At 49.2% G+C, this 284188-nt stretch overlaps 2 protein-coding genes and 1 non-coding gene across 3 annotated transcripts; all 3 read left to right on the top strand.

The window, feature by feature from the left end:
- The first annotated feature begins 13985 nt into the window (after nt 1-13985).
- Nucleotides 13986-59434, top strand: DGAT2 (diacylglycerol O-acyltransferase 2). Its single transcript, XM_054164506.1, has 8 exons — nt 13986-14127; nt 31121-31240; nt 33893-34000; nt 35886-35956; nt 48956-49160; nt 56321-56495; nt 57827-58029; nt 59125-59434. Exons 1-8 carry the CDS (start codon nt 14088-14090, stop codon nt 59277-59279), a joined length of 1077 nt encoding a protein of 358 aa, XP_054020481.1. The 5' UTR covers nt 13986-14087; the 3' UTR covers nt 59280-59434.
- An 18280-nt stretch (nt 59435-77714) lies between these two features.
- On the top strand, nt 77715-254336 carry UVRAG (UV radiation resistance associated). The gene is made up of 15 exons (XM_009902903.2): nt 77715-77942; nt 110582-110699; nt 114276-114310; nt 118538-118699; nt 121499-121573; nt 129403-129488; nt 156221-156326; nt 160765-160891; nt 162960-163044; nt 163750-163837; nt 165476-165536; nt 170583-170748; nt 200845-200923; nt 234966-235057; nt 252832-254336. Exons 1-15 carry the CDS (start codon nt 77862-77864, stop codon nt 253517-253519), a joined length of 2049 nt encoding a protein of 682 aa, XP_009901205.2. The 5' UTR covers nt 77715-77861; the 3' UTR covers nt 253520-254336.
- Nucleotides 254337-272918: 18582 nt separating this feature from the next.
- TRNAN-GUU (transfer RNA asparagine (anticodon GUU)) lies at nt 272919-272992 on the top strand. Its single transcript has one exon. It is a non-coding gene; the product is annotated as a tRNA-Asn (tRNA).
- Nucleotides 272993-284188: the final 11196 nt, after the last annotated feature.

Below are 284188 nucleotides of genomic sequence, written 5' to 3'. Positions count from 1 at the left end.
TGAAACAAGGCTAGTGCCTTTCCCCTGTATTTTGAGCTATTTTACAGTTGGCTGTGATGCAAGCCACTACATTTAACACCATAGGGTTCTGAGGCATCTCTATGTCCATTGATCCACCACAAGCAATCTCTACATAGAATCACAGAATCATGTTGGTTGGAAAAGACCTTCAAGATCATTGAGTCCAACCAGTCTCTAATGCTACCAATTCTGGTGTTAAGCTACGTCCCTCAGAGCTACATCTCTGTGTCTTCCAACTGTAAGACCATAAAAAGTATCCCTGAAATGATGGAATATTTTCATGAAAAGCTGTTTTAACATGATGGAAAGGCTCAGGTTATTGCTCAGATTGGCTGAGCCAGGAGCAATCAGAAGACAACCTTATGCAGGATGTCCAGAAGCCCTTTCTGCCCCACAGCTTGCAGAGTGCAGTGGGCATGGTTTGGTAGTTTCTTCCTGCTCGAAGGAGATGAATTATGGAATCATAGAATCATAAAGTCATACAGTCATACAGTCATAGAATAGAACAGAACAGAATAGAATAGAATAGAATAGAATAGAATAGAATAGAATAGAATAAACAAGCTTGGAAGAGACCCTCAAGATCATCACATCCAACCCATCAACCAACACTGTCTAATCAACTAAATCATGGCACCAAGCACCCCATCCAGTCTCCTTCTATAACACCCCCAGTGATGGTGACTCCACCACCTCCCTGGGCAGCCCATTCCAATGGGCAATCACTCTCTCTATGAAGAATTTCTTCCTAACCTCCAGCCTAAACCTCCCCTGACACAGCTTGAGACTGTGTCCTCTTGTTCTGGTGCTGGTTGCCTTGGAGAGGAGACCAACCTCCACCTGGCTGCAACCTCCCTTCAGGTAGTTGTAGAGAGCAATAAGGTCTCCCCTGAGCCTCCTCTTCTCCAGGCTAAGCAAACCCAGCTCCCTCAGCCTCTCCTCACAGGGTTGTGCTCCAAACCCCTCATCAACTTTGTTGCCCTTCTCTGGACACCTTCCAGCATCTTAACATCTTTCCTAAACTGAGGGGCCCAGAACTGGACACAGGACTCAAGGTGTGGCCTAACCAGTGCAGTGTACAGGGGCAGAATGACCTCCCTGGCCACACTGTTCCTGATACAGGCCAGGATGCCACTGACCTTCTTGGCCACCTGGGCACACTGCAAGTGAATCATAGAATTAGGTGAATCACAGAATTGTCAATAGTTGGAAGAGACCTCAAGGATCATCCAGTTCCAACCCCCTTGCCATGGGCAGGGACACCTCACACCAGAGCAGGTTGCTCAGAGCCACCTCCAGCCTGGCCTTCAAAACCTCCAGGGATGAGGCTTCTACCACCTCCCTGGGCAACCTGTGCCAGTGTCTCACCACCCTCATGGGGAAGAGCTTCTTCCTAACATCCAATTTGAATCTCCCCACTGCCAGTGTTGCTTCATTCCCCCCAGTCCTATCACTCCCTGACACCCTCAAAAGTCCCTCCCCACCTTTCCTGTAGCCCCCTTCAGATACTGGAAGGCCACAATTAGTTCTCCTTGGAGCCTTCTCCTTTCCAGACTGAACAACCCCAACTCTCTCAGTCTGTCTCCATATATTATCTGTTTCCAGATCCTTGTTCTTTCATCAAGGGAAGCCATTTTCAACCATGCATGGATTCTGGGATGGACTTTGTCATGTGGGAGCCAATATACAATATCCAAGCATGCAGGAGAGTCGAAGCCCCAGAGACCACTGGGGGGTTTTTTTGTAGCAGAAGCCTCCTGAGCAGGGCTCTCTGATGACTCAGTAACAAATGCCTGAGAAGAATCCTCAGTAGCAGGAAGAGCATAAAGAGAGATGTCAGGTATGTGATCCAATGGTTTTATGCATTTTCCTTGGGAGCTGCATCTACCTGACTGGAGAGACTCTATCTGCAATGCTGGGCCCTCTGGAATCCTCAGCACAGGAGAGACAAGGACCTGTTGGAGCAAGGCCAGAGGAGGCAACAACTATGATGGGAGGGTTTTGCTGTGAGGCCAGGCTGAGAGAGTCTATCTATGGAGACATTCAAAATCCACCTGGATGTGTTCCTGTGTGAACTTCTTTAGGTGAAACTACCTTGGTAGGGGGTTTGGACTTGATGCTCTCCAACTCTGACCCATTGGACCCATAGGTGAGAGCACTCCGTAAGTCCCAAGGTGTCTCAGTACCCCTAGCACAAGAATCTCAAGCACAAGCCCCATGAGGAGAGGCTGAGGGAGCTGGGGTTGTTTAGCCTGGAGAAGAGGAGGCTCAGGGGAGACTTCATTGTTGTCTACAACTACCTGAAAGGTGGTTGTAGCCAGGAAGGGGTTGGTCTCTTCTCTCTAGCAACCAGCACCAGAACAAGAGGACACAGTTTCAAGCTGTGCCAGGGGAAGTTTAGGCTGGAGGTGAGGGGAAAGTTCTTCACTGAGTGAGTCGTTCGCCATTGGAATGTGCTGCCCAGGGAGGTGGTGGAGTCGCCGTCCCTGGAGGTGTTCAAGAGGGGATTGGAGGTGGCACTTGGTGCCATGGTCTAGTCATGAGGTCTGTGATGACAGGTTGGACTTGATGATCTTTGAGGCCTTTTCCAACCTTATTGATTCTATGATTCTATGATTGTGTGAGTCTGTTTTGCAAAACCCTGACAATTAGCTCCAAAGTGGAGCTGGTTAAGTGTCTATTACTAATTCTCCAGTGCTCACCCAGCACAGAGACCAAAGTTCTTTCTCCTTATAGTTAATTTTTAGGTGCTCTAATTTTAGCCTGTAGCTAGGCAGCAATACCCTGACTTGCTGCCAGCAGGCAGAATCTGGCTTTGCTCAGTGACTTGCATAAATCTTTCTATCTGTCGGGAGGGGGAAAAAAAGCGAAATGAAGGTGAGGCTTTAAAAAAAAAAATCAATTAGTGTTTAGTTTCCATTTCTTTAGATATTTTATTTTCATTTTAATGCCCTCCAGCACAAAGCTCTCCTTCAAGCTTCTCTTACAGTTTTGGCTTGAACTTTGCTTCCAGTTGGGAAAAGGAAAAGGAAAAGGAAAAGGAAAAGGAAAAGGAAAAGGAAAAGGAAAAGGAAAAGGAAAAGGAAAAGGAAAAGGAAAAGGAAAAGGAAAAGGAAAAGGAAAAGGAAAAGGAAAAGGAAAAGGAAAAGGAAAAGGAAAAGGAAAAGGAAAAGGAAAAGGAAAAAAATAAAAATAAAAATAAAAATAAAAAGAAAAAGGAAAAGGAAAAGAAAAAGAAAAAGAAAAAGAAAAAGAAAAAGAAAAAGAAAAAGAAAAAGAAAAAGAAAAAGAAAAAGAAAAAGAAAAAGAAAAAGAAAAAGAAAAAGAAAAAGAAAAAGAAAAAGAAAAAGAAAAAAAAGGAAAAAGAAAAAAGGAAAAAGAAAAAGAAAAAAGAAAAAGAAAAAGGAAAAGGAAAAAGAAAAAAGGAAAAGGAAAAGGAATGGGAATAGGAAAAAGAAAAGGAAAAGAGAAAAAAGAGGTGTAAGTGCAGCTTAAAAAGAACTGTCTCCACTTCAAATTCTCTCATGTTAAATTACTTTGAATTCCCTGAACAGAAAAAAATAATTGCCCCCAGTGCTATGGAAATAGCTGATCCCAGCTTCGGGCTCCCAAGTGGTTGTACCATCAAGCAGCGAGTTGCAGAGGCCACACTCTTTGCCCCAGTACTGCCACAAATGTTGGAAGTGTCTGCACAAGTTGTGAAATGGGGGTTTGCAGCATTGGTGCTCCTAGCCTAGGCTGCACAGGATCACAGGATGTTAGGGGTTGGAAAGAACCTCTGGAGATCATCAACTCCAACTCCCCTGCCAGAGAAGGAGCATAGAATCCAGCACAGGTCACACAGGAATGCATCCATATAGGTCTTTAAAGTCTCCAGAGAAGGAGACTCCACAACCTCTCTGGGCAGCCTGCTCCAGGGCTCTGTGACCCTCCCAGTGAAGAAGTTCCTCCTCATGTTGAGGTGGAGCCTCCTGTGCTGTATTTAAGTCCATTGCCCCTTGTCCTATCCCAGGGTGCAGCTGAGCAGAGCCTGTCCCCTCCCTCCTGACCCCCAGCCCTCAGATATTGATAAACATTGATTAAATCCCCTCTCAGTCTTCTCCTCTCCAGACTAACCACCCCCAGGGCTCTCAGCCTCTCCTCACCAGGCAGTGCTCCAGGTCCCTTCAGCATCCTTGTAGCCCTCCCTTGGACTCTCTCCAGCAGATCCCTCTCACTCTGAACTGGGGAGCCCAAAACTGGATGCAATATTCCAGGTCTCACTAGGGCAGAGGGGGAAGAGAACCTAACCTATCATGAGCCATCTTCTCACTGGATAAAGAGCTGGCTGGATGGTCACATCCAGAGGGTGCTGCTCAGTGGCTTGAAGTCCAGATGGAGGCAGTGCCAAGTGGTGTCCCTCAGGGGTCTGCGCTGGTTAATATTTGTATCAATGCTACAGGCAGCAGGATCCAGGCACCATCAGCAGAGTGCAGGTGGCACCAAGCTGAGTGGTGCTGTGGATCCACCAGAGGGACAGGATGGCATCCAGAGGGGCCTGGACAGGCTGGAGAGGGGAAGCCCAGGTGAACCTCAGGAGGTTCCACAAGAGCAAGTGCAGGGCTCTGCCCCTGGGCTGGAACAATCCTCACTATCAATACAGACTGGGGGAGGAGGGGATGGAAAGCAGCCCTGAGGAAAAGGCCTTGGGGGTGCTGGTGGGGGAGAAGCTGGACAGGAGCAGGCAGTGTGAGCTTGCAGCACAGACGGCCAAGGGCAGCCTGGGCTGCAGCCACAGCAGAGCTGGCAGCAGAGCCAGAGAGGTGATTCTGCCACTTTGCTCTGCTCTGGGGAGACCTCAGCTGGAGTGCTGTGTGCAGGGCTGGAGCCCTCAGCACAGCAAGGACCTGGAGCTGATGGAGCAGGTCCAGAGGAGGGCCAGGAAAATGCTCAGGGGGTTGGAGCAGCTCTGCTGTGAGGCCAGGCTGAGGGAGCTGGGGGTGTTCAGCCTGGGGAAGAGAAGGCTCTGGGGAGACCTAATAGCAGCCTGCCAGTACCTGAAGGGGGCTACAGGAAGGCTGCAGAGAGACTGTTTGCAAAGGCCTGCAGGGACAGGATGAGAAGCAATGGCTTCAAGCTAGAGAAGGGCAGGTTGAGGCCTCATCCCTGGAGATATTCAAGGTGAGGCTGGACAGGACTCTGGGCAACCTAAGCTAGTTGGGGATGTCCCTGCTGAGTGCAGAGGTAGTTGGACTGGATGACCTTTGGAGGTCCCTTTGAACCCAGACCATTCTGTGATTCTATGATTCTCTATGATCAGGAAGGAGATTGGATTTTAAGGGAGATCTCATTGCTCTCCACAAGCACCAGAAAGTAAGTTATAGGAAGGTGGGTGTTGCCCTGTTCTTCCAAGTGACAGGATGAGTGGAAAGAGCCTCAAGTTGTGCCAGGGGAGGTTTAGGTTGGATATTAGGAAAAGTTGCTGTCCTGGAAGAGTGGTCAGGCATTGGAACAGGCTGCCCAGGGAGGCCATTGAATCACCATCCCTGGTGGTATCCAAAACCCGGCATTGCAGAACATGCCATGATGCTGTTGGGTTGATGGTTTGACCTGATGATCTTAGAGGCCTTTTCCAACCTTAATGATTCTATGCTTCTATGATTTTATGGTGATTGTCCTACAGGTGAATAGAAAATCTATGGGATGCTCGTTGGGATTGGGCCCTCTGCTCTTCCCTTCCCTGCTCTTCAGTCAAATTTGATTGTAACACAGTGCAAACTTTGCCACACTGGCTGAATGTTTTGTTCTTTCTTTGTTTCTTTCCTGAGGATGTCCAGATGAAAAAGTCCCAGGGGCATGTTGATGCATGCCTGAGATGCAGAAATTCTTCTGGAGGAAAGGCTTTGCAAGGCTTTGTCTTACAAACATCCCCTTCCTAAGCACACTCTTTGAAGGGCAAACCTGGTAAATGCCTGGGAGATAGCAGGGCAATGTGACACTAAGGTCTGGGGAGGGGTAGAGTGTAAAGCATGACTTGGCTGAAAACGAAGCTGTGGGATGGGGTCTTTGGCCACGTAAGGTGGATCCAGCTCCAGGTATAAGGATCAGCCAGTGCAGTGTCCATGCTGGTGCTCAGACGTTTGCAGGCATCTCAGGGTGGGCTCTGCTGATCTCTTCAGGGGAGGGAAGCCTTGCTCCTTACTCATTCAGCCCTTACTGGTTCTGAACACGGTGGTGGATGTCTTTGCACTCTGGCAAAATATGATCTGGCACCCCTGGACTGTGCAGATGGCCTTGCCCAGAGTGGCTTTATAAATCTGTAAGACAGAGTCCTGTTAATCCTCCTGTTAGGAAGCTTACAATCCATGGTTGTCAGCTGTGCTATGAGAGGTAGAGTCATAGAATGGTCAGGATTGGAAGGGACCTCAAGGATCAGCCAGTTCCAACCCCCTTGCCATGAGCAGGGACACCTCACACTACATCAGGTTGCTCACAGCCACATCCAGCCTGGCCTTCAAAACCTCCAGGGATGAGGCTTCCACCACCTCCCTGGGCAACCTGTGCCAGTGTCTCACCACCCTCATGGGGAAGAACTTCTTCCTAACATCCAATCTCAATCTACCCACTTCTAGTGTTGCTCCATTCCCCCCAGTCCTATCACTCCCTGACACCCTCAAAAGTCCCTCCCCAGCTTTCCTGTAGGCCCCCTTCAGACACTGGAAGGCCACAACAAGGTCAATTCATCATATTCTTAGTGGGCTCAGGAGGAGAAACTGGGGAGAAAAGCAGTTTTTTAGATGCTGTGGCTACACAATGTGCAGACAGAGGTGGACAACTCTGGCAATTGTAAATTATCAGTGTTAAGGACTTGTGTCAGCCCTGGGAGCAAAAATCCTCTGACAACTTAGAATCATATAATGGTCTGCGTTGGAAGGGACCTCCAAATGTCCCTTCCTCCCCTCTGCAGTCAGCAGGACATCCTCAACTAGATCAGGTTGCCCAGAGCCCTGTCCAGCTTCACCCTGAATATCTCCAGGGATGAGGCCCCAACCACCTCCCTGGGCAACCTGTTCCAGTGTTCTACCACCCTCATGGTAAAGAACCTGTTCCTAGCATCCAGTCTAAGTCTGCTCTTTAGTTTGAAGCCATTGCCCCTTGTCCTATCACTGCAGGCCTTTGTCTCTCTCCACCTTTCCTGTAGCCCCCTTCAGGTACTGGAAGGTTGCTATTAGGCCTCCCTGGAGCCTTCTCCTCTCCAGGCTGAACACCCCCAGCTCCCTCAGCCTGGCCTCAGAGCAGAGGGGATCCAACCCCCTGAGCATCTTTCATGTCCTTCCTATATTGAGGGATCCAGTACACCAGAGCAAGGCAAAGTGGTAGAATCACCTCTCTGGCTCTGCTCTCAACACATCTTTTGATGCAGCTCAGGCTGCCATTTGCCTTCTGGGCTTCAAGCTCACACTGTCTCCTCTTGTCCACCAGCACCCCCAAGTCCTTTTCCTCAGGGCTGCTTTCCACCCCCTCCTCCCCCAGTCTGTATTGATAGTGAGGATTGTTCCAGCTCAGGTGCAGAACCCTGCATTTGCTCTTGTTGAACCTCCTGAGGTTCACCTGGGCTCCACCTCTCCAGCCAAACCAGGTTCCTGTGGCCTTAAAAATCCATAAAGAGGTGGTTAACCACAGGCAGGCCTGTGTTTAAGACAGAGAAGAACAATTACAAAGAGAGATAATCCCAACTGGATTATGAGTTCCAGCACACCTGACACAGGTGGTTCCATGCACCTGGCCCTGGCAGAAGACACTGAACACTGAAGGAATTTGCTGCTGCTAAATAACCTTAAAGAGACAAAGCCACAGAGCTGGGCACCAACAGCTACATTAAAGTGATGCAGAAACATCTTATGAGGAGCAGCTGGAGAAGAGGTTGAAGGGAGACCTCCTGGCCCTCCACAGCTCTGTGAAACAAGGTTGAGGTGAGGTGGATGCTGGTCTCTTCTCCCAAACCAGGTGGTAGGATGAGAAGAAACAGCCTCAAGCTGCATCAGGGGAGGTTTAGATTAAATATTAGGAACAATTTCTTTCCTGAAAGAGTGGTCAGGGATTGGAGTAGGAGGTCCAGGGAGGTGGTGGAGTCTCCATCCCTGGAGGTGTTCAAGAAATGTGTAGACATGACACTTTGGGACATGGCTTAGTGGCCATGGTGATGTTGGGTTGATGGTTGGACTTGATGATCTTAGAAGTCTTTTTCTACCTTAAAGTTTCTATGATTGTGTACCCTGCCCCACACCTTACAAACTGTCCTCATGTCCCTTAATAGCAGCAGGAAGAGAAAAATCATAGAATGCATTGGCTTGGAAGGGACCTTTAGAATGCATTGGCTTGGAAGGGACCTTTAGAGGTCTTCTGGTTCAAGCCTACTGAGCAGGGGGTGCAAAATGAATGTGTCCTCAAAAGCTTTATTCATAGACTCATGGAATGATAATAACCAGAGAATCACAACAAGATGGAATCATGAAAGTTTGAATAGCTCTCTAAGATCAGCAGCAGCAGCACTCTGAAAAGCATAGTATCAGGTGACAAAAGGAGAGGAAATGGCCTCGAATTGTGCCAGGGGAGGCTTAGGTTGGAGAAGCAGAAGAATGTCTTTGCTGTCAGAGTGGTCAGGGGTTGGAACAGGCTGCCCAGGGAGCTGGTGGAGTCACCAGCCCTGAAGGTGTTACAAAAATGTGTGGCTGTGACGTTTTGGGACATGGTTTCGTGGCCTTTAGTGGTCTTAGGTTGATGGCCAGACTTCATGATCTTGGAGGTCTTTTCCAACCCGAGTAATCCTACAATTCTATGACTCATAGAATGATTTGGGGTGGAAGGGACCTTTTAGTTCAACCCCCAAATTGCAGTTGATTAAAAATAATAAATAAAATAGAAGTGACAGCTTAAGGGTTGGTTGCTGCTTTACTGTGAGCCTCTGCTGCTAACAACTCCCAAGGGAACTGGGGCTGTTCAATCTGGAGAAGAAAAGGCTCCAAGGAGTCCTTATTGTGGCCTTCTAGTATCTGAAGGGGACCTACAGGAAAGCTGGAGAGGGACTTTTTAGGGTGTCAGGGAGTGATAGGACTTGGGGGGAATGGAGCAACACTAGAAGTGGGGAGATGGAGACTGGATGCTAGGAAGAAGTTCTTCCCCATGAGGGTGATGAGACACTGGAAGAGGTTGCCCAGGGAGGTGGTGGAAGCCTCATCCCTGGGGGTTTTTAGGGTCAGGCTGGATGTGGCTGTGAGCAACCTGCTCTGGTGTGAGGTGTGCCTGCCCATGGCAGGGGGGTTGAAACTGGATGATCCTTGAGGTCCCTTCCATCCCTAACAATTCTATGATTCTAAACTCACAGATAAAAGAGCTTCAAGCCATTGTGAATTACTCTTGGCTGCAAATAGCTGGAAGTCTGCCTCCTATCCATGTCACTCTGTCCACAAGCTTTGCTTTTTCAAGCTCAGGTGAAGTAGGGTATTTGAAAAAGATGTTCTTGTTCCAGAATAATCATGCCAGACACATGGGTATTGGAAATCTTCTCTGAGCACACCCTTCCTTCCTACTGCATCCAGTTCTGGAGCCCCTATTACAGGAAGGATCTGGAGGTGCTGGAACAGGTCCAGAGAAGGGCCATGGGGATGATCAGAGGTCTGGAGCTCCTCTCCTGTGAGCACAGACTGAGAGAGTTTGGGTTGTTCAGTCTGGAGAAGAGAAAGCTCCAAGGAAACCTTATTGTGGCCTTCCAGTATCTGAAGGGGGTCTAAAAGAAAACTGGAGAGGCACTTTTTAGGGTGTCAGGGAGTGATAGGACTGGGGGGATTGGATCCCAGCTAGAGGAGGAGAGATTCAGATTGGATGTCGGAAAGAAGTTCTTCCTCATGAGGGTGGTGAGAGACTGGAACAGGCTGCCCAGGGAGGTGGTAGCAGCCTCATCCCTGGAGGTTTTTAAAGGCAGGCTGGATGTGGCTGTGAGGAACTTGATGTAGTGTGAGGTGTCCTTGCTCATGTCAGGGGGGTTGGAACTGGATGATCCTTGAGGTCCCATCCAACCCTGACAATTCTGTGATTTCCATTGAGCACTGTGGGGCACATCTTCCTGCTGGGAAAATAGATCCTCAGAAGGAACAGAGCCAAGATATTCCTAATCTTGGGAGCTGCTAATATTTGGAGCTCCTTTCTGATATTCAGTGAACTGGACAGAGGGGAAAAAGAACTTTTAGGACGAGTAATGGTGAAACAAGTGAGATGGTGTTGGGTGGCAGCCAGCTCCCTGCTGCTGCTCAAATCATGTGAAGGTAGAGGTTGTCCCAGGGCTCGGACATGACCTCATGGAGCTATGCTTGGTTTTTCCTTCCTCCCAAGAAAGGTAGTGTCACAGTTTGTACCTCCAAGACATGTGTCCAGGCTGGACAGATGAATGAGTGCAAGCTGGTGTACAGGAGGTTCCACAGGAACATAAGGAAAAACTTTTTCACTGCGAGGGTGACAGAGCCCTGGAACAGGCTGCCCAGAGAGCTTGTGGAGTCTCTCTCTCTGGAGATATTTAAAACCCTCCTGGATGTGTTCCTGTGTGACCTGCCCTATGTGGTCCTGCTCGGGCAGGGGGTTTGGACTGGATGACCTCTAACAGTCTGTGATACTGTGACTGTGATTCTGTGCTTCTGTAACTCTGTGACTGTGACTCTGTGATTCTGTGGTTGTGTCACTACCCCTGCAAGCTGTAATACTCTAGTAAGCACTGAGAGGTTTTCATATTTAGCTTATTATAATTCATTTTCTTAATGTATCCCTCCAAGCTGGGAGCCCACTGAAGCAGGCAGAGCATAAAGATCATCAGGATTCAAGAAATGTGCACCCAAATGTGTGGTGAAGTATAAATACAGCTGAAGGCTTCAGAGGGACTGTTTAGAAAGGTCTGGAATGATAGGACAAGGGGCAATGGTTTCAAACCAGAGCAGAGCAGATTTAGATTGGATGTGAGGAACAAGTTGTGCCCCATGAGGGTGGTGGAACACTGGAACAGGTTGCCCAGGGAGGTGGTTGAGGTCCCATCCCTGGAGATAGTCAAGGTGAGGCTGGACAGGTGAGGTTGGACTGGGTGACCTTTGGAGTTCCCTTCCAACCCAGACCATTCTATGATTTTATATTTATATATATATATATATATATACATGTCTATATACATATATCTATAATCAGGTATATTGACCTGGTTATAGGTCAAAGAAAGATGATGGATCTGAAAAGCTGCTGGTCCATCACATCAACTTTTTTCTATCAACCTATCTCACACTTTCATAGAATGGTTGGAGTTGGAAGGTACCTCCAAAGGTCATCCAGTCCAACCCCCTTGCTAAAGCAGAGGCACCCACAGCAGCCTGCCCAGGATCACGATGGCCAGGTGGGTTTTGAAAGTCTCCAGAGAAGGAGACTCCACAACCTCTCTGGGCAGCCTGCTCCAGGGCTCTGTTACCCTTACAGCAAAGTTTCTCCTCAGGTTCAGATGGAATCCCCTGGGTTCCAGTTTGTGTCCACTGCCCCTTGCCCTGCTGCTGGGCACCACTGAAGAGAGACTGGTCCCATCCTCTTGACAATCACCCTTGAGCTCTTGCTGAGCACTGCTCAGCTCCCCTCTGGGGCTGCTCTTCTCCAGGCTCAACAGCCCCAGAGCTCTCAGCCTTTGCTCCTCACAGAGACTCTCCACTGCTCTCACCATCTTCACAGCCTTCGCTGGACTCTCTCCAGTAGTTCCTTGTCTCTCTTGGACTGGGAAGCTCAGAACTCAGTTCTCATCATGTCACAACCTGGCAGGATAATTTTCTGCAGGTTTCTATCCCAGTTATGATGAATGGGAAGGGCTACCCCAGTCCTTACTTCACTCGCAGAGATACCAGTGGGGAACAGGAACAGGCAGGAGACCATTCCCATTTCACTCATCTCTATTGTTGCTATGATTTATTTCTGTTCTGGGCTCCCTTTTGGAGGTCTTATCCAAGAGCTGTTGGGTAAGACCCTTTCTTCAGACAGCCTCTTGCAATTTTCCTGCATTTTAATCTATATTTAAACAAGCAAGAGTTGGAAGAAGGCCCTTTGGCCAGCTGGGACGTGAACAAGTCCTGGTGCCAGCTTGACTCAAAAAGATGGGGATGGGAATGCCTCAGGGGACTGAGAAGAAAAATAAATCACTCTTTCACCTCTGAATCTCAGATTTAAAGCTTACCACAGCAGAAAACACAAAGGTTTTGCAAAACATGCTGGTAGGCACATCTCTCTGGGCCAAGAAGTAGATGTTGCAGCAGCATCTCCAGGAGCAACAGGGGAAATCTGGTGGCTCAGCAATCACAGAATCGTAGGATTGTCAGGGTTGGAAGGGACCTCAAGGCTCAGCCAGTTCCAACCCCCCTGCCACAGCCAGGGAAACCTTGCACTAGAGCAGTTTGCTCACAGCCACATCCAGCCTGGCCTTCAAAACTGCCAGGGATGAGGCTTTCACCACCCCCTTGGGCAACCTGTGCCAGTGTCTCACCACCCTCATTGGGAAGAACTTCTTCCCAACATCCAACCTTAATCTCCCCATTTCTAGTTTTGCTCCATTCCCCCCAGTCCTATCACTCCCTGACACCCTCAAAAGTCCCTCCCCAGCTTTCTTGTAGCCCTCTTCAGATACTGGCAGGCCATAGTTAGGTCTCCTTGGAGCCTTCTCTTCTTCAGACTGAATAGCCACTAACTGAAGAGCCAATGCTCCCACCCTAAAAACCAGGCAGAGGTTAAAGGGGTTTTGAGCTGTTTTGGAGGTGTGCTCTGCATGTGGAGAGCTCGAGATGCTCACTGCTTTGAATGAGACTTTCCTCAAGAGGCCTCTGTTTCTTTTCTCCAAATGGCAGAAGATGAAATTGAGATTAAGAAAGGGGTAGAGGTCTGATCTTTTGCCCAGAGGTGTAGCAGACTCACCCCTCTTGTCACAACTGGGACAGACATGCCCCTATGGATAAATGTTCTGGTTTAATATCATGGGAACAAGGACAGACCCATTCATGAGAGCTGAGAGAGACTCATCTGTCCCCATCTATAGAAATCTCTTGCCAGCTGCAGCTACATTAAAATCTTGATGCCAACCTAAATACCACCTGCTTTCTTGTGGACGTCTCAATCAGATCCTTAAGCTTCACACTGAGAGAAGAGAATGAGGCTTGCTTAGTGAGTTAAGCATACTGAAGGCTGTCTTAATGAAAATGAAACCTAATGTTATCTTATCTACCATTTGTATTCATTTTTTGATGCTCTTAGGAACCTAAAGCTAAAAGGGGAAGCTAAAATCAGCCAAGGATGGGGTGGGAGAGCAAGAAAGGGGCAATGACAGAAGATGGAAAGGGACCATTTGTCAGGGGATATAGTGATAGGATGAGGGATACCCTTTTTAAGCTGACAGATAGTGCATTTAGCTAAGATATTAGGAAGAAATTCTTCACTGTGAGGGTGGTGAGATGCTGGAACAGGTTGACAGAAAAGCTGTGGATGTCCCATTCCTGGAAGTGTTCAAATTCAGGTTGGATGAGGTTTTGAGCAACCTGATCTAGAGGAAGGTGTTCCTGCCCACGGCAGAGGGGTCAGAACTAGATGATCCCGAAGATCCCTTCCAATCCAACCCATTCTACAAGTTTATGATGCCTTAAAATGCACACTGCTAGCAGTGGCTTGGCAGCATTTCCACCCTCCACCCCCCGTGATGAGGAGAAGGAAAACAGGGATGGAAACACCTTGCAGAGAGTTAGGGAGTAACCCTTCCCCCTCTTGCTCCCCGCTCCCAAATCCCCATCCCAGGCAGCAAGCTGCAGCACCGAGACCAAGACCTTTCCTCTCTGGGCTGAGGAACCAGAGAGTCTTGCCGGGACCCGCCCCTCCCCTCCCCGCCCTCCTCCCCCTCCTCCTCCTCCTCCACGGAGCTATATAGGGATGCGCTGCTAGTGCTTCTCCCACTTGCCGGCTGCCCCGGAGCTGCGGAGCTGCGTGCCCTTCTCCATCTCATGGCCCTGAGCGGGACCTGACCATCTCCCCCCGCAATGAAGACCATCATCGCTGCCTACTCCGGGGTGCTGCGAGGTACCAGGGGGGTTATGGAGGATGGGGCGGGGGGGGGTGGGGACGCAGAGATGGGCACCGGGAGGATGCCACGACCGGGGAAGCATCATCCAGGTTGTTCAAGGCGCACGGTGGAATGGAAGCAGCAACCAAATGTGATGTTCTCCTTGTTCTTCCTGCCTGCAGGAATGCTTGGTTGGGAAGAGCAGAAGCGGTGTGCAATGGCGGGGAGGCTGGCTGCAGCTTTTCTTAGTGGTGGGGGAGGAGGGCAGGATTACAGCTCCCTGCGCAGGTTTTGCTTGTTTAAGTGAGCTTGAGGAGATCAAGCAGCTTTCCGGGAGCTGTTGCAGAAGGCTCTGGTTTATCGAAGTGAGTTTGCACTTGCTTAAAATCACATTTTATCTTGGGTTTTTTTTTTGTATCTTCCTGCTCGTGGTAAGAGGGAGGAAATTGTAGTAGTTTAGCAACGCTGCGCGGCTGGCAGCCTTATCTGGTGATGCTGAGGTCTCCACACCTCCATCAAAATATGGCAGGGGAGGGAAAAAAACCCACCCCAGCATTGGCGTTTCTTGTTGCTTTATAACGGGGGGCTGAGGAGTGGGTGTGAAAGCGAGGTCTGGGGCTGGGAAGCACGGCTGAGTTTGCTTCCACAACCCTCCATGGTGGTTAAAGTCACTTCCTCGCTGAGAGGAGCAGGTTGGGTGGCGGTGGCTGACACCCACCGTGGGCAGAGCTGCTGCAGGCTGCAACTTGCAGGCTGAAAACACTGTGGGGAAACGAGATGGGGAAAGCCGAAAGTGCATGCTCCCTTGGGTGCTTGCAAAAGCAGCTCTAGGGAGCTCACAGGGATAAATTCAACAGGTCTAACTATTTTGCTCGGCAGATCCTCCTGGAAGGATGTTTGTCGAGGTTTGCAAACAGTGAGGGCTTTGCAGGAAAATGCCCTTGGGCAACAATTTGCCCTATGCCTCCTGAAGGGTCCTCGAGTGGTTGCATCTTGCTACAAAAGGGGTTTTTTTGTTGCCCTGGAAAAGCAAACTGCTGATTGCTCCCGGGCTGAAGAGCCCTGTGAAATAATTTGTTGATTAAGCAAATCATTATCAGGGCTAAGAGGACCTGAACCTGGCGAATTAACCCCTGAGCTCTTGCTTTTTTCTAAGCAGTTCTGCCCGCACATATGCTGGTGCTCATCTGACACCTGCTGAGAGCAGAGATGGATCTGTAGGATCATCTGCATGGTGCTTCCCATGCCCAGACCTGGTCCTTAAAGCAACTTAGCTTTGCTTACACAACAAGCAGAGGACACGTTTGAGCTGAGGGAGGTCACTTGAGTTAATAGCATGTGAGCTGCTGAACTGAGAGTTAACTGCAAGCCAATAAATCATTCAGGAGACCTACAAAATATGTAGGGCTGGCCCAAGGCCTCAGTGGCCACCTTGCTGGCACTGCCATGTCAGTGATGGATCTAGGACGTGTGCATAATGCAGACTGGAGTGTGGTTTGGGGACAGCGATTGGCTTCATCTCCAGCTAATCCTGCTTAGGGATGGAAAGCTGTTTTAACTCTCCTTGGGGCAGTCTTCCTCTGAGGCACCTCGTGGGGGTCCTGCAGTGATATTTGTGCTTCCTTACTCATTTCTTCCTCTGCTTCTGCCTGGGGAGATGTTGCCTTGGTGATTGCAGCATACACCAACGCAACCCCTCGCCAGATCTGTTGCCTGCCTGCCATGGGCAAACATGACACAGGACCAGCTTCAAAGCCTTCTGGTTGAAAGCAAAAATGTCCAGATGCCTGCTAGAGGAGCTCAGGCTGAGTTTGGGAGTGATGACGTGGGACCCTGCAGATCAAAGATGGGCAGAGATGATGCGGGGCAGTGGTTCACACGTGGGGCTTCATCTGCTGCTTGCTTGTGTCAAGGTTGCTCTCACATGTGAAGTGCCTTTTCTACTCTTGGAATCATAGAATTGTTGGGGTTGGAAGTGTGAGAAGCTGCAGGATTTGGCTTTCACAAGGGGCAATTGCTGGGGACCGTGAGGTTGGACCTTTGGGCTGATTGGCTGGTCGCAGTTTGTGTTGTGTGGGGTTCGATCCTTGTGTATTGGGAGGGAAAGGTGAGGCGCCGACGTGTCTGAAGACTGGCCAGGTCAAAAGTGCAGGCTTTGTCCCAGCCCTGGTGGAGAAGGGTGGGAGTGTACTGGGGGAAGGTATAAATAGGTCTGTTTGTCTAGAAAAGCTCGACTCATGTTGTTATAGTATCAGTCAGGGTTGGAAGGGACCACAAGGATCATCTAGTCCCAACCCCCCTGCCATGGGCAGGGACACCCCACACTAGATCAGGCTGGCCACAGCCTCATCCAGCCTGGGCTTAAACACCTCCAGGGATGGGGCCCCAACCACCTCCCTGGACAACCCATTCCAGGGCTTCACCACTCTCATGGTGAAGAACTTCCTCCTCACATCCAGCCTGAATCTCCCCACCTCCAGCTTCATCCCATTCCCCCTAGTCCTATCACTACCTGATATCCTGAGAAGTCCCTCCCCAGCCTTCTTGTAGGCCCCCTTCAGATACTGGAAGGCCACAATTAGGTCACCTGGGAGCCTTCTCTTCTCCAGACTGAACAGCCCCAACTCCTTCAGTCTGTCCTCATAGGAGAGGTGCTCCAACCCTCTGCTCATCCTCGTGGCCCTTCTCTGGACACCTTCCAGCACCTCCAGATCCCTCTTGTAACAGGGGCTCCAGAACTGGAGGCAGTACTCCAGGTGGGGTCTCACCAGAGCTGAGCAGAGGGGCAGAATCCCCTCCCTTGCCCTGCTGGCCACACTTCTCTTGCTGCAGCCCAGGATCTGATTGGCTTTCCGGGCTGCAAGTGCACACTGAGAGCTCCTGTTGAGCTTCTTGTCCACCAGCATCCCCAGGTCTCTCTCCTCAGGGCTGCTCTCCAGCCAGTCCCTGCCCAGCCTGGATTTGTGCCTGGGATTGCCTCGACCCAGATGCAGGACCCTGCCCTTGGTCTTGTTGAACCTCATGAGGCTGGCCTGAGCCCACCTCTCCAGCCTGTCAAGGTTATGGTGTGCCTCTAGCAAACCTGCTATGCACCCAGCTCTGTTTTGCCTTTCTTTTATGATAATCTGCTTGTATTTAAAATTTATCAGTGAGCTGGTTTCTCACAGAAGGGACCTCAAGGATCATCCAGTTCCAACCCCCCTGCCATGGGCAGGGACACCTCACACTGGCTTTAACCTCCAGGGATGTGGCTTCTACCATGGCTCTTCTTTCATCTGACAGAAGTTTGGGGTGAGGGAGGTGATTTTTGCTCAACTTTTCCCTTGGAGTTAGTCATGTGCTTCACCTGAGGGTTGGCAGACCTCAATTCTGCCTTGTGGGGGACCTGAGGGGCTCCTGGTTTAGGAGTACAGCAGCACTGCTAGCTGTGTTATGGTGTCAGCAGGTCAAGGGAGGTGATTCCACTGTGGGGAGACCTCATGTGGAGTAGTGTCCAACTCTGGAGTCCTCAGCACAAGACCTGTTGGAGAAGGTCTGAATGATCAGAGGGCTGGAACCCCTCTGCTACGAGGACAGGCTGAGAGAGCTGAGGTTGTTCAGCTGGGAGAAGCCTTTAGGGAGACCTTTCTTGTGGCATTTCAGTATTTAACTGGGGCCTATAAGAAAGCTGGAGACAGACATTTTGCCAGGGTTGTGGCAGGACAAGGGGTGATGGCTTGAAACTAAAAGAAGGGAGATTTAGACAAGATATAAGGAAGAAATGTTTTGCTGTGAGGGTGGTAAAACACTGGCCAGAGAGGTGGTACTGCCTCATCCCTGGAAACATCACAGGTGAGGTCAGAAGAGACCCTAAGCAACCTGATCTGGTGGAAGATGTCCTTGCTCACTGCAGGGGGATTGGACTAGATAACCTTTGAAAGTCCCTTCCATGTCATGACTCAGTCACAGTGTATCAGAGGATGGAAGGGACCACAAGAGCTCATCAGGTCCCAGCTGCCCTGCCAAAGGAGGATCACTTAGGGTAGTCTGCACAGGAAGGCATCCAGATGGGTTTTGAAAGTTTCCAGAGAAGGACACTCCACAACCTCCCTGGGCAGCCTGCTCCAGGGCTCTGGCACCCTCACTATAAAGTTTCTCCTCATGTGGAGGTGAAACCTTCTATGTTCAAGTTTGAACCTGTTGTTCCTTGGCTTACTACTGTGCATCACCCAAAAGAGCTTGGCTCCCTCCACTTGACACCCACCCTGCAACAGAACTGCCTGGGAGGCAGAGGCCTGGACTTGTGCTCTTGAGTAAGTCCTTTGTTCAGAGCTCCTACATCCCTTCCTGGTGGGGTGATTCCCTTTGTCTTGGGATCAGAGAGTCATAGAATTGTTTTGGTTGGAAAAGACCTCTGAAATCATGGTGACCAATCCTCAATCTAACACCACCCTGGCCATTAAACCATGTCCCAAAGTGGACATGCTTGTCTAGAGCTATTAGGCACTGCTGAGTTAAGTCTCAAAGCTGTTGGCTGGTCTCCTGCAGCTGGGTCTACCCTCATGGTGACATCACTTTAATCTGCATACAGCTCTCAGTGTTGAGAAGACCAAGTCCAGTGCTGCAGGTGACTGCAGATCTAACATGAGAAGTGCCAAAACAGATTTATTTTGCCCTGCAGAATGCCAGCTGCTGTCACAAGGGGCTGAAAGAAGTGTTGTTGTCACCTGTCCCTGTGAACTCCCTTGTTGACCTCCAGTCAGAGTCATTCTTTACTGCAGATGATATGGGATTATGGAGCAGCCTCCTGGGGCAGGAGCTACCTGGTAATTAATTGTGTCCAGGGCAGGAGGACTACACCCCACACTGGTGATTTGTTGGTTTCTGACTAATTATCCCCTGTCTACTACCACTAACAACAAAACTGGAAGTGGAGCCAGCTTGTGCACAGCAGCTGAGGGAACCCAAGACACAGAAGAACTTGTGTTGCTCGAGGGGTTTGGCAGATATCACATCTGATGTAGCAGCTTGCTTTGTAGGCAACTGCTTTTGCATGGCTCCTCAGGAGTATCCTGGACTGGTCAGTTGATCTAACTTGGCCTTGGTGTGCCTCCACTGCCAGGCTCCTTGCTAATTCTGTACCTCAAAATGTCAGCCATAGAATGGTAGGGGTTGGAAGGGACCTCTGGAGATCACCCAGTCCAACCCCCTTGCTAAAGCAGGGTCACCCATAGCAGGTTGCCCAGGATTACAGTGTCCAGGTGGGTTTGGAGTCTCTCCATAGAAGGAGACGCCAGAACCTCTCTGGGCAGCCTGTTCCAGGGCTCTGAGCACCCTTGGAGCAAAGAAGTTTTTCCTCATCTTCAGGTGAAACCTCCTGGGTGTGAGATTGTGCCTGTTGCCCCTTGTGCTGTTGCTGGACATCACTGGAAAGAGTCTGGCCCCATCCTCCTGACAATCATCCTTTTGATATTGATCAGATCCCCTCTGGGGATGGTCTTCTCCAGGCTCATCAGCCCCAGGGCTCTCACCCTTTCCTCCTCAGAGAGAGATGCTCCAGGTCCCTTAGCATCTTCCTAGTCTCTGTTGGACTCTGCCTAAAAGTGGACCTAGGACTCCAGCTGTGACCTCACTAGTGCCACTTTGAACCTTCACAGGATCAGAGAATGTCAGGGGTTGGAAGGGACCTCCAGAGATCATTGAGTCCAATGCCCCTACCAGACCATGGCCACAGCATCTAGTGCAGGCCACACAGGAACACATCCAAATGGGGCTTGAAAGTCTCCAGAGAAGGAAACTGCACAACCTCTCTGGGCAGCCTGTTCCAGGGCTCTGTGCCCCTCCCAGTGAAGAAGTTCCTCCTCATGCTGAGGTGGAACCTCCTGTGCTGGAGTTGATATCCACTGTCCCTTGTCCCATCCCAGGGTGCAACTGAGCCAAGCCTGTCCCCTCCCTCCTGACCCCCAGCCCTCAGATTTATAGCCATCTATTAAACCCCCTATCAGTCTTCTCTCCAGATTAAACACCCCCAGGTCTCTCAGGGCAGTGCTCCAGTCCCTTAATCATCCTTGTAGCCCTCCCTCAGACTCTCTCTAGTTTCCAAACCTTAATGCTTTGGAGGCTCTAACCTCATTTTCCTCTCCAAGCTGCATGAAGCAGTATAATTCTTGGCCAAGAATCAACGTGCTAATTGTCTTGAAAAGCTAGCAGATGAAGTTTGACTTTGACAAGCTTTTAGGGTGGCTTTTTTTTTTACCTCTCTAATGTTTGTACTTCCTCTTGGCTAATTTATTTGGCTGGTTCCTAATTAAGTGCTGTTGATGAGGTTCTCTGGTGTCCAGGTGTGAAATCCTGTATAATTCCAGTCCTAGGACCTTTGGTGCTGCACCCCTGCTTAGATAAATGATGATGTTTGAGGATTTCATCTGAAATAAACTGTGTGGAAGTACACCAGATGCTGCCCCTAGCTGAGTCTGTTGCAGACATGAGTCAGATGCTTGGTTAAGCCATTCATTTACTTCAAGATCTCCTTGGTATCACCACAGTCTCACAGTATATTTAGGGGTTGGAAGGAGATGGAGTCCAAACCCCCCCTGCCAGAGCAGGATCACCCAGGGTAGTCTGCTTCTCCTCATGTTGAGCTGAAACCTTCTATGTTCAAGTCTGTATCCATTGCTCCTTGGCTTATTGCTGTGCAGCACCCAAAAGAGCTTGGCCCCCTCCACTTGACACCCACCCCTCAGAGACTGAGAGACCTTGGTCTTTCTCCATGGAGCTGCTACTGCATGTGATTGCTGGAATTGGATGATAAAAGTGTAGCAAGCCACTCAACAGTTGGAGGCTGGCTAGCAAATGAAGCTTCCTTGAAAGGCTGCAGGTGGTTGCTGTCACTGTGCAGCAGTGAGGACTCCTGGTGAAGTCACTACCCTGTGCACCTTGCAAGCTGTATCCTTGAGAGTCATGTGGGGCTTAGTGCAGGCAGAATCCCATCAGCACTCTGTGGCATGAGGTGCAGTGGGACTTGAGGGGCTCAGCATCTCCTCTGAGACTGCTGCAAAGATCTCATCCATGTAGACATATACTGTGTCCAGTTCTGGAACCCATATTACAGGAAGGATCTGGAGGTGCTGGAAGGTGTCCAGAGAAGGGCCATGAGGGTGAGGAGAGGGCTGGAGCTGCTCTCCTATGAGGACAGACTGAGGGAGTTGGGGCTGTTCAGTCTGGAGAAGAGAAGGCTCCCAGGAGACTTTGTTGTGGTCTTCCACTGAAGGCCTTCCACCCTCTGAAGGGGGCTACAAGAAATCTGGGGAGGGACTTTTTAGGGTGTCAGGGAGTGATAGGACTGGGGGGAATGGAGCAAAACTAGAACTGGGTAGATTGAGATTGGATGCTAGGAAGAAGTTCTTCCCCATGAGGGTGGTGAGACAGTGGCACAGGTTGCCCAGGGAGGTGGTGGAAGCCTCGTGCCTGGAGGTTTTTAGGGTCAGGCTGGATGTGGCTGTGAGCAACCTGCTGTAGTGTGAGGTGTCCCTGGCCATGGCAGGGGGGTTGGAACTGACTGATCCTTGAGGTCCCTTCCAGCCCTGACGATTCTGTGATTCTATGACACTGGTTGCTAAGGCTGTGGCTCCACACAGTTGGGGTGGTTAGTTCTGGAACAGGTGCCCTGGAAAGCAGAGCAAATGGTCAACACTCTAGGTGGCCAGCACAGGATAAGGAACTGCCTTCTACAGTCTGTGTTTCCCTAGGATTCAGAGTACTTCCTTAGCACAAGACTGATACAAATGGATACCAAAGGCTGGGCAATGCAGAATTCAGACAAGATGATCCAGGGCATCTTTTTTAGGTGTAAGTTTGCAGCTGACACCAAGTTAGGTGGCATTGTTGATCTGCTTGAGGGTACAGAGGCTTCACAGAAGGGTTTGAACAGGCTGGATCAAGGCCAGTTGTATGAGATTCAGCATGGCCAAGTGCTGAGTCCTGCACTTGGGACACAACAGCCTCCTGCAATGCTCCAGGCTTGAAGAGTGGCTGGAAAGCTGCCTGGTGGAAAAGGACCTGGTGGAGGTTGGTCAACAGCTGGCTGAAGATGAGCCGATGTGTGCCCAGGTGGCCAAGAAGGCCACCAGTATCCTAACCTGTACCAGCAGCAGTGTGGCCAGCAGGACAGGGAAGTGATTGCCCCTGTGTACTGGGTCACAGCTTGAATCATGGGTTAAGTTTTGGGGGCCTCTCAGTCCAAGAAGGGCATTGAGGAGCTGGAATATGTGCAGTAAACCTGGTGAGCAGCTTACAGCTGGGGAGTCTTGTGGGAGGTCAACAGCTGGACTTGATTTTAAAGGTCTCTTCCAACCAAAATGATTCTATGACTCTGTGCACAGCATCCTTTATCTCAAAATTAATGAGAGGTTTGTCTAATGAGGGTTATTAAGCTTGGTTATTAGGCTAATGAACTCCCTGAAAGTTGAGTTGTTGCTTTTCCTATGCTTAGTCATAGAATTGTTAGGGGTGGAAGGGACCTCAAGGATCACCCAGTTCCAACCCCCCTGCCATGGCCAGGGACACCTCACACTACAGCAGGTTGCTCACAGCCACATCCAGCCTGGCCTTCAAAACCTCCAGGGATGAGGCTTCCACCACCTCCCTGGGCAACTTTTGCCAGTGTCTCCATTGGGTTTTAAATCTCTGAATGATGCTTTGGTGTTGGGCCCACAGGTGAGCTGTTAAAGGGAAGAGTTTTCTTTGGAGAACTGAACTCAAGTATCAGTGTTGGGTTATTGTGCCATGGTCATGTCCCAAAGCCACCTTTCTGTTGACTTGCCAAAGTTGTTCTGCTTTGTCACCAGTAACCAGCCTGCTTATCCCCAACACTACAGGCACCAGGACAGGTTAGAGGCTACCCTAATGGAAAGTAGCTCCCCAAAGAGCTTGGAGTGCTGGTGGGCAGCAAGTTCTGCAGGGGACAGCAATGTGCCCTTGTGGCCAAGAGAGCCAATGGCATCCTGGGCTGCAGCAAGAGAAGTGTGGCCAGCAGGGCCAGGGAGGTTCTTCTGCCCCTCTGCTCTGCCCTCCTGTGACCATAGCTGCAATCCTGTGCCCAGTTCTGGGCTCCCCAGTGCAAGAGAGACAGAGACCTGCTGCAGAGAGTCCAAGGGAGAGCCAGGAGGATGCTTAGGGGACTTGAGCATCTGCCCTGTGAAGAGAGACTGAGAGCCCTGGGGGTCTGGAGAAGAGAAGGCTGAGAGGGGATCTGATCAAGGTCTTTCAGTCTCTGAGGGGTGGGTGTCAAGTGGAGGGGGCCAAGCTCTTTTGGGCAGTACACAGCAATAAACCAAGGAGCAATGGATACAAACTTGAACATAGAAAGTTTCAGCTCAACAGGAGGAGAAACTTCTTCACAGTGATAGCACCAGAGCCCTGGAGCAGGCTGCCCAGAGAGGGTGTGGAGTCGTCTCCTCTGGAGACTTTCCAAACCCTCCTGGATGCCTTCCTGTGCAGACTCCCCTGGGTGATGCTGCTCTGGCAGGGAGGTTGGATTCCATCTCTTGAGGTCCTTTCCAACCCCTAATGTATTGTGACACTCTGTGATTCTGTGATCTTCCCCAAGATGCCAGCTAAAGAAGGAAGGAAGGAAGTCTTGCATGGAGGTTTGAATCCACAAGGTGTTAAGGGTGATATGAACAGCAAGCTCAGGACTGGCTGCAAATGTCTGTCTCAGCCCTAAAACCTATCATTGCACAGCCTAGGTCCATCTGGAGTCTGCAGGTGGTTGATGCTAAGGTAGACCATGCCCTGGCAGATGCACTTGCCAGGTGCCTCTTCTGCCCATTCCCATAGTCTTTCTCCATTGCCACTGGGTTTTTGTTATGTCCTTAACAGGGATTTAAGTGTTCATCTTATTTAGCCCACACCAACTACAGGCTTTTGTGGTGCTGGGAATCTTGAGCTGTGTGAAGGATGTTTTTCCTTTCAGCAAATACCTAACCCCAGGCCACCACTTGTCCAAGGGCAGGTGCTGAGCTGCCTGCTCAGAGCTGTCTGCTAAACCTCTGCCCTCCTCCTGTCTGCCGGAGCAGAACCTTGCCACAAAAAGCTTAATGTGGCTCAGGAAGCAGGCTGACAGGTTGACTCCTGCCACCCAATACCAGTCTATTTCCAGGGCTAGCAATGCCTACAATCTGTTAAAGCATCTAGAAAATGTTGAAGCACAGATCTTCATCAGGAGGGGCAGACAGTTGTCTTCAGGGGAAGGGGATAAGGCTTTAGCTGATCCAAGCATGGAGGGTTGGGTTCATTCCCCCAAACATGTTTGGATAGTGAATTGCAGGTGCTGGAGGGATTAAATTACATGGGGCTGGGCTGTCATGGATTGCAAATCCTCTGTCACAAATCATCCTGCTTGCCAAATTGGAGATATGGATTTGCTGGGTGGACTGCTCAGTGGGTAAGGAATTGGCATCCAGAGGGTGGTGCTTAATGGCTTGAAGTCCAGATGGAGAGCAGTGCCAAGTGGTGTCCCTCAGGGGTCTGTGCTGGGACCTGTGCTGGTTTATCAATGCTAGAGACAGCAGGATCCAGGCACCATCAGCAGTGTGCAGGTGGCACCAAGCTGAGTGGTGCTGTGGATCCACCAGATGGACAGGATGGCAGCCAGAGGGACCTGGACAGGCTGGAGAGGGGAAGCCCAGGTGAGCCTCAGGAGGTTCCACAAGAGCAAGTGCAGGTCTCTGCCCCTGGGCTGGAACAATCCTCACTGTCAATACAGACTGGGGGAGGAGGGGATGGAAAGCAGCCCTGAGGAAAAGGACTTGGGGGTGCTGGGGGGGGAGAAGCTGGCCAGGAGCAGGCAGTGTGAGCTTGCAGCACAGAAGGCCAAGGGCAGCCTGGGCTGCAGCCAAAGCAGCGCTGGCAGCAGAGCCAGAGAGGTGATTCTGCCACTTTGCTCTGCTCTGGGGAGACCTCAGCTGGAGTGCTGTGTGCAGGTCTGGAGCCCTCAGCACAGCAAGGACCTGGAGCTGATGGAGCAGGTCCAGAGGAGGGCCAGGAAAATGCTCAGGGGGTTGGAGCAGCTCTGCTGTGAGGCCAGGCTGAGGGAGCTGGGGGTGTTCAGCCTGGAGAAGGGAAGGCTCCGGGGAGACCTAATAGCAGCCTGCCAGTACCTGAAGGGGGCTACAAGAAGGCTGCAAAGAGACTGTTTGCAAAGGCCTGCAGGGACAGGATGAGAGGCAATGGCTTCAAACCAGAGAAGGGCAAATTTATCAGGAAGAAGCTCTTCACTGTGAGCATGGTGGAACACTGGAAGAGGTTGCCCAGGGAGGTAGTTGGGGGCCCATCCCTGGAGATATTGAAGGTGAGGCTGGACAGGGCTCTGGGCAACCTGAGCTAGTTGAGGATGTCCCTGCTGAGTGCAGAGGGGTTGGACTGGATGACCTTTGGAGGTGCCTTCTGGCCTGGGCCATTCTATGATTCTAGGGCTTTTGGATAGTTTTTGAGGATGTGGAGGTGTGGCCAGTGACACCACAGCTGCTGAGAGCTCCCTTTAAACTGGCATCTAGAGTGAGGTCTGCTGTGGGCAATCTTGCACATCAGGTTTTGGGGCCAGCAAGTTCCCACAGCTGGAGTGGAGGCTACCTTGAGGCTGTGCCTCCTGAGCAAGAGCAACAGATTTCCCTTACCCGTTGGCAGGGGAAATGTGGCTTTGTGAAACGTGGGATGGAGTTTAGCACTCAGCCCAGGTTTGGGGATTGACTGCCAGGTGTGACTCAGCAGCATGGGATTTCTGAGTCTTCCTGCTTAGGTATTCCAGGGTTGCCAATCAGTGTGTGGTGACAGCTCAGCTCGAGATGTTCTCCTGGCTCATCTTGCAAATGGGAGAGATAATTACCTGCTGAATGGACTCTCAATACTGTTCTGTGTTATCTTGTGAGGAGCTGCTTTCAACTCAGACTGCATTAGTGCTGTCAGCTTGGTGGCAGTTGCAATGACATGGAATCACTGCATCACTTAGGCTGGAGAAAGACCCTTAAGATCAAATCCAACCATTCATCCAGCACTTCCAGGTCACTGCTAAACCATGTCCCTCAGCACCACATCTCCAGGGCTTTTCAGTCCCACCAGGAGTGGTGACTCCCCCACTGCCCTGGGCAGCCTGTTCCAGGGTTTGGCAACTCTTTGGGGGAAGAAATGGTTCCTAATATCCAACCTCAACCTTCCCTGCTGCAACTTGAGGTCACTTCCTCTTGTTGGAATCACTTGTTCCTTGGGAGGAGAGACCAGCGTCCACCTTGCTCCAACCTCCTTTGAGGCAGTTGTAGAGAGCCAGAATTGTCTCCCCTCAGCCTCCTTTTCTCCAGGTTAAACAACCCCAGGTCCCTCAGCTGCTCCTCACAAGCCCTATTCTCCAGACCATTCACCAGCTGCTTTGTCCTTCTCTGGACTTCTTCCAGCCCCTCAATGTATTTCTTGTAGTGAGGACCCCAAAACTGAAGCCAGTACTCAAGATGTGGCCTCACCAGTGCTGAGAACAGAGGGACAACCACTGCCCTAGTCCTGCTGGCTCCACTAGTGCTGATTCAAGCCAGGATACAGTTGGATGCCTTGGCCACCTGGGCACACTGCTGGCTCATTCAAGTGACCTGTCCTTAACCAAAGCTTAGCCTGGTTGAGGTAGTTAATGCACAACTCATTGCCAGGGTTATTCACTCAGTGTAGGCTAACCAGAGTCAAGGGTCTGAACTGCATGAACTGAACAAGAGGGAATGGCCTCAAGCTGTGACTGAGTAGGTTTAGACTGGACAGTGGGAAACATCTTTTCCCTAGCAAGAGTGGTCAGGCACTGGGATGTGCTGGGCAGGGAGGTGGTTGAGTCCCTAAGCCTGGATGTGTTTCAAGGTGGTTTGGATGTGGTGCTTGGGGCTATGGTTTAGGGGTGAGCCTTGTAGAGTAGGGATCTGGGTTGGACTTGGTGATCATGACAGCCTTGTCCAACCTGAATGTTTCTGTAGTTCTGTGTGAGCTGATTCTAGATTTAGGTTGCAGTTTGTGGTTTGGCTCTCTATTGATAGTCCTCTACTAGGGAAAAAGCCCAGGAAGACACCTAGCTGTCATGTAGGGTCCATGTGCAAGCTTCCCTTTAAATGTCATTTAAGAGGGGCTGTAAAACTACCACAGCAGTTCTGTGGGTGCAGCTACTGTGTGTTTAGTCCTATTGCCAAGACAACCAACAGGGACAACAGAGATGCTTCACTTCTTTACAGGATGCATTGGTGACTCTTTCTTTGTAGAAACTAACAGAGCTTCTGATACCTGAATGTCATAGAATCACAGAAGGGTTTGGGTTGGAAGGGACCTTAAAGCTCATCTAGTTCCAACCCCCATGCCACAGGCAGGGACACTTTCCACTAGCCCAGGTTGCTCAAGGCTTCATCCAGCCTGGCCTTGAACACTTCCAGGGAGATGGCATCCACAACTTCCCTGGGCAACCTGTTCCAGTGTCTCCCCACCCTCACTGGAAGGAATTTCTTTCTAATCTCCAGTCTCAATTTCCCCTTTTCCAGATTCGATCCATTGCTCCTTGTCCTATCACTACAGCCCATTGTCAAAAGTCCCTCCCCAGCCTTCCTGTAGCCCCTTTCAGGTACTGGAAAGCTTCTCTAAGGTCTCCCTGGAACCTTCTGTTCTCCAGCCTGAGCAGCCCAAATTCTCTCAGCCTGTCTTCATAGTGAAGGTGCTCCAGGCTGCTGATCATCACGTCCAGAGAAGATCTTTGCAGTCACATTTGTTTGACTAAGGGCATCACCAGCAGAGATATGGAAGTCATCCTACTCTGCACTAATCAGGGCCACACCTGGAATGTTGTGTGAAGTTTTTGTCCTTGCTAGGGTTGGAAGGAACCAGTAGGGTTGGAAAGGATCCAGTTCCAACCCCCCTGCCATGGGCAGGGACACCTCACACTACATCAGGTTGCTCACAGCCACATCCAGCCTGGCCTTAAAAACCTCCAGGGATGAGGCTTCTACCACCTCCCTGGGCAGCCTGTGCCAGTGTCTCACCACTTCTAGTTTTGTTCCGTTCCCCCCAGTCCTACCATTCCTTGACACCCTCAAAAGTCCCTCCCCAGCTTTCCTGTAGCCCCCTTCAGATACCAGAAGGCCACAAGGTCTCCTCGGAGCCTTCTCTTCTCCAGACTGAGCAGCCCCAACTCCCTCAGCTTGTCCTCATAAGAGAGATGCTTCAGCCCTCTGCTCATCCTCATGGTCCAGAAAAGGTCCATCCAAGGACTGGGAAGCTGCCATGAGGAAAGGCTGAGTGAAATGGGTTTGTTCAGCCTTGAGGAAAGCAAGCTCAGGAAAGACCTTCTCACCATGTTTGGGTATTTAAAGGGTGGCTATGAAGAAAATGAAGACTCCCTTGTGATGAGAAATCAGATGGAAAAGATGAGGGGTGATGAGTACTGGTGACTCCTGGGGAGAGCCTGGTTGGACACAACAGAACACAAGGACCATCAGCCATTGGAATAATCTCACCAGGAAAGTGGTGGAATCCCCAGTACTGGACACTTAAGAACCAGCTGGGCAGGGTGCTGGATCATTTTATCTGATGCTTTACTAAGAAAGGTTGATCCTTGAGGTTCCATTCAAACTCTTATTCTATGAGGTTCCTTCCAGCTTAGTATTCAGTGGTTCTGGACATGAGCAGGCAGTGTGAGCTTGCAGCCCAGAAGGCCAATCACATTCTGGGCTGCATCCCAAGCGGCATTGCCAGCAGATCCTGAGAGGTGATCCTGCCACTTTGCTCTGCTCTGGTGAGACCTCACCTGGGTACTGCATCCAGCTCTGGAGCCCTCAATATGCAAAGGACATGGACCTGATGGAGAGGGTCCAGAGGAGGGCTTAAAGATTATCAGGGGGTTGGAGCACCTCTGCTATGAAGACAGGCTGAGGGAGCTGGGGGTGGAAGGGGGGTTGCTCAGTCTGGGTAAGGCTCCAGGGAGACCTAGTGGCAGCCTTCCAGTACCTGAAGAGGGCTACAAGAAGGATGGAGAGACACTGTCTGAAAAGGCCTGCAGTGATAGGATGAGAGGCAGTGGCTTCAAACTAGAGAAGGGCAAATTTAGGTTGGATGTTAGGAAGAAGCCCTTCACTGTAAGGGCAGTGGAACACTGGAACAGGCTGCCCAGGGAGGTGGTTTGGGCCCCATTGCTAGAGATACTCAAGGTGAGGCCCAACAGGGCTCTGGGCAACCTGATCTAGTTGAGGATGTCCCTGCTGACTGCAAAGAGGGTCAGATTGGATTACTTTTGAGGTCCCTTCTGTCCTGGACCATTCTATGATGCATGCTACGATTCCAGGAGTCTAAATGTGAGAATCTGCTATGGCATCCCCACCAGTACACTCAGGTCTTGCCAGCAACAGAAAGGATGGAACCCATTCCATATGACGGCTGCTTAGCAACATCTGCTCCCTTCTAGCAACAGGCTGATCCTCAAACAAGAAAACAAACCTGTGAACACTTCATGGTTGGACAGCAGCTTGATCTGCCTTTCAGCTAGGTTTTGTGGTGCTTGTAAAACAATGAAGAGAAGGAAAACCCACCTGCAAGGGCTGCTTTTGGGGGGGGGAAATCCAACCTGCATGCTGAGTCTGTTCAGCCAACCCTGCAGTGGGTGGTTCTTCATATAGAAGTCAAGTCTTTCACTTCAGTTTTTTTTACTTGGTTATTCTACCCACTTGGGTTAGGCTTCTAAAAGAGTGACTTTCAATTCCTTCATCCCATGTTTCCTGCTTTTGAAGAACTGTGATGGTTTTCCTTGCCACCACTGGAGCTGTGGATCCCTGGAGCTGTGGGTTGAGGTGTTGCACAAGCAGCCTTTGAGCTGTGCTGTGTAAGCTCTGGAGCGCAGAGCTTGCCTTGAGCAGGCATGTAGGAGTTGTGCAACAGACCTGGTGGAGGGTGGCTGAGCAACAGCTCAGACCCACAGCCACTGGTATGTTCTTGCCTGTGGTTTTGGGTTGCCTGATCTTTATCTTATGGTGAACTTGTGGATCTAACACCACTTCCAGGACCTGGCAGCTCAAAGCAGGGTGCTAGGACCATGTGTTAATATCTTCTGCACTTCTATAGAATCAGAGTTGTCAGGGTTGGAAGGGACCTCAAGGACCATCCAATTCTAACCCCTCTGCCATGGGCAGGGACACCTCACACCAGAGCAGGTTGCTCACAGCCACATCCAGCCTGGCCTTGAAAACCTCCAGGCATGAGGCTTCCACCACCTCCCTGGGCAACCTGTGCCAGTGTCTCACCACCCTCATGGGGAAGAACTTCTTCCTAACATCCAATCTCAATCTACCCACTTCTAGTTTTGCTTCATCCCCCCCAGTCCTATCACTCCCTGACACCCTCAAAAGTCCCTCCCCAGCTTTCCTGTAGCCCCCTGCAGATACTGGAAGGCCACAAGAAGGTGTCCTTGGAGCCTTCTCTTCTCCAGACTGAACAACCCCATGCTCTGCTCCATAGCAGAACAGCTCCAGCCCTCTGCTCATCCCTGTGGCCCTTCTCTGGACACCTTCCAGCACCTCCAGATCCTTCCTGTAATAGGGGCACCAGACCTGGACACAGTGCTCCAGGTGGGATCCCACCAGAGTAGAGAAGGAAAATCACCTCTCTCAATCTGCTGGCCACAATTCTCTTGCTGCAGCCCGGCTCTGGCTGGCTTTCTGGGCTTCAAGTGCACACTAGTGGCTCATGCTGAGCTATGGTCAAGTAAATAGAAGCTTGTTTGGGTGGGAGCTGATGCTACCTATTAATCCTCTCCAGTATCCCCCCAACCAGCTGGATGTTTGCAGATGGCAGCCCTTCCCCTTTCAGGATGCTTTAAGTCCATGGGAAGGCTCAGCCTCTGACAAGTCTTTCTCCAGAAGCAAACTGCATGGAGATTTGGGTTAAAACCTCCTATATGAAAGGAAACTGCTGTTCTGTTTTTGCTCAGTGTGTGAAAGTATCCTTAACTTGGATTTCTTTTTCTCTTTCTAGGCACAGGATCAAACATCCTTTCTGCTCTGCAGGATTTGTTCTGGCTGTCTAAATCCAAACTAGAGAAACAACTCCAGATCATCTCTGTGCTGCAATGGGTCCTCACTTTCCTTGTCATGGGTAAGTAGAAGCTTCTGGCTTGCAGTGAAGCTTTTCTGCCTTAAAACTGGGAGGAAAACTACTAACTTTTATGTAAGCATTAATTACTGAAAGTGCACTGCAGCAGGGCAGCTCCTGGGGGTGTGGATGGTGTAAAGCACAATCAGAAAGCATCTGGTTGGAAGGGACCTTCAAAGATCATCTTGTCCAGCACCCCTGCAGTCAGCAAGGGCATCTCCACCTGCATCAGGTTGCTCAGGGCCCCATCAAGTCTGACGTTGAATGCCTCCTGGGATGGAGCTGGCCAAGAGGGCCAATGGCATCCTGGCCTGCATCAGGAACAGTGTGGCCAGGGAGGTCATTCTGCCCCTGTACACTGCACTGGTTAGGCTGCACCTTGAGTCCTGTGTCCAGTTCTGGGCCCCTCAGTTTAGGAAGGATGTTGACTTGCTGGAAGGTGTCCAGAGAAGGGCAACAAAGCTGGGGAGGGGCTTGGAACACAGCCCTGTGAGGAGAGGCTGAGGGAGCTGGGGTTGCTTAGTCTGGAGAAGAGGAGGCTCAGGGGAGACCTTCTTGCTGTCTCCAACTACCTGAAGGGAGGTTGTAGCCAGGTGGGGGTTGGTCTCTTCTCCCAGGCAGCCAGCACCAGAACAAGAGGACACAGTCTCAGGCTGCACCAGGGGAGGTTTAGGCTGGAGGTTAGGAGGAAGTTCTACACAGAGAGAGTGATTGCCCATTGGAATGGGCTGCCCAGGGAGGTGGTGGAGTCACCATCATTGGAGGTGTTCAGGAGGAGACTTGATGGGGTGCTTGGTGCCATGGTTTATTTGATTAGGTGGTGTTGGATGTTAGGTTGGATGTGATGATCTTGAGGGTCTCTTCCAGCCTGGTTTATTCTATTTCTGTGAATCCTTTTCCAGTATTTCACTACCCTCATTGTGAAGAACTTCCTGCTGATGTCCAGCCCAAATTTATCCTTCTCCAGTTTCAAACCATTGCCCCTCATCCTGTCTCTCCAAGCCCTTCTAAACACTTCCTTTCTAGCCTTCCTGTAGGCCCCCATCAGATATTGAAATGCAGCTCTGAGGTCTCCCTGGAGCCCACTTTGCCTGTCTGGGTTCCTCTGGATGTCATGACTGCACATGTTGATATGATTAGCCATAAATGGCTGTACCTGACTCTAGAAAACTATAGAAGCTATGGAAAGACCTACAGGTCATACAATCATTAAGACTAGAAGAGGCCTCTTGAGACAACTGTCAACCCACCACCATCATACCCACTAAGCCACTTACCATAGTGCTATGGCTATAGGTTGTTGAAGTTTAACACCTTCAGGGATGGTGACTCCCCCACCTCCCTGGGCAGCCTGTTCCAATCCCTGGCCACTCTTGCAGCAAAATTTTTTTCCTACACTTAAATCTAAACCTCCCCTGCCACAAGTTCAGGCCATTTCCTTTCCTATCACCTGAGACTAGAGAGAAGAGACCAATGCCTACCTGGTTCCAAGCTCCTTTCAGGGAGCTGTAGAGAGCAATGAGGCCTCCTCTCACCCTCCTCTTCTCCAGACTAAACCACCCCAGCTAGTTCACAAAGAAACAACTTCTTAGAAGCAGTTGGCAACTAATGCAACTGTTTGCAACAGGAGTTAATTCTTGACTTGGTCTCTTTCCAAGAGATGCAAGAGATGGGCAAGATGCTGCTCTTGCCTGAAAGTGTTGCCAAGCCTGGAACAGGTGCCCAGAACAAGTGGTGGAGTCCCCTTCCCTGGAGGGATTGAAAAGCCATGGAGATATGGTGCTGAGGGACATGGTAGATTCAGATTGGATGTCAGGAAGTTCTTCCCCATGAGGGTGGTGAGACACTGGCACAGGTTGCCCAGGGAGGTGGTGGAAGCCTCTTCCCTGGAGGTTTTCAATGCCAGGCTGGATGTGGCTGTGAGCAACCTGCTCTGGTGTGAGGTGTCCCTGTCCATGGCAGGGGGGTTGGAACTGGATGATCCTTGAGGTCCCTTCCAACCCTATGCTTCTATGGTTTAGTGGTGACCTGGCAGTGCCTGGTTAATGGTTGGGCTTGGTGATCTTAAAGGTGTTTTCCAACCAAAAGGGTTCTCTGAAGTGTTTGTTATATCTCAGTAAAGCAGAACAGAGTCTTTGTCTCTGGTTACTTCTATGTGAAGCCTCAGGCTGCTCTGCTCTGTGGTGTTGCTGATAATTTAGATGCTTATTGCAGGCAATCAAAGAAGCCCTGCTGCTCCCTTCCCAGTTTAGTTGCTTCTAAAATAGCAACATTTGTGGGTGGGATCTGTGGGACCCTGGTGGGTGTAGACCTGGCATGGAAGAAACCTCCTTGGTGTGGGCCACAAAGAAATCTTGATGCTTGCCTAGTGTTGCTCTTGCCTGGTGAAGCAGGCTGCCCTACCTGGAGGTATTAGAGAAGAGAGACCTGGGGAGTCTATGAGGGGGAGGTTGTGGGACTTCAAAGCAGGTAGCAGTCTCAGCCCTACATAAGGGATTTTTAGCTAAATCCGATTTGTTTGAGGATTAATGACATCAGATTGAGCCTAAGACTGCAGCACAGAAGGGTCAAAAGGCAAGGGGCTCTTTATGCAACTGTAAAATGCAGACCAAAACCTGATCCAACCACCTTTTCTTCTTTTGTGGTCCTCTCCAGGTATTGCTTGCACTTTAATCCTGATGTACATACTGTGCACAGACTGCTGGGCCATTGCTGCTCTATATTTAGCCTGGCTGGTTTTTGACTGGAACACACCAAAGAAAGGTAAATATTGCAGAACAGATCCTTGCTGTTCACCTGTCCCTGTCCTCTTGTTTGGACAAAAGTATTTCCTCCTTAGGGTGACCTCCCTCTGTAGTGGGGCTTGGCTGAATTGAGAGGCGGTTCTGCTGCTTTACTCTGCTCTGGTGAGACCTCCCCTGCAGTGCTGTGTCCAGCTCTGGAATCCTCAACACAGGAAGGACATGGACCTGATGGAATTGGCTCCAGAGGAGGGCCATGAAAATGATCAGGGAGTTGGAGCCCCTCTCCTAGGTGGACAGGCTAAAGGAGCTGGGGGTGCTCAACAGGAAGAATAGAAGGCTCTGGGGAGACCAAATAGCAACCTTCTAGTATCTGAAGGGGAACTGCAAGAAGGATGGAGGACAGGCTCTACAAGGCTCTGGAAAACCTGATCTAGTGAAGGATGTCCCTGATAACTGTGGAGGGTTGGGCTAGATGACCTTTGGAGGTCTCTTCCAACCCAGATGATTCTCTGAATCACTAACCAGCAGCATTATTTGAAGAGCCCTCAGCAGAAGCAGGGACTGCAGGTTTTATTGACTCTGAGGGTGCTATAAGATTACATTCACTAATCACATGTAACCACTAGCTTATAACACCCTTTACAAGGCTGAGAGTCTTCCTGGAGGTCAGAAAGATCTACATAAAGATTGAAGGTCTTGCTGTCCTCTCTAGCTCTTGCAAGGTCCAGGTTATGGTGTGAATATTAAGATGTGTTTTCCCTAAGGTGACACTGGTAGGATCTATGAGGGAGAGTCCAAGGGAGGGCTACAAGGATGCTGAAGGGATTGGAGCACTGCCTGGTGAGGAGAGGCTGAGACCTGGGGGTGGTTAGACTGGAGAGGAGAAGACTCAGAGGGGATTTAATAAAAGTTTATAAGTAACTGAGGGCTGGGGGTAAAGAGGGAGGGGACAGGCTCAGCTCAGTTGCACCCTGGGATAGGACAAGAGGCAATGGATGTAAACTACAGCACAGGAGGTTCCACCTCAACATGAGGAGGAATTTCCTTAACTGTGAGGGTCACAGAGCCCTGGAGCAGGCTGTCCAGAGAGGTTGTGGTGTCTCCTTCTCTGGAGTCTTTCAAGCCCCATCTGGATGTGTTCCTGTGTGACCTGTGCTGGATTCTGTGGCCCTGCTCTAGCAGGGAGGTTGGACTCAATCTCTGGAGGTCTCTTCCAACCCCTAATACCCTGCGATCTTGTAAGGTGTCAGTATTGCTGCACACAAAGCAGAAGACTTCATTTCAGACAACACCCTGTAGAAACCACAGCATCACAGAAACATTCAGGTTGGAAAAGACCCTCAGGGTCACCAAGGCCAACCCAGAGCCCTACTCTACAAGGCTCACCCCTAAACCATAGCCCCAAGCACCACAGCCAAACCACCTTGAAACATGTCCAGGCTTGGGGACTCAACCACCTCCCTGCCCAGCACATTCCAGCTCTGAGAATCCACTAGAGTGGTGGCAACAAGCTTTGATGGCAACTCCTTTCATAGCCTGCTTAGCACAGCTCTCTGTTGCTTCTAGAGCGCTGAACTCATCCAGGATCTAGGCCTTTCCCAAAGGGTGACTCTGAGGTATAACACTGAGCTCTTTCTGTCTTCAGTTCTCCACTGCCCAACAGATCAGCAAGTCAGACACTGCCCTGGATTTGTAGTTGAGCCTTGAGGAGCTCCAGGTACCCTGGAGTCCTGGGTATGGATGGTTTCACCTGGGTTTAGTGACAGATGCAGGTGTCCCTCTTAGAGGAGATAAATTGTTCATTCCTCTAGTGAGAGAGCAAACTTTCTTGAGTTGTCTAGGCTTCTTTGGTATCCATGTGAAAAGAGCTTTAAAGGCACATTTATTTGTATTTTTCTCTTCAGGTGGAAGAAGATCCCAGTGGGTGAGAAACTGGGCTATTTGGAGGTACTTCAGGGATTATTTTCCAATAAGAGTAAGTAACAGCTGAACTCTGTGCTTCATCTGATGGAGCAGGTCCAGAGGAGGGCCACAAAAATGATCAAGGGGTTGGAGCAGCTCTGCTCTGAGGCCAGGCTGAGGGAGCTGGGGGTGTGCAGCCTGGAGAAGAGAAGGCTCCAGGAAGACCTAAATAGCAGCCTGCCAGTACCTGAAGAGGGCTACAAGAAAGAGAGAGAGAGAGACTGTCTGCAAAGGCCTGCAGGGACAGGATAAGAGACAATGGCTTCAGACTAGAGAAGAGCAGATTTAGATTGGATGTGAGGAACAAGTTCTTTACTATGAGGGTGGTGGAACACTGGCACAGGTTGCCCAGGGAGGTGCTTGGGGCCCTATCCCTGCAGATATTCAAGGTGAGGCTGGACAGGGCTCTGGGCAACCTGATCTAGTTGAGGATGTCCCTGCTGAGTGCAGAGGGGGTTGGACTGGATGACCTTTGGAGGTCCCTTCCAGCCCAGCCCATTCTATGATTCTGTGCACTGAGACTTAACTAGTTTAGCAACAAATTCTGTGGAGATGATGTACCTACACTAGTCCTGTTAACAGGACATGGTTTACTTACTATTGCCATACTACTGCTTGGAGCAGCTGTTCTTGTAAAATCAAATGCATCATGAGTAGTGGCACCATGGAACCAAAGAGTAGCTTTGCTTGGAAGAGACCTCCAAGATCATCAAGTCCAACCAATCACTCAACCCTATCTAATCAACCAGACTGTGGTACTAAGTGCTTCATCCAGGCTCTTCTTAAACACCTCCAGGGGTGTTGACCCCACTGCCTCCCTGGGCAGCCCATTCCCATGGCCAATCTCTCTTTCTGGGAGGAAGTGTTTTCTAAGATTAAGCCTAAACTTCCCCCTGGTGCAGCTTGAGACTCTGTCCTCTTGTTCTGGTGTTGGTTGCCTGGGAGAAGAGACCAACCCCCACCTGGCTACAACCTCCCTTCAGGTAGCTGGAGACAGCAATAAGGTCTCCCCTGAGCCTCCTGTTCCCCAGCAGCAAGGCTCCCTGCTCACCTCTCCAACTTCTGTGCTTCAGCAGTCCTGTGTTGTTCCTTCTCCTACCCCTGTTCTCCTCTTGCAAATCTAGCCCAGTTTTGCTGTTTTCCAGTTACACCTAGGGCAAAACCAGCTGTGAACCAGGTGCACCAAAAGTCCTTGCACTTCAGGGGGAGCAGTGAAAGCAGCTCTGGGGTCTAGCTGCTTTTGAGGAAGGGGAGTTTCCAGTCATGGGAATAGCTCCAGTTCTCAAACTTGTTCAACTTCTGCTTGTCCATACCCTGCTAGTTTAGATGTGTTGCTGACAGGGGCCAGGGCTGCCAGTCTGCTCTGGGGACTGCAGAATTAGCTGAAGGACTTGGAAGGCAACAGGGGCCAAATTCAGCTTAGGAGGGAACCTGATCCTCTTTGGAAGGACACACAGCTGAAAGGACTATTATGCAAAGCTGTTGGCAAGTTTCACTCAGCCTGAGCAAAAGGGAGGGACCTTGTCATGCATGTTTGAGCTACCTGTCCTTAAGGCAGTCCAGCCTCTGAAAGCATTGGGAGAGCCAGTTCCAGCAGGAAGCCAAAGTGCTTCCCAAAAGTCCTCCTTTTGCCAAGTCACTTAAAATCTGAGGGTGCTGCTGGGGAACAAACCTCTTGCCACACTCTTGCTGCTTTGAACAGGTAATTCTTTGGCAAGTGCAGGTGTACATGGAAAAATACACCCCAGCTGCACAGCCTGGTTAGCCTAGGTCTCAGCTAATGAAGAACAGAGTGCTCCAGTGCTGAAGATGGAATTCAAATGCATTTTCTGGTACAAAGTCCTCAGTACTGCAACAAACTCCCCCTTCCTGATGTTGCTGAAATGGGTTTGCTTCTCCTGGGGACTTGCCTCAAGAGGGTCACCAGCTATAGCTGCTCTCCTTATTTCACCACTTCTTTGTGTTTAGAATCTCTCTCATGGAGTCATGAGGATGCTTAGGGGACTTGAGCATCTCCCCTATGAAGAGAGACTGAGAGCCCTGGGGCTGCTTAGTGTGGAGAAGAGAAGGCTGAGAGGGGATCTGATCAAGGTCTCTCAATCTCTGAGGGGTGGGTGTCAAGTGGAGGGGGCCAAGCTCTTATGGGTGCTGCCCAGCAATAAGACAAGAAGCAACAGGTTCAGACTTAAACACTGAAGACTTCACCTCAACATGAGCAGAACATTCTTTACAGTGAGGGTGCTGGAGCCCTGGAGCAGGCTGCCCAGAGAGGTTGTGGAGTCTCCTTCTTGGGAGCCTTTCCAAAGCCACCTGGATGCCTTCCTGTGCAGACTACCCTGGGTGATGCTGCTCTGGCAGGGGGTTGGACCTGATGATTTCTGGAGGTCCCTTCCAACCTCTACTGTTCTATGATTCTGTAATGACTGTGGAATGTTTTGGGTTGGAAAGGACCTCTGAAGGTCATCTTGTCCAGCCCTCCCCCACAGTGAGCAGGGGCATCTTCTGCTAGATAAGGTTGATCATGGGATGGCTAAATTAGTCTGTCTGCATGGAAACATGCTCTGCACCAGCCATGTGGGTCAGATCCACTGCAGATAGTAGAAGCTGGACAAACAGTTGGGTTGTTCAAGTAGGTTTAGAGATCAGATGGAGTAGATAAGCTGAACCTCTCTGCTGCTTTTGGACAAACAGTAGGTCATGAGGTCCATGTGTGAGAAATCCTTTATCACTTGGGATACAGTTGTGGAAGGTTTCTGGCTCACACAGGTAAATGGCATCAGAGGGCTGACAGCTGTGGGGTAACTCCTGAACCTGCCAGGGAGCAAGAGCCAGTTGGCTGCATGGTGGTGAAAAGCTGCTGCAGGGTTGTGAGGTGCTAGAGGTGGCTGCCTGTAAACAAAGGACTTTCTCTACAGCTCCTTGAAAGGAGGTTGTAGTGAGGTGAGGTTGGTCTCTCCTCTCTAGTGCCAGGTGATAGGACAAGAGGAATTGGCCTGAAATTGTGTCAGGGGAGGGTTAGTTTGGAGATTGGGTAAACTTTCTTTGCTGAAAAAATGGTCAGGCATTGGAACAGGCTGCCCAGGTTGAGGGTGGAGTCTCCATCCCTGGAAGTGTTCAAATATCTTGTGGACATGGCACTTTGGGACGTGGTTTAATGTCCGGAGTGGTCCTAGGTTGAGAGCTCAACAGAGCTATGAGGGATTGGAGCATCTCTCTTAGGAGGAAAGACTGAGACACCTGAGGCTGTTTAGTCTGGAGAAGAGAAGGCTGAGAGGGGATCTTATCAGTGTCTCCAAATAGCTGAAGGGTGGCTGTCAGGAGGATGGAGCCAGGCACTTTTCAGTGATCTCCGGTTGATACGACAAGGAACAATGGACAGAAACTCAACCACAGGAAATTCCATCTCAACATGAGAGAAAACCTCTTTCCTGTGAGGCTGTTAGACCCCTGGTGCAGGCTGCTCAGAGAGGCTGTGGAGTTTCCTTCTCTAGAAATCTTCAAAACTCAGCTGGATGCATTCCTGTGACCTGTGCCAAGTGGTCCTGCTTTGCAAGTCACCCAGAACAGGTTGCCCAGGATCACAATGTCCAGATGGGTTTGGAATCCCTCCAGAGAAGGAGACTCCACAGCCTCCCTGGGCAGTCTGGTCCAGTGCTCTGGCACCCATGGAGTCAGGAAGGTTAACATTATGTTAACTGGAACCTCCTGTGTTCTAGTCAGTGCCCATTGCCCCTTGCCCTGTTGCTTAGCCACCTCTGAAATAAAATCACAAACATTCAGACTGGAAAAGACCCTCAGGATCAGCAAGGCCAACCCAGAACCCTACTCTGCAAGGCTCACCCCGAAACCATAGCCCCAGGCACCACATCCAAACCACCTTGAAACATATCCAGGCTTGGGGACTCAACCCCCTCCCTGCCCAGCACATTCCAGTGTCTGACCACTCTTGATGGGGAAAAAAAAAACTTTTCCTACTGTTCAGTCTAAACCTCCCCAGGCACAGCTTGAGGCCATTCTCTCTTGTTCTATCACTAATTACCTGGGAGAAGAGACCAGCAGCAGCCTCTCCACAATGTCCTTTCAGGTAGCTGTAGACAGCAATGAGGTCTCCCTTCAGCCTCCTCTCTTACAAACTAACCATCCCCAGCTCCTTCAGTTGCTCTCCATCACATTTATTCTCCAGGCCTTTCACAGCTTCCTTGCCCTCCTCTGCCCTGGCTCCAGCATCTCCACATCTCTCTTGTATTGAGGTGCCCAAAGCTGGACACAGCACTGGAGGTGTGGCCTGACCAGAGCTGAGTCCTGGGGGTCAATCCCCTCCCTGCTGCTGCTGGACACAGCATTGCTGATCCCAGCCAGGAGGCCTTTGGCTTTCTTGGCCACCTGGGCACACTGCTGGCTCCTCTTCAGCTGCTTGTCCATTAGCACCCCCAGGTCCCTTTCTGCCAGGCAGCTTTCCAGCCACACTGCCCCAAGCTTGAGTGTGGCTCCATCCCCTTGACAGCTCTCCCTGGAGATACCAGGTCATGTTTGGTAAGACACTGGATTTAAGAACCAGCCTGAATCTGGGTCAGCTCCTTGGGATGAGCAGAGGTTGCCCACGTTCAGTGGAACTTTGTGCAGGTGCTCTGACACTAAGAAGCTATTTTAGGAAACTAGAAGCTTATGTTTGTTCACTGCTTAGTGGCTGGCCTTACAAATAGTGCTTTAAGCTAAGCAGTGCATGCAGCTTCCAGTGGGCTAAATCCTGGTGCTCAACTCTCAGATAAAGCCCAAGCAGAGGTGAGCACAGTGCTGTGTGCCTGTCTGCATTCGGTGCCACTGCTACAGCGGCAGACAAGGTCCTAGGAGCCTCCCAGTCACTTCCTGCTGATCTGAGGATGTCATGAGGGAGTGTCACAATCTAAAGGTTTTCTTTCACCCTGTGCTGCCATCCAACAAGATCTGGACAGGCTAAGAGCTGGGTGCAGGCAAACCTTATGGAGGTCAATAAGGACAAGTGCAGGGTCCTGCACCTGGGGAAGAATAACAGCAGGCACCAGGACAGGTTAGAGGCTGCCCTGCTGGAGAGCAGCTCCACAGAGAAAGACCTTGGAATGCTGGTGGACAGCAAGTTCTGCAGGGGACAGCAATGTGCCCTTGTGGCCAAGAGAGCCAATGGCATCCTGGGCTGCAGCAAGAGAAGTGTGGCCAGCAGGGCCAGGGAGGTTCTTCTGCCCCTCTGCCCTGCCCTGCTGAGACCACAGCTGCAATCCTGTGTCCAGTTCTGGGCTCCCCAGTTCAAGAGAGACAGAGACCTGCTGGAGAGAGTCCAAGGGAGAGCCAGGAGGATGCTTAGGGGACTTGAGCATCTGCCCTGTGAAGAGAGACTGAGAGCCCTGGGGCTGTTTAGTGTGGAGAAGAGAAGGCTGAGAGGGGATCTGATCACAGGGGTGGGTGTCAAGTGGAGGGGGCCAAGCTGTCTTGGGTGCTGCACAGCAATAAGGCAAGGAGCAATGGATACAAACTTGAACACAGAAGGTTTCAGCTCAACATGAGGAGAAACTTCTTCACAGTGATAGCACCAGAGGCCTGGAGCAGGCTGCCCAGAGAGGGTGTGGAGTCTCCCTCTCTGGACGCATTCCTGTGCAGACTACCCTGGGTGACCCTGCTTTGGTATCGGGGTTGGACTCAAGCTCTGGAGGTCCCTTCCAACCTCTAATGTACTGTGAGTCTGTGATTTAGGTAAAGAAGCCTCTGAGCATGTGAGCACCTCTGCTTATCTCTGTAGGCAATAGCATTTGAGATAAGGAGTGAAGACCTTTGGTTCATCTTTCAGATCTGTGCTGTGAGACCACTTTGGTCTGCTGCTGAGATGGGACACTCAGCAGCGTGCCAGAGCAGGGACTGTTGCAAGACTGTGACTCTTACAGCATGTGTCTTGCACTCTGTGACTTGCCTGACTGCCTGGCAAAGCTTCTCCTTTGTTGTGGTAGATGATTTACAGGATGGAAATGGAGGCCTCTGCCTTTTTTTGCTTCCTTTTGCACCGAGGGAGGCTTAAGTTGGACATTGGGGGAAACTTCTTCCCCCAAAGGGTTGTCAAGCCCTGGAACAGGCTACCTGGGCAAGTGGTGGATTCCCCATCCCTGAAGGGACTTGAAAGCTTTGTAGATGTGGTGCTGAGGGATGTGGTTTGTGGTAAACTGGCAGTGCTGGGTTAATGGTTGGACTTGATCTTATTAAAGGCCTCTTGCAGCCAAAATGATTCTATGATTGTGTAGTGCTAATACTAAGAGCCTGGAGGAGTCTTCAGGTCCTAGCCTGCCTTGCTGGGAAGGTGAGATAACTTTCTATTGTGCTGCTGAGTGGGATGCAGCTAATTGCAGTCACTCAGTTGTTTTGCAGTCTTCATGCTCCCTGCTGCTGCTTGGATCCTGCAGGATGAGCTCAGATCTTCTGCTTTCTACTTGCTTCTATGGTCCCTGCTGCTCAGCTTGCAGGCAGCTGAGCACCCACCTGGACTATCAGAATCACAGAGTCATTTTGACTGGAAAAGACCTTTAGAATCACCAAGTCAAACATTAACTCAGCACTGCCAGGTCACCACTGAACCATGTCCCTCAGCACCAGGTCTCCCCAGCTTTTCCATCCTTCTGAGGATGGGGAGTCCATCACTGCCCTGGGCAGAATGTTCCAGGGCTTCACAACCCTTTCAGGGAAGAAACTTTTCCCAGTGTCCAAACTAAGCCTCCCCTGTTGCAGCCTGAAGCTGTTTCTTCTCATGGTCTTAGTTGTTCCTGGGGAGATGGGACCAACTTTCCCCCCCCCCCTCAGTCCAACCTCCTTTGAGGGAACTGTGGAGAGCAATGAGGTCTCTTCTCAACCTCCTTTTCTCCAGACTACACAACCCCAGTTCCCTCAGCTGCTCTTCCTGTGATTGGTGCTCTACACATTTCACCTATTCCCTTTCATCCTGCTCTTTGCTGGCTTCTGGCACAGAGCAGCACCCTCTCTGCAGTCCTCTTTCTCCACGCTTGAATGTTCTGCTTATGCTGTTCCTTCAAACAAATTTGGCAATCCTCTTCTCTGGGTGTATCTGGCACTCAGCTACTAACACTGATTTTATATACACATTACTTTTTTTACCATCATTGCACAACTTTAAATAGATCCAAACCTGCCTGCAGATGCAATAAAGTAATCCTCTCTTCTGGAGCAGATGGCTGGACCTTTGCTCCCAGTGAAACAGGTTTGTTCCCAGGTGGCAGCTTTGAATAGGTTGTGTTAGTGCAGGGGGGTGAAGGTCCAGCTCCCATTCCAGCACTGATCATCCATCTGGGATGCAGCAAGGACATACTGCTCTGTCTCATCATAGAATGTTAGAGGTTGGAAGAGACCTCCAGATATTGAGTCCAACCTCCCTGCCAGAGCAGGATCACTCAGGGTAGTCTGTACAGGAAGGCATCCAGGAGGGTTTGAAAAGTCTCCAGAGAAGGAGACTCCTCTCTGGGCAGCCTGCTCCAGGGCTCCAGCACCCACACTGTAAAGAAGTTTCTCCTCATGTTGAGCTGAAACCTTCTGTGTTCAAGTTTGTATCCATTGGTCCTTGGCTCCTTGGTATCCATTGCAGCACCCAAAAGAGCTTGGCTCCCTCTACTTGACACCGACCCCTCAGAAACTGAGAGACCTTGATCAGATCCCCTCTCAGCCTTCTCTTCTCCACACTAAACAGCCCCAGGGCTCTCAGTCTCTCTTCACAGGGCAGATGCTCAAGTGCCCTAAGCCTCCTCGTGGCTCTCCCTTGGACTCTCTGCAGCAGGTCTCTGTCTCTCTTGAACTGGGGAGCCCAGAACTGGACACAGGATTGCAGCTGTGGTCTCAGCAGGGCAGAGCAGAGGGGCAGCAGAACCTCCCTGGCCCTGCTGGCCACACTTTCCGTGATGTACAAGAAAATCACAGTATCTCTTAATCATCCTTGTGGCTCTCTGTCTCTTGAATTAGGGAGCCAAATTCAGTGCTCATGGCAGCACTGAGTCTTCAGGCCATTGAGAGCTGGAGAAGATTTTTGAAGGCAAAAGGAAAAACTTTTGGATATTCAGAACAGAGTAGCAGAAATGTTGTCCATGACAGCTGCAGCAAGTCCTTAGGGCAACCTACTAAGGTAGCCCAAGAACTCAGGGATTGCTTGTCAAGGGGACAAAGGAAAGTTTCAATCTTAGGACTAGAAGTGAAGTGATGAAGATGAGGGTGGTGGGTATCACTAACTCTGTGCCTCCATAACAGGAGTTCTTGGAAAGCAAAGACAAAGAGAACAGGCTGCAGCTTGGCTGAGGCTTGTACAAGGCCTGCAATCTATGGGCTCCCCTGGGAGCTGGGTCTCCTTGCACATGGTGGAAGGACTGGAGCAGGGTGCTTGCCATGGCTTGCAGCAGGACAACAATGTGTCCTCTGTGTGAGGGCAGATATGTGGCTCTGCCAAGCTTAGCTCACAAATGCTTCTTGTTCCAGAGTGACAAGGACAACCCCTCTGGTTCTGCCATCAGCTGTGCTTGCTGCAGGGGAAGGATGAGGGTTGGAGCTTGGAAACCACCACTTTGCTCTGAGAGGAGCTCTAACAGAGCTGTGTCTGCCACTAGCTACAGAATCAACTAGGCTGGAAAAGACTTCTATGGTTGTCAAGTCAAACCTCTTACCTAATACCTAACACCACCTGACAACTAAACCACGGCTCCAAGTGCCACATCCAATCCTTTTTCAAACACCTTCAAGGATGGTCACTCCACTTCCTAACATCCAGCCTAAACCTCCCCTGGTGCAGCTTGAGACTGTGTCCTCTTGTTCTGGTGCTGGTTGCCTGAGAGAAGAGACCAAGCCGCACCTGGCTACAGCCTCCTTTCAGGTAGTTGTAGACAGCAATAAGGTCTCCCCTGAGCCTCCTCTTCTCCAGGTTGAACAATCCCAGCTCCCTCAGGCTTGGCCCTGCCAAGATGTGGTGATAGGTTGGACTTGATCTTTGAGGTCTCTTCCAACCTTGGTGATACTGTGATACTGTGTGTGTGTCTGTAGCTACCAGGCTTTGAGTCTTTCCTGGAACTGAGCAAGAGATCACAGATGGAGGGATTGCTTTCCATATCATTGCTCCACCCCTCCCTGCCCCCCTGCCTGGTTTTCAGGCACCTTTTTCTCAAGTTCTATGAGGAGCAGCTGAGGGAACTGGAATCATTTAGTCTGGAGAAGAGCAGCCTGAGGGGAGACCTCCTGGCTCTCTCCAACTACCTGAAAGGAGGTTGGAGTGACATGGGGCTTGGAATCTTCATTACTAACAGGCAATGACTTCAAGTTGCACCAGGGAAGGTTTAGTTTGGCTATTAGGAAGAAATCCTTTGCTGCAAGAGGAGTCAGGGATTGGAACAGGCTGCCCAGGGAGGTGGTGGAAGCTTCATCCCTGGAGGTTTTGAAGGCCAGGCTGGAGGTGGCTGTGAGCAACCTGTTCTGGTGTGAGGTGTCCCTGCTCATGGCAGGGGGGTTGGAACGGGATTCTCTGAGGTCCCTTCCAACCCTGATGATTCTATGGTTGGCCTCAATGACCTCAGAGGTCTTTCCCAACCTTTATGATTCCATTCTGTAGTCTGGAAGCCATAACTGCTCAAGGGATAGCCGTCCCCCTTCGGGGAGTGAAAGCAAAGTCATCATCTAATGGATGATGAGGAAAGAGGAGAAAGGATGACTTGGTGTGCCACATACCCTACAGAGCTGCTACAACCACCTTGCACATGCTTCCTGGAGCCTGACTTGTCCTCAGAGCCAAAGGAAAGTGTAAAGAGGGGCAGTCAACTTGCTTAACCCTCTGCTGTGTCACGCCTGGATGCCAGCAGCTGTCCGAAATAGCTCAAGTGCCATAGCCTCAGCTAGGGACAGCAATTGGGGGTGGAGGGAGGAGGGGCATGGGGAGGAGGGAATCAAATTTCTGGCCAGGCTCTTCAATGTGTTGCAATGACACTTTCAGCTCCCCTTGTAGCATGAGTCAACAGAAAGGGACTTGCTGGCTGCTAAATCTCTGCTTGGCCGAGGCAGCGGGGTGGGTAAGGTGGATGTGACGTCTTGGCAAGCTGCACTTTTACCTCTGGGAGCTGACCCACAGAGACCTCTGCAGGGGTGCAGTTGTTTAGTACCTCATGCCTGAAGGTGCAGCTGGGGCTTGTGTGGGTCCTGCTCAAGTCTATTGAGGTGTTGCAGTCAGGAAAACCACGTGAGAAATATTCAGAGAGCTGTTTTGGTTGGGAAAGAGCTTTAAGAGTCATTGAGTTCAACTGTTGATCCCTGCTTGGAGAGAGCCACAGAATGCAGTGTTTGGAAGGGACCTCTAGAGAGCATTTAGTCCAACCCCCTGCTTCTCCTTGGCCACACCTTGAGTACTGTGTCCAGTTCTCCTCAATTTAAGAAGGACATTGGAACACTTGAACGTGTCCAGAGAAGGGCAATGAGGCTGGGAAGAGGTCTTGAGGAGAGGCTGAGGGAGCTGGGGTTGTTTAGCCTGGAGAGGAGGAGGCTCAGGGGAGACCTCATTGCCCTCTACAACTACCTGAAGGGAGGTTGTAGCCAGGTGGGGGTTGGTCTCTTCACCCAGGCAACCAGAACAAGAGGACACAGTCTCACGCTGCACCAGGGGAGGTGTAGGCTCAAGGTGAGGAGAAAGTTCTTCCCAGAAAGAGGAATTGACCATTGGGATGTGCTGCCCAGGGAGGTGGAGTCACTGTCCCTGGAGGTGTTCAAATAAGGATTGGATGTGGCACTTGGAGCCATGGCTTAGTTGATGGGATGGTGTTAGGTATTAGGTTGGACTTGATGATCTCTGAGGTCTTTTCTACCCTGGTTGATTTTATGTAGGATGATGCAGCAGCTCTCTTCTGTAGCTACACAGCTCAGACCACTTGTGGTACCGTCACAATCACAGAAACATTCAGGTTGGAAAAGACCCTCAGGACCACCTAGTCCAACCCAGAACCCTACTCTACAAGGCACACATCCTGGGTTGGGGACTCAACCACCTTCCTGGGCAGCACATTCCAAGGCCTGACTGATGAAAAGGATATTCCTGAGCAGCAGCTCCTCCTGATCCCATGAACCAGGAGCCTGCAAAGGGGCCAATCCCTTCCTGTCCCACTCCAAGTCAGAAGTTTTCCACTCCAATCAGGGAAAGCTGCTTTGGTGTATGGGAGGAGGCTTAAGGGGAATCTTAATGATTACAAACTGCATGTTCCTGTCTCACCTGCTCTAGCTTATCCTACTCTGAGTCCAACTCTCCTGCCAATCTTCAGGTGTCCTTTCCAGCCTCTACCATACTGTGACACCTCTGCAACTGACAACATCAAAAAAGCTTCTGGCCAGGTAGCAAGGGCCAGTAGCTGGTGCTGACCTGGTGGTGCCAGGGCCTGCTGTTAAGGTTTAAGGCTAGACAAGTGACAGAGGCTCTCTAAACCCTCTCCCTTCCCAAAGGGAAGAGAGATTAAGAAGGATTAAGAGAGGAAATGATGGGTTGGAAATGAAAGCTAGGCCAGCTTTAATGGACATAACAAGAATAAAGTGAAATAAGCAGATGCAAACCCAACCCCTGGTGGCAATGATGTCATTGTCCCCACTGATCTTTGACTGGACTCAGTGGCCGATGGGAGATGGATTCAGGAGCACAGGGATCAGAACTGAAGGTGGAAGGGACAGTCCTGCTTGGACATTGAGGAAGAGACCTTGTTACCCCTCAGCTTTATACTGGATATAATATCAAGGGTGTGGAACCCCTTGTTGGTCACTTTAGGGTCACCTGTCCTTTCCACTCTTCCCCACAGGTGCCACCTCTTACTTATTGCACTCCAGTGTGAGGCACAAGATTTAGCAGTGCCCTTGGTCTGCACAGGAGCAAGTCTCAGCCAGAGCCTGTCTGCAGCCCAGCCCTTGGCAGTAGCTCTTCCCATCAGCCTTCTCACTGCTAGAAGCAGTCACTGCCTGTGCAAACATGCCCTGGGCTTCAGAAAGTGTCCTCACTGAGCAGATATTAGGCTGAGGAGCCAAATCCCTGACCAGAATTGGTTCTGTTCTAACTCAAACCAGGATGCATGGTTAGTGCTCTGCACAGCCAAGATAGCTTTGGAGTGTCCATGCTGTGCAAACAGATGAGTAAGTGGTCAGGAATATAGCTCAGCCCTAAACCACTGTGATCATGGAGTGTGTGTCCTGCACAAGCTGGAGCTCTGCTGTGGATGGCTTGGGGTGCTCTGTTGCTCAAGAGCAGCAGCCCTTGAAAGGAGGGCTGGTTTCCAGTGGTAAGCCACTCTTATGTACATTTTTCCCTCTTGAAGGGTGGCCAGCAGGCAGATGAAGTGGTTTGGTGTGTCTTTCAGGTATTAAGCAAACTTGCTTCTGTTATGGGACACTGATTGTGGGGTGGGTTTTAAATGGGTTTTTTTCCTCCCTCACCCTGGGACCTGAGCCACTAATGTGCTGAGAGAGACTGCCTGGGAGGAGGCGTAGCTGTGGCTACAGGGCCACGAAGAACGTGGTTGGTTTGGACAAGAGCTTTGCAAGAATACCTTTGGGAGGAGTAGGGAAACAAAGGGCCCAGGGTACTGCAGCCCAAACCCTGTTCCTGCTTGGCTGGCACTCATCTTGTGGCTAAGAGCAGCCTGTTTATTCTGGTCCCTCTTCTGGCAGAACTGAAGTCTACATGAATCACAGAATGGTCTGGGTCGGAAGGGACCTCCAAAGGTCATCCAGTCCAGCCCCCTCTGCAGTCAGCAGGGACAGCCTCAACCAAATCAAGTTGCCCAGAGCTCTGAAATCCAGGGTAGTGCACAGCCAAAGCCTGGGGGCTGTTCTCCTTGGTGGGGTGAGACACATGAGCTGAGGACTTCAACATTTTCCTTCTTACCTGGAGTATTTGTGGAGACAGGTTGGACTTGATGATCCTTGGGGTCTCTTCCAACCTTAGTTATACTGTGATACTGTCTTCATCTGAGCTCACTCTTTTCTTTCCCAGCTGGTTAAAACCCACAACCTGCTGACAACCAGGAATTACATCTTTGGCTACCATCCACATGGCATCATGGGCTTGGGTGCCTTTTGCAACTTCAGCACAGAGGCCACAGGCGTCAGCCAGAAATTCCCTGGGATTCGACCATACCTTGCTACCCTGGCTGGGAACTTTAGGATGCCCATTTTGAGGGACTACTTAATGTCTGGAGGTAAGTGCAAGAGCTCTTTGCTCCTTCTCATGCCCTTGCCCCTGAGCTGTCCTCCTCTCAGGTGAAAAGCTGTGGTAGAAGCTCCTGTAACCACTTGTCTCTGGTAGCATCACACAAACGTTGCTTTCATACAGCTGTCAAGAGGAAGCTGTGAAGGAATGTGTCTAGCTTGGGATGTGGGGACTGCTGCTCCTCTGCATTTGTCCTTAACTCAAGGTTACCCTTGTCCAAAGGCATAGTAAAGAGATCTGGTGTCTTGGTGAGACCCCACCTGGAGTACTGTGTCTAGCTCTGGAGTCCTCAAAGCAGGAAAGACAGGGACCTACTGGAGCAGGTCCAGAGGAGTGACACAAAAGTCGTCATGGGGATGGAGCACCTCTGCTGTGAGGACAGGCTGAGAGAGCTGGGGTTGTTCAGCCTGGAGAAGAGAAGGCTCCAAGGAGACCTTCTGGTGACTTCCAGTGCTTAAAGGGAGCCAGATGATGACAGACTGTTTTAGCAGAGCCTGTTGTGACAGGACAAGGGGTGATGGCTTGAAACACAAAGAGGAGAGATTCTTCCCCATCCCTTACCTGAAATCTTGTTTGTTTTTCACACTGAGGGTGGTGAAACACTGGCCCAGGTTGCCCAGAGAGGTGGTAGATTCCCCATCCCTGGAAACATTCCAGGTCAGGTTGGATGGGGCTCTGAGCAACCTGCTCTAGAGGATGTCCCTGCTCTCTCCCCAGAGGTTAGACTGGATGACTTTAATCTCTCTTGCAACCTAAACCATTCTCTGACCTGTAGTTGTGGGTGTAGGAGATGGAGACAGGGAAGTACTTAGCACTAGGAGGTCCTGGTGGAGAAAGAAGTTACACTGACTGAAAACACCAACTGTTCGTAAGCCTTTGAAAGGTGAATGCTAGAGCTGCTCCTGGCCTCACTACCATAGGAGTTGCTGTGCACTGATGGTGATTACAGATGCCCTCTTCACCCAGCCTCAGTATTAGATATCTGCTAGGAGTAGACTCTAAGGGATTGCATGGTTTCAGCTCTTCAGAAGAGCCTCCTCTTTGAGAAGATGGCTCCCAGGGAATAGACACTGATAAAAGTGTGCTGAATGGCTTTAGTATCACAGAAACATTCAGGTTGGGAAAGACCCTCAGGATCACCAAGTCCAACCCAGATCCCTACTCTGCAAAGCTCACCCCTAAACCACAGCCCCAAGCACCACATCCAAACCACCTTGAAACACATCCAGGCTTGGGGACTCAACCACCTCCCTGCCCAGCACATTCCAGTGCCTGACCACTCTTGCCATGAAAAACCTTTTTCTACTGTCCAGTCTAAACCTACCCAGTCACAGCTTGAGGCCGTTCCCTCTTGTTCTATCTTTAATTACCTGTGAGAAGAGACCAGCAGCAGCCTCTCTACAACATCCTTTCAGGCAGCTGTAGGCAGCAATGAGGTCTCCCCTCAGCCTTCTCTTTTTCCAATGGATTCTAGTGGTGAGGGCTGGTAGGTTCTGGCTGGGCAGAGGAAGCAGTGCTGACCACCTCAAGCAAATGGTCTTTTTGCATGGCCTGAGCTTCATTTTCAGACTGAGGATGGTTTGGTAAAGTTGGTTTGGTAAAGATGAGGAATTTAATGTTTAAAGATCACAAATGGGACCAGTCCAGTGTCCTGTTTGCTCTTTGTGGAACAAGTACCTCAGTGTAGTATTTTGGCTGGATCTTGCCTCATGGCTGGGGTGCAGACTGGAGTTAGCTGCACTTGGCTCTCACTTGCTAGGATTAACAGTTTCCAACATTGCTGCCCTTAATTTGGTGAGGGAGAAGGCAACCAACTGAAGCTGGTGAGGGAGAAACTGCTTGTCCTGTCTAGGAAGGGCAGTATCTTGAGCTGGCTTCCATCCTCCTGCACCAGAGGATGTTTGTGTATAGCCCAAAATTCCCACTGCAGGATGAGAATTCCAGCAGGTTAACCCCTAGTCTGTACTGGTGCAGGATGAGATTCCCAGTGCAGGATGAGAAGGTGAGATCATTCACAGTTTGCATCAGGCTGGGACTGTCAAAGGTCATCTTGTCCAACACATCTTCTGTGAGCATGGGCACCTCCAAATAGATCAGGCTGCCCAGGGCCACACTGAATCTGATCTTGAATGTCCCCAGGGATGTGGCCTCAACCACATCTCTGTGCAACCTGTTCCAGTATTTCACCACTCTCATAGTAAAGAATTTCCTCCTTCTGTCAAACCTAAGTCTGCTCTGCTTTAGTTTCTAATCATTTCCCTTTGTCCTATCACCACAGGCTCTTCTAAACAGTCCCTCCCCACTTTTCCTGTAGCCCCATTCAGGTACTAGAAGGCTGCTCTAAGATCTCCCTGGAGCCTTCTCTTCTCCACAGAATCAGCCAGGTTGGAAAAGACCTCAGAGTTCAACAAGTCCAACCTATTACCAAACACCTCCTGACAAATAAACCATGGCTCCAAGTGCCACATCCAATCCTTATTTGAACACCTCCAGGGACAGTGACTCCACCTCCCTGGGCAGCACATTCCAATGGTCAATTACGCTTTCTGGGAAGAACTTTCTCCTCACCTCAAGCCTAGACTTCCCGTGGTGCAGCTTGAGACTGTGTCCTCTTGTTCTGGTGCTGGTTGCCTGAGAGAAGAGACCAACCCCCTCCTGGCTACAACCTCCCTTCAGGTAGCTGTAGAGAGCCATAAGGTCTCCCCTGAGCCTCCTCTTCTCCAGGCTAAGCAACCCCAGCTCCCTTAGCTGGTCCAGGCTGAACAGCCCCAGTTCTTTCACTCTGTCTTCACAGCAGAGGTGCTTCAGCCCTCTTTCCAGTCTATCATGTTTTATGAACTTACTTAATGTGTTGCTTAAGTTTCCACACAGCTCAGCCTTTGTATATTTAAACACATTCCATCTGCTCAAGACTCCTGATGGACACATCTTGGGGCCAACCACAGCTGCTTCCCTCTTTTTCCTTGTTTTATAGGAGGAAGGTGGGAGTAGACCTTAGTGATGACATTGCTGACAGGGTGGGCTGGGTTAGTCCTGCCCCTGGGGAGGAATAACCCCTACACCAGTACAGGCTAGGGGTTAACCTGCTGGAAAGCAGCTCCATGGAAAAGGGACTTGGAAGTCCTGACTGAGAAGCTCACTGTGAGTCAGCAATGTGCTTTTGTGGCCAAGAAGGTCAGTGGTCTCCTGGAGTGTTAGGACTGCCTTAAGTGAGGCTCTGTCTGGAGGATTGAGTCCAGTTCTGGGCTTCCATGTTCAAGAGGCACAGGGAACTACTGGAGTCCAGCAGAGGCTACAAAGATGCTGAGGGGATAGGAGCATATCTCTTTTTGGAGGAAAGGCTTTGGGGTTATTTGGCCTGGAGAAGAGCAGACTGGAGGGGGATCTTCTCAATGGTGATCAATATCTAAAGGGTAGGGGTCAAGAGGATGGGGCCAGACTCTCTTCAGTGATGCCCAGTAACAGGACAAGTGGCAATGGGCACAAACTGGAACACAAGAGGTTACACCTGACCATGAGAAGAAAGTTCTTTGTGAGGGTAGCAGAGCAGTGGAGCAGGCTGCTGAGAGAGGTTGTGGAGTCTCCATCTCTGGAGAGACTCCAAACCTGCCTGGATGTGATCCTGGGTAACCCTGCTTGAACAGTGGTTTGGATTTGACCTCCAGATACCCCTTCCAACACCCACCATGCTGAGATTCTGTGATTCCCTGAGCATCACAGTTAAATCAGGGGGGCATTCTGCATCCTCTGTACTGAGGATTTGAGCAGGACTACACATGTGAGCTCTTAGGCTATGTTAACTTTCTGAAAGCCATGATCTGTCTTCACTTTCCTATACTAGACCTTAAGGGGGGAGTCACTACAAAGTGTTTTTAACATCCCTTGGGAAGTGCTGATAGTTCCTTCAATCCTTTTATGTGGGGATGAATCACTTTGAGTGAAAGCTTATCAAATATCACAGCTTTGATACCCATACTGAGCTGATTTCCAGCAAACTGTTGCATCTCATGGTACTGGGTATTAGGAAATAACAATTTGGCCCTGAAGTGGTTGTGAAGGCCTGGTAAACACTGCCTAGGGAAGTGGAGTCCCCATCTGTGAAGAGATTTAAAGGCTGTGTAGATGTGGTGCTGAGGGCTATGGTTTAGTGTTGATCTGGCAGTGCTGGGTTAATAGGTTTGTTTTTTTTCCTTCCCAACCAAATTGATTAGATGATTCTATTCTATGGCCTACTAGAAATTAGAGCTACACCATGGATCCTTGAAGGCATGAGGAGATGGCCAGAAAAATCCTATCTAGTGTGGCAATGTGCTGAGGGGCAGCTCAGCAGTTGCCACTTGTCTGCATGCCTCATGGGTTGTTATTTTCTGGAGGAAGGATTTCTATGCTCAGTGCTGTGAGCAGCTCTAATCTCCTTCCACTAACAAGTGTGAAATGGCTGAGCAGGAAACTCGGCTGCTTTGTTAGCCAGGGCTGTGTACCAGTGAGCCTTGGTGGGGAGGGGGGGAAGAGAAGCATGAAGGCTGCAGCACCTCTGCTGTGAGGACCAGCTGAGGGGGGCTGGGGGGTGTTCAGCCTGGAGAAGAGAAGGCTCTGGGGAGAACTTAGATCTGCTTACCAGTACCTGAAGGGGGGCTGCATGAAGGGTGGAGAGGGACTGTGTAGACTTGAAATCAACTGTTATCCACTAGTTACTTGCCTTTATTACTAGTTGTACTTCCTACAGGAAGGCTGCAGAGGCACCTTTTACTAAGGGTGTCTAGAGACAGTGCAAGGAGGGATGGTTTGAAGCTGAGGGAGAGCAGGGTTAGGCTGGAGCTGAGGCAGAAGTTTTTTCAGTTTGAGGATGAGGAGACTCTGGAATAGGCTGCCCAGGGAGGCTGTGGCTGCCTCCTCCCTTGGGGTGTTCAAGGCCAGGTTGGATGAGGCCTCGAGCAGCTGAGTCTAGTTGAGAGGTGTCCCTGGGTATGGTGGGGAGGATGGAGTGGATGCTCTCTGAGGTCCCTTCCAACATGAGCCATTCTGTCATTCTGCTGTCCCACAGAGCAGCAAGCATGGCCTGAGCCTTTCAAAGGAAACATGGTCAGAAAGATGGAGCCATGCTGAAATGAGTATTTTATACCTCACAGAATCATCATTGAGGCTGGAATAGACCTCTGAGATTAAGTCCAGCCTACGACCTTACACCACCACATTGACCATGTCACCAAGTGCCACATCCAATCTTGCCTTAAACACCCCCAGGGACAGTAACTCTACCACCTCCCTAGGCAGTCATTCCAGTGTCTAATCACCCTTTCCATGAGGAAATGCTCCCCAACATCCAACCTAACCCTCCCCTGGTGCAGCTTCAGGCCATACCCTCTCCTCTTGTCACAAGTTGCCTGGGAGGAGAGCCCAACCACCACCTTGCTTCCTTTCAGGTAGCTGCAGAGTGTGATAAGGTCCCTCCCAAGTTTCCTCTTCTCCAGGCTGAGCAGCCACAGCTCAGTCAGCCTCTCCTCAAAAGGCTTTCCCACCAGTCCCTTCAATCTCCTCTGGACACACTCCAGCACCTCAGTATCCTCCTTGAAGTGAGTGGCCCAGAGCTGCACACAGTACTCAAAGTGGGGCCTCACCAGTACCATGTATGGGGGTAGAATTACATCCCTAGTCCTGCTGGGACTAATCCTGGCCACACTATTCCTGACACAAGCCAAGATGCCATTGGCCTTGCATGCCACCTGGGCCTCCCATCTGGTCTGTCTCAAGTGAGGTCTGCTCTTCTGTGGTCTGGAGCTGATTAGGTGATGACCTTCATGCCCAGATACCCATGAGGCCTTGCAAACTTAGCCTGTGTGATTCCACAAGACCCATTCATCATTTAGCTCTTGGGTCAAGTGATCACTGTGGTGAGATGTGCAGAATAAACTTCTAAAATTCAATGGCCTCATACTGCCCTTCCTAGTGCAGTGACCTTAGCATTCAACACAGCTCAGACATGTTCTGTGGATGGGAACACACATGATGGCAGCTCATTTCTCCTTGGCTTACCCTGGCCAAAGATATGAAGCATAAACAAGCTCTGACAATAAGTTTCAGGAGCAGAGAATCAAGGTTCATGGCAATTTTAGAATCATAGAATTGTTAGGGTTGGAAGGGAAATGAAGGATCATCCAGTTCCAACCCCCTTGCCATGGGCAGGGACACTTCACACTAGAGCAGGTTGCTCAGAGCCACATCCAGCCTGGCCTTAAAACCCTCCACAGATGAGGCTTCTTCCACCTCCCTGGACATCCTGAGCAGTGGAGCAGAAACTTTCTTGCACTGAGGATGGTGAAATGCTAACATGGGTTGTCCAGAGATGTAGTAGGTGTTCCATGTCTGGAAACATCCCAGGTCAGGTTGTCTAGGGGGCTCTGCACCCTGATCTAGTTGCAGATGCCCCTGCTCACTGCATGGGTGTTGGACTAGATAACACAAAAGGCTTCAGCAAGGATCTCCTTCTGTGCTTGGTGATGCCAAAGGAGATTGGCTTAAGACCTCAGTAAATCATAGAATTGTCAGGGTTGGAAGGGACCTCAAGGATCATCCAGTTCCAACCTCCCTGCCATGGGCAGGGACACTTCACACTAGAGCAGGTTGCTCACAGCCACCTCCAGCCTGGCCTTCAAAACCTCCAGGGATGAGGCTTCCACCACCTCCCTGGGCAACCTGTGCCACTGTCTCGCCATCCTCATGCTGAATAACTTCTTCCTAACAGCCAATCTGAATCTACCCACTTCTAGTTTTGTTCCATTCCCTCTTGGCGCTATCACTCCCTGACACCCTCAAAAGTCCCTCCCCAGCCTGAAGCTCATTTATCCTTGGGAAGAAAGAGTCATAGAACAGTCTGGGTTGGGATGGACCTTTGAGAGCTTAAGGGCAAAATTTTGAGAGCTAGTTTGGGATTTTTATGACCAAGTCTAGTGCAGTCCAGATTTGTTTAGTTGAGGAACATGATGCCTGATAATAAACCCAACCTTCGAGGAGCTGAAGGAAGTTGGACAACTCAGTTTGGCAATCGAAGCACAAACTTTTCCCTCTAATATCTTGCAGGAGGTCTTCCTGATGCCCACAGGGTGGTGTGAATCTCACATCTTGACCTTTATCTGCCTCTTGGATCTGCAGGTATATGTCCTGTGAACCGTGACAGCATAGATTACATCTTGTCCAAGAATGGCAGTGGCAATGCCATCATCATCGTGGTTGGAGGAGCAGCAGAGTCCCTGAACTGCACCCCAGGGAAGAATTCTGTGACACTGAAGAACAGGAAGGGATTTGTGAAACTGGCCCTGAGGCATGGGTAAGAGGCAATGCCCCAGCACCACTGCTGGCATGTGGAACCTCATGAGGTTCAACAAGACCAAGGGCAAGGTCCTACAGCTGGGTTGGGGCAATCCCAAGCACTGATATAAGCTGGGCAGGGACTGGTGGGAGAGCAGCCCTGAAGAAAAGGACCTGGAGGTGCTGGTGGATGAGAAGCCAAACAGAAGCCAGCAGTGTGCACTTGCAGCCCAGAAAGCCAACCACAGTCTGGGCTGCAGAAAGAGAAGCACAGCCAGCAAGTTGAGGGAGATGATTCTTCCCCTCTGCTCTGGTGAGACCCCACCTGGAGTACTGTGTCCAGTTCTGAAGCCTCTGTTCCAGGAAGGATCTGGAGGTGCTGGAATGTGCCCAAAGAAAGGCCATGAGGATGAGCAGAGGGCTGAAGCTCCTCTCCTATGAGGACAGACTGAGGGAGCCTTCTCTTCTCCAGACTGAACAACCCCAACTCTAAGGAGACCTTCTTGTGGCCTTCCAGTATCTGAAGGGGGCTACAGGAAAGGTGGGGAGGGACTTTTGAGGGTGTCAGGGAGTGATAGGACTGGGAGGAATGGAACAAAACTAGATATGGGTAGATTCAGATTGGCTGTTAGGAAGCTCTTCCCCAAGAGGGTGGTGAAACACTGGAAGAGGTTGCCCAGGGAGGTGGTGGAGGCCCCATCCCTGGAGGTTTTGAAGGCCAGGCTGGATGTGGCTGTGAGCAACCTGCTCTAGTGTGAAGTGTCCCTGCCCATGGCAGGGAGGTTGGAACTGGATGATCCTTAAGGTCCCTTGCAAGCCTAACAATTCTATGATTCTATGAAGGTCTCTCATCCCCTCAAGCAGCTGATGGATGGCTTCTCCTTTCTGCACTCTTGCTGTGTTGTGTGGAGGTATGGCCAGAACATCAGACACGTGAGTGTCACCTCTGGCTTCTCTCCCTGAGTAGGGCACAGAGGTAGGAAGACGCTTAGGATGCCAGGAGGATTCCAGGATAAAGAAGCAAGGTATCAGGAACCTGCATGGGAGAAGCACAGAATCATGGAATAGTCTGGGCTGGAAGGGACCTCCAAAGGTCATCCAGACCAACCCCCTCTGCACTCAGCAGGGACATCCTCAACTAGATCAGGTTGCCCAGTGCCCTCTTGAGCCTCACCTTGAAAATCTCCAGGGATGGGGCCTCAACCACCTCCCTGGGCAACCTGTTCCAGTATCTTGTGCTGCCAACAAATCTCTGGGCAGTAGAATCTGAATAATCACACTCAGACTACACAGCAGGGAGTGTGGTGCTGTAGGGCTGGTTGGAGTCCTAACATCTTTCCACCTTTCTAGTGCGGACTTGGTTCCTGTCTACTCCTTTGGGGAGAACGAAGTGTACAAGCAGGTGATCTTTGAGGAGGGCTCCTGGGGAAGATGGGTGCAGAAGAAGTTCCAGAAGCACATTGGCTTTGCTCCATGTATCTTTCATGGCCGTGGCCTCTTCTCTTCCAACACCTGGGGGTTGTTACCTTATTCCAAGCCCATCACGACTGTTGGTAAGTTCTTGCTCTAAGCGTGCTGTGTGTGTTTCTCTAGGTAGTAGAATACTTGAGTTTATGCCATACCCTTACTCTTGACTAGAAAACTGTGTTTTTCCTTCTGTGTAAAACCTTCCAGCACAGCTCATCATGAGCTAGAAAAGTTTCCATAGGCCTCAAGCCTCTCATCGTGCTCTGCTGCCAGCCCGCTCTCCCAAGTGAGCTCTATAGAGTGCTGTAGCTGGAACCTTCTCTGGTCTTTACGTGGCTCAAGTCAAAAGCAGCCTGGCTCTCCACACTCCTAGGACTGGCAGTTTGATGTTGTCTGACTGCTGAGTCTTAAAAGCCCACTCCAAAATTTGCCTTTGAGTCTTCCTACCCAAAGCAGCAAGGCTTTGGGGGAGAGGGGGAAAAGTGCTGCTTTGCTTTTGTGTGTGTCAGGAAGCACACAAGAGCTGCAGCTTTTAGTCTTGGCTCCTTCTCTTGTATCGTCTTCATCCTTCCCCACATTTAAAGGGTAGATCTCAAGAGGATGGGGCCAGGTTCATTTCAGTGGTGCCCAGTGACTGGATGAGAGGCCCAAACTGGAAGGCAGGAAGTTCCACCTAAACACAAGGACAAATGTTTCCTGTGAGGGTGCCACAGGCTGTCCGGAGAGGTTGTGGAGCCTCCTCCTTTGGAGAGATTCCAAGCCCACCTGGACATGATCCTGTGCAATCTGCTGTGGGTGATGCTGCTTTAGCAGAGGGGCTGGACTGGATGATCCCCAGAGGTCACTTCCAACCCCTACCATTCTGTACCTATCATTAAATGAGGAGGGATTTATCACTCTGCTGCAAAGAGAAGCAAATGGGACTTCCCAAGCACTTTGCACAGCAGAGCACTGTTGGCTTTTATGTGGCTAAAACATGTCTGGATATGGCTGCAGATGTGATGAGGGTCTTGCTGGTGGCAAGACTGGGAGGACTTGGGCAAAATTCTGCTTTAAGGCCAAGCTGTGCTATGCCAGGGTGTGCTGAACTGCCATAGCTGTGGCCATAGAAGACAAATCTCCAGGCTGTGCAGAGCACTCAACCTAACATGGATCTTTCCCTTCTTTTTTTTTTTAATCAGTTGGGGAGCCCATCACCATCCCCAAAATTGACAACCCATCCCAGAAGGAAGTGGACTTCTACCACAGCATGTATGTGGACTCCCTGATCAAACTCTTTGACAAGTACAAGAGCAAATTTGGCCTGCCAGACACTGAAGTCTTGGAAGTCAACTGAAAGGACTGTTTCAGCAGGCACCTCCTTCTCTCAGAATCAACACATCATCTCCAGGAGTCCAAACTGTCATCCTGTACTTGAAAGCATGTGTGGGTGTATGTGTCCTTCAAAGAAAGTGTTTCAAGTATTGCTAGATCACTCAATAAAAAACCCCAAACAAGAAAAGGCTTTACTTTGGATAAATCCCATGACAAATGTCTCTGTATCAGGAGGAAACTAATAAAACCAAAAGCACAACTCCCCATTGCTGTGAGCATTTGGATAGGGAGAAACGATTGCCTTTGGAGTCTGCTCTGCAATGCTGTTGCATCACCAGCAATGGACTTAGGAGGCAGTCCTACAGCACAAGGTGTGTTTGGGAAGAGTAGGATCCGGCTGGTTTGCAGGCCAAGCAGCAGGTTGATGTGAGCAGGACTGCGGTATTGCAGGTGTGGTGCACAAGGGGCACGCGCGAGGGCCTTTCTGCTTTGGGAAAGCCTCTTCTGAAAGCACAAGGAGAATGCCAAACTCCCTGCTGTGGGTGATGCAGGAAACCAAAGGATGCATAGGTCTGGTGGGCCTTGACATACAATAGTGGTGGTGGATGCTTTGGTGGCTGGAACTTCACCACCTGTGTGATGAATGTCAGTTTAGAAGCAGGTTTGTCCCAGGCTTGCATGGAGACATCAGGCTGGAGCCGTCAGACAGCTCCAAGGACTGATGGGATGGTGCAATCCTGCAGACCCTTGGGGTGTAACCTGTAGAGTTAAATGCTTTGGGAGCCATGGATGGAAGTGTTTTGGATCCCATTTGGGGGAAGCTAGGAATCATTTCTGCCCAGAGCTGGCTTTTTAACTATTCCAGTCCAGTGAATGTTGAGGAGTAGCCATCCCACGCGTAGGGTCTGAAGCGTTTGCAAACTGTTTACGTGGCTGTTAACACTGCTTGTAGTGAGCTTTTTGCTCTTCATAGTACCAGGTGTTCATGTGCAAACCTGAGAAGTTGCACTACTTGCATGTCTGCCTTCACAATGGTCCAGCTGAGTGTGTGTTGGAGCTCGAAAACGTGCCTTCTTTCCGCGCGAGATGATGGTACTTCACATTCCTGGAGTCTTGCCTCTACAAATGAATGTCCATCTGTCATGTTTGAGAGATTCTTGTATTTACCAAGTATCAAATCCTCATTTTTGGTTTTTGTACAAATTTCTAGAAATAAACTTGGGCAAAAATAGTGGCCTGCTTTTGGTCTCCTTGGTGTCGCTGGGATTGTGTGGCCTGGCCTATGCTACAGAAGTGAGGTTGGTGTGAAGGAGCCATTCTCTTTTCAAGTGGTGTCCTCTTAGCCTGGAGAAGAGGCTCAGGGGAGGCCTTACTGCTGTCTACAACTACCTGAAGGGAGGTTGTAGCCAGGTGGGGGTTGGTCTCTTCTCCCAGGCAACCAATAACAAAACAGGAGGACAGTGTCTCAAGCTGTACAGGGGCAAGTTTAGGCTTGATCTCAGAAGTTCTTCACAGAAAGAGAGATTGGCCACTGAAATGGGCTGCCCAGGGAGGTGGTGGGGTCAGTGTCCCTGGAGGGGTTTAACAAGAGCCTGGATGAGGCACTTGGTGCCATGGTTGAAGTGAGGAGAAAGTTCTTTACTGAGAGTTCATCATTGGAATGTGCTGCCCAGGGAGGTGGTGGAGTTACCATCCCTGGAGGTGTTCAAGAGGGGATTGGATGTGGCACTTGGTGCCATGGTCTAGTCATGAGGTCTGTGGTGACAGGTTGGACTTGATGATCTTTCAGGTCTCTTCCAACCTTGGTGATACTGTGATTAGTTAGGGTTGGGTGATGAGTTGGACTTGATCTTGAAGGTCTCTTCCTACCTGGTTGATTCTGTGTGACTAGGACAAGGGGCAATGGGGACAAACTGGAACACAGGAGTTTCTACCACAACATGAGGAGAAACTGCTTTAATGTGAGAGTGGTGGAACACTGGGAGAGGCTGCCCAGAGAGGTGGTGGAGTTGTCTTCTCTGGAGACTTTCAAGACCCATCTGAATGCATTCCTGTGTGACCTGCCCTCGGTGACCCTGCTTTGGCAGGAGGGTTGGACTCATTCTTCAGAGGTATCTTTCCAATTTCTAGCATTCTATGATTAATTTGATTCTATGATTGATGCTATGGTTGACTGAATCCATCAATGAACCATAGCATCAATCAATCACTGAATCAATGATTGAAGCTAGGCCTCAGCTCTGTGGGAAGCAAACTGCTTTCTTCATCCTAAAGCAGACCCACATGGATCTGCATTATCCCTGCATGGGCCACTCAGGATGAGATGAGCAAATTGTGGTTCTAGGGCTGCTTTTTGCCTGTCTCTATAAAGGGGCTGAGACAAGCCTACATCTGTGGACCTCCTTCACTGAGCAGATACAGAAAGCTTGCATCCTGCTGCAGCTTTTCAGCAAATCACTTTAGGTTTTGTTGCTGCCTAGCACACACAGAGCAGGATCCAGGTCCTCAGCTGAGGAAATCCTTCCAGCTCTTGTCAGAGCTCTCAGCCTTCTGCTGCTGGAGGTGTGAAGTGCTCCAGAAATAGCCCATGATTGCTCTAAAGTTCATGTGGACTCTTTTAGCAACAAGTGAGGGTTTAACCTGTTGTCTGTTGGGCTGGGGCTATGGAAATGGTCCATCAGTGCTGGCTGACTTTCACAGGCTGACACTGCTGCTCTTCAAGGTGAAAGCCAGATTTACTCTTTGCCCTTTTCAGGCTTGGTTGATGGAGTCTGAAAGTCTCCTTTTCCAGAAGATAAACCTCATGTGTTGCTCGGTTCCCCTTTTCCTCACCTTAGTAGGCTTGATTTGCTTCTCTCTTTTCTGTTAGCAAACATTGTCTGGGTTTCCAGTGCCTTCTCTGGCACTGCACCAAAAAAAGCCCTCTGCCCAAGCCACTTTTGACAGTCTGTGCCCAGGTAAGTCACTGGAAACCACAAGGAGCACAAACTGGGGAAGGTCAGTTTTTACAGAGCTTTTTCCAAGCAGTGTTTTCACTGGGTCAGGTTTTCTACCAAAGCACAGCAGCTGCTTGCAGATCCCCATCTAAAGCAGAGCAAGGGAATCAAATAACGTTTCAATAGCAATTCCTGTGAAGGGCTGCACTAATGAATGTCCTGTAATTGTCCATACTGCAAGGTCAGACCAGTTCTGCCCAAGACTCTTGGCTGTGATGCAAGTTCTGTCACTGAAGATCTAACAGATTCACAGGTTGCCTCAGGTTAGAAGGAACCCTCAAAAGCCATCTTATCCAAACCCTCTGCAGTCAGCAGGGACACCTCCAACGAGATCAGGCTGCCCAGGGCCACATCAATCTGATCTTGTGTGTCTCCAGGGATGTGATCTCAACCACACCCCCAGGCAACCAGTTCCAGTATTTTACCACCCTCATTGGAGAGAACTTCCTCTTAATGTCCAACCTAAATATACCAAACCATTGCCCTTCATCCTATAACTCCAGGCTCTTCTAATCAGTTGCCTCCCTAAGTTTCCGGTAGGTCCCCTTCAGATACTGAAATTCTCCTTTATGGTCTCCCCAAAGCCTTCTCTTCCCCAGGCTGAACAACCCCAATTCTTTCAGCCTGCCTCCATAGCAGACCTGCTCCAGCCCTCTGATCATCTTTGTGGTCTCCTCTGGACCCACTCCAGCAGGTCCATGTCTCTCTTGTGTTGGTGGCCCCAGAGCTGGATGCAATGCTCCAGGTGATGTCTCACTAGAGCAGACTACAGTGGCAAAATCACTTCTCTGGACCTGCTGGCCAACATGAGATTGCTTCTGAATATTGTTCTTTCCTCCCTGCTTACCAGCAGTCCATAACAGGGGAATTTTCTTTTGATCTTACCCTGTGCCCAAGGTAGCAGCCCAGGATGTGCTAGTTTCCTACACTCAAGTTTCAGTCATCCTTCTGAGCTGAAATCAGGAAAAAATGGCTCCTTCTGAGCTGCTTTTCTGCAGTTGGTTCTCCCTTCTCCCTGTGAGGAGAGGCTGGGGGAGCTGGGGTTGTTTAGCCTGGAGAAGAGGAGGCTCAGGGGAGATCTCATTGCTCTCTACAACTACCTGAAGGGAGGTTGTAGCTGGGTGGGGGTTGGTCTCTTCTTCCAGGCAACCTGTGATAGAACAAGAGGACACAGTCTCAAGCTGTGCAGGGGAAGTTTAGGCTGGAGGTGAGGAGAAAGTTCTTCCCAGAAAGAGAGATTGGGTATTGGGATGTGCTGCCCAGGGAGATGGTAGAGTCACTGTCCCTGGAGGTGTTTACAACAGGATTGGATGTGGCACTTGGAGCTATGGTTTAGTTGTCAGGAGGTGTTGGGTATTAGGTGATAGGTGGGACTTGATAATCTCGGAGGTCTTTTCCAACCTGGTTAATTCTATGATTCTATGCTTCTCTTGCTAATCACAGAGGTAAGAACCTTATCTAAAATTCATCTTAGGCTTGCAGTGTGTTTAATGGCTTTGATTTAGCAAAAGACTCATTGGGGATGTCCTTGTCCTGGCATTACCTTCGCCTGTGCCCACAGGGGAGCACTGGAACAGGTTGCCCAGGGAGGTGGTTGAGGCCCCATCCTTGGAGATTTTCAAGGTGAGGCTGGACAGGGCTCTGGGCAACATGAGCTAGTTGAGGATGTCCCTGCTGAGTGCAGAGGGGTTTAGACTGGATGACTTTTGGAGGTCCCTTCCAGCCCAGATCATTCTATGATTTTTCCAACTCGTGCTCTCCCTTATGTAAAGTGAGGACTACTTGGGAAGAGGCTTTGATGCATCCAGAAGATTGCAAATAACCTCAGTGTTCATAGAAGTTGAAGTTATGACCACTGGCGCAGTGGCTGACACACTGCATGTTGCTGGGACAGTGTCAGGATGGTGTCACTAAACTCTTGCCTTGCTGTCCAGGCATCTTCTGTTTGCTATAACAAGAGGTAGGCTCCTGCCCATGGAATCATTTAGGCAGGAAAAGACCTTAATGACCATTGAGTCCAACCACTGACCCAGCACTGCCACATTCACCACTAAGACCATGTCACCCTCAGTAGACCAGCTCTGAAAATGATTCTATGAATGGTCTGTGCTTCTATGAATGCTTTAGCACCAGACTTGGTAGAGTTAAAAAGTGGTTGGATTTGATGATGATAAAGGTCTTTTGCAATCAAAACAGTTCTATGATTCTATGAAGTTCTTTGCTTTCCTGTGGATCTATCTTGCTTTTAGCTCAGCAGCCTCCTGTTCTAGTGTTGCTTAGTTTGACTTTAAGTGCATTTGCACTTCTCCGGTGCTTGAAGACGTCTTTGCCCTCTGTATATTGTTTGTTATACCTGCAAGAGTCCTGATAAATGTCCTTTCCTCTGCACTAGCCTGCAGTGCTGGGTCAAAGATGGGACTGGATGATCATAGAATGGGCTGAGCTGGAAGGACTTCTGAAGGCCATCTACTCCACCTCCCCTGCAGTCAGCAGGGACATCCTCTAACTAAATCAGGTTGCCCAGAGCCCTGCTGAGCCTCACCTTGAATATCTCTATGGATGGGGCTTTGACCACCTCTCTGGGCAACCTGTTCCATAATTCCATCACCCTCATGGTAATGAACTTGTTCTTAACATCCAATCTAAATCTGCTCTTCTCTAGTTTGAAGCTGTTGCCTCTTGTCCTGTCCCTGCAGGCCTTTGCAAACAGTCTCCCTCCATCTTTCTTGTAGCCCCCTTCAGGTACTGGAAGATTGCTGTTAGGTCTTCCTGGAGCCTTCTCTTCTCCAGGCTGAACACCCCCAGCTCCCTCGCCCTGGCCTCAGAGCAGAGCTGCTCCAAGCCCCTGAGCATTTTCCTGGCCCTCCTCTGGACCTGCTCCATCAGCTCCAGGTCCTTGCTGTGCTGAGGGCTCCAGACCTGCACACAGCACTCCAGCTGAGGTCTCCCCAGAGCAGAGCAAAGTGGCAGAATCACCTCTCTGGCTCTGCTGCCAGCGCTGCTTTGGCTGCAGCCCAGGCTGCCCTTGGCCTTCTGGGCCAGGTTGCTTTGAGACCATGGTTAATTACAGTCGTATAATCAGAACGGTGCCATCTGCAGTGTGAACACAGGTTGGGGCTTTTTAATTCAGCTTGGAAGCAGAGTAAGCTCTAACGAAGGAAGCGGGAAGAAAGAAAAAGAGAGGAGGTGCTGCCCTCGTGAGGTGCCTGGCAGGAACTCCATGATAAGAAAAGACAAAAGCATTTTAGGGAAAAGCCCAAAAAAACCCCCTAACCCAGACTGGAACGACGTTGCATGAGGAGGAGATCCAGAGCACAAAGGGGTGCATTACCCTCTGGATAAGTATTTGGAGAATTTAGCCCAAGCAGCAGCAGCACCAGGTGAAAAACCAAATGCAAGTGCAAATGCTTCCAAGTTTCACACTGTAAAACGACCCAAGGCAAAAAGGGAGTTATATGGCAACAGATCAGTTAAATGAAGCCTTTCTCTCTAAAGAAGACTGGGTCTGGGTTGGAAGGGACCTCCAAAGGTCATCTATTCAACCCCCTCTGCACTCAGCAGGGATACCTTCAACTAGATCAGGTTGCCCAGAGCCCTTTCCAGCCTCACCTTGAACATCTCCAGGCATGGGGCCCCAACCACCTCCCTGGGCAACCTGTTCCAGTGTTCCACCACCCTCATAGTGAGGAACTTCTTCCTGGTATCCAATCTAAATTTGCTCTTCTCTAGTTTGAATCCATTGTCCTTTGTCCTATCCCTGTAGGCCTTTGCAAACAATCTCTCAGTCTCAGGCTGCGTCAGGGGAGGTTTAGGCTGGAGGCTAGGAGGAAGTTTTACATAGAGAGAGTGATTGCCCACTGGAATGGGCTGCCTGAGGAGGTGGTGGGGTCGCCGTCGCTGGGGGTGTTCAGGGCGAGGCTTGACAGGATGCTTGGTTGTATGGTTTAGTTGATTGGGTGGTGTTGGATGATAGGTTGGACATGATGATCTTGAAGGTCTCTTCCAACCTGGTTAATTCTATTCTATTCTATTCTAGTAGCCCCTTTCAGATACTGGAATGCTCCTATTAGGTCTCCCTGGCATCTCCTCTTCTCCAGGCTGAACAACCCCAGCTCCACTCCCTCAGCCTGTCCTCATAGCAGAAGTATCATCAGAAGCTTAGAAGTTGTGTGTCTTGCTTGGGAGAAAATTCTTGCAGCAACTTGCTGACCCAGTTCTTCTTCAGTGGGGAAGCACCAGCCAGTGTTTAGAATCATAGAATTAGAATCATAGAATTGTTAGGGTTGGAAGGATCATCCAGTTCCAAGCCCACTGCCATGGGCAGGGCCACCTCACACTAGAGCAGGTTGCTCAGAGCCACATCCAGCCTGGCCTTCAAAACCTCCAGGGATGAGGCTTCCACCACCTCCCTGGGCAACCTGTGCCAGTGTCTCACCACCTTCATGGGGAAGAACTTCTTCCTAACATCCAATCTGAATCTACCCTTTTCATTTTTTGTTCCATCCCCCCCAGTCCTATCACTCCCTGACACCCTCAAAAGTCCCTCCCCATTTTTCCTGTAGCCCCCTTCAGATACTGGAAGGCTACAAGAAGGTCTCCTGGGAGCCTTTTCTTCTCCAGACTGAATAGCCATGGTCCACTGACACCAGAAAGCATCTTCTTGTTTTGCATCAGCTTTCTATGTAGTCTCCATTGAGAGTGAGTGTCTGGTGATGGCCAGTTTAAGGTGGGTGGGTGTGATGGAGCCCATGTGCTAAAAGGCCAGTGAGCTGCTTTGCTGTGGATGGTTCTGTGTAGAGACCTGTGAGCAAGCACAGAGCTGTAACTGCTTTAATTTCCCTGACAGAAAAGTTGCTTCAGTGGTTGATCTGTGGTTGTGGAATCACTTTCAGAACAAAGAAGCTGCTAGTTGTCAGTTCCTTCTCCAGAGCAATCACTACTCTTCCTTCAAACTTAGATACAGAGAAACTTTCAATTAAGGAATAATGATCCCAAGGGTGAAAAAGAGCATTTGAGCTATTTTTATGCTTGTACTTAAGCTATTCATAGGAACACAGGATGTCAGGGGTTGGAAGGGACCTCCAAAGATCACTGAGTCCAACCCCCCTGCCAGAGCAGGAACATAGAATCCAGCACAGGTCACACAGGAACACATCCAGATGGGGCTTGAAAGCCTCCAGAGAAGGAGACTCCACAACCTCTCTGGGCAGCCTGCTCCAGTGCTCTGTGACCCTCACAGTGAAGAAGTTCCTCCTGATGCTGAGGTGGAACCTCCTGTGCTGGAGTTTCTATCCATTACCCTTTGTCCTATCCCAGGGTGCAGCTGAGCAGAGCCTGTCCATTCCCTCTTGACCCCCAGCCCTCAGATATTGATAAACATTTATTAAATCCTCTCTCAGTCTTCTCTTCCCCAGACTAAAAAGCCCCAGGTCTCCCAGCCTCTGCTCATAGGGCAGTCTCCAGTCCTTATGGGAGGTTAATACTTCAATGATCTCAGAATGGGGTTTCTAATTTCTTTTCCAACTCCTTCCAAACAACACAGGAGATGTAGACATGCAGTCAACAGTCCAAGAAGTAACATCAAAGGCAGACAAGGCATCTGTGTTGAGAGAGGGAACTTCAGAGGTGACCCACTTTTATCAGCATACCCTTAGGACAGGCCTTATAATAAGCAACACTCTGGTACCTGGACTTAGACCTGTAATGATTCCATCTGATGTAATCCTAACCCTCCCTGGAAGTGTTCATGGTCAGGTTGAACAGGGCCTTGAGCAACCTGGGAGGTGTCCCTGCCCATGGCAGGGGGAGTTGGAACTAAATGGTCTTTTATGTCCCTTCCAACTCAAACAATTCTATGAGTCTATGATTCTGTAAGGACTCATGGGGGGAGAAATCTCGGAAAATCCTATTCCTTATCCTGAGCTCTTTCATTTTTTTTCATTATTTTTATTTTTCCCTGCTCTGCCTTTTGCATCATTGACTGTGTGGTTAAATACATTGCTTCAGCTGCCTCTGTTCACTGAGAAGGTGTCTTCAGTAATCACAGAGTGCTTTGGATAGGAAGGGACCTTTCAAGGGCTTCTTGCCTAACCCCCTCGCAGTCAACAGGGACCTGCAACTAGGATCAGGCTGCTCAGAGCCCATTCCAACCTGGCCCGGAAGGTTTCCAGGGATGGGGCTTCTACCACCTCTCTGGGCAACCTGGGGCAGTGTTCCACAACTATCAGTGTAGAAAATTCTTTCCTTCTGTCTGGTATAAATCTCCCCTCTGTCAGCTTAAAGCCACCATCCTTTGCTGTGGCATACAGGCCCTGCTAAAAAGCCTGTCCTCACCTTTCTTCTAGGCTGCTTTAAGTACTGGAGAGTCGTAGTAAGGTCTCCCCAGAGCCTGCTCTTCTCCAGGCTGAAGAACTCCAACTCCCTCACAGCAGAGGGCTTCCAGTCCTTCCAGCATTGCTGTGGCCTCCCCCAGACTTGTTTCAACAGGTCCATGTCCCTCCTGTGCTGAGGACTCCAGAGCTGGCCCCAGCACTGCAGGTGGGGTCTCACCATCATGTGTATTTGTACAGAGTTGTCCATTTTAGGGGCACATTTATTGCCTTTGGGTTTTGTTTTCATATCTGATCCAAACCAGCATTTTCCCAACTATCACAACAGCAAAAGGGCACCTTTCCAAGCCTTATTAAACAGGATGTGAGCACTCCCTCACTCAAAGCTCAGATACAATCCCCACGAAGCCAAACCCTCCTGTGTTTAATGCAGACGTGTCCCTGAGTAAGCAAACTATGGGATCATGGTTTTGATCCCAAAGGCCACTTTCAGGAGGCCTTTTAAAAACATCCTCATCCCAAATTACCTTGGCCTGTTTCTGCTTCACTCAAGAAACCTGGGAAGATCACAGCACGACAGCAAACACAACACATCCAGAAACAGCTCATGTTGTTTACAAACCAAGAAGCTTTTGTGAGGTTCTTTGAACCTTCCTTGAACTTGTTAGAAGCTTTTCTTTATGATGCTGAGGTAATAGCATCCTTCTGAAGGCAGTTTTTACAACCCCCTGCTACTTGACCCTCCAGCTCTTTTTGGACAATCAGGTTTTGGTCTGGATTTTTCAAGAGGCTTAATTCAAACAACTTTTAAACTAGCTGGCAACCTTCTCACAGGAGTAAACATCCCTGGAGGTTTTGAAGGCCAGGCTGGATGTGGCCCTGAGCAACCTGCTCTAGTGTGAGGTGTCCCTGGCCATGGCAGGGGGGTTGGAACTGGCTGATCCTTGAGGTCCCTTCCATCCCAAACTATTCCATGATTCTATGATTTACTATTTGAGAAAAACTGGGATAGTTAAGAAGGTTGGGATAGACTGATTCCATCACAGGCTGGGGAGAAAAGACTGAAAAGGCTAATTCAGGGACGGCTACTGCTTCAGCATTTGTTTGATGAACTGAGTTGTATCACGGTGTCTTGGCATTAGGTGAATCTCATCCTCAGCCAGTAAGAACATGGAGTAGGTCCACAGGTGGCCAGAAAAATGATGAGAGGCATGCAACCCCTCTGCTGTGAGGCCAGGCTGAGAGAGTTGGGGTTGTGCAGCCAAGAGAAGAAAAGGCTCCAAGAAGACCTTTTTGTGTCTTTTCAGTTCTTCAGGGGGGCCTAGAAGAACTGATTAGGCCACACCTTGAGTACTGTGTCCAGTTCTGGGCCCCTCAGTTTAAGAAGGACATTGAGACTCAAACGTATCCAGAGAAGGGCAACGAGGCTGGGGAGAGGCCTCGAGCACAGCCCTGTGAGGAGAGGCTGAGGGAGCTGGGGTTGTTTAGCCTGGAGAAGAGGAGGCTCAGGGGAGACCTTACTGCTCTCTACAACTACCTGAAGGGAGGTTGTAGCCAGGAGGGGGTTGGTCTCTTCTCTGAGACAACCAGCACCAGAACAAGAGGACACAGTCTCAAGCTGCACCAGGGGAAGTTTAGGCTCGAGGTGAGGAGAAAGTTCTTCACCGAGAGAGTTGCTAGCCATTGGAATGTGCTGCTCAGGGAGGTGGTGGAGTCACCATCCCTGGAGGTGTTCAAGAGGGGATTGGACGTGGCACTTGGAGCCTTGGTTTAGTCAGTTATGAGGTGTTGGGCTTGATGATCTCTGAGGTCTTTTCCAACCTTATCGATTCTATGATTCTATAAGAAAGCTGGAGACAGACTTTTTAGCAGGGCCTGTTGTGAAAGGGTGAGGGGAGATGATTTTAAACTGAGAGGGGGAAAATCCAGAATAGACAAAAGGGAATTTGTAGGGTGTCAGGTGATGACAGGACTAGGGGGAATGGAAATAAAAATAGAAATGTGTAGATTCAGATTGGATGTTAGGAAGAAGTTCTTCCCCACGAGGGTGGTGAGACACTGGAACAGGTTGTCCAGTGAGCTGGTGGAACCACTGTCCCTGGAGGTGTTCAAGAAATGTGTGGACATGGCACTTCAGGACAGGGTTTAACAGCCATAGTGGTCTTAGTCTGATGATCTTAGAGGTCTTTTCCAACCAATACAAGTCTATGATTGTATGGCTCTGTTGCAAAGGCATCACTAGAAAGTCTTATGCTGCTGCAGAGGTCTCGCAGCAGTTTAAAACAGCATCCTGGGGCAGAGCAAACACATTCAGCTGCAAGTAGAAATACACTCAGAAATACCTCAGACATAAACGTGTCCAGGGTTTAGTTCCCACAAACCCAGAATATTCTGTTAGTTTCTGTTACTTGAGCTTGATCTCTCTGAAGGTGAAGCTAAATAAACTCTTCTAACCCCACATCTGTGGCTGAAATGACATTATTGAAGAGGCATTCAGTGGCAAAACTGAATTTGTCTTCTGTAAACAACTCACAGACTGAGAGCATTTTGCCCTGCACTTGGCATCCTGCCATCCATCACTGAAGTGTGTTTGCTCATTTGAGTGATTTGGCAATGATCTCATACCACAGTAAGAAGCATATTTGACCTGATCTGTGGAGGAAGTAGGAATTACCGTTAGCCACAAGGTCATTTTGTCCTTTCCCAAAGCTTCTAGCTTGCCAAAACTTGCAAGAAACTCTACTAGATAATGCCTAGAATGACCTGCAGGCAGTATCACTCCAAGGCATGTTATCTGAAAGGACACTAGACCTTGTGCCTCAAAGTCAGCTCCACCAAGCAAGAAGGCCACTGGTAGAGCAGTACTTGAAGAAATCATAGAATTATAGCATGTTAGGGGTTGGAAAGGACCTCCAAAGATCATTGAGTCAACCCCACTGCTAAAGCAGGACCACCTAGGGCAGGTCACACAGGAATGCCTCCTGATGGGTCTTGAAAGTCTCCAGAGAAGGAGACTCCACAACCTCTCTGGGCAGCCTGTTCTAGTGCTCCATCACCCTCACAGGAAAGAAGCTTTTCCTCATGTTGGGGTGGAACTTCCTGGGTTCCAGTTTATATCCATTACCCTTTATCCTATCAAAGGACACCACTGAAAACACCCTGGCCCCTTCTTTTTGATACCCACCCTTCAGATATTTATAAACATTAATGAGATATCCTCTCAGTCAGCTCTTCTCCAGACTAAATGGCACTTAAGTTTTCAAATGGCACTTCTGACAATTTCTGAGGGGTATTTTATCCACCTTTCTTTAAAGGGTTTCCAAAATTATGGTGACTGTTTACCTTGTCTTGTTGAAATTGTACTTTCACAGAATCATACAATCATAGAATTGTCAGGGTTGGAAGGGACCTCAAGACTCATCTAGTTCCAACCCCCTGCCATTGTCAGGGACACTTTCCACTACATCAGGTTGTCCAGAGCCATATCCATTTCCCCCCCCAAGTCGTATCACTCCCTGACACCCTAAAAAGTCCCTTCCCAACTCCCTTGTAGCCCCCTTCAGCTATTGGAAGGCCACAATGAGGTCTCCTCAGAGTCTTCTCTTCTCCAGACTGAACAACCCCAACTCTCTCAGCCTGTCCTCATAGGAGAGGAGCTCCAGCCCTCTGCTCATCCTCCAACCAGAAAGGGTTGGGCTATTGAGGAAAATGATTAACTCTTTAATAATCATTTTAACTATTTTCTAGCTTTGTTGTCAACAAACAATGTCCACAAAAAACCCTGTTTCTGGCTTTCCACGAGGTCAAAGTGAGCAACTATCACATGTGAATACAAGACATTCTCAGTAATCAGAGGATGTTTTCCATCCCCACCCCCCTTTATTTTTTTCCCCACTCTTTGCCTGCTGGATTAATTTGAAGAAATCTGAAGATCACAGAATCATTGAATGGTTTGGGCTGCAAAGAACCTTGAAGATCATCTTGTTCAACAAGCTTGCATGGACAGGGACACCTTCCACTAGCCCTCATTGCTTAAAGGCTCATCCAACATGGCCTTGCACATTCCAGGGATGCTGGTAATCTGTGCCAGTGTCTCACTGCTCACACTATAAGTGAACAGTTTCTTCCTACTGTCTAATTTAATCTCCCCTCTTTCAGCTTAAAGCCATCAACCCTTGTCCTGTCACTGCATGCCCTGACAAAAAGTCTGTCTCCATCTTTCTGACCAGCCCATAGAAAGGCCACAAGAAGTTCTCCTTAGAGCCTTCTCTTCTCCAGGATGAATAACTCCAACTGTCTCAGCCTAGCTTCACAGCAGAGGGCTTCCAGCCCTCCCATAATTCTTGTGGCTCCTCTGGCCCTGCTCACACAGGATCCTGTCTGTGCTGTGCTGAGTACGCCAGAGCTGGCCCCAGCACTGCAGGTGGGGTCTCAGCAGAGGGCAGCAGGGTGCAGAATCCCCTGCTGCTGGTGATGGAGCCCAGGACATGGTTGGTTCTTGGCTACAAGTGCATATTGATTGTTTATGTTCAGCTTTTCACCCAGCAGCACCCCCAAGTCCTTTTCCACAGGGCTGCTTTCTATTCCTCACCCCCCAGCATGAATTGATGCTGGGCATTCCCCTGACCCAGGTGCAGGATCTCACACTTGGCCTTCAACTTCATGAGGTTTATATGGACCCAACTCTCAAGCTTGTCCACATCCCTCTGGATGGCATACCTTCCCACTAGAGTATCCAGCACCCCACTCAGCTTGGTCAGATGGGCAGGTCATGGAGGTGGGAGAGCATTGTGCATCCATGCACTTACTGCAACAGGTGGAATTTCATCTTTTATGATAATCAGCTCCAGGAACATCCACTGAGGTGTAACAAATGTCATGCTGTGCTCTTCAAAATGATGCAGGTGGGTAACATCAGCCTTTTTTTATGTGGTTAGCAAATTCAAATGATAATTTCCTTGGGCAGCTGTAAATTACAGAGGGTCCTAGGTAATGCCATGCATACAGCAGAGCTTGGTGATGTAGCTACAGCATTACTGCTCCAAGTGACTTTTCATAGTATCATAGTGTCAGTCAGGGTTGGAAGGGACCACAAGGATCATCTAGTTCCAACCCCCCTGCCATGGGCAGGGACACCCCACACTAGATCAGGCTGGCCAGAGCCTCATCCAGCCTGGTCTTACACACCTCCAGGGACGGGGCCTCATAGAATCAATAAGGTTGGAAGAAACCTCAAAGATCATCAAGTCCAACCTGTCACCCAACACCTCATAACTACTAAACCATAGCACCAAGCACGTCCAATCCCCTCTTGAACACCTCCAGGGACGGTGACTCCACCACCTCCCTGGGCAGCCCATTTCAATGGCTAACATCTTTCTTAGTGAAGAACTTTCTCCTCACCTTGAGCCTAAACCTCCCCTGGCACAGCTTGAGACTATGTCCTCTTGTTCTGGTGCTGGTTGTCTCAGAGAAGAGACCAACCCCTTCCTGGCTACAACCTCCCTTAAGGTAGTTGTAGAGAGCAATAATGTTTCCCCTGAGCCTCCTCTTCTCCAGGCTAAACAACCCCAGCTCCCTCAGCCTCTCCTCACAGGGCTGTGCTCAAGGCCTCTCCCCAGCCTTGTTGCCCTTCTCTGGAAACGTTCAAGAGTTTCAATGTCCTTCTTAAACTGAGGGGCCCAGAACTGGACACAAGACTCAAGGTGTGGCCTAACCAGTGCAGAGTACAGGGGCACAAAGACTTCCCTGCTCCTGCTGGCCACACTATCTCTGATGCAGGCCAGGATGCCGTTGGCCTTCTGGCCGCCTGGGCACTGCTGGGTCATGTTCAGCCAGCTGTCAATCAGCACCCCCAGGTCCCTCTCTGTTTGGCTGCTCTCCAGCCACTCCAACTCCAGCCTGTAGTTCTGCATGAGGTTGCTGTGGCCAAAATGCAGCACCCAGAACTTGGATTTGTTGAATGCCATTCTGTTGGAATCTGCCCATCTGTCCAGCCTGTCAAGGTCCCTCTGGCGAGCCCTTGTGCTCTCTAACAGATCAACATCTGCTCCCAGCTTGGTGTCATCTGCAAGTTTACTGATGGTGGACTCAATCCCCTCATCCAGATCATCAATAAAGATATTGAACAGGATGGGGCCCAGAACTGATCCCTGGGGGACGCCACTAGTGACTGGCCTCCAGTTGAATGTGGATGACTCTCCTCATGTTGAGTGACCTGTGGTGAAATTAAGAGACGTTCAAGGGATGGAAGTAACCTCTCAAAGCTAATGAAAATCGAATGTGAAACTGAAACCTTATTCCTAGAATCTCCATGTTTTATAATGCTCTTGCAAACAGTTCCTCTTCACACTAAGACAGCAAAATGCCAAGATAAATCTGAAATTTGGAATATGAGGTCTAAACCTTAACAAGCATGAGCTGGAAATATTCAGGGACTTCTCTGGAGCTCTATCAGTTCCACTGCTACAAAATCGTTCATAAATTAGCATGGGATTTAGGATCATATTTGAATTGTCCCCTGGGGAAAATGCTTCTTTTTAGTCCCTGAATTATGGCTCAGAGCTCTCAGTCTACATTAAGCAGCAAATTAACTGCAATCTCCATATCTAGGGCATGTGAGCTGCTATGTTAAGGAACTCATCTGGCTTTTCTAAACACTGGCTTTTGACACTGTCTCCCATAGCATCCTTGTGAGTAATCTCAGGAGGTGTGGGACAGGAGAACAGACAGTGAGATGGATTAGGAAATGGTAACAAAATAGAGTCCAAAGAGTGGTGGTCACTGGTGCCAAGTCCAGCTGGAGAGCTGTGACCAGTGGAAACCCTTAGGGATTAGTGCTGGGTCTGTTCTTGTTCAACATCTTCATCAATGACATTGATGAGGGGACAGACAGAGTCTGCTCAGCAAGTTTGCTGATGGTACCAGCCTGGAAGGTTTGGCTGAGACACCTTAAGGCTGTGTAGCCATCCATCAAGACTTGGACAGAGTGGAGAGCTGGGCAGAGAGGAACCTAATGAGGTTCAACAAGGATAAGTGCAGAGTCCTGCAGCTGAGAAGGATGCACCTGCTGACTGCAAGGAGATCAGACTGGATGAGCTTTGGAGGTCCCTTCCAATCCAGACCATTCTCTGATTCTGTGATCCTATGATCAGTACTGCAGGTGAAGGATGGGCTTGGTGAGCTTGGCTGCAGGGAAGGTCTCCATGGCACGGGAGCCACATGGGACTGAGCACAGGGCAAGAAGACTGGAGAACAGGAGGATAGGAAGAAAAGAGGACAGGAGGAAAGGAAGACAGGAGCAGGAGAGGAGGACAGGACTTTCCAGCAGTGCACACAACACAGCCTTCCCAGAGCCTCCCGGGCTGGTGGGAACAGGCATTTCCAGTGTCACAGCACATGCTGGGCACAGGCGTTGCAGTGCTGCTGCCGGGGCAGTGGGATGGGCGTTCCTGGCAGTGCAGGCAGGTGCTGCAGCACAACCTGAGCTGCTCCCCGGCACTGGGATGGGGACAGGTGTCTCCAGAGCAGCCACCTACACCAGGCCGGTGTTGCAGGGCACTGCGGGGACAAGTGGCCCAGGTCGGGTGCGGGGCCAGGACTGGCGCTCCTGGCGCTGTGTGGTATGTGAAGATGGTGTCAGCCTGATGGGGGTGGTACTTCTGGCTGGGATCAATGTTTGGATGTTGCCTGGGTGGGATGGAGGTGGGTACTTGGCAGGGGTAGCGTTGTTGCTTATCAGTGTATGCTGGCATCAGGGATGGCCTGAGGAAGGAAGAAGTGATGTGGGGCAGGCTGGTCTGTTGTGGGGCACACCGGTGTGATGCGAGGAAGGAGGAAGGGATGTGGGGCAGGCTGATCTGTTGTGGGGCACACTGGTGTGATGCGAGGAAGGAGGAAGGGATGTGGGGCAGGCTGATCTGTTGTCGGGCACACTGGTGTGATGCGAGGAAGGAGGAAGGGATGTGGGGCAGGCTGATCTGTTGTGGGGCACACTGGTGTGATGCGAGGAAGGAGGAAGGGATGTGGGGCAGGCTGATCTGTTGTGGGGCACACCGGTGTGATGCGAGGAAGGAGGAAGGGATGTGGGGCAGGCTGATCTGTTGTGGGGCACACTGGTGTGATGCGAGGAAGGAGGAAGGGATGTGGGGCAGGCTGATCTGTTGTGGGGCACACTGGTGTGATGCGAGGAAGGAGGAAGGGATGTGGGGCAGGCTGGTCTGTTGTGGGGCACACTGGTGTGATGTGAGGAAGGAGGAAGGGATGTGGGGCAGGCTGATCTGTTGTCGGGCACACTGGTGTGATGCGAGGAAGGAGGAAGGGATGTGGGGCAGGCTGGTCTGTTGTGGGGCACACCAGTGTGATGCGAGGAAGGAGGAAGGGATGTGGGGCAGGATGGTGTGACATGAGGCAGGTGTATATGCTGTGGGGAAGGCTGGTTTGCTGGGGGCAGGTTGGCCCCACAGGGGCAGGTGGATGTGTTGGGGTGCAGACTGGTGCAGTGCTGACAAGGTTGGTGTGTCGCTGGGCAGGGGGATGTGAAGTGGGGCAGCTCGGCGAGATGTGAGGCAGTCGGCCGTGATGTGAAACAGGCCGGTGAGATGCAAGGCAGGTGGACCTGATGTGGGGCATACCGGCTTACGGGCAGGGCGGGCTGGCACGACATGGGGCCGACCGCCCTTCCGTGAGGCTGCAGCTGGGGGCCTGCAGCCTGCCGGGACCGCAGCCCCAGGCGCCCCTCCGCAGGGCGCGGGCCGCTCGCCGTTGCCAGGCCGCTGCCGTTGCCGTTGCCATGGCGACAGCGCCCCCGCCCCCGCCCAGCAAAATATTTTCGTCCCACCACGTGATAAAAACAGCCCCCCCCCGCACACGTGACGGAGCACGGCGACGTCAATCAAATCCGCTTTTCTCCAATCGTCAGCCGCTCCTTCGGGCGTCGTCCCGCCTTCGGAAGTCGGCCCGCCAATGGACGCTGGCTGCCGTGCCAACGGTTTGACAGAAAGGGTTTGATTGACGTTCTGCTTAGCCAATAGCTTCTCAATAGTGCGCTCGGTGTTCTGCCTCGGTGGAACACTGGCCAATGAGCGGGCCGGACGCCCCCTTCCGCCCGCCCCCCAGCACTGCGGTAATATGGCTCCGTAGCCAGCGGTCCGGGCCGGTGCTCCTGCCGCCATTAACCCCTCGGTGCCCGGCGGCAGCGGTGGCGGCGCGGGGCGAGCGGCCCGCAGTGCTCATGCTCGGGCGCTGCAGCCGTTCCCCGGCCGTTGCCTTGCCGTGAGGATGAGTTCGGTCGCCGGCCCCGCCGCCTTACCCCCGGGCTCCGCCACCCGGGCCTTGCATGTGGAGCTGCCCTCGCAGCAGGTACGATGGGCCCCGGGGGGAAAAGGGTGACGGTGGCGTCCCTGGGCTGACATGTGGGGTGCGCTGGGCTCTATAGGGGGTACTCTCGGGGCTGGAAGGTGTCCTGAGGCATAGGGGTTTGCTCGCTGTTGTGTAGGATGCTCTGAGATGAAGAAGAGGTGCTCCTGAGGTGTGGGGTGCCCTGAGGTATGGAGGAGGTGCTCCCTGAAGGTGTTGGATGCTCTGCATGAAGGGGGATGCTTCCTTGGGCGGAGGTGTTCCCTGGGGTGGAGAAGGGGTCTCTCTGAGGTGAGGTGTGCCCTGAGAGGTGAAGGAGGTTGGTTGTTTCTTGGGGGTTGTGAGTGCACTGAGGTGTGAGATGCCCTAGGGAGGCTGCTGCCTGAGATACGGTGTCTGCTGAGAGGAAAAGAAAGTACTCCTTGGGGTGGACCAGGGTGTGTGCCCTCTGAGGTAAGGGGGTAGAGAGATGCTCCCTCAGCTGTAAGGGGAATGGTCCCTCAAGGCATGGGGCTGCCTGAGGCAGGTCCCTGCACTGATGGAATGCGGGTCCATGAGGCAAGGGGAGTTGAGCCCCTTCCTCTTGGTCTGGTCGGAAGATGAGAGAGTGAGGTCCCCTTTACATGGGGCAGGGGTCTGTGTGCCTCTTCCGGCAGCGCAGGAGAGTCAAGGGGTGAAGGGATGGGTTTCCTCTTCCTGAGAAGCTGCTTCTATGCCTGTAGAGATGCTGGGTGCAAACAAAAGCTGGGAGTTGCAGTATGTATCGATAACACCCAGATAAATTTGCCGTAAGCTTGGGTGAGGTGGGAGCAGCTGGGGGTGCCCTCTCCTCCCCTGCTGGGATGGGGCAGGGGGGAGGGGAGTGAGCGCAGTTAAATCGGAGCCTGTTCTGAAAAGTGGTGAAATGTTCCATCCCCATCACATCCTTCCTTCAGCTAACTCTGTGTTTTTTCCTGTTTGCTGATAGTTGGCTTTTGGTTTACTGGGCAACCGTCCCGTTGTTTTAATTTTGGAGAGCGTTAGGAGCAAGGTTAGGTGAGGAAGTCGAGGCTCTGCGTGAGGGTTTAGCAATCCCTATCGAACTCAGTCTGTGCCCTTTCACCTCATGCACGCAGTGACTTTAATTGCCCGGCAGCTTCAACAGCAGTGGTGGAGGCGGGGGATATAATTCCCTAGCAAAGGCATCCCTTGCTGTAGAAGCACTTCAAGATGTGAGTCTGGGCTCAAAGTTTTGGTTTGTTGCCTTGGTGCGGTCAATGTTATTGAGTAGACTTGAGCGGCGTGTTACCAGTTGTGAAAAGGAAGAGTTACTAGAGGAAAGATCAATAGGTGCCAAGTTGAAATGAAGATCTAACTGCTCCTCAGATAAACGTGGCTGACCAGGCAGCCACTTCTGGGCAAAGGGAGGGAGTGGAGACGGCCCTTGGCGGCTGGAGCTGTGCAAATAGTTGTTCTAAATGTGGGCCTGCTCTGTGATAGTGGACATAATAAACACGAGCACTGCTTGGGATGAGCTACACAGGGAGCCGTGGATCCTTCAGGAAATCAAGAATGGCCTTCTGCCTGCTGAACTTTTGGGTTTATTCTTTCTCAGGCTTGTGCAAGAACCAAGCAAATAAACGCTGCAGGGAGGAGCTTTAGTTCTTAGTGGTTGGATTTCGTCTGTGCAAGTGAGACCAAAACACAGGCTTTTTTTTTCCCCTTTTCCTAGGAGCAGAAATTTCTGTAGGAGTTTGTAGCAGCAGAAACTGACTCATCAATTATGGGATGTTCCAGTCGAGTAAATATTTAGTTTAAGCTAGTGGGATGTTTGTAGGGGTGCTGGAGAAACGTTACTGTAAGTGTAAGGCCGTGACAGAGTCTGAGGTATTGTTTTGCTGTGTGCCCTGCAAATAGGAGGACCCTGCGCTGAGGCGTCTGTCTCGGGGCTTGCAATCAAGTCGAGATGCTCCGACGCTGATAACAAATCATCCTCTTTCACTGTGTTATCTGAGCTTCAAAGTCTGTTACTGGCTTGCAAGATACCTTGCAGGGGCTAATCACCCTGCGGGTATTTTACTGCAGGATGATGAAAAAGAAGGGAAAAGTCACTCCAGCCTATTGCAGCACTTCTGTCATGCAAAAATCTGGCTGGTGTGAGCGTGGTGCTACGTCAGGCAAGGGAATTGTTTGCTACCTGCCAGCACAGAAATCAACTTAGGGATTTGTTCTGGTAGGCAGTTTCCCCTGGAACACCCAGTGCTGCATTATTTTTTTTTGACTGCTAGGATGGGAGGAAGATGGTCTGAGTCATGGCTATAAATCTCTCTAAAGATCCCGTTCCCCAGTAGTGAACTTAAAGGGAATGTTTTTAGTAGCTGCAGTGACTTTTTAACTGAAGTGCTGAAGGTGTGGTTTGGGTCTAGTCTAGATTTAATTGTACCCCTGAACCCCTGGAGGTGTTCAAGGGGAGACTGGACGTGGCACTTGGTGCCATGGTCTAGTCGTGAGGTCTGTTGGGACAGGTTGGACTTGATGATCCTTGGGGTCTCTTCCAACCTTAGTTATACAGTGATACTGTGAACTTCATGTTGGTGAGAAAACAAATCTGCCACTAGATACGTTTTCAGGAGTGAGAAGTCATGTCCAAAACCTTTTTACCAGTGGGATCACTTGTGTCTGTCTGACTAACCTTGTTTGTTGGTTGACAAGATGATCTGCCCTGCAAGTGCCTGCTGTTGTTGTATTCTGCTTTTTAAGTGGGAGAAATGGAGGCCATGGCTGTGAAGAAATGCATCTGGTTAAGCATAAAATGCCAATTTGTATCCCTAAATAGTTGTGCCAGGCCATGGTTTTCTTTTGCTAACAGGACTGAAATTGTCTTGGGAAATAATTCCACTATAAAAGCAGAGATTCTTCGGCATTTTCTCTTCCTAGTTGCTTAATGCAAGAAAAGCTGGAGTGGCATCATTACTCAAATGCTCCAGCTTCTCAGTCCTGTCACTTTAAGCAGCTCAAAGCAAAAGGAGAGGTGGTGGTGGTGGCGGGGGGAGCCAAACCTTTCAGATTTCTCCACTAGATGGAAGGGGCTGGAGGGGAAAAAAAAAATGCAGTATTAAGGGGGAGAGCGAGTCACGCCGCAGTCAAATGATCTGTTGAATGTTGCTCTGCTAATTGCTGACCAAAACAGATGTCGTGTGTGGTTGTCTAGAGACAGGAAAGCACATCTTTATGGGCTCCAGGAGCAGGGCCTCCAGTGCTTCCAACTTTTCCCTCGTGCTGCAGTTGATGAGCTTTCACTATCCCATGCTACATTAGTGAGAGTGGAGCTTTTAAAAGAGCTGTGAGGCAGTGCTTAAAGATCTGTAGGCTTGAATTGGAGCTGCATCTACTCTCGCACAAACTACTCTGCTGATACATGGTTTGTAGGGAGTGAATAAGGATGAAAAAGAAGCCACATTTTCTTCTTTTTTCTCTTAACCAAAATATTTTCAAGCAGTCAGTGGTGAAGGCAGTGAATCGGATCCATGCTCATAGACTGAAGCATCGCACTTGTTGAGGTGGTGAACCAGGGCATGCATAAACTGGTGGAGCAGAGGAAGACCTCTCAGAAATAATGGTGGCCAGCAAATTGATGGAGGGGATTCTGCCCCTCTGTTCTGCTGAGACCTCACCTGCAGTACTGGGTCCAGCTCTGGGGACCCCAGCCAAGAAAGATGTTAGGTGAGAGTCTTGTTCTTCATAAGGGTAGGGAGGCTCTACAGAGGGACTTGGATGGATTGGATCCATGGGCAGCATTAATGGGATGAGCTTTAACAAGGCCAAATGCCAGGTCCTGCACTTGGGTCACAACAATCCCAAGCAATGCAACAGGCTTGGAGCAGTGTGAGTGGAAAGCTGTCTGGCAGAAAGGGACCTGGGGGTGCTAATGGACAAGCAGCTGAATATGAGCAAGCAGTGTGCCCAGGGGGCCAGAAAAGCAAATGGCCTCCTGGCTGGCATTAGAAATGCTGTGTCCAGCAGGAGCAGGGAGGGGATTGTCCCCTGGGACTCAACTCTGGTGCATATGAGATCCATTCTGTAAAATTTCTTGTGCAAGAAATTGTTCCTTGAGTATTGTGGCCAGTTTTGAGCACCTCAAGTAGAAGAGAGATGTGGAGGTGCTGGAGTGAGTGCAGAGGAGGGCAGCAGAACTGGGGAAGGGCTTGGAGAATAAATCTGCTGGAGAGCAACTGAAGGAGCTGGGGATGGTTAGTTTGGAGAAGAGGAAGCTGAGGAGAGACCTCATTGCTGTCTACAGCTACCTGAAAGGACATTGTGGAGAGGTTGGTGCTGGTCTCTTCTCACAGGTAATTAGTGATAGAACAAGAGGGAATGACCTCAAGCTATGACTGAATAGGTTGAGACTGGACAATAGGAAAAACATTTTCACAGGAGTGGTCAGGCACTGGAATGTGCTGGGCAGGGGGTGGTGGAGCCCCCAAACCTGGATGTGTTTCAAGGTGGTTTGGATGTGGTGCTTGGGGCTATGGTTTAGGGGTGAGCTTTGTAGAGTAGGGATCTGGGTTGGACTTGGTGATCCTTGAGGGTCTTTTCCAACCTGTGACCTGTTGGAATGGTTCCAGAGGAGGCCACAAAACCAATGTGAGGGCTGGAAGCCTTCTGCTGTAAAGGCAGGCTAAAGGGAGTTGGGGTTTTCAGCCTGGAGAAGAGAAGGCTCTGGGAAGACCTTAGAACAGCCTTTCAGTACTTAGAGGTGGAAAGATGGAAGTTGAACATTTTAGCAGGGCCTGTAGTTTCAAAGAGGGGAGATCAGACCAAATAGAAGGAAGAGGTGCCCAGAGAGGTGGTAGATGCCCCATCCCTGGGGCATCCGTCAAGTTGGAGGAGGCTCTGAGCCACCTGAGCTAGTTGAACGTGTCCCTGCTTACTGCAGTGGGGTTGGTCTAGATGATGTTTAAAGTCCCTTCCAATCCCAAACATTCTATGAAAATGTCTGGAACCATTTCAGAAAATGGCAAAAATGTTCCCTCTTATTGTGTTGTGATAAAGATGGAGACAGAAGAAAAGGAAACAAAACCCAGCATAGATTCCAGCATAGCAGAATCATAGAATTGTTAGGGGGAAGAGACCTCAAGGATCATCCAGTTCCAACCCCCCTGCCATGGGCAGGGACACCTCACACTACATTAGGTTGCCCAGAGCCACATCCATCTTGGCCTTAAAAACCTCCAGGGACCCCTGGAGGTTTTTGCCTCCCTGGGCAACCTGTTCCAGTGCCTCATGGTGAAGAACTTCTTCCTAACATCCAATCTGAATCTACCCATTTCTATTTTTTTTCCTATTCCCTCCAGCCCTATCACTCCCTGACACCCTAAAAAGTCCCTCCCCAGCTTTCTTGTGGCCCCCTTCAGATACCAGAAGGCCATAATTAGGTCTCCTTGGTGTCTTCTCTTCTCCAGACTGAACAACCCCAGCTCTCTGTCTGTCCTCATAGGAGAGCAGCTCCAGCCCATCCTTGCAGCCCTTCTCTGCACATGCTCCAGCACCTCCAGATCCTTTCTGTAGTAGGGGCTCCAGAACTGGACACAGTGCTCCAGGTGGGGTCTCACCAGAGTGGAGTAGAGGAGGAGAATCACCTCCCTTGACTTGCTGGCTATGCTTCTCTAGATGCAGCCCAGGATATGATTGGCTTTCTGGGCTGCAAGTGCTCACTGTTTGCTCATAGTAGATGAGTAGAGAGTTGCAGGTGTAACAGCTTAGCACTGCTGTGTCTTGGCTGATGGTAAAGTATTTGCAACAGTCATTCCCAACTGGTTTGACTGTGCACCATCTGCAGGGAGAGTGCTCTTCAGCTGGTTGCATCTCTGCCCCCAGTCCTTGCCAGGTGTAATGTAAAATGCTTGATCTCGTGTTGCTGATTCCTATTGGCTTGACTGATGGATGATCTGTTGCAAGAAGCTCTCTTCAGAAGGCCATCTGTGGCTTACTTCCAAATTGCAGGGGGAAAACACTGTGGTGTTTAGTCTGTACATTAGGCAGTCCTGTAATGAGACCACAAATCAGCTCCATCATGGTCTGCTGTATTCCCAGGAAGTTGTTCAACTATTGAACTCCCCTCATTGGTACTTTGATGTAAGCAATTCTGTTCCCTGGAGCTTGCTTGGGTAGTGGGGGGGTAAAAGAAAAAGATTTTATGGATACTAAGGCAGACAGGAGGAGCTGCAAGATGGAGTTCAGAGTCTTTTGTATCACAGGTTTTAGTTGCAGTTCAGTGTTGATCAACCGTGTTTCTGTGGTGATGTCCACAGTGGGTTTCCAAGGTGAAAATCAAACACTTTGATATATTGCTTGGGAGGGAGTTGGACATTTTCAGCTAACTATGAACATGGTGGTAAGAAGGCAAGGGGTAAACTGTGCCACTGTGCACAGCTGTGAATACTGTTGGACCAAAGTCCAGGTGACCCAATATTTTCTCTTTCGCTTCATCTTCTGCCAGATGGTGAAAGTTTCTCTGGGAAGGAACAGCAGTAAGCTTTCAGCCGCAGACATCAGAAGTAGGTGTGGGAAGGAACAGCAATGAGCTTTCAGCCACAGACATCAGAAGTAGGTAGCAGTCTGTGAACTTCCCAAGTTTTCAACTAGTTCTCTGTAGCCTCTGTTCACTTTTAGACTGAGATTCGTTAAAAACCAGTTGGAGTTTGGTGGAGTTTTAGGAGCCCAAGAGTAGAACTTAGGAAGCACAAATCCTGGGGCTTCCATATGAGCTTAACTCTGGGAGCAGCTGAGTTGCCATAGTGTGGGACAGAGGCTTGAGGTAAGGACAAGAGACCTGAAGTGGTTCCATGATGAGCCATGTGAGGTTTCCACACACTGGTCTTCAGCAAACTGCAGAGCCTCACCTTTGTTTATACTCAGCACTGATAAAAGCTTGTCAGACTAGATTCATATTGGTCATATGAAGTGCATGGGGACATTCCAAGCAGTTGGGCAAGTGTCACATGGTCAGGATATCTTTTCACCCATCCTACCACCACTCAGACAGTGGCTTGTCCCCATCCTAAACCTGTTTGAGAGGGAAAGGCCCTGGAGTGTGTCCAGAGAAGGACAATGATGCTGGTGAAGGGCCTGGAGCACAGGACGTGTGAGGAGCATCTGAAGGAGCTGGGGTTGTCAGTCTGGGGAAGAGGAGGCTGTGGGGTGACCTCATTGCTCTCTACAACTACTGGAAAGGAGGTTGGAGCCAGGGGCAGGCAGCCACTTCTCCTTGGTGTCAAGCAACAGGACTAGAGGAAATGGTTTCAAGATGTGTCCAAGGGAGGTTCAGGCTGGATGCTAGGAAATATTTCTTCACAGAGAGGGTTCTCAAACATCGGAACAAGCTGCCCAGGACAGTGGAGTTGCCATCCCTGGAGGTGTTTAAGCAACCTGTGGACCTGGCACTTAGGGACTTGTTTTACTGTTAACCCTTCAGTGCTGGTTTGAGGGTTGGACTGGATGAGCTTTGAGGTCTCTTCCAACAGGATCTTTTCTGTGTTTTCAATACTGAAGATGAAGATCTTATTCAGGAACTGAAAAACTTCTTCTAGCCAAACAAAGTTCCAAAGTGGTAGAAGGAAAATCCCCCCTGCCTCCAATCTACTTTGGGCATAAAATAATCCAGAGAGCAGGGACATTTTCAACTAGACCAAGTTCCTCAGAGCCCCATCCAGCCTGACCTGGAGCAATTGTCTAGGTGCAGAAGGTGGTATTTTAAGGAGAGGTACTGAAAGATTACTCAAAGCCTTTGAAAGTCCTTGGTGTGGACACTGAAAAATGTCTTTTCCAGGTTTCCACTCTTACTCTGTGATCCTTCTTATAAAGAAATGAGGAGTTGATTGCAAGGCCTATAAATATTTCACTGATGACCTGGAATTCAAGATTCATCCATCCTGTAAAATTTCTTGTGCAAGAAAGTGTTCCATCTCGAGCTACAGCTCAAGAAATGATGTATTCTAAACACTTAATAATTCTGCAGCTTTGGAGATTTTAGTCACTGCAGGAGCTGAACAGAAATGCTTCAGAAATTTGTGTTGCTGGCCTGGTTGAACCCAGGGTGCAGAGGAATGAAAGTCCTGAGTGAAGTGAACTTTAAAGCAAAAGATGTGGTTGGGTTTGGTTTGGTTTGGTTTTTCTTTTGAAAGTACTTCTGGGAAGGACTTCCCAGGATTATAAAAGGAAGTTTTCCTAGATTGAAGGCATTTCTGGCTTCCAACAATGCTCTTTATTCCCCCATGCTCTTTAACATCTTTATTGATGATCTGGATGAGGGCATTGAGTCCGTCATCAGTAAATTTGCAGATGACACCAAGCTGGGGGCAGGAGTTGATCTGCTGGAGGGTAGAGAGGCTCTGCAGAGGGACCTTGACAGGCTGGACAGATGGGCAGAGTCCAAGGGCTTGAGATTGAATGCATCCAAGTGCCAGGTGCTGCACATTGGCCACAGCAACCCCATGCAGTGCTACAGGCTGGGGTCAGAGTGGCTGGAGAGCAGCCAGGCAGACAGGGACCTGGGGGTGCTGGTTGATGGTAGACTGAACATGAGCCTGCAGTGTGCCCAGGCAGCCAGGAGGGCCAATGGCATCCTGGCCTGCATCAGGAACAGTGTGGCCAGCAGGAGCAGGGAGGTCATTCTACCCCTGTACACTGCACTGGTTAGGCCACACCTTGAGTACTGTGTCCAGTTCTGGGCCCCTCAGTTTAAGAAAGATGCTGACTTGCTGGAAGGTGTCCAGCGAAGGGCAACAAAGTTGGTGAGGGGTTTGGAACACAGCCCTATGAGGAGAGACTGAGGGAGCTGTGGTTGATTAGCCTGGAGAGGAGGAGACTCAGGGGTGACCTTATTGCTCTCTACAACTACCTGAAGGGAGGTTGTAGGCAGGCAGAGGTTGGTCTCTTCTCCCAGGCAACCAGCACCAGAACAAGAGGACACAGTCTCAAGCTGTGCCAGGGGAGGTTTAGGCTGGAGGTTAGGAAGAAGTTCTATACAGAAAGAGTGATTGCCCATTGGAATGTGCTGCCTGAGGAGGTGGTGGAGTCCCCATCATTGGAGGTGTTCAGGAGGAGACTTGATGGGGTGCTTGGTTGCATGGTTTAGTTGATTAGGTGGTGTTGGATGATAGGTTGGACACAATGATCTTGAAGGTCTCTTCCAACCTGGTTTATTCTAATAAACAACCCCAGATTTTCAGCAGTCAGCAGTGGCAATGCAGTACGTTGGATAGCTCATAGAATCGTTAAGGTTGTAAAGGGCCTCCAAGATTGTCAACTCCAACTATTAGCCTAACACTGCCAAGTGCACCACTGAACCATGTCCCTAAGCACCACTTCTGCATGCTTTTTGAACGCTTCCAGGGATGGTGACTCTACCACCTCCCTGGGCAGCCTGTTCCAGGGCTTAACCACTCCTTGAGTGAAGAAGTTCTTCCTAATACCTAACTGAAACCTCCATTGGTGCAACTTGATTCTGTTTCCTTTTGTCCTGGTCCTTGTTTCCTTCACCTTGCCACAACCTCCGTTTAGGGAGTTGTAGAGAGTGAGAAGATCACCCTTCAGCCTGCTGTTCTCCTGAGTAAATGCCCCCAGTTCCCTTAGCAACTCCTCATAGGATTTTTGCTCTAGACCCTTCACCAGGTGTGTTGCCCTTCTTTGGACATGCTCCAGCCCCTCAATGTCCTTCTTGGAATCACAGATTCATTTTGGCTGGAAAAGACCTCTAAGATTATCAGCCTAACACTACCATGACCATTAAACTATGTCCTGAAGTGCCATGTCTACACATGTTTTTGAACACCTCCAGGAAGGGTGACTCCAACACCTCCCTGGGCAGCCTTGTTGGAGTGAGGGGCTCAAAACAATCCAGTATTTGAGGTGCAGTCTCAGTAGTGTTGGGTACAGGAGCTTGATCCCCTAGCCCTGGGATGCTTAGATACTTGAAGTGATCAAAGTGAGTGGAGACAGGGAAACATGAGAAGACTCTGAGTGAATCAGAACAAGGCTAAAACTTCAATGACTTTCTTTAAAGGTGCAAGTCACTCATAACAACTTGAGGAATGTGGTTGAAATGGGAGATTCAAAATGTGCTGGCAGATGAGTTTGAGAGGTCTTGTATGGAATGTGTCCAGAGAAGGGCAACAAAGCTGTGGAGGGGTTTGGAGCACAGCCCTGTGAGGAGAGGCTGAGAGCAGTTGGGATTGCTTAGCCTGGAGAGGGGGAGGCTCAGGAGAGACCTTATTGCTCTCTACAACTACCTGAAGGGAGATTGTAGCCAGGTGGGGGTTGGTCTCTTCTCCCAGGCAGCCAGCACCAGAACAAGAGGTCATAGTCTCAAGCTGTGCCAGGGGAGGTTTAGGCTGGAGGTTAGGAAGAAGATCTTCACAGAAAGAGTGATTTGCCATCGGAATATGCTGCCCAGGGAGGTGGTGAAGTCACCATCACTGGAGGTGTTAAGGAAGAGACTGGATGGGGCACTTGGTGCCATGGTTTGGTTGATTGTGTTGGATGATAGGCTGGACTCTTATGAATCTCAAAGGTCTTTTGCAACCTGGTCTATTCTATTCTATAGAAGTGAAGAAAGCTGCTTCATGGGCTCAGGGCTGCACCTGAAGTCATTTTCCAATTAGAAGAGTGTGAAAAGAGTATCTTTTAAAATACTTTTATATTGTTGTATTCCACTGAGTAATATGAAAACAGAAGAGTGACTTCTGAATATTTTACTTCCTCTTTCCTACTAAATATGCCAGGGGAAATCAGAGCAGCGGATGGAAAGTGTCAGATTTGAATATGGCTTTCACTTCTCCTTGCCTTTAAATGCCAAGCAGGGAGGGAAGTGCTGCTGCAGCAAACCAGCACGATGGGAGTGTGGACCTGGTGCTCTTACACAGAGTCCTGGTGAGGTGTGGTTTGGAAGGGGCCTCTGGAGATCGTGAAGCTCAACAAGGCCAAGTGCAATGTCCCACAGCGAGGTTGGGGCAATCCCAAGGACAAATACAGGCTGGGAGGAAAATGGCTGGAGCGTAGTCTGCGGGAGAAGGACTTGGGGGTGTCAGCTGATAAAAATCTGAGGGTGGGCCAGCAATGGTCACAGGCAGCCCAGAAGGCAGCCATGTGCTGGGTTGCTGTAGTAATATGGTTTCTTTATTTGTTTTTAAGAAATGTTCAACAATTTTTTTACATCCAGCCTATACTTAAGCTAAGTTGGGGACTTCCACTCCTCCCAGTGGCAAACAGCCTCTAGCGAGTCCCATAGGGACCAACAACTTCGAGGCGAGCTTTTAATGGCATCGGCGAGCACCATCTCTGTAAGCCAGGTGAAGCCAAGTGGCTGTTGTTGGTTATGCTCTGTAGCTGCTCAGGGTGCACCTTGGGGTCACCATTTGTAGAATAGACTAGAATTAACCAGGTTGGAAGAGACCTTTGAGATCGAGTCCAGCTTATCATGTGACACTATCCAATCAACTAAACCATGGCACCAAGTGCCCCATCCAGTTTCTTCCTAAACACCTCCAGGGATGGTGACTCCACCACCTCCCTGGGCAGCACATTCCAATGGCCAATCGCTCTTTCTATGAAAAACTTCTTCCTAACCTCCAGCCTAAACCTCCCCTGGCGCAGCTTGAGACTGTGTCCTCTTGTTCTGGTGCTGGTTGCCTGGGAGAAGAGACCAACCCCCACCTCTCTACAACCTCCCTTCAGGTAGTTGTAGAGAGCAAATAAGGTCTGCCCTGAGCCTCCTTTTCTCCAGGCTGAGCACCCCCAGCTCCCTCAGCCTCTCCTCATAGGGCTGTACTCCAAACCCCTCAAAAAAACAGAACCACCTGTCTCTCACCCCAGGTGGGACTTGAGCCCCCAAGCCCTGACTTAGAAGGCCAGTAGTCACATGGTTTTGGTGTTTGATCACCCTGGAGTCACTACAAGCACAGCTTCCAGGCCAAGATGTTACCAGGTGAAGTCGTTTGTTACGTTACACAGCAGAGTTGCATACTCTTTCAGACAGCACAGGTGTCACATCTTCATTGGCTGTTTGCTACTGGCATGTGTGTAATTAAGACACACAACAGGTTAAAATGGCAAACCAACTTTTCAGCACCTCCAACCAAATTCTGCCAAGTCTTTGTCCTCAGTTACAAGGGGCTTACATTCTTTTCTAAGGCAAAGATTAAACAATGGCCTTCTCTAACTCAAGCAAAGGCAAATCTTCCCCTGCAGGCTGCATCCAAAGCAGTGAGAGCAGCAGGACAGGGAGGGGATTTTGCTCCTCTGCTCTGGTGAGACCCCACATGGAGCACTGCGTCTAGTTCTGGCATCAACAGCACCAAAGGGACATGGGACTGCTGCAGTGGGTCCAGAGGAGGCCACAAAGATGATTTGGGGGGTGGAGCACCTCTCCTATGGGGACAGGCTCTTCAGCCTGGAGAAGAGAAGGCTCTGGGGGAGACCTTAGCAGCCTTCCAGTACCTAAAGGGAGCCTACAAGAAAGTCAGGAAGGGACTTTTTGCTAGCACTTGTAGTGATAGGACAAGGGGCAATGGATTGAAGCTGGAAGAGGGGAGATTTAGACTGGAGATTAGGAAGAGATCCTTTACAGTGAGGGTGGTGAGACATTGGAACAGGTTACCTAGGGAGGTTGTGGATGCCTCCTTCATGGAAGTGTTCAAGGCCAGGTTGGATGAGGCCTTGAGCAACCTGGTCTAGTGGATGGTGTCCCTGCCCATGGCGTGGATGTTGGAAGCAGATGATCTTTAAGGTCCCTTCCAACCCAACCCATTCTATGATTTTGGGCAGGGTTAGGAAGTGTTCTTAATTGAGTGAAGGAATAGTCTTGGTGTCTGGAAACCAAAGACTCATTCCTCCTTTATGAAGAGAGGCTTAATGGTTTGCCCTTGGCTTGTCATCCAGCAGCATGATGATCACTAATATGCTTCACATTATTAATCAGCATGTCCTGTTTGCTTGTAGAACCTGATGCATAAATAAAATCAAGTGTTTCTTTAAGGTCAGAAGTACCTTAGCTTGGATTTGATTTGTGCTTGATTCCATAAGTCCCTCGATTACTGTTTGGGTCCCTCCTTCTGAGCATCATTTTGTTTTTCATTGCTTATTTGGTACTCCCAGGTCATTCCCATTGCTAATATGGATTAGTGGCCTTTTGCCCAAGGTGATGTTAAGAGGCTTAAGGGACTTCTATAAACTCCTACAGCATGTTGTTAATGAGGTGAGACTTGCACCCTCCTGGTCTCTTTGCTGCCCTGTGCATAGTTCTGGGGTGCATCGAGTCTGGCAAGCAGCTCGAGGGAGGTTCTGCCCCCCATCTGCTCTGCCCTGATGAGGCTACATCTGAAATCACTGTGTCCAGTTGTGGGCAATCCTGTTCAAAGACAGAGACGTAGTGGAGAGGGTACAGAAAAGGACTGCTAAGATGCTGAGGCTACTGGCATATCTCTCTTATGGCAAAAGACTGAGAGAATTGGGGCTTTTTGGCCTGGAAAAGAGAAGACAGAAGGGGAGATCTCATAAATCCCTTATCAATACTTGAAGAGTGGGTGGGTGTCAGGAGGATGGGACCAGGCTTTTTTTCAGTGGTGCCCAGTGACAGGACAAGGGGTAATAGGCAAAAACTTGAGCATAAGCTCATTCTAAACATGAGGGGCAGCTTCTTTAAGGGTGTCAGAGCACTGTCCCAGTCTGCCCTGAGAGGTGGTGGAGTGTCCCATTTCTGGAGACATTCAGAACCCACCTGGACCTGTTCTTGTGTGGCCTTCATGAGGTGAAGCTGCCTTGGCAAGGGGATTGCACTTGATAATCTCCAGAGGTCTCTTCCAGACCCTGCCTGTCTGTGATTCTGTTATTCTTGTGTCATGTCTTTCATCTTACAAGTGAATAAATATTTATTTAGACAAACTCAGGGGGGAAACATCAACAAAGAAAGCTGATATTTGTAAGTGCTGCTTCTTAAAGGTCTTTGGTTAAAAGTGGAGTGGCTGCATCTAGTGTCCTTAAACACCCAGCAAGAAGAGTTTTGCCTGGCCAGCAGTCAGTGCTTGTAAGATTTTCTTAACCCCAGTTGAGAGCAATTTTATTTAGGGTCTGCTGGCAGTTTTTATTCCTCAGATCTCTGCTTTTGCCAGCTTGCTTGGTCTGTGGCTCTTGATGTTGTAGTGACCATAACCAAACACAGCTGTTGAAACAATACTCAGAAGTTCATTTGCTTCAGTCTCTGCATGGGCTTGTGAGTTTGCTTTTGAACCCTTCCTGCTATCATTACATTTAAGTACATTCTGTGTTTTGATTCTTGTTTTGTCACACAGAATCACAGCGTGATGGGTGTTGGCAGGCCACTTCTAGAGATCACCTAGCCCAACCCCTCTGCTAAGGCAGGGTCCTCTAGGCCTGGTTGTCTGGGTTCATGACCAGTTGAGTTGGGACTCTCTCTAGAGGTGGACACTCCACAACCTCTCTGGGCATCCTGTTCCAGGTCTCTGATACCCTCAAAGAAAAAAAAGTTGTCCTCTTGTTCAGGTGGAACCTCCTTGGTTCCAGTTTGTAGCCATTGCCCCTTGTCCTGTCACTGGGTATCACTGAAAAGAGTCTGGCTCCATCTTCTTGCCCTCTGGTTGTCTTATTGATTCTGAGCTCTGTGGCTGGAAGGAGAACGTTTCTTGCTTCTGGTGAGCAGTTTACTTCATTGCTCTCAGGCAGAACCTGAGCTCTGAGTTGCTTCTGAGGGTAAATTAAGTTCAGTGAGGAAGAAGTTTGCTGGGTGAGCTGGTAAGAGAGGGTGCAAAGGAGGATAGACTAAAGGACTTGGCTAACTTTAAGAGCAATATACAGCTGTGTCATTTTTTTTGTGTGATTTTTTTTTTCCCCCCAGTTGCTACATAATAAGCATCTTAATTATTTTCTGATACTACTGTTGCTATTTTCATTACCATTGAAGGAGCAGGTTGTGCCAGAGACTGACGTATTTTGTCAGATATAGCACTGACTTCATTCGTTGCAGTCTCTAGCTGTGGGTTGAGCTAACAGAGTGCTGGTTTACAATCACACAATGGTTTGGGTTGGAAGGGACCTTCAAGATCATCTAGTTCCAATTCCCCTGCCATGATCAGGGTCACCTTCTATGAGATCAGGTTGGTCAAACCCCCAGCCAGCCTGGCCTTAAACACTTGCAGGAAGAGGACATCCACAGCTTCTCTGGGCAATCTGTGCCTGTCTTTCACCACCCTGACAGTAAAGAATTTGTGTACATTCAGTCTGAATCTCTCCTCTCTCAGTTTAAAGCCATCACCCCATGTCCTATCACTACATGCCCTTGCAAAAGCCCCTCCCCAGCTTTTTTCCTAGGTCTCCTTTAAAGCACTGAAAAGCCACAATAAGGTCTCCTTGAAGCCTTTTCTTCTCCAGGCTGAACAACCCCAACTCTCTCAGGCTGCCCTCATAGGGAAGGAATACTTTGTGTTCAAGCAGCTGGAGAATGAAGATACTTCCGCAGAGGCCATGTCAAATAGAGATGTTCTTCTTTCTCTTCCACTTTCTCCCTATGTGAGTCATGGAGACCCAGTGCCTTTTGGACATCTTCCATGTGCTGACTTTTGTGGTTGAAAGTCTGAGTTTTGGTGGAGTATGGATGATTAGAAACCTGTTGCCCTTCTTGGGACAAGCTTCAGCACCTCAATGTCCTTGTGGTGAGGAGCCCGAGACTGAATCCAGTATCTGAGGTGTGGTTTCACTGGTGCAGCGTACCGGGGGACAATCACCGTTCTCATCTTGCTGGCCACACTAGTGCTAAGCCAAGCCAGGATGCTGTTGGCCTTCTTGGCCCCCTGGGCATGTGCTGGCTCTTCTTGAGGTGCCTGTGGACCAACACCCCCAGGTCCTTTTAGCCAGGCAGCTTTCTGACTGCTCTTCCCTAATCCTAAAGCATTTCATAGGGTAGTTGTGATGTAGGTGAAGGTGACCTTGTTGAACCTCATCCAGCTGGTTTTGGCCCATTAATCCAGCCTGTACAGATCCCTCTATAGAGCCTTAATGTGTCCAAGTGAAAGCTCTTTTCTGTCTGAAGTGAACAATTCCAAAGACTCTTGGATGCCCATAAGTGTAAAGAAAGGGAATTAAGCATCTGTGAAGTAAAATCCCCAGTCGTGTGTCTCTGAAAACTTCGAGTCCATGTTGGTGAAAGTTTAGCCTTCTTTGTGGTCCTTTAGTGTGGGTAAAACACAGCAGATCTAATGTCTCTCATTCCTTGCATGCAATCTTTAGGAAATTGAGGGAAGAAAGTGGTTTGTGTTTGTGCTGCATCTTCACAGGAAGTAAAGCAGTTGGGTTCCTACCCCACATCTTTGAACTGCTGTTAGCCTCAGGCATAACTTTTTGAAGTCTGCTGCCAGAAAGGAGCTCCATCTTAGAAAGGGAAATGAGGTAGTGAGCTGCTGCTGAACCCAACCACTTGAGGTGAGGAGATTGAGTTATGAAGGGATGCAATTATGAAGAGATTCATTGAATTCATGGTTGTGTAGCTCTGAGGACCTGGCTGTCCTCAAGTGTGTGCTGAAAGGGCATTGAAATAGAATTCCAAAAATTCCTTGTGGGGTGTCCTACAAAACTGCACATCAAATGCTTCTGCTTAGCTTCTGAAGTAGAGCTGAAGTCACATGTGGCTCTCTTGACTCTGAGCTGTCAAAAACTGAACTGTGGAAAACTGTGTAATGACAAAAACTCTAAATAAATCTTCTGAGTGAGGAGCTGGAGTGCAAGGCTGTGAGGAGCTGGAGTGCAAGGCGAGGCTGAGGGAGCTGGGGCTGTTTAGCCTGGAGAAGAGGAGGCTCAGGGGAGACCTCATTGCTCTCTACAACTACCTGAAGGGAGATTGTAGCCAGGTGGGGGTTGGTCTCTTCTCCCAGGCAACCAGCACCAGAACAAGAGGACACAGTCTCAAGCTGCACCAGGGTAGGTTTAGGCTGGAGGTGAGGAGAAAGTTCTTTACAGAGGGAGTCATTACCCATTGGAATGTGCTGCCCAGGGAGGTGGTGGAGTCGCCATCCCTGGAGGTGTTCAAGAGGGGATTGGATGTGGCACTTGGTGCCATGGGTTAGTAGTCATGAGGTGTTGGGTGGCAGGTTGGACTTGATGATCTTTGAGGTCTTTTCCCAACCTTATTGATTCTATGATTTTCTTGGCCTTGCTATGGTTTTAAGTAACAACACAGCACAATAGTGCCTGAACTTCTTTCCTGTAAGGGTGGCAGAGCACTGGAACAGGCAGGCTGCCTGAAGAGTAGAGTCTTGTTCTCTGGGGAAATACAGAACTCATCTGGACACAATCTTGGGCAGCTGCCCTGATTTGAACTAGGACAGAATTAAACCTGGTCAAGCTGGAGAGGTGGGGCCAGGTGAACCTCATGAGGTTCAAAAAGAGCAAGTGCAGGGTTATGCAGTTGGGCAGGATAAATTCTCACTCTCAATACAGAATGGGAGAGGAGGTGATAGAAAACAGCCCTGAGGAAAAGGACTTGGGGGTGCTGGGGGGGAGAAGCTGGACAGGAGCAGGCAGTGTGAGCTTGCAGCGCAGAAGGCCAAGGGCAGCCTGGGCTGCAGCCAAAGCAGCGCTGGCAGCAGAGCCAGAGAGGTGATTCTGCCACTTTGCTCTGCTCTGGGGAGACCTCAGCTGCAGTGCTGTGTGCAGGTCTGGAGCCCTCAGCACAGCAAGGACCTGGAGCTGATGGAGCAGGTCCAGAGGAGGGCCAGGAAAATGCTCAGGGGGTTGGAGCAGCTCTGCTGTGAGGCCAGGCTGAGGGAGCTGGGGGTGTTCAGTCTGGACAAGAGAAGGCTCTGGGGCATCCTAATAGCAGCCTGCCAGTACCTGAAGTGGGCTACTGGAAGGATGCAAGAGACTGTTTGCAAAGGCCTGCAGTGCCAGGACAGGGGACAATGGCTTCAAACTAGAGAAATGCAGATATAGATTGGATTTCAAGAAGCTGTTCACTATGAGGGTGGTGGAACAGTGGAACATGTTGCTCAGGGAGGTGGTTGAGGTCCCATCCCTGGAGATACTCAAGGTAAGACTTGATGGGGCTCTGGGCAACCTGATCTGGTGGAGGATGTCCCAGCTGACTGCAGAGGGGGTTGGATTGCATGACTTTAGGAGGTCCCTTCTGGCCTGGACCATTCTAAGATTCTAATTCTGTTCAGTGATTGTAATTTTCAGCTCTGTCTCTTCTGAGTAACTGCACTTTAGGAAGCTCATGACGTGTTTTGCAGACAGCGTCTGCTTCTAGAAGTCGTAGTGCTTGATGTTTATAGTTACTTGGTGTGCAGGCCAAGGGTGCTGCTAGATGACGTGTGCCACCTTGGGATGCAGTAAGTAAGAGATGGAACCTGTGTGGAGAAGCAGACAGGACATGTCATCCTAACCTGGCCAACAAGGGCTCCCATGCCATGGATGTCACGTTCAATATAAAGCTCAGGGATCCCAAGAGTCAAACTGCTAGTTTGATGCACAGTATCTTAGAATCATAAAATCACTGAACTGTTTCAGGTGGAAAAGACCTGTATAGAGTAGAATAAACCAGGTTGGAAGAGACCTTAGAGATAGTGTCCAACCCATCATCCAACACCATCTAATCAACTAAACCATGGCACCAAGCACCCTATCAAGTCTCCTCCTGAACACCTCCAGTGATGGTGACTCCACCTCCCTGGGCACCCCATTCCAATCTCTCTTTCTGGGAAGAACTTCTTCCTAACATCCAGCCTAAACCTCCCCTGGTGCAGCTTGAGACTGTGATTGAGTCCAACTGTCAGCCCAGCACCAGCATGACCGTGTGCTAAAATACCACATCTACAAGTTGTTTGAGATGGTGACCCCACCACTTCCCTGGGCAGCCTGTTCCAATGCTTCTTTCAGGGAAGGATGTTTGCCTAATATCCAATCTAACCCTTCCCTGGCACAACTTGAGGCCATTTCTTTTTGTCCTATCAGTTGTTATTTGGGAGAAGAGACCAACCCCCACCTCACTATAACCTCCTTTCAGTTAGCTGCAGAGAGTAAGACCTCCTCTCAGCCTCCTGTTCTCCAGACTAAATAGTCCCAGACTAGGTGACTTTTGGAGGTCCCTTCCAACCCAAACCACTCTATGATTCTATGTTGCCTTGAGGAAGGGGAAATAAAACCAAACCTACAGCACCCCAAACCAACTGCAAAACACAGAGAGCTCCTTTTTCCCCCCTCTGTGACTGAATTATGACAAATATTCAGGGACCCAAATAGTTGACCAGCTCAGTTCTTTTAAAGTTTGAAGCCACTAGATTTACTGTGGTAACCTTTGTGTAGTTGCTGCCTAATCTTTGCACCCTGCTTTAATGCTAAAATAATTGGAAGGATTTTGCTGACATTCCTCTGGAGCTGCTGTGGGTCATAAAGCGAGCGAGGGACCTCATGTGAAAGGCAGGTGGAACCAGAATGTGTGCCAGCTTGTACAGAGGGCAGAGCTGATCCTGACCTGAAAAGAATTTATGGAATATTCTCCTTTGAAAGAATTAGGAGGAGGGCAGCAGTTCCTGAGCCAGCGATGTGCCCTGGTGGCCAAGGAGGCCAATGGTATCCTGGGGTGTATTAGAAGAGGAGTGGTTAGTAGGTCAAGAGAGGTTCTCCTCTACCCTCTCTTCTGCCCTGGTGAGGCTGCATCTGGAGTATTGTGTCCAGTTCTGGGCTCCTCAGAAGGACCTCAGGGAAGTGCTTGAAAGAGTCCAGCACATAGCCACAAAGATGCTGAAAGAAGTGGAACATCTCCCTGCTGAGGGAGCTGGGGCTATCTAGCTTATAGAATGGCTCAGGTTGGAAGGGACCACAGAAATCGTCCACTCCAACCTCCCTGCCATGGCCAGGGACACTTCTCAACTAGACTCAGCTGCTCAAGGCCTCATCCAACCTGGCCTTCAACACCCCCAGGGAGGAGGCATCCACAACCTCCCCAGAAAGTTGCTTGTCAGAAAAGGACCTGGGGGATCTGGTTGAACAAGAGCCAGTAGCATGCCCAGGTGGCCAATCAAGTGTCCAGCATCCTGGCCTGGATCAGGACTAGTGTGGCCAACAGGACCAGGGGACCCTGCTCTTGGCACTGGTGAGGCTGCACCTCAAATACTGAGTTCAGTTTTGGATCCCTCACTCCAAGAAGGGCTTTGAGGTGCTGGAGCATATTCAGAGGAGGGCAGCCATTGGAATGTACTGCCCAGGAAGGTGGTGGAGTCGCCATCCCTGAAGGTGTTCAAGAGGGGATTGGATGTGGCACTTGGTGCCATGGTTTAGTCATGAGGTCTGTGGTGACAGGCTGGACTCGATGATCTTTGAGGTCTCTTCCAACCTTGGTGATACTGTGAACAGAGCTGGTGAAGGGTCTGGAAAACAGGGCTGATGAGGAGCCGCTGAGGGAAATGAGATTGTTCAGCCTAGAGAAAAGGAAGCTGAGGGCAGACCTCACTTCTCTCTACATTGCCCTGAAAGGAAGTTGTAGTGAGGTGGGGGTTGGCCTTTTCTCACATGCAGCAAGTGACAAGTCATGAGGAAACAGCCTCAAGTCATTCCAGGGAAGGGTTATCAGACATTGGAACAGGCTGCCCAGAAAGGTTGTGGGGTCTCCTTTTCAGGAGACTTTCAAGACCCATCTGCATTCCTGTGTGATCCTGCTTTGGCAGCAGGGTTGGACTTGAAGATTGCTGGAGGTCTCTGCCATCCTGTGATTCTATGAACAAAAACTGTGCTGAGGAGGGCAGAATATGCTACTGGGAGAGCGAGGGTGGGAAGAGGCAGATGTGGGACAGAAAGAAGACAGACCTCCCTCTTTTTCCCAGCAGTGAGACATTAGATCATCTCTTCTGCTTCATGTGATGAAGAATAGGCTTAACTGTTGCTTGTATTAATGACCTGAGCTTCACAACTCATTCTTGGGAGCCTGAGCACTAGCTGAGTGTGATAGATCAGTAGTGAAGACAGCAGCGTGGTGTTTGGCTCCATTCTCATCCAGCTTGGAGATGTTTACATCACTATTTTTTTTTCCCAGGGTCATCAGATTCTTGTAAGAGAAGAATAGAGTGGTTAAGATGGAAGAGGAGTCAGAGCTCTCTATGCTTAGTTTTGCCACTCATTATGTGACCTTGAGCAAATAATTCTGGAATTCCATGAATACTTCAGGCTGTTGTAGGTAGTTGCTGTTCTCCTGTGGTCCCATGAACGGTTCAGACCTTTTGTTAACAGCAGTGTACTTCTCTGTCCTAACTTCTTGCTTTTTCTTCCCTTCCTCCACCCTCTCCATCTCTGCTGTGATACTTTTTTTTTTAATTGATGACAGCAGATTGTTAGACAGAAAAAAAGAAGGGCATAGCTTTGTTGTTGGCTTGTTGGTCCAGGGTGTGAGTCTTAGGATATGAGAGATCCTGTGTTCAAATCCCAGATGAGTTGTTCTTTTGACCTGGGTGAGCTGGAGAGGTGGCCCCATGTGAAACTCAAGAGGTTCAGCAAGGCCAAGTGTATGGTCCTGTGCCTGGGTCAGGGCAGTCCCCACTATTGATCCAGGCTGGGGGATGAAGGGCTGGAGAGCAGCCCTGGGGAGGACTTGGGGGTGCTGGTGAGTGAAAAGCTGGAGATGAGCCAGCACCAAGCACTGCCAGCCCTGTCCTGGGCTGATCCCCAGCAGTGTGGGCAGCAGGGGCAGGGAGGGGATTCTGCCCCTCTGCTAAGACCCCACCTGCAGTGCTGGGGCAGCTCTGGAAGCCTCAGCACAGGAGAAACATGGACATGGCAAGGCCAGAGGGGGCCTCAAGCATGCTGGGAGGGTGAGAAGCCCTCTGCTGCGGGGCCAGGCTGAGACAGTTGGGGTTGTTCCGCCTGGAGAAGAGAAGGCTCCAGGGAGACCTTCAGGTGGCCTTCCAGTACTTGAGAAAAGATGAGGAGGGACTGATTTGCAGGGCCTGTTGTGACAGGACAAGGGCTGATAGTTTGCAACTAAAAGATGGAGATTTGGACTGGAGAGAAGGAAGACATCTTTTTATGCAGAGAGTGGTGAAACACTTGTCCAGGTTGCCCAGAAAGGTGGTAGGTGCCTTATCCCTGAAACCATTCCAGGTCAGGTTCTTTGGGGTTCCAAGCAACCTGCTTTAATTGCAGATGTTCCTGCTGACTGCAGGGCAGTTGGACTAGATGACCTTTGAATGTCCAGCACAGAATTTTAGCGTGGTGGGAGTTGAAAAGGACCTCTGGAGATCATGTCCCTTCCAAGTCAAACAATTCTGTGGTTCTAGGATTCTGGTATCCTAGTGTTGAGGGAACTAAAGCATGAAGAGACCAGGCAGTTTCAATCCTTTAAACCTCAGAAGATGTGGTGGTAGACTGTAGAGTCCTAGGTCATCTGATGAGAGGCAAAGTATGAACAAGGCTGTTGATTGAAATACTTTTATTCTGTAGCAGTCTGACTTGTTTATGGCCTGAGGTAGATCTGGAGAGGTTCCCAGAAAGTCCTTGAATAGGAAGGCTTGTTACATGAAATAACTGATAATCATTCCTCAGTGGTGGGAGCTGAATGCTGTGCTTAAGGGAGAGGGGGGGAAGCCTTTTAACTTTGGGGAGAGGCTGGTTGTTGCTGAGCACAGATGGGCTTGCTGTACTCTGTAGCAGCTCTGTCAAGATACTACTGGTGAGCTCCAGGAAGCCAGGTTTGTGGCTCTGCAGGTATGAGAGGTGAAACCTGATGGTATACTCTGTTTTTCTGCTCTCTTCCAAAGCTTTCATGAGCAGCCTTTCTCTGTCTTAGGGGTACCTGTATGCTTGGAACTTGTGATAGGTATCCTTATCTTCAACACTGTCTTTAAAATCACAGAATCACACAATGGTATGGGTTGATAGGGACCTCTGGAAATCAAGTCCAAACCCCCTGCCAAAGCAGGTTCATCTGAAGGAGGTCAAACAGAAACACATCCAGGTGGGTTTGGAATATCACTCCAGAGATGGAGACTCCACCACTTCTCTGGGCAGCCTGGGACAGTGCTCCATAACCCTTAAAGAAGTTCCTCCTCATGTTTAGATGGTACTTCTTCTGTTCAAGTTTGTGCCTGTTCCCCCTTGTTCTGCCCCTGGACACCACTGAGAAAAGCCTGGTCCCATCCTCCTGACACCCACCCTTGAAGTATTGCTCAGCATTGATGAGGTCCCCCTGCTCAGCCTTCTCTTTTCCAAACTAAAAAGCCCCAATTCTCTGTCTTTCCTCATCAGAGATGTTCCAGTCTCCTATGCATCTTCAGAGACCTTTCCTGTACTGCCTCCAGTAAGTCCCTCTCCTTGGACACAGTTGCCCACACCTGGACACAGTATTCCAGATGTGCCCTCATCAGGGCAGAGCAGAGGGGAAGGAGAACCTCCTTCGACCTGCTTGCCACACTCTTCTTGGTGCACCTCAGGATGCCATTGGCCTTCTTGGCCATCAGGGCCAAATGGAAGTGGCTACTTGGAATTTCTTCCAAGGGAAAATGGTAGTGTCTCTTCTCTTGGTTTGTGGGCAAGGTAGAAGGAGGAAGCACTCATTTTGTTCATGCAGGACAGTGCAGAGTTGCTATACAGCAGCTGCTTTTACCCACTTGCAGGTTAGGCTGGCAATTAAATCAAATTATACAAAGCTGTACCATGTAATTTCACTGCTCCATTAACTTCCTTGGGATTTGCAAAGGACACGGGCAATTGTAGCAGTCAAAAGAACCTCTTGTATCACAACCCCCCTAGAGTGAGCTGCTAAACCTGCTCTGCTGCTCTGAAGAGCAGTGAACCTGACCAGCTCAGGCTGCCTGCAGGAAGCTCAGAGCTGATGAAGAAGTTAAATATTCTTTTTAAAGGCAACAGTTCTGCTTGTCTGAGCTCATCTAAACCAGTGCTCCTCTGAAAAGTCACTCTGATTTGGGGTGGGGTATCACGGTATCACCAAGGTTGGATGAGACCTCAAAGATCATCAAGTCCAACGTGTCACCACAGACCTCATCACTAGACCATGGCACCGAGTGCCACATCCAATCCCCTCTTGAACCCCTCCCTCAGGAAGGTTCTTGGTGCAGTGTCTGAGATCTTCAGCACTGTGTTGCTGATAGACTGGCAAGTGTCTGAGGAGGTGGTGGTGAGAATTATCTCTGCTCATTTGCATAACTTGCTTATCTTTTTAATGGGAGCAGATCCTGCCCTATCAGCTTGCAAACACAGCTGGTTGGGTTTGAGTTATGTGAGTCACAAGGCTGCAAAAGCACTAATATCTTGCAGCCACTTGCACTTTGATTGTTGGTGGTTGTTTTTTTCACCAGGGCTGTTCTGGTTGTAGAACATCTCATCTCGGGTGGAAATCACCCTTGGTGATGGAAAAATTTCTTAATTCTTCTATTAAAAAGAAGTCAAATTTCTTTGTAATGAGAAGTGAGACCATTTCATAGAATGGTAGTGGTTGTAAGTGGTAGTGGTAGTGTCTGATCCCCAGATCAGACTGAGGGAGCTGGGGTTGCTTAGCCTGGAGAAGAGGAGACTCAGGGGTGACCTTATTGCTCTCTACAACTACCTGAAGGGAGGTTGTAGTGAGGCAGAGGCTGGTCTCTTCTCCCAGGCAACCAGTACCAGAACAAGAGGACACAGTCTCAAGCTGCATCAGGGGAGGTTTAGGCTGGAGGTTAGGAGGAAGTTTTACACAGAGAGAGTGATTGCCCACTGGAATGGGCTGCCTGGGGAGGTGGTGGGGTCGCCGTCGCTGGGGATGTTCAGGGCGAGGCTTGACAGGATGCTTGGTTGCATGGTTTAGTTGATTAGGTGGTGTTGGATGATAGGTTGGACATGATGATCTTGAAGGTCTCTTCCAACCTGCTTTGTTCTATTCTATTCTATCTAGTCCAAACCCCCTGCCAAAGCAGGATCACCTAGGGCAGGTCACACAGGAATGTATCCAGATGGGTCTTGAAAGTCTCCTGGGAAGGAGACTCTGCAACCAATCTAGGCAGCCTGCTCCAGGGCTCTCTGACCCTCACTGTAAAGAAGTTTTTTTCCTTATTTTGAGGAGGAACTTCCTAGGTCTCTGTTTGTATGCAGTGCCCCTTGTTGAATCACAGGCCACCACTGACAAGAGACTGGCAGCTTCGGCTTGATGTCCACCCTTCAGGTGTATGATAAACATCAGTAAGATCAGTACTGGGCCCCATGCTCTTTAACATCTTCATTGATGATCTGGATGAGGGGATTGAGTCAGTCATCAGCAAATTTGCAGATGACACCAAGTTAGGAGCAGATGTTGGCCAGTTAGAGGGCAGAAGGGCTCTGCAGAGGGACCTTGACAGGCTGGACAAATGGGCGGAGTCCAACAGGATGGCATTCAACAAGTCCAAGTGCCAGGTGCTGCACTTTGGCCACAACAACCCCATGCAGAGCTACAGGCTGGGGTCAGAGTGGCTGAAGAGCAGCCAGGCAGAGAGGGACCTGGGGGTGCTGATTGACAGCCGCCTAAACATGAGCCAGCAGTGTGCCCAGGTGGCCAAGAGGGCCAATGGCATCCTGGCCTGCATTAGGAATAGTGTGGCCAGCACTGGTTAGGCCACACCTTGAGTCCTGTGTCCAGTTCTGGGCCCCTCAGTTTAGGAAGGACATCGAGACACTTGAATGTGTCCAGAGAAGGGCAACGAGGCTGGGGAGAGGCCTCGAGCACAGCCCTGTGAGGAGAGGCTGAGGGAGCTGGGGTTGTTTAGCCTGGAGAAGAGGAGGTTTAGGGGTGACCTCATTGCCCTCTACAACTACCTGAAAGGTGGTTGTAGCCAGGAAGGGGTTGGTCTCTTCTCCCAGGCAACCAGCACCAGAACAAGAGGACACAGTCTCAAGCTGCACCAGGGGAGGTTTAGACTCGAGGTGAGGAGAAAGTTCTTCAAGCGAGTCGTTCGCCATTGGAATGTGCCACCCAGGGAGGTGGTGGAGTCACCGTCCCTGGAGGTGTTCAAGGGGGGATTGGATGTGGCACTTGGTGCCATGGTCTAGTCCTGAGGTCTGTGGAGACAGGTTGGACTCGATGATCCTTGAGGTCTCTTCCAACCTTGGTGATACTGTGATCTCCTCTCAGCCTTCTCTTCTCCAGACTAAACAGCCGTGGGTCTCTCAACCTTTCCTCATCAGGCAAGCATTCCAGTCCCTTCGTCAGCCTTGTAGCCTTCCATTGGACAATCTCTTGAACATTAAAACAAAAAAGGGAATTAAACCTCCTAATTATTTCTCAGCTTCTTTCATGTGGAGATTTGCTTTTGCGTTTGAAATGCGCTGATACCATGTTGTGAGCTGCTTTTTCTTGGCTAGTAGAAGTACCAGGCTGTACCAAGCTCTGCTTCTGTTTGAAGCTGCAGGTTTCATTTCAGATGCTCAAAGGTTAGGGTTGGGATAACCACTAGAGGAGTGACAGATGCTATGAACCCCTCTGCCTTCCCTTAGACTGAAACCAATGATGAATGGTTGATGGCAGTGATGTTGCCATCACCACCGATGATGTGAAAGCACCTGGAAAGTCCCTCACTGGACTTTGCATCAGGTGGGAACTGGATTCAGGAATTGGACTCCAGAACTGGATACAAGAACACAGGGATCAGAGTTGAAGGCATAATGGACAGAGTTGTCTGTGGGCACTGAAGAAGAGGCTTGACCTTTGTGATCCTGAAGCTGACATCCATATTATGGAATACCTTGTTGGTCAATTTAGGGTCACCTGTCCTGTCCACTCCTCCTCACAGGTGCCACCTCTTACTGCACCCCAAGGATGCACACAACATTTAGCAGTGACCTGGATCTTGCAAAGTCTAAGCCAGAGCCTTTCTGCAACCCAAACCTTGACACTTAACTCTCCCCGTCAGCCTTCTGATGGCTGTGCAAACCTTCCCTGAACCTCAGAAAGTGCCTTCACTGAGCAGAGCCCAAGCTGGAAAATGAAATCTTTCACACTGTGCCCTCTTTCATCAGCACAGCTGCTCACACAGCCACCTTGTGAGCCGTCTTGAGGAACTGATCTGGTGAAACTAACCCAGCAAGAGCAGTGGTTAATTGTCATCCAGATCAGTTCCCCGTCACGATTCACTGAGCAGCTGCACAAGTGCTTGTTTATGGTGGCACAGATGAGGAAGATGATGCTAGAGCATAAGAAGCAGTGCTGGCAGCAGGCTGGCTTAGCTGTGCCAGGGAGAGCTGAACTAGCACACAGTGGGGTTTTGTTTTGCCTGTTGTAATAACTTGAGCAAAAAATGATACGGAACATGCAGGAAGTAAAACTTAACAGAGGTTTGACAATTCCCTTCTCGCCCTGGAACAGCCACAAACTCTTGATGAAGGCTGGATGCAGAGTGGGTTGAGAGTAGCCCTAAAGTGCTACTTTAGGGGTGTGTGGATTGATGAGAAGCTCACCATGAGCCAACAGTGTGCTCAGGCAGCCCAGAAGGCAGCCATGTCATCAGCAGCATCAGCAGGAGTGTGGCCAGAAGGGCGAGAGAGGGGATTCTGCCCCTTTGCTCTGCTGAGACCCCACCTCCGATCCTGCATCCAGCATGAGAAGGACATAGAGCTGTTGGAGCGAGGCCAGAGGAGGCCACAAAGATGATCCAAGGGCTGAAGCACCTTTGCTGTTAGAATAGGCTGAGGGAGCTGGGGCTGCTCAGCCTGGAGAAGACTTTTCCTAAGGGTGTCTAGAGACAGTACAAGGGGGATGGTTTGAAGCTGAGGGTGAATAGATTTAGATTGGAGGCTCAGGGGAGACCTCATTGCTCTCTACAACTACCTGAAGGGTGGTTGTAGCCAGGAGGGAGTTGGTCTCTTCTCTCTAGCAACCAGCACCAGAACAAGAAGACACAGTCTCAAGCTGTGCCAGAGGAAGTTTAGGCTCAAGCTGAGGAGAAAGTTCTTCACCGAGAGAGTCGTTCGCCATTGGAAGGAGCTGCCCAGGGAGGTGGTGGAGTCACCATCCCTGGAGGTGTTCAAGAGGGGATTGGATGTGGCACTTGGTGCCATGGTGTAGTCATGAGGTCTGTGGTGACAGGTTGGCCTTGATGATCTTTGAGGTCTCTTCCAACCTTGGTGATACTGTGATGCTGTGATCCTGGGAAGAAGTTCTGTTCATCAGTATGAAGGTGGTGAGACTCTGGAATAGGCTGTCCAGGGAGGCTGTGAATGCCTCCTCCCTGGGAGTATCAAGGCATGGTTGTGTGAGGCCTTGAGCAGCCAAGTCTAGTTGAGAAGTGTCTCTGCTCTTGGTGGGGGGGCTGGAGTAGATGATCTCTGAGGTCCCTTTCCACCTAGGCCATTCCATGATTCTGTGAATTTTAGAGCCTGTTTGAATTGTCTTTTGGATATGTTGTTGTAGCAGATGGTCTCCTGGCTCAAGCTAATTATCTTTGGGCAGGAGAGGTTAATTAGCTTGGAATGCTGCCTCTGCAGAGTTCAGAAGAAATCTGAATAATCCAATCTAATATCATCAGCAATGCAGTGGGCAGACTGGAGGGGTTTATTTGGAGCCTCCAAGTCCCTCTACCTTCGTGACCTCGTACTAAAGAATCGAACAATAAAATTGTTCCCCATCAGCTAGGATGAATGGACATGAAATGGCACAAGAGGGAGGAGAAGAGTGGTGTCTAAGTTTGAGATGGCAGGTAGTGGCAGGAGTAGGGCTAATGGGTTCCAGCTGGAAGCAGCTCAATTTAGATTAGACACTTGTTCTTTGCTCTGAGGGTGGTGAGGCACTGGAGCAGGTTGTGGAAGCTCCAACCCTGAAAATATTCAAGGCAGGCTGGATGGGGCATTGAGTCAACCTGATCTAGTAAGATGTGTCCCTGTTTATGGTAGGGGGTTGGAACTAGATGATCTTGAAGGTCCCATTCAACCCAAGCCATTCTGTGATTTAAATACACAGGCATTGCCTGTTGTGTGTTGAGTCTTGAACTGTGTTGTGGTCACACAGCCCCACATTTAATGTTCCTCATCCAGCTGGTTTGGGATGAGATATTGGTGATTTTTGGGATATATTCCAGACTTTGAAGCATGCAGAAGAGTCACAAACTACAGAGATAAGGACTCAACTTGTCCAGGTATATGTTATGGGTCCCTGTCCAAGTGGAGGCCAGGGACAAGTGGAGTCTCTCAGGGATCAGTGCTGGGACCAGTCTTGTTTAACATCTTTGTCAGTGCCATGAACAGTGGCACTGAGTGCACCCTCAGCAGGTTTGCTGACAACACCAAGCTGTGTGATGCAGCAGACAGGCTGGAGGGAAGGGAGGCCATCCAGAAGGATCTTGACAGGCTGGAGAGATGAGCCCATGACAACCTCATGAGGTTCAACAAGACCAAATGCAAGGTCCTGCATCTGGGTTAGGACAATTCCAAGCACCGATATAGTCTGGGCAGGGACTGGCTGGAGAGCAGCCCTGAAGAGAAGGACTTGGGGGTGCTGCTGGATGAGAAGCTCAACAGGAGCCAGCAGTGTGCACTTGCAGCCCAGAAAGCCAATCAGATCCTAGGCTGCATCAAGGGAAGCATAGCCAGCAAGGTTGAAGGAGGTGATTCCCCCCTCTACTCTGCTCTGGTGAGACCCCAGCTGGAATACTGCATCCAGTTCTGGAGCCCCTGTTACAGGAGGGATCTGGAGGTGCTGGAACCTATCCAGAGAAGGACCACGAGGATGAGCAGAGGGCTGGAGCTCCTCTCCTATGAGGATGAACTGAGGGAGTTGGGGTTGTTCAGCCTGGAGAAGAGAAGGCTCCGAGGAGACCTTCTTGTGGCCTTCCAGTATCTGAATGGTGTTACAAGACAGTTGGGGAGAGGGACTTTTTAGGGTGTCAGGGAGTGATAGGACTTGAGGGGGATGAAACAAATCTAGAAGTGGGTAGATTCAGATTGGCTGTTAGGAAGAAGTTCTTCCCCATGAGGGTGGTGAGACACTGGAAGAGGTTGCTCAGGGAGGTGGTGGAAGCCTCATCCCTGGAGGTTTTGAAGGCCAGGCTGGATGTGGCTGTGAGCAACCTGCTGTAGTGTGAGGTGTCCCTGCCCATGGCAGGGGGGTTGCAACTGGATGATACTTGAGCTCCTTTGCAAGCCTAACAATTCTGATTCTATGATTATGACACCTACAGCTTTTTCCTGACTACACTGCATGTAGTAAGGGACAAGAGACTTGTTTGGCTTTACCTATGGGCTCCTTGATTGTAATGTACCACTTAAACCAGTCACACAATTAGTTTGCAATCCTGAGAAGACCTGAAGAAAGTTGCTCTTTGTTACATGCAACATGGGCTGTGCTTTTGGGTTGAAAAGGAATTAAAGAATAGGCATATCAACAATCAAGTGAGAAATGGGCATGGTAGATGATCAATTTGTATGCTGCTGAAGTTAATTAAAGGGTACATCATGGCACATAAAACACCTGAATCATTTTTATAGGGAGTGCAATGTTTGTTCCAAGCCATTTCATAAGGAGTGTTTAAATTGCTCATAAAAATTACCAGTTTAAGGTTAGATCTGCAGTAATGTGCAAGTTTTTATAGTGGTTTTGGGTTTGGTGAGGTTTAATCTTTCTGTTGAGATTCTTGATGCCCATTTCTGAGAAAATCAGGACCATCTCAAGTTAAGCAGTTTAGGTTTGGGTTTGAATTGGACTAGGTTGCCCAGGAAGGTGGTGGAGTCACCTTCCCTGCAGGTGTTCAAGAAATGTGTGGATGTGGCACTTCAGGACATGGTTTAATGGTGATTTTAGGTGGGTGGCTGGACTCAATGGTCTCAGAGCTCTTTTCCAACTGAAAAAATTCTATGATTGTATGGTGCTGTGATTTCATACTGCACAGATATACTGGAGGTATCTGGGCATCCCATCTCAGGCTCTGTTCTCAGTCAAACTCACAAACAGAGTCTTGAATCCAGTGGATGGTTTGGGGTCTGTCACATGAATAGAAGTTTAATAGCTTTCTTTAGTTTTCCTTTCTGGAAATAGATTAAATCACTGGAATGACACAAAGTGTCAGACTGCGATCCAAAGCATGTATGAACTCCTGTTCATCCATTTATGGATTCATAGAATGGTCTGGGTTGGAAGACAGCTCAAAGATCATCTAGTTCCAACCTCCATGCCATGGGCAGGGACACCTCCCACTAGCCCAGGTTGCTCAAGGCCTTAATCAGCCTGGCCTTGAAAACTCCAGGGAGGGGAAATCCACAGCCTCTCTGGGCAGCCTGTTCCAGTGTCTCCCCACTCTCACTCTAAAGAATGTCTTCCTAATCTCCAGTCTAAATCTCCCCTCTTCCAGCTTCAATCCATTGCCCCTTGTCCTATCATTACAACCCCTTGTAAAAAGTCCCCCCCCACCTTTCTTGTAGGCCCCTTTCATGTACTGTAAGGCTGCTCTAAGTTCTCTCTGGAGCCTTTTCTTCTCCAGTCTGGACAGCCCCAACTCTCTCAGCCTGTCCCCATAGGGGAGGTTCTCCAGCTCTCTGAACATCTTCTTGCCCTCCTGGACCTGCCCCAACAACTTGATGTCCTTCCTATGCTGGGGGTACCAGAAGTGGATTCAGTACTGATGGTGGAGTCTTGCAAGAGCAGAGAAGGAGAATCACCTCTTTCATCCTGCTAGTCACACTTGTTAAAAGCCTTTTAAGACAAGCTGCAACCAGACCACGTTCTCTTTTGGTTTCAGAAGCATTTTAAATGCACTTTTGGTCAATGCAAGAATGTTTATTTTCAGGTGGCTCCAGATTTACAAAGGAAGCTTTTGGGAGAAAGGAATGTGCTGTAAAATGAAGCCTGTGGTAAAAGGATGCACTAAACCAGCTGTTTGAGGCTAGCAGGTGGTTTGTGGCGACCTGAAGAGGATAGGGAGCCATTTGTCAACACACTCACTGATAGGTTGAGAGTGACATGGAAAGATTTGGTGAGAACTTTCTGTATTTGAAGTGGAAGTTTGAGTGCTGAGTTCATTCTAGTCTGGTTTAAGCATGCAGGAGGTTTGAAAGTTAAAATCAGAGCCACAGCTGAGCAAGGATTTGAGAGTGAATGAGCATAATTGCTTTAATGCCTCATCCCTGGAAGCCTTTTAGGAGCAGGCTGGATGAGGCTTTGAGCAAGCTGGTCTAGTGGAAAGTGTTCCTGTCCACAGCAGAGGGATTGGAACTAGGGGAGATTTAGGTTGGACATTAGGAACAATTTCTTTACTGCAAGAGTGGACAGGCGTTGGAACAGGCTGCCCAGGGAGGTGGTGGAGTCGCCATCCCTGCAGGTGTTGAAGAGATGTGTGGCCATGGCACTTTGAGGCATGGTTTAGCAGCCATAGTGGTGTTGGGTTGATGGTTGGACTCAATCCTGGAAGTCTTTTCCAACCAAACCAATTCTGTGATTCTATGATCTTTGAAATCCCTCCCAGCCAAAGCCATTCTGTGATTGTTCACATGGCCTTTCTGCCAGAGGGAACAGTGCTCACTGGTTGGTGGTTTTTTATTTACAACAATGCCTTGGAAATCATTCAAATGCTTTACTACAAATAAACCCACCAGGCTTAAACTTCAACTTGTGAAAGTTCCTTAACTCTTTTGTTTTGGTGTTTTCTTCCCCCCCTTCTTTTTAGCGCCGGCTTCGTCATCTCCGGAACATCGCAGCACGGAACATTATCAATAGGAATGGTTATCGCCTCTTGGACACCTACTTCACTCTTCACTTGTGTGATAACACTAAGATCTACAAAGGTAGGCTTGAGACCAACTTTTTTGTTCACTAGTTGACTTGCCTTTTTTACTAGTTTTGCTTCCTCCAGGAAGGCTGCAGAGGGACTTTTCCTAAGGATGTCTAGATACAGGCCGGGGGGGGAATGGTTTGAAGCTGGGGGAGGGTAGGGTTAGACTGGATCTTAGGAAGAAGTTCTCCAGTGTGAGACTCTGGAACAGGTTGCTCAGAGAGGTGGTGGATGCCTCCTCCCTGGGGATGTTGAAGGCCAGATTGGATGAGGCCTTGAGCACCCAAGTCTAGTTGAGAGGTGCACCTGCCCACGGTGGGGAGGATGGAGTAGATGATCTCTGAGGTCCCTTCCAACCTGAGCCATTCTATGATTAATCTTTGAATTATTACCACATTAATTCTGTCCTTTTTTTTAACCTTGACCACATGCTGCCATTTTTTCTTCACTCTGTACTAGCAGTGAAAATAAAGCTTCATGAAAGCTTTCAGTATGAGCAGCAAATAAAAACAGACTAATTTGGTTGAGTTTGTTAAATTGGCCTATTTTCATTGTTACTCTCCTCTTCCCACACCAATAATTTGAGAAACTAGGGAACTTCCAAGATAATTTCCAGCCTTTGGAGCCTTTGGGTGACTGTTGTGCTCTGTGTGTAGCAGTTATTTTACAGGGCATAAACCAGCACTATTTATTGTGATTAGTAGTAGTAGTGGAATTCTCAGCCAGTGACATGAAGCATCCCGGCATCTGTTCTGCTTTTGATAACTGGGGTTGAATGTTGGATCTAAGAAGCTCTTCCCCCTGAGGGTGGTGAGACACTGGAACAGGTTGTTCAGGGAGCTGGTAGAAGCCAGGCTGGATGTGGCTCTGAGCAGCCTGAGGTAGTGTGAGGTCTCCCTGTCCCTGGCAGGGGGATTGGAACTAGCTGATCCTCGAGGTCCCTTCCAACCCTAACAATTCTATGATCTCATTTCTCTTCAGCGCTTTTCTTTCCACTTCATTGTGGAGACATGGTATTAAATTATCTATATTGTTATGGTCCTTTTGACAGTTGGAGCTTTGCAGGCAGATTTTGGTTTTCTCCTAAGTTTTATTTTCAGCTAGTGTAGTTGAACCTTGCCTTTTCCTCAAGGTGGCTGTTTTAAAAGCATAAGAACACAGGCTTTGAGCTTGCTATCTGGTCTTTCTTATAGGATCACCTGGTTGGAAAAGTCCTTAAGGTCATCAAGTCCAACCATAACCTAACATCTGCATGTGCACAACTGTTAGATCATGACCCTAAGCAAATCATCCAAATGTCTTTTAAACACCTCCAGGGATAGGCATTCCTGTACCTGCCCTGGGCAGCCTGTTCCAGCACCTGATGACCCTTATGGTGAAGACATTTTTCCTGATATCCAATCTGGACCTCCCTTGGTGCAACTTGAACTTTGCTCTGTCTTACTGCTTGTTATTTGGGAGGAGACATCACAGAATCATAGAATGTTAGGGGTTGGAAGGGACCTGAAAAGATCATCTGGTCCAACACCCCTGCCAAAGCAGGATCACCTGAGTCACACAGGAACGCATCCAGGTGGTTTGACTGACCTCCACCTCACTCCAACCTCCTTTCAGGGAGTTGTAAGGATGTATAAGGGCTCCCCTGAGCCTTCTCTTCTCCAGGATGAACAACCCTAGATCCCTCAGCCACTCCTCATAGAACTTGTGCTCTTATAATTGTTGGTTGAACTTAAAGCTGATCACCCCTACTGCAGTACTTAGTGTATGGAATTGTTCTGCCCTCCATCAAAGCTTCATGTGACAGGAGAAGGTTTTAAACTAAAAAAGGGAGATTCAGTCTAGACAGAAGGAAGAAATACATGCAGGGTGGTGAAACACTGGCCCAGGGTGCCCAGAGAGGTTGTGGATGCCTCATGCCTGGAAACATTTCAGGTCAGGTTGTTTGGGGCTCTGCTCTAGTTGCAGATGTCCCTGCTGACAGCAAGGGGGTTGCAATAGATGACCAACCCTCCCCATTCTGTGATTCATCTCAGGACTCCAATGACTGTGTACAGGATGTATTCCATACTCCAGAGATACCTACCCAAAGAATTTAACCTCTTATTTTGGCTGGAAGAGCCAAGGTTCCTGTGTCAGCAGTTGCCGATTACCATTTAAATACAGGGTTCTTGCCACCTCTGTGAGATAATTTGGCTGGTCACTTTCTAAGTGCTTGGAAGAGGTCACCCTTGCTCTTCAGGAAAGCAGTGCAATTAGTTTGTCTCTGCTTCTGGACTGCATCAAAAGCAGCGTGGCCAGCAGATCCAGAGAGGTGATTCTGCCTCTTTGCTCTGGTGAGACCTCACCTGGAGTACTGCATCCAGCTCCGGAGCCCTCAACACAGGAAGGACTTGGACCTGATGGAGCTGGTCCAGAGGAGGGCCACAAAAATAGTCTGGGGGTTGGAGCACCTCTGCTACAAGGACAAGCTGAGGGAGCTGGGGATGTTCAGCCTGGAGAAGAGAAGGTTCCAGGGAGACCTAATAGTAACCTTTCAGTACTTGCAAGAAGGACGGACACAAAGGCCTGCAGTGATATGACAAGGGCAAATGGCCTCAGACTAGAAGGGAGGAGATTTAGATTGGGTATTAGGAACAAATTCTGCCTCATGAGGGTGGTAGAACACTGAAACAGGTTGCCCAGGGAGGTGGTTGGGGCCCCATCCCTGAAGATAATTCGAGGTGAGGCTGGAGGGGGGTCTGGGCAACCTCATCTAGCTGAAGATGCCCCTGCTGACTGCAGTGAGGCTTGGACAGGATGACCTTCCAACCCAGACCATTCTATGATTCTACTCTTTTGAGAAGATGGTATCTGACAAACAAGTCACTTTGCAAATGTCATACAAATATTGCAATGTGCTGGAGCACATTTTTTGCCCAGTAAAGCACAACTTGAGTAAATCTGAAGGATGATCTTTTCTACAAATGATGAAATGCTAAGTTTAAATAATGACTGCTAAAAATGAAGTGTGAATGAGTACTTTTAGTCAGAAACATGACAACATTTTGTCTTCAGTCTGGAGAAGAGAAGGCTCTGGGGAGACCTTATTGTGGCCTTCCTGTATTTTAAAGGGGCCTGGAAGAAAGCTGGGGAGGGACTTTTGAGGGTGTCAGGGAGTGATAGGATTGGGGGGATGGAAGAAAACTAGAAAAGGGGAGATTGAGATTGGATGTCAGGAAGAAGTTCTTCCCCATGAGGGTGGTGAGAGCCTGGCACAGGTTGCCCAGGGAGGTGGTGGAAGCCTCATGCCTGAAGGTTTTTCAGGCCAGGCGGGATGTGGCTCTGAGCAACCTGCTGTAGTATGAGGTGTCCCTGCCCATGGCAGAGGGGGTTGGAACTGGCTGATCCTTGAGGTCCCTTCCAACCCTAACAATTCTCTGATTTTCAGTCTTGCTTATCAATCTGTTACTGATAAACTGCATCCATTTGGCTTTGAGTGTTCCTTAATTTAGCTATTTTTTTCTTTTTCTATTTCAAAGAGTACATTTCTTTTTTATTGGTGTTTTAAGCAAAGCTAAACTTTTCTTTTCCCCTCCTCATTTTTCTTTAGAATTTTATAAGAGTGAGGTCATCAAGAATTCTCTGGTAAGTTCTTTTAATATGTTTTTTTTTTAAGTTATGTATTTTTTTTCAGTGTATTGATTTCTCTGCTGAACAGATTGCTGTTGAATGTGTATTTCCACTCTTCTGTCATGTTCTTCTCCACCTTTTCAAGCTCTTTTCACAAGGGCTGGAGTAGGGAATTAATGGATTGTACAAATGCATGCTTGTTTTAACAGCTGTGGTGCAGTGGTCTGTTGGTACTGCTGCAGGTAGCATCAAACACTCCAAGGGAAGGGGATTGGAGGGTCAGAGAAGACAATGAAGATGCTGAGAGGGCTGGAGGATCTCCCCTATGAGGACAGGCTGAGAGAGTTGGGGCTGTTCAGCCTGGAGAAAAGAAGGCTCCAGGAAGAACTTAGAGCAGCCTTCCAGTACCTGGAAAGGTAGGGAGGGGCATTTGACAGTGGCTTGCAGTGCTAAGACAAGGGGCAATGGATTGAAGGTGGAAGAGGGGAGATGTAGTCTGGAGGTTAAGAAGAAACATTGGACAGGGAAGGTGGTAAGACAGTGGAGCAGGTTGCCCAGGGAAGTTGTGGATGCCTCTTCAAGGCCAGGTTGGCCACCTGATCTGGTGGAAGATCACAGAATCTCACAGAATCACCAAGGTTGGAAGAGACCTCAAAGATCATCAAGTCCAACCTGACACCATGTGACCTCAGGACTAAACCATGGCACCAAGTGCCACATCCAGTCCCCTCTTGAACACCTCCAAGGACGGTGACTCCATCACCTCCCTGGGCAGCACATTCCAATGGCAAACGACTCTCTCAGTGAAGAACTTTCTCCTCACCTTGAGCCTAAACTTCCCCTGGCACAGCTTGAGACTGTGTCCTCTTGTTCTGGTGCTGGTTGTCTCAGAGAAGAGACCAACCCCCTCCTGGCTACAACCACCTTTTAGGTAGTTGTAGACAGCAATGAGATCTCCCCTGAGCCTCCTCTTCTCCAGGCTAAACAACCCCAGCTCCCTCAGCCTCTCCTCACAGGGCTGTGCTCAAGGCCTCTCCCCAGCCTCGTTGCCCTTCTCTGGACACGTTCAAGTGTCTCAATGTCCTTCTTAAACTGAGGGGCCCAGAACTGGACACAGTACTCAAAGTGTGGCCTAACCAATGCAGAGTACAGGGGCACAATGACCTCCCTGCTCCTGCTGGCCACACTATTCCTAATGCAGGCCAGGATGCCATTGGCCTTCTTGGCCACCTGGGCACACTGCCCATGGTAGGGAGGTTAGAACTACATGGTTTTTGAGGTCACTTCCGGCTTATACCATTCTATGAATATATGAAGTTTCACAATAAAGCTCAGGTTCAGCTTTACAGTGTGATTCCATTTGTCATTGGGAGACCACAAGACAGGCAAAGTCCAGGTAGTTGGATTTTTACTTGTTTAACTTCTTGACAGTATCTGAGCATTGGGTGCATCATAACTCAGGTTTGTTTGCAATTTATCTTTTGTTCTTTGCTGTCCTTGCTGGTGGTAGCAACAGAAATAGCTGCTTTTATTGAAATGTCTGCAAGTGGCTTATTCAGGGAGCACTCTTATATTACTTTAGTGTACAGATGTATTAGAAGGGTCATGCTGTGCAGTTCTTGTCCTTGGTGTAGAAGCAAAGGCCCTGCTTGCTTTACCCCAAATAAAGGGAGAGTCAAACAGCATTTTAGAATCCACCACTGATTTCTTTTTCATACAGTCATAGAATTGTTTCAGTTAGAAAAACCTCTAAGATCATTGAGTCCAACCATCAGCCAACACCACCATGGCCATTAAACCATGTCCTCAAGTGCCATGGCCACACACTTCTTGTGCACCTGCAGAGGTGGTGACTCCAGCACCTCCCTGGGCAGCCTGTTCCAAGGCCTGGCCACTCTTGCAGTAATGATTTTTTTCCTGGTATCTGATCTAAACCCCCCCTGGTACAATTTCAGGTCATTTCTTCTCATTCTGTTGCCTGATACTAGAGAAGAGAGACCAACCCCCACCTCACTTCAACCTCCTTTCAGGGAGTTTTAGAGAGCAATGTGATCTCCCTTCATCTTCCTCTTCTCCAGGCTAAACACCCCCAGTTCCTTCAGCTGCTCCTCACCAGCCCTGTTCTCCAGACCCTTTACCAACTTCATTGCCCTTTTCTGGACACACTCCAGCCCCTCAACATCCTTCTTGTAGTAAGGGACCCAAACCTGAACCCAATATTCTAGATGCAGGCTCACCTTTTTGTGTAGGGGAACAATAAAGAACGAGTGCCTGCATATGGAATTATGCCTGACCTTTGAGGACCAAACAGCTTTAAGAAACTGAGGTTTGAAAACATCTTAGTTTCTACATTTTCCAGTTCAGACCAGTGAGGGGACCAGAACTGAACAGTTCATCACAGCTGAAATGTGGTAGGTCTTGTGGGAGTAGGATGTTGCAGCTGTAGGGAAAGGGAGTCTGGTAACTTGCTAAACAGAATGGTAGGGGCTAGGAGGCACTTCTGAAGATCATCTAGTCCAAACAGATGATAAGCAGACCCTTTATCTACACTACCATGGTGGAACTGCACCTTTTGTAGCACACTGAGCTTGGAAGTGCTTTGGGAGGGAGGCAAAGCTGTCTGCATCTTCAAGGCTCTTGTCCAAGAGACAGCTTCCTCGAGGATTCCTTTAGGATTTTGAGTCCTGCCTGTTCTAAATTGGGAAAAGGAATAACAGAAAGGGAATCTGACCAAAGGAAGTAGGAGATGGAATGCCAAAGATCTAACTAAAGATGTCTTGAGGAAATTCCATACATAATTGTTGGATATGTTAATGACCTGGTGTTCCTGTGTCTAAATAGCTACCAAATATCCCTCCTCCTTAGGAGAACTTGAATGCATTCCTCCTGTAATATACTGGGTAGCTTTGCCTCTCCCTTCTTTTCAGAGTTATCTTGTTCCAAATTGCCAGTTCAGAGATGCCTGGCCTCTTCCAAGCTGCTAATTAGGGGTTGGGAGAGACCTCCTGAGATCATCAGGTCCAACCCCCGCTGCCAAAGCAGGATCATCTAGGACAGGTCACACAGGAGCACGTCCAGGTGGGTTTTGAATGCCCCCAGAGAAGGAGACTCCACAAGCCTTCTGGGCAGCCTGTTCCAGGGCTCTGTCACCCTCATACTGAAGTGTCTCCTCATGATGAAGTGGAACCTCCTGTGTTATATCCATTATTCCTTGTCCTGTTACTGAGTGGCACTGAAAAGAGCCTGGCCCCTTCCTCTTGACACCTACCTCTCAGATATTTATAGACATTAATAAGATTCCTTCTCTTCTCCAGACTAAACAGTCCTTTAGTCATCCTCCTAGCTCTTCACTGGACTCTCTCCAGCAGATCCCTGTCTGTCTTGAATTGGAGAGCCCACAACTGGATACAGTATTCCAGGTGTGGTCTCACTGGGGCAGAGTAGAATAATCTAGAAGGATGGGATGGTGAGTTCCTGCTTTCTGTTTTGTAGTAGCCACTATCTGTGCAGCAGAGGAGGGAGATAACTATAAAAAGCACTTTCTCATTTCTGCATTTGGACACCCTGTGACTTCTGGCTTGTAGCAGTGGTAGTGTTGACTTAACCTGGTTTGGTTGCAGCTTAGGCCAATTAGAAGTGTTTCCATAAATCTTTAAATTAAAGGTTATCAGAGGTATGTGAAAGTCCTTGGACTGTCCCATGTTTGCAAACCTGAGTTGTGGTGGAATAGATCTTGGAAGCTTGGCTTAGTGTGTGCTGCTTCTGTAGAGCCTGAGATACAAGTCTGATCTCTTGGAGTGAAGAGAAGCTCTTAGTAACAGCATTTGAAGATTGCCACCAGCAGCAGTTAAGGAGGAGAAGAATGTGAACAAACCTGCCAATAAATGATGCAAGCTTTAATTATTGGGGAACAGACCAGCACTTTGATTTGAACTGCAGTGTAAGCTGCACCCTAGTTCTCAGTAGCTGAATTAGAACTTGGAAAAGAATTTCACTTCCACTTTCCAAGTTCCTGATTTGGCTGAACTGAATTAGTAAATTCTGAAGTCAAGTGTTGAACATCTTGTAATGGCTGAGCCCACTCTGCTGAAGTAAAAGCAGCAGAGCCTGTGGGCTTCAGCTCTGTGTGCATTGTTCTTAAGGATTTTAAATCTCTGACAGGGACTTCACCAGTTTTTGAACTGTCAGTTGTAAGGTGACTTTCAAGTTGTTTGAGTTGGCTTTATCCTTCTTTGCCCACAGAATCCAACATGGAGGAGTCTGGACTTTGGACTGATGCCTGATCGTCTTGATACCTCTGTCTCCTGTTTTGTTGTGAGGATCTGGGGTGGCAAGAAGGAGCACTTTCAGCTTCTGATTGAATGGAAGGTCAATCTAGATGGGTTGAAGTACTTGGGCCAGCAGGTAATGTGATAACAGTTCTTTTTTTTCCCTCAGGTTTTTACTAAAGTAAATAAAAATCTGTGGACAAGATCACCACGAGTGAGCAATGCACCCAAGAAGGCCAGTGGTCTCCAGAGGTGCATGAAGAAGAGTCTGGCCAGCAGGTTGAGGGAGGTTCTCCTCCCCCTCTGCTGTGGTGAGGCCACATCTGGAGTGGAATGATAGAATTCATTGGGTTGGAAGGAACCTTTTAAAGGTCTAAATGTAGTCCAAACAGCCTGCAGTAAGCATGGACATCCCAACCAGATGAGGTTGCTCAGAGCCTCATCAAGCCTGACCTTGAAAGTCTGAGAGGAGATCTCAATGCTGATCAACAGCTAAAGTGTAGGAAGCCAAGAGGATGGGCCCAGACTCTTTTCACTGGTGCCCTGCAACAGGACATGGGACAATAAACTCAAACCCAGGAGGTTCTGCCTGAACATGAGGAAAAACTTCTTTCCTGGGAGCCCTGGAGCAGGCTGCCCAGAGAGGTTCACAGTATCACTAAGGTTGGAAGAGACCTCAAGGATCATAGAGTCCAACCTGTCACCACAGACCTCATGACTAGACCATGGCACCAAGTGCCATGTCCAGTCTCCTCTTGAACACCTCCAGGGACAGTGACTCCACCACCTCCCTGGGCAGCACATTCCAATGGCGAATGACTCTCTCGGTGAAGAACTTTCTCCTCACCTCGAGTCTAAACCTCCCCTGGCACAGCTTGAGACTGTGTCCTCTTGTTCTGGTGCTGGTTGCCTGGGAGAAGAGACCAATTGCCTGGGAAAAGAGACCAAGGTTGTGGAGTCTCTATCTCTGGAGAGATTCCAAACCCACCTGGCTATTGTCATCCTGTGGAACCTGCTGTGGGTGTTCCTGCTTTAGCGGTGGGTTTGGAGTCTGTGATCCCCAAAGGTTCCTTCCAACCTCTTCCTTTCTGTGGCCTGCATGAAAAAAATATGCATTATGCTAAGAAAGGAAAGGGCATTTAAAGGGCATAATTTAAAGTTTGATTGCAGAGATTAATTTAGCTTGCTTCAGAGCTTTAGATCTTGACTAGCTGAATATGTTGCCATTGTTGACTGGGACTCTCAAAAGAGAACATCTAGCACATGGTGCTTTAAATTACAATGCCTCATTTGAAGGCAATAGCAACATGATTGTACTTGGATTTTAAATTAACACAGATCATAATGCTTGTCCATATTACAGTTTTAATCTGTTGTCATGATATGGTTTGGAAGAGACCTTAGAGGTGTCATCTAGTTCCAACCCTGCTGCTAGTGGAGATGAGTGACAAGTGGTGTCTCTCAAGTGTCTGTATCAGGACCAATGCTGTTCAATATCTTCATCAGTGCTACAGACAGTGAGATTGAAGCACCCTCCCCAAGTTTGCAGATGGTACCAAGCTGAGTGGTGTGGTGGTTGAGTCTGAAGGATGGGAGAGCATCCAGAGGGAGCTGGACAGGCTGGAGAAGTAGGCTGAGGAGATCCTCATGAGGTTCAGTAAGGCTAAGTGCAAGGTCCTGCACCTAGGTACTCTCAATATTAATACAGGCTGGGGGATGATGAAGTTGAGAATAGCCCTGCAGAAAGGGACTTTGGGGTGCTGCTGGTGCATGAGAAGATGGACATGAGTCAGCAGTGTGCACTTGCAGCCTAGAAGGCAAATTGCAGCCTGGGCTACATCTAAAGCAGTGTGGCCAGCAGATGGAGAGAGGGGATTCTGCCCTTCTGCTCTGGTGAGACCTCACCTGAAGTACTGCATCCAGCTTTGAAGCCCTGCAATACATGGAGGACATGGACCTGATGAAGCAGACCCTGAGGAGGGCCACAAAAATTATCAGGGGTCTGTAGTATCTCACCTACAAGGACAGGCTGAGGGAGCTGGGGTTTTTCATTCTGGAGAAGAGAAGGCTCTGGAGAGACCTTATAGCAACCTTCCAGTACCTAAAGAGGGCCTACAGGAAGGTTGCAGAGGGACTGTTTCCAAAGGTCTGCAGTGGTAAGATGAGGGGAAATGGTTTGAAACTGCAAAAGAGCAGATTCAGATTGGATGTTAGGAACAGGTTCTGCACCATGAGAGTAGTGGAACACTGGAACAGGTTGCCCAGGGAGGTGGTTGAGGCCCCCTCCCTGGAGATGTTCAAGGTGAGGCTCAGCAGGGCTTTGGCCAATCTGATTTAGTTGTGGATGCTCCTGCTGACTGCAGAGGGGTTGGGATAGATGGCCTTTGGAGGTCCCTTCCAACCTGAGCCATCGACCATCTTGGCCAATTGGGCTCACTGCTGGCTTGTGTTCAGTCAGCTGTCATCCTGTACTCCCAGGTCCTTTTGTGCTGGGCAGCTTCCTAGCTACTCTGCCCCAAGCCTGTAGCATTCATGGGGTTGTTGTGACCCAAGTGCAGGACTCAACACTTGCCTTCATTAAACCTCATACAACTGACTTCAGCCCATCCATCCAGCCCAGCCAGGTGGCTTTGCAGACCATTTCTACCCTTCAGCAGTTCAACCCTCCCACACAATTTAGTGTCATCTGTAAATGTGCTGAAATTGCCTTCAATTTCCTTCTCCAGATCATTGACAAGTAATGTGACTTTTTGAAGCTGTGAAGCAAATGCATTTCATGGTCAAGTGCTGTTTTCTCTTAGATTTTGTGTGTGGCTGGAGTCTCAAGTGCTGGTAGACTGCTTTCAGCTTTTAAACAGAGCAGTTTATTCTCTTTTGCAGTGTGAAGTCTTCATGAGCTGAGTGTAAAATGATTTATCTTCTTATCTTCTTGCAGATACATGCAAGAAATCCAAATGAGATTATTTTTGGTCTGAATGATGGTTATTATGGAGCTTCATTTGAACAGAAGGTAAGGGCCAAATCATCTTTGTTCTGGCTTGTTAGCTGGGGTGAGGAGCTGAAGTTCAACTGCTAAACTTAAATGTTGACACTTGGATCCTCAGAACATTGAAACGTTTCATTTTGACAAGAAACTGGCCAGGCACTAAAACCAGGCTGGGTGCAGAGTGGGTTGAGAGTATCTCTGAAGAAAGAGTCTTGGTGGTTCTGGTTGCTGAGAAGGTCCCCAGGAGCCAGCAGTGCCCTCATGCAGCCCAGAAAGGCTGCAGCCAGAGGAGTGTGGGCAGCAGTGCAAGAGAGGAGATTCTGCCCCTTGACTCTGCTCTGCTGAGACCCTACCTCCAATCCTGCCTCCAGTCCTGGTGTCCCCAGCAGATGGAGGATACAGAGCTGTTGGAGTGAGTGCAGAGGAGGCCACAAAGATGATCCAAGGGCTGGAGCACCTCTGCTATGAGGACAGGCTGTGGGAGCTGGAGGTGTTCAGCCTGGAGAAGACTCTGAGGGGGTCCTTAGAGACCCCCTTTCAATAGCTGAAGGGATCCTGCAGGAAGGCTGCAGAGAGACTTTTCCTAATGGTGTCTAGGGACAGGATGAGGGGAAATGGTTTGAAACTGAGGGAAAGCAGGGTTAGACTGGAGCTGAGGAAGAAGTTCTTCAGTGTGAGGGTGGTGAGACTCTGGAACAGGCTGCCCGGGGAGGTTGTGGCTGCCTCTTCCCTGGAGGTTTTCAAGGCCAGGTTGGATGAAGCTTTTAGCAGCTGACTCTAGTTGAGAGGTGTCCCTGCCCATGGTGAGGTGGTTGGAGCAGAAAATCTCTGAGGTCCCTTCCAACCTAAACCTAAATGATTCTATGAAAAACTTCCCTGACATGACAGATAAGAACTGGTATCTTACCTCTGTTGTATGGGCAGCTGAGTTGCCCTGGGAAGGCTTAAATCTTAGCATTTTAAGTCCAGAAAAACCCCAACTCTGGTTACTGAGAACAAGCTTTGGCTTTATTCTTTGTGGCAGACACTTCATTCAGACATAGAATACTTTGAAAATCCACTGGGGCTATTAAGGCTCATTTTCATGGCATGTTAAGTTTTGGTTCTTGCCCTTAAAACCAGTTTGTAGCTTCTAAATAGGAAGCTCTTTATTTGCTCTGTGTTGCAACTGTTTCACCCCGGGGGGTTTGTTTTTTTTCCCCCAGGCTCCTCTCTGGTGTTTGTGCTTCTCCAGCCAATCTTGTGACTCCAGCCTAATTAATTACATGGCAATGGTGATTACCACATCACTGATGAATAAATTTCACCTTACCTATTGTAAATAGCACACTTGGCAGGGCTTTTTAATACCCAAATTGCTGGTGGCAGTCCCACGGTTTAGAGAGGCTCTGTAAGGAGTCCCTGACTGGAGACACAATGACTCCGGGATGCACAGCTACAGTTTCTGCGTTGGCAGCAGCCAGCAGGCCCAGTCTTGGGAGGGTTTGGATGGGGGCAGTGGATTTATAGTCAACAATGTGGGTCACCATTCACAGGATCATCACAATATGGTTTGAGTTTAAAGGGACCTTAAAGATCATCTGTCTCCAACCCCCTGTCACGGGCAGGGACACCTCCTACTCAAAGCCCCATCCAATGTGACCTCCCCAGGGACGGGACATCTTCTACTTCTCTGGGCAACCTGTTCCAGTGTTTCACCACCCTCACAGTGAAGAATTTCTTCCTAATAACAACCCTAACTTTCTCCTCTTTCAGTTTAAAGCCATTACCCCTTGTCCTAGCACTATACTCCTAGAAAAGGAGCCAGGCCCCTTCCAGTGATGTGAGGAGGATGGAGGAGCCAGGCCCCTTCCAGTGATGTCAGGACAAGGGGCAGTGAGTACAAGCTGGAGCAGAGAAGGTTCCACATGAATATAAAGAAAAAACTTTCCCTGTGAGGGTGCTGGAGCCCTGGAAGAGGCTGCCCAGGGAGCTTGTGGAGTCTTCTTTTCTGGAGACATTCAGAGCCTACCTGGATGCATTGCTGTGTGACCTGCCCTGGCAGGGAAGTTGGATTTAATGATCTTTCCAGGTCTCTTCCAACCCCTAACATTCTATGATTCTGTGATTCCTATAGGCCCTTTTTAAGCACTTGAAGGCTGGAGTAAGATCTCCTCAGAGTCTTGCCTTCTTCATGTTCACAAGCACACGTGCAGAGAAACAGCCAAACTGCCTTTGCAGATGGCAAAAGCTTCTTTCATAACAAAGTCTGAACCCCTGCCATTGTCCTTACTACAAATTCCCTCAGGGTAGAACAGTTGGTACAGACCACTTGGTGTTTGATTCTTTGGGAATTTCCTTTCCACACATTGTAGTACAAGGAGGGGAAAGGCTAAAATAAGTTGCTGCTCCAAATTCTTTCCCTCCTGAAAGGAGTTATTTTAGACCACTCCCTTCGTTCTCTGAAGGATTTTGACCTTTTACTTTGTGAAGGCAATGTTCCTTGAAATAGACTCAACTTCATGGTGTGAAATGGTGATGCTGGTAGCTGTGCATTTTTGATTTTCCACACAATCCCAGCGTGGTGGGATTGGAAAAGACCTCTGGAGATCATCTACCCCAACCCCCCTGCTAAAGCAGGGCCACTCAGAGCAGGTTGCACGGGATTACAGTATCACAGTGCCACCAAGGTTGGAAGAGACCTCAAAGATCATTGAGTCCAACCTGTCACCACCGACCTCATGACTGACTAAACCATGGCACCAAGTGCCACGTCCAATCCCCTCTTGAACACCTCCAGGGATGGTGACTCCACCACCTCCCTGGGCAGCACATTCCAATGGTGAACGACTCTCTCAGTGAAGAACTTTCTCCTCACCTCCAGCCTAAACTTCCCCTGGTGCAGCTTGAGACTGTGTCCTCTTGTTCTGGTGCTGGTTGCTAGAGAGAAGAGACCAACCCCTTCCTGGCTACAACCACCTTTCAGGTAGTTGTAGAGAGCAATGAGGTCTCCCCTGAGCCTCCTCTTCTCCAGGCTAAACAATCCCAACTCCCTCAGCCTCTCCTCATAGGGCTTGTTCTCACTGCCTCTCCCCAGCCTCATTGCCCTTCTCTGGACACGTTCAAGTGTCTCAATGTCCTTCTTAAACTGAGGTGTCCAGAACTGGATGTCCAGTCAAGTTTGGAATCTCTCCAGAGAAAGAGACTCCACAATCTCTCTTTCCTGGTCCAGGAAGGTTTTTCCTCATGTGTAGGTGGAACTTTCTGTCCTCCAGTTTCTGCTTGTTGCTCCTTGACCTGTCACTGGGCACCTCTGAAAGGAGACTGTACCCATCCTCTTGCCGTCCACCTTATAGATACTGATAATGATTGAGTTGATCCACTAACCTCAAAGCTAAACAGTCTCTCAGCCTTTCCTCCTGATACCTTCCAGTCACTTCATCTTCACAGCCCTCTGTGGACTCTCTCCATTAGTTCCTTGTCTCTCCTGAGCTGAGCCCAGAACTGGACCCACCACTCCACTCACTAGGGTAGAGTAGAGGGAGTGGAGGAGTTCCTTGGACGTGCCAGGCCCACTGTTCTTAAAGCATCTGTCCGGCGAGGGAGAGAGACTCCATTCTTCTGAACATTCCTGTGTTACGAAATTAGAGACACAAATGAGGCCAAAACAGCAGCAGCCTGGAGGCTGTTTATTAGCAGAATAAAGTGAATGGAACAGAAGAAGGGAGAGAGAGGGAAGAGGAATTATACTGCCACACCCCCCAAGACAGTTTGGGTCTGTGGCGGAAGGGTGCTGCTGCTTTGGATTGGAGATGTCATCCTTGTTGGCTGTGCTGTCCTCTGCTGGAGGAGGGGAGGGAGAGATCCTAAAGTCCAAGTCCTTCTCTGAGCAGCCTCTTCCATCTCCATGAGTTGCAGCAGGTGGAACTCAGGACACAGAGAGAGGGTTCCTCTTGGTCTGCTGCTTCCAGGGTACATGGTGATGTCTTTTCTCCTGTGTCTGTCCTTTTCTATCTTTGTATTTTATTATCTGTTTTTCTTCTTCTGAGCAGGCATTGCTCAGGTCTTTTTATACCGTTTTTTAGTCACAGTTCTTTTTAGGTATGTGGCTAGGTGGTGAATCCATTGTCCTTTTTGCCATCCTCCCTTTCTGGGGTAGCAGATGGGTAGAGATGATCTTGTCTGTACACATTCCAGAGAGTTGTTATCAAGTATCACAGTATCAGTCAGGGTTGGAAGGGACCACAAGGATCATCTAGTTCCAACCCCCCTGCCATGGGCAGGGACACCCCATACTAGATCAGGCCGGCCAGAGCCTCATCCAGCCTGGGCTTAAACACCTCCAGGGACAGGGCTTCAACCACCTCCCTGGACAACCCATTTCAGGGCTTCACCACTCCCATGGTGAAGAACTTCCTCCTCGCATCCAGCCTGAATCTCCCCACCTCCAGCTTCATTCCATTCCCCCTAGTCCTATCACTACCTGAGATCCTGAGAAGTCCCTCCCCAGCCTTCTTGTAGGCCCCCTTCAGATCCTGGAAGGCCACAATTAGGTCACCTGGGAGCCTTCTCTTCTCCAGACTGAACAGCCCCAACTCCCTCAGTCTGTCCTCACAGGAGAGGTGCTCCAGCCCTCTGCTCATCCTCGTGGCCCTTCTCTGGACACCTTCCAGCACCTCCAGATCCCTCTTGTAATAGGGGCCCCAGAACTGGAGGCAGTACTCCAGGTGGGGTCTCACCAGAGCTGAGTAGAGGGGGAGAATCCCCTCCCTTGCCCTGCTGGCCACACTTCTCTTGCTGCAGCCCAGGATCTGATTGGCTTTCTGGGCTGCAAGTGCACACTGAGAGCTCCTGTTGAGCTTCTTGTCCACCAGCACCCCCAAGTCTCTCTCCTCAGGGCTGCTTTCCAGCCAGTCCCTGCCCAGCCTGGATTTGTGCCTGGGATTGCCTCGACCCAGATGCAGGACCCTGCATCTGGCAATACACATCAGCTATTGTCTGGGCAAGGAGCAAAGGTGATTTTTATCTTTGTCAATTCATATCAAGAGAGACAAGATTCAGTCTCTTACAGCATCCCATCCTAATTCCTTCAGGTTCCACCATCCTACTTCATTCAGACCTTGAGATGTCTTTTTATGTTGGCCTGTGGTTAATGCACTTGTGTCAGGAGATGCTGACATGGGTAGCTCTGCATTTCACCATGGAAGGAGCCTGCTGAGGCAGAGCTTGTGGTACTTGGGAGTATTTCCTGCTGGAAAAGGAGCTGATCGTGGATACCAGCAGGGCTGCTTCATGTGTTAAAATAAATGCCTCTTATCCTACAACCCATAAATGTTCCAACAATGCTGCCAGCTGGTTTTACCTGCTTAGAATTCACTTCATCATGTGAAGAAAGTTCTGAGTTTGTGGCATTTCCAGGAATTTGTGACTGTGCTGGATATGGAAAAGCTCAACATCTGACCTTTGCAGCATGAAGAGCAGCTGGATGCCTGTTACTGCTTCGATGCCTCTTGTGCAGAATGTCCACTCTTAAGAATGACATAAGCTTTTCCTTAGAACTTCCAGAAACATCAAAACTGAGATTGATTTTTAGCTCTTAAACATATTACAGCATGGATTCTTATGAAGGATTGTTTAGAAGGGCTTGTAGTCATAGCACGAGTGGCAATGGCTTGAAACTGGAGCAGGGGAGGTTTAGGCTGGACATGGGGGTTGGTCTCTTCTGCCAGGCAACCAGCACCAGAACAAGAGGACACAGTCTCAAGCTGTGCCAGGGGAGGTTTAGATTGGATGTTAGGAAGAAAGAGTTATTTGCCATTGGAATGTGCTGCCCAGGGAGGTGGTGGAGTGACCATCACTGGAGGTGTTTAGGAAGAGACTGGATGGAGCACTTGGTACCATGGTTTAGTTGATTAGATGGTGTTGGGTGATAGGTTGGACTCGATGAACTCAAAGTTCTTTTCCAACCTGGTTTATTCTATTCTGTTCTGTTCTATTCTATCAGAAGGAGGTTCTTTACAGTGACAGTAGTAAAATATTAGGACAGGTAGCTCAGGGCTGTAGTTGAGGCCCCATCTCTGGAGACATTCAAGATCAGACTTGATGTGGCCCTGGGCAGCCTGATCTAGTTAGAGGCGTCCCTGTTGACAGCAGTGGGATTGGACAAGATGACCTTTGAGGGTCCCTTCAAACCCAATGCAATGTGTGACTCTGTGAAAAAGGAGATAGGCTGAGGTGAGAGGCTCTGTGAAGTGCCAAATGTGTTACAGCATGGATGAAAAGAAGGCCAACAGCGTCCTGGCCTGTGTGAGGAATGGTGTGGCCAGCAGGAGTAGCAAAGTGATTGGCCCTCAGGACTGGGCAGTAGTGAGGCCACAGCTTGTGTACTGTATTCAGTTTTGGGCCTTGCACTCCAAGATATTGAGGTGCTGGAGCATGTCCAGAGAAGGCTTATAAAGCTAGTGAAGGGTCTGGAGAACAGAGCTGGTGAGGAGCTGGTGAGGAGCAGCTGAGGGAGCAGGCATTGTTCAGTCTGCAGACAAGGAGACTCATGGGAGACCTCATTGCTCTCTACAACTCCTTGAAAGAAGGTTGCAGTAAAGTGGAGGTTGGTCTGTTGTCTCTAGTATTAGGAGATGGAATAATAGGAGATGTCCTGAAAATGTGGCAGAGGAGGTTTAGGTTGGAGATGAGGAGAAATTTCTTTGCTGCAAGAGTGGTCAGGCACTGGAACAGGCTGCCCAAGGAGGTGGTAGAGTCAGCATCACTGGAGGTGCTCAAGAAATGTGTGGACATGGCACTTTGGGATGTGGTTTAATGGCTATGGTGGAGTAAGAATTGATGGTTGGACCAAGTGATGTAAGAGGTTTTTCCCAACTGAACCAGTCCTGTGATTCTGTATCTCATGGTCTTGTGCATCTCTGGCACGTTACCAAATAGGCTCTCAGGGCTGAAGCTTGAGAGTAGCAATGCTGTAAATTGCATGCACAGAAATACTGAAGGGTGCACTCTGTTCAGAATGGATCATGTTTAAGAGAACATACAGATCAAATGAGAGGTCATTCACATCTCTACAGGTGAGTGCTGCTGTGGGGCACCAATGTGCCCTTGTAGCTGAGAAGGCCGATGGTATCCTGGGGCGCATCAAGAAGAGTGCAGCCAGAAAGTTGGGGGAGGTTCTCTTGCTCTCTACTATGCCTTAGTGAGGCCACATCTAGAGTACTGGGTCCAGTTCTGAGCTTTTCAGTTCCAGGCAACTGTTGAGGGAGTACAGCAAAGGGCTACAAAGCTGATGAGGGGACTAGAACATCTCTCTGATGAATAGAGGCTGAGGGACTTGGGAAGCTTTAGCCTGGAGAAGACTGAGAGGGCATCTCATCAATGCTTGTTTAAAGGATGGGTATCAGGAGGATGGGATCAGTCAGTCTTCAGTGGTGCCCAGCAACAGGACAGGAGGTAATGGACATAAACCTGAATGTAGGAAGTGCCATCTTAAACAGGAGGAGGAGCTTCTTTACTTTGATAGTGGCAGAGCACTGGTCCAGGTTGCCCAGAGAGATGGTGGAATCTCCATCTCTGAAGTGATGCAAAACCCACCTGGACATAGTCCTGTGTGACCTGCTGTGCCTTAGGGTTTGGACTAGATGATCTCCAGATATCCCTTCCAACCCCTGTGGTTCTGTGACAGACTTGAACTTGATGTTTTTGCCACCTTAATTGTTTCTTTCTTCCCTCCATAAACCTGAATGAATCCAGAATGTATTAAACTACAATCGATGGCAGCTCGTTTGCTCTCCTCCCCAAAGGGCATGTTTTTTCAGTCCAGAATCAACAAGTTTATGGTTCTTAAATTAACTTTCTTTCTTTGCCTTAAGGATCACTCAGGTACCCTGAAGAATAGTCTTCTCCAGGTGGATCAGAACTGCGTCCGTAACTCGTACGATGTCTTCTCTTTGCTTAGGTAAGGTGTTTATTCAGCTCTTGGAACTTTTATGTGTGTGTGTGGAAGGAGCAGTTCCAAATGCAAAGATACCTTCTGGACTGGAATGTACACAGGAGAGAGGTTGTGCTGGTCTACTGCTGGTAGCAAGAAGATGGATTTTGATGTTTTGGTGTTCCCCAGTGGTCTCCAGGCTTCTGCCATGTGGACTCCTGAGTGATCTGCATAAAGACCTGGCCCATGGTCTTATCCTTCAACTACTGAAATCATGGAGCTTCTTTGTTGGAGAACTGCTATGGAAAACCCCAACTCTGTCCTCCTCAACAGAAAATTAAACTGCATTTCAATAAATGAGGCCTGTGGATGTAGTCTACCCGGACTTAGGCAAGGCCTTTGACCCTGTCCCCAACAGCAAACTCCTGGTCAAGCTATCAGCCCATGGCTTGGGCAGGAGCACTCTGTGTTGGGTTAGGAACTGGCTGGAGGGCTGAGCCCAGAGAGTGGTGGTGAATGGTGCCACATCCAGCTGGCAGCCAGCCAGTAGTGGTGTGCCCCAAGGATCAGTGCTGGGCCCCATCCTCTTTAACATCTTTATTGATGATCTGGATGAGGGCATTGAGTCCATCATCATCATCAGTAAATTTGCAGATGACACCAAGCTGGGGGCAGGAGTTGATCTGCTGGAGGGTAGAGAGGCTCTGCAGAGGGACCTGGACAGGCTGGGCAGATGGGCAGAGTCCAAGGGCATGAGATTGAACACATCCAAGTGCCGGGTTCTGCACATTGGCCACAACCACCCCATGCAGAGCTACAGGCTGGGGTCAGAGTGGCTGGAGAGCGGCCAGGCACAGAGGGACCTAGGGGTGCTGGTTGATGGTAGGCTGAACATGAACCTGCAGTGTGCCCAGGCAGCCAGGAGGGCTAATGGCATCCTGGCCTGCATCAGGAACAGTGTGGCCAGCAGGCACAGGGAGGTCGTTCTGCCCCTGTACACCACACTGGTTAGGCCACATCTTGAGTCCTGTGTCCAGTTCTGGGCCCCTCAGTTTAGGAAGGATGTTGACTTGCTGGAAGGTGTCCAGAGAAGGGCAACAAAGTTGGTGAGGGGCTTGGAGCACAAGCCCTATGAGGAGAGGCTGAGGGAGCTGGGGTTGCTTAGCCTGGCGAGGAGGAGACTCAGGGGTGACCTTACTGCGCTCTACAGCTACCTGAAGGGAGGTTGTAGACAGGCAGAGTTTGGTCTCTTCTCCCAGGCAAGCAGCACCAGAACAAGAGGACACAGTCTCAAGCTGTGCCAGGGGAGGTTTAGGCTGGAGGTGAGGAAGAAGGTCTACACAGAGAGAGTGATTGCCCATTGGAATGGGCTGCCTGAGGAGGTGGTGGAGTCACCATCATTGGAGGTGTTCAGGAGGAGACTTGCTAGGGTGCTTGGTGCCATGGTTTAATTGATTAGGTGGATTAGAATGATAGGTTGGACACAATGATCTTGAAGGTCTCTTCCAACCTGGTTTATTCTATTCTACTCTAAATCAGAACAATGGGATAAAAAAGCAACTTGCCCAAACCAGCTGTGGTGGGTTGATGCTGCAGTGGGAACAGAACAGCTCCACACCGAAGTGTGAGTGTGGGGGGCTCGTTTTATTTTTTAGTGTTGAACCATTGAATTGAATTTCCCTTTTGCAAAATTCTCCCCTGTAATCCAGAAGAGATGCACTTCCCACTTCTCTGCTCTGCTGAGACTCCACCTGCAGTGCTGTCTCTAGCTCTGGAGTCCTCTGCACGGACAGGGACCTGTTGGAGTGGGGCCAGAGGAGGTCCCAACAATGAGGAGTGAGCTGGAAGCCCTCTGCTGTAAGGCCAAGCTGAGAGAGTTGGGATTGCTCAGTTTGGAGAAGAGGAAGCTCTAGGAAGACCTGGTGGCCTTTCAGTTCTTGAAGGGGGCCTAGAAGAAGAATGGGGACAGTTTTTTTAGCAGGTTTTGTTGCAACAGGAGAAAGGGTGATGGTTTTAAACTAAAAGAGGGGAGCTGTAGAGAGAAGAAAGATGTTTTTTATGCTGAGGGTGGTGAAACACTTGCCCAGAGGAGTGGCAGATGCCCCATCCTTGGAACCATTCCAGGTCAGGTTGGAAGGGGCTCTGAGCCACCTGATCTAATTGAAGATGTCCCTGCTTATTGCAGGGAGTTTGGAGTGGATGACTTTTAAGTGTCCCTTCCAACCCAAACCATTGTATGAATCTACTGCAGAAATGAAGTTATCAACCTGTCTTGCAAAATGCCCTTTAAACACAAATTGCTGAAAACCAACTTACCAAAAGTGTTTAAAACCTCTGTTGTAATTCCTCACATCTCACAGGCTTGAACTGTTATCATAGGATCAGAGAATGGCTCCGGTTGGAAGGGACCTCAGAGATCATCTGTTCCAACCTCCTGTCCAGCCACCTGTCAAGGCCTCATCCAGCCTGGCCTTCAACACCTCCAGGGAGGAGGCAACCACAGCCTTCCTGGGTAGCCTATTCCAGAGTCCCACCACCCTCCTACTGAAGAACTTCTTCCTAAGATCCAATCTAGCCCTGCTCTCCCTCAGCTTCAAACCATTCCCCTTGTCCTGTCTCTGGACACCCTTAGCAGCCTTCCCGTAGCTTCCCTTCAGCTATTGGAAATTAGAATTAAAGCAGATCTGAAGGAGGTTTTCTTGTTTACCTTCATACTAGCCTCTTGTGGTCTTCACCATCAGAAACACCTACTTACCCACCCAGAAGCAAACTTACAATGACTTGCTTATACCATACATAAAATCATAGAATGGTTAAGGTTGGAAGGGACCTTTAAAGGTCTACTTTAACCTGTCCTAGTTTCAAACCATCACCTCTTCTCCTGTCACAACAGGCCCTGTTATAAACTCTGTTCCCAGCTTTCTTATAGGCCCCTTGAAGTACTGAAAGGCTGTTAGAAGGTCACCCTGGAGCCTTCTCTTCTCCAGGCTGAGCAACCCCGACTCTCTCAGCCTGTCCTTATAGAAACAATAGCAATAGATGTGCTACGAAGGAGATCCTTGAAAAGGAAGGAAGTGTTTGATGTGCTGTCAAAAGCCTTTGTAGAAAGGCTTTTAGGAGTTTAATCAGTTGTAGAAGTCGAATGCATTGGGTAGTCTTGACTGCAGGTGTCACTGTTGGCTGCATGAAGCATCAGCTCCCTGTTCCAGAGTGAAGCAAGTGGGAGGGAAAGTTAACTCTGGGTTGCTTATTCAGAAGTTTTTATTTTATAAGGCTCTCTTTAAATTTTCAGCGTGCTGGTTCTCTGTTCTGTAAACCAAAGGCTGCTTTTGAAATGTCTGCCTTTTGTGCTTTGAGTGGAAAACAACCAGGGGGCACCTTGTGAAGGTCTGGTTGCATTCTGGCACAGTCTATCAGAAAGCAACTCTCTCACTGCCTAATATCAAGTCCTTGTTAAATAGAAAGAAGCAAATATGTGCTGGCTGTCCTGAGTGCTTTGTTTCATAAATGGTTTCTTTCATGTTTCCTTTGATTTGTGGTCACAAGTTGTGTTCCCAGGGCTCACTGCTGGGGCCAGTTCTCTTTTAATGTTTAGCAATGATCAGGGTAAGGCAATCAAGGCATCCTCACTAAGTTTGTGGATGACTCCAAGCTGAGAGGGAGTGCTGATCTGCTGGAAGGTATAAATGCTCTGCTGAGGGATCTGGACAGGCTGGATTGATGGGCTGAGGCCTATTGTGTGAAAATCTACAAGGCCAAGTGCTGGGTCCTGAACTTGAATAGCAACAACTCCATGAATGTTTCAGGCTTGGAGAAGAGTGGCTGGAAAGCTGCCCAGTAGAGAGAGACCTGGAGGTGCTGATTGACAGCTGGCTGAGTATGTTCCCACAGTATGTCTAGGTGGCCAAGAAGTCCAACAGCATCCTGGCTGGATCAGGAAGAGAGTGACCATGAGGACTAGGGACTGTACTGAACTCCTGTACTGAACACTGGTGAGGCTGCACCTTGAGTCCTGGGTTCAGTTTTAGGCCCTTCATTCCAAGACCTTTGAGGTGCTGGAGCTTGCCCAAAGAAGGTCACTGAAGAGGGTTATGGAGAATAGGTTTTCTGGAGAGTGCCTGAAGGAACTGGGGTTGTTTAGCCTGGAGAAGAGGCTGAGACACCTTATTAATCTCTGCAACTCCCAGAATGGAGGAGGTAGCAGTGTGGAGGGGGAAGGCAGACTCTTCCTTGGGAGTTGAGGCAAAGTGTCCTTCATATATTCCTGAATCTTTTCTATTCCATCTCAAATCAGCTCTGCTTTTTTTTTTCACAGGTTTTCTCTCTCTACTGCTACTTACCTTTGATATCTAGCTGAGAAGGCTGGTGATAGTTAAAATAACCAGTAGTAGTTAACCAAAAATAACCTTGTTCTGGCAGATGTCCTTTTTATTCTACCAAGCCACCTCCTCCAGCAGCTGAGACTTGAGTAACAAGCCCATGAACTCTCCTCAAAGAGTGAGAGCATCACAGAATGGCTTTGAGTGGAAAAAGAGACCTGTAAGATCATCAAGTCCAACCATTAACCTAGCACTGCCAGGTCAACACTAAACTATGTCCTTCAGCACCACATCTCCATGGCTTTTAAATTCCTTCAGGGATGGGGGGGACTCCAGCTCTACCCTGGGCAGCCTGGTCCAGGCCTTCCCCCATTTTGTGGGGAAAAAGTGTTTCCTCATCTCCAACCTACATGTTGCATGTTCCACTTAGAGAAGTGGTTTTGCAGCAGGCGTGGTAATGATAGGTTAATGGTTGGACTCTATCTTAAAGATCTTTTGCAGCCTAAATGATTCTCTGAGTCTATAATTTGAGTTGATTCATTTGACAGGACATGTGCTTTGGGAGGAAATGAATTGCTGTCTGCCTGCTTCTGTCCATTGGCTGTAAAGAGAACAGGGAGGTGTCTGCACCATAAAGGTTTGCATCTGGTCACATAAATCCCACATTTTGAAAGACTTTCTTGTGATTTGATATTTGCCTGTAGTAAAAAAATCACAAGCTGCACATGTGGCTTCCTCATGTTTTCCTGAGATGTGAAGCTGAAGAACAGCTTGTACTGGCTGCTTTGAATCTTCTCAGACAGGGAAGCAAGTCCTGGTGATGGTGATATCTGCATCCCAATTCCTCTGATGCTGTTATGGTGCCACCAGGATCACTGTGAAGACTGAAAGAGCAGGTTCTAGCTCAAGCTTCAACTCTTACTCTACAGAATGAGAAGTTCTGTGGCTGATCTCTGTTTGCTATCAATGTTTTTTTGGGGAGGAAATCTTGTAACTTCATAGAACAGCATAAGTTGGAAGGAACCTCAGAACTACTCCAACCTCCCCACCATGATCAGTGACACCTCTCAACTAGACTTGGCTGCTCAAGGCCATATCCAGCCTGGCCTTGAACAGCCCCAGGGAGGAGGCATCCACAGCCTCCCTGGGCAGTCTATTCCAGAGTCTCACCACCCTCCTACTGAAGAACTTCTTCCCAAGATCCAGTCCAATCCTACTCTCCCTCAGCTTAAAACCATTCCCTCTTGTCCTGTCTCTAGACACCCTGATGGAAAGTCCTTCTGCAGTCTTCCTGTAGGTTCCCTACAGGTATTGGAAAGCAGCTCTAAGGTCGCCCCAGAGTCTTCTCTAGGCTGAACACCCTCCACTCCCTCAGCCTCCTCCCCTAGCAGAGGTGCTCCAGCCCTTGGATCATCCTTGTGGTCCTCCTCTGGACTTCATTTTTTGTTTTTACTCTGGAGAAGTGACTAGCTGAAACTCCTGAAGCTTGTGAATAGACCCTAATGAAAAGCATGTGCTTGGCTCAAATGATGTTGATTTAAATTAATTAAGGGATGCCAGAGTGTGTGAACAGTAGAAAAAAAAGTCCAGAACGTTGGATTAAAACAGTGCCTGTGTGCTCAGATGCTTAATTACATGGATTTACAAGGTAATTAAGCAGGAGGAAAAGTTTAAGAACCCAGACAGCTTAGCTTTTACACAAGGAAGTTCTCAGCGCCTCTGCAGCTCATGAACCTCCTTGGTTTTGGGGCAGGGACAAGATCCTCAGGCAAACGTGGTGCTGCTAAGAAGTTTATTTCACCCCATCTAGAAATAGAATAGAATAAACCAGGTTGGAAGAGACCTTCAAGATCATCACACCCAACCTATCATCCAACACCACCTAATCAACTAACCCATGGCACCAAGCACCCCATCAAGTCGTCTCCTGAACACCTCCAGTGATGGTGACTCCACCACCTCCCCGGGCAGCCCATTCCAATGGGCAATCACTCTCTCTGTGTAGAACTTCTTCCTAACCTCCAGCCTAAACCTCCCCTGGCACAGCTTCAGACTGTGTCCTCTTGTTCTGGTGCTGGTTGCCTGGGAGAAGAGACCAACATCTGCCTGTCTGCAACCTCCCTTCAGGTAGTTGTAGAGAGCAAGCAATAAGGTCACCCCTGAGCCGCCTCCTCTCCAGGCTAAGCAGCCCCAGCTCCCTCAACCTCTCCTCACAGGGCTGTGTTCCAAACCCCTCACCAACTTTGTTGCCCTTCTCTAGACACGCTCCAGCAAGTCAACATCCTTCCTGAACTGAGGGGCCCAGAACTGGACACAGGACTCAAGGTGTGGCCTAACCAGTGCAGTGTACAGGGGCAGAATGACCTCCCTGCTCCTGCTGGCCACACTCTTCCTGATGCAGGCCAGAATGCCATTGGCCCTCTTGGCCACCTGGGCACACTGCAGGCTCATGTTCAGCCTACCATCAACCAGTATCCCCAGGTCCCTCTGTGCCTGGCTGCTCTCCAGCCACTCTGACCCCAGCCTGTAGCCCTGCAGGCTGAATGTTCTTCCAGCCACTTGTCGTAAAACCCCTTTTTAACCACCCCACCTGGAAAGCTCAAACTGTGAGGTGGTTTGGGTCCCTTGGCCCTATTGTCAGGTTTCCTGCAAAGAGGTCACTTAAAGGCTTTCTAAATATTATGGAGTTGGTAGTAATAGGTTGTGGAGCAACACGTTTCACCTTTCACATAACACTCAGGATGGGCCAAATTCAGCTGAGGTCATGTTCTGGACGTGTCTCCATAATCAAGCTCTCGGCACGTTTGCAGCACTGGTGGGAATAGGGTTTTTGATTTTTATTTTAGTGTTCCCTTCTTTTCCTCTCCTTTCTTGCCTTGAAACTGTGAAAAATAGACCTCTCAGGCTTAAGGAGTGCTGTTGGGAAGATGGGATGCGTTGGCAGTCGCCACAGTTTAAGGCTCTAAAATCCTGCGTGTTGAAAATTTGACTTCCAATCCCTACAGGCAGGGACTAAAATCTGGTGTTGTCCAAGAGCTTTTCGTGGTGGTGTTGCACTTAGAGCAATTGGCCTGCTTATAGCTGTTGTCCCTCAAAGTATCTGAGAGCCTGAAATCCTCCCAAATGCTGCCTGGAGACAAAAAGCTGCTCCAAGAACTAGTGAAACCTGGCCCTGTATTTTCATCTCTCCATTCAAACCAACTTTCTCTATGGCCTGACCATTCTTTCAGCAGATGGGATGCAGATCCACTTCAGTCTTAGCTGCTGCTAGGCAGTAGCTATGATGATTTGCTGGAATTCCCAACATCCTGGATATTTTCAGTTTAAAACCCCCTTGGACTAACACATGTGTTGGTAGGGATTGATAGTGACCTGGCTTTTGATGGGAGAAATGGGCAGCAGCGTGGCTGTAGCCAGGCAGCAGTGCTGCACCCTGTGCTTTAGGCAGTTTGAATTATTTGCAGTTTTCTGAAAGTATTCATGGCCCAGAGTCAGGGGTGGAGGGGCTGGACAAAGCAGAGTCAGGTAGGACACTTCCCTTGGACTGACACAAGTTCTCTGGTGATACAGAACTGGGGGGGTGGCAAACACCCCACTGGGCTGTGCTGCCATCCAACCAGAGCTGGACAGGCTGAGAGCTGGGTGCAGGCAAACCTCATGGAGTTCAATAAGGACAAGGGCAGGGTTCTGCAACAGAGGAGGAGTAACAGCAGGCACCAGGACAGGTTAGAGGCTGCCCTGCTGGAAAGCAGCTCCAGGAGAAAGACCTTGGAGTGCTGGTGGACAGAAAGTTCTGCAGGGGCCAGCAATGTGCCCTTGTGGCCAAGAGAGCCAATGGTGTTCTGGGGTGCATCAAGAAAAGTGTGGTCTGGGGAGGTTCTTCTTCCCCTCTGCTCTGCCCTGCTGAGACCACAGCTGTAATCCTGTGTCCACTTCTGGGCTCCCCAGTGCAAGAGAGACAGAGACCTACTGGCGAGAGTCCAAGGGGGAGCCAGGAGGATGCTCAGGGGACTTGAGCATGTGCCCTGTGAAGAGAGACTGAGAGCCCTGGGGCTGTTTAGTGTGGGGAAGAGAAGGCTGAGAGGGGATCTGATCAAGGTCTCTCAGTCTCTGAGGGGTGGGTGTCAAGTGGAGGGGGCCAAGCTCTTTTGGGTGCTGCATAGCAATAAGCCAAGGGCCAATGGATACAAACTTGAACATAGAAGATTTCAGCTCAACATGAGGAGAAACTTTGGTGTGAGGGTGCCAGAGCCCTGGAGCAGGCTGCCCAGAGAGGTTGTGGAGTCTCCTTCTCTGGAGACTTTCTAAACCTACCTGGATGCATTCCTGTACAGCCTGCCCTAAGTGATCCTGCTTTGGCAGTCAGGTGGACTGGATGAGCTCTGGAGGTCCTTTCTAACCTCTAACATTCTGTGAATCATCCAGGTGTCCCCAGGGATCAATATTGGGCCCAAAGCTGTTTAATATCTTCTTTAATTATTTAGATACTAGAATTAAGAGCATCCTGATGAAGTTTGCTGCCAACAGAACAATGAGTGGGGAAGCTGGCACTCCAGAAGGGAGAGCTGCCCTCCAGGAAGGTCTTGGCAGGCTGGTCAAGTGGACAAGAAGGAACTATATGAAGTTTAATGAGGCCAAGCATAGGGTCTTGCACCTGGGAACACATAACCCAAGGAATGCAGCTCAGATTGGGAGCTACCTGGCTTGAGAGCAGCACTGTGGAGAGGGGCCTGGAGCTCTTTGTGGACAGAATGCTCCATGTGGGTGAACAGTGGCAAAGAAAGTTGAGTTGCATTACTAAGGGTATCAGAAGCAGGAATAAAGATGTCACTCTGCTTGGTGCTGGTTAGGCCAAACCTTGAGCACTGTGCATGGTTTTGGTCCCTGCTATACAAGAAGGATGTGGGCAGGCTGGAAAGGGTCCAGAGAAGGGCCCCAAGAATGATCAGAGGTCTGGAAGACCTGTCCTGTGAAGGAAGCGTGAGAGAACTGGGTTTGTTCAGCCTTGGGAAGAGAAAGCTTAGGGAAGACCTCATAACCATGTACAAGGGAAGCTATCAGGAGGAGGGAGAGACTTTCTTTTTACAAAGAGTCCCATGGTAATGACAAAGGGGAGTGGGGACAAGTTGCTACTGGGACTCACTCAGTGCCTGCCCCCACCATCAGTGGTGATGGTAACATCATTGCCATCAGGGGTTGATTTGTATCTATTTCTATCTATTTATTTCATTTTATTGTTCTTATTTCTATCAAAGCTTGTTTAGTTTCTTTCCTAACCCATCAGCCCCTCTCCCTTATTCCCTTTGTCTTCCCTTTGGGATGCAGAATCATAGAATTGTCAGGGTTGGAAAGAACCTCAAGGATCATCCAGTTCCAACCTCCCTGCCATGGGCAGGGACACCTCACACTAGAGCAGGTTGCTCAGAGCCACTTCCAGCCTGGCCTTCAAAACCTCCAGGGATGAGGCTTCCACCGCCTCCCTGGGCAACCTGTGCCAGTCTCTCACCACCCTCATGGAGAAGAACTTCTTCCTAACATCCAATCTGAATCTACCCATTTCTACTTTTTTCATTCCCCCCAGTTCTATCACTCCCTGACAGCCTAGAAAGTCCCTCCCCAGCTTTCTTGTACCCCCCTTCAGATACTGGAAGGCCACAATAAGGTCTCCTTGGTGCCTTCTCTTCTCCAGACTGAACAGTTCCAACTCCCTCAGTCTGTCCTCATAGAAGAGGAGCTCCAGCCCTCTGCTCAACCTCGTGGCCCTTCTCTGGACACCTTCCAGCACCTCCAGATCCTTCCTGTAATAGAGGCTTCAGAACTGGACACTGTTCCAGGTGGGGTCTCACCAGAGTGGAGTAGAGGGGAAGAATCACCTCCCTCGACCTGCTGGCTATGCTTCTCTTGATGCAGCCCAGGATGTGGTTGGCTTCCTGGGCTGCAAGTGCTCACTGCTGGCTCCTGTTGAGCTTCTGAGAGGGGTTCACAGAGAGCATCTCGCACTTGTCTTGTGGCCAGCCCTGCTCTAACCCTTGACAGTATTTTAGCAATCAAATTCCTGACTCATTTTACAGCCTTTCAGACTTTATGATGTTGCTACTGCTCATCCTCTCCCAGCAAGATGTGGAAGTAACCAAGTCTCACATACGGAATGGGCAGCAGGATTCTCCGGACCTGACTTGCGCTCTTAAATCAGCAAATTCCTCTGCTGAAAACCTCCCTTTGCTAGTGATAAGCATGGTTGTTTTTTCTGTGATGGCCAGGCTTGATGTTTTTAACAAGGAGAAATTTCCACCTGGAAGACTTGGCTATTCATCCTGGAATGGCAGCCAAGACAAGGCAGGCATCCCTTTGGCTCTGGACACGAAAACCCAGGTGGCCTCAGGCCAGCATAAATAAACATGAACTGTAACTGGACCTCTCAAAGTGCCTCTGGATACTCAGACAAGCAGAAATGGATGAACAGCCTTAACAATTGTCATCTCTCTTGGCCTAAGAACCATGTGGGGTGGTGTCTTCCTGAGAAGCAATGGAAACAGGGATCTGAATTTTCATTTTTCTGGAGAAGTTCCTTGGGGATTTTTAGGTCTGTGGAAGCAAGACTGCCTGTTCCCAGGCATTTCACTTCAGTGGTGCTAAGCTACATGGAAACTGAGGCTAATCAGTCATCTCAAGAGTCAATTTACAAGCTTGGCTTCTGCCAGAATCTGTAGAGGAGAGCAGCGTGGGTCAGAGCAAGTTGAAACAGTCCATGAAGCATGAAAGAGGTGGAGGTTTGGTCTGTTGGTTTTGGGGTGATTTTTTTTCATGTCAACTTAACTGCAGGGTTAGTAGTCTGCTGCTGCTCTTATCTCCAGCTTTCAAGCTTAATATGCCAGATGGAATTAAACACCCCTGGGGTGGTAGATTTTTTTTAGTAGCTTTTTTTTTAAGCATAAGCAAGATGGGGATGTTGCTAGATCCTGATGCAATTTGGGGGGGGTGGGGGGCTCAGAGATTACACAGAGCTCTGCAGAACTTCAAACCCCAGCTTCATGCTGCTGCTTTGTTTGTGCTGGCATGGAAAACATATCTGTGAAGCAACGTTCAGTTAGATTAGAACTCACAACCTGGCCCTTCTCCTGGTTTTAAGGCTCTTTATTAGACTTGGTCAAAACCAGAACATGTCACTTTCTTAGCTAAATGATTTTCTAGCAGAAGGGCTCTGCAGAGGGACCTCGACCGACTGGACAGATGGGCAGAGTCCAACAGGATGGCATTCAACAAGTCCAAGTGCCAGGTGCTGCACTTTGGCCACAACAACCCCATGCAGAACTAGAAGCTGGGGTCAGAGTGGCTGGAGAGCTGCCAAACAGAGAGGGACCTGGGGGTGCTGATTGACACCTGCCTAAACATGAGCCAGCAGTGTGCCCAGGTGGCCAAGAAGGCCAATGGCATCCTGGCCTGCATTAGGAATAGTGTGGCCAGCAGGAGCAGGGAGGTCATTGTGCCCCTGTACTCTGCATTGGTTAGGCCGCACCTTGAGTCCTGTGTCTAGTTCTGGACCCCTCAGTTTAGGAAGGACCTTGAGGCACTTGAATGTGTCCAGAGAAGGGCAACAAGGCTGGGGAGAGGCCTTGAGCACAGCCCTGTGAGGAGAGGCTGAGGGAGCTGGGGTTGTTTAGCCTGGAGAAGAGGAGGCTCAGGGGAGACCTTATTGCTCTCTACAACTACCTGAAAGGTGGTTGTAGCTAGGAAGGGGTTGGTCTCTTCTCCCAGGCAACCAGCACCAGAACAAGGGGACACAGTCTCAAGATGTGCCAGGGGAAGTTTAGGCTTGAGGTGAGGGGAATGTTTTTCACTGAGAGAGTTGTTAGCTGTTGGAATGTGCTTCGCAGGGAGGTGGAGGATTCACCATCCCTGGAGGTGTTCAAGAGGGGACTGGACGTTGCCCTTGGTGCCATGGTCTAGTCCTGAGGTCTGTGGTGACAGGTTGGACTTGATGATCTTTGAGGTCTCTTCCAACCTTGGTGACTCTGTGATACCTGAGGGTGTTTCAGAAGGAGGATTTTGTGAACAATGCCATGGGGAACTCTTCTTTGGTTTTATGATGAATTTGTCCTGGAAGAATGGTGCTGCTGGTGGCTTTATCTTTCAGCTTGGGCAAAGTTTTCAGTGGATGCAGTCAGAGAGTCTTTTAGGTTGGAAAAGGCCTTTAAAAAAATCAACAAGTCCATCAAAAGCAGTGTGGCCAGAAGGTCCAGAGAGGTGATTCTGCCCCTCTACTCTAGTGAGACCTCACCTGCAGTACTGTGGCCAGCTCTGGAGTCCTCAATGCAAGAAGCACAGGGACCTCACAGAATGGGTCAAGGGCCATGAAGATGATCAGAGGACTGGGAAGGGGCCTCTCAACCACATCCCTGGGCAACATGTTCTAGTGTTTTACCACTGGCATTGTAAAGAACTTCCTGCTGATGTCCAGCCTAAATTTAGCTTTTTGTTAGTTTGATAGACATGTTTTTCCTTCTTCATTTGCAAACCATAGAATGCTTTAGGTGTGAAGGGACCTTTAAAGTCATCTAGTTCAACCCCCTGCAGTCCTTGGATCCTTCCATTGAATCACCTTGCTGAGAGCCCCATCCAACCTGGCCTAGAATGGTTTCAGGAATGGGGCATCCTGTAGGCCCTCTTTAAGTGTTGAAAGGCCACCAGAAGGTCTGCCTGGAGCCTTCTCTTCTCCAGGCTGAACCTGAGCACACTCAGCCTGGCCTCGCAGCAGAGGGCTACCAGCCCTTGCATCATTGCTGTGGCTTTCTCTGGCCCTGCTCCTGCAGGTCCCTGTCTGTGCTGAGGCCTCCAGAGCTGCCCCAGCACTGTAGGTGGGGTCTGAACAGAGCGCAGCAGAGGGGCAGAATCCCCTCCCTGCCCCTGCTGCCCACACTGCTGGGGATCAGCCCAGGACAGGGCTGGCTCACATCCAGCTCCTCACTCACCGGTACCTCAAATATCTCAAGGCATCCAGTGTCATACTGTCCACATGGACCTGGTTATTCAGAAACTTAATCTGAGTCATAGAATAGTCTGGGTTGGAAGGGACCTCCAAAGGTCACCTAGTCCAAACCCCAGTGTGGATGCATGTGTAGGTCAGTTCAGAATGGTCCTTAAGAATGATGCTTCAGCAGTGCTGTCTTGTTGGGAGTTCTTTACAGCACTGCTTCTTGTAGGGGTTTAATGCCATAAATGGCCAAATCAGACTCGAGATTTATTCTCTTCTTATTCCCTGCTCTCTTCCCTCACCCTCCATCTGCTTTTGGCCAATTGGGGGTATAGATTTCTGAGGAAATTGGGAAAGGGGAGTAGATGATTATAAATTACAACAATTTTTCTTGTGGGAAAGCAGATGTAGCAAATGCTGCTTTAAAGGGCTAGGTGAAAAAAACATGTTAGAGCTGGCTGGCACGCTCCATAATCTAATTTCTGACTGATATAAAGCAGTGAATGTTCCTTTTTAACATTTTTTTTTTTTTTTTAAGTTCCCCCCACCCTCTTTTTGGATATTTAATAGGAAAGGCTTGGATTATGTTTTTTCCCCTAATGATAGGTTTGGGTATTTTACATCCAGGATCCTGCCTCTGACGTTGCCAGAAGCATTTTGTTCTGTTTTCTAAACCTCTGGTAGTAATTCTCAGTTTAAATTTAGCCTTGTTTTTTTGAACCAAGGGTTGTTCTGGGGAGTAAGACCATGGGCACTTATTTCTCATGTGAGGAGTAGCTGCAGAATGTGACTGCTGTAATTAATGGATGTATTTATGGCCTTAAGATCTGCACATGAAAAGTCCAGATGTCTGATAGAAGCAGATAGATATTTGGAGTGGAGGGTAGAACTGCAAAGTTGTGTATCAAACCCCTAATAAAGCTGAGGCTCTTGCATTAATGTGGGTATCATAGAATGTTAGGAGTTGGAAGGGACCTCAAAAGATCACAGAATCACCAAGGCTGGAAGAGACCTCAAAGATCATCAAGTCCAACCTGTCACCACAGACCTCATGACTAAACCATGGCACCAAGTGCCACATCCAGTCCCCTCTTGAACATGATCCAGTCCGGCCTCCCTGCCACAGCAGGATCACCCAGGGAAGGTCTCGCAGGAACACATCCTGGTGAGTGTTGAATGTCTCCACAGAAGGAGACTCCACAACCTCTCTGGGCAGCCTGGTCCACTGTTTTGTCACCCTCACAGTGGGAAAGTTTTCTCTTATGTTCACATGGAACTTTCTGTTCCAGCTTGCCCCCATTGCTCCTCGTCCTGTCATTGGACATCACTGAGCAGAGCCTGGCTCTGTCCTCCCAACACTGCCCTGCACATCTTTATAAACGTGGGTGAGGTCACCCCTCAGGCTCCTCTGCTCCAGCCTAAAGAGCCCCAGGTCCCTTAGCCTTTCCTCAGCAGGGAGGTGATCCACTGCCTTCAGCATCTTTCTATCTCTGTCCTGGACTCTTTCAAGCAGTTCCCTGAGGTCTTTCTTGAACTGAGTGGCCCAGAACTGGATACAATATTCCAGATGTGGCCTCACCAGGGCAGAGGAGAGAGGGAGAAGAACCCCTTTTGACCTACTCACCATAGCCCTTCTAATCCACCCCAGGATGTCAGTGGCCTTCTTGGCCACAGGAGCACATTGCTGGCTCATGGGCATCCTTCTGTCCAAGATCTCTGGGTCCTTTTCTCATCTGCTGCTCTCCAACAGATTAGTTCCCAACCCATACTGGTCCATGGGGTGGTTCTCTTCCAGGTGCAAGACACTACATTTGCCCTTGTTACATTGCATTAAATTTCTCCCTTCCCAGCTCTCCAGCCTGTCAGGTCTCCCTGGATGGCAGCACAGCCTTCAGGTGTGCCAGCCACTCCTCCCAGCCTGGTGTCAGCAGCAAACTTTCTGACAGTGATCTCTGTTCACAACTGTCACTACACTGCAGCCTTCAGTTTAGTGGGGGTGCAGCCAGCAATGAACTTACTGCAGACACCAGCAAATCACCAGACCAATTCATGACCAAGAAGGGTATCTCTGCTGTGGGATACCACAGCATGTCTTAAAAGAAAGTGCTTCCCCTGAACCTTCAGACATTGCCTCAAGCTTCCTACAATCTGAAAGGGAGCAAATGTGTTGTTACAGCACATTCCCAAGTTATAAAGTCAAGTTCTGTTGGAGCCCTGCATTGTGCAGTCTTGGGAAGTCAGGAAAACTGCTGGATTTTGCAAACAAGACAAGGATGTTATTGCAGAGAAATCCTATCACGGTGAAGAGATCCAAATCTTGGCAGCTTTTTTTTGTCTCCTCCAAGTGGGAACCCAACTTAGATGGATTGGCAGAACATTGTGTGCTAGAATTGTTTCAGATCTTACAGCCAGGGTAGATAGTAGTTGTGTTTGGGGTTTGTTTGGTTGTTTTTGCATTTGTGGAAAAGAGGAAGCAATTTTATGTCAGACTTTAAAAACCTTGAAGAAATAGAATCACAGAATGGTCTGGGTTGGAAGGGACCTCCAAAGGTCATCCTGTCCAACCCCCTCTGCACTCAGCAGGAGCATCCTCAACTAGATCAGGTTGCCCAGAGCCCTGTTGAGCCTCACCTTCAATATCTCCAGGGATGGGGCCCAAACCACCTCCCTGGGCAACCTGTTCCACTGTTCCACCACCCTCATGGTAAAGGACTTGTTCCTAACAACCCCAGACAGCCTGTATTTGAGCAACTTGGGAACTAGCAAAGGAAGAGATGTTGATATTTTTCCTGCTGGTTCTTCCTAGCTAGGATTAGGGATGTGGCTTTTGTTAGTCTGAGTTTAGAGGAGGTGGCTGATGTTTTGGTAGCTATCCTACTGCCTTATAAAATCCCAAATGAAGAGAGAGTGTTTTGTTTCCTCTTCTTCTCACTCACCTTAAAGCAGGTGATGTGAGAAGGGAAGTGGAACAACATTCATGGATCTGGAGAAGAGTCAACAACAGTAGTCATTGCCTGGAAAAGGGAAGGCTCCAGGGAGACCTCAGAGCAGCCTTCCAGTGCCTGAAAGGGGCTGCAGGAAAGCTGGGGAGGGATTTTTTGCAAGTGATAGGAAAAGGGGCAATGGATTGAAGCTGGAAGAAGGGAAATTTAGGTTGGAAATTAGGAAGACACACTTGTCAGTGAGGTTGGGGAGAAACTGGAACAGGTTGCCCAGGGAGGTTGTGGTTATCTCCTCCCCAGATATATTCAAGACCAGGCTGGATGAGGCCTTGAGCAACCTGGTCTAGTGGGAGGTGTCCCTGCTCATGGCAAGGAGATTGGAACTGGATGATCTTTAAGGTCCCTTCCAACCCATAATAGGCTTGGATTCCAAACCATAATAGCGTGGCAAGGAATTGTTAAGGTCTGGTTTGCTTCCCACTTCTTTCCCAGGCAGCAGCACGCAGCTCACCTGATGCTGGACGATTGCACAGCAGCTCTCCAGGCCCCAGGCAGTAAATCTGTCACAATCAAGGTGCCTAGGACTCTGCTGCTGGCTGACAATGGCTGTGAGCTGCTGCAGAGACACCAGACACAGGATGACGACACTGTTGGCTCTTGGAAAGGCCTTGGAGTTTCTGCTGTAGCTGCCTTGGCTTTCCTGACTGCCAAGGGAACGCTGCTAGCAGGCCAGTGGCCACTTGAAGCCCTCAATTAGCTCTTGAAGTGCTATGGATGTGTTAATTTTAATGAAAAATACTGGGGGGGGGAAAGGCCTTCTGGACCAGGGAGAACCCTGCACTGGGTGATAGCACATAGAATTGTCAGGGTTGGAAGGGACTTCAAGGATCCAGTTCCAACCCCCCTGCCATGGGCAGGGACACTTCCCGCTAGAGCAGGTTGCCCAGAGCCACATCCAGCCTGGCCTTAAAAACCTCCAGGGATGAGGCTTCCACCACCTCCCTGGGTAACCTGTGCCAGTGTCTCACCACCCTCATGAGGAAGAACTTCCTAATATCCAATCTGAATATACCTGTTTCTAGTTTTGCTTCATTCCCCCCAGTCCTATCACTCCCTGACAGCCTAGGAAGTCTCTCTCCAGCTTTCTTGTACCCCCTCTTCAGAAACTGGAAGGGCACAATAAGGTCTCCTCAGAGCCTTCTCTTCTCCAGTCTGAACAGCCCCAACTCTTTGTCTGTCCTTATAGGAGAGCAGCTCTAGCCTTCTGCTCATCCTTGTGGCCCCCCCTTCTGGCTCTTGGTTGCCAGTCACTAAACCAAGGACTTCAAGCACAAGTTGTGCTACCTTTAGGCTGCAGGCTTGGACTTGCTTTCAGACCAGAAATGGAAACAACATGGCAGTCAATTAGCATTGAGGGTTCTCTCCATTCATTACATCTCAATTCTAAGTGAAATTTATGGCCTCAGCTTGCTGGTCTCTATTCACTAGTGCCCTCATAACTGCCTCCAACGAAGCACGCAGGAGTGGAGGACACAATTTCAATGCTGATGTTCTCGGTTTGTATTCCCACTGTTGGATGACTGAAGGTTTCCATGTGGATGCAATAGGGACTTTTTGGCTGGAGAAGGGAGATTTCTGGTGAGAGTTGCTGCCTTTTTTTTTTTTTTTTTTTGATGTGAAGACCCCTAAATTATAATCTTGGAAGGCTTAACTTTGGATGGGGGTCATAATTTTACTGTTACCATTTTAAATTTCTTGGAAGCACAGTGAACGTACTGGGATTGAGTCAGCCAGTAACAGGAGGTTTGCTGTCTTGGAATGGAAATGACATTTTGTGGCATTAAGGCAGCCAAATTTAACTGCAGGGATTTTTTTTATGCTGCAAGAAACAATTGGATGATGCTTGGCTTGAATAGAAAACCATTTCTTATTAAAAGGAGGAGCAGGGAGGTGATTATCCCCCTGTATTTGGCACTGTTGAGGCCACAGCTCGAGTGCTGTTTTGGGTACCTCAATGCAAGACAGACATTGAGGGGCCGGAGCAGGTGCAGCTGGGGAAGACCCCAGAGAATGAGTCTGATGAAGAGCAGCTGAGGGGACTGATCCTGGGCTGCATCAAGAGACGTGTGGCCAGCAGGGCAAGGGAGGGGATTCTCCCCCTCTACTCAGCTCTGGGGAGACCCCACCTGCAGTACTGCCCCCAGTTCTGCAGCCCCTGTTACAAGAGGGATCTGGAGGTGCTGGAAAGTGTCCAGAGAAGGGCCACGAGGAGGATCAGAGGCCTGGAGCACCTCTGCTATGAGGACAGACTGAAGGAGTTGGGGCTGTTCAGGCTGGAGAAGAGAAGGCTCTGAGGTGACCTAATTGTGGCCTTCCAGTGTCTGAAGGGGGCTACAAGAAGGCTGGGGAGGGACTCAGGATGTCAGGTAGTGATAGGACTAGGGGGAATGGAATGAAGCTGGAGGTGGGGAGATTCAGGCTGGATGTGAGGAGGAAGTTCTTCACCATGAGAGTGGTGAAGGCCTGGAATGGGTTGTCCAGGGAGGTGGTTGGGGCGCTGTCCCTGGAGGTGTTTAAGCCCAGGCTGGATGAGGCTCTGGCCAGCCTGATCTAGTGTGGGGTGTCCCTGCCCGTGGCAGGGTGGTTGGAACTAGATGATCCTTGTGGTCCCTTCCAACCCTGACTGATACTGTGATACTATGACTGGGATTGTTTAGTTTGAGGAAGAGGAGGATGAGGGGAGACCTCTATTACCCTCTACAACTACCTGAAAGGACAGGTGCTGGTCTCTTCTCACAGGTAATTAGTGATAGAAAAAGAGGGAATGGTTTCAAGCTGCACCCGGACATTGGGCATTGTTTTTTTTCCACTGGAAAAGTGGTCAAGCATTGGAACAGGCTGCCTAGGGAGATGATGAAGTCACCGTATTTGGATGTGTTTAAAGGTTCTTTAGATGTGACACTTAGTGATATGGACACAGTCTTAAGCTGTGCCAGGGGAAGTTCAGGCTCAAAGTGAGGAGAAAGTTCTTCACAGAGAGAGTTGTTCACCATTGGAATGTGCTGCCCAGGGAGGTGGTGGAGTCACCGTCCCTGGAGATGTTCAAGAGGGGATTGGATGTGGCACTTGGTGCCATGGTCTAGTCATGAGGTCTGTGGTGACAGGTTGGACTTGATGATCTTTGAGGTCTCTTCCAACCTTGGTGATTCTGGTTTAGTGGTGACCTTGGTAGAATACAGAATTGAGCAGGTTGGAAAAGACCTTTGAGATCATCAAGTCCAACCTATCACCCAACACCATCTAATGAGCTAAACCATGGTACTAAGTGCCTCATCCAGTCTCTTTTGAAACAATTCCAGTGATGGTGACTCCACCACCTCCCTGGGCAGCCCATTCCAATGGCCAATACCACAACACAGAGTAGGGTTAATGGTTGGACCTGATGACCTCAAGGGTTTTTTCCAACCTGAATGTAGTGTAGCAGCCATTCTAGGTTAGGAAGATACCTTCTGATAGAGATTCTCCTGATGGAAGTAGCATTCTAAGGTTCTGAGGAGTCAGCATGAGGAGGTTTGGGCATGGGTAGAAGGACTTGAAGCTATGACCAGATTTGTAGATCATTACCTGAGTGTTGATCAAATCGCTGTGAGGAACTCAGATGGCAGCTGAGCTTTCTAACAATTTCTCAGTTACATAAATACTCTTTCAAGGAGTAAGCCACTTTGCAGCAGCCAGGTTTTGCTGCCTAAAAAAGGTGAAGTGAAGACTTGTAAAACTTTTTTTCTTCATCACCCAGCAGACTAAATCAAGAATGTTCTCCTGGTATAAAATTAGAAGAGGAGGAAAGGGAAATGTCACTCAATTATTACTCTTTGCCTCTAAGTTTCAGCTTTTGGGTAAGGCTTTTTTATGTCTGGAAAGAAAGTATTCCAGACTTTTGGAAAGAAGCAGGCTGGAAACTGTTGAAGTAGGAAAATTTAGATCCTGCTGTATGATGTGAAAGCAGAGCTCTGAATGATGTTCAGGATGGTCAGCAAACCTTGGCTCTGGCCTGCACAACCAGAGCCAACAGCATCAGGATGCATTTGGGAAGGTGGGAAGTAAAATGAATATTTCCCAGTAGGAAATAACTCTTTCCAGGAGGTCTTAGTTCTCCATTAGGGATGTGAGACCAAGCACTTGGGTGACCTCTTCCAATATCTGAAGGGGGCCTACAAGAAAGCTGGTGAAGGACCTTTTAGGGTGTTAGGTACTAAGCAGAATGGATGCAAGCTAGAGGAAGGGAGATTCAGATTGGATGTTAGGAAGAAGTTCTTCCCCATGAGGCTGGTGAGAGACTGGAACAGATTGCCCAGGGAGGTGGTGGAAGCCTCATCCCTGGAGGTTTTTCTGGCCAGGCTGAATGTGGCTGTGAGCAACCTGATCTAGTGGAAAGTGTCTCTGCCCATGGCAGGGGGTTTGGAACTGGATGATCTTTGAGGTCCCTTCCCTGACAATTCTGTGACCCAGCACCCAGTGCTGTTGCCCCTAACAGCCTTTAGTAGCCAGCAGAGCCATGTTGCTTGGTACATCAGCAGGAGTAGGGCAGGTGTTGTCTACCTGTACTCCGTGCTGGTGAGGCTACACCTGTCCTGTCCAGTTTCAGGCCCTTCGCTACAAGAAGGACATTGAGGTGTTGGAGCATGTTCTAAAGAAGGGCCATGAAGCTGGTGAAGGATCTAAAGCATAAGCCTCAAGTGGCTGAGAGAACTGGGGTTGTTTGGCCTGGAGAAAAGGAGGCTGAAGGGAGACCATCTGGGTCTCTACAACTCCCTGAAAGGAAGTTGTAGCCAGGTAGGGTCTGGTCTCTTCTCCCACATAGCAAGCAAGAGGAGAAGGGAAATGTCCTCAAAATGCACCCAAGGGAGGTTCAGGCTGGACATTAGGAGGAATTTCTTCCCTGAAAAGGTTGTGAAGCTCTGGACCAGGCTGCTCAGGGCAGTGGTGGAGTTCTCATCACTGGAGAGATTTAAAAGCTGTGTAGATGTTGTGCTGAGGGACATGATGTAGTGGTGGACTTGGCAGCCCTGGGTTAATGGTTGGGCTTGATGATCTGAAAATTCTTTTCCCTACCAAAATGAGTTTATGAATAATTGAGACAGGGTACAGCTGCTTCCATAAAACTCCCAGGCTGTCATGCTATGAGAACTCTGAGGAGCTCTGAAGAAAACAAAGGAATCACTCAGTATAATTTCAAACAAAAATTTACTGCAGAGAGTGTCATTTAAAAGAAGCAGTAGCATGAAGCATCTAGAGGTGCTTCACTGAAATGCCTTCACTTAAAGAGTCTGAAAGCCCTAAATTGTAATGATTTAATGTTTAATTACTGTTGTTTAATATTACTGGCAGTGCTTGTTCCCGTTGTCCATCTGTAATCTCTCTGTGTTTGTGGGTTTTGGGCATTACTTTCACACTGAAACTAAAAACTCATCCCTGGAAGTGTTCAGAATACAGAATTAACCAGGTTGGAAAAGACCTTTGAGATCATCAAGTCCAACCTAACACCCAACACCATCTAGTGAGCTAAACCATGGCACTAAGTACCTCATCCAGTCTCTTTTTAAACATCTCCAGTGATGGTGACTCCACCACCTCCCTGGGCAGCACATTCCAATGGCCAATACCACAACACAGAGTAGGGTTAATGGTTGGACCTGATGACCTCAAGGGTTTTTTCCAACCTGAATGTGTAGCAGCCATTCTAGGTTAGGAAGACAGATAGAGATTCTCCAGATGGAAGTAGCATTCTAAGGTTCTGAGGAGTCAGCATGAGGAGGTTTGGGCATGGGTAGAAGGACTTGAAGCTATGACCAGATTTGTAGATCATTACCTGAAGAATTTCTTCCTAACATCCAGCCTAAACTTCCCCTGGTGCAGCTTGAGACTTTTCCCTCTTGTTGTGTCGCTGGTTGCCTGGGAGAAGTGACCAACCCCCACCTTCAGGTAGTTGTAGAGCACAATAAGGTCTCCCCTCAGCCTCCTCTTCTCCAGGCTAAGCAACCCCAGCTCCCTCAGTCTCTCCTCACAGGGCTGTGCTCCAAACCCCTCCCCAGCCTTGTTGCCCTTCTCTGGACACATTCCTGCAACTCAACATCTTTCCTAAACTGAGGAGCCCAGAACTGGACACAGGACTCAAGGTGTGGCCTAACCAGTGCTGAGCACAGGGCAGAATGAATTCCCTGCTCCTGCTGGCCACACTATTTCTGATGCAGGCCAGGATGCCATTGGTTGCCTTGGCCACCTGGGCACACTGCTGGCTCAGGTTCAGCCCACTGTCAACCAGTACCCTCAGGTCCAGGCTGCATGAGTCTTTGAGCAGCCCATGGCAGATGGGTTTGAACTAGATCATCTTTAAGGTCCCTTCCAACTCAAACCATTCTAGGATTCATGAATATGGAAGGTGTGAGGCCAAGCTGAGATGGGATTACTGAGAGGAGATGCTGCGAGGAGGAGTAATGCTTTGTGGTTACTCATACTTCAAGCATATAAGCTGGTTATCTTGGTCTAGCTGCATGCAGACAGTTAAAATCCATTAGCCAAAACCTGTAAATAGCAAGGCCTCAGTTGCTTATAAATCTGGAAGAGATTAGAGGACGTAAAAGGAAGAGATGAGTGGTCTCTTCTATGTGCTTTGGTCCTTGGCACACAGAAGATCTGGAGAATCACAGAATGGTTGAGATTTGAAAAGACTTAAAGCTCATCTAGTCCAACCTCCTGCAGTGAGCAAGGACATCTGTAACGAGATCATATTGCTTAGAGCCCCATCCAACGTGACCTGAATGTTTCCAGGGTTGGAACATCTGCCGCCTCTCTCAGTAACCTGGGCCAGTGTCTCACCATCCTCAGTGTGAACCAGTTCTTCCATCTCTCTAGTCTGAATCTCTCCTCTTTTAGTTTCAAACCATCACCCCTTGTCCTGTCACAACAGGGTCTGGTAAAAGCCCATCTTTCTTCTAGGTCCTGCTAAAAAGATTGTCCCCCTTTTCTTGTAAGTATTGAAAGGCTGCTCTAAGGTCTCCCTGGAGCTCTCTCTTCTCCAGGCTGAACAACCCCAACTCTCTCAGCCTGATCTCACAGCAGAGGTGCACCATCCCTCAGACCATTTTTGTGGCCTACTCTGGCCACACTCTGGAAGAGTGTGTCCAGCAGATGGAGGGAGGTTTTCCTTCCCCTCTGCTGTGCCCTGGCGAGACCTCATCTTGAGTACTGTGTTCAGCTGTGGGCTCCCCGGTTCAAGAGAGACAGGGATCCGCTGGAGAGGGTCCAGCAGAGGGCTGTGAGGATGATTAGGGGACTGGGGCACTGCCTTGTGAGGAGAGGCTGAGAGCCCTTCAGCTTTTTAGTCTGGAAAAGAGAAGACGGAGAGGGGATTTAATGAATGTTTGTCAATATCTGAGGGCTGGGAGTCAGGAGGGAGGAGACAGGCTCTGCTCACTTGCTCCCTGTGATAGGACAAGGAGTAACGGATGTAAGCTGCAGCACAGGAGGTTCCACCTCAACACAAGGGGGAACTTCTTCACTGGGAGGGTCACAGAGCCCTGGAACAGGCTGCCCAGAGAGGTTGTGGAATCTCCTTCTCTGGAGACTTTCAAGGCCCATCTGGATGCGTTCCTCTGTGACCTGAGCTAGATTCTATGGTCCTGCTCTCGGAGTGGGGTTGAACTCGATCTCCTGACATCCTGTGATCCTGTGACCCAACTCCAGCTTCAGTAAAGTGAAGCATTCCTGTGAAGAGGCAGAGATGTTTGAATTTGGCAAAGCTGAGAGGATCATTGGAGCAGGCTGAATCCTTCTGTTCTCTTTGCCTGGCAAAGCACCAATGTCATACACAAGGTTGTCTGACCAGGTTTTTGCTCTTGTGACCAGACCTTAGCTGAGTTCCCCAGCTCTAAGGCTGCCTGAAAAATATCCTTACAAAAGGAAAACCATTAATTGTGAAACTTTGGATGGGAAAAGTAAGCCTGGCTTTGCATGCCTTAAAAAAACCCATCATCTTATGTCGGCAGACCAACTCTACTTTCCTACCAAAGACATTAGCTTAGGCCATTGCTTTCCTTTGCCTGATTTTTGTTTTCTTCACTGTGGAGGAAATAATCAGTTTTGCCTCTTCACTCAGAAGCCAAGGCTAATGATCAGAAGCACTTTGTCATCATCTTTTCACACTTCAAACTTTACTCAGTTAAACTCTCCATGGTTTTGTTACAGAGGTTTGCTCTTTGTGGGTACTGAAGGGTGTTTCATGCTCTTGGCCTGGGTAGCTTTGTGTTATCTGGAGAAGAGAAGGGTCTGAAGAGACATTAGAGTGGTCTTCTGGTACCTGAAGGGGGCCTACAAGAAAGATGGGGAGGGACTTTTTACAAGGGCTTGTAGTGACAGGACAAGAGGGAATGAATTGAAACTGGAAGAGGGGAGATTTAGACTGGAGATTAGAAAGAAATTCTTTAGAGTGAGGGTGGTGAGACACTGGAATAGGTTGCCCAGGGAGGTTGTGGATGCCCCCTCCCTGGACATGTTCAAGGCCAGACTGGACAGAGCCTTGAGCAACCTGGGCTGGTGGAAAGTGTCCCTGCCCATGACAGGGGAGTTGGAACAACATAATCTTTGAGGTCCCTTCCAACCCAAACCATTCTATGATTTTGGACAGGGTTAGGAAATATTCTTAATTGAGTGAAGGGAAGGTCTTGGTAGTTGGAAACTGAAGACTCATTCCTCATTTATGAAGAGAGGCTTAATGGATCTAGGTGATCTTTGAGGTCCCTTCCAACCCAAACCTTTCTATGAATTTCACAAATGAAAAGGAGATTTGGTACTTGACTGGCTTTAGAGACTTGCTGGTTTGCTTTGGGTAAGGTGGCAAAGAGGTCAAAGGAGGTTTTCTTTCCTGTCTAGCTTTTCCCTGGTGAGGCTGCATGTGGAATAATGGATCCAGTTCTGTGTTTCCTGGTTCAAGAAGGACAGGGACTTAATGGAGAGGGTACCAAAAAGGACTACAAAGATGCTGAGAGGACTGGAACATCTCTGATGAGGGAACACTGAGGGAATTGGGCCTTTCTAATCTGGAGAAGGCTGCAGGGGGAGATTCTCATCAATATTGCTAAATACTTCCCTGGTGTGACCAGTCTTTTTTCAGTGGCACCCAGTGACAGGACAAGGACTAACAGGCATGAACTGGAGCATAGGAAGCTCCATCTAAACATTAGGAGAAACTTCTTTGAGGGTGCCAGAACACTGGAACGGACTGCCCAGAGAGGTGGTAGAGTCTCCATCCTTGGAGAAATTAAAAATCCTGGACATGTTCCTGTGTGACCTCTAGGTGAACCTGCCTTGGCAGGCAGGGTTGGACTCAGTGATCTCCACAGGCCCCTTCCACCTCTTTAACATCTTTATTGCTGATCTGGATGAGGGCATTGAGTCCATCATCAGTCAATTTGCAGACAACACCAAGCTGGGGGCAGGAGTTGATCTGCTGGAGGGTAGAGAGGCTCTGCAGAAGGACCTCGACAGGCTGGACAGATGGGCAGAGTCCAAGGGCATGAGATTGAACACAGCCAAGTGCTGGGTTCTGCACATTGGCCACAACAACCCCAGGCAGTGCTACAGGCTGGGGTCAGAGTGGCTGGAGAGCAGCCAGGCAGAGAGGGACCTGGGGGTGCTGGTTGATGGTAGACTGAACATGAGCCTGCAGTGTGCCCAGGCAGCTAAGAGGGCCAATGGCATCCTGGCCTGCATCAGGAACAGTGTGGCCAGCAGGAGCAGGGAGGTCATTCTGCCCCTGTACACTGCACTGGTTAGGCCACACCTCGAGTCCTGTGTCCAGTTCTGGGCCCCTCAGCTTAGGAAGGAGGTTGACTTGCTGGAACGAGTCCAGAGAAGGGCAACAAAGTTGGTGAGGGGCTTGGAACACAGCCCTGTAAGGAGGGACTGAGGGAGCTGGGGTTGCTTAGCCTGGAGGGGAGGAGACTCAGGGGTGACCTTATTGCTCTCTACAACTACCTTAAGGGAGGTAGTTAGTCTCTTTTCCCAGGCAACCAGCACCAGAACAAGAGGACACAGTCTCAGGCTGTGCCAGAGGAGGTTTAGGCTAGAGGTTAGGAGGAAGTTTTACACAGAGAGAGTGATTGCCCATTGGAATGGGCTGCCCAGGGAGGGGGTGGAGTCACCATCCCTGGAGGTGTTCAGGAGGAGACTTGATAGGGTGCTTGGTTGCATGGTTTAATTGATTAGGTGGTGTTGGATGATAGGTTGGATGTGATGATCTCGAAGGTGTCTTACAACCTGGTTTATGTATGTATGTAATTTACCTCACCCCCTACCATTCTGTGACTGTGATTTTTAAGCTCTGCAAGTTATGATTTATCTTTGAACGTTTCCTGTCAAAACAGAAGCTGACTATCTGGGTCCATTTCACTGCTTCTGGCTTGGAAGCAACTGATGCACTCATCTTGAGGGAACCTTTAGCTGAGCCCTTAAATTTTCTTCTCTTTACAGGCTTCACAGAGCCCAGTGTGCAATTAAACAGACTCAGGTAACTGTTCAGAAAATAGGAAGGGAGATTGAAGAAAAGCTGAGGTGTACATCTACGAGCAACGAGCTGGTAAGTTTGGTTATTTGAAACCATGGTTTTCAGGCTTGCTGAAGCATCTGGCTGATGTATGGGCTGTTTCATTAACCCTTGATCTTGAAATCTTTATTTAAACCTCTCCTTTCAACTGGGAACTCACCTGAGGAGTGTAATGTGATTGGGTTTCCCCTTGTCTGTGTTACTCAGAGGGATTGAGAGATTGCCTACCCTATTTTTACCTTTCTTTTGTACAATTGTTGTTATGTTATAAAAGCATCAACCTTGCATAGTGCTTGAAAGAGGTTTCTCAGGTGAAAACAAACCTTTAATGATTTAGATAAATCTTGACAGGAGCCTGTGATGGATTTAGAGTGAGGTGAGTCTACTGCCTGTATCTCCTTGCACCCCAGCTGCCTTTGGGTGACTGGAATGCATGCACAAGCTGTCACTGAAGTGAAACAATCATTTTAAGCAGGAATTATTTTAGGTTTTGCAATAGCTTTTGACAGTTTGTTTTGCTTGTCCTATTCCCCTTTCCATAAAAAACAAAAGTGTACTGGCACTGGTTTCTATTTTCTGCCCAGAAGGGCTGAGCTCAGCTCAAAGCAGGGAGTTGACAGAACAAGAGCTGGGATTTCACTCTGTTGGTACTCACTGGCACACCTCCCAAGCCTCCTGGAGGAAAGGGCAAACTTGACAACCAGCTGAACATGAGCCAGCAGTGTGCCCAGGTGGCATGGAAGGCCAGTGGCATCTTGGCTTGTATCAGGAATGGTGTGGCCAGCAGCACTAGGGATGGAATTCTGTCCTGTACTTGGCACTGGTGAGGCCTCACCTTGAGCACTGTGTGCAGCTCTGGGTTCCTCACTGCAAGACAGATCTTGAGGTGCTGGGGCAGGTCCAGGGGAGAGCTATGAGACTGGGGAAGGGACTGGAGGGGAAGTCTGATGAGGAGAGGCTGAGGGAGCTGGGGGTGTTGAGCCTGCAGAATAGGAGACTGAGGGGGAACCTTATCACACTCTACAACTACCTGAAGGGAACTTTTAGTCAGGTGGGGGTCAGGCTCTTCTCCCAGACAACTTGTGACAAGAGGAGAGGGCATGGCCTAAAGCTGGGCCAGGGGAGGGTTAGATTTGCTGTTAGGAAGCACTTCCTCATGGAAAGGGGAATTAGACACTGAGATGGATTTCCCAGGGAGATGGTGGAGTCACTATCCCTGGAGGTGTTTAAGGAAAGATTGGATGTGGCACTTGGTGACACGGTCTAGTCCTTGTGGTGGTGTTGGATCATAGGCTGGATGGACTTGATAATCCCAGAGGTCTATTCCAGCCTCAATAATTCTGTGATTGTGAGATGTGAAGTTAGTTTACTGCTCCAAGGTAGATTCTGGGTTGAAAGTAACTCAGCTAAGTGTCAAACTGGTTTAATGATTTGGCAAAAGGGGAAAATGGGTGTTTACCCAGTCCAATTAAAGATGAAAGATGTTAACTCTGCTGGCTGGAGGCTGTTATTACCCTCAGACTGGATATCAGGAAGAATTTCTTCACAAGAAGAGTTACCAGGCATTGGAGCAGGCTGCCCAGGGAGGTGGTAGAGATGATTTCCTGTGTTTCTTTTCCTTTGTTCAGTATGGAAGCTCCTGTTGGGATTCCCTTCCCATTTATGAGTGAACTGTAGATTTATTTCTTGAGTCACAAGGAGGGTGAGGGTTGGAAGAGACATCTGCACATCACTTAGTACAACTCCCTTGCTGAAGCAGGGTCATCCATAGCAGGCTGCTCAGGACTGCATCTGTGTAGATTTATAATCTCTGTAGAGGAGACTCTCTGAGCAGCCTGTTCCAGTGCTCCATCACCCTGAAGAAAAGAGTTTTCTTCATGTTTAGATGGAACTTCCTGGGTTCCAGAGTGTGCTTGCTGCCCTTTGTCCTGTTGCTGGGGAGCACTGAAAAGAGTCAGGCCCTATTCTCTTGACCCCTGCCCATTAGACACTGGTGGTGGTTTTAGGCTGTGCCTTTAAAACTTAGTTACAGATTTTAAGCAGAAAAGTAGAAAAATATAAATAAATCACTATGGGGTGTAAAAAGGAAAAACAAAAGACTATTCTACACAAATTCATTGGGTAAGTATCTGGACTAAGATGAGCTGAACCATAACAATTCTTCCCTTTTTTTGTTCTCTTCTGATCTCTGGCTGGTTTTGCTTCGCTCAGGAGAGACAAACTGCTTGTCAGCTGGCTTTGGCTAAGCCTAACTTCTTTACTCCTTCACAGTATCACAGTATCACCAAGGTTGGAAGAGACCTCAAAGATCATCGAGTCCATACTGTCACCACAGACCTCATGACTAGACCATGACACCAAGTGCCATGTCCAATCCCCTCTTGAACACCTCCAGGGATGGTGACTCCACCACCTCCCTGGGCAGCACATTCCAATGTCAAATGACTCTCTTGGTGAAGAACTTTCTCCTCACCTCGAGCCTAAACTTCCCCTGGCGCAGCTTGAGACTGTGTCCTCTTGTTCTGGTGCTGGTTGCTAGAGAGAAGCGACCAACCCCTTACTGGCTACAACCACCTTTCAGGTAGTTGTAGAGAGCAATGGGATAGAATAGAATAGAATAGAATAAACCAGGTTGGAAGAGACCTTCAAGATTATCGTGTCCAACCCATCAACCAATCGAACACCACCTAATCAGCTAACCAATGGCACCAAGCACCCTATCAAGTCTCCTCCTGAACACCTCCAATGATGGGGACTCCACCACCTCCCCAGGCAGCCCATTCCAATGGGCAATCACTCTCTCTGTATAGAACTTCTTCCTAACATCCAACCTAAACCTCCCCTGGCACAGCTTGAGACTGTGTCCTCTTGTTCTGGTACTGGCTGCCTGGGAGAAGAGACCAACATCCGCCTGGCTACAACCTCCCTTCAGGTAGTTGTAGAGAGCAATAAGGTCACCTCTGAGTCTCCTTCTCTCCAGGCTAAGCAACCCCAGCTCCCTCAGCCTCTCCTCACAGGGCTGTGTTCCAAACCCCTCACCAGCTTTGTTGCCCTTCTCTGGACTCGTTCCAGCAAGTCAACATCCTTCCTAAACTGAGGGGCCCAGAACTGGACACAGTACTCGAGGTGTGGCCTAGCCAGTGCAGCATACAGGGGCAGAATGACCTCCCTGCTCCTGCTGAGCCTCCTCTTCTCCAGGCTAAATAATCCCAGCTCCCTCAGCCTCTCCTCATAGGGCTTGTACTCAAGGCCTCTCCCCAGCCTTGTTGCCCTTCTCTGGACTCGTTCCAGCAAGTCAACATCATTCCTGAACTGAGGGGCCCAGAACTGGATACAGGACTCAAGGTGTGGCATAACCAGTGCAGAGTACAGGGGCACAATGACTTCCCTGCTCCTGCTGGCCACACTATTCCTAATGCAGGCCAGGATGCCGTTGTTGTGTGGCTTCCCTGAGTAACAATGGCTGTTGGTAATCAACTAAATGCTTTATTCTCTCTACACAGCTGCAGTTTGTTCCCAGGGTTTGTGGCCCACAAGAGCTAAAACAATTCCTTCTATCAGCTGAGCATTGCTTGAGGTTCTACTCCCTAAATTCAGTCCATCACTCATTGGTCATCTTTTTCCTTGTCTCTGAGCCCTTTGCCGGGGAGTGAATGCTCATCATGATGCTAGTCCTCTACTATCACTTCCTACACACTTGTCCTTCAGAAGCTTCTTCCCATCACTCTTTCCTTTCTCAGTTTCTGCTCTGTGTCCTGCTGCATTACTGAGCATGTGACATCCCCTAAGAAAAACAAGCTTTATGGAACAGAGACGAGTTTCTCATGTGCTGGAGCATGTCCAGAGAAGGGCCATGAGGATGAACAGAGGGCTGGAGCTCCTCTCCTATGAGGACAGACTGAGGGAGTTGGGGCTGTTCAGTCTGGAGAAGAGAAGGCTCCAAGGAGACCTAATTGTGGCCTTCCAGTATCTGAAGGGGGCTACAGGAAAGCAGGGGAGAGACTTTTTAGGCTGTCAGATAGTGATAGGACTAGGGGGAATGGAAAAAAAATAGAAGTGGGTAGATTGAGATTGGATGTTAGGAAGAAGTTCTTCCCCATGAGGGTGGTGAGACACTGGAAGAGGTTGCCCAGGGAGGTGGTGGAAGCCTCATGCCTGGAGGTGTTGAAGGCCTGGCTGGATGTGGCTCTGAGCAACCTGATCTGGTGTGAGGTGTCCCTGGCCATGGCAGGGGGCTTGGAACTGGCTGATCCTTGAGGTCCCATCCAGCCTTAACAATTCTATGATTCTCTCCCTCCAAAGAAGCAAAATGATTAGAGTCTTTGGTAAGCTATTGCTGTGAACTTGGTATTTAGTCTGGCAGACATGACTCTTACCCTGTTTGGTTTATTTTCTGTCCCCCATCTTGGGGTGGAACTGCTCAGGTGGAGAAAAGCTTTCATTATTTCAAAACCTGTTCTTCTTCCCACAGAAGAAGGAGAGTGAATGTTTACAGCTGAAGATCCTGGTGCTACGTAACGAACTGGAGAGGCAGAAGAAAGCCCTTGGTCAAGAGGTGGCCTTGTTGCACAAGGAAAAAATTACTTTGCAGGAGAGAGGTGCGTGTGGAAACATTATTGCTTCTCTGCTACTCATCAGCTGATGATTGGAAGAGTAGTTTGTGATTATGGTGGCCAAAGTGAAGGTGCTGGGGTTTTTTTTTCCCATTGTCCTTGTGTTTTTCCGTTCCTGAAGTTTGCAGCCAGATAGAATCTCTTCACCCTGTGTCTTCTAGTGAAGTCTGAACAGCAAACTTTGGGATTCTATCTCTAAATAACTTCTTACTGTGCCAGCCCTCTAAAGATCTCCTCTTAGATCTCTGCTTAATTAGAATTTTATAAGAAAATCAGGAGAGGTGCACTATAATACAGGAAAAGGTGACTGTCCTAGGCTGCTTCATGAGGAGTGTGGCCAGTAGGCTAAGAGAGAGGATTCTGTCTCTACTCTGTTGAGACTCAGAATTTGAGGTGCAGCCTCACCAGTGCCAAGTGCAGGGTCCCCTGGTCCTGTTGGCCACACTAGTCCTGATCCAGGCCATCTCTAGTACTGTGTCCAGTTGATGAGGGGTTTGGAACACAAGCCCTATGAGGAGAGACTGAGAGAGCTGGGGTTGCTTAGCCTGGAGAAGAGGAGACTCAGGGGAGACCTTATTGCTCTCTACAACTACCTGAAGGGAGGTTGTGAACAGGCGGATGTTGGTGTCTTTTCCCAGGCAACCAGCACCAGAACAAGAGGACACAGTCCCAGGCTGTGCCAGGGGAGGTTTAGGCTGGAGGTTAGGAAGAAGTTCTACACAGAGAGAGTGATTGCCCATTGGAATGGGCTGCTTGGGGAGGTGGTGGAGTCACCATCACTGGAGGTGTTCAGGAGGAGACTTGATAGGGTGCTTGGTGCCATGGGTTAGTTGATTAGGTGGTGTTGGATGATGGGTTGGACACAATAATCTCAAAGGTCTCTTCCAACCTGGTTTATTCTATTCTATTCTAAGACCTGTCTGGATGTGTTCCTGGGTGACCTTGCTTTAGGCAAGGGGTTGGACTACATGATATTCAGAGTTCCCTTCCAACCCCTACAACGCAGGGCTTCTCTTGGTGTTTTCTTTTGCTGGCAAAGTGTCCTACAATAAAATGCTCTATCACTGTTTCTTTGGAGTTCCCAAAGACCAAGCTTCAGGGATGTTGTGAGAGAACTTCTTTTAATACTTTATTGAGTCTAAAATCATTTGCTGCTACTAAAAACAAATTTTTGCTCTTTACTTATTTTTGGACACACAGGTGTTGAATCACAGAATGTTAGGGGTTGGAAGGGACCTCTAGACATTGAGTCCAACTGCCCTGCCAAATCAGGATCACTTAGGGCAGGACACACAGAAATGCATCCAGATGGGTCTTCAAGGTCTCCAGAGTAGAAGACTCCACAACCTCTCTGGACAGCCTGTTCCAGGGTTCCAGCACCCTCACACCAAACATGTTTCTCCTCATGTTGGGGTGGAACCTCCTGGGTTCCAGTTTGTGCCCGTTGCCCCTTGTCTTATCACTGGGCACCACTGAAAAGAGCCTGGCACCTTTGTCTTGACACCCACCCCTCAGATATTGATACACATTGATCAGATCCCTTCTCAGCCTTCTCTTCCCCAGACTAAACAGCCCCAGGGCTCTCAGTGTCTCTTCACAAGGCAGATGCTCAAGTGCCCCAATCATCCTCATAGCCTCTGCTGGACTCTCCAGCAGATCCCTGTCCTCTTGACCTGGGGAGCCCAAAACTGGACACAGTATTTCAGTTGTGGTCTCAGCAGGGCAGAGCAGAGTGGGAGGAGAGCCAGCCTGGGCTGAGATGCTTTGACTCAAATAGTCCACAGGGAAACATATTGAAGGAGAATGAGGTTTCCATGTTCGTATTTAGTTGGTGGGTGGTGGATAGTGCTTGAAGTCTTACGTTCCTCCTGCTCTCTCCTTCCTCAGTTTGACACCAGAACATGAAAAATGGGCACCTCAGAATAACTGAAGCATTATTGCCAATGTTTGTGGCAGTGTCTACTTTTCAAACTTCAGCTGAGAAAATCTTTCCTACTAATTTTTTTTTTTCCTTCCCCCCCCCCCCCCCCCCCCAATTCCTCTTGTTGTTTAGAAAATGCATTTGGGACTGAACACCAGAAACTTGAAGAGCATAATGAATCCCTTCATGAGCTGAGAAAGGAATGCACTGCTAAGAGGTAAATGAACTCTGCTTTTTCTGCAGCTGGAAAGAAAATACAGACTTCAGAGTGGGATTCCTGGTGCCAGATTCTTCCTAATGTCACCCCACAACTTGTCTTTAAGTCCTATGCTATGGTTTGCAGAGCTCTAAAGTGATAATTAACATTGGCAAGTCTAGAAGAGAAGAAAACAGATGCTTGGTTCCATCTGAGGACAGTGGTAGGACTTTCAGGTCTGTTTTAGGGTTAGTTTTGTAAGGCTCAGTTGTCATAGGGGGAACTAGAGAAGGGTAGAGGTAGATTAGACATGAGGAAGAAGCTCTTTACTTTGAGGGTGGCGGAACACTGGCACGGATTGCCCAGTGAGATTGTAGAAGCCTCATCCCTGGAGACATTCAAGGTCAAGCTTGATGAGGCTCTGAGCAACCTGCTGTAGCTGGGGATGTCTATGCTGACTGCAGGGGTGTTGGACTAGATGACCTCTAGAGGTCCCTTCCAACCCAGGGCACTTTGTGATTCCATTAAGATACTCCTGCAACGTGAGGTACAGTTCAAGTTGAGAAGGTGCCTTTGGCTGCTGCATTTGTTTGAGTGGAATTACTTAGTTTTTTAAGGGAGGGGACTTACTACTTGGGAAGATGCAGAAGAGATACAAGGGGTTGACAACTTTACTTCAAAGCTTTTGAAGACACTAATGGTTTTGGGATCTTTTTTTCCCCAAAGAGAACTGTTTTTGAAGACGAATGCCCAGCAGACTATTCGCTGCAAGCAGCTGCTGTCAGAGCTATCCTACATCTACCCTATTGACCTGGTATGTTTTTATCCACTTCTAAACCTGCTTGATGTGAAATGGTGGTCCTGTTTGTTACACTGTGAAGCAAATCTCATGTTTTATTTGGGATGAAAGCAGCTCTTTACTCACGCTGTTTTATTCCAGCTTTTTCTTGGATTCGGCCCTTAGGTTAAAAGCCTCAAGGGGAGAGGATTTATGCCAGCATCTCTCCACTAGTCTCCACTATAAAAGTAAAGTGTTTGTAGCTGTAATTTAATGAATACTTTCCATTTTTGGTCACAATAATGGATAGTAACCCTGACAGTAGGCTAGGCTGAACTTTAACAGAGTGCACATAAACAGATGTCAAAATATTGAGCTCCCAAACCTTTTATATAATTAATTGATTAAATGACTTACATTTGGGGTTCTGAGTTAGATGAAAAGAGAACTAGAACACTTTGTCAAGGTCACTCTGGGGCTCGGTGAAGAGGTTTTTCATTACAAAGGTGCACACTGCATTGGGTTAGGCCCCTTGGCTGGAGGGCCGAGCCCAGAGAGTGGTGGTGAATGGTGCCACATCCAGGTGGCAGCAGTCACTAGTGGTGTCCCCCAGGGATCAGTGCTGGGCCCCATGCTCTTTAACATCGTTATTGATGATCTGGATGAGGGCATTGAGTCCATCATCAGTCAATTTGTGGATGACACCAAGCTGGGGGCAGAAATTGATCTGCTGGAGGGTAGAGAGGCTCTGCAGAGGGACCTTGACAGGCTGGGCAGATGGGCAGAGTCCAAGGGCATGAGATTGAACACATCCAAGTGCCAGGTTCTGCACATTGGCCACAACAACCCCATGCAGAGCTACAGGCTGGGGTCAGAGTGGCTGGAGGGCAGCCAGGCAGAGAGGGACCTGGGGGTGTAGTGGTGGATGGTAGGCTGAACATGAGCCTGCAGTGTGGCCAGGCAGCCAGGAGGGCCAATGGCATCCTGGCCTGCATCAGGAAGAGTGTGGCCAGCAGGAGCAGGGAGGTCATTGTGCCCCTGTACACCACACTGGTTAGGCCGCACCTTGAGTCCTGTGTCCAGTTCTGGGCCTCTCAGTTCAGGAAGGAGGTTGACTTGCTGGAAGGTGTCCAGAGAAGGGCAACAAGGTTGGTGAAGGGCTTGGAACACAAGCCGTATGAGGAGAGGCTGAGGGAGCTGGGGTTGCTTATCCTGGAGAAGAGGAGACTCAGGGGTGACCTTACTGCTCTCTACAGCTACCTGAAGGGAGGTTGTGAACAGGCGGAAGTTGGTCTCTTCTCCCAGGCAACCAGCACCAGAACAAGAGGACACAGTCTCAAGCTGTGCCAGGGGAGGTTTAGGCTGGAGGTTAGGGGGAAGTTCTACACAGAGAGAGTGATTGCCCATTGGAATGGGCTGCCCAGGGAGGTGGTGGAGTCACCATCACTGGAGGTGTTCAGGAGGAGACTTGATGGGGTGCTTGGTTGCATGGTTCAGTTGATTAGGTGGTGTTGGATGATAGGTTGGACACGATGATCTTGAAGGTCTCTTCCAACCTGGTTTATTCTATTCTATTGTTGTCATCAGATATTGTGCAAGTTTCTGTTTGTTGGTTGTTATTGTTCCATTCTCACTTTATATTGTTGATTTTTTGTTTTTCCCCCCAACTTACAGAATGAACAAAAGGATTACTTTGTTTGTGGAGTCAAGCTTCCTAATTCTGAAGACTTTCAAGGTAGCTGGATATTCTTAATTGTAGTTTTTACAACTAACACAGCTTCTGAACTTCACAGTGTTATGTAAACCAATAGCAGTGGCTCAGGATCCAAATTTCTGCCTGGAAAGCTCTGGATTAGAAGAAGATTTATGCATTCTATATTCCTACTTCCTAGCTGGTACAAAAGAACTTACTGCTGACTCAGAGGAAAAAAATTCGCTTCTGTGACTTGATATTGAAATAGGTTACCCAGGGAGGCTTTGGACTCTTCATGCTTGGCCATGCTTAAAACCCCACTGGACACAGTCCTGAGCAACCTGCTGTAGCTGTCCCTGCTGTCAACAGTGAGCCCAGGCCTCTACACAGTTTCCAGAGGTGCCTTCCAAACGCAGTGATTCTGGAGAATATTTGTGTCTGAGCTAAAATTCCATTGTGGCTACTTTCAGCCCATAAATCTTGCAGGGGCCATGTGCACCAAACCCTGTTCAGTTGGCTGCAGCTGGTGGACTTCACCAGTTGACTGTCTTCCAAATGTAAAGCTTTAAAGCTGCCTGACAATGTGGAGTGTTTTATAAGTCAGCTTCTGCTTCAACAGTCTGCAGTGGCTGTGGAGGGACCTTCTTGTGGCCTTTGAGTACTGAAAATGGGACCTAGAAGAAAGATGAGGACAATCTATTTATCAGGGCCTGTCATGACAAGACAAGGGCTGCTGGGTTTAAACTAAAAGAGGGAGATTTAGATTATCTAATCTAATCTTAAAGATATAAGGAAGAATTTTTTCCTTCACTGAGGGTGATGAAACACTGGCCCAGGTTACCCAGAGAGATGCCTCAACCCTGGAAATAGTCCAGGTGAGGTTGGGTAGGACTATGAGCAACCTGCTCGAGTTGAAGGTGTCCCTGCTCACTCCAAGGGGAATTTGGACTGGGTGACTGTAAAGGTCCCTTCCAACCTAAAGCACTCTGTGATTCTACCATCCTGGTGCAGAAGCAACTGTCTGTATAACACTTGTGGAGGCAACTGCTCATGTTCATCTACAGATGTTTGCTGTGCATTGGAACTTCGTTAAAAACCCTTTGAGAAGTCCTTGTTCCCAGTACTTGCTCACTCAGCAGGGCATGTGCCTTCTTGGGCAGAAAGCACAACTAACTGTCTGCCTCTTAAAAGCCATCCCAAGGGAACTAAGTTCTGTTAATAACATGAGTATTGGATGCTAGAATAACAGAGGGGTGATCTTTACAGCAAAAGAATCTGTCAATGTGACAAAAATCAAGGCTATTGCTTTGTCTCCCTGGTTGCAGTAAATGTGGTGGTAGAACCCAGTTTGGTAATTCTGGGGAATCAAGCAGCCCTTTTTCAGTTTGTTGGTGGAAAATCCTCGCAAAACAATGATTCATTCTTTATCACAGTCTCTAGAAATATTGTAATATGAGAGAGAGAGTTGTTAAATATTCATCTTGGTCAAATAGGCCATTAAATTTGAGCACCAGCTTTCTGACATTTACCTTACTTCAGCCTTTTAGTAGATAATAGCCCTGAAGAAAAGGTCTTGGGGGTGCTGGTGGATGAGAAGCTCAGTGTGAGCCAGCAGTGAGCACTTGCAGCCCAGAAAGCCGACCACAGCCTCGGCTGCATCAAGAGAAGAACAGCCAGCAGGTTGAGGGAGGTGATGCTCCCCCTCTACTCCACTGTGGTGAGACCCCACCTGGAACACTCTGTCCAGTTCTGGAGCCTCTGTTCCAGGAGGGTTCTGGAGGTGCTGGAAGATATCCAGGGAAGGGCCACAAGGATGAGCAGAGGGCTGGAGCTCCTCTCCTGTGAGGACAGACTGAGGGAGTTAAGGCTGTTCAGTCTGGAGAAGAGAAGGCTCCATGGAGACCTTCTTGTGGCCTTCCAGTATCTGAAGGGGGCTACAGAAAAGCTGGGGAGGGACTTTTTAGGGTATCAGGGAGTGATCGGACTGGGGGGAATGGAGCAAAACTAGAAGTGGGTAGATTCAGATTGGCTGTTAGGAAGAAGTTCTTCTCCATGAGGGTGGTGAGACACTGGAAGAGATTGCCCAGGGAGGTGGTGGAAGCCTCATCCCTGGAGGTTTTTAAGGCCAGGCTGGATGTGGCTCCAAGCAACCTGCTCTAGTGTGAGGTGTCCCTGCCAGTGGTAGCGAGGGTTTGAACTGAATGATTCTGGAGGTCCCTTCCAACCCTACCAATGCTATGATTCTGTGATTCTATAATAGTAGAAATGTGTTAATAACTTTTAGAAGTCAAGCATCTGACATATAATTTCTTTTTTATCCTAAAAAAGCCAATTTTGTTACAAATGTTAATCACTTTGTAAAAAGTCCTATTCCAAAGAGGTATTAGCTTCTCAATCCTCACCATAGAATCTTCACACAGTGGTTTAGGTTGGAAGGGACCTCAGAGATCATCCACTCCAACCACCCTTCCGTGGGTTAGTTAGACTTAGTTGCTCAAGGCCTAATCTAGTCTGGCCTTGAACATCCTTGGGGAGGAAGCATCCACAGCCTCCCTGGGCAACCTGTTCTGAAGTCTCACCACCCTAGTACTGAAGAACTTCTTCCTCAGCTCCAGTCTAACCCTGGTCTCCCTCAGTGCCAAACCACTCCCCCTTGGCCTGTCTCTAGACACCATTATGAAAAGTCCCTCTGCAGCTTTCCTATAGGCTTCCTTCAGGAACTGGAAGGCAGCTCTAAGGTCTCCCTGGAGTCTTCTCTAGGCTGAACAACCCCAGCTCCTTCAGCCTATCCTCATAGCGGAGGTGCTCCAGCCCTTGGATTATCCTTGTGGCCCTCCCCTGAACTCACTCCAACAGTATATTGTGTGCTCTGATAGAGCTCAGTATGATTTCATAGTTGTGGTTGATCCAAAAGGTCTCTTCCAACCAAAACCAGTCTATGATTCTATCATTAGAAGCTTTGTTAGAAGGTCTTCTGTTTAGCAGATTTCATAGAATTGTTAGGGTTGGAAGGGACCTCAAGGATCATCCAGTTCCAACCTCCCTGCCATGGGCAAGGACATCTCACACTAGCTCAGGTTGCTCAGAGCCACATCCAGCCTGGCCTTAAAAACCTCCAGGGATGAGGCTTCCACCACCTCCCTGGGCAACATCTTCCAGTGTCTCACCACCCTCATGAGGAAGAACTTCTTCCTAACATCCAATGTGAACCTACCTATTTCTAATTCTTCTCCATTCCCCCCAGTCCTATCACTCCCTGGCACCCTAAAAAGTCCCTCTCCAGCTTTCTTGTAGCCCCCTTCAGATAACTGGAAGCCCACAAGAAGGTCTCCATGGAGCCTTCTCTTCTCCAGACTGAACAGCCCCAATCCCCTCAGTCTGTCCTCTTAAGAGAGGAGCTCCAGCCCTCTGCTCATCCTTGTGGCCCTTCTCTGGACACCTTCCAGCACCTCCAGATCCTTCTTGTAATAGGGGCTCCAGAACTGGACACTGCTTCAGGTGGGGTCTCACTAGGGTGGAGTAGGGGAGACTCCTTTGTGCCTCAGGCATGTTGTTTGTGTGGGTATCTTCACTTGGAAAGAAGAAATTAGAGACAACATCAAGGAAAAGCCCCTAGATGCCATTTGAATCACAAGTCCTGTGGACATTCCCAGCAGTTTAAGCTGCAAGGTTGAAACTTGAAATGTCAAAAAAGGATCTGTCAAAACAATGAGTTAACCTCAGTGCTTCCAGTTCCTGGCAGAGAACAGAGTTCATAGCCTGGGGTCAGTGTCTCTCCAGCTGATCTCACTAAGAAATTAAATTGTGGAGGAACACAGCTTTTCCCTGGCTCTGCTCACACATCTCAGCTCCATCTAGAGAAATGCAGAACATTTAAGACTTCAATGTTCTCTTGGGGAATTTCTTTCACTTTTCCCCCTTTTTTTTGCACCTTCCCCCACCAATCCAAGTGTTGAGAAGAGTAACTTGTCGATTTCAAAGTTCTTCTCCAGGCTGAACACCCCCAGCCCTCAGCCTGTCCTCACAGGGGTGGTGCTGTAGTGCTTTGATGAGCTTTGTGGACCAGCTCTGGACCTGAGGAGGTCTTTTTTCTGTTTATGATGAGACCTCACCTGGAGTACTGTGTCCACATCTGGAGCCTTCAATATGGGAAGGACATGGACCTAATGAAGCAGGTCCAGAGGAGGGCCTTGAGAGTGATCAGGGGGTTGGAGCAGCTCTGCTATGAGCTGTGGGAGCTGGGGGTGTCCAGCCTGCAGAAGAGAAGGCTCCAGGGAGTCCTAATAGCAGCCTGCCAGTACCTGAAGGGGGCTACAAGAAGGCTGGAGAGAGACTGTTTGCAGAGGCCTCCAGGGACAGGATGAGAGGCAATGTCCTCAAAGTAGAAAAGAGCAGATTTAGGTTGGATGTTAGGAACAAGTTATTTACTATGATGGTAGTGGAACACTGGCACAGGTTGCCCAGGGATGTGTTTGAGGGCCTCATCCCTGGAGATATTCAAGGTGAGGCTGGACAGGGCTCTGGGCAACCTGATCTAGTTGAGGATGTCCCTGCTGAGTGCAGAGGGGGTTGGACTGGATGACCTTTGGAGGTCCCTTCCAACCCAGACCATTCTATGATTCTGAGCTGAGGGCTCTTTAGCTTGGAGAAGAGGAACCTGAGGGATGACCTTTTTCATGTTGATAAAGATGTGCAGGGTGAGTGCCAACAGGATGGAGCCAGGCTCTGCTTGGTGATGCCCAAGGACAGCACAAGGGGCAATGGATGGAAGTTGAGGCATAGGAAGTTCCATGGAAACAGGAGGAAAATTTGTTTCCCTGTGAGGGTGACAGAAGACTGGAACAGGCTGCCCAGAGGAGCTGTGGAGCCTCCTTCTCTGAAGATACTCAAAACCCACCTGGGTGTGTTCCTGTTCGATCTGCTCTAGGTGATCCTGCTCTGGCAGTGGGGGTGGACTGGATGATCCTTCAAGGTCCCATCCAGCCCCTAAAGTTCTGTGATTGTCAAAGCTGTAAGGATGAAGTTGTGCTGGGCCCACAGTGAAATCCAGCTGCTAAAATAGTGCAATCTTTTCCTTGTCGTTGACAGCAAAAGATGATGGAAGCATTGCTGTTGCCCTGGGCTACACTGCTCACCTGGTTTCAATGATCTCCTTCTTCCTGCAAGTGCCACTCAGGTATCCCATCATCCACAAGGGCTCCCGCTCCACCATCAAGGATAACATCAACGACAAGCTGACTGAGAAGGAGCGAGAGTAAGTATGGCCTGAGCAGCGTCTGCACCCTCTTGGAACACCAATCAAACAACCAAAAAAACCCACCCTCAACAGCTTTGGATAGGCTGAGAATCATGAATCAGTCAGGTTGGAAGACATCTCAAAGATCAACAAGTCCAACCTTCTACCCAGCACCTCTCTGTGGTGGGTTGAAACTTCTCCCTCCAACATTAAATTTGCCAGACCAGCTCAGTTGGAAGGAAATGAAAGCTGTATTTACAAGCAAAACTACAGTCTACAATGGAATGCAATGAACAGGAGGGAGGTTCAGGGGAGACCTTATTGCTGTGAGGCTCTGCAGAGGGACCTCGACAGGCTGGACAGATGGGCAGAGTCCAAGGGCAGGAGACTGAACACATCCAAGTGCCAGGTTCTGCACATTGGCCACAGCAACCCCATGCAGTGCTACAGGCTGGGGTCAGAGTGGCTGGAGAGCAGCCAGGCAGAGAGGGACCTGGGGGTGCTGGTAGATGGTAGGCTGAACATGAGCCTGCAATGTGCCCAGGCAGCCAGGAGGGCCAATGGCATCCTGGCCTGCATCAGGAAGTGTGGCCAGCAGGAGCAGGGAGGTCATTCTGCCCCTGTACACTGCACTGGTTAGGCTGCACCTCGAGTCCTGTGTCCAGTTCTGGGCCCCTCAGTTTAGGAAGGATGTTTACTTGCTGGAAGGTGTCCAGAGAAGGGCAACAAAGTTGGTGAGGGTCTTGGAACACAAGCCCTAGGAGGAGGGGCTGAGGGAGATGGGGTTGCTTAGCCTGGAGAGGAGGAGACTCTACAACTACCTGCAGGGAGGCTGTAGACAGGCAGAGTTTGGTCTCTTCTCCCAGGCAAGCAGCACCAGAACAAGAGGACACAGTCTCAGGCTGTGCCAGGGGAGGTTTAGGCTGGAGGTTAGGGGGAAGTTCTACACAGAGAGAGTGATTGCCCATTGGAATGGGCTGCCCGGGGAGGTGGTGGAGTCACCATCACTGGAGGTGTTCAAAAAAGCATTGGATACATAGAATAGAATACATAGAATAAACCAGGTTGGAAGAGACCTTCAAGATCATCGTGTCCAACCCATCAACCAATCCAACACCACCTAATCAACTAACCCACGGCACCAAGCACCCCATCAAGTCTTCTCCTGAACACCTCCAATGATGGCGACTCCACCACCTCCCCAGGCAGCCCATTCCAATGGGCAATCACTCTCTCTGTGTAGAACTGTTTCCTAACATCAAACCTAAACCTTCCCTGGCGCAGCCTGAGACTGTGTCCTCTTTTTCTGGTGCTGGCTGACTGGGAGAAGAGACCAACCTCTGCCTGTCTACAACCTCCCTTCAGGTAGTTGTAGAGAGTAATAAGGTCCCTCTGGAGTCTCCTCTTCTCCAGGCTAAGCAACCCCAGCTCCCTCAGTCTCTCCTCATAGGGCTTGTGTTCCAAACCCCTCACCAACTTTGTTACTCTTCTCTGGACTCTTGGAGCCATGGCTTAGTTGTCAGGAGGTGTTAGGTAATCTCTGAGGTCTTTTCCAACCTGGTTGATTCTGTGATTCTATGATTCTGTACAAAATCTACAGTATTTACAATATTTATAGGTATTTACAGTTAATAAACAGCACAAGAAACCCCCCTGGTCAAAGACCAAGAGAAGCTACTAGCTTCTCCCTCTCTGCCTCCCCCTTACCCCCCTGTACAAAAAAATAGAAAGGGCAAGAGAAAGGAGCAGAGAAGTTAGTACCAAACCAATGCAGCCAAGGTCAAGCAGAAGCAAGTTAGTATCTCTCCCAGAGCCAAGAAGTGAGAAGAGAAGAGAGGTTGTTTTGGTACAACTAGTTTTAGTCCCTGATGTCTTCCAGTGGGGTTGTTCAGAATTATCTTTAGTTTGTTTTTGACACCCAATAGTGATTTCTTTACATTTTACTGCTTTCTGTTCAAGATCTCTGAAAAATTTTAATGGCATAGCCTAAAACCACCACAATGGCCATTAAAGTGTATCCTGACACAGCACATCTTCAGCTTCTTGAACACCTCCAGGGGGTTTGACTCCATCACCTCTCTGGGCAGACTCTTGCAGTGCCTGACCACTCTTGCAGCCTGACAGCCAACCTAGACCTCCCCTGGTGCAGTTTCAGGCCATTTCCTCCTGTCCTGTCATTAATTACTTGGGAGAAGGGGCCAACACCAGCATCAATCCAACCTCCTTTCAGCTGGCTGTGGATAGCAATAAGGTCTCCTCTCAGCCTTCTCTTCAGGCTAAACAATCCCAGCTCCCTCAGCCTGAGGTGACACTGAGTTTGAACTTGTTTCTGCTTTCACTAGCTGTGGGACAAGCTACTGAAGGTGGTTACAAGAGGAGTTTCTCATCTTGTAATTGTGTTTATGGATGGAGTAGTTCAGTTTTGTCATTCTAAGTCTATCAATTACTGATTTAGGTCTGTTTGTTATTGATTTGGCTTCTAGTAATGCTAGGGGGAAAAAACAACAACTTTATATAGGTAAGTTATGGCTGCTGATTGGAGGCTGCTGGCCTTTCATGTTTTGCTGCTGGCTGTGGGACTAAAAAGCAGGTAGCAACTGTAGCTTTGCTGGGGATTTACTGCCAGTACTGGAGTTGTACTTGATAAATATGAGAAAATAAACAGCTTCCTTTAGTGCAGAGGGTTTAAATCTAGTGGGGAAAAAAAGCCCTGTCAGCTGTTAGGTGCTGGAACTCAACCTAATACAGAATTACACAATGTTTTGGGTTGGAAGGGACCTCTAAAGGTCATCTAGTCAAACTGCTTTGCAGTGAGCAGGGACATCTTCAACTACAGCAGATTGCTCAGAGCTCCAACCAACCTGACCTGGAATGTTTCCAGGGATAGGACATCTCCCACCCCTCTGGGCAATCTGGGCCAGTGTTTCACCACTCTGAGTAAAACACTTCATCCTTCTTTCTAGTCTGAATCTCCCTCTCTTAGTTTCAAACCATCACCCCCTGTCCTGGCACAATGGGCCCTGATAAAAAGTTTGTCTCCAGCTTCTTTATAGGCTCCCTTTAAGTACTGAAAGGCCACCAGAAGGTCTCCCTGGAGCCTTCTCTCCTGTGGGCTGAGCAGCTCCAACTGTCTCAGCCTGGCCTCACAGCAGGGGGCTTCTAGCCTTCCCATCATTGTTATGGCCTCCTCTGGCCCTGCTCCAGCAGATCTCTGTCTGTGCTGAGGACTCCAGAGCTGCCCCAGCACTGCAGGTGGGGTCTCAGCAGAGCACAGCAGAGGGGCAGAATCCCCTCCCTGCCCCTGCTGCCCACACTGCTGGGGATCAGCCCAGGACAGGACTGGCTCTGGGCTGGCAGCGCTTGGTGCTGGCTCAGTGCTGGCTCAACTCCAGCTTTTCACCCCCCACCAGCACCCCCAAATCCCTCTCCACAGGGCTGCTCTCCAGCCCTTCATCCCCTAGCCTGTGTGTATACTGAGAACTGTCCTGAATATTCAGTGATGAGTTTTTCACTTGTCCTGTAGTTGTTGCATTGCCGCTTGTGCCTCCACTGTTATTGTTGTGCTGCTAGGAAACTACATTGCTGTCCTCAAATTCACTCCCTGAATGTCTTCTCCTGCCTTTTGGCTCTCTGCCTGTTTTCCCACTGTCTTTGCACCTGTGTGCTCTAAGAGGAAAATAGTGGCAATTAATGGTTAAGCTTCACTTTGTAGCCTGCAACCACAGAGCTCCAAGGAATGCAGTGCTGCCCAGCTGTGGAAGTCCAGCTGCTCTGCTCCACTCCCTTGCATGTATGGGCGGCTGCAGGGTCCAGTTTGCAGCACCAGGAATATTCTTTTTCCATGTGCAGGCTTTGAAAAAGGAGCACATGAAATGGTTGAGGGGGAAAAAAGGTTGATCTTGCAAGCAGCTGTGTCTGTTGTGACACAATGGCTGTATAGATGGAAGTCTGTAATCAGAGTATTGTAATATTTTAACTCTAATGCCTGATCATCCAGATGAAGATGGAGGAGTCTCATTGTGCATGGGATCAGGATCACAGACTCACACAATGGTAGGGACTGCAAGAGACCTCTGGAGATCTAGTAAAATAGATTCACAGATTGCATTGGGTTGGAAGAGACCTTCAAAGACCATCTTGTCCAACCCTCCTGTAGTCATCAGGGACACCTACAACTAGATCAGGCTGCCTGGTCCAGGGTTGTGTCACCCTCAAAGTAAAGAAGCTTTTCCATCTCTTGCTTGGAATTGTCTGATTTCTGTTTGAAGCTTAGTGATGGGACATCATCCACAGGGACCTGGGCAGACTAGAGAGGTGAAGCCCAGGTGAACCTCATGAGGTTCAAGAAGAGCAAGTACAGGGTTCTGCACCTGGGCCATAACAATCCTCACTATCAATACAGGCTGGAGGAGGAGGTGATAGAAAGCAGCCCTGAGGAAAAGGACTTGGGGGTGCTAGGGGTGTGAGCTTGCAGCACAGAAGGCCAAGGGCAGCCTGGGCTGCATCCAAAGCAGTGTTGGCAGCAGAGCCAGAGAGGTGATTCTGCCACTTTGCTCTGCTCTGGGGAGACCTCAGCTGGAGTGCTGTGTGCAGGTCTGGAGCCCTCAGTATAGGAGGGACATTGGAGGGAACTGATGGAGGGGGTCCAGAGGAAGGCCATGAAAATGATCTGGATGTTGGAGCACCTCTGCTACAAGGACAGGCTGAGGGAGCTGGGGGTGTTCAGCCTGGAGAAGAGGAGACTGTGGGGAGACCTAATAACAGCCTTCCAGTACCTTAAGGGGGCCTATAAGAAGGGTGGAGAGAGATTGTTTACAAAGGCCTGCAGGGACAGGACAAGAGGCAAAAGCTTCAAACGAGAGCAAAGCAGATTTAGATTGGATGTTAGGAACAAGTTCTTTACTGTGATGGTAGTGGAACACTGAAACAGGTTGCCCAGGGAGGTGGTTGGGGCCCCTTCCCTGGAGATATTGAAGGTGAGGCTGGACAGGGCTCTGGGCAACCTGAGCTATTTGGGGATGTCCCTGCTGAGTGCAGGGAGGTCAAACTGGATGACCTTTGGAGGTCCCTTCCAGCCTGGACCATTCTATGATTTGTGACAAGGCAGGAGAGGTATTTACCATAAGAGTTAAACTCACTGAGGGCTTCCTGCTTTGACACAGTAAAAAAGGACTGTGGAGTAATATCTTGCAAATTAATTTTGATACCCTTTTAATGACTTGTCCAAACACTTCCTGGACAGCTGAGTAGAACGTTAATCTGGTTTGCTTCAGTTGAGTTCTTCAAACATATGCTCCTACCCTTTCCTGCACATCACTTTCAGGAGGGTAGCAAACTGGAACATTTCTATCTGGAAAACAAATTTCTGCAGAGTAGAGCTGCCTCTGTGTGTGGGTGGAGAGAGATTAAAGCAATTTCCTGTTGTCTGAGACGTATTGGAAGGTTTAGTCCTTCAGGCTGTAGCCTTCCAAAGCCTTATAACTTAATACTTTATTTCTCAACAGATTTCTGAAATGGAGAAAGTTGAGCAAATTAAATGAATCCCTGTTGGGTCATTTACCTGTGTTCTGCAGGATTGTTTCAGGATTACCTCCTGCCTGAGATCTTCTTGTCCCAGCTATTGGAGAGTCAATCCTACCAACTCTCAAAGGACTTTGGTTGCTATTGAAAACCTCAAATGTCTTAACTTGGCAGTTTGCTTTCTGTATTAATAGCTCAGGTTTCTCACCTGCTCCTAACTTAACACAGCAGTTAACAGCCATTACTAAATCACATTTATTTCAGTCACCTGTCTTTAGCAGCTTTTCAAAGCCTTAGAATGGTTTGGCCTGGAAGGAACCTCCAAAGGTCATCTATTCCAGCCCCCTCCTGCAATCATCAGGGACATCCTCAACTAGATCAGGTTGCTCAGAGCCCTGTCCAGCTTCACCCTGAATATCTCCAGAGGTGGGGCCTCAACTACCTCCCTGGGCAACCTGTTTCAGTGTTCCACCACTGTCATGGGTGCAGAACTTGTTCCTAACCTCCAGTCTAAATCTGCTCTTTTCTAATGCCAAACCACTGCCCCTCATCCTATCACTGCAGGCCATTGCAAAAATTCCCTCTCCAGCCTTCTTGTATCCCCCTTCAGGATCTGGAGTCCAGCAGAACCTGTTGAGTAACTATGGTGAGGTTTTCCCAATGCTTAGTCTTCAGCATCATGATTATTGGAGGATTAAACATTTCACTTGGCTTTGTACTTTTGCTTTTATGGCCTGCAGTGCTGCTCTGAGATACATAATAAGAGCTTCTAAAAATGATGCTTTGGGGAAATAGCTGATGTTTGCCCTTGAGAGCAATTTCCTAACTGCACATGTTGACATCATGGACAGTGGCATTGAGTGCACCCTCCGCAGGTTTGCTGACAGCACCAAGCTGTGTGGTGCAGCAGAAACACTGGAGGGAAGGGAGGCCATCCAGAGGGACCTTGACAGGCTGGAGAGGTGAGGCCATGACAACCTCATAACCAAATGCAAGGTCCTGCATCTCGGTTGGGGCAATCCCAAGTACCAATATGGGCTGGGCAGGGACTGGCTTGAGAGCAGCCCTGAAGAGAAGGACTTGGGGGTGCTGCTGGATGAGAAGCTCAACAGGAGCCAGCAGTGAGCACTTGCAGCCCAGAAAGCCAAGCAGAGCCTGGGCTGCAGCAAGAGAAGCATAGCCAGCAGGGGGAGGAAGGTGATTCTCCCCCTCTACTCCACTGTGGTGAGATCCCATCTGGAGTATTGCATCCATTTCTGGAGCATCTATTACAGGAAGGATCTGAAGGTGCTGGAAGGTGTCCAGAGAAGGGCCATAAGGATGAGCAGAGGGCTGGAGCTGCTCTCCTATGAGGACAGACTGAGTTGGGGCTGATGAGTCTGGAGAAGAGAAGGCTCCCAGGAGACCTTCTTCTGGACTTCCAGTATCTGAAAGGGGCTACAGGAAAGCTGGGGAGGGACTTTTTAGGGTGTCAGGGAGTGATAGGACTGGGGGAGAAATGGAACAAAACTAGAAATGGGTAGATTGAGATTAGATGTTAGGAAGTTCTTCTATATGAGGGTGGTGAGACACTGGAAGAGGTTGCCCAGGGAGGTGGTGGAAGCCTCATCCCTGGAGGTTTTTAAGGCCAAGCTGGATGTGGCTCTGAGCAACCTGCTCTAGTGTGAGGTGTCCCTGCCCATGGCAGGGGGGTTGGAACTGGATGATCCTTGAGGTCCCTCCTAAACCTAACAATTCTGTGATTCTATGTTTAGGTTTAATGTTACACTCTATACATGAGTTGCTTCACTTTCAAGCTTCTTTAGCAGCTTTCCATAAAGCCTTTCTAATAAGCTGGTTAAGTATTTTTGTTGTTAGCTTTCAGGTTGTCAGTCACATTTGGGAAACATTTGATCCACTTCAAATTTGTTCAGTTGGATGAGCCAGGTTGCTTCTCTCAGGGTTCTTGTAGAACTGTGACATCTTTTTACTTTGCTGGAGTTACTGTTAATAGTGGAACTGAAGAGTATAAAAAAGGAGGAGGAGCCTGTAGTGAGAACTTAGCACTGGTCTGGTCACGTTAATGCAGATACAAGTGAGGTCTACAATACCAGGCAGTAACACATGGTGAGGTTTGTAATTGTAGAGGTAGTAGTATTTATATCAAGTTAATAACTCCTCCCTTCTATTACAGCTATCATGGTTTGGTTTGGAAGGGACCTTTAAAAGTCACCTAGTTTACAAAGATGTTTCCAAAGGCCTGCAGGGGCAGGACAAGGGGCAATGGCTTCAAACTAAAGAAGAGCAGATTTAGATTGGATGTGAGGAACAAGTTCTGCACCATGAGGGTGGTGGAACACTGGAACAGGTTGTCCAGGGAGCTGGGGCCCCTTCCCTGGAGATATTCAAGGTGAGGGTGGACAGGGCCCTGGGCAACCTGATCTAGTTGAGGATGTCCTTGTTTACTGTGAGGAGGTTGGACTGGATTACCTTTGGAGGTCACTTCCAACCCAAACCATTCTATGACTGTACATAATGCAACCACCCTGCAGTGAGCAGGGATATCTTCATCTAGAGCAGGTTGCTCAGAACCCCATCCATCCTGTCCAGGGATGGGGCATCTGCCATCTCTGGGCAACCTGGATCAGTGTCTCTCCAGTGTAAAAGAATTATTCCTTAATCCCAGTCTAAATCTCCCTACTGTCAGTTTGAAACCATCACAACAGGGCCTGCTCAAAAGTCTGTCCCCAGCTTTCCTGTAGCCCCTGCTTAATGTACTGAAGGGCAACCAGAAAGTCTCCCTGGAACCTTCTCTTCTCCAGGCTGACCAATCCTGGCCTCGCAGGAGAGGGCTTCCAGCCCTCTCATCAGTGTTGTAGTCTTCCATGGTCCTGCTCCAGCAGGTCTATGCCTGTGCTGTGCCGGGGACTCTAGAGCTGCCCCCAGCATTGCAGGGGTGGTCTCAGCAAGGCAGATGCCCTTCTTCCAACTGCTGTCCATGCTGCTGTGGATGCATCCCAGGATCTGGTTGCCTTTCTGGGCTGTGAGTGTATATTATCAGCCTCCCTAAGTCCTTCACCATGGGGCTACTCTCCAGCCCTTCATCCCCCAGCTTGGATGGATACCAGAGGTTGCCCTGACCCAGGTTCAAAACTTTGCACTTGGCCTTGTTGAACCTCATGAGGTTTGCACAGGTCCACTTCTCAAGCTTGTCCAGATCAGTTTGATTTCATAATATCTTTTGTGTATTACTAAAAGGCTTTTAAGTTGCCTCCCATAAATCTCCCTTTATGGCTTTCAGAGCCACCAAGGTAAGGCAAGAATACAAAGTTCATTGAACATCTCATCAATGAACTTCTTTAGTCATTCCTTTCAACATCTCCAGTGTGCACTGAAGATGTAGAAATAGCAGCGTTCCTCCACAGCTCTGGAGTCTGAAGGGTTTCAAAGCAAATGATGGAGATACACCTCCCAAATTGAAGCTACTTAAGGAGCATTTTCCTCCTTTCACTGACAAGCAAACCCATTTCCTGAGTAAAGCACCTAAATTCTTTGGCACTGTTCTCGTGGAACTGAAACCTAACACTTCATCACAGTCTCATAAACTCAGGAAGAATGCTGAGATGTACCAATTCCTGAGATGTTCTGACACTGTCTGTCAAGCCCTGCATGTAATGCCTCTGGTGGGCTGCTGCCAGATGTTTGACTGAAGAGGAGCTTCCAGTTTGGAGCAAAATAAGGAGTCTTGTAGCTAGAGGGAAACACACTTTGTGCAATTACCTGTGTTGGTGTTTCTGGTTTTGCTCTAGTGTATTTTTATTCAATATATATTCTTTATTTCAATTCAGTCCTCTTCTTTCCCCATGAGGGTGGTGAGACACTGGAAGAGGTTGCCCAGGGAGGTGGTGGAAGCCTCATGCCTGGAGGTTTTGAAGGCCAGGCTGGATGTGGCTCTGAGCAACCTGCTGTAGTGTGAGGTGTCCCTGCCCATGGCAGGGGGGTTGGAACTAGATGATCCTTGAGGTCCCTTCCAACCCTACCAATTCTGTGATTCTATGATATAATCTAAACATGGAATACCAGGTTGGGAGGAACCTGCATCATCTCACAAAGCCTTTTGCTGGCTGGGTCTTTAGAAACCATATCAGACTCCTTGTTAGTTTTAAACCAAGTAAAGTGCACTTGTGCCATCTCTTTGGGAGTCTTTTGGCGTGGCTATATACTCAAAGCTGGGCTTGGTTGCTGCTTTTTAGAACTGAAGCTTCACATGACACTTCCACAACCTGCCAGTTCAATATTTCAGAATACAATCTCCTCCAAATCACATTAACCAGCTTGGAAACAGAGAATCATGGTTTGAGTTTGAAGGGACCTTTAAAGGTCATCTAGTCCAACCCCGCTGCAGTCAGCAGAGACATCTTTGACTAGAACAGGTTGCTCAGTGTCTCTTCCAACCTGGCCTGAAAGCAGATCATAGGATCACAGAATCAGAATGCTTGGGGTTGGAAGGAACTTATAAAGACCAAGCACCCTTTAACCACTTTCAACCACATATTCAGTTACATCAGGTTGCTGAGAGCCCCAAACAAACTGACCTGGAATGTTTCCAGGGATGGGACATCTACTGCCTCTCTGGGCATCCTGGGTCAGTGTTTCACTATCCTCAGTGTAGAAAATGTCTTCCTTCTCTCTAGTCTGAGTCTCTCTTCTTTAAAACCATCACCCTTTGTCCTGTCACAACAAGCCCCATTCTTTTTTTAGGCCCCTTTTAAGTAATAAAAGGCCACAATAAGGTCTCCCTGGCAGCTTCTCCAGGCTGAACCTCAATCCAGCCTAAATCTCTCCTGGTGCAGCCTGCGGCTGTTTCCTCTTCTCCTATCAAATGCTACCTGGGAGAAGAGACTGAGCCTCACTTTGCTCCAGTCTCCTTTCAGAGAGCTGTAGAGAGTGAGGTCTCCCCCCAGCCTCCTTTTTCCAGACTAAAGAATTCCAGTTCCCTCAGCTGTTCCTGGCTATCCCGGTTCTCCATACCCTTCACCAGCTTTGCTGCCCTTCTCTGGACCTGCTCCAGCACCTCGGTGTTGTCCTTGGAGTGAAACTGAAACTCAGTACTCAAACTGAGACCTCACCAGTTCTGAATACAGGTCCACCGTCACTTCTCTACTCCTGCTGGCCACACTATTGCTAATCCAGGCCAGGATGTTGTCTTCTTGTCCACCTGTGCACACTGCTGGCTCACTTTCACCCAGCTGTCAGCCAGCACCCCCCCATCCTTTTCTGCTGGGCAGCTTCCCAGCCACTCATAGAATCATGGAATCAACCAGGTTGGAAGAGACCTCCAAGATCATTCAGTCCAACCTATCACCCAGCCCTATCCAATCAACTAGACCATGGCACTAAGTGCCTCATCCAGGCTTTTCCTGAAGATCTCCAAGGAGGGCAACTCCACCACCTCCCTGGGCAGCCCATTCCAATGGCAAATCACTCTCACTGTGAGGAACTTCTTTCTAGCACCCAGCCTGAACCTCTCCTGACACAGCTTGAGACTGTGTCCCCTCATTCTGTTGCTGGTTCACTGGGAGAAGAGACCAACCCCTACCTGGCTACAACCTCCATTCAGGGTAGTTGTAGACAGCAACAAGGTCTCCCCAAACCTGGAGCGTTGCGAGAGATTGTTGTGACTTAAATTGTCTTTCAGTTCTTCTAAGTGTGACAGGCTGGATTTGCAAATAGGTGTCAATAATGGTCACTGAAGAGGCAAATGGAGACTGCTGGAGCAGTTGGAAACCATGTGTTCAATGAGTGTAGTCTAGAAATCATCCTCACTGCCGTGACCTCCCTCCCGTTTCAAAGAATGGGAAAATCCAAGACCAAAGGTGGTTATTGCTGGTAACAGATCAGCCCCTTGCAACAAAGCAGCCTGAAAAACTGTGCCACAAGCAAGTGAAGAACTTTCCCCTGACATTACCATCTCCCAGCTCAATCCAGAAGTCTTCCATCACGTTTGGTACTTCAGCTGAGATAATCAAACGGCGGCTTTGGGAAGAAGCTTTGGCAAACTCAAATCAGATGGAAGGAGATGGCTTGTTGAGAAATCTTAAGAGCTGTCAAAGCAAAGCTGATTCCTTGTGGTAGATTGAGTGTGTGTTAAGTGTTCAACTACACTGCTCACAGAATGCTTTTTGCCATGAACTTGCCTTGAACTGTGCTCTGACGTTCCACATTCTTGAGGATATTGAACTGGAATCCTGGTTGTTTGGGGTTTTTTTTTTGTCTCCTTGATCCCCAAAATGTTGCTTTTTGCCTTCCTGGGGTCAGCAGCTATCACTGTGTGTGGATTAAGAGTTCAATCAGGTGTTGATTAATATTTTTAGATGCTGTTAATGCTGCTTCTGGGGACTAGAAGCTTTGACATCTTCCTGGCCAGACTGAGAAGGCAGGTTTTGTTTACAGCTATAGATGAGATGACTGACCCCAGACATCTACAGCTGAGAAATGTTTCTGTGAAGACATCCTGCTCCTAATTGACTCCCACTGGAGCAGGATCCTCCTGATTTTTCAAAGCATTACTTCATTTTTCAATAAGGACTTGATCTGTATAAAGTGTCCTCTAGATAAAAATGATCCTTCAGTGGCAGAGAGATTTAAAGCTCTGATAGTGAGGTTGTCTGCTTGGACCTTACAGATAGTCCTTGTGATATCCATCAGGGCTCCTATGGAGAAAGTCTTGAATTCAGGTCATGGGAATGCTGCATTTCAGTATCTGAAGGGGACTTACAGGAAGGCTGTGGAGAGACTCTTCAGAAGAGCTTGGAGAGATAGTATGAGGAGCAAGTGAGCCAGCAGTGTGCCAAGGTGACCAAGAAGGCCAGTGGTATCCTGGCCTGTATCAGGAATAGTGTGGCCAGCAGGAGCAGGGAAGTCATCCTGTCCCTGTACTTAGCACTGGTTAGGCCACACCTTGAGTCCTGTGTCCAGTTCTGGGCCCCTCAGCTTAGGAAAGATGTTGAGTTGCTGGAACATGTCCAGAGAAGGCCAATGAGGCTGGGAGGGGTCTGGTTTATTCTATTCTATTCTATTCTATTCTATTCTATTCTATTCTATTCTATTCTATTCTATATTCAAGGTGAGGTTCAACAGAGCTCTGCTCAGCCTGATCCAGTTGAGGATGACCCTGCTTACCACAGAAGGGGTTAGACTAGATGACCTTTGCAGGTCCTTTCCAACCCAGACCATTCTATGATTCTAGCTTGGACACCAGCAGGAAGTTCTTCACAATGAGGGTGGCAAAATACTGTAACAGGTTGCACAGAGCTATGATGGAGGCCCTGTAGGGCAGCAGTGTGCCCAGGTGGCCAAGTAGGCCAATGGCATCCTGGTCAGCATCAGGAACAGTGTGGCCAGCAGGAGCAGGGAAGTCAGAATTCTGCTCCTGTACACTGCACTGGTTAGGCCACACCTTGAGTCCTGTGTCCAGTTCTGGGCCACTCAGTTTAGGAAAGATGTTGAGTTACTGGAGTGTGTCCAGAGAAGGGCAACAAAGCTGGGGAGGGGTCTGGAGCACAGCCCTGTGAGGAGAGGCTGAGGGAGCTGGGGTTGTTTAGCCTGGAGAAGAGGAGTCTCAGGGGAGACCTTACTGCTGTCTACAGCTCTCTGAAGGGAGGCTGTAGCCAGAAGGGGGTTGGTCTCTTCTCCCAGGCAATCTGTGACAGAACAAGAGGGCACAGTCTCAAGCTGCACCAGGGGAGGTTTAGGCTGGATGTTAGGAATAAATTCTTCCCAGAAAGAGAGACTTGCCATTGGAATGTGCTGCCCAGGGAGGTGGTGGAGTCACCATCCCTGGAGATGTTCAAAAAGAGCCTGGATGAGGCACTTAATGCCATGGTTTAGTTGATGAGAAGGTGTTGGGTGATAGGTTGGACTTGATGATCCCAAAGGCCTTTTCCAGCCTGGTTAATTCTGTGTTCTGTCCCTGGAGACTTTCAGGGTCAGACTTGATATGGCCCTGGGCATCCTGATCTAGTTGAAGGTGTCCCTGCTGACTGCAGGGGCACTGGGCAAGATGAACTTTGATGGTCCCTTCCTTCCAACCCAGTGCAATCTGGGAACTGTGGATTTACCAAAAGCCATCACTGTGGCTTGTTCCATGGATTGCTGGCTGTGGTTTTGAGGTGTTTGAAAGCCTTATGAGCTGCAGTAGCAGATGATGCACTCCTGGATGAATTGGTGGCTACCTCATAGAGAATTGCTGGGAGGTATTTAAAAGCCATGTAGATGTGGTGTTGTGGGGTGTGGTTTACTGGTGACTTGGCAATGCTGGGTTTATGGTTGGACTTGATGAACTGGCACTGGTGAGGCTGCAACTTGAATACTGTGTTCAGTTTTGGGATATTCGCTACAAGAAAGACATTGAGGTCCTGGAGCAGGTCCAGAGGTGGCCAACAAAGCTGGTGAAGTATCTAGAGAACAGATCTGGTGAGGAGCAACTGAGGGAACTGATTACTTTGGAGAGGAGGAGGCTGAGTGGTGACATCATTGCCCTCTACGACTACCTGAAAGGAGGATGCAGTGAGGTGGTTTTTGGTCTCCCAAGTAAAAAGTGTGAGGATGAGAAGAAATGGCCTGAAATTGTGACAGGAGAGGTTTAGGTAGGATATTGGGAAACATTTCTTTGCTGCAGGAGTGGTCAGGGATTGGAACAAGTTGCCCAGGGAGGTGGTGGAGTCACCATCCCTGGGGGTGTTCAAGAAAGGTGTGGATGTGGCACTCTGAGACGTGGTTTAGGGCCATGGTGGGGTTAGGTTGATGGTTGGACTCGATGATCTTAGAGGTCTTTCCCAACTGAAACAATTCTGATTCTCTGATCTTACAGGTCTCTTCTAACCAAAGCAATTCTATAATTCTATGGTTCACTGTCTTTCATAATCCAGGTCTTTGCTGGTTTTTTCCCTGTGCACAGCCTGTACATATTGAAGCTATTGTAGGTTCTCCAAGAGCAAGGTCACAGCAGTTCTACATCTTAATAGGAAGATGGCAGTGGCTCTGCTTTCCATTATCATTGCATTGAGCTATTCCAATAGGCATTTTGAACATGCATTGCATGAAGTTTAGCTGCCAATACATTCTCCTTTCCCACTAAACTAATTGTCTTCATATTGTGTAAAGCTCGAATGAGGATGTCTTTTCCCCTCTTGGCAGTCTGTATTTTTGTCATCAAGTTTGTTTTTCAAGCATAGCTTTTTCTCTCAAGGAGAAACTAAAAACCCTGCAGTAATCAACTCAGAATTTGCTTGTGATTTTGTGATTCATATTCATGTAATCCTGCTGCTGTCCTGCCTTTTCACATGATTTCAGCGTTGCTCACCAGGTGGGGATCTTAATGTATTCGTTTGCAATTTTTCCAGTCGTGCTGATGGTTGACAGATTAATTAACAGAGTCACAGGATCACAGGATGTTAGTTAGGGGTTGGAAGGGACCTCCAGAGACCGCTGAGTCCAACTCCCCTGCCGGAGCAGGACCATAGAATCTAGCACAGGTCACATAGGAATGCATCCAGATGGACCTTCAAAGTCTCCAGAGAAGGAGACTCCACAACCTCTCTGGGCAGCCTGTTCCAGGGCTCTGTGACCCTCCCAGTGAAGAACTTCCTCCTCATGTTGAGGTGGAACCTCCTGCGCTGTAATTTATATCCACTGCCCCTTGTCCTATCCCAGGGCACAACTGAGCAGAGCCTGTCCCCTCCCTCCTGACTCCCAGCCCTCAGATATTTATAGACATTTATTAGATCCCCTCTCAGTCTTCTCCTCTCCAGACTAAACTGCCTTAGATCTCACAGCCTTTCCTCACACAGCAGTGTTCCAGTCCCTTAATCATCCTGGTTGTGGTTGGAAATGGTCTCTAAGATCATTGAGCACAACCTTCAACTTAACACCAGCATGGCCATTAAATTAAACCATGTCTCAGAGTGCCATGGCCACAGGTTTCTTGAACACCTTCAGGCCTGCTGACTCCACCACCTTGCTGGGCAGCCTGTTCCAATCCCTGACCACTCTTGCAGGAAAGAAACTTTTCCTAATCTCCAACCTAAACCTCCCCTGGCACAATTTCAGATCATTTCCTCATATTCTATCACCTGATATAAGACAGAAGAGACTGACCCCACCTCACTGTTCCTAGTAGTTCCCAAGTTCTGTTTGTGACCTCCACCATCAACTGGTATGATCTAAAAAGAGTCTGAAGTTCTCTGTGCTGCATCTCTTAAACTGAGAAGTCTGCTGGTGACTGCAGTTTCTTACTGTTGCATGAAATCTCTGTTTCTTCCATCAAGCACTCATCTGCTTGAGTCTGCTGCTAAAGCTCTGTGCCAGTCTCTGCTCTGAAGCTGCTGTAACCATGATGCAGCTCATCCGAGAAGGAAACAACAGGTTTGGAAGCTGTGCAGCCAAATTTGCTCATGCCATGGGCTTCTAGTGGACTGCTGAGAGGCTGGAAGTGGCCATTGGAATGTGCTGCCCAGGGAGGTGGTGAAGTCACCATCACTGGAGGTGTGTAAAAAGAGCCTGGATGAGGCACTTGGTGCCATGGTTTAGTTGATGAGATGGTGTTGGGTGATAGGCTGGACTTGATCTCAAAGGTCTTTTTCAACCTGGTTTATTCTGTATTTTGGTGGCTGTGGCTCTTCAGCAGCCTACCTTTCACAGAATCACAGGATGCTGAAGGCAGTGGAACATCTCCCATCTGAGGAAAGGCTGAGGGAGCTAAATCTCTTTAGCTTGGAGAGGAGGAGCTTGAGGGGTGCCCTCATTCATGTTTATAAAGATATGCAGGGCTGTGTCAGGAGCATGGGGCCAGGCTCTTCTCAGTGATGTCCAATGATAGGACAAGGGGCAATGGGGGCAAGCTGGAGCAGAGGAGGTTCCACATGAACATAAGGGAGAACTTTTTCACTGTGAGGGTGACAGAGCCCTGGAGCAGGCTGCCCGGGGAGGTTGTGGAGTCGTCTTCTCTGCAGACGTTCAAAACCCACCTGGATGTGTTCCTGTGTGAGCTGCTCTAGGTGATCCTCCTCTGGCACAGGGCTTGGATGATCTATCGAGGTCCCTTCCAACCCCTAATGTTCTGTGATTCTGTGATGGTGAGGATTGGACAGGACCTGTGGAGATCAATTCCAACCCCACTGCTAAAGCAGGTTGCACAGGATCGCATCCTTGCGCGTTTGGAATCTCCAGTGAAGGAGACTCCGCAACCTCTCGTTGCAGCCTGATCCAGTGCTTCATCATTCTAATCCTTGATTTGAAGTGTCCTGAGGAGCAGTGTTTTCAAGTGAGCTCACTGGACAGCCCTTCTCACTTCAAAGATTTTCAAGATTTGCTGCCTTCTGGTTCTGACAAGTCCCAGCACCTCTAAATATCACAACCTTTCTCCTCTGGATACAACATTCTTTTACAGTGAGCAAACAGGATGTGGTTAGGTTAGAGGGAGCTCCATCCTCCCTGGCCTACCCTCCTCACAGACCCCTAAAAAGGGGTGAGGTTGAAATAACTCAACCTTCAGTAAATATTTAAACCTACTCCTCATCCACTCCTCATGCTTCAACTAGATCAAGCAAGAACTTGTGACTTTTTCAGGTCATTATCTTATCTGGATTGGGCTATTTAGTTCTATCCCCATCCAGAGTGTCTTATCCATGGGTTAAGCTTCAAATTCATCTGTTGGGTGGTGTGGTTTTTTTCCTTCTGGGGTAGTGTTGTGTGAGGCAGAGTCTCTCCCTAGATCTGATGGATGACTTTGCTATCGGGGCAGCGACTGTTCCCGTCACAAAAATTACATCAGGTCTTTATCTGCGTAATGGTGAATAATTGGGTTGCAGCTGCATTCTGCCAAGTCTGCTCTCCAGTCACCTCCCTGCAGCCGTTCTGCTGCTTGTCCTTGGGAAGAAGTGAAGGAAAAAGCCATGTCGAGTTTGTTCTCTGACAGATTTGGTGCATGCAGTGGGAGAGGAAGTATCGGAGGTACTGCGAACACGGAGATGTGAAAACGCAGCCGTATCGGCTTCACTTAGTTACAGAATCACAGAGTGCTGGGGGTTGCGAGGAACCTCCGGAGATCATGCAGTCCAACCCCCTCCCTGCTAAAGCAAGGTCATCCAGGCAGGTTGCCCAGAATCACATTCAGGATGGCTTGGAATCTCTCCAAAGAAGGAGACTCCGCCACAGGAGTAAGGAGCGGTCAGGCACTGGAATGGGCAGGGCAGGGAGGTGGTTGAGTCACCAGCCCTGGATGTGTTTAAAGGTCATTCAGATGTGGTTCTTGGGGCTATGGTTTAGGGGTGAGCTTTGTAGAATAGGGTTCTGGGTTGGACTTGGTGATCCTGAGGGTCTTTTCCAACCTGAATGTTTCTGTGATGCTGTGATCTCTGGGCAGCCTGGGACAGTGCTGTGTCAATCTCAAAGAAAGTTTTCCTTATGTTCAGATGAACTTGATTGTGCCTGGGGCCCTTCATTCTGGGCACTATTGAAAAGTCTGATTCCATCTTCTTGACCCCAGACTTTTAGATATTGATAACCCCTGAGAAGATCCCCTCTCAGTCTGCTCTTCTGCAAGCTAAGCAGTCCCAGGTGCCTCAGCTTCTCTTTATCAGAGACATACTTCAGTCCCCTCAGCATCTTTGTAGTTGGACTCTCTCCAGTAGTTTCCTGTCTTTCTTGAACTGAGAAGCCCTGAACTGGATCTTGTACTCCAGATGTGGCCTCACCAGGGCAGCACAGACTGGAAGGAGAACCTCTTTCAACCTACTGGTTGCACTCTTCTTAATTGGACCCCAGGAGACCATTGTCCTTTTTAGCTACAAGAGCACATTGCTGGCTCAAGAGCAATCTGTTATTAAAGCAGCACTCCTAGGTCTCTCTCTGTGGAGCTGCTTTCCAGCAGGTCAACCCCTGACCTGTACTGGAGCATGTACATCAGTTAGCCAATGAACTAACTTTCTGATGTTCAGTTAACTACTGGGTAATTAACATTCTTGGGTGTACTGATTGATGATGAGCTCCCCAGGAGCCAGCAGTGCCCTCATGAAGCCCAGAAGGCAGATGTGTGCTGGGCTGCAGCCAGGGGAGTGTGGGCAGCAGGGCAAGAGAGGGGATTCTGCCCCTTGGCTCTGCTCTGCTGAGACCTCTGTCTCCAGTCCTGGTGTCCCCAGCAGAAGGAGGAGGACACATGGCTATTGGAGTGAGGCCAGAGGAGGCCACAGAGATGCTCCAAGGGCTGGAGCACCTCTGCTATGAGGACAGCCTGAGGGAGCTGGGATTGTTCAGCCTGGAGAAAGAGAAGACTGGGGGGATCCTTAAAGCTGCCTTCCAATAGCTGAAAGGGATCCTACAGGAAGGTTGCAGAGGGACTTTCCTTAAAGGTGTCTAGCAATACAACAAGGGGGAATGGTTTGAAACTGAGGGAGAGCAGGGTTAGACTGGAGCTGAGGAAGAAGTTCTTCAGTAGGAGGGTGGTGAGACTCTGGAATAGGCTGCCTAGGGAGGTTTGGGATGCTTCCTCCCTGGGGGTGTTCAAGGCCAGATGGGGTGAGGCCTTGAGCAGCCAAGTCTGGTTGAGAGGTGTCCCTGCCCCTGGCAGGGAGGTTGGAGTAGATGATCTCTGAGGTCCATTCCAACCCGAGCCATTCTATAGTGATTCTATGGTTCTTAGAAGATAAATGCCCTTGCTGTTAAGTCCTCTTGCATAGCTACAAATATTAGTGGCCCTCAAACTTCTGCAGCTCTTTGAAAATTAAGAGGCTCTAACAGTTCCCAACTAGGTTTGGACTTCTGGTTGCACTTGACAAAGGGGTTGTCATATGCTCTTTAAATGGTGCCACAATTCAGCTGGTGGAAAACTGTTAGATGTGATGTGTTTAAAAACAAACAAAGAAACCCAGAAACAAACAAACCAAAAACCCAACCAAAAAAAAATCATTATTTTCCTGCCTTCTTCCCTCCAGAGCTTTCTGAAGTAGAGATTAAACTTTGAGACTTTAATAGAATTTGGGGGTATGGCAGAAATGCGAAGAGAAGAGAGAATAAAAAGATCTAAACCATATGGTGTAAGAGCAAAGTAGAAGCAGGTGAAAGCAGTTAGAAATGAGGCAATTGCTCAAGCTTTAAAAATAGTTTGTATTAAAGACAGGTGGTTATAGACAATAAAAATTGGCCACCAATACATTGGTTCATGTGTGATTTAATTTATATGTATATGGTTGGGTTTTTTTGTTCTGGATATGGAGGAGTCCATAAATCACAGGACACAACAGTAAATGTATTTGGATTTGAACTCACAGGAGATGTTTGAGGGCTGATACAAATGTATGAAATAAGGATCCTTTTAGCTTCTCCTAACAGTTCCCAGCTGACGGGACCAGGAGTCCTGTGGTGGTTCAGTGCGTGTTCATCAGACACTGAAGTGACTCTGCAAGGCAGCTATAAAATAGCTGAGGGTGTAAAATGAAATGAGATCTTGATGGCTGAGGAGTACTTTCCCAGGTCAGCTGGAAGAGTTAGGACAATCAAGAGAAGAGAAAAATATTTAGCATCATTAATTTATCAGAGAATGGCTTAGGTTGGAAGGGACCTCAGAGATCATCTACTCCAATCTCCCTTCCTTGGGCAGGGACACCTCTCAACTAGACTTAGCTGCTCAAGGCTTCATCTAGACTGGAGTTCAGCCTGGAGAAGAGAAGGCTTCAGGGAGACCACCTTGTGGCTTTTGAGTTCTTGAAGAGGCCAAGAAGAAAGCTGGGGACAGACTTTTTAACAGGGCCTCTTGTGACAGGACAAGGGTGGATGGCTGTTAACTGAAAGAGGGAGATTTGGACTAGAGAGAAGAAAGACATTTTCTGCACTGAGGGTGGTGAGATCCTGGCCCAGGTTGCCCAGAGAGGTGTTAGATCCCCCATCCTTGGAAACATTCCAGGGCAGCTTGTTTGGGGTTCTGAGAAACCTGATCTTAGATGACATAGAATACATAGAATAAACCAGGTTGGAAGAGACCTTGAAGATCATCGCGTCCAACCCATCAACCAATCCAACACCACCCAAACAACTAACCCACGGCACCAAGCACCCCATCTGGTCTTCTCCTTCCAACCTACAATTAGAAAGTGCCTTGTAACTGCTTCTATGATTCTTTGCCTTGGTTTGTTTCTTCTTTCCTGTTGCTCATGAGAAATGGCAATCAAAGCCTCTTCTGAGACTGGGAACACTTGAGTGTATGAGCCCTGTGTGTGCTCTGAAGCTGTAAGCATGATACTGTTCTGGTTCAATGTGGAAGAAACAGAATCACACAATCACAGAATCACCAAGGCTGGAAGAGACCTCAAAGATCATCAAGTCCAACCTGTCACCCAAGACCCCATGACTAAACCGTGGCACCAAGTGCCACATCCAATCCCCTCTTGAACACCTCCAGGGATGGTGACTCCACCACCTCCCTGGGCAGCACATTCCAATGGCCAACAACTCTCTCGGTGAAGAACTTTCTCCTCACCTCCAGCCTAAACTTCCCTTGGTGCAGCTTGAGACTGTGTCCTCTTGTTCTGGTGCTGGTTGCTAGAGAGATGTTGCAGTTTGAGCTGGGTGCCCCCCTGGTGTGTTCACTTCCTGTGTCCAGAAGTCCAGCCCAGAGGGATGGACACAGGAAATTGTGTGTATTTCCTACCATAATTCTTTGCACCACTATAAGATCCAGTGCGGAGTCTAGCACGCTCTCTTTTCTTCCTCCTCCGCCAGCCGGTAACTGGGGGAGATGTCTGCTGGCTTTGGGCCTGGCTAGGCCCAAGGCCATGGGGGGATGGGCAGTCTCAGGCCTGGCCAGCTGAGACTAGCCCAGCAGAGGGAGGGGGAAGAAGGAGCCCTGAGGGTCTCGGGTGTACCCTCAGGTGGGAATGGGATGCCTCTGGGTTTGCTTTGGGATCTTTCTTTGTCACTGCGCTTTGGGTTCTCTGTAACATTCACTGCTTTCTATTTAAACTTTCATCACTTTTGCAATCCGTTTGTCTGAGTGTTTGATTCCTGCCCGTGGTGGGGAGAGAGGGGGCTGCCCCAACCCAGCACAAGAGAAGAGACCAACTCCCACCTGGCTACAACCTCCCTTCAGGTAGCTGTAGAGAGCAATAAGGTCTCCCCTGAGCCTCCTCTTCTCCAGGCTAAACAATCCCAGCTCCCTCAGCCTCTCCTCACAGGGCTGTGCTCAAGGCCTCTCCCCAGCCTCGTTGCCCTTCTCTGGACATGTTCAAGAGTCTCAATGTCCTTCTTAAACTGAGGGGCCCAGAACTCTTCTGTCATTGTGGTATCACAAGTGGAAGAATGCAACTTTTGTCCAAAGGAACATACCATGAAAGGTGAAGTGAGCTATGTGTCTAAAAAAGCCCTGCATGTGGATGTTTTCACACAATCACAGAATGGTAGGGGTTGGAAGGGACTTCCAGAGATTGAGTCCAACCCTTCTGCCAAAACAGGATCAGCTAGGGCAGGTCACACAGGAATGCATCCAGATGGTTCTAGAAAGTCTCCAGAGGAGGAGACTCCACAGCCTCTCTGGGCAGACTGGCCCAGGGCTCCACTACACCTCACAGTAATGAAATTTCTCCTGATGTGTTCTAGCTTGTATCTGTTGATCCTTGTCCTATCACTGGGCACCACCAAAAAGAGCCTGGCACCTTCATCTTGACACCTACCCCTCAGATATTTATAGACATTGATCAGATCCCTTCTCTGCCTTCTCTTCTCCAGACTAAACAGCTCCAGATCTCTCAGCCTTTCTTCATAGCAGAGATGTTCAAGTCCCCCAGTGATCCTAGTAGCTCTCTTTTGGGCTCTCTCCAGCAGATCCCTGCCTCTCTTGAATTGGGGAGCCCAAAACTGGGTATAGTATTACAGGTGTGGTGTCACCAGGGCATAGAGGGGGAGGAGAACCTCCCTAGACCTACTGGACACACTTCTACTAATGCAACCTAGGATGCTGTTGGCCCATGGATAACCTGCTGTCCACTAGGACAGTTTCTTAGGTCATTATGGATTTCCCTCTCTTCCAGCAGTCTGGCACAGCTGGGAACCACTGGACTTGCATCCCAATGAGTCCTGTAAAGCACAGCTCATGACTCAAAGAAATGAACAAAACCTTTGCTTTTGTCAGAGTCCTTCAGGATTAAATAAGCAAAACATAAAACTTCCAAACCAAGTATGAGCCTTAAAGATTGAGAAGGCTTTTTCCTGTTACCTTGGATCTTAAAAGCCCTTGTGGACCATGTGGTTAACATCAGTCTGCTGTGCAGTTTGGATCACTGCACAGTGTTCTTCACCTTCTCAGTTTAGAGTGAGACTTGTTTTATTTCACCAGTTTTGGCTCAAGTGTCATAGATCACAGAAGTATGGAATCCCAGCATGGCAGGGGCTGGATGGGACCTCTGGAGATCATCTAGTCCAATCCCCTTCTAGGGTAGCTGCACACCCAGAGCAAGTTGCCCAGGATGGTGTCCAGGTGGGTATTGAATATCTTCAGAGATGAAGACCCCACAACTTCTCTGGGCAGCCTGTTCCAGTGCTCTGTCACCCTGAAATTAAAAACCTTCCTCCTCATGTTAAGGTGGAACTTCCTATGTTCAGGTTTGTGCCTACTGCCTCTTGTTCTGCCTCTGGGCACCACTGAAAAAAGGCTGGTCCCTCAAAAGATTAGGATTGATGAGATCCACTCTCAGTCTTCTCTTCTCCAGGCTAAAGCACCCTAAGTCCTTCAGCCTTGCTTCACAAGAGAGATGTTCCAGTGCCCTAATGATCTTTGTAGCCCTTTGCTGTACCCTGTCAAGTAGTTACCTGTCCTTCTTGAACTGGGCTGTCCAGAACTGGACCCAGTACTCCAAATGTGGCCTCACCAGGGCAGAGTAGAGGGGGAGGAGAACCTCCCTTGACTCTGCTGGCCATACTCTTCTTGATGCACCCCAGGATCCATTGTTCTTCTTGGCCACAAGGGCACACTGCTGGCTCAAAGATCCTAGAGCTGCTTTTCAACATACCTGTGAGTTTGTTATTCCTTTTCTCGCTACTAGTGCTTGTGCTTTTCCCCAGCAGAGGCTCTTATCATTGTCCTATCTCTCACCATCTGACACAGTAGATGTCTCCAGTGAAGCAAGAACAGCCTTGAGCAGGTACAGAAATCTCATATGAAGTTAATGTGCTCTAAGTTACTAAACATCCTGGGTTTTCTTGCATCATCTTCATGTTCTCTAGATTTAAGATCTTCTTTGAGTCACTTGAAATGATTAGTGCTGTAGGCTGGCATGTCTCACTCCTTTTCAATCTGTTGTCTCTGCTCTGGTGAGGCCACATCTGCAGCATTGTGTCCAGTACTGGGCTCCCCAGTTCAAGAGAGACAGGGAACTACTGGAGAGAATCCAGCAGAGACTACAAGGATGCTGAAGGGATTGGATCATCTTTGTGAGGAGGAAATGCTGAGAGCCCTGGGGCTGTTGAGCCTGGAGAAGAGCAGCCTCAGAGGGGATCTGATCAATAGCTAAAGGGTGGGGGTCAAGAGGATGGGGCCAGACTCTTTTGCAGTGGTGCCAGGAATGGGACAAGAGGCAGTGGGCACAAACTGGAACACAGGAGATTTCATCTGAACATGAGGAAGAAAAACTTGTTTCCTGTGAGGGTTCTGGAACCCTGGCCCAGGCTGCCCAGAGAGGCTGTGGAGTCTCCTCTGTAGAGATTCCAAACCCACCTGGACATGGTAATATCCTGTGCAACCTGCTGTGGGTGCCTCTGCTTTAGCAGAGGGGGTTGGACTGGATGATCTCCAGAGGTTCCTTCCGACCCCACCATGCTAGGATTCTGTGAGCTCTGTGTATCTGTGTCCTGCTTTAAAGGAGCTTAATGATTTTTATTCTTTTTTTCCCCCCCCAAACCTATCAGCAAGAATAGAAACAAGAAGGTACATCCTGACCTGAAGTGGGCAGCCAGATGCCATTTTGCATTTTACTGAGCGCTTCACGATTACAAAGCCCCTAAAACAGTCATTTTTCAAATGTCTGGGTTTGGGGGTTTTTTCTTTTGAGCAAGGATAACTGAAACCTTACCCAGCAGACCTTAACTGTTTGCAGCATGCCAGAGTGAGAGATTTAGCTTGGAGTTGTGCTTTCCTAAGGAGCAGGCAAGAGGAATTTCAGACGAGGAGCCAGCAGTTAAAGTTGCATTCAATTACTCTCAATGAAGCACTACACAAACCATTGTTGTCCTTCTGCCTTAAGTTTATTGCTTGTGACCAGGCCTTAATGGGCAAGCAAGATAACAGAGACAGACAGACAGACAGAAAGGTTGGCTTTATTTTTCTCCCAAGTCTTAAATGTACACACACAAAGACATCCACTGACATCTTTCAAGGCTTTCATGTAAGTGCTGATGTTATGAAAGCTGACACCAGGCCGTGTGTAGTTGAAAGCCTTTCAGGATTAATTAGTGGAAGTTAGAGGATGGAAATCTGAGTATTGGGCAAAGAAGCAGGATCCAAGTGATAAAGGAAAAAAAAACCCCAACAAAACCAACAACTTCATCTTTACCACTTAAAAGGAACTGTGTGTGGGAGAGGGTAGCAAAACAGGTTTTGACCTCTTTTTCTGGGCTGTGTGTCTGAAAGAGCTCTCTGTCTAATAATAGAATGCACAGATCTCGTGCCTGGTGACTTCATGAAATTCCATCTTCTGGTGAAACATGGCTTGTGTCCCTGCTGGGGCTTTTAGTGTCAGGCTTGAGTTGGTTTTATGGTGTTAATTGTAGAGACCTCCTTTAAATCTTGCTCTATTTTGGTAATGTAATTGTAGACTGGGGAGGAATAACATTGTGCACCAATATGGGTTAGGGGATGACCTGCTGGAAAGGAGCTCCACAGAGAAGGGCATTGGAGTCCTGGCTGATAATAAGTTATCCACGGGACAGCAATGTGCCCTGGTGGCTGAGGCCAAAGAGAGACGTGGGTGCATTAAGAAGAGTGTGGCCAGCAGGTTGAGGGAGGTTCTTCCCCTCTACTCAGCCTTAGTTTGGCCACATCTGGAGTGTTGTGTCCAGTTCTGAGGGACAGGGAGCTGTTCAGAGAGTTCAGTGGATTTTACAATGATGATTAAAGGTCTGAGCCGTCTCTCTTTTGAGGAAAGGCTGAGAGCCCTTGGGCTGTTTAGTCTGGAGAAGAGAAGGCTGAGAGGGGATCTTGGAAATGTCTACAAACATCTGATGGGTGGCTGTCAGGAGAATGGAGCCAGGCTGTTTTCAGTGATACCCAGTGATAGGATGAGGGACAACGGACAGAAACTCAGCCACAGGAAAATTCCCTCTCAACATGAGGAGAAACCTTTTTACTGTGAGGGTTACAGAGCACTGGAGCAGGCTGCCCAGAGAAATGGTGGAGTGTCCTTCTTTACAGAGCTTCAAAACCCACCTGGACAGGTGGGTTTGTGCTGCCCAGGGAGGTGGTCAAGTCACCAACCCTGGATGTATTTAAAGGTGTTTTGGATGTGGTACTTGGGGATTTGGTTTAGGAGTGAACCTTGTAGAGTAGGGTTCTGGGTTGGACTTGGTGATCCTGAGAGTCTTCTACAAACTGCTGTGACATGTTCCTGGGTGACCTGCCCTAGGTGGTCCTGTTTTGCAGTGGGGTTGGGACTCTGTCTCTGGGAGTCCCTTCCAACCCATACCATTCTATGATGTCAAAATTAATTCCTTTCAGTTTCTGTTTTACACTTAGGAGAAGGCATGGTGGTATTCCTGCAGCCTGTGTTCACTTGGAAAGGTTTTATTTTCTTGCAGGAGGAACTAGTTGGATTTATAGAGCTATTAAGCAAGGTGAGGTAGAGATCCACTATTCATGGTGATTTTTATATTCCTCAACTCGAGGTGAACCAGTGAGTTTGAAAGCAGCATAAAACTTGAAGCTGACATCTTCCTACTTGATCTGCTGCACTCTTGACCTTTAGCTTTAATGGTGCTGTATAATTCTCCTTCAATTTGCAAATGTCCTTGGCTGTGGGGCTGATTGATGATAAAATACACTCTGCCTAATCACCCCTCCAGGGGATGTGTTGTTTCTAGCAGATACTGATCTCCTCTGTTTGCTGTCTCAGATTTGAGAGAGGCTTTGGTTTCTGATCTCAGGTGGGTTTGGGGCAGATAATAAGCTCAGCATCTTGATGAGGAGCTACAGAACATAAGGTTCTTGAAGGAGCAAAAGCTTGTTCCCTGATGTAATGCCCATAAAGAGACGTTTTAGATCACAGAATCACAGAAAACATCCCTTTGGAAAAGACCTCAAAGCTCATCCCAGAGCCACACAGAATCAACCAGGTTGGAAAAGACCTCAGAGATCATCAAGTCCAACCTATTACCTAGTACCTAACACCATTTCAACCTGGTCTATTCTATTCTATTCTATTCTATTCTATTCTATTCTATTCTATTCTATTCTATTCTATTCTATTCTATTCTATTCTATTCTATTCTATTCTATTCTATTCTATTCTATTCTATTCTATTCTATTCTATTCTATTCTATTCTACTAAACCACAGCTCCAAGTGCCACATCCAATCCTTTTTTGAACACCTCCAGGGACAGTGACTCCACCACCTCCCTGGGCAGCACATCCCAATGGCCAATTACTCTCTCTGGGAAGAACTTTCTCCTCACCGCCAGCCTAAACTTCCCCCGGCGCAGCTTGAGACTGTGTCCTCTTGTTCTGGTGCTGTTTGCCTGGGAGAAGAGACCACCCCCCACCTGGCTACAACCTCCTTTCAGGTAGCTGTAGATGGCAATAAGGTCTCCCCTGAGCCTCCTCTTCTCCAGGCTAAACACCCCCAGCTCCCTCAGCATCTCCTCACAGGGCTGTGCTCAAGGCCTCTCCCCAGCCTCGTTGCCCTTCTCTGGACATATTCAAGTATCTCAATGTCCTTCTTAAACTGAGGAACCCAGAACTGGACACAGTACTCGTCCAGTCCAACCTTTGACCCAGCACTGAAGGATCAACACTCAACCATGTCCCTAAGCACTGGGTCCACAGGCTGCTTGACCTCCTCTAAGCTGCAACTTAGAGATGGACCTGGGAGTATTGGTTGACAGTCAGCTGAACATGAGTCATCGGTGTGCCCAGGTAGCCAAGAAGACCAATGGTTTCCTAGCTTGTATTAGAAACACTGTGGCCAGCAGGAACAGGGAGGTAATCATCCTCCTGTGGTCAGCACTGGTGAGGCCACACCTCAAGTATTGTGTTCGGTTCTGGGCCCCACCTACATGAAAGGTATTGAGGTTGTGGAGTGTGTCCAGAGAAGAGCAACTAGGTGGGAGAAGGGCCTGGAGCACCTGGGCTACAAGGAGGGGCTGAGGGAGCTAGGGGTGTTCACTCTGGGGAGGAGAAGGCTGAGGGGAGACCTCATTGCTCAATACAACTCCTTGAATGGAGGTTAGAGGAAGGAGAGGTAGCCTCTTTGCCTTGGTGTCAAGCAATGGGACTAGAGGAAATATTTTCAAGCTGTGCCAGGGGAGGCTCAGGATGGGTATCAGGAAATATTTCTTCACTGAAAGGGTTCTGAAACATTGGAATAGTTTGCCCAGGGCAGTGGTGGAGTCACTATCCCTGGAGCTGTTTAAGCAGCCTGTGGACCTGGCTTAGAGACGTGGTTTGGTGTTGACCCTTCAGTGCTGGGTTGAGGGTTGGACTGGATGAGCTTTGAACTCTCTTCCAACTGAATGTATTCTGTGATTCTGTTAATCATCTTCTCTGAAAGGATTCTCAAACACTGGAACAGCCTCCCCAGGGAGGTGGTTGGATTCCCATCCCTGGAGGTGTTTAAGAGGTTCAGAGACATGATGTTCCCTGAAAAGAGGCTGGAGCAATGTGGAGGTTGGGCTTTCCTCCCAGGTAACAAGATACAAGGCAAGGGGAAACAGCCTCAAATTGTGCCAGAGGAGATTTAGATTGGATATTGCAAATAATTACTTCCCTGAAAGGAAGTTGTCAAGCCCTGGAACATTCTGCCCTGGGAATGTGTTCAGGAAGCAAGCAGATGTGTTGCTGAGGGACATGGGTTAGTGGTGACCTGGCAGTGCTGAGCTGACAGTGGGACTTGATGATCTTAGAGGTCTTTTTGCAGCCTAAAGAATTCCACAGTTCTACAACATAAACTTCAGATCTGGTGATGTGCTGGGTGCCTGTTAAAATGTGCTTAACTCTAGAGAATACAGAATACAGAATTAATGAGGTTGGAAAAGACCTTTGAGATCATCCAGTGTAACCTATCACCCAACACCATCTCATCAACTAAACCATGGCACTAAGTGCCTCATCCAGGTTCTTTTTAAACACTTCCAGGGATGGTGACTCTACCACCTCCCTGGGCAGCACATTCCAATGGTCAGTCTCTCTTTCCAAGAAGAATTTCTTCCTAACATCCAGCCTAAACCTCCCTTGCTGCAGCTTGAGACTGTGTCCTCTTGTTCTGTTGCTGGTTGCCTGGGAGAAGAGACCAACTCCCACCTCACTCCAACCTCCCTTCAGGCAGTTATAGATGGCAGTAAGGTCACCCCTGAGGCCTCCAAGCTAAACAACCCAAGCTCCCTCAGCAGAGCTGCAGCACTGGGAGAGTCATAAAGCATCTTTTAAAAGTTGATTGGCTGGAGTTGCAAAGAATTGCTGAGTACACCCTATGGAGAGAGGTCTTTAGAGAAGTCATTGAGGTCAGCTTTCTAAATCTTGATCTTCTCAGAGGACTCTGGGGCTTTTTTAAAGTTTACTTAAAGATCGGAGTGGAGTTCAATAAGGACAGGTGCAAGGTTCTGCGGCTGGGAAGGAATAACAGCAGCCACCAGTACAGCTAGGGATTGTCCTGATGGAAAGCAGCTCTATGGAGTCCTAGTGGACAGCAAGTTCTGCATGGGACGGCGATGTGCCCTTGTGGCCAAGAGTGCCAACAGCATCCTGAAGTGCATCAAGAAAAGTGTGGCCAGTAGGTCTTGGGAGGTTCTCCTCCTGCTCTGCTCTGTCCTAGTGGGAGCATAGCTGCAATCCTGTGTCAAGTTTTGGGCTCCCAAGTTCAAGCGAGATAGAGACCTGCTGGAGAAAGTCCAACAGAGAGGTATACAAGGATGATTAGGGGACTTGAGAATCTCCTCTGTGAAGAGAGACTGAGAGCTCTGGGGCTCTTTAGTCTGGAGAAGAGAAGAGTGAGAGGGGATCTAATCTATGTCTGAGGGGCGGCGGTCAGGATGAATGTTCCACACTCTTTTGGTGGTGCTCAGGGACAGGGCAAGGAACAACAGATACAAGCTGGAACAGAGGATGTTCCACCTCAACATGAGGAGAAACTTCTTTTGGTGTGAGGATGCTGGAGCCCTGGAGCAAGCTGCCCAGAGAGGTTGTGGAGTCTCCCTCTCTAGGCAGGTTTTGAAGGCCTCCAGATGTGTTCCTGTGTGACCTGCTCTTGGTGGTACTGTTTTGGTGGGGGGGTTGGACTTCATCTTTAAGGTCCCCCTAACATTCTGTGATTCTGTGAATACTTTAATATTAAATTGTTTTTTCCCTTTTTGTTTTCTCCATCAGATTTCCTTTATATCCAAAAGGAGGGGAGAAGCTTCAGTTTGAATATGGAGTCTATCTTCTCAACAAAAATATAGCACAGGTTGGTACGCTGACCTTTTATTTCTGTCTACTATCTGCTTAGTGCCTCTATGACTTGAGTGTGCATCTGGTATCTGGTCATGCTGCTCTCCATGGCAAACAGCAGTGGAGGTGTTCTTCAAATCATTGTCTTCACTTACAGCTTTCTGCTTGAGATTTTCCTCTCTGGTGTTTAAGAGAAGGAATCACCAGCTAGGAATTCCATCCTCGGGTGCTGAGAGAGCTGGCAGATGAGCTGGCCAAGCCGCTCTCCATCATTTTCCTCCAGTCCTGGCTCACTGGAGAGGTCCCAGATGACTGGAAACTGGCCAATGTGGTCCCCATCCACAAGAAGGGACGGATGGAGGAACCTGGAAACTCCAGGCCAGTCAGCCTGACCTCAGTGCCAGGGAAAGTGATGGAGCAGATTATCCTGGCGGCAATAACTGCGCACTGAAGGATGGCCAAGGGCTCAGGTCCAGCCAACATGGATTTAGGAAGGGCAGGTCCTGCCTCTCCAACCTGATCTCCTTCTATGATCAGGTGACTGCCTGGTGGATGTGGGGAGGCCTGTGGATGTGGACTACCTGGACGTCAACAAGGCCTTTGACACTGTCCCCCACAGCAAACTCCTGGCCAAGCTGTCAGCTCATGGCTTGGACAGCAGCACTCTGTGCTGGGTTAGGAACTGGCTGGAGGCTGAGCCCAGAGAGTGGTGGTGAATGGTGCCACATCCAGCTGGCAGCCAGGCACTAGTGGTGTGCCCCAGGGATCAGTGCTGGGCCCCATCCTCTTTAACATCTTCATTGATGATCTGGATGAGGGGGTTGAGTCAGTCATCAGCAAATTTGCAGATGACACCAAGTTGGGAGCAGATGTTGGTCAGTTAGTGGGCAGAAGGGCTCTGCAGAGGGACCTCGACCAACTGGACAGATGGGCAGAGTCCAACAGGATGGCATTCAACAAGTCCAAGTGCCAGGTGCAGCACTTTGTCCACAACAACCCCATGCAGAGCTACAGGCTGGGGTCAGAGTGGCTGGGGAGCTGCCAAACAGAGAGGGACCTGGGGGTGCTGATTGACAGCCACCTAAACATGAACCAGCAGTGTGCCCAGGTGGCCAAGAAGGCCAATGGCATCCTGGCCTGCATTAGGAATAGTGTGGCCAGCAGGAGCAGGGAAGTCATTGTGCCCCTGTACTCTGCACTGGTTAGGCCACACCTTGAGTCCTGTGTCCAGTTCTGGGCCTCAGTTTAAGAAGGACATTGAGACTCTTGAATGTGTCCAGAGAAGGGCAATGAGACTGGGGAGAGGCCTTGAGCACAAGCCCTGTGAGGAGAGGCTGAGGGAGCTGGGGTTGTTTAGCCTGGAGAAGATGATGCTCAGGGGAGACCTTATTGCTCTCTACAACTACCTGAAGGGTGGTTGTAGCCAGGTGGGGGTTGGTTTCTTCTCCCAGGCACCCAGCACCAGAACAAGCAGAGACACAGTCTCAAGCTGCACCAGGGGAGGTTTAGGCTCACAGTGAGGAGAAAGTTCTTCACAGGGAAAGTTGTTAGCCAATGGAATGTGCTGCCCAGGGAGGTGGAGGATTCGCCATCCCTGGCGGTGTTCAAGAGGGGATTGGATGTGGCACTTGGTGCCATGGTTTAGTAGTCACGAGGTCTTGGGTGACAGGTTGGACTTGGTGCTCCCAAAGGTCTTTTCCAACCTTATTGATTCTATGATTCTATGAATTCGTTTTCCATTTCAAAAACCCTGTGGAAGTGTACATGTTTTATGGTTTGTACAGATTAGAGATTGACCTGCTGGAAAGCAGCTCAATGGAGAAGCAGCACCTTTGAGTTCTGGTGGACAGTAACTTATCCATTAACACAAAAATGTGACAAAAAATGTGCCCTCATGGCCAACAAGGCCTGGGGGACATTAAGAAGAGTGTGGCCAGTAGGTCAAGGAAGGTGGTTCTTTCCCTCCCCCCTGGTGAGACCACATTGGGAATATTGAGTCCAGCTCTGCCCTCACAGGGCAGTGCTCTGGCCCCTTAATCATCCTCATGATTTTAACCTATCTATTGTTACTATTCTTCAGAGCAATGGAATTAGGTGGACTTATCATTATTAGAATGTCAACTCTGAGGAGTCCACCTCTCTTGAACTGTCTGAAACCTCTGGAAAATTCTGGTTGCAACTCAATTTTAGTTTCAAATTGTAACACTCTAGAAGATGGGGACAGGTAGGCTGAGAGCTCAACCTGCTGGGCTTCCCAGTTCAAGAGGGACAGGGATCTACTCAAGAGAGTCCAACAGAGAGCTACCAGAATGATTGAGGGACTGGAGCACTGCCTTGTGAGGAGAGGCTGAGAGCCCTGGGGGTGTTTAGTCTGGAGAGGAGAAGACTGAAAGGGGATCTAATAAATGTGTATAAATATCTGCGGGCTGGGGGTCAGGAGGGAGGGGACAGGCTCTGCTCAGTTGCACCTTGTGAAAGGACAAGGGATAGTGGATGTAAACTCTAGCACAGGAGGTTCCACCTCAGCATCAGGAGGAAGTTCTTCACTGGGAGGGTCACAGAGCACTGGAACAGGCTGCCCAGAGAGGTTGTGGAGTCTCCTTCTCTGGAGACTTTCAAGATCCATTTGGATGTGTTCCTGCATGATCTGTGCTAGATTCTATGGTCCTGCTCTGGCAGGGGGGTTGGACTCAATGATCTTTCAAGATCCCTTCCAACCCCTGTGTTCTGTGATTCTGTGAACCTCAGCTTTGTGCTGTTTGCATCCCAGCCTATTCTCTATGCAGGTCACCTAATCAAAACCTTGAATAGAACTGGGAGAAAGCCTAAAGGCCAGGTGCAGCCCCACTTCACTGGCACTTCCATCCACAAGCAGCGAACCATCATTTAACGACACCCAGAGAGCCCTTTCTTGCTCTGTATTCATTCATACTTCATCAATATCCCATTTCCCAGGCATGGTTGTGAGCATGTCACACCAGCAAGTGCCAAGAGATTTGTTTAAGTTCCAACAGAAAGCTGTTTCAGTTTCTAACCTGTGTGTAAGGCTTAACACGAGATCTGCCTGACAGTTTCAGTCTTGAAAAACAGCAAAATCAGATCTTTTCTTCTTTTTTAATGCTTAGTTTCTACTTGTTTGATTTGTTTTTCCAGTTCTCTCTTCCACCATTTCCCTTCCCCCCCCCCCCCCCCCATTCCCTACCCCCAAATTAAATTAAAGCTTCTGGGGCTTTCTGTGTTGTTTGTTTTTTAAGCCTGGATTGCCTTTACCATTTTCCAGACTTCTGGGATCTTGCCCATGCTTAGTGTATTTTGGAAGATAACCTTCAATGGCTCTGAAATTACTTAAAGGGCTAAAATACCTTAAGATGAAGTTAATCAAGTCCTGCTAATCTTGGAAAATTCACTTAACCAAGTTCTTAATATAACTTGGACTGTGACTCTTTGTTGCTGGTATTAATAATGGCAGCCAGCTGTTCACACTTGACTTTCAGAGGCAAGACCAGTGAGAAGAAGGGATTAAATACCCCTTGCCTTCAAAGGCTTTGAGAGCTTTCTCTCTCCATTACTATCAAATCAATGCTTTCCTTAATCTCCTCTTATGTAAACACATGAGTTCATTCTGTGACATGGGAGTCCTGATGCTGCTCACTTTGCTCTTCAGCCTTTCATGGGCTTTTTGTTCCTATACTGCAGATTTCCAGTCAGTTGGGTGATGCAAGTGCTCTGTGCTCCCTTCTTGATGGAGATGAGAAACTCTTCATTTTTCAGATAGGGAAGTCTGTTGGTCTGCTTGAAGGTATGGAGGCTCTGCAGAGGGCTACAGACAGGCTGCATCAATGGGCTGAGGCCTGTTGTATGAGACTCAACAAGGTCCAGTGCCAGGTACTGCACTTGGGTCACAACAAACTCATGAATGCTCCAGGCTTGGGGAAGAGTGGCTGGGAAGCTGCCCAGTGGAAAAGGACTTGGGGGTGTTCATTAACAGCTGGTTGAAGATGAGCCAGTGTGTGGCCAGGTGGCCAGGACCAAGAGCATCCTGGCCTGGATCAACAATAGTGTGGCCAGAAGGCCCAGGGAAGTGATTCTACCACTGTACTCAGCAGTGAGGCCACATGTAGACATTGTGTCCAGTTTTGGGCCCCTCACTACACGAAGGACATTGAGGTGCTTGAGCTTGTCCAAAGAAAGCTCCTGAGGGGTCTGGAGAACTGGTCTTCTGAGCAGTGGCTGAGGGAACTGGGGTTGTTCAGCCTGGAGGGAAGGAGGCTGAGGTGAGCCTTTCTAGCCCTGTGAGGAGAGGCTGAAGGAGTTGGGGTTGCTTAGCCTGGAGAAGAGGAGGCTCAGGGGAGACCTTATTGCTCTCTACAACTACCTGAAGGGAGGTTGTAGCCAGGTCTCTTCTCCCAGGCAACCAGCAGCAGAACAAGAGGACACAGTCTCAAGCTGCACCAGGGGAGGTTTAGGCTGGATGTTAGGAAGAAATTCTTCCCAGAAAGAGAGATTGGCCATGGGAATGTGCTGCCCAGGGAGGTGGTGGAGTCACTGTCACTGGAGGTATTTAAGAAGAGACTGGATGGGGTGCTTGGTGCCATGGTTTAGTTGATGAGATGGTGTTGGATGATGGGTTGGACTCGATGATCTCGAAGGTCTTTTCCAACCTGGTTAATTCCAGTCTAGTCTAGTCTCTTCTCTCAAGTAGTAAGTGCTAAGACTGAAAAGAAGTGGCCTGAAGTTGCACCAGAGGAGGTTTAGTTTGGATATTAGGGAAAAAATGGAAGGGTTGTTAAACGCTGGAACAGGCTGCTCAGAGAAGTGGTGGAGTCACCATCTCTGGAGGCATTTAGAAGTTGCGTAGATGTGGTGTTGAGGGACATGGTTTAGTGATGACCTGACAGTGATGGGTTAGTGGTTGGATGATTTTAAAGGTCTCTTCCAACCAAAACTATTCTGTGATCCACTGAGCCCCAGCTGATGCTTCCAGTTCTCATAATCAGGGTTAGTTGACACTTGTGCCTGTTGTGGGGGTATCTTTGTGGCAGCTGTCACCACTTCACTTGTTTTCCTGTTTGTCCCTTTGTCACCTCTGAGTTGTTACCACTGTTGGACCTGTTGAAATGTGGTTTGGTTTCGTTCTGATTTTGTTCAGGAAGGCTGGAGAGGGACTCTTCCTAAGAGTGTCTAGAGACAGGACAAGAGGGGATGGCTTTAAGCTGGGGGAAAGTAAGTTTAGACTGAATCTTAGGAAGAAGCTCTTCAGTATGAGGGGTCTGAGACTCTGGAACAGGTTTCCCAGGGAGGTTGTGGATGCTTCCTCCCTGGGGGTATTCAAAGCCAGGCTGGATGAGGCCTTGGGCAACCAAGTCTAGTTGAGAAGTGTCCCTGCCCATGGTGGGGTGGTTGGAGTAGATGATCTCTGAGATCCCTTCCAAGCTAAGCCATTCTCTGATTCTAAAGGACTGTGAGCAGCTGGACACGTGGTCACTCACCCACGCTGCCTCCCAACTACTTGCAGTTGCTTTCTGCAAACACTGGCATGTGTTTAAACTCATAAAAGTAAATGAAGACTTTAACTGTGTATTGATGTAGAAAAGGTTCCAAATTCACCATGGGCTCAGTGGTGCTGGTACAAGCTGGAGCAGTTGGTGGCCAAGCTTTGAAGTGATTTGTACAACACCAGTGGTACACATGTTAATACTGGAGATTTTGCATGCTGGTGAATAGAAAAACATGATAAAGGCAAATTAGAATTGGGAGGGGGGGGCTTCTAGTCCTTATTTCATCAGGGAAGTGTTGCAGGAGTCCAACACAGTCAACTTTGTTTTGATTTCCTTGGTCAAATTTTGCAGCTTTTATATAGTGCTGCCAAGAGGAGGTTCCACTGGGAAGGCAGAACAGGGAGCTAATGTCCATAAATGCATCACAAACCTTCTGTGCTCAGGGGCTGAGGTTGTTTGGATTCTTTATCTGTTCCTTTGGAGGCTGCAATTGTTGAATTGAAGATCCAAGGCCAGGTTGAATCAGGCCTGATCTAGTGGAAGGTGCCCCTGCCCATGGCAGGGGGGTTGGAACTAGATGATCTCTTTAAGGTCCCTTTCAACCTAAACCATTCTATACATTTATGAATCCTAAGGCTGTTTCAAGAGAAGCTTCCAGAGAGATTCCATTTCTCCTTGGAGCAGGCTGCCCAGGGAGGTGGTGGAGTCACCATCCCTGGAGGTATTTAAAAGATGCATGGATGTGGTATTGAGGGACATTGTTTAGTGGCAGTAGCTTAGCAGTAGTGGTGGGATTGTGAGCTGTAGGTGAGCAGCTGGACTTGATGATCTGAAAGGTCTCTTCCAACCTCAACAGTTCTGTGATTCATGTGAATGTGGGAAAATCATTTTGGGTGGAGAATGACCAGCTGCCTCTTTCTTATCTCCAGACTATCCCAACCCACGAGGGAATCATTTTAAGGTCCAGTGTTGTTGCCTTTAATTCAGAGAACCGGTCCTGCAAATTATTCTGCCATGAATAAAAGAGGATTGGTTGCTTAAGTCCCTGTGGGAGATGTGGGAAGATTGGAGGTGCCTGGGAGGAGCAGTTCTGGAGTGTTTAGTGAAGAGCTTGGGTTTCCTTCACTTTCCTGATTCAAACCAGAGCAGAACCAATTCTGTTCAGTGGTTTGACTTCTCAGCTCAGGCTCTGCTCAGGGAGGGCACTTTTTGAAGCTCAGGGCAGGTTTACATAGCCAAGGGCTGCTCCTAGCAGTGAGAAGCTGTTGGGGAGAGTTACTGCCAAGCATGAAGCTGCAGAAAGGCTCTGGCTGAGACTTGCTCCTGTACAGACTAAGGGCACTGCTAAAAATTGTGTGTCCCCAAGTTAGGGTGCAGTAAATAAGAGGTGGCACCTGTGGGATTGATCAGACAGGGTGGGTGACTCTAAACTGACCAACAAGGGATTCCATCCCATGGACATCAGGAGGGTCAAGCCTGTTTTTCAATGGCTGACATCCAAGGAAGACACTGCTCTTTCTGCCTTTGATCCCAGTCCATCAGTTCCTGAATCCAGTTGCTGAATCCAGCTCCTGAATCTGGTTCCCATCTGCTGCTGAGTCCAGCCTGGTTCCTCCCCAGTGCCTGCCCACAGCATTGGTGGTGATGGTGACATCATTACCATCAGGGGTCAGGGGCAGTGTTGGTTTCTATCTATTTGCATCTCTTTCATTTTACTATTATTCATTAAAGGAGTTTTATTTCTCTTTCCCAACCCATCAGCCTCTCTCCCTTATTCCCTTTCCCTTCTTTGGGCTGGCAGAGGGGTTCATGGAAAGCATCTGGCACTTGTTTAGTGCCTAGCCCAGCTTTAACCCATGACAATCACCTTGCTCAAATCATTCATGCAAATCCTGATCACTGTGGGTGAGAAATACAAGAGCTGAGAAGAATTTGTATCAACTTAAATGCTTGAAAGGATTTCTGTGGGCTTGCCTGGTTTCACAGATATGTATTTTTTGTCATGGTTATTTTTTTTGTCCTTTCATAAGTACCTGGAGTTCTGGCAGCAAAGAGAAAGGTTGAGCTGGGTATGAAGTAAAATGACTCAAATCAGAGCTCTTCTAGAGATAAAGTGGAGCTGTTTGGTAAAACAGCAGGGTAATAACAATGAAAACCACATCTTGCACTCAGGAGAATTCAAGTGGAATTAGAAGCAGCTCAACCCTAGCTTGGTAGAGCATTTATTTGGAGGAAACTTGCTTTGCTGTTACATTCCAAAGTCAAAACAATGTGTGTTAATTCCGAGAGCTCCTAATAACTTCCAGCTGGATCTCAGCTCAAATTGTTTCAATCCCCACATTTTCTATCTGTAACATGGAATCCCTCACCAAGCTGGGTACTATTAAGTAAGACTGTCAATTTCCAGCTAGGATTTCAGCTCTCTGACTCCCAACAAACAATGCAAATGTGATGTTGTATGTGTTTTGCTTGACTTAGATGTCTAATGATATCAAACACCCCACCCCCCCCAAAAATTAGAACACTAATTCCAAGAGCGTGGTCAAGCCTGAAGCATGACACAGTTGCTAAAATTGGGAGTGAATTGCTCAGCTCTCCAAGGCATTAGGCACTAGGAGATCATGCAGTAGGTAGCTGGCCCCACAAACTCTGCAGCTGCTAAGTCATGGATGTGTGTGGAGTGGCTGAGGAAGATGAACCTTTAGCAGGAAAGCGATGTAAGAATTGGGGCTGTTCAGCCTGGAGAAGAGAAGGCTCTGGGAAACCATAGAGATGGTGAGGGATTTGGAGCACAGCCCTATGAGGAGAGGCTGAGGGAGCTGGGGGTGTTTAGCCTGGAGAAGAGGAGGCTCAGGGGAGACCTTATTGCTGTCTACAACTACCTGAAGGGAGGTTGTAGACAGACAGAGGTTGGTCTCTTCTCCCAGGCAACCAGCAACAGAACAAGAGGACACGGTCTCAAGCTGCACCAGGGGAGGTTTAGGCTGGAGGTTAAGAAGAAATTCTTCCCAGAAAGAGAGACTGGCCATTGGAATGTGCTGCCTGGGGAGGTGGTGGAGTCACCATCACTGGAGGTGTTTAAAAAGAGCCTGGATGAGGCACTTAGTGTCATGGTTTAGTTGATGAGATGGTGTTGGGTGATAGGTTACACTGGATGATCTCAAAGGTCTTCTCCCAACCATTAATTCTGTATTCTGTATTTCAATATCTTAAGGAGACCTCATGTAAGACTGGGGAGGGACTGTTCAGAAGGGTTTGTGGTGGAAGGGTTTGCCCAGGGAGGTGGTGGAAGCCCCATCCCTGGCATTTTTTAAGGGCAGGCTGGATGTGCCTATGGGCAACCTGATCTAGTGGAAAGTGTCCCTGAGCATGGCAGGGGGATTGGAACTATATGATCCTTAGGTTCCCTTCCAATCCTGACACTTTGGTGATTCTGAGATAGGATGAGGGGCAATGGTTTGAAGCTGGAGCAAAGTAGATTTAGGTCAAACATCAGGAGGGAGCTCTTCACAATGAGAGTGGTGAGACACTGGAACAGCTTGTCAGGGATGTGATTGAGGCCCCATCCCTGGAGACATTCAAGATCAGACTTCTACAGCTCCCTGAAAGAAGGTTGTCGTGAGGTGAGGCTGGTCTCTTCTCTCTAGTGTGAGGTGATAGGACAAGAGGAATTGGCCTGAAATTGTGCCAGTTGGATATTGGGTAAAATCTCTTTGCTGCAAGAGTGGTCAGGGATTGGAACAAGCTGCTTGGGCCTGACTTCAGTGTAGGTTCTTCATTACGTATGAAGAGATGATCCTATTTTAGTGACCATCCTTCTTGAGGTGAATCCTTAGTGAGCATGCTGAGTGTCACTACTGGAGAATTCCTGTCCTCAAGTTCTGAACAAGCTATATGACCTGCTTTTGTCCCTGTATTGTTCATTATTTCTGACCCACACGTGTGATTGGTAGCCACTGAAGAGATTATGAATCAGAGGAGCTTGAGGTGCTTCCAGGAAATCTCACCTGCCTAGGAGCAGGGAGATGTGGGAAGATCACAGAAATCACAGAAACATTCACAAACATTCAGGTTGGAAAAGACCCTCAGGATCACCAAGGCCAACCCAGAACCCTACTCTACAAGACTCACCCCTAAACCATAGCCCCTCCTTTCAGGTAGCTGTGGACAGCAATGAGGTCTCCCCTCAGCCTCCTCTTTTCTAAACTAATACTCTTCAGTTGCTCTTTGTCAGATTTATTCCCCAGACTCTTCACAACTTCCTTGCCCTCCTCTGCCCTGGCTCCAGCACCTCCACATCTCTCTTGTATGGAGGTGCCCCAAAGTGGACACAACACTCAAGGTGTGGCCTGACCAGAGCTGAGTCCCAGGGGACAATCCCCTCCCTGCTCCTGTTGGACACAGCATTTCTAATCCCAGCCAGGAGGCCTTTGGCTTTCTTGGCCACTTGGGCACACTGATTGCTCGTATTCCAAGATGCTGGAGGATGTTCAACCCCATCTGTCACCTTCTTGAACAGGCTTTTTAAGCACCAGCTTAAGCCTCAGCTACAGATGAGCTGCCTGGCCAGGGCTGAACATGTTGCATGGTAGTGGGCATGTCTCTTAGCAAGGATAGGGTTAATTTGGGAGGCACAGTGAAGAGTGGTGGGGGCTTTCTGAGGCTAAACCCCTTTGGCTGAAGGCAAAGTGGGAATGCTGGGAAGCAGATCCAGGCTGGTGAGTGGCTGCTACTTAGTCTTAGATCAGACGAGGGTAATCTTAGAGTAGATATTAGGGAGAAGTTGTTTACAGAGAGGGTGGTGAGACACTTGAACAGGTTGTCCAGGGAAGTTCTGGATGCCCCCTCCCTGAATGTGTTCAAGGCCAGGTTGGATGAAGTGTCCCTGCCCGTGGCAGAGGGGTGGGAAGTAGGTCTTTAAGGTCCCTTCCAACTCAAACCATTCTGTGAATCTTGCTTATGAGGCTTCCAGTTCCTTTAGGTTTCCAGGAAGTTGTCTCTTGCATGATTCTTGACAGACATTATTCCTCACCCAGCTGCCAGACTGCTTGGAGTGGAAACAACTTGTTCTGCAGCTATGAGGCAATTTCCTCTGGTTCTGGTCAGAAGGGGGTTTACTGCAGCTCTTTTCTTGCACAGGACAATCAACCTATTTGCAGCTCTGAATATCAAATGATGATGGTGATTTTGGTCAGCCACCAAAGGGGGGTGGAAGTTAATTTGTCTCTTGACCTGGATTTCTTGTTCTGAGCATCAACCCAGCTTTGCCATAGAAACAGAGGCCAGAATTATGATCACTGGGAGCCCCATTTTAGTCTTGGTGCTGCAGTGACCTTAGTCCATCTAGCTTTAGTGGCTGTGGTGTTCTCTCCTTGTCTAAATTCCTGGCTCTTCAAGGGGGACTTGTAGAACAAGCCAAATAATTTGATACTCGCTTTTAATGGAATCATAGAATGGCTTAGGTTGGCAGGGACTTCAGAGATCATCTACTCCAACCTCTCTGCCATGGGTAGGGATGTCTCTTTGCAAATCTTTGATGTCCTGGAGCCAGGCTAAGCAGTGAATGGGAGACTTAGGGGTGCTGGTGGTTGTGAAGCCTGATAGGAGATGGCAGTGTGCACTTGCAGCCCAGAAAGCCAACCAGGTCCTGGGCTGCATCAAGGGAAGTGTGGCCAGCAGGTGGAGGGAGGTTTCTCCACCTCTACTCCACTCTGGTGAGACCCCACCTGGAGCACTGTGTCCAGTTCTGGAGCCTCTGTTCCAGGAAGGATCTGGAGGTGCTGGAATGTGTCCAGAGAAGGGCCATGGGGATGAGAAGAGGACTGGAGCTGCTCTGCTATGAGGACAGGCTAGGAGAGTTGGGGTTGTTCAGTCTGGAGAACAGAAGGCTCTGAGGAGACCTAATTGTGGCCTTCCAGTATGTGAAGGGGGCTACAGGAAAGCTGAGGAGAGACTTTAGGGTATCAGGTAGTGATAGGACTGGGGGGAATGGAGCAAAACTAGAAGTGGGTAGATTCAGATTGGATGTTAGTAAACAGTCACTGGCACAGGTTTCCCAGGGAGGTGGTAGAAGCCCCATCCCTGGATTTTTTTAAGGCTAGGTTGGATGTGGCTCTGAGCAACCTGATGTAGTGTGAGGTGTGCCTGCCCATGGCAGGGAGATTGGAACTAGATGGTCGTTGAGGTCCTTTCCAACCCTGATAATTCTGATCCCATAAATGTTTCTGGTCTTAGCTCATCACTGATAGTTGGTCAGGGAGGCTCTGCAGTTGGTGGCAGTCAGGGTACACCTCTCCAGGCATAATTATCAGGTTTGGGGAGATCTTTTTTATTTCTTACCCTGCATGAGTTAAAGGAGGGGGTTTTTTTGTGGGTTTTTTCCTGTTAGCTGAATGTGTGCTCAGTCCTTCAGAAGGCAAAGCTTCTATCCTGATCCAGCCTTGGTTTGTTTTGTCAGACGGCTATTGAGTGATGTTAGACTAAAGCTCCTCTTCACATTGGCACGATTTACTCAGCCCTGGCCAAGGAATAGCTCTGCCTTCATCTGACATCGTGCTGTTTGACACGAAGAAATCTCTCCAGCAGTCTGTTATCAGCTCCCCCAAGGGTGTTTGTTTTCACTCCAGTACAATACAGATGCAAGCAAGTACCTTGGGTCTAGCCCTGCTTTTGGGTGTCCAGAGTAGCTGTGTCCACATGGTGGCAGACAACGTTTGTGTGGTTTCTGTAACCTGCTAGAGATGTCAGTCAGCCAGCTCTGCTCTCATGGGAGCCATGCTTTGTGGTTCAGTTGCTTGTCTAATGCACGAGGTAAGTAACGTTCACAGAAGCATAGAAGAAAAGCAAAATGCTTCTTGACGTGTTTTTGCTGCAGTCAAACTGAGACCTTTCAAAGAGCTGCATGGAATAGAAGCTAACTGCTTCTGTACTAGTGCCACATGTAAGGAACTGAACTGAAATTCAGCTCTTAAAACCTAAAATTCACGGGATAGTTTAGGTTAGAAGGGACCTTGAAGATCATCCAGTTCCAAGCCCCCTGCCATGGGCAGGGACACCTCCTACTGGCCCAGGTTGCTCAAGGCCCCGTCCAGCCTGGCCTTAAACACCTCCAGGGAGGGGACATCCACAACCTCCCTGGGCAACCTGTTCCAGTGTCTCACCACCTTCGCTATCAAGAATTTCTTCCTCATCTCCAGTCTCAATCTCCCCTCTTCCAGCTTCAATCCATTGCCCCTCATCCAGTCACTAAAAGACCTTGTCAAAAGTCCATCCCCAGCTTTCTTGTGGGCCCCTTCAGGTACTGGAAGGCTGCTCTAAGGTCTCCTTGGAGCCTTTTCTTCTCCAGGCTGAACAACCCCAGCTCCCTCAGCCTGTTCTCACAGGGGAGGTTCTCCAGCCCTCTGATCATCTTTGTGTCCTCCTCTGGACCTGCTCCAGCAGCTCCATGTCTTCCTTGTGCTGGGGGCACCGGAACTGGACACAGTAAAATGAAGCAAGACTTTTCAATTTCTGGCTCTAACAGGCTACCAAACATGTGAGAAAATGGACTTTAGAATAGAAACTATTAAATTTTTCCATGGGAAGTGGAACAGCAGAAACCTTAGGCCTAGAAATTTGTTTTGGCAATAAACACTAGGGAGCAGAAGGTCCTTTAAGAGTTGTGTGGGTATCAGTGTAGGTGCAGTGCTTATGACCCTTTGAGTGTAGGATACTGTGACTTGCACACTACATCTTTTATGAGGCCCCCTAAACTCGAACCATAAAATGCAGGGTTCAGAAAGAATGCACTGTCTGACTTTGTGGCCAATTTAACTGCACAGGGGAAAAGTGTTCTTGAAACAGCACAGGTTGAAGCCAGAGTCGAGTCCCTCCTCTTGGAAAGTGCCAAGCATTCATTTGAACGTCAAGAGGAAGGGACTGCACCTGAAAAACCACAAAGTGCCTTCTCCAGCTGCCTAGAGCCAAAAGCTTTGAGGAGAGGTTTCATTCCTGAAAGTCTCCTAGGGTAGTGATGGGCTGATCCCCAGCCAGGTCATTTAGGATTGGGGAATTTGCATATGTTTTTTTGCAAATGGGTTGGAAGGTTTGCTTTTTCTTTTTCTTTTTTTCCCTTTCCTTTCCTACTGCCCATGCCAAGATAAAATAGGTTGAAATGAGACTGTATTAGCTGTAACAACAGTCACCCTTTCATTCAGATGAAAGCCTGCCTGTCCTTGCCCATGTAGGCCAGTGAAGGCTGATGTCAACTTAGAATCATAGAACCATTAAGGTTGGAAAAGGCTTGGAAGATCATCAGGTCCAGCTGTCAACCCCACACCACCATGGCCATTAAGCCACATCTATATGGCTTTTAAACACTTCCAGAGGTGGTGACTCCAGCACTTCCATGGGCAGCCTGTTTCAGGGCTTGACAACTCTTTCAGGGAAGAAATCCTTCCTGATATCCAACCTAAACCTCCCCTGCTGCAAGCTGAAGACATTCCTCTCATTCTGTCACTTGTTACTAGGGAGAAGAGATGTACTCCCACCTCACTCCAACCTCCTTTCAGGGAGTTGTAGAGAGCAAGAAAGTCTCCCTTCAGCCTCCTTTTCTCCAGACTAAACAACCCATTTCCCTCAGCTGCTCCTCGCCATACCTGTTCTCCAGGTTCTCCTTCACCAACTTTGTTGCCCTTCTCTGCTCCAGCAGTGTGATGTTCTTCAAGTGCAAAGAAGCCATTATTTGAGGTATAACCCTGTTGAGTACAGGGGCAAAATTGCTCTGTGGTGGAGCAGATCTGGTCTGTCAGAGAATCACAGAATGGTAGGGGTTGGAAGGGACCTCTGGCAATCATCTAGTCCAACCCCCTTACCAGAGCAGGTCCAACCTCTACCTATCTCTGCATCTGCAGCTTGAGCCCAGGCTGGAGGCTCTGCACCTGCCTGCTGTCTCAGAGAACATGGAACAGCACTGTACTCAGCACAGGCTAGGCCACACCTTGAGTCCTGTGTCCAGTTCTGGGGTCCTCAGTTTAGGAAAGATGTTGAGATGCTGGAAGGTGTCCAGAGAAGGGCAACAAAGCTGGGGAGGGGTCTGGAGCACAGCTCTGTGAGGAATGAATGAGGGAGCTGGGGTTGCTTAGCCTGGAGAAGAGGAGGCTCAGGGCAGACCTTCTTGCTGTCTACAACTACCTGAAGGGAGGTTGTAGCCAGGTGGGGGTTGGTCTCTTCTCCCAGGCAGGCAACCAGCAGCAGAACAAGAGGACACAGTCTCAAGCTGCACCAGGGGAGGTTTAGGCTGGATGTGGAAGGAATTCTTCCCAGAAAGAGAGATTGGCCATTGGAATGTGCTGCCCAGGGAGGTGGTGGAGTCACCATCCCTGGAAGTGTTTAGGAAGAGCCTGGATGAGGCACTTGGTGCCATGGTTTAGTTGATGAGATGGTGTTGGGTGATAGGTTGGACTTGGTGGTCCCGAAGGCCTTTTTCAGACTGGTTAGTTCTGTGATTCTGTGACCAGATGAGGTGAGGTGGACAGTGTGGTTGGGTGTACTAGAAGAGGTGCCATCACCAGCTGTGCCTCCAAAATCGTTTTGAGGGCCCCCCCTTCAAGCATGTTCTGTGTGTTAGCTCACTTGTGTATGATGTAGCTGTCATCATCTCCGTGTTACCTCCTCAGCCTGCTGAGTGTTGGGACCAGAAATGAGTTTGTGTTTAACATAACCCCAAAATTTAGTAATCAAAAGGAAAATGGGTTCCTGATACAGCTGAGCTGACAAAAACACGTGTGGCTTGCCAACTCAGACTGCTCTGGAGGGGATGCAAGCTCTGCATTTGGAAGTTGAAAGAGAGAGGGAAGTGGGAAGCCTGTGAGCAAGCCATGGCACAATGTGTTAGCGTAGGGAAAAGATGGAATGTGGAATTCTTGCCTAACAAGTGGGGTGTGTGCCTTGGAGACTTTCACATGTGAAGTGTTAACACCTGTAGAATTTGTGGACCTCTGTTGTGAGCAGCTTCTTCTTTCTACCATGATCAGTATTGCATCCAGCCCTGTTCAATATACTCATCAATGATCTGGATGAAGGGACAGAGGATACCCTCAGCCAGTTTGTTGATGATACCAAACTGGGAGGAGTGGCTGCCATCCTTTCAGGCTGTGCTGTCATTCAGTGAGAGCTGGACAGGCTGGAGAGCTGGTTGGAGATAACTCTGATGGAATTCAATGAGGGCTGGTGTCAAGCCCTGCATCTGGGGAAGAACAACCCCATGGATCAGTACAGGATGGGGCTGGTCTGTTGGAGGGCAGCTCTGGGGGAAAAGACCTGGGAGTCCTGGTGGACAACAGGATGACCATGAGCAATGTGCTCTCATGGCCAAAGAGGCCAATGGCATCCTGGGATGCATCAAGACTGTGGCCATCAGGTCTAGGGAAGATCTTCTCCCCCTCTACTCTGCCCTGGTGAGGTCACATCTGGAGTACTGTGTCCAGTTCTGGGCTCCCTGGTTCAAGAAGGACAGAGACTGGTTTGAGAGGGTGCAGAAGAAGTCTGCAAAGATGACGAGGGGACTGGAACATCTCTCTTGTGAGGAAAGACTGAGATAATTGGAGCTTTTTAGTCTGGAAAAGACAAGACTGAGGGGAGAATCTCATGAATGCTTCTAAATACTTTAAGGGTTGGTATCAGGAGGATGGGGCCAGTCTCTACTCAGCACAAGGGGTAAGAGGTGCAAACTTGAACAAAGGAAGTTCCATCTAAACATGAGGAGGAACTTCTTTACTTTGAGGGTGGTAGAGCATGGAACTAGGCTGCCCAGAGAGGTGGTGGAGTCTCCATCTCTGGAGACATCCAAAACCCACCTGAATGTGTTCTGTGTGACCTTCTCTAGGTGAACCTGCCTTCTCCAGGGGGTTGGATTCAATGATCTCTAGAGGTCCCTTCCAACCCCTGCCACTCTGTGATCTCTTAATAGGAGTAAATCATGCTGAAATGCCTATCATTTGCCAAAACCTCACTTGTTCAGTGCATAAAAAAACTACACTTAGCCATCTAAGAGACAAGCTGTGACACTTTCATTTTGCTGAGCTGCTATTTTCCCATCTCCACACAGCCCTATCCTTTGTTCTCTCTGCTGTATAGCTGAATGTTTATATTCTGTGCTTTGAGGCAGGGTTTGCCTCATGTCTTTCTGTGCATAGGATTTGGCACATCAGGGCACAAACGCTGTTTTGAATGCTTTGGGAATGACAGCTGCTTAATCATCCAGATATGGCTTTCAAGTTTATGTTATACTGTGAGTGAAGTTCAAGAGCAAGTTGTTCTCCAACAAAAGGAACTACAGTGGCTCATTTGGATTTTGGTCAGTCCAGAATGTTTGGAGAACCTCTGCTATGAGGACAGGCTGAGGGAGCTGGGGATGTTCAGCCTGGGGAAGAGAAGACTAATAACAACGTGCCAGTACCTGAAGTGGACTACAAGAAGGATGGAGAGAGACCATTTGCAAAGGCCTGCAGTGACAGCATGAGGGGAAGTGGCTTCAAACTAGAGAAGAGCAGATTTAGATTGGATGCTAGGAACAAGTTCTTTGCCATGAGGGTGGTGGAACACTGCAACAGGTTACCCAGGGAGGTAGTTGGGGCCCCTTCCCTGGAGATATTTAAGATGAGCCTCAACAGGGCTCTGGGCAACTTGACGTAGTTGAGGATGTCCCTGCTGACTGCAGAGGGGGTTGGACTGCATGACCTTTGGAGGTCCCCTCCATCCCAGACCATTCTGGTATTCTGTGAAATCCAGAGTTTTCAATGTTGTGTTCTTCTGGAGTAATTCCTGAGAATATTTCACAAGTGAGGATTTTGGAAATAGAAAAAACAAGCTCTGATTCAGTGCAGCAGATACAAGTTGCTGGTTGTTTTCAGCAAGGACACTGCTGAGCAGACCTTGGTTTACTGCTCCCTGACCTCAGCTTTTAAGTTTGGTCTAGACAAGATGGGTGAATGGGTTGCAGCCAGTGGGATGAGTTTCAACAAGGCCAAGCTTTGGGTCCTGCACTCGAGTTACAACAATGCCATGAACACTCCAGGCTCAGGGGAGAGTGGCTGGAAAGCTGCCCAGTGGAAAAGGACTTCGGTGTGCAGGTTGACAACCAGCTGAAGATGAGCCAGCATGTGCCCAGGTGGCCAAGAAGGCCACCAGCATCCTGGCCTGGATCAGCAATGGTGTGGCCAACAGAAGTGGGGGAGTGATTGGCCCATCCTGTACTCATCACTGGTGAGGCCACACCTTTGAAATAAACTTGTTTGAAAACTTTATTGCTCTGAACTGTCATCAGGTGATGAAGCCTCATCACTGGCAGAGGGATGTTCACAGCCATATGCAGATTGGTGTTGATGGTCTGCTAAAGGCTGAGGGAGCTGGGGTTGCTTAGCCTGGAGAAGAGGAGGCTCAGGGCAGACCTTCTTGCTGTCTACAACTACCTGAAGGGAGGTTGTAGCCAGGTGGGGGTTGGTCTCTTCTCCCAGGCAACCAGCACCAGAACAAGAGGACACAGTCTCAAGCCACACTAGGGGAGGTTTAGGCTGGATGTTAGGAAGAATTTCTTCCTGGAAAGAGAGATTGGCCATTGGGATGTCCTGCCCAGGGAGGTGGTGGAGTCACCATCCCTGGAAGTGTTTAGGAAGAGCCTGGATGAGGCACTTGGTGCCATGGTTTAGTTGATGAGATGGTGTTGGGTGATAGGTTGGACTCAATGATCTCTGAGGTCTTTTCCAGCCTGGTTAATTCTGTGTCTAATTCTCTGTTCCCACCAATGTCCTTTTGGTGCCTCTAGTTGAGAAGCAAACTTCAGCTGTCCATGTGCCATGCAAAAGCTAAATGCATGAAGAAATCCACCTCATATTTCAGAGGCACAAAACGTTGCCTATCTTTCCTCCTTCTGGCTTTTGCACATCTGACCTTTTGTTCTGTGCCTGATGTAATTATTTTTTTCTATGATTTTTTTTCATGCAGAAGCTTAGGCTGCATGAGGTCATAGGAAGCAAATGTGCCCACATCCTCTAATCTAATAAATATCACTTTGTGATAGCAGTTGTGACCTGAACCTGGAGAGGTTACGCTCCGTGGTTCCGTCTCGTCGAGCTGTCGTGCAGCAAAACCCAAGCTGAGCGCTAAAGGTGGTTTTAGTTAGCTGAGTGCTTTCACTGAGGAAAGGGGGAAGCTTCTCTGAGGCCAGGAACTGCTCTATCTTCTAAATTGCCTTTTTTTATATAATTTAATTTTAGTTTATTTACTGTTCTTTCTGTAAAATGCTCCTGGTATACAAGAGGCACCTTTATGGGCAAGGGGGCCCAGAGATGTTGCTTTTAGAATGAGCCTCCTAACCACTGCGTTTTACAGGAACAGTCCACTTCTCCAAGTGGCTGTTTCCCCCCTGCACCCCAGCCTGTCTTTGACAGTGGTTTCTCATATCCTTACTGGGCCACCAGACCTGAACCACAAAGGTTGACGGTTGAGACCTCTCTGGAGGGATATTGTGTTTACTCTCAGCAAGGGTTTCATGAATATGAGCAAGAGAGTCCTAGAGGAAGCGTGGCTTTTGGCTCATCTGAATGTTTAGTTCTGCAGTGTGTCCTGCATGTCCTCACACACGTACTCCTATTTCCTTATTTTCTTGTGGTTTGTCTCCAATAAACACTTATGGCTGTGAAACCAAAATCCAGTATTGAGTGGTGCCTGTTATCACATTTCAGGTTAAAGACAAACCCAGAAAAAAACAACCCCAAACCAAACAAAAGAAAAAACAAACCCAAACCCTGCTTCATAAGTGTTTGGCAGAGTATTACAAGTTGCTGAGCATCCGCATCCAGGCTGCTGCTGGCTTTGAGTAATGATCAGACTTCGTGTTTCGATGGAGGTGAGGGGAAGGAGCAGCTTCAGGTAATTCCAAGGCAAAACGAAGAAGGTTTGGGTTAGGAACTGGCTGGAGGGCCGAGCCCAGAGAGTGGTGGTGAATGGTGCCACATCCAGCTGGCAGCCAGGCACTAGTGGTGTGCCCCAGGGATCAGTGCTGGGCCCCATGCTCTTTAACATCTTTATTGATGATCTGGACGAGGGCATCGAGTCCATCATCAGTAAATTTGCTGACGACACCAAGCTGGGGGCAGGAGTTGATCTGCTGGAGGGTAGAGAGGCTCTGCAGAGGGACCTGGACAGGCTGGGCAGATGGGCAGAGTCCAAGAGCAGGAGATTGAACACATCCAAGTGCCGGGTTCTGCACATTGGCCACAGCAACTGCATGCAGTGCTACAGGCTGGGGTCAGAGTGGCTGGAGAGCAGCCAGGAAGAGAGGGACCTGGGGGTGCTGGTTGATGGTAGGCTGAACATGAGCCTGCAGTGTGGCCAGGCAGCCAGGAGGGCCAATGGCTCCTGGCCTGCATCAGGAACAGTGTGGCCAGCAGGAGCATGGAGGTCATTCTGCCCCTGTACACTGCACTGGTTAGGCCACACCTTGAGTCCTGTGTCCAGTTCTGGGCCCCTCAGTTTAGGAAGGATGTTGGCTTGCTGGAGCATGTCCAGAGAAGGGCAATGAAGTTGGTGAGGGGTTTGGAACACAGCCCTGTGAGGAGAGACTGAGGGAGCTGGGGTTGCTTAGCCTGGAGACTCAGGGGTGACCTTTTGCTCTCTACAACTACCTGAAGGGAGGTTGCAGACAGGCAGAGGTTGGTCTCTTCTCCCAGGCAGCCAGCACCAGAACAAGAGGACACAGTCTCAAGCTGCGCCAGGGGAGGTTTAGGCTGGAGGTTAGGAAGAAGTTCTACACAGAGAGAGTGATTGCCCATTGGAATGGGCTGCTTGGGGAGGTTGGTAGAGTCACCATCATTGGAGGTGTTCAGGAGGAGACTTGATGTGGTGCTTGGTGCCATGGTTTAGTTGAATAGGTGGGTTGGATTGGTTGATGGGTTGGACACAATGATCTCAAAGGTCTCTTCCAACCTGATTTATTCTATTCTATTCAAATTAGATCTGTTATCAGTTGAGAAAATCACTTCCCTGCTCACTGCTGAATTACTCCTGTGCTTAGATTGCATGCATGAATGTCTCCTGCCTTTCAGATGGAAGTGAGGAAATGGACTCAGGATAAGAGGAAATAGCCTCAAGGTACACATGGGAAGGCTTAGATTGAATATAAGGGAAAAAATGCTTCACAGAAAGAGTGGTCAGGGATTGGAAGAGGCTGCCCAGGGGAGGTGGTGGAGTCACCATCCCTGGAGGTGTTCAAAACATGTGTGGACATGGCACTTTGGGACATGGTTTAGTGAGCATGGTGGTGTTGGGTTGACAGTTGGACTCAAGGATCTTAGAGGTCTTTTCCAACCTTAATTATTCTATGAACTGGAGAATAAACCTTACAAAGAGCAACTGAAGGAGCTGGGGCTGTTTAGTTTCAAGAAGAGGAGGCTGAGGGGAGACCTCATTGCTCTCTACAGCTGCCCAAAAGGATGTTGTGGGGAGGTTGGTGCTGGTCTCTTCTCACAGGTAATTAGGAATAGAACAAGAGGGAATGGCCTCAAGCTGTGACTGGGTAGGTTTAGACTGGACAACAGGAAAAAAAATTCCCATCAAGAGTGGTCAGGCTCTGGAATGGTCTGGGCAGGGAGGTGGTTGAGTCACCAACCCTGGATGTGTTTCAAGGTGGTTTGGATGTGATGCTTGGGGATATGGTTTAGGGAACCTTGTGGAGTAGGGATCTGGGTTGGACTTGGTGATCCTGAGGGTCTTTTCCAACCTGAATGTTTCTGTGATTATGTGAATCTCCAGGCTCAGAGGAGAGAAAAGGAGGTGGTTGCAAGGAAAAGTTACCATGAAGTCAGTGCAGTTTGAGAACTGGGTGAGCTAGAGCTCCATGCTGACCTAGTGTGTGCAGACACATGGAGTTCAGCATTGGTTGTGGCACTGACTATCTTGGAGCAGCCACTTTGCAGCATCTTGATGTTGGTTATTGCTGTTAGAGATGAAAGTAAAAGAGGAGGAAAGTGTCTTGGGTTGAAGCACCACTACTATGAAGACAGGCTGAGGGAGCTGGGGTTGTTCAGCCTGGAGCAGAGAAAGCTCTGGAGAGACCTAACAGTGACCTTCAAGTACCTGAAGGGGACTACAAGAAGGATGGAGAGAGACTGTTTGTAAAGGCCTGCAGGGACAGCATGAAGGGCAATGGCTTCAAACTAGAGAAGAGCAGATTGGATGTGAGGAACAAGTTCTGCACCATGAGGGTAGTGGAACACTGGAACAGGTTGCCCAGGGAAGGTGGTTGGGGCCCCATCCCTGAAGATGTTCAAGGTGAAGCTGAAGAGTGCTCTGGGCAACCTGATCTAATTGAGGATGCCCCTGCTGCCTGCAGAGGGGGTTGGCCCAGAGGCCCCTTCCAACCCAGATCACTCTATGATCTTGCTACTTACAGCCCCTGCCCTGTAAATGGGGTGGAATCAGGCTAGTTTAGACTAAGCATGTTCTGAAAATAACTGATTGTAAGCAGCCTTTGAAGGGACAGCACAGAACGGAGCTGTTACCTCTTTGTGCTGCTTTAATAGCTCCTTGTCTGCTTTATTTGTTATGGCTAAATCAAACTTGTAATGGGGGTCCTGCAAGGTGGTTTTAATGAAGGCTTTTTTCACCACTCTGGGTCACCCTGAGGAACTTCAAAGCTTGTGCCCAACAGATGAATGAAGGATCTGGGTCTTCAAGGATGTTGATGTAACTTGGGCTTTGTGTTAGTTCAGTAGTCTGACAACAATTGGAAAGGAAACATCTGCTTTTCAGGGTGGACTTCTGTGATCAGCACTGAAATCATAGAATTACAGAACGTTAGGATTTGGAAGGGACCTCTAGAGATCATCCAGTCCAACCCCCCTGCCAGAGCAGGATCTCCCAGAGTAGGTCACCCAGGAACACATCCAGGCATGCTTTGAATGTCTCCAGAGAAGGAGACTCCACAATCTCTCTGGGCAGCCTGGTCCAGTGTCACCACCCTCATGGTGAAGAACCTCTTCCTAATATCTAATCTAAATCTCCCCTCCTCTAGCTTGGATCCATTCACCCTAGTCCTATCACTACCTGACAACCTAAAAGTTCCCTCCCCAGCTTTCTTGCAGGCCCCCTTCAGATACTGGAAGGCCACAAGAAGGTCTACTCAGAGCCTTCTCTTTTCCAAACTGAACAACCCCAACTGTCTCAGCCTGTTCTCATAGATGAGGTGCTCCAGCCCTCTCCTCCTTTAAATATTTCCTTTTGAGATCCCATTGAGATCATTGAGAGCTCATTGATACCCCAACATCTTTCACTGATGTTGCACCTTAAGGCCCAGCCCAGTGGAGCCACAGACCTGGTCAGAGCTGGCCCAGACTTCCTCACTTTAATAAAACAAAGGCAAATAACATGTGAGGAGCATAAATAACCTAAAATGCTGTAATTTTCCCCCAAAGGTCTAAACACACACAACTGTTTATATAGCAGCAGGCATTATTTCACTGAGCCCCCAAGGTTGTTTATATAGCAACAGGCATTGGGACAACACTTTCTGTTTTCATTATTGTGCTGCTTAGTCATCTGAATCCCAGCCAGTGCTCCTTCATAGCCTGAGAAGTCATCCAGGACCTTGTAAAACAATTAACTATGTCATTTTATTAAATCTTGCATTTTATATTTCTCTCCCAGCCTTTTTTTGACATCCTCTGAAAACCTTCTGTAAGTGCTTGGCTCCAGCCCAACGCTCCACAGCTTGATTGAAAGAGCACTTTTGCTGCTATTTTTGTTGTTGTGGGCTTTTCACATTTGTGGAGCAGATGTGTGCTGTGCAATGTTTGATGCTATCAAGAAAAAAGAAACAAAACAAACCACAAAAAAACTCCTCCTTGAACTGACAATGAGTCAAAAGAGCTCCTGACTGCCTGAAGGACAGCGCAGCAGCTTGCATGGTGTAGTCGCGCATTGGGTCCAACTCTGCATAGGTAGAGATCACAGAATCCCAGTGTGGTACTCGTTGGAAAGGACTTCTGGAGCTCATCCAGTCCAACCCCCTGCTAAAGCAGGGACACCCACAGCAGGTTGCACAGGGTCACAATGTCCTGGTGGGTTTGGAGTCTCTCCAGAGAAGGAGACTCCACGACCTCTCTGGGCAGCCTGCTCCAGGGTTGCACCACCCGCAGAGCAAGGAAGTTTTAGCTCATCTCCAGATGGAAACCCCTGGGTTCCAGTTTGTGTATAATGCCTCTTGACCTGTCACTGGGTACCACTGAAAACAGTCTGGGCACATCCTCTTGGCACTTACTAAAGCTATAGATACTGATAAGTATTGTGAAGATGCCTTCTCAGGCTGCTCCTCTCCAGGCTGAACAGCCCCAGGTCTCTCAGCCTTTCCTCCTCGCAGAGATGCTCCAGACCCCTCAGCATCTTTGTAGTCTCTGCTGGACTCTCTCCAGTAGTTCCCTTTCTCTCTTGAGCTGGGAAGGCCAGAACTGGACCCACTACTCCACATACAGATGGTGCTGCAACATCAAGGTCCAGTTCCCTGCAGTATAGACCAAGAGGAGGGCAAAGCTGCAGGAGATTTGTGTGTGGACTCGAGCATTATGCACAACATGGACTGAAGTGGCTGATATTTTGGACTTCATTAGCATAGTCTGAGCTGTAAGACTGCTTCCATGTGTCTCACAACAAGAGGAGTATGACTGGAGAAACAATGTAGTAAATGCTGACCAGATGAGTTCAGGGTTGGAGTTATTCTGTAGTCAAAAAAAACAAAGGATATTCCAGGCCAGGTACTCTGTGGTGTCTGGCTGGAAGTTAATGTATGTGCTTGTGTCCCATTAGTCATTAAGTACTGGTACAGGAATTAGTGTAGGAAATGAGCTGTTCTTCCTTGCATGTAAATTCAGGATCACAGAACAGTAGGGGTTGGAAGGGACCTCTGGAGATCATCCAGTTCAACCCCCCTGCCAAAGCAAGGTCACCCAGAGCAGGTTGCACAGAATCAGGTCCGGGTGGGTTTTGAATCTGTCTGGAGAAGGAGACTCCACAACTCTCTGGGCAGCCTGCTTCAGGGCTCTGTCACCCTCAAAGAAAGAAGGTTTTTCTTCATCTTGAGATGGATCCTGCTGGGTTTCATTTTGTGCCCATTGTCCTGTTATTGAGCACCAATTGAGTCTGGCCACATATTCTTGCTGACTGATACTATGAAACTATGATATTGATGAGCATTGATCAGATGCCCTCTCAGGCTGCTCTTTTTCAGACCAAAAAGCCACAGATCTCTCATCCTTTCCTCATCAGAAAGGTGCTCCAGTCCCCTCAACATCTTTGTAGCCTCCACTAGTCTCTTTCCAGTAGCTCCTTCTCTCTCTTCAGCTGGGGAGTCCTGAACCCACTAGCCCAGATGTGATCTCACTAGGGCAGAGTAGAAGGGGAGAGGAGACTCTCCTTTGACCTGCTGACCACATTCTTCTTAGTGCACCCCAGGAGACCCTTGGCCTTCATAGCCAGAAGAGCACATTGCTGGCTCATGGTGAGTTTGTTCTTCAGACTGTTGGTGGTTATCTTTAGAGGCAATATCCCTAACCTGAATCTTGGGTGCAGCCTGCTGTTACCCAGAAGTAGAAAGCTAGCTAAAGGATTTCTCTTTTTAATCCCATGTGAAGAACTTCAATAGTTGCAGTACTTTTTCTCTCTTACTTTACAAGACAGTGACTGAACCTTTGCAGGTTGATGTTTTAACATATTATCAAAGGAGATAGTTACACTTGTCATGACTTGGTGAAGCTGAGGGAGCTGGGGTTTAGCCTGGAGAAGAGGAGGCTCAGGGGAGATCTTATTGCTGTCTACAACTACCTGAAGGGAGGTTGGAGCCAGGTGGGGGTTGGTCTCTTCTCCCAGGCAGGCAACCAGCACCAGAACATGAGGACACAGTCTCAAGCTGTGTCAGCAGAGGTTTAGGCTGGATGTTAGGAAGGAATTCTTCTCAGCAAGAGAGATTGGCCATTGGAATGTGCTGCCCAGGGAGGTGGTGGAGTCACCATCACCGGAGGTGTTTATAAAGAGCCTGGATGAGGCACTTAATGCCATGGTTTCGTTGATGAGATGGTGTTGGGTGATAGGTTGGACTTGATGATCCCAAAGGCCTTTTTCAGACTGGTTAATTCTGTGATTCTGTGACCAGATGAGGTGAGGTGGACAATGTGTTTGGGTGTAGTAGAAGAGGTGCCATCCAAAATCATTTTGAGGACCACCTGCTTCAAGCATGTTCTGTGTGTTAGCTCACTTGTGTATGATGTAGCTGTCATCATCTGGATGAGGCACTTGGTGCCATGGTTTAGTTGATGAGATGGTGTTGGGTGATAGGTTGGATTTCTTTGTGTTGGGGGGAGAACTGTACTTCTCTCACCACCACACAAGCACCTCCAGAAATTGTCCTAGCACAAACAAAATGCTCAGACATTGTGGTGAGACACTGGAACGGGGTGCCCAGGGAGGTGGTGGAAGCTTCATCCCTGGAGGTGGTGTTGGATAATAGGTTGGACACGATGATCTTGAAGGTCTCTTCCAACCTGGTTAGTTCTGTTCTGTTCTATTCTATTCTGTTCTGTTCTATTCTATTCTATGCTATTCTATGCTATGCTATGCTATGCTATGCTATGCTATGCTATGCTATGCTGTGCTATTCTATTCTATATAACTGGTAGTGATGTCACTTCATGTAGAAGCCAAAGGAACAGCAGGACATTGACATTTTCCCTCTTTGAGGTGAATAGAAGGACTGAATGAGTTTAATTTAAGGAAATGACACAGTGACCTTTTTTTCATTCTCCTTAAATAGAAGTACCCTTAAATTCCTCTGTCTTAAAACTGTTTATAAAATCTGAGGCATCTCATCACCTACAGCTTGTTTCTGTGGAGTAAGTGCTGCTAGTATCTGGCATGAGAACAGACTCAGACTCCTGTCTGATGCCTTTACCTTATTTGTTTCCCAGTTCATGTTTACTACGTGTTTTTGCTCAGCGAACTAACATTTCACACAGCACTTGGGAAAACCAAGCTGCATGGAGGAGCTAAATATTAGTAAGGAAACAGCAATTAATCTTTTATTCCTTGCACACCATTAATGATTTACTCACAGTCCCATGGAGAATACATGGTCATAAATGTGAGCACAAGCCTTGGACACTTGTTCCCTGAAATTAAACCAGGCACGTTTTCAATGGAGGGCCAGGGCTGCAATATCCTGAAGGAACAATCCAATCTCACAATAAAATGGTGCTTTTTGCAAGTGATATTTGGCTCCTTTGGAAGCTTAGTGTGGGGCAGGAGGAGGTGGGTGATGTTTAATAGCAACAGTTGAAACATGAACTCAGTTTCTGAGGAGAATCAAGCTCAGCTTTTGTTTTTCTACCCTTTTATTCTTGGGAGCACAGCAGCTGCCCTCTCCCTGCACTATTCTCCTTTTAAAGTTGATTTTGATGTTAAAGGTACTTGTATGAATCCTACTGTAGCAGGCCACAGGTGTTGGGTACTGGTGTTACAGAATCACAGAATTGTTTAAGTTGGAAAAAAGTTCTGAGATGGAGTCCAACCATCAGCCTAACACCACCACGGCCATTAAACCATGTCCCAAAGTGCTGTGTCCACACATTTCTTAAACACCTCCAGGGATGGGGACTCCACCACCTCCCTGGGCAGCCTGTTCCAATCTCCCACCACTCTTGCAGCAAAGAAATTTTTCCTAATATCCAATCTAAACCTCCTCTGGCACAATTTGAGGCCATTTCCTCTTGTCCGTCCCATCACCTAATACTAGGGAGAAGAGACCTTATTGCTCTCTACAACTCCCTGAAGGGAGGTTGTAGACAGGCAGAGGTTGGTCTCTTCTCCCAGGCAGCCAGCACCAGAACAAGAGGACAGAGTCTCAGGCTGTGCCAGGGGAGGTTTAGGCTGGAGGTTAGGAAGTTCTATACAGAGAGTGATTGCCCATTGGAATGGGCTGCCTGGGGAGGTGGTGGAGTCGCCATCATTGGAGGTGTTCAGGAGGAGACTTGATAGGGTGCTTGGTGCCATGGGTTAGTTGATTAGGTGGTGTTGGATTGGTTGATAGGTTGGACACGATGATCTTGAAGGTCTCTTCCAACCTGGTTTATTCTATGTATTCTATGGTTAGGGGGCAAAAAAAAGTCCTTACTAATTATGCAGGATTATCATAGAATGCTTTAGACTGGAAGGCCACAAGGATGATCAGAGGGCTGCAGCACCTCTCCTATGAGGACAGACTGAAGGAGCTGGGGCTGTTCAGTCTGGAGAAGAGAAGGCTCCGAGGTGACCTCATTGTGGTATCTGAAGGGGGCCTACAAGAAGGCTGGGGAGGGACTTCTCAGGATCTCAGGTAGTGATAGGACTAGGGGGAATGGAATGAAGCTGGAGGTGGGGAGATTCAGGCTGGACATGAGGAGGAAGTTCTTCACCATGAGAGTGGTGAAGCCCTGGAATGGGTTTGTGAGGTGGTTGAGGCCCCATCCCTGGAGGTGTTTAAGCCCAGCCTGATTTAGTGTGGGGTGTCCCTGCCCACAGCGGGGGGGTTGGAACTAGATGATCCTTGTGGTCCCTTCCAACCCTGACTGATACTATGATGAGGCACCTTTAAAGGTCATCTAGTCCACCCCTCTGCAATTAGTAGGGGTTTGGGCTAGATGACTTTTGAGGTCCCTTCCAACCCAGACCATTCTATGATCTTCAACTAGAGCAGGTTGCTCAGAGCCCCATCCAATCCAATCTGGAATGGTTCCAGGGACAGAACATCTACCACCGTGCTTGGACAAGCTAGGCCTGTGTTTCACCACCCTCATCAGGTAAAACAATCCCTTTTATCCCTTTTTATCCCTTTTATCTAGTCTGAATCTCCTCTTTTGGTTTAAAACCATTGCCTCTTGTCATGTCACAACAGGCTAAGGGGTAAGAATAGGAGGAAGAGGAATTCAGTAGACAGATATTTCGTTTTCCTTCTTGAGCACCAGAATTGGTGGAGTTGGGTGCTGGTGATTGGACTCAGTGATCTTAAAGGTCTTTTCCACTTGAAATGATTCTATGATTCTAAGTGAGCCTACTGCATAGTACTGTGAAGTAGGAGTTAACCTTCTTGTCTTAACAGGGAGGTCATTCTGGAACCAGACCAAAACCTGGGAAGTGTCTCTGATGCTTTAACTGTTTGGGGCTTTTTCTGTCCCTAGAAGGCAGATGAGTTTCTCAGCAGCTTCTGAGTTTACTTGCAGGTTTGTTCCAGGAATACATCAGCAGCAGCTTGTCTTGATACAGACACATAAAGCAGCATTGCTTTGGTTTGAAACTATTTTAAAGCCCAAACAGAATGAAGTTTATAAAGTGAAATGGTATTTCTTTATAGAAGTTTCACAAATCTTAACATCCTACCTTATCAGAGAGTTGTGGCCAATGGGACAGAGTCTAGCTGGAGGACTGTATCTAGTGGGGTCCCTCAGGGGTCAGTGTTGTGACTGGTGTTGTCCCATCAACAACCTGGATGAGGGAACAGAGGGCTCTGCCAGCAAGTTTCCTAATGGCACCAAGCTGAGAGGAGTGCCTGAAGGCTGTGCTGCCATTCAGCAAGACCTGGACAGGCTGGAGAGCTGGGCAGGGAAAACTGAGTGCACTACAACAAGGGCAAGTGTAGAGTCTGGCATCTGGGAAAGAACAACCCCATGGATGAGGGTAAGTTGGGGGCTGACCTGTTAGAGAGCAGCATAGGAGAAAGGGACCTAGGGGTCCTGGTGGATAGAAGGATGACCATAAGCCAGCCGTGTGTCCTTGTGGCAAAGAAGGCCAGGGGCATCCTAGGGTGTATTAGAAAGGCTGTGGTTAGTAGGACAGAGGGTCCTCTCCCTCTCTACTGTGCCACATCTGGAATATTGTGTCCAGTTCTGGGCCCTTCTATTCAAGAGGAACCTCAGGGAACTGCTTGAAAGAGTCCAGTGCAGAGCCACAAAGATGCTGAAGGCAGTGGAACATCTCCCTGTGAGGAAAAGCTGGGGGACCTGGAGCTCTTTAGCTTGGAACAGAGGAGCCTGAGGGATGACCTCCTTCATGTTGATAAAGTTGTGCAGGGTGAGTGCCAAGAGGATGGAGCCAGGCTGTGCTCAGTGATGTCCAATAACAGGACAAGGGACAATGGGGGCAAGCTGGAGCAGAGGAGTTTCCATGTGAATATAAGGAAGAAGTTTTTTGCTGTGAGGGTGACCAAGCCCTGGAGCAGGCTGCCCAGAGAGGTTGTGGATTCTTCTTCTCTGGAGACCATTCAAAATCTTCCTGGATGTGTTCCTGTGTGATCTGCTCTGGGTGATCCTGCTCTGGCAGGGGGGTTGGACTGGATGAACTTTTGAGGTCCCTTCCAACCCCTAACGTTCTGTGGTTCTGTGATTTACTGTGCATCCCTACTCTCTGCAACATGAATATCAGGGGTTTTGTAGCAGTTTGATACAAGTCTTTGATTCAAATCTTACATGCATTTTGTCTTATCCTGGCTGTTGGAAATAGCAAGATCCCTTCATCCAATTCTTTTCATGCTCTGAAACCTTAGAATTTAAGGATGACTCTCAAAAGGAGTGTTCTGTAAAGGCTTGATTGGAGAAGGAGGAACAAGCATTATGTGTTTGGGTTTTGGTGCTGGTGGTGGTTTTTTTCTTTCCATCTTCTTCCTTTATATTTCTTTTGCCCCAGGCTGGTCCTTTGGTTAACCAAATCCACTGTAATCCCATCAGGAGAATGTGGTAATCCTTTTAGTAATTTATATTGCATGGTTTCCTTAATCCAAGTGCTGTCATTGCAGCAAAAAAAAACCCCCAAAGGAATCCAAGCCCACCGTAAGACTTTGCTGTGTCCATATGGAAATAATAAACTGCCTCAGAAGTGGCCTCCTCTTATCCAGTGCAGCAGTGAGGATCATAGAATTGTTAGGGCTGGAAGGGACCTCAAGGATCATCCAGTTCCAGCCCCCCTGCCATGGCCAGGGACACCTCACACTACAGCAGGTTGCTCAGAGCCACATCCAGCCTGGCCTTCAAAACCTCCAGGGATGAGGCTTCCACCGCCTCCCTGGGCAACCTGTGCCAGGCTCTCACCACCCTCATGGGGAAGAACTTCTTCCTAACATCCAATCTGAATCTCCCCATTCCCCCCAGTCTTATCACTATCTGACATCCTGAAAAGTCCCTCCCCAGATTTCCTGTAGCCCCCTTCAGATGCTGGAAGGCCACAATAAAGTCTCCTGGGAGCCTTCTCTTCTCCAGACTGAACAATCCCAATTCTCTCAGTCTGTCCTCATAGGAGAGGAGCTTCAGCCCTCTGCTCATCCTCATGGCCCTTCTCTGGTCACACTCCAGCACCTCCAGATCCCTCCTGTAATAGAGGCTTCAGAACTGGACACAGTACTCCCAGTGTGGTCTCACCAGAGCAGAATAGAGGGGGAGAGTCACCTCCCTTGACCTGCTGGTTGTGCTTTTCTTGATGCAGCCCATGCTCTGCTTGGCTTTCTGGGCTGCAAGTGCACACTGCTGGCTCCTGTTGAGCTTCTCCTCCCCCAGCACCCCCAAGGACTTCTCTTCAGGGCTGCTCCCAAGCCAGTCCCTGCCCAGCCTATATCAGTGTTTGAGATTGCCCTGACCCAGATTCAGGACCCTGCACTTGGTCCTGTTGATCCTCATGAGGTTGTCATGGTCCCACTTCTCCAGCCTGTCAAGGTCCCTCTGGATGGCATGCATGGAATCATCCATGGATGATTCTCTTCCAATGGCATTTTTCCTTCTAGAATGCAGACAAGCTTAAAAACCATTCCTAATTTCAAGGCCTTTTTTTTTTCCTATGAAGAACTTATTTGGGAGAAGTCAGAAATCTTTCTAATGCAGAGGAGGACACTTGCCTACACCTTACTGCCCATGAGTTATGGAAACAGGTCGTAATTCTGAGCAGCAAAGTGAATTTTGAGTGGGATCATTCCACGTTTCAGCAAGTAGCTCCATGAAATTTATGCAGTTGCTCTAGATGTGTATATTGGAGGCCAGCTCTGACTTCTGGAGGGTGTTAACATCTGCATATTAAGTTGAGAGCCTGTCATTCTGATAGCCTTAAAGATATAGAAATATAGGGATGTTTATTCTTTTCATATTTTAACCACACAAGCGATACATTTGCCAGCAAAGCTTCCCTGAAGGTTTGAGATTCAAACTCAAAACACTGGAGGTTTTTCTCCTCCCAACTTCATTTTCCTCAGAGGCATTTTTAGTTCAAGGAGTCCTTAAATCACAGGAATGTGGAGATTGGAAGGGACCTCTGGAGATCATCTAGTCCAGGGTCGCCTACAGCAGCCTGCCCAGGATCACAATGTCCAGATGGGTTTGGAATCTCTCCAGAGAAGGAGACTCCACAACCTCTCTGGGCGTCCTGCTCCAGCACTTTGTTCATGTCAAAGCAAAGTTTTCCCTCATGTCCAGATAAAGCCCTTTGTGTTCCAGTTTGTGCCTGCTGCCCCTTGTCCTGTCACTGGGTACCACTGAAAACAGTCTGCCCACATCCTCTTGGCACTCACCAAAGTTTTAGATACTGATAAGTATTGGGAAGAGGCACTCTCAGGCTGCTCTTCTCCAGACTCAACAGCCCCAGGTCTCTCAGCCTTTCTTCCTCACACAGATGCTCCAGGCCCCTCAGCATTTTCGTAGCCTCCATTGGAGTCACTCCAGTAGTGCCTTGTCACTCTGGAACTAGGGAGCCCACAGCTGGACACAATACTCCAGATGTGGCCTGACTGGGGCAGAGTGGAGGGGAATAGCATCCCTTGACCTGCTGGCCACAGTCTTAATGCACCCCAGAAGGCCTTCTTGACCACTGGGGCACATTGCTGGCTTGCAGTGACCTTGTTGTCCACCAGCGCTCCCAGGTGCTTCTCTGCAGAGCTGCTTTCCAGCAGGTCAGCTCCACAGCTGTACAGGTGCAGGGGATCTTCCCAGGTTCAGGACACAACAAGACAAAGAAGTGGGTCATCATTGCCAGCAGGAACAGTTGCATCAAGTGTGCTTCATTTGAGAATCTGAGGGTCAAAACAAGTTGAGGTTCACCTGCACTCGGTGTATGTAGCCTCTGATTTTTGCACCACCCCAGGAGTTAAGACTTGGGTCAAAGTTTGAAGCCCTTCTCTTAGCCACGTGGCATTTTGTCTGTGTGCTGGGTTTAACTGTGAGCAAAAGAGTACTTTAAATATTGATGCAAACTGTGTAAGGAGCAGAGATTTTGGTCAGTTGTGTGACAGCAGATTTTTACTACTTGATTTTTACGGCTGTTCAGCGAGACTTGGACAGACTGAGAGCTGGGCAGAGAGGAACCTAAGGAGGTTCAGCAAGGAGAAGTGCAGAGTCCTGCAGGTAGGAAGGAAGAAGAAACTGCACCAGTATAGGTTAGGTGATCTGCAGAACACCCCTGTGGAGCAGGACCTGGGAGTCCTGGTGGATAACAAGTTCTGCATAGGACAGCAATGTGCCCTGGTGGCTAAGAAGATCCTGGGCTGCATTCAGCAGAGTGTGGCCAGCAGATCCAGGGAGGTTCTCCTCCCTATCTACTCTGCCCTGATGAGACCTCACCTGGAATATTGCATCCAGTTCTGGGCTCCCCAGTTCAGGAGGGACAGGGATCTGCTGGAGAGAGTCCAACAGAGAGCTACCAGAGCACTGCCTTATGAGGAGAGTCCTGGGGCTGTTTAGTCTGGGGAAGAGAAGACTGAGGGGGGATTTGATTAATCTTCATAAATATCTGAGGGCTAGGTTTCAAGAGGGAGGGGACAGGCTCTGTTCAGCTGCACCCTGTGACAGGACAAGGGGTAATGGATATAAACTACAGCACAGGAGGTTCCACCTCAACATGAGGAGGAACTTCTTCCCTGTGAGTGTTACAGAGCCCTGGAGCAGGCTCCCCAGAGAGGCTATGGGGTCTCCTTCTCTGGAGACTTTCAAGACCCAACTGGATGCATTCTCTGTGTGATCTGCTCTAGATTCTGTGGTCCTGCTCTGGCAGGGGGGTTGGACTTAATGAGATCCTTCAGAAGTCCCTTCCAACCCCTAACATCCTGTGATCCTGTGATACTACTTTAATAGCTCCCCTACTCACTCCAACATACATGGATACACTCAGGGTGACAGACACCACTTGCACACAAGTAAATAGCTTGAACTGGTGACTCTAGAGCATGGAAAATTGGTCTTTTCACTTACAGGCTGTGTTTTTATGAAGCTAGGAGGCTGCTCTCCTGTTACAGATACAAGAAACAGGAAAAGTGTAATGAGATTCACAGTCTGATTGATTGTTTTATCCCTGCTCCTGGGTGGGTTATGAGTATTAAATGGAACATTTCCTGATGGGGAATAGATCTCCTGGAACTATTTGATTATCCTCCATTTTCTTTGAAAACCAAGTAAACTGAGTGGCCATTAATATTCTATTAATTGTAGTCAGCAGGGATTTGGGAGGCTGTGCTAACTTCATTTTGCTCTCCTCTCACAGCTTAGGTATCAACATGGGCTGAGTACTCCAGATCTAAGGCAGACTCTTCCTAACCTGAAAAACTTCCTGGAGCTTGGGCTAATGGTTAGATGGTAAGTATTTAGTTGGGTGTTTGTTTTTTAATAACCAAGAAAGAGGTGGGTGCTACAAAAAACCAAACCTGAAATGTAAGAATTTTTCATAGGAGTGGTGAATGTTGTGACTTTCCCAAAATACAGACCATGTAATCATCTGCAGTAGTCTGCTATTTTCTTATATCTTCCCAGTGATGGGCTCACAGTTCCTTTCTCAGGTGTATGGATCTTTGGGGAAAGCTGAAAGCAATGTTCTTCTCTAGAGAGGGGGGAATTCATCATTGTCTTTAGACTATGTGTAAGATGAAGATGCTGAAGGGCCTGGAGCATTTCTGTGAGGAGGAAAGGCTAAGAGCCCTGGGGCTGTTGAGCCTGGAGATGAGCAGCCCCAGAGGGGATCTAATCAATGCTCAGCAAGAGCTAAAGGGTTGGGGGGTCAAGAGAATGGGGCCAGACTCTTTTCAGTGCTGCCCAGTGACAGGACAAAGAGCACTGCACTCAAACTGGAACAGAGGAGGTTCCATCTGAGCATGAGGAAAAACTTCCTTCCTGCTGCTGCCTGGGCCAGGCTGCCCAGAGAGGTTGTGGAGTCTCCTGCTCTGGAGAATTCCAAACCCAGCTGGACATTGTGATCCCGAGCAACCTGCTGTGGGAGCCCTGCTGTAGGAGGGGATTTGGACTAGATGATCTCCAGAGGTCCCTTCCTACCCCTCCCATTGTCTGATTCTGTAAGGGTTGGTAGCAGATGCACCGTCTGTATTATGATAGCCCAGAATCAAGAAGGTCTCCCCTCAGCCTCCTTTTCTCCAGGCCAATCCCTCAGCTCCTCCTCATGAGACCCTTGCTCTAGGCTCTCCACCAGCTTCATCGCTCTTCTTTGGAACGAGTCCAGAGAAGAGCAACAAAGTTGGTGAGGGGTTTGGAACACAAGCCCTACAAGGAGAGGCTGAGGGAGCTGGGGTTGCTTAGCCTGGAGAAGAGGAGACTCAGGGGTGACCTTATTACTCTCTACAACTACCTGAAGGGAGGTTGTAGACAGACAGATGTTGGTCTCTTCTCCCAGGCAAGCAGTACCAGAACAAGAGGACACAGTCTCAGGCTGCGCCAGGGGAGGTTCAGGCTGGATGTTAGAAAAAAGTTCTATACAGAAAGAGTGATTGCACATTGGAATGGGCTGCCTGGGGAGGTGGTGGAGTCGCCATCACTGGAGGTGTTCAGGAGAAGACTTGACGGGGTACTTGGTGCTGTGGGTTAGTTGCTTGGGCGGTGTTGGATTGGTTGATGGGTTGGACGCGATGATCTTGAAGGTCTCTTCCAACCTGGTTTATTCTATGTATATGTATTCTATGTATATGTTTGTGCCACCTGATGCCACAGCTCCTACCAGCCCTTCTTCCTGTTGTCACTCTGCCTTTGTTGTCTTTCATTCCTTGTTCAGAAACGCTGATCCATGTGAACTCTAAGTGATTTGGACTCCAGCTTGTTTGGGAAGTGACACTTGGCAAAGGAAAACAAACACAGAAGTAGAACAAGTATGATCTTTGAGCAATATTGTAGGAGGTGTTGCCTGATGGAAATTCAGCTCAGCCAACAGAACAGTGGGAGGGAGCAGGCCCTAAGAGAAGGAAGCTCAATGCCTTGTGGGGTATTATTCTGTCAGTAATTTCAGGCACAGCTGACAAGATTCTCCCTGCTTTTCATAGTCATTAAGGTTAGAAAAGAACTTGTAGATCAGCAAGTCCAACCATCTCCTTTCTTCTTATTCCCAAGTAAGATGCATAAAGAAAAGCTTTCTTCATTGGGAAGAGGTTAGCAGGAGTTTGTGTGTGGTATCCATCACCACCGTAAAAATAGCAGCTTCCAGTACCTGAAAGGGAGCCTAAAAAAAGCTGGGGAGAGACTTTGTACAAGGGCTTGGAGTGATAGGATGAGGAGGGATGGACTGAAGCTGGAAAAGAGGAGATTGAGACTGGAGATTAGAAGGAAATTCTTTGCAGTGAGGGTGGGGAGACACTGGAACAAGTTGCCCAGGGAAGTTGTGGATGCCCCCTCCCTGGAGGTGTTCAAGGCCAGGCTGGATGAGGCCTTGAGCAACCTGGGCTAGTGGAAGGTGTCCCTGCCCATTGCAGGAGGAGTGGAACTGGATGATCTTTAAGGTCTCTTCCAACCCAAACCATTCTATGAAATCCTGAGATGAGATGCAGTCCCCTAAGCCAATCTCAAAATGAAGGTCCAAAATACCTCAACCATGACTTCTGTAGCACTATTAGTAGAGCAGGAAAGGGTACAGATTCTGGATGACCACCTTCAGTCTTGAACACAGAGTTGGGATGACTATGGGAGGTGGTCAGTGGCATTGTTACCAAAGTGAGGGTGTCTGTTCTTCCCTTCTGGTGTCTGCTGTCCTTGAAGACCTCATATCCTGATACCAATCATATCCTGGGCTGCATCAAGAGAAGTGTGGCCAGCAGTTCAACTGAGATGATTCTCCCCCTCTGCTCCACTCTGGTGAGACCTCACCTGGAGTACTGTGTCCAATTCTGGAGCCTCTATTGCAAGATCTGGAGGTGCTGGAAGGTGCCCAGGGAAGGCCACAAGGATGAGCAGAGGGCTGGAGCTCCTTTCCTATGAGGACAGACTGAGGGAGTTGGGGCTGTTCAGTCTGGAGAAGAGAAGGCTCCGAGGAGACCTTCTTGTGGCCTTCCAGTATCTCAAGGGGGCTACAAGAAAGCTGGAGAGAGAGTTTTTAGGGTGTCAAGTAGTGATAGGACTAGGGGGGAATGGAGCAAAACTAGAAGTGGGGATATTGAGATTGGCTGTTAGGAAGAAGTTCTTCCCCATGAGGGTGGTGAGAGCCTGGCACAGGTTGCCCAGGGAGGTGGTGGAAGCCTCATCCCTGGAGGTTTTGAAGGCCAGGCTGGATGTGGCTCTGAGCAACCTGCTGTAGTGTGAGGTGTCCCTGGCCACGGCAGGGAGGCTGGAACTGGATGATCCTTGAGGTCCCTTGCAACCCTGACAATTCTCTGATTCTGTGATCACAGAAGCTTTCATTATGCCTTAGAAGTTTTGTCATCATACAATCAGAGTTTGGTTTTTTAATTTTCCTGTAGGTGATACAGAGCCATTAGCAAGAGAAAACACAGTTCCTGCCTGGATAATATTTCAAAGCACTTGGGAATATTACTCCCAGTTCCCTGGGAGTATCACATTCCCTCCTTCCCCCACGCCCATGAACATCTATGCCTCATTTCCTTCTCACCTCCAAACCTTGTGTGAATGGTTGTGCCTCCCTGAACTGTTTTTAAGGCTAATGATTCTAAACAATGCTTCCCACCACTTCCCAATAGTGGAAATGGAAATGAGGCTTTGTAGGGAGTGTGGCTCCAGGGGGAGACTGGCTAGACACTGATAATTGGGCATTGCCACTGAGCACTCCCATGGCAGAGCACAGATGCCTACTCCCTTGTGGGCAGTAGCTGATTGCTTGTATTTAAAAGAAGCAGAAAAGCCAGCAGCTGTTCAGAGGAAGGTTTGAAGGAATTTAGTGGTTTCAGGATCCTGTAGGCGAGTCATCTGATGGACTCTGCCACAGGACAGGTCAGAGGTTGACCTGCTGGAAGGCAGCTCTGCAGAGAAGGACCTGGCCAGCAATGTGCTCTTGTGGCCAAGAAGGGAAACGGTGTGGGGTGCATTAAAGAAGAGTATGGCCAGCAGCTCAAGGGAGTTATTCCTTCCTCTCTACTCTGCCCTAGTGAGGTCACATCTGGAGTACTGGGTCCAGTTCTGGGCTCCCCAGTTCAAGATAGACAGGAAACTACTGGACAGAGTCCAATGAAAGGCTATAAAGATGCTGAAGGGCCTGAAGAATCTCTGTGAGGAGGAAAGGCTGAGAGCCCTGGGGCTGTTGAGCCTGGAGAAGAGCAGCCTGAGAGGAGATCTGAGCAGTGCTTATCAATATCTATAGGGCAGGGGTCAAGAGGATGGGGCCAGACTCTTATCAGTGATACCCAGTGATAGTGCAGGGGACAGCAGGCATAAATTGGAACACAGGAAGTTCTCTCTTAAAATAGGGAAAAAAATTTTTACTGTGAGGATAATGCAACCTGGTCCAGGCTGCACAGAGAGGTTGTGGAGTCTATTTCTGGAGAGATTCCAAATCCATCTAGATATTGTGATCCTGGGCAACCTGTTGTGGGTGACCCTGCTTTAGCAGGGGGGTTGGACAGGATGATCCTCAGCAGTCCCTTCCAACCCTTCCCATTCTGTGATTCTGTGAAACCATGGTCAGTAAAGTATTTTAAGGTTATCCTTCTACTTGCAGAAGAGGAGCAGAGAGGCTGTGGTGGGTTTTTTCTTACCTAATAAGATCCACTTGATCTGTCTGGTTTGTCTGGTTCTGGTTTTGCTGCTCTTCAGTTTCCTTTCCTACCGCTGAAACTGGGTGTTCACACTGGTGAATAACAAACTTCTCATGAGCAGGAGCATCTTCCACTAGATCAGCTCCATCCAACCTGGCCTTGAACACTTCCAAAGATGGGACATCCACAGCTTACTTGAGGGCCATGAAAACGATCAGGGCACTGGAACCCCTCTGCTATGAGGACAGACTGAGGGAGATGGCAGTGTTCAGCCTGGAGAAGAGAAGGCTCCAGGGAAACCTAATAGCAGCCTGCCAGTGCCTGAAGGGGGCTACAAGAAGGATGGAGAGAGACAGTTTGCAAAGGCCTGCAGTGATAGGATGAGAGGCAATGGCTTCAAACTAGACAAGAGCAGATTTAGATTGGATGTGAGGAACAAGTTCCTTACCATGAGGGTGATGGAACACTGGAAGAGGTTGCCCAGGGAGGTGGTTGAGGCCCCATCCCTGGGGATACTCAAAGTCGGGCTCAGCAGGGCTCTGGGCAACCTGATCTAGTTGAGGATGCTCCTGCTTACTGCTGTGGGCTTGGAATAGATGACCTTTGGAGGTCCCTTCCAACCCAGACCATTCTGTGCTTCTACTCAGTTTCTCTTTGCACAGGACTGGTTTTAACTCCTAGCCTATGAATCATCCTCACTTTTTGCTTTTGACTCTGTGTTTGTTCCAGAGACATCTCCATTTCTCTGCAGTCTGGAATGGAACTGAGTCCCCTAGATGTAACTGAAATACATTATTTGTTTGTCAGGCTTACCCTCTTTCTCTGATAAGCATCAGTTTGAATTTGAGCACAGAATAGTGTTTTATTTCCACCCCTTCAGATTCAAAGACGAACAAAAGCTCCCACTTTGTCAAGAGCCCACCTACTTCTATCAAAGCAAATTTGGCTTTAAAGTCTCATCTTGTGAACCTTTCACAAACTCCCTTGTTCTGCCTGGAGCTCTGGGGCATCCCTTGGCCCTGCTGAAGGTCTGCAGAGTCCAGTGCCTTTGCGTCAAGCTTTCATTTGGTTGCTGCTGGGTTCCCTCTGCCTGGTGAGATTTGTGTTGTTTTGGTTTCTCAGGCGTGACACTTGCATGATGGATAAACGTTTTCACATCCCAACCTGCCTGATTTATGGCAGCAAGCCTGCAGGTCTGCAAGCTCTGCTTCCCTCTTCATATCTCTCCTGGCACCTATATTCTGCTGTGTTTACTTTTCTTCCCCCACCGACCCCCCTGCTGCAACATATTATTTGTACTGTATGTAGACAAAATCAAGACAAAATCAAAACAGATCTTTGTTTCCTGGAGCGCTACAGAACTGCAAAAGCTTCTCTGTTGTTGTTGCTGTTCTGATATCAAATTTGAGTGTTGACTCTTAAGGTGAGAGATGAGGAGCCAAAGTTGTCATTGATTTAAACTGTCTCACTCATGGGTGTGTGTGTGTCCCCCCAATCTCTTCTGTTTCCTTATGGGAATAATTCTGTTTCCAGTTTTTCAGCCCTGTAGTCTCATTTGGAAGATCAGCTTTTGCTGATGCAAAAGGGCCCTGTGCCGGTTTGGTTCTTTTGGTTCTTCAGTTCTTTTTGACTGCAGTTTATTTCAGCTTTTGAGATCAAATCTCTGCTTCACAGAATGCCCGGTTGGAAGGAACCCCAAGGATCATCTGGTCCAACCTTTACTTTCACTTTCTTGTAGCCTGTACATTTTGGAAGTTGTTTGATTCCTTTCTGCGTGTTCAGATTTCTCTTTCCCAAGCCAAGCCCTTTAGGTCATGGTTGTCTTACATCAAGAGACTCTTTAATTTGCTTTCCTCATTCTTCAGCTTCATAGAATCAGAGAACTGTCAGGGTTGGAAGGGACCTCAAGGATCAGCCAGTTCCATCCCCCATGCTATGAGCAGGAACACCTCATACTACAGCAGGTTGCTCAGAGCCACATCCAGCCTGGCCTTCAAAACCTCCAGGCATGAGGCTTCCACCACCTCCCTGGGCAGCCTCTTCCAGTGTCTCACCACCCTCACAGGGAAGAACTTCCTCCTAACATCCAATCTCAATCTACCCGTTTCTAGTTTTGTTCTCATTCCCTTTATTTACTCTAAACTTTGAGGGATAGAATCTGTGTTCATTAAGGAAGACTAAAGTACACACTGCAGACCTGAATCACAGATTGTTAGGGATTAGAAGGGACCTCAAAAGATCATCCGGTCCACCCCTCCTGCCAGAGCAAGGCAGGTCACATAGGAATGCATAGGAGTTTTGAATGTTTCCAGAGGAGACTCCACAACCTCTCTGGGCAGCCTCTTCCAGTGTTTTGTCACCCACACAGGGAAAAAGTTTTCCCTTATGTTCACCTGGAACCTCCCCTGCTCCAACTTGCCCCCATTGCCCCTTGTCCTGTCACTGGATATCACTGAGTAGAGCCTGGCTCTGTCCTACCCACACTGCCCTGCACATCTTTATCATGAAGGAGGTCACCCCTCAGGCTCCTCTGCTCCAGGCCCCAGCTCCCTCAGCCTGTCCTCACCAGGGAGATGTTCCACTGCCTTCAGCATCTTTGTGACTCTGTGCTGGACTCTTTCAAGCAGTTCCCTGAGGTCCTTCTTGAACTGAGGGGCCCAAAATGAGTGAGATTATTTTTTTCCCTAGTGAATAGAGCAGACAATAAGCTTAACTAATGCTGGCAAACATGAGATGCTCCTTTAGAAGGTCATATCTGTAGCCAGGGAGATGTCTTTCTGAGTGTGTATTTGAAAGCTTTACTCAGAAACACCTGTGTCAAGGTGCCAAGGCTACAGTTGTTTTATCCAAGGTATGTCTTGGTTCATGCACTGCTAGATACAATAGGAACTTAAAAGGTAACATCTGAGGGAACTGGGATTGTTTAGTCTTCAGAAGAGGAGGCTGAGAGGACACCTCATCACCCTCTGCAACTACCTGCAGAGAGGCTGGAATGAGGTGGGGCTTGGTCTCTTCTCACATGCAACAAGTGACAGGAAAAGAGGAAACAGCCTCACCTTGTGCTGAGGGAGGTTCAGGTTGGATATTAGAAAAACTTTCTTTACAGAAAGGGTTGGACATGGGGAAAATTTTTTTCCCAGCAAGAGTGGTCAGGCACTGGAATGTACTGCCCAGGGAGGTGGTTAAGTCACCGTCCCTGGATGTGTTTCAAGGTGGTTTGGATGCGGTGCTTGGGGCTATGGTTTAGGGCTGACCCTTGTAGAGTAAGGTTCTAGGTTGGACTTGGTGATCCTGAGGGCCTTTTCCAACCTGAATGTTTCTGTGATTCTGTGGGTGTCAGGCAGGCACTGGAACAGGCTGTCGGTGGAGTCACCATCCTCGGAGGTATTTAAAAGCCACATGGATGTGGTGCCGGGGGACGTGGTTCAGTGGTAGGATTGCAGCCTCTCGGTGAGAGGTCCAAGGCCTCTTCCATCCTCAGCGGTTGTACGGTTGGAGTTCAGAAAAGCTTGGGAGCTCAGTTTATGAAGCTGAATTTCTTTCTTTAGAGCATGTGTCAGAACTTAGCTGCCATAAGGCACAGTTTCACCTCAAGCTGAGGCTGGCAGCCTCCCCTCGGCAGCCCCGTGGCTACGGTGGGTTCGTGAAGCACTAATCTCGGGGAAGGTGAGAAACGATTATTGCTTTTTAGCACACTTGACATGAGATTGGCTCAGGGCTGCACTTGGAGCTTCAAACAGTTCAGATGGCTGTAAACCAACTTAAACACCTCCATTTAAACGTTCTTGCTGCCATGAGCTCATAGTCTGCAACCAAAAGAAAGAGAAGGAAAATCAAATGGTGTTTAAGGGTTTGGTTTTGGGGGGTGGGGGGGGGTGTTGGTTTTTTCTTTACTTGTTACTGGTTTGATGTTGGTTTTGTTGGGGTTTTTTTCTCCTCAAGTATTCTCATACCAAAGAGCTGTAGCTGTGGGGTTTGGCTTTGGGCCAGACAATCAAGATTTAGTATTTTGACCAGCTGTGATCCAATAATGTCCCTCAGAGGAAACATTTTGTGGGGAGGAAAAGATACATATTTGAGGCCGTGAATTGTATTCTGTCTCTCAGACTGCTTTACAGTTTCTCCCAGCCCCTTGCAGGCAGATTAAATAATCACAAGTGGAGCTGACTGAAGAGGCTCTTTCTTTTCATCAGGGCTGCAAACAAATTGCAGCCAGAGCCTCTTGACTAGGAAAAGAAGGTTAGAAATGTTTGTGTCCTGCTTCAGCTGCTCTGTCTCACGTCTTTACAACATAGAGCCTGTGTCTTCTGCTTTAGATCTGTAACAGTGCCCAAACAGACTAGTTATTAACTAATGAAAACAAAGATTTGGGGGACAAAACAGCTTCATTGTGGATTGGCTGCCAGGAGAACTCACAGCTGAAGTTGGCCTGTTGTGAACTGGCTTTTGAGAGTTGGATGTAATCAAAATGTGGAGATAGGTGGTGGTTCAATTCTCTTATCTAGCATGTCCAGTAAATCTGAGATCACTCTCCTTTCCCTCCCCTCTCCCTCTCCTCTCCCTCTCTCTCTCCTCTCCCTCTCTTCTCCCGATATAAAAATCCTGCTTCCTGACAGGATCTCTGTGTGCTCCTGTACAGAATCACAGAATGATGGAGGTTGGAAGTGACCTTTGGGCATCATTTACTCAACCCACCTGCTAAAGCTGGGTCACCCACAGCAGCTTGCCCAGAATCGCAATGTCTAGGTGGCTTTGGAATCTCTCCAGAGAAGGAGACTCCACAACCTTTCTGGGCAGCCTGGGTCAGGGCTCTGTCAACCTCAAAGTAAATACATTTTCCTTAAGTTCAAATGAAACCTCCTGGGTTCCAGTTTGTGCCTGTTGCCTCCCGTCTTGTCGCTGGGGACCGCTGGAAAGACTCTGGCCCCATTTAGCTATTGATCAGCATTGAGAAGATCCTCTCCTCAGGCTGCTTTTCTCCAGACTAAACAGCCCCAGGTCATATTTATTAAGCTAATCCCATCCTATCCACAATTTTTGGCAGCAGTAGATGGTTTCAGAAATCATAGAGAATGCTTTGGTTTGGAAGGGATCTTTAAAGGTCCCCCAGTGCACGTCCACTGCTGACCTGGAGTGGGTCCAGGGATGGGGCATCTCCCACCTCTCTGAGCAATCCAGACCAGTGTTTCACCACCTTCAGTGTAAAATATTTCCTTCTTCTCTCTAGTCTGAATCTCCCTTTTAGTTTGCAGCCATCACCCTTTGTCCTGTCCCCACAGGCCCTGCTAAAAAGTCTGTCTCCAGATTTCTTCTAGGCCCCTTTAAGTACTGAAAGGACACAAGGAGGTCTCCTCTTCTCCAGGCTGAACAACCCCAGCTCTCCCAGGCTGGCTCACAGCAGAGGGCATCCAGCCCTCTGATCATTTTTGTGTCCCTCCTCTGACCCTGCTGCAAGGTCCATGCCTCTGCTGTGCTGAGGACTCCGGAGCTGGCCCCAGCACTCCAAGTGGTATCTCAGCAGAGCACGGGGCCAGAATCCCTTCTTTTGACCTGCTGGCCACACTTCGTTTGCTGCAGCCCAGGACACTGCCCACATGTCTCAAGCAGTTTAAAACCTGATTTTTCATTTCTTCTTTTTTTTCTTTCAGTCTTAAACTCCCTTTCACTGCCTGCAGTTGAAGGAGCCTGGCTGCAAGTGCTTTTTGTTCTGATTCATTAGTTTGAGCGCTTGCATGATAAATGAAGATCATTGCTGCTTTGCTGCCTTCTGGGGCAGCCCTGATCTACTCTATTAGCTGGGAAGTTATTTTGGAGTGGAGGGAGATTAGCTTTGTATTGCTGCTATGTTCAGGCTGTTAGATCACTTAGTATAGATCATTCTGCCACTTCAGCTTGCTAAGGAAGGGAAGATTTGTTTTGGCTGCTGTACTAAAGAGGTATTGTTCAGGCATACATAACGTGTTGGCTTGAGTAGCCTTGTCATAACAAGCTCTTGAAAAACTGTCCTGGTCCTGCAAACTAATTAATTTCTCACCCATTTGCCTCCAAGACCTCGATTTTTACAAAAAGAACTTGAGCAGATTGCATTTTAGGAGGACCTTCAGTTTCTGTGCCACCCAGAAGAGTTGGTAAAGCTGCTTCTCTCCAGCTAATTAGACACCCCACAGCTTTCATGTTGGTTTACTCAGACACTTAAATTTCTTCTGATGCTGGCTGTGTCTTCTGCTGCCTAGAAAAGTGCCTAAACTGGTCTGAAGCTAATCTGGGGTTTGCCAGTTTGGAAGCTTTCACAGCTTCCAAAGGGTTGGAAGGGACTTCAAGGACCATCCAGTTCCAACTCCTCTGCTGTGGGCAGGGACACCTCACACTACATCAGTTTGCCCAGAGCCACATCCAGCCTGGCCTTCAAAACCTCCAGGGATGAGGCTTCCACCACGTCCCTGGGCAACCTCTTCCAGTCTCTCACCACCCTCATGGGGAAGAACTTCTTCCTAATGTCTATTCCAAATCTCCCCTCCTCTAGTTTGGATCCATACCCTCTAGTCCTATCACTACCCAACACCCTCAAAAGTCCCTCCCCAGATTTCCTGTAGTCCCCTTCAGATACTGGAAGGCCACAAGAAGGTCTCCTGGGAGCCTTCTCTTCTCCAAACTGAACAGCCCCAACTCTTTCAGTCTGTCTCCATAGCGGAGGAGCCCTTTGGATCCTGAATTGACAGTAGAGTAGAAGCAAAGCAAAACAAACTTCAACAGTTGTGGGTTTTTTTGCTTCCCAACATAAAATTCTTGACTGAGCACAGAACTCATCTCTCTCCTTTTTGCCTCTCTCTCTTTTGAGCCTCCTGCATTTAGAGCCACAAAGGTATGGATGGCCACAGTGCACATATCCAAGCTTTGGTAATACAAAGCTTGTAGCTCTCCTGCCTAGAGGCTCCACTTCGTGCTCCTCGAGATTCCTGGCAGGCTTAGGCTTTTCTTAGGCAGGGACCAGTCTTGCTGCTGTGCTTTGGGCTCAGTTTTTGTAAGGGAGAGGGGAGAAAGGAGGCCTTTCCTGCCCAGTTCGTAGAATCATAGAATAGTAGAGGTTAGAAAGAACCTCTGGAGATATAAAGCCCAACCTCCCTGCTAAAGAAGGCTTGTGTAGATCAGGTTGCACAGGAACATGGCCAGGTGGGTTTTAAAAGTCTCCAGAGAAGGAAACTCCACCACCTCTCTGGGCAGCCTGGCCCAGTGCTCCACCCTGAAAGTAAAGAAGTTTCTTCTTAAGTTCAAGAAAAACCTCCTGTGTTCTAATTGGTACCCAGCATGTGGCCACTGCTTGTCCTTGTTTCTGTGCCTCCAGGTGGGATCTTGTAGCATCTTTTTGATAGGACATGTACATCACCATGCTACATGCTTTCAAGTGCAAGGGAGATAATTCATCTCTGTGTCTGGAATGGGAAAGGAGGTATCTTGGCCTAAACCCTGGGCTGCATCAAAAGCAGCAAGGCCAGCAGACTGAGAGAGGTGATTCTGCCACTCTGCTCTGCTCTGATGAGACTTCACCTTGAGGACTGTGTCCAGCTCTGGAGCCCTCAACAGAAGGGAGACATGGACCTGCTAGAGCAGGTCCAGAGAAGGCCACAAAGATGATCAGAGGGCTGGAACACCTCTCCTGTGAGGACAGGTTGGGAGAATGGTGGTTGTTCATCCTGGAGAAGAGAAGGCTCTGGGTAGACCTTAGACCTGCATTTCAACATCCAAAGGGGACCTACAGGAAGGCTGGGAAGGGACTGTTCAGAAGGGCCTAAAGTGATAGGATGAGGGACAATGGTTTGAAACTGGAGCAGGGCAGATTTAGGTTGGACATTAAGAGGAAGTTCTTCATGATGAAAGTGGTGAGACACTGGAATAGGCTGCCCAAAGATGTGGTTGAGGCCCCATCCATGGAGACATGTAAGATCAGACTTGATGTATCCTAAGGCAACCTGCTGTAGTTGGCAGTGTCCCTGCTGACTGCAGGGGGGTTGGGCAAGATGACCTTTGAGGATCCTTTCCAGCCTGATGCAGTCTGTGAATCTTGCACTGGAAAGCACCATCTACTTAACTGCAAAGTGTCTTATAACTTGGACAAGGGTCTGCAGTAATCAGCTACCACTTGTCCAGGAGTAATTAGTTCACATAAACGCAGGATGATGTGCCCTGGGCTCCAGAGAAGTGCCTGGAATGATACCTGGCTTGGTGAATATATCCACAACTTGGAATTTGGGTAAATTCCTACAACTTAGCATTTCATTGTAAAGTTTTCTACTCAATGCAGAGCAAAACATTGGTTGGGTTGGGTTGGGTTGGGTTGGGTTGGGTTGGGTTGGGTTGGGTTGGGTTGGGTTGGGTTGGGTTGGGTTTGGTTGGGGTTTTTTTGCTGCATTTTTCTGTTTCAGCTGCAAACACAGAGCTTTGGTTTATTTCCTGTGCTCACTCCTCAGGGAGATGGAGCCAACCTAGAGGAAATGGGGAAAGGTTTCCTTAACTACGAAATGGGAAAAGGTTTCTTAGCTAAGATTTAAGATAAAGCAAATCTAATCAATTAAGAGAATCATAGAAAGTTTGGGGTTGGAAATGACCTTTAAAGGTCATCTCACCCACAGTATCAGTATCACAGTATCCAACCCCTGAATATTCTGAGTATCATTGGCTTTCTGAATCCAGGCAAAAAGAGCTAAGCTGGAGGAAGGGGAGGGGAAAACAGACCATGCCTGCTATGTCTGTAGTGCACATTGTGGAAGGTCACAGGTTTTGCATCTCAGCTTCCTGTGTTTGTCATATTGTGTAATTTTTGAAGTAAATGGTTTGCTAGGTAGAATAGTTCCAGTTGGAAGAAAGCTTTGAGGTGATAAAGTCCAACCATTAACACAGCACTACCAAGGTCACCACTAAGCCATGTCCCTTAGCACCACATCTGCAAGCCTTTTAAACCTCTCCTGGGATGGGGACTCTGCCGTTTCCCTGGGCAGGCTGGTCCAGGGCTTGGCAACACTTTGGGAGAAGAAACTTTCCCTCATGTCCATCCTAAGCCTCCTCTGGTGTAACCTGAGCCTATTTCTTTATGTTCTATTGCTTCTTTATTGGGAGAAGAGACCAAGTTCCACTTCGTTACAACACCCTTTAAGGTAGTTGTAGAGAGCCAGAAGGTCTCTCCTCATCCTCCTCTACCCCTGGCTGAACAACCCCAGTTCCCTGAGCTGCTCCTCACCAGCCCTGTTCTCCAGACCCTCACCAACTTTGTTGCCATTCTCTGGACCTGCTCCAGCGCCTCAGTGTCCTTACTTGGAGAGAAGGGGCCCAAAAGTGTGGCCAGCAGGAGCAGGGAGGTCATTCTGCCCCTGTACACTGCACTGGGTAGGCCACACCTTGAGTCCTGTGTCCAGTTCTGGGCCCCTCAGTTTAGGAAGGAGGTTGACTTGCTGGAACGTGTCCAGAGAAGGGCAACAAAGTTGGTGAGGGGTTTGGAACACAGCCCTGTGAGGAGAGGCTGAGGGAGCTGGGGTTGCTTAGCCTGGAGAAGAGGAGGCTCAGGGGTGACCTTATTGCTCTCTAGAATTACCTGAAGGGAGGTTGTAGACAGGCAGAGGTTGGTCTCTTCTCCCAGGCAGCCAGCACCAGAACAAGAGGACACAGTCTCAGGCTGCGCCAGGGGAGGGTTAGGCTGGAGGTTAGAAAAATGTTCTATACAGAGAGAGTGATTGCCCATTGGAATGGGCTGCCTGGGGAGGTGGTGGAGTCACCATCATTGGAGGTGTTCAGGAGGAGACTTGGTGGGGTGCTTGGTGCCATGGGTTAGTTGTTTAGGTGGTGTTGGATTGGTTGATGGGTTGGACGCGATGATCTCAAAGGTCTCTTCCAACCTGGTCTATTCTATTCTATTCTATTCTAAAACTGAACCCAGGATTCAAGATGCAGCCTCACCAGTGCCCAGTGGAGAGGGACAAACACCTCCCAGGTCCTCCTGGCCACACCATTTGTGATGTGCAGCTCTCACTGGCATCCATGGCACACGCTGCTTTCTGTTTCCTTACCTGTGTTAGGAATCCTCTGGACCTTTGCAGACAAAGCTGCAAATGCCACACTGAGTTTGCATTGACAAGGTCCAAAACAGCAGCTGAAATCTGAGCAGAAAGTTGATGCATTTGCTGCCCAGCTGCATGTGTGGCACAAATCTCTTTGTTGTCTACAAACTGTAGATGCTGGAAAGTAACTTTTCCTTGAGGGAATTTAAAGGTTCTTTTTATGGAAGAGAAGGAAGCTCTGCACATTGTATTAAGGGGCAGCCTGGGAGGAGGTAAGATGGGAAAGGAAATTAAAGAGCAGTGGTACTTCATGCTGCCTTCCCCTGGGGGTGCTTATCGTTCACAGGGGGACTTCATGAAACCATAGCATCATTTTGATTGGAGGAGGCTTATTAAGTTCATCAAGTCCAACCATTAACCCAACACTGCCAGGGCACCACTAAAACCCTGTCCCTCAGCACCACTTTGGCACATTTTGCAGTCTGACTTTATCCTGTTTACAAAGTGGAGCAATAATAATGTGAAAACAATGTGGAAAAAGATCCATGCTAGGGACTGCTCCTAACTGTGATTCCAAGATCATAGAATCATAGAATTGTTAGGGTTGGAAGGGACCTCAGGGATCATCCAGTTCCAACCCCCCTGCCATGGCCAAGGACACCTCACACTACATCAGGTTGCTCAGAGCCACATCCAGCCTGGCCTTAAAAACCTCCAGGGATGATGCTTCCACCACCTCCCTGAGCAACCTGTGCCAGTCACTCACCACCCTTATAGGGAAGAACATTTCCCTAACATCCCCCTGCAATACAGGTCCCACTTGAATCACTGGTCACAGAATGATAGGGACTGCTGAAGATCACCTAGTCCAAACTCCCCTGACAGAGCAGGATCACCTAGAGTAGGTTACAGAGATCAGCATCTAGATGGGTTTTCAATGACTCTGGAGATGGAGACTCCACCACCTCTTTGAGCAGCCTGCTCCAGGGCTCTACCTCCCTCAAAGTAAAGAAGTTCCTCTTCATTTTTGGGTAGAACTTCCTGTGTTCAAGATTGTGCCCATTACCCCTTATCCTGTCACTAGGCACCACTAGGAAAAGACTGGCCCCATCCATGGAGAAAGACCTTAGAGTCCTGGTGGACAGCAAGTTCTGCAGGGGACAGCAATGTGCCATTGTGGCCAAGAGAGCCAATGGCATCCTGGGCTGCAGCAAGAAAAATATGGCCAGCAGGGCCAGGGAGGTTCTTCTCTCCCTCTACTCTGCCCTGCTGAGACCACAGCTGCAATCCTGTGTCTAGTTTTGGTCTCCCCAGTTCAAGAGAGACAGAGACCTGCTGGAGAGAGTCCCAGGGAGAGCCAGGAGGATGCTTAGGGGACTTGAGCATCTGCCCTGTGAAGAGAGACTGAGAGCCCTGGGGCTGTTTAGTGTGGAGAAGAGAAGGCTGAGAGGGGATCTGGTCAAGGTCTCTCAGTCTCTGAGGGGTGGGTGTCAAGTGGAGGGGGCCAAGCTCTTTTGGATGCTGCACAGTAAAAAGCCAAGGAGTTACAAACTTGAACATAGAAGGTTTTAGCTCAACAGGAGGAGAAACGACTTTCAAGTGAGGGTGCCAGAGCCCTGGAGCAGGCTGCCCAGAGAGGTTGTGGAGTCTCCTTCTCTGGAGACTTTCCAAAGCCACCTGGATGCCTTCCTGTGCAGACTGCCCTGGGTGATGCTGCTCTGGCAGGGGGGTTGGACTCGATGACCTCTCGAGGTCCCTTCCAGCTTCAAATGTTCTGTGATTCTATGATCCTCCTGATGCCTACCCTTGAATTATTGATCAGCATTGAGAAGATTCTCATGAAGAAAGGCTGAGGGACTTGGGGCTTTTTTGTCTAGAGAAGCCCCAAGTCCCTCAGCCTTTCTTCCTGAGAGACATGTCTTAGTCCCTTCAGTTTCTTTTAAATGGAGTTAGGGATGGAGGCTCGTAGTGGCAGCAGTTGAATCTTGGAGTTACAGATCCAGCAGGTCAGCACTAGCCATATTTTTTTGATTTTGGTTTCAATTTGGCAGGAAAGTGACCCACTTGCTAATGTCCAACGTGCAATCTGCATGCAGAGTAGTGATTATGTTTGGAGAAGGATTAAGCCACCAAAGGAAAATTCACATAACCCATCCCAGATGACACCAAGATGAGGTTCCAAATCCTAGAACCTGAGATGGTGGAAGTGGTCTGTGGGATGATATTAAACTTTCAAATCAAACTTGAAAATTAAGCTTGATTAGTTCTTGTTCCTGAGGAAGCTGAGATTGATGTTTGTCCAACAAATAATGTTCTGGAATGATGGGCACAGAAAAGCAGAAGATCTGGCAAAAAGCACAGAATGTTAGGGGTTGGAAAGGAACTCCCATGATCGTCTAGTCCAACACCTCTGCCAGAGAAGGATCATAGAATTGTCAGGGTTGGAAGGGACCTCAAGGATCATCCAGCTCCAGCTCCCCTGCCATGGGCAGGGACACCTCACACTACAGCAGGTTGCTCAGAGCCACATCCAGGCTGGCCTTTAAAACCTCCAGGGATGAGGCTTCCACCACCTCCCTGGGCAACCTGTGCCAGGCTCTCACCACCCTCATGGGGAAGAACTTCCTAACATCCAATCTGAATCTCCCCACTTCCAGTTTCGCTCCATGCCCCCTAGTCCAGTCACTACCCACATACAAAAATTCGGTCCCCAGCTTTCTTGTAACCCACTTCAGATACTGGAAGGCCACAACAAGGTCTCCTCGGAGCCTTCTCTTCTCCAGACTGAACAACCCCAGCTCTCTCAGTCTGTCCCCATAGGAGAGGTGCTCCAGCCCAGAATCACCTGGACTACTAGGTCACAGGGAAAATATCTCTCTGCAACTAACGAGCAAAGTGAGTTGAGGTTTGTTTATTCTCCTTTGTGCAGCTGTGAGGAGAGTTCACTGCTGGAAGAAGTTTGCTCATCGAGGAGTCAGCCATTAGGACTCACATTTCAAGGGTTTCTGGTGGCCCAGTGCAGGCCATAAATGCATAAAGATATGGTCAAGGGTAATCATTCATAAAGTGCAGCCTATAAAACGGTGTTAACAGTCCAAATTAACATGATGTGGTGGTTTCTTGGGTGATTGACTCCTCAAACCATCGAGCTTTGTAAATGTTCCTACCCTATCTTAGCGCTCTGCGGTCAAAGCTCTCCTCTGGGCTGTCTTCTGTAGCTCACAGAGCATTAAACACATTTGGGGGTTTAGCACTTTTAGGAGACAAGTAGTTGGCCAAAGGCAGCCTGGAGTTGTGATAAAATAATTGCTCCAGCCTTTGGTTGAACATCTGTCCTGCTCTGAGAGCCTGCCTGACAGCTGTGATTTATCCTTTCCTCCTCTTGCAGTGATCGACACCACACATCCAACGCGATCCCCGTTCCAAAGAGACAGAGCTCCAGCTTTGGCAGATCGGATCTTGGCTTTTCCAGTGGGCTTCCTTCTCCAGATAAAGGACTCCGGAAACGAGCCAGCACAGGAAATGAAAGACTGCAGCACAAAACTCCTCCTCCCAGCTACAACTCTGCTTTCACACAGCCCCTCGCCATCACCGCCCGGGTAGGAGAGCTCCAGAAAAAACCTGCCTCCATATCTTCCTCCTTGGATACCTCCATGGACTCCTCAAAAGGAAATACCAAGAAAGGTGAGAACTTGTCCAGCAGTTTAAATGGAGAAAACAGGAGCCTGAACAATACCCAAGACCAGCAGGAGCCTTTCCTCGGACACAGCAGTGCAATAAATGGTGAGTGCTCTGGCACCGCCAGTGCCGAGCAGCCCTGTGAGTTTCGTCCCTCCCCGGCTCCCGTCCTCTGCTGCACCGTGGAGCAAGCGGAGGAGATCATGGGGATGGAAGCCACGGGGTTCAGCACAGGAGATCAGCTGGAAGACTTTAACTCCATCCCAGTGGAGCACGCTGTGGCGGTGGAGTGTGATGAACAAGTCCTAGGGGAGTTTGAGGAGTTCTCTCGGAGGATCTATGCACTGAATGAGAACATGTCCAGCTTCCGCAGGGCGCGCAAGAGCTCGGACAAGTGAGCTGGCAACAGGGATTTGGTAGCAGCCATTGAGGTGAAATCAGTGGTCTGGGATAGAGAGAGAGAGAAAATTGCACTTATTCTTTATATTAATTATAAAACAGAATAAATAAAGAAAGAAAAGCTAAAGCTTATTCCCTACGGTCTTAGACGAACGGACTCGAGCACGATCACGCAGTCACAGCCCAGGTAAATCTGGATGCTGCTTCCAGCTCCTCTCAAGTCTGGGATTTGTAACCTGGTGGAAATGTTTTCATTTTAGGCGTTGGAATCCATTTCTAAAGGCTTTCCTGGCAACAGCTTTGAGTGCTGATCAGGCCCTTCTCTGAATAGTTGTTCGTTTCTTAATTCTTATTTCGAGTGAAATTGATTTTTAATTCTTGTCAGAAGGGAGACATTGAAAAGTTAATTGAAAAGTAGCATAAATGGCCGTTTGTGGCAAGAGCTCTTTGCCTTCTCCCATGTGTTTCCTTGAGCAGTGGAATCAGTGTTACAGAAATGCCAGGATTCAGTCATCGTTTGACAGCTTTCTCTTGCCTGTGCTCCGTAACCTTCAAAGTTCTGGTGGCACTGCTGGGTGTAAACTTGCCAGAGAATGAGCACCTGTGAGATATCTGCACTTTCCTTGCACCAGATTAATCAGAAATGCCATGGTTTTTCTTCCCCTCCTTTCTTCCACACTCACTGCTTCCACCATAGAAGCCTTGAGGGCTAAATCCTCCCTAAGGTTTCATCTCAAAATCTCAGCCCAGCCAGTCCCCACCTCAGTTAGGTGCAGACCTCAGCAGCAGAGACCTAACAAATGCTCTGAGGTGCAGCTCACCGCCCTCTGAGGCGTCCACAGAGACAGCTTTGCTGCTGTGAGGCACTTCACAGGTGGCTTCCAGAAACCCCAGACTGAAAATGCAGTCAACACTTTGGAATTAGGTGAATGTGTGGGTTCGCTGCACCCTCTGCAGCAAGGAGGCACTTTAGTCTTTACATCAACATCCTCTTAACCATCTGGGCTTTGAGGAAAGAAACTTCCAGGGGGGGCAACTGGAGGTGTGGGTTGCTCTTAGGAAGGTGACCACTGGCACACATGTCCAGCTGCACTCCTGGGAAAGCCATTTGTGACTCCTGGTGTTCATTCCAGTTGGGATTTCATCGCTCTTGCTTTCTCTTGTGTACCCAAGAACCAGGGCTCAGCTGTGAGCTCTCCAACCTATAGCAGAATAAAAAACCACTTCATCAGACCTGACTTTTTTTCCTTTCCTTTTTTTTTTTTAACCCTTCCCTGGTCTGTGCTTTCTTTTGAACCAATGACTTAGTCTCTCCTAACTTCATCCCCTCAGGCTAGCCTAAATTTAACTCTTTCAAACATGGGTGTGTATAATCTTCACCTATCTGTTGTCCAAACCAGGTGTGTGTGTGAGAACCACTGTACATCATAGCACTGTTCTAGAGTCTGCATTTCCCTGGGTAACACCTTAATGATTGTATTAAAGTTATAGTCACATTTCTTCTGTTAGCTTCTAAGGGTTGTGTCTGTGATGGAGCTGTTTGATCCAGCATTTCTACAGGGATTCATTGGCTGAGGTCTGTCCCAATATGATGTGCTAGGTGGAAGTACTCAGAAGTAGGGACCTCAGTGCTGTAAGGTGTTCAGTGTGATTCCGGGTGGATACCTTCACCACTGTCTTCTCCCTCTGTTCCAACCTCATGAAAAACTTCCAGTGCTGCATCATCTTTGGAAAGAGTTAGGTAGGAGGTTCTCACTCTGCTTGGGTGTGTAGGGAGCTCAGCACTTCTTCATGAAGTCATTCTCACTGTGCTTGGGTGTGGAGAGCAAGAAATGAACACCCCAAAGCTCAGCACTTCATGGAATCATTCTCACTGTGCTTCGGTGTAGAGATGGAACAATGAACCCCCAAAAAGCTCAGCACTGCTGGCCGGAAGAGAGGTTGTCCTATGTTTAAGTGCAGCAGCATCTTGATGTGGATCTGTCCTCTTTGAGAAGAGTTAGGTAGGAAGTTCTCACTGTGCTTTGGTGTGGAGATGGAGAACACCCCAAAGCTCAGCACTTCTGGCCAGAAGTGAAGCTGTCCTATGTTCAGGTGCAGCAGCATCTTGATGCACATCCATCCTCTTTGAGAAGAGTTAGGTAGGAAGTTCTCACTCTGTTTTGGTGTGGAGAACTGAACCCCCCAAAGCTCAGCACTATCTTCTGAAGTCATTCTCACTGTGCTTTGGTGTGGAGATGGGGAAATGAACACCCCAAAGCTCAGCACTGCTTCCTGAGGTGGCCGTAAGAGCAGTCACCCTATGCCATCTTCTGACAGCAATATGATTTGAGGTGAAGTTGAGGGATGAGAGCTGGCAGGCTCCAAGCAACACAAGGCCTGTTTGTAGGCACTCTCATGTGCTCCTTAACAGAAAGCTTGTGTGTGGTGGTGACATTTCAAAGCAACCCAAAGAGTAGTGGTGAAGTGGCCATGTCGCCTAGGCGGACACGCAGCGTCTCGGTGCAAGTAAGCACCATGTCCAGTTAGGTTCCTTACAGCATCAGCAGGACTTTGGATGGATTTGGTTTCTTTTCTTTCTGTCCTTAGTTGCACATTTTCTCAGGTTGTGTCCAACCAAATGAAGTCCAGTTCTCCTCCCTGCTCTTGCTTGTCCCTCTTTGAGCCCTGTGGTCGTTCCCGTGTCGAGCGCAGTGGTTGAGTCCTGCACAAAGCTCCTCTGAAGGGCTTTCTCTGGGTGGGTCTTGAGTTGGCCTTGAATTGTCCCTATGCTTCCTCTTCTTACTTCACCCCTTTCTTCATGTAGAAGGTGGTGCAAAGTGGGATGGAGTCAAAGGGCTAATTAAAGCACCAAGCAACTCCTGGTTGCTGTGAGGATGGCAGATTGGACAGACCTCGGCTGCCTCGCACCTTCCTCTCTTGTGTGATTATTTCTCCCCCTTTCCCCTCCCCTCCCCTTGTAAATTACCTAGTGGGAGAGAAAGGAATCGTGGCTTTGGAGGCGAGATGATGTATCACAGTGTGCTTTAAACTGTCAAGAGCCTTTCAGTCCCTGCACAGCTGTGACACTGTTAAACGTCTGCAAATGTCTTCAAGTGGAGAAAACATTTCATTGCCATCTTTTTCTTTCCCCCCCTCCCCTCCTCACTAGGAATTCCTAAGATTTTTGAGAATATTAGTTTTGGAAGATCCCATCCCACTCTATTTTTATAGAAAGCACAACAGCATTGGCTTCTCCTTGCTTGACCAGGTATTTAAAACAAGCAACAACTCTAGAGCATCCCATAGTAAATGAGACTTTCAAGCTATGTTGGTGATTGCAGGAAAGCTCATCTGTATTTATAAAATAAAACTGATTAGTATCTCTCATCTCCTGTGTCTCCTTCTCTTGGTGGCTCCTCTGTGTTTGCTTTCTTTACAGCCCCTTCTTTGAACCACAATCATCAAATCATAGAGCGGTTTGGGTTGGAAGGGGCCTTAAAGATCATCTAGTTCCAACCGCCCTGCCTTGGGCAGGGACACCTTCCTGCTAGACCAGGTTGCTCAAGGCCCCATCCAGCCTGGCTTTGAACACTTGCAGGGTTGGAGCCTTCACAGTTTGGGCAGCCTGTTCCAGCGTCTCACCACCCTCATGGGGAAGAATTTCTTTGTAATGTCTAATCTAAATTTGCTTCCTCCAGTTTGAAGCCATTACCCCTTTGTAACAAGTCCCTCCCCAGCTCTCCTGTAACCCCCTTCAAAGACTGGAAGGCTGCTCTAAAGTCTTCCCAGAGCCACCTTCTGACTGAAAAACCCTCACAAAAGCGTAACTTCAGTCACAGAGTCACAGATTGCCTTGGGTTGGAAGGGACCCTCACAAATCATCTTGTTTAACCCCACTATGGTCAGCAGGGACACCTCCTGCTAGATCAGGCTGCCCAGGGCCACACTGAGTCTGATCTTGAATGTCTCCAGGGGCAGGACCTCAACCACATCCCTGGGCAACCTGTTCCAGTGTCTCACCACTTTCATCATGAAGAACTTCCTCCTGATGTCCAACCTAAATCTTCCCCGGTCCAGTTGCAAACCCTTGCCCCTCATCCTATCACCACAAGCCCTTCTAAACAGTCCCTCCCCAGCCTTCCTGTAGGCTCCCTTCAGATACTGAAATGCAGCTCTAAGGTCTCCACTGTCCTTTCACTTACTCTTCATACAATCACAGAATTATTGAAGCTGGAAGAGACCTCTGAAATCATCAAGTCCAGCCTATGACCTAACACCACAACATCAGCTAAACCATGCCACCAAGTGCCACATCCAGTCTTTTCTTAAAGACCTCCAGTGATGGCAACTCCACCACCTCCCTGGGCAGTCCATCCCAGTGCCTAATCAGCCTTTCTGTGAGGAAGTGCTTCCTAATATCTAACCTAAACCTCCCCTGGCACAACTTCATACCATGCCTCATGAGGTTCAACAAGCCCAAATGCAAGGTCCTCCATCTGGGTTGGTGCAATCCCAAGCACTGATGTAGGCTGGGCAGGGACTGGCTGGAGAGCAGCCCTGAAGAAAAGGCCTTGGGGGTGCTGCTGGATGAGAAGCTCAACAGGAGCCAGCAGTGAGCACTTGCAGCCCAGAAAGCCAACCACAGCCTGGGCTGCAGCAAGAGAAGCATAGCCAGCAGGTCAAGGGAGGTTATTCTCCCCCTCTTCTCCACTCTAGTGAGACCTCACCTGGAGCACTATGTCCAGTTCTGGAGCCTCTATTACAGGAAGGATCTGGAGGTGCTGGAAGGTTTCCAGAGAAGAGCCATGAGGATGAGCAGAGGGCTGGAGCTCTTCTCATATGAGGACAGACTGAGTGAGTTGGAGCTGTTCAGTCTGGAGATGAGAAGGCTTTGAGGAGACCTTCTTGTGGCCTTCCAGTATCTGAAGGGGGCTACAGGAAATCTGGGGAGGGACTTTTGAGGGTGTCAGGGAGTGATAGGACTGGGGGGAATGGAAAAGTAAATAGAAATGGGGAGATTCAGATTGGATGTTAGGAAGAAGTTCTTCCCCATGTGGGTGGTGAGACACTGGCACAGGTTGCCCAGGGAGGTGGTGGAAGCCTCAACCCTGGAGGTTTTGAAGGCCAGGCTGGACGTGGCTGTGAGCAACCTGCTCTAGTGTGAGGTGTCCCTGGCCATGGCAGAGGGGTTGGAACTAGATGGTGCTTGAGGTCCCTTCCAGCCCTGACAGTTCTGTTATTCTATGATTCTCTGCCTTCTTGTCCTGTCACAAGTTGCCTGGGAGAAGAGCCTGACCCTCATCAAGCCCATGTTGATCAAAGCATGAACCTTGAGGCAAGGTTTGCTAGGAGGACCCAAGTGCCTTTGTTGGCTCCAAATCCTGTTTCAGAAGGGATGGTGCTGAAGTTTTCCACGTTCCATCCAAAGAGATGGCTCACAGCTGAAACAACAATGCCTGGAGAGGCCAGGAGACAGCTGGGCTTGCAGAGCTTTTATGGATAGTGGAAAACACCACGTTCCCTCATCAGGGAGGCATTGCTACTCATCCAGCACCTTCTGTGAGCCCAGCTAATAAGCAACATATATCTGCCTCCAAACCTTGCATTGCCCTTGAACAGGAGCCTGCTGCATAAGGGCCTGGGGAGGAGGCTGTCCACAACATGGAATTGGTGGTGGGAAGCAGTGTAATGTGAAGAGCCGTGGGGACTCTCCAAGCACCGTAAGAGCATCAGGGTTTGGTTTGGGGGTTTTTATTGTGTTGGTAAGGTTTGGGTTTTTTTTTCTATTCTCCCACCCAATCTGTCTGTCAGCAGGGAGTAGAATGCCAAGAAGCCAACTGTAGAGGGGGGAGATACAGGAGAGGAATTCTGCTCTAAGCTGTTTTGCAGCATTGAGCAGTGTTATTGAAACGTGTGTTGAAGTAGAGAATAAACTGAAGCATAGAATGGGTTGGGTTGGAAGGGACCTTTAAATGTCTAGTCCAACCCTCCTGCTTTCAGCAGGGACATTTTCAACTGGATCAGATAGCTCAGAGCCCCAAACAACCTGATCTGGAATGGTTCCAGGGATGGGGCATCTCCCACCGATCTGGGCAGCCTGGGACAGGGTTTCACCACTCACCATAAAACAAATCCTTCCTTCTATCTACTCTCAATCTTCCTCTTTCAGTTTAAATCAATCACCCCCTGGCTTGTCACACCCTCACATACTGGCAGGTCACAGCAAATTCTCCCTGGAGCCTTCTCTTTTCCAGGCTGAACGACACCAACTCTCTCTGCCTGGCCTCACAGCAAAGGCCTTCCAGCCCTACCATCATGGTTGTGGCCTCCTCTGACCCCCTCCAACAGGTTTGTGTCTCTTCTGTGCTGAGGACTTAGAGGCCATTCCTTCTTGTCTTATCACTTATTACTAGGGAGATGACACCAACTCCCATCTCCAACCTCCTTTCAGGGACTTGTAGAGGTCTCCCCTCAAACTCCTCCAGGTTAAACAATGCCAGTTCCCTCAGCTGCTCCTCAGAAGATTTGTTTGTCAGCTTCCCCAGCTTCAGTGCCCTTCTTTGGACACACTCCAGCACCTCAGTGTCCTTCTTGGAGTGAGGGACCCCAAACTGCACCCAGGATTTAAGGTGTGCCCTCACTGATGCTGAGTACAGTGGCAAGATCCCTTCCCTGTTCCTGCTGGCCACACTATTGCTGATCCAAGCCAGGATGCTGGTGGCCTCCTTGGCCACCCAAGCACACTGCTGGCTCATATTCATCTGGCTGTCAACCAGCACCCCCAGGTCCTTTGCTGCTGGGCAGCTTCTCAGCTATTCTGCCCTAAACCTGGAGCATTGCATGGGGTTGTCGTGACACAAGTGCAGGACCCAGCACTTGACCTTATTAAACCTCATACCACTGACCTCAGCCTGTCCAGATCCTTCTGCAGGGTAACTATAAAGTTCTGGCCTTCAAAATCTGCTTTCCAGTGCTCAGGTTGCATTGACACAGGTCCATGAAGCCTTGCTTTGGCTGCCCATGTGAACAGGCACTGCTTTCACCAGCTACAGCAAGCAGAAGCTTTCTGCTCCTGCCCAGGGGAAAGCATCTCCCAGGAACACTGGCAGAGGAGAATGTAACCAGGGCTTTCTGCCATGTCTCCCAGCCTGGACCTGCAGGAGAGGGGCCAGCAACCCTCACCCTACAGCTGAGCACCTGCATTGATTACCCACAGCAACTGAAACAAGCTCAGGCTGTTTATTTAGGCAACACTAAATGTAGTTTCCTTGGCTGGCAGAGATGAGGTGGGAAACAAATCCAACACTTGCTCTAATTATTGATTTTTGGTCTCTTGGCAGCAGCATTCTGGCTTTCCATCACATGTCCACCTGCCAGCAGTGGTACATGGTCTGCATGCCAGTGCCAGGCAGTCATGAGGTGGCAGCAACCAGCCCCCAGGCCCTGCAAAGGACCTGTCAGAAGGGCTTTGTGCTGGTAGCTTGGGCGCAGGGAGCACCAGCAAGACCCTCATCACTGTTTTGAGAGAGAGGTAACAATGGATAGGACATGAGAAGGAACTCCTCCATTCATTTCTCAAGCTTCATCCCTAGCACTCTGGGTCAGGAAGTGATGCAATGCTCCAGGCTTGGGGCAGAGGGGCTGGAAAGCTGCCCAGAAGAGAGAGACCTGGGGGTCTTGGCCTACAGCCAGCTGAAGATGAGCCAGCAGTGTTCTCAGGTGGCCAAGAAGGCCATCAGCATGCTGGCCTGGATCAGCAACAGTGTGGCCAGCCGGAGCAGGGAGGTGATTGTGCCTCTATACTGAGTACTGGCAAGACCACACCTGGAGTACTGGGTTCAATATGGGGCCCCTCAGTATAGGAAAGACATTGAAGTGCTGGAGCATGTCCAGAGAAGGGCAATGGAGCTGGTGAAAGCTCTGGAGAAAAGGGCTGTGAGGAGCAGCTGGGGGACCTGGGGTTGCTTAGTGTGGAGAAAAGGAGGTTGAGAGGAGACCTCATTGCTCTCTGTAGCTTCCTGAAAGGAGGTTGCAGTGAGGTGGGGGCTGGGCTCTTCCTCTAGTGACAAGGATGGGAGAAGTGCAAATGGCCTCAGGTTGCACCAAGGGGAGGTTTAAGTTGGACATCAGCAAAACCTTCTTCCCTGAAAGGGTTCTCAAACACTGGAACAGGCTCTTCATGGGGATGATGGAATCTCCATCCCTGGAGGTGCTCAAAAGACACAGAGATGTGGTGCTGAGGGCCATGGCTTAGCACCAGACTGGGTAGAGTTAGAGAATGGTTGGACTCCATGATCTTACATGTCTTTGCCAACAAAAATGATTCTATGAAAGCAGCTGATGCCTCATGGAGGGGATGTTTAAGATGTGAGCTTAGCCTTAACTGCTCTAGTCAGTCTGTCCAGATGTCCTACGTGGTGTGTTGGTCATGACTCTGAGGGGATCAGGCTGCATGGTTACACTGAAATCACAGACTCACAGAATTACTGAGGCTGGAAAAAGACCTCTCAGATCATCAGGTCCAGCCTATGACCTAACACCACCACATCAGCTAAACCATGCCACCAAGTGCCACATCCATGGACAGCTCCTAAAGGGCAGCTCCTGAAGTGCCATAACAGATTGGTGCTGAGAGATCTACACACATGGAACTGGCCCCAGCTGCTTTCCAGTTTCATCTCAGAGGCTTTGGTCTTTTTAATTAGCAGAGTAAGTTCAGTCAACTAAGGTGCACGTGCATGAGAAGCTGTTAGGCTTGACCATGCACTTGGTGCAGGTGGAAAACCTTCCAGCCCAGCTGTCATGCTTCTGCCAAGCACATGGGGCTGGACAGGATGGGCACAAGAAATCACAGAATTGTTTTGGTTGGAAGAGACCAGCCTTTGACCCAGCACTTCCAAGTTCACCACAACACCATGGCCCTCAGCACCACATCTGCACAGCTTTTGAAAGCCTTCAGTGACTCCACCACTGCCCTGGGCAGCCTGGGTTAGGGCTTGACAGCCCTTTTTGTGAAGAATTTGTTCCTCATGTCCAACCTCAACCTCCCCTGCTGCAAACTGAGGGCATTTCCTCTTGTCCTATCACTTCTTACATGGAAGAAGAGACCAAGCCCCAACTTGCTGTAACTTCCTTTCAGGAAGTTGTGGAGCGAGGAGATCCTCTCTGAGCCTCCTTTTTGCAACCCCAGTTCCCTCAAATGCTCCTCACAAGACTTCTGCTCTAGAAGAGGAGTTCCTCTCTTCATCTTCCTTCTCACAGAGGGTGTCAGATCAGGGCAGAGTGGTGCAGTAATTGGATCAACTGTGCCCACCCAGATTTTAATCCCAGCTCTATGTCTTGGTGATTGTTCTGCTTGTAACTCGCCTCGAGGGAGGTGATTCTTCCCCTCAACTCCACCCTCCTGGAGCACTGTGTCCAGTTCTGGAGCCCCTATTGCAAGAAAGATCTGGAGGTGCTGGAAGGTGCCCAGAGAAGGGCCATGAGGATGAGCAGAGGGCTGGAGCTCCTCTCCTGTGAGGACAGACTGAGAGGGTTGGGGTTGTTCAGTCTGGAGAATGAGACCGAATTATGGCCTTCCAGTATCTGAAGGGGGCTACAGGAAATCTGGGGAGGGACTGCTTAGGGTGTCAGGGAGTGATAGAACTGGGGGGAATGGAACAAAACTAGAAGTAGGTAGATTCAGATTGGATGCTAGGAAGAAGTTCTTCCCCATGAGGGTGGTGAGACACTGGCACAGGTTGCCCAGGGAGGTGGTGGAAGCCTCATCCCTGGAGGTTTTGAAGGCCAGGCTGGATGTGGCTCTGAGCAACCTGCTCTGGTGTGAGGTGTCCCTGCCCATGGCAGGGGGGCTGGAACTGGATGATCCTTGGGGGTCCTTCCTACTCTGACAGTTCTGTGATTCTGTGACTCTCCTTGGATTTTTCCATTTGGGAAGGCAATATCCCTCCAGCTGGCCAGATCCTTGCTGCCAGTGATGAGTGCTTCTGATTTCACATCATCCACATGCTACAAGCAAATGAGGCACTTTTAGGGAACAAAATATCCTTCCTTGCAGGACATCTACTGCTAGAGGATGTGCATGGACTTCCTTGCCCTTCCTGACTGAAGCTCTGCAGCAGCAATCTGTCCCTTCCTTTCAGCTTTTGCTCCTTTGGACTTGTTGTCAGGAGGCTGGTTTCAGTTGATCTGAGCTCAGAGGGATGCAGCATTTCCCCTATGGGGACAGGCTGACAGAGTTGGGGCTGTTCAGGCTGGAGAAGAGAAGGCTCTGGGGAGACCTTAGAGCAGCCTTCCAGTACCTGAAGGGGGCTACAGGAGAGCTGGGGAGACACATTTGTCAAGGGCCTGTAGTGGCTGGAGGAGGGACAATGGGTTGAAGCTGCAAGAAGGGAGATTTAGACTGGAGGTTAGGAAGAAATTCTTTAGAGTGAAGGTGAGGAGACACTGGAACAGGTTGCCCAGGGAGGTTGTGGATGCCTCCTCCCTGGAGGTGTTCAAAGCCAGGCTGGATGAGGCCACTTGGTCTAGTGGAAAGTGTCCCTGCCTGTGGTGGGGAGTGGTGGAACTAGATGATTTTTAAGGTCCCTTCCAACCCAAACCATTCAATGGATCCATGAGATGGAAAAGTCTTGGCTGAGCTTGGGATTGTCTTCTGTGGTTTTGTCTGTCCTGGCTAGCTCTGTTCAGAACATGGCTGCTGGCTTTGGAAATCATTTGCTCCTATTCGTCTTTTTCTCCCTGCAAATTTGTGATGATGGTGAATTTTCTCTCCAAAATGGCTTAATTGGAGACATGAGTGCCCTGGCAGCAAGACAGAGGACCCTTATGTGTCTCTGTTTTCCATGGCTCCAGTTGCATGTGCCTTGAGAGGGACCAAGAGGGAAAATTCCTCAAGGGGAGCCGGGGCACCTGGCAGACACAGTGCAGATGTTTTGATAACATCTCAGCTTTGTGGTAACCTCACAGAGTTCCTCTTGTCTTTCACAGAACCTCACAGAATGGAAGAGGTTGGAAGGAACCTCTGGAGATCATCCAGGCCAACCCTCCTGCCAAAGCAGGGGCACCCAGAGCAGGTTGCACAGCATTGTGTCCAGGGGGGTTTGGAATCTCTCCACCAGAGGAGACTCCACAGCCTCTCTGGGCAGCCTGCTCCAGGGCCCTGGGTATAATTTGCAGTGTAAACCACAGTACTTCAGAGAAGTGTGGAAATCCCTTCCTAGCACAGCAGATGGGGAAAAAGAGACCAGGACTGGTCAGAACATTAACCTGGGCAGCTCTTGCAACTGCAACATCTCCTTTAATTCCCAGAGGAGCTTAAGCACATGCAACCATGTTCCTGCTGCAACTTGTTACCATCTGCCTAGATTGAACCTCTGGCCTTTGGATTTTATGCTCCTCATCTGCCAGATGAAGCTCTGCTTTTACAGATCATTTAATCTCAGAAGGGTTTGGGTTGGAAGGGACCTTAAAGGGACATCAGGTTCAACTTATCTGCCTTCCACTAGACCAGGTTTCTCAAGGCCCCATTCATCAAATCATAGAATTGTCAGGGCTGGAAGGGACCTCAAGGGTCATCCAGTTCTAACCCCTCTGCCATGGGCAGGGACACCTCACACCAGAGCAGGTTGCTCAGAGCCACATCCAGCCTGGCCTTCAAAACCTCCAGGGATGAGGCTTCCACCACCTCCCTGGGCAACCTGTGCCAGTGTCTCACCACCCTCATGGGGAAGAGCTTCTTCCTAACATCCAATCTCAATCTACCTACTTCTAGGTTTGTTCCATTCCCCCCAGTCCTATCCCTCCCTGACACCCTAGAAAGTCCCTCCCCAGCTTTCTTGTAGCCCCCTTCAGGTACTGGAAGGCCACAAAAAGGTCAAACAACAACAAAATAAACCAAAACAATATAACTTTCTGCTATCTTTACATAAGGGTGGTGAGACACTGCAACAGGATGCCCAGGGAGGTCATGGGTGCTCCCTTGTGATGGTTTAGGCCATCACACACACCCCTGGGGTTGTTCAAGGCCAGGTTAGATGAGGCCTTGAGCATCCTGGGCTGGTGGGAGGCGGAGTGGCTCCCAATCCAAAACATCCTGTGCTCCACATCCACAGGGTTCTGGTTTATTGTTGACTAGACATGAGCCAGCAGTGAGCCCAGGTGGCCAAGAAAGCCAATGGCCTCCTGGCTTGTATTATTAACACTGTGGCCAGCAGGAACAGGTTGGTGATCATCCTCCTGTGCTCAGCACTGGTGAGGCCACACCTCAAGGACTGTGTTGGGTTCTGGGCCACTCGCTACAGGAAGGACATTGAGGTGCTGGAGCAGGTCCAGAGAAGGGCAACAAGGCTGCAGAAGGGCCTGGAGCACCTGGCCTGTGAGGAGCAGCTGAGGGAGCTGGGGGTGTTCAGCCTGGAGAAGAGGAGGCTGAGGGGAGACCTCTTTGCTCTCTACAGCTCCCTGGAGGGAGACTGAAGAAAGGAGGGGGCAGCCTCTGCTCTTTGATGACAAGAAACAGGACCAGAGCCCTATGAGGAGAGGCTGAGGGAGCTGGGATTGTTTAGCCTGGAGAAGAGGAGGCTCAGGGGTGACCTCATTGCCCTCTACAACTACCTGAAAGGTGGTTGTAGCCAGGAGGGGGGTGGTCTCTTCTCCCAGGCAACCAGCACCAGAACAAGGGGACACAGTCTCAAGCTGCACCAGGGGAGGTTTAGACTCGAGGTGAGGAGAAAGTTCTTCATGGAGAGAGTCGTTCGTCATTGGAATGTGCTGCCCAGGGAGGTGGTGGAGTCACCATCCCTGGAGGTGTTCAAGGGGGGATTGGATGTGGCACTTGGTGCCATGGTCTAGTCGTGGGGTCTGTGGAGACAGGTTGGACTTGATGATCCTTGAGGTCTCCTCCAACCTTGGCGATACTGTGGAAATACAGAGGAAATCGTTTCAAGCCGCATCAGGAGAGGCCCAGGCTGGATGCTAGAAGATATTTCTTCACAGAGAGGGTCCTCAACCATTGGAACAGACTGCCCAGGGCAATGTTGGAGTCACCACCACTGGAGGTGTTCATGCAGCCTGTGGAGCTGGAGCTTAGGCACATGGTTTAGTGTTGACCCTAAACTGGATCAAAGGTTGGACTGGATGATACAGAATGCAGAATTAACCAGGCGGAAAAGACCTTTGGGATCATCCAGCCCAACCTATCACCCAGCACCATCTCATCAACTAATCCATGGCACTAAGTGCCTCATCCAGGCTCTTTTTAAACACTTCCAGGGGTGGTGACTCCACCACCTCCTTGGGCAGCACATCCCAATGGCCAATCTCTCTTTCACAGCTTGAGACCGTGTCTTCTTATTCTGTCACAGGTTGCCTGGGAGAAGAGACCAACCCCCTCCTGGCTACAACCTCCCTTCAGGTAGTTGTAGAGAGCAATAAGGTCTCCCCTGAGCCTCCTCTTCTCCAGGCTAAGCAACCCCAGCTCCCTCAGCCTCTCCTCACAGGGCTGTGCTCCAGACCCCTCCCCAGCTTTGTTGCCCTTCTCTGGACACGTTTGAGCACGTTTGAGGTCTCTTCCCGCTGGATGTTTTCTGTGATCCTCCAGCAGCCTCCTTCACCTCCATGTGGATCTGTGACAGCCTGCTCCCCTGTGCTAGCAGGAAATGCTCTCATGCTGGTGCAGGCTGCAGGCCCAGCTTCGCTTGGCTCCAGAGCGATAACTTTGTCAGCAGCACGGAGGGTGACAAGGCAAAGGGCCTTGTTTGGCTCTTCCTTCATCCATGGAGGAGCCTTTGCTAAATTGAGGTAGGATTTGTCCTGGGTGAGAAGTCCAAGATGCTGTCAGCTCTGCTGGGATGCTTTAATCCTGCCTGCCCTGACGTTAGCCAGATAGCAGGCGCTGGAGAACGTGGGCTGATTACCGTGGGCTTGCTCTCTGCAGGAAACCTTCCAGCATCAGCAAAACCTGTGGCTGCCTCAAGTGGTCTCCTGGCAACTTGGAGAGCAGCAAAGGAGAGCAGCTTTCCTCATGCTCTTTGGCTGAGCATGCCCAGAGAGGTTGCGGAGTCTCCTTCTCTGCAGACATTCAAAACCGCCCTGGGCATGTTCCTGTATCAGCTGCTCTGGGTGATGCTGCTCTGGCAGGGGGTGGGACTGTGCTGGAACAATCCTCACTATCAATATTGACTGGGGGAGGAGGGGATGGAAAGCAGCCCTGAGAAAAAGGACTTGGGGGTGCTGGTGGGGGAGAAGCTGGACAGGAGCAGGCAGTGTGAGCTTGCAGCACAGAAGGCCAAGGGCAGCCTGGGCTGCAGCCAAAGCAGCGCTGGCAGCAGAGCCAGAGAGGTGATTCTGCCACTTTGCTCTGCTCTGGGGAGACCTCAGCTGCAGTGCTGTGTGCAGGTCTGGAGCCCTCAGCACAGCAAGGACCTGGAGCTGATGGAGCAGGTCCAGAGGAGGGCCAGAAAGATGCTCAGGGGGTTGGAGCAGCTCTGCTGTGAGGCCAGGCTGAGGGAGCTGGGGGTGTTCAGCCTGGAGAAGAGAAGGCTTTAGGGAGACCTAATAGCAGCCTGCCAGTACCTGAAGGGGGCTACAAGAACAATGGAGAGAGACTGTTTGCAAAGGCCTGCAGTGACAGGACAAGAGGCAATGGCTTCAGACTAGACAAGAACAGACTTAGATTGGATGTGAGGAACAAGTTCTGCCCCATGAGGGTGGTGGAACACTGGAACAGGTTGCTCAGGGGGGTGGTTGGGGCCTCATCCCTGGAGATATTGAAGGTGAGGCTGGACAGGGCTCTGGGAAATCTGATCTAGTTGAGGATGTCCCTGCTGACTGCAGAGGGGGTTGGATGATCTTTGGAGGTCCCTTCCAACCCAGACCATTCTATGATTGTATGATTGTCTTTTGAGGTGCCTTCCAACCCCTAGCATTCTGTGATTTTGTGACCTCCAAAGCTCTGGCTCCGTTGTGAGGTGAACAATTAAAACAGATACCTTTAACCCTTTGCTACCTGCCAAAGCCAAGGAGACCCAAGCATTCCCATCATTTTCACTGATGGGCTGTCAAGCTCTGGGACAGCTCATGGTAGGTTTGGAAGTGGAGCAGGGTATGTTTAAACTGGACATCAGAAGGAGGTTCTTCACAATGAGAGTGGTTAACCACTGGAACAGGCTGCCCAGGGAGGTGGTGGAGTCTCCATGCCTGGAAGCACTGCACAGACATGGAGATGTGGTGCTGAGGAACATGGTTTAGTGGTGGATTTGGCAGTGCCCAGGGCAGTGGTGGAGTCCCCATCCCTGTAGGGATTTTAAAATCACAGAATGAATCAGAGAATGGCTTAGGCTGGAGGGGACCTCAGAGGTCATCTACTCCAACCTCCTTGCCATTGACGGGGGTGCCTGCTAACTAGGCTTGGCTACTTGAAGCCTCATTTAGTCTGGCCTTGAACACCCCCAGGCAGGAGGCAGCCACCACCTCTCCAGGCAACCCATTCCAGAGTCTCATCATCCTCCTACTGAAGAACTTCTTCCTCAGCTCCAGTCTAACCCTGCTCTCCCTCAGCTTCAAACCATTCCCCATTTGCCTGCCTCTAGACACCCTTAGGAGAAGTCCCTCTGCAGCCTTCCTGCAGGATCCCTTCAGCTATTGCAAGGCAGCTCTGAGGTCCCCCTGGAGCCTTCTCTTCTCCAGGCTGAACACCCCCAGCTCCCTCAGCCTGGCCTCAGAGCAGAGGATCATCTTTGTGGCCTCCTCTGGACTCACTCCAGCAGCTCTGTGTCCTTTCTTGGGGGACACCAGGACTGGAGGCAGGGTTGGAGGTGGGGTCTGAGCAGAGCATGCTAAGTACAAGAATGCTGAGCACTTCCTGGGACGTGTGAAGTACCATTGGCTGCTGTAAGTTGAAGACATGGAGATGTGGTGCTGAGGGACATGGTTTAGTGCTGGGCTTGCCAATGCTGGGGTTAAGAGTTGGACTCAATGAACTGGAGGGGTTTGTTCCGACCTGAATGACTCTGTGGCTCTGTGATCTACCTTCTCCCTTGACAAAACCAGTGTAGAACAGGTCATAGTTTTATTCTGACCCCATAGCCTCAACTGCTCCTCACCAGCCCTGTTCTCCAGGCCCTTCACCAGCTTCATTGCCTTTCTCTGAACACACTCCAGCACCTCAATGTCCATCTTGGAGAGAAGGGGCCCCCAAAACTGAACCCAGTATTCAACATGTGGCCTCACCAGTGCTGAGCAGAGGGAAAAACCCCTCCCCTGGTCCTGCTGGCCAGGCCAGGATGCTGTTGGCCTTCTTGACCACCTGGGCACTCTACTGGCTCATATTTAGCCAGCTATCAGCCAGCACCCCCAGGTCTTTCTCTGCGGGGCAGCTTTCCAGCCACTCTGCCCCAAGCCTGGAGCACTGCATCACTTCTCAACCCAGAGTAATTGGGGTGGAGCTTGAGAAATGAACGGAGACCCTCAGCTTTCAGCTCCAACTGCTTCCTTCTGTCTGTATCTAGGCTGCAGAGAGAAGGGGATGGATGGAAAGACAGGCATCAGCTGCCTGCAGTCCCTGAAGAGGGGCAGGGTTGAGACCACATGCTGGTAGAGGGGAGACGTTAATGACCCCTCCTGCCCCCCACACACCTCTCTTCTTACATCCCATGCTCCAGGTGAATTCCTGTGTGACTTTAACCCAAGCCTGAGGAGCAAAAGCTTGTCTTCACCTGTGCCTGGGAGGGTGGGACTGAATCCTGAGTGTGCCTGGGACTTTGGGCTCCCAGAATGACACAAGTGGCAGTGATTTAGACAGGCACTAATAGAGGGATTTAACCTCCCAACACATCTAACTAGTCCTGAGCTCTTTGGGCAGCCCCTAATGAAGCATCTGCAGCCCAGGAAGCCCCTTGCAAAGTGGAAGAAGGCAGTGGGGAGAAGAGGAGGAGGAAGAGGAGGAGGGGGAGGAGGAGGAAGAGAAGGAGGGGGAGAAGGAGGAGGAGGTTGGGGGGGGAAGGAGGAGGAGGGAGCTCATCTCCAAGATGCAGTAGGTTCATTGAGTCTTAGCTGTGATATCTGCACAGGAAAAGGCATAAATCAAGGTTGCAGTGCTCTGTATCTGGCCAGTCTCAGTCTGGAGTTCCTGACAGGTGACCCCAGGGTATGGTTGCATGTTCTCAGTGCTTATTTTTTGACATCTTAATCCAAACTGACATTCGGTGCTTGAATATACAATAAGTTCATTACAGCTAAACCCTCCAGCTCAGGGATTTCCTCTTGGTAAGTCTTGGGGAAAAAAAAATCAGCATTCCCAGTGGAACTGGGCTGAAAATGCTTGCAGATAAAAGTCAAGTTAGTGACTCCTGCCAAAATGTTTTTGGAGCCTTGAAAGGAGCTGTGCTTTCTCTCCCTATCCCTTCCTCATTGGTCGGGAGGGAAGGTGGAGGTCTCTGCCCTGCACAGCTCCCAGTCACAGGGGCTGGGTGCTGCTTTCAAGGAAAGCTCATTAAAAAGCAGTGGATGAATCCAAAACGCTATGACTGAGCACTTTTTCCCCTTCATGGATTGGTTTAAGGCCAGGTTGGACGAGGACTTGAACAACCTGATCTAGTGGAAGGTGTCCCTGCCCACAGGGGCTGGGGGGGCTGAAACTAGAGGAGCTTTAAGGTCCCTTCACAGTATCACAGTATAACTAAGGTTGGAAGAGACCTCGAGGATCATCGAGTCCAACCTGTCTCCACAGACCTCATGACTAGACCATGGCTTCCAACCCAAACCATCCTATACATTTCAGGGGTGGTTTGGGAAGCTAAACTATTGCCTCATGTCCCACTTTCCAAAGGGCAGGAGAAAAATCTCCAGAGCATCTTCTCAAAATAGGCTGTGATCAGCCATGACAAGCAGCCCAACCTGAAAGGACATTGTGGAGAGGCTGGTGCTGGTCTCTTCTCTCAGGTAATTAGTGATAGAACAGGAGGGAATGGCCTCAAGCTACAACTGGGTAGTAGCTGGATGTGTTTAAAGGTTGTTTGGATGTGGTGCTTGGGGATATGGCTCAGCAGTGACCCTTGCAGAATCATTGAATTGTCAGGGTTGGAAGGGACCTCAAAGATCATCCAGTTCCAACCCCCTTGCATGGCCAGGGACACCTCACACCAGAGCAGGTTGCTCAGAGCCACCTCCAGCCTGGCCTTCAAAACCGCCAGGGATGAGGCTTCCACCACCTCCCTGGGCAACCTGTGCCAGTGTCTCACCACCCTCACGGGGAAGAACTTCTTCCTAACAGCCAATCTGAATCTCCCCATTTCTACTTCTGTTCCATTCCCCCCAGTCCTATCACCCCCTGACACCCTAAGCAGTCCCTCCCCAGCTTTCTTGTAGCCCCCTTCAGACACTGGAAGGCCACAAGAAGGTCTCCTGGGAGCCTTCTCTTCTCCAAACTGAACAGCCCCAACTCCCTCAGTCTGTCCTCACAGGAGTGGAGCTCCAGCCCTCTGCTCATCCTCGTGGCCCTTCTCTGGTCATGCTCCAGCACCTCCAGATCCTTCCTGGAACAGAAGCTCCAGAACTGGACACAGTGCTCCAAGTGGGGTCTCACCAGGGTGGAGTAGAGGGGGAGAATCACCTGTTGGCTATGCTAGCGGGTCAAGAGTAGGGTTCTGGGTTGGACTTGGTGATCCTGAGGGTATTTCCAACCTGAATGTTTCTGTGACTCTGTGACAAGACTTTAGACACCCTCATGAACTCTACCAGTGGGACCTGTCTCCTGATCTTCCCCTGTCTACATGAGGGTTGCAACACAGTGAGGTTAACTACTCAAGCCCTTGACCTGCCAGTTAATAAACTGCTCTGATGAGGTGTGAGCTTGGCCTGAGCTTTGTCCATGCCCATCTGACACATGGACAGCATCTCTTCTCCTTCCACCTCCTCCTCTTGATGAAACTGATACCTTAGAAAACCAGAAACAGCTCTCTCCATCTGATGGGTCTCAGCTGGGGTTTTCAACCCACCAGTGGAATTTTGAAGCTGTTTTCTGATGAGGGAGAACAAGAGGGAGTAGAACAAGAGGGAATGGCCTCAAGCTGTGACTAGGTAGGTTTAGACTGGACAGTAGGAAACATTTTTTCCTGGCAAGAGTGGTCAGGCTCTGGAATGTGCTGGGCAGGGAGGTGGTTGAGTCCCTAAGCCTGGATGTGTTTCAAGGTGGTTTGGATGCGGTGCTTGGGGCTATGGTTTAGGGCTGACCCTTGTAGAGTAGGGTTCTGAGTTGGCCTTGGTGATCCTGAGAGTCTTTTCCAACCTGAAGGTTTCTGTGGTTCTGTATCCCAAAGGAAAAATGTGAGCTGGCTTCATGTGGGGGTGAAGTAGTGGGAGCAGAGCTGAGAGGCTGCCCATCACAGGTAGGGCACGAGGCAGAGCTGATACTGCCAGCGAGTCTCTGTGGCGCAATTGGTTAGCGCGTTCGGCTGTTAACCGAAAGGTTGGTGGTTCGAGCCCACCCAGGGACGAGGCGCTACGTTTTCACCTTGGGTCCTGTGTCCAGTTCTGGGCCCCTCAGTTTAGGAAGGAGGTTGACTTGCTGGAAGGTGTCCAGAGAAGGGCAACAAAGCTGAGGAGGGGCTTGGAACACAGCCCTGTGAGGAGAGGCTGAGGGAGCTGGGGTTGCTTAGCCTGGAGAAGAGGAGGCTCAGGGGTGACCTTATTGCTGTCCACAACTACCTGAAGGGAGGTTGTAGACAGGTGGAGGTTGGTCTCTTCTCCCAGGCAGCCAGCGACAGAACAAGAGGACACAGTCTCAGGCTGCACCAGGGGAGGTTTAGGCTGGAGGTTAGGAAGAAGTTCTACACAGAGAGAGTGATTGCCCATTGGAATGGGCTGCCCAGGGAGGTGGTGGAGTCACCATCACTGGAGGTGTTCAGGAGGAGACTTGATAGGGTGCTTGGTGCCATGGGTTAGCTGATTAGGTGGTGTTGGATGATAGGTTGGATGTGATGATCTTGAAGGTCTCTTCCAACCTGGTTGATTCTATTCTACTCTAAATAGTGGTGGAGTCCCCATCCTGTAGGGATTTACACAGAATGAATCAGAGAATGGCTTAGGCTGGAAGGGACCTCAGAGGTCATCTACTTCAATCTCCCTGCCCTTGGCAGGGATGCCTCCTAACTAGGCTTGGCTGCTTGAGGCCTCATTCAGCCTGGCCTTGAACACTCCCAGGGAGGAGGCATCCACTTTCAAGATCAGACTTGATGTGGCCCTGGGCACCCTCACGTAGTTGGAGGTGACCCCGTTGACCTCAGGGTAGTTGAACAAGATGACCTTTGAAGGTCCACCATCCATCAAGGTGGGTTTAGCAATTCCTGCCTCCTCAGCAGAGCAATGCCCAAGGAGAGGAGGTAGAAATTGTTTCTTTCCAGCAAAGGCAGATAATTCTGCCTGCTTTGGTGGCTTTCCAGCTAATAATTTCCATATGTCCTTTGTAAGCATCACTTCTGCCTAGCTTCCCAGCTTGCTTCCCACCACTGAGGACGGGGGAGGAACTCCACTCCCATCCTCTCCTTCATTGGGATCCAGCCCTGAGAGCAGCTCAGCACCCACGTGGCTTTACTGGCTGCTCAGTATAATCCTGACCATGCCCTGGGACAAAGCTCTGGCTGTGGTGGGCTCCTGGTTAATCCAGACAGGCACCTTTCTGATTCTTGTGCTGGACTTTCCTGGCAGGCAGGGAGCTGGGGCCAGCCAGGAAAGGAAAGTTTCTAAGTATAAAACCCAAAGTGTCCTCAGCCTCACAAAAGTGTCAAAGTAAGAGGCACAGGCTTGACCCAAAGTATTTATAAACTGAGACCTGATGGAAACATGATGGAGCTGAACCAAATCCCTGTTTCCATCCCATCCCTCTCCTCACAGCCTGGCACCTGAGCAGTGTGGCACCAGCCAGTGTCTTTGGCTCTGACTTCTCCAGGGTCAGGGCTTAAGTTACACTTAAGTGGGTCCTCTGGACCCACTCCATCAGGTCCATGTTGAGGGTTCCAGAGCTAGACACAGCACTGAAGGTCACTAGAGCAGAGGGGCAGGATCCCCACTCCCCATCTCTGGCCACTTGGCCTTCTGGGCTGCAAGTGCCCATTGCTGGCTCCTGTCCAGCTTCTCACCCACCAGTATGCCCAAGTCCTTCTCTGCAGGGCTGCTCTCAATCTCATCATCCCTCAGCTTGTGTTGATATTGAGGATTGCCCCAACCTAATTACACAACCTTACAGGAAGAGCTACAGAAACACAAGCCTGCAGGAGAGCCCATCCTGTGTCCCTTGTCACAACAAAACCCTATCAAGAGCAGCATGCAGAAGACAACAGTGAGGAGCTGTGTTCATGTCCAGTGGTTGACAGCTTTCTTTGCAGAGCTCAGGGTTGATCCTCCACAGAAGGTCCAACACTTCAAGCCCTCAACACAGGAAGGACATGGACCTGATGGAGAGGGTTCAGAGGAGGGCCATGAAAATGGTCAGGGGTTTGGAGCAAAACTGCTGCAAGGCCAGGCTGAGGGAGCTGGGGGTGTTCAGCCTGGAGAAGGCTCCAGGGAGACCTAGTAGCAGCCTGCCAGTACCTGGAGGAGACTACAAGAAGGATGGAGAGAGACTGCTTGCAAAGGCCTGCAGGGACAGGACAAGAGGCAATGGTTTCAAACTAGAGCAGAGCAGATTTAGATTGGATGTTTGGAACAAGTTCTTTACTATGATGGTAGTGGGACACTGGAACAGGTTGCTCAGGGAGGTGGTTGAGGCCCCATCCCTGGAGATATTGAAGGTGAGGCTGGACAGGGCTCTGGGCAACCTGATCTAGTTGAGGATGTCCCTGCTGAGAGCAGAGGGGGTTGACTGGATGACCTTCGGAGGTCCCCTCCAACCCAGACCATTCTATGATTCTGACAGTGAAGCTGATCCTTCTGTGAACACAACCTCCAGAGGTCCTTCCAGCCTCAGTTCTTGTGTGATTCTGTTTCTCATTGCCATCAAGATGGGAGTGACAAGTCTAGCTCTGGTGTGAACATCTCAGAGGGTTATGATAAGTAGTGCAAAGTCCACCTGGCAGCCAGTAACTAGTGACACCTCTCAGAAATCAATACTGGCATTGATAGTGTTGAATGTCTTCATTGATAAGCAGGGTGGAGTCCACTCTCAGCAAGCTTGTTGATGTCCAGTTCTGGAGCCTCTGTTCCAGGAAGGATCTGGAGGTGCTGGAAGATGTTCAGAGAAGGGCCATGAGGATGAGCAGAGGGCTGGAGCTCCTCTCCTATGAGGACAGACTGAGAGAGTTGGGGCTGTTCAGTCTGGAGAATGAGACCTAATTGTGGCCTTCCAGTATCTGAAGGGAGCTACAGGAAATCTGGGGAGGGACTGCTTAGGGTGTCAGGGAGTGATAGGACTGGGGGGAATGGAACAAAAAATGAAAAGGGTAGATTCAGATTGGATGCTAGGAAGAAATTCTTCCCCATGAGGGTGGTGAGACACTGGCACAGGTTGCCCAGGGAGGTGGTGGAAGCCTCATGCCTGGAGGTTTTTAAGACCAGGCTGGATGTGGCTGTGAGCAACCTGCTGTAGTGTGAGGTGTCCCTGCTCATGGCAAGGGGTTTGGAACTGGCTGATCCTTGAGGTCCCTTTCAGCCCTGACAATTCTATGATTCTATGATTCTGAGAGGGTCTTAGACAGGTTGGAGAAACGGGCTGCCAGGAACCCATCAAAGTTCAGCAAGGGCATGTGGCAGTCCTTACACCTGGGATGGAACAGCCTCATGCAGCTCTGTGATGGGGGCTAAACCCTAGGAGACAGGTCTAAAGAAATGGAAGGACAAGGCTTTGTCCTGGTCACCATCTTGTGGGTAGCTGAGCACTGCAGACCCTTTCAGCTACAAAAGGGAGCTCATCAGGTTCAAGTCTGAAGGCTGTCCTGGATGAAATACCAAGAAACACGCCACGGGAGCTACTGCACAGCCAAGAACAGGCCTATCCCCATCTGTTCAATGTGTCCTGGAGCTTTCCCCCAGAACTACATCTTCCAACCCTTGTCAGTGATACACTTAGCAAGGAGTAAAGGCTCTTCATCTAATATGGTGGTTTTGGCTTTCATTCTTTGCCTAAAATGATGAAGGAAGAGGACAAAGCCTAGTGGAGAGTTGCAAGTCCTTCCTTCATTTTTGCATTCTGCCACAAAGCTGGAGAGCTGAAGCCCAGGTGAACCTCAGGAGGTTCCACAAGAGCAAGTGCAGGGCTCTTCCCCTGGGCTGGAACCATCCTCACTATCAATACAGACTGGGGGAGGAGGGGATGGAAAGCAGCCCTCAGGGAAAGGACTTGGGGGTGCCGGGTGGGGAGAAGCTGGACAGGAGCAGGCAGTGTGAGCTTGCAGCACAGAAGGCCAAGGGCAGTCTGGGCTGCAGCCAAAGCAGCGCTGGCAGCAGAGCCAGAGAGGTGATTCTGCCACTTTGCTCTGCTCTGGGGAGACCTCAGCTGGAGTGCTGTGTGCAGGTCTGGAGCCCTCAGCACAGCAAGGACCTGGAGCTGATGGAGCAGGTCCAGAGGAGGGCCAGAAAGATGCTCAGGGGGTTGGAGCAGCTCTGCTGTGAGGCCAGGCTGAGGGAGCTGGGGGTGTTCAGCCTGGAGAAGAGAAGGCTCCGGGGAGACCTAATAGCAGCCTGCCAGTACCTGAAGGGGGCTACAAGAATGTTGGAGAGAGACTGTTTGCAGAGGCCTGCAGGGACAGGACAAGAGGCAATGGCTTTAAGGTGGAGAAGAGCAGATTTAGATTGGATGTGAGGAACAAGTTCTGCTCCATGAGGGTGGTGGAACACTGGCACAGGTTGCCCAGGGAGGTAGTTGAGGCCCCATCCCTGGAGACACTCAAGATGGGGCTGGACAGGGCCTTGGGCAACCTGATGGAGTTGAGGATGTCCCTGCTGAGTGCAGAGGGGGTTGGACTGGATGACCTTTGGAGGTCCCTTCCCACCCAGACCACTCTGTGGTTCTGTGAGCTCTCCCCACACAGGGATGTCTGTAGAAGTCCTCAGGACGTTGTGGCCCAGAACCATCAGAGAGGTGGCAAAGCGCAGAGGTATTCCAGGGATGTGGGAGCTCACACTCAATCAGCTGTGGTGGTACAGGGTGTGCTGTGTCCAAACCCAGGACAAGCAACATGTGTTTGAGTTGCTGTTGACCTTCAGAGGTGGCTGGGGTGTTCTGCAGCCCTCACTGCACTGCCAAGATGCTGCTGCGGGGTCAGCTGGAGATGTTGTGCTGCTGAAACGCCCAGGTTGCCTTCCCACTGCCAGTCCAAACAAAGACCTTGGCTTCTTTCCTGCGTTGGCTGCTGGCTCTGAGACCTCTTGGGGTGGTGCTGGAAGGGCCAGCACGCAACTGCCCACCGATGATGGGCCTGGTGAGCACCTCCTTGGGGCTGAAGGAGTGAAAAATGACAGCAATTTCCTGCCCATGCCATCCGAGCAGAAATGTTCTCCCGCGAAGTTTTATGAGGCTGCAGAGCCTGGAAATGTATGAAAGGCAGCAAGGACAGATCAGGAGAGGGGGAAAAAAACCCCAACAAAACCCAACCCTGATTGAAAGGAAATTAAAGTTGTTGAAACCTTGTGGAAATTTAGAAACCACTCTAATGCCCCAAGCTGTGATTCTGACCCTCCCAACCGGGTGGTAAAACCTCACTGAATGCAGTGCTGCAGCTTTGCAGAGCCCCTCACAGAGACTTCATGGTGCTGAGAGAGGGGAAGAGCTGTTGTGAAGCATGGACACAAAGCCTGCAGGTTGGTGTTTCCTTGCCTGGATGCTGGAAGAAACCTGTCGTGGATACCATGAGTTTTGTGGGGTTTCATGGTGTCTTCAGGAGCAACTCAGCCACCACTGCCCCATGGGAGTTCCCTGCACCCTGTTTGTGGGGGAGTCCTTCAGGGGGGCAGCCTGGGGAGGAATGTCTCCCCAAGGGCTGCAGCACATGCAGCTTTTACACACAGGCTTTCAGATGTCCTGGCTCCAGCCCAGAAGCTGAAGCTCTTGAAAGGACACCTCTGAGCCCTGGCTCCTTCTTACACCTTCCAACCCCACCAGCCAAAACCAATGGCTTTCCATGACCTGGGTCTCTTCCCATCTGTTAAAGGCATCAGGTCCCAGCTTTTCCACCCTGATCCCCTGATCCCATGCTGCAGACCCAGGAAGAGATGGGTCTTGGCTTGGGATGGCCTCAAGGCACCCTGGGTTGAAGCAGCATCATAAAATCATAGAATGGGCCAGAAGGGACCTCCAAAGGTCATCCAGTCCAACCTCCCCTCAGTCAGCAGGGACATGCCCAGCTAGATCAGGTTGCCCAGGGCCCTGTCCAGCCTCCCTTTGAGTATCTCCAGGGATGGGGCCCCAACCACCTCCCTGGGCAACTCGTTCCAGTGTTCCAAAACCCTCATAGTAAAGAACTTCTTTCTGACATCCAATCTGAATCTGCCCTTCTCTAGTTTGAAGCCACTGCCTCTCGTCCTGTCCCTGCAGGCCTCTGCAAACAGTCTCTCTCCATCCTTCTTGTAGCCCCCTTCAGGTACTGGCAGGCTGCTATTAGGTCTCCCTGGAGCCTTCTCTTCTCCAGGCTGAACAGTCCCAGCTCCCTCAGCCCGTCCATGTAGCAGAGCTGCTCCAACCCCCTGAGCGATGATCTTTGAGGTCTCTTCCAACCTTAGTGATACTGAATACTGAATACTGAATTTTCCTGGCCCTCCTCTGGACCTGCTCCATCAGCTCCAGGTCCTTGCTGTGCTGAGGGCTCCAGACCTGCACACAGCACTCCAGCTGAGGTCTCCCCAGAGCAGAGCAAAGTGGCAGAATCACCTCTCTGGCTCTGCTGGTTTGTGGTGTTGGTAAAGGGGCTGCAACCTACTCATAGAGCATTTTTGGTTGGAAAAGACCTTTAAGATCAAGGCTAACCATTATCTATCTCTAGCAAGACGATGCTAAACTGTGTCACTCAGCACCATATCTGTGTCTTCACAACACCTCCAGGGATGGGGATTAAACCACCTCCACAAGGAGCTTGTTGCAGTCTTTGAGAACCCTTTCAGTGTAGAAGTTTCTTCTAATGTCCAACTTCAACCTCTCTTGGTGCAGCTTGAGGCCTTTTCCTCTCATTTTGTCACTCATTACTAGGGAGAAGAGACCAACCCCCACATGGTTCCAGGCTGTGACCATGGAACCATTGGACTTGTGCAGAGCCAGGCTGTGACCATGGAACCAGCAGACTTGTGCTCAGGGACCTTCTAAATAAGAAGATAATCACAGTAATGTAAATGTTGATGCCTTCTCCAGGGGAATACTCTTTCCTCTGGGTCACCAGCCAGCCCTGCCACCAGGACTTCATCCCAGCCTGTATTCTTCACACCTGCTCATGACAAAATACAGAGCCAATTGCCATGAAATCAGGGAGAAACTGATGAAAGCTGGGATAGGAACCAAGGTCTTCCTGATGTAGTATCATGATCTGACATGTCCAGAAGTCCTGCATTTGTTCTTGCTATCTAAGATACTTAGAAATCAATGTATTCCTCCCTGCGGGGTTTGGGTCCCCTAAGGGGCTGAACAGAGAGGGTGAATGGTCATAACCAGGCTTGAAATCTGCCCAAAGCCAATTGTCTGCCAAGTTTGTCCTGGCCAAGCTGTCAGCCCATGGCTTGGATGGGAGCACACTGCATTGAGTTAGGCCCCTTGGCTGGAGGGCCGAGCCCAGAGAGTGGTGGTGAATGGTGCCACATCCAGCTGGCAGCCAGTCACCAGTGGTGTGCCCCAGGGATCAGTGCTGGGCCCCATGCTCTTTAACATCTTTATTGATGATCTGGATGAGGGCATCGAGTCCATCATCAGTAAATTTGCAGATGACACCAAGCTGGGGGCAGGAGTTGATCTGCTGGAGGGTAGAGAGGCTCTGCAGAGGGACCTCGACAGGCTGGACAGATGGGCAGAGTCCAAGGGCATGAGATTGAACACATCCAAGTGCCGGGTTCTGCACATTGGCCACAGCAACCCCATGCAGAGCTACAGGCTGGGGTCAGAGTGGCTGGAGAGCAGCCAGGCAGAGAGGGACCTGGGGGTGCTGGTTGATGGTAGGCTGAATGTGAGCCTGCAGTGTGCCCAGGCAGCCAAGAGGGCCAATGGCATCCTGGCCTGCATCAGGAACAGTGTGGCCAGCAGGAGCAGGGAGGTCATTCTGCCCCTCAGTTTAGGAAGGAGGTTGACTTGCTGGAGCGTGTCCAGAAGTTGGTGAGGGGCTTGGAACACAAGCCCTATGAGGAGAGACTGAGGGAGCTGGGGTTGCTTAGCCTGGAGAAGAGGAGGCTCAGGGGAGACCTTATTGCTGTCTACAACTACCTGAAGGGAGGTTGCAGACAGGCAGAGGCTGGTCTGTTCTCCCAGGCACCCAGCACCAGAACAAGAGGACACAGTCTCAGGCTGCACCAGGGGAGGTTTAGGCTGGAGGTTAGGAAGAAGTTCTACACAGAGAGAGTGATTGCCCATTGGAATGGGCTGCTTGGGGAGGTGGTGGAGTCACCATCATTGGAGGTGTTCAGGAGGAGACTTGATGGGGTGCTTGGTGCCATGGTTTAGTTGATTAGGTGGTGTTGGATGATAGGTTGGACACGATGATCTTCGGTCTCTTCCAACCTGGTCTATTCTATTCTATTCTATTCTATTCTATTCTATTCTATTCTATTCTATTCTATTCTATTTACTGCCTTATCCCATGGCAGACAGGGCTGATGTGTGACTCCTGTGTTGTCACACCAACACAGCAACAGGAGAAACTGGATACAACATCTGGGCCAGGTGAGGTAGGACTCCAACATTATATTAAGGTGCTTGGATGGTTATCAAATGATTTAAGAAGGGGTTTGCTGTGTGGGTGGGATGAAGTGGGGGGGATGTGTGGGAGAGAAAGAGCAAGTTCATGGTGTGGAGAAACCTTCAGAAGTGTGATGGGAACCAGATTTTCAGGAGCACTGAAGCTAGAGCCCTGTGAATACCAATGGGGTGATGCAGTGGGGTCTGAACACCAGTCAGGGAGCCATGGCACCATGTGCAAGGTGCTGTCCTGGGTCATGCTGGCACATCCTGGGTACCAGCCATGGGCTGCAGGCCATCAGCAGTTCTGGCTGGGTTGGCTGCAGCTCTATTCCAGCCCATCAGCATCACACTCAATATAAAGAGAGAAGTTTGAGGTGAGGGAAGCTTTCTGTTGAAGTTTCATCTTGCTCTTCCTCACCCTGCTTCTCTTCCTTCTGCTCTTGAGGATTGCCTTCCTGGCTACTGCTGCACTCCTGCTGGGCTGAGAATAACTTTCTGCATCTCGTGTTGATGTTGGTATTAATTTGGCTCTTCCATGAAATCCATTTTCATTTCAACCTCTGGCTCTTCTTTCCTTGTGCTGATTCTCCTTCTCTGCTGGGGAGGGGTCATGAAGTGACAGAGCTGGAGTTTAACCCCAGATACAGGCTAAATATAGGCACAGAATCACAGAATAAACCAGGTTGGGAAAGACCTTTGGGATCATCAAGTCCAACCTATCACCCAACACCATCTCATCAACTAAGCCATGGTACCAAGTCCCTCATCCAGTCTCTTCTTAAAACACTTCCAGTGATGTTGACTCTACCACCTCCCTGGGCAACCTGTTCCAGTCTCTCACCACCCCCATGGGGAAGATTTTCTTCCTCACATCCAATCTGAATCTAATCCATTCCTATTTTCTTTTCCACTCTCCCCAGTCTTACCACTCCTTGACACTCTAGAAGTTCCTCACCTGTCCTCCCTTTTCTCACTCAAATCCCAGAGCACCTGGCCTCTGTTGGAGTCTCCTCCCACCCCAGGTGTGACCACTTAGCCCTCCCCACCCACTCCCCTTTTTAATCCCCCCCAGGAAAATCAGAAGCCCCAAGCTGAGCCCATCTGGGCTGAAGGATCCTCCTCTCATCTCTGGTGAGTCCCCATGGTGCACACTGGGTGATGGTGGTGGTGATGACAAAGGCTGGGGGGCCTGGTGGCCCCCCAGCTAGGTAGGAAGAAAGTTGATAGCCCCTCCAGTATCATCTGTGGGTGCTGGCTGGGCCTCCTTACTGGGGCTGAGCTCCTCTGTGTGGTATCTTGGCTGGTAAGGGTCTTGCCCCCAGCTGTGGGATGGGTGCACAAATGGTGGTGGGGAGCAGGAGCTGTTTACTCATTTGATATTATGCTAACTACATTGTTTTTACCTGGAGGCCCCTTGAGTCTGCTCTCACTGTTCACTAAACCTCTCACTTACAGACCATTTCTTTCCCCTCCCTGCCTCTTTTCGGAAATAAGGAAGAAACACAATCACAGAATTTACCAGGGTGGAAAAGACCTTCAAATCATCCAGTCCAACCTGTCACCCAACACCAGCTCATCAACTAAACCATGGCAACAAGTGCCTCATCCAGGCTTTTTCTAAACACTTCCAGGGACAGTGACTCCACCACCCACCTGGACAGCCCTTTCCAACGGCCAGTCTCTCTTTCAGGGAAGAACTTCTTCCTAACATCCTGCCTAAACCTCCCCTGGCACAGCTTGAGACATATAGGATGCTGTGGAGAGGTTGCTGTTGGTCTCTTCTCACAAGTAACTAGTGATAGAACAAGAGGGAATGGCCTCAAGCTGCCACTGGGTAGGTTTAGACTGGACAGTAGGAAACATTCTTTCATGTCAAGAGTGGTCAGGCACTGGAATGTGCTGGGCAGGGAGGTGGTTGAGTCCCCAAGCCTGGATGTGTTTCAAGGTGGTTTGGATGTGGTGCTTGGGGCTATGGTTTAGGGGTGAGCCTTGCAGAGTAGGGTTCTGGGTTGGATTTGGTTATCCTCAGAGTCTTCTCCAACCTGAATGTTTCTGTGATTCTGTGGAATCCAACCACCCTCCAGCATGTGCCACAGCTCCCTGAGGGAGCTCAGCATCTTTCCCCTGGTGCTGAGGAATGTTTTGGGTCCCTCACTGTGCAGGCTGGCAGGCTTGTCTCACCTCTTGCACCTGCCCCCTTCCAGGGGAAGATGTCTCTTTGTTGTGCTGAATTGGTGGCATCTTAGCCAGATGCTGTGGCTGGAGTGCTGGGTGCTGCACGGTGAAGCCACGACAGCAGTAATGAGCGGGGGAAAAAAGGTTGGTTTATTAACTGCAGATGAGGAACCAAAGGCAGGGATGAAGCAGGCTGATTGGGCTGACAGATGAGATAGTTGGAAATGCCCCCAAATTCCCTAAATCTGGAGGCTGAGGGGAGGCCTTCCTGTCTACAACTCCCTGAAAGGAGGTTGAAGCACAGTGGAGGTCAATCTATTCTCCCAAGCAGAAAACAATAGGATAAGAGGAAACTGCCTCAAGATGCACCAAGGGAGGTTTAGGTTGGACATTAGGAAAAGCTTCTTCACCAAAAAGGCTGCCAGGGAAGTGGTGGAGTCTCCATCCCTGGAGGAGTTTAAAAGCTCTGCAGACGTGGTGCTGAGGGCCATGGCTTGGTGGTGACTTGGCAGTGTTGGGGAAATGGTTGGAAGGTCTTAAAGGTCCTGAAAGATGTTGAGTTGCTAGCTGGGGAGGGGTCTGGAGCACAGCCCTGTGAGGAGAGGCTGAGGGAGCAGTTGGGGTTGTTTAGCCTGGAGAAGAGGAGGCTCAGAGG

The sequence above is a fragment of the Dryobates pubescens genome, chromosome 10, assembly GCF_014839835.1.
Source record: "Dryobates pubescens isolate bDryPub1 chromosome 10, bDryPub1.pri, whole genome shotgun sequence".
Classification (NCBI taxonomy): Eukaryota; Metazoa; Chordata; class Aves; order Piciformes; family Picidae; genus Dryobates; species Dryobates pubescens.
The sequence above is the reverse complement of the archived record's forward strand: the minus strand, read 5'-3'. Positions and strand labels throughout refer to the sequence as shown.

Coding starts and splice junctions, on each gene's coding strand:
- DGAT2 (XM_054164506.1), top strand. CDS start 14,088: ATGAAGACCATCATCGCTGCCTACTCCGGGGTGCTGCGAG. Junction 31,241..33,892: donor CCTCACTTTCCTTGTCATGG/GTAAGTAGAAGC, acceptor GGTCCTCTCCAG/GTATTGCTTGCACTTTAATC. Junction 35,957..48,955: donor GGGATTATTTTCCAATAAGA/GTAAGTAACAGC, acceptor TTTCTTTCCCAG/CTGGTTAAAACCCACAACCT.
- UVRAG (XM_009902903.2), top strand. CDS start 77,862: ATGAGTTCGGTCGCCGGCCCCGCCGCCTTACCCCCGGGCTCCGCCACC. Junction 77,943..110,581: donor TGGAGCTGCCCTCGCAGCAG/GTACGATGGGCC, acceptor CCTTCTTTTTAG/CGCCGGCTTCGTCATCTCCG. Junction 165,537..170,582: donor TAATTCTGAAGACTTTCAAG/GTAGCTGGATAT, acceptor TGTCGTTGACAG/CAAAAGATGATGGAAGCATT.